Source organism: Chelon labrosus, assembly GCF_963514085.1.
Source record: "Chelon labrosus genome assembly, chromosome: 15".
Lineage (NCBI taxonomy): Eukaryota > Metazoa > Chordata > Actinopteri > Mugiliformes > Mugilidae > Chelon > Chelon labrosus.
In genome coordinates, this window is record NC_140348.1 from 17,554,254 (window position 1) to 17,842,611 (window position 288,358).

Below are 288,358 nucleotides of genomic sequence, written 5' to 3' on the forward strand. Positions count from 1 at the left end.
AGTGGCGACTGGAACTTAGTGGCTCGTGTAGACGTTGAAGTTGATAAATGATGATCAACGGTCACTTTTACTGAAATCACTTCAACACAGAAAATGGACAAGACGTCTGAGTAGATGGTGTGTAGGAGGACGAAGGAGGGACAATTTTCAGTACTTTTCAAGGCCCCGAGAGACCTGAACGAGGAAATGCAATTTGGACCAATCACAGCTCTTGTGGTCTGCGTACTTACATTTCTGGGGAGGTGCACATGGGTGCTAAATGATGTGTCGGATCTGGAGCTATGCCGTACCTATGGTGCAGAAGTTGCCATACAACTATAAATCTAACTGTAGTCCAAAAACACTTAAAATCCTCAAATGTTCCATTTTTTTAATGGTGTGAAATGCAAGAAGGATATCTCAAGAAGCTGTTTGGATTTCTGTCTCTGCCACAACACTGTAGAGAAACGTGCAGTGTGGAAAAAAAAGATAAAAATCAGCAGCCATGTGTGTTTTCGGGAACAGTGTCCTGATTACTCTGGATAATCCGTAGGTCACACAGTGAGGCGTTTCCATTGGCCAAAAAGAAATATTTCTGAAAAGTTTTGACAGTGTATGATTTAGTGAGGATTTAAAGTATAGCACAAGTGAAAACCCAACTCCACACACAATCTGTCTTCGCAGAGCAACAGGCTGGCTTGTCACAACATCGCGAGGAGAGGATTACGTTCCAAAAGGAGATGATGAGGTAAAATATGTTGAAAACTACTGATCTCATTCTTAGAAATAAAAGTTTTGGCCACTAGTGAGGTACAGCTACGAATCCAGACAGTACCCGAATAACTACTAATGAGCTCATTCTATATAAGGTGACAGTCTGTACGCTCATACAGCAAACGTTTAACTGGAAATCATACTGGATCCAACAATCAGTGGGTTCTATTTGTCACTTGTTTTGCTTCAGCTATTTCTCCATACTGTAATCTTATGCATTTCAATCCCAAAATACTATTGTCTGTGCTGTGAAAGTTGAAAATATACCATCCGTGAAGATTCTCAGTTATCCAGGCCATGGTGTATCGAAATGCCTACATTATCTTCACATCGCCTTTTGAATTCACTGAATGAAATGCTGCTTTTATAAACTTTAGATTTGTTATAACTTCACAAGTCTTCTTTGCCATGTTAAACTGGACTGATCAAGTTTGTCTACTAGCAAGATAATCTAAAATAATCCTTTAATTCATCCCACACTTGGTATAAATTAAAACAGGCTTTAAATGACTTCTACTGACTGATGTAAACTCTTTTAAGGGCGTATATGAAGCCATTAAATGCGACGTAGCCTGCGGGGCCATTACAAATCCGGGCCATTTTCATCATGGTGCCAATCTTGCCTTTAACCTTTATAAGGTCAGTTCACCCAAATCATACACACACACACACACACACCCATATTCTGGATCTCAGAAGTAATACACAAGTTAGTGGAGAAACGCAGCTGAACAAAAAGAACAATTTTCATAAAATATTCAAATGACCCCAACACCACAGCACACACAGAATGTTGCACATTTCATGCAAAACTTTATTTTAACTCCGTAACTGCGAGAAAAACTGCGACAGTTACAGAAAGTCGGACAAAAGAAAACAAAAAACTACAAATGACCTGAAGACACTCGAGGGGAAAAAAAAATCTGCTTCTGGTATAAAAACAAATAGAGCCATCTGTTTCATTTGAATCTTCAGTTCTTTATAGCATTTTCTCTTTGTCTCTTTTGACACACGGCTGAAAAGTGCGTGTCTGTCTGTGTGTGTGTCCCCGAGGTGAATGGGGAGGGCGCATTAACATCATCTGTCTAAACAGTTACATGTGTGGAGCCTGAACACCTGTTTCCCGTGGGTCGCGTGTCTTTAAACTGTTGTTTTAACACAAACTCCACCAACTCCAGGGGCCGGAGCGCTTGTGATTTAAGCTCCACCGTTTCAATTAACGCTCGAGACAATGACGGCACCTGTTTGACATGCAGACGCTCTTGATCGCCACACAGGAGGCTGCTTGAGCTGCATTTGAACCCTTAGCTCTAGAGAATGTCCAAGTTGTTGGCTTCCATATAGCAGGATAGTATTGCAACATGGCATTTGCGTCTTCTGACAAAAATAGTATGTGGATTGAGTATGTTGCTGCTGCTGCTGCTGCTGCTGCACCAGGGCCGCCCTCAAAAGCTGTCACTTCATTATGCCCGATCATCTGAAGCCTGCTCAGCTCATAATAGAGTGTAATTTCTTTGCTGTGGGACATTAGCCACGTGATGAATAGGCAGGTAAGACTTGATGAATGTGTGTTAACACTTTTTGTAGCCAGACTAGAATTATGTTAAAGCTCGACTTGGACATTTTAAACGGCTAACAGGCCACATAAAGTGCAAGCTGGTATAGGCCTTTATTCTGGAAATTGTATTAAAAAAAAACATTAAAAAAAAGAAATCACAATGCATCAAATAGTGCTTAATTCCTGCACCTGGCTCTGTTAATAGAGGAGGATTTGTTTGAACTGCCGTCGGGCATTTTATTTGTCCTAATATGAAAGCTTTCAGCGTGCGTTTTTTTCTCCCCCCCACCTTGTTTGCTGAAGTCTCTGTCAGTGCGTTTTAGTAATAATGACAGAGTGGGAGGGCCACTCGGTGCAACTAATAAGGACCGCGATCGAGCAGGCGATTCCACTGTGACTTTTTATTTCCAAGTCCAGGATTCCGGATTCGGACTGATCGCAATCACACATGGATTATGCTTTTTGCGCTGCCTTTTGCTCGTTTCTGCCTTAGAGGAAACTTTATCAACAACTGTAAGTGCTTAAAGATTCAATTCATTTCACATTAAATTAAAAAAAAGAAAAGAAAGAATCGAAATCACATAACGGGCACAGCTTTCCTCGCTTTTCAGATTAAAGTGACTTCTTTCTTTTTACGCACGGCTGTTTAACTTGTCTTCTCACCGGGACGCATGTGTTCGTGAACATGTTTTTTTGTCTGATTTGCGAGCGCTCTGCACCGGATTGCATCACTTGTCAACAGCAAAGTGCGAAATGTCCCGGACGCCGAAACAATGTGAGAGCTTGTGCATCTGTGCAATTATTAAAAAATAAAAAACCGTCCAGCCAATCAGCGGTGTGCGCACAAGAAACACGCTTCTTTGAATATTGCAGAGTGTTACACACTCACTGACTTATTGCTCGCTGAGTGAAAGTGGCTCAATGAATGATGGAGACGTTGGAGTAAGTTAAGTGTCCGAGCTTTAGCCTGCTCCTTTCTCAAGCCGTGACACACGATATAGGTTTTTAATCCACGCAGATCACACGCTGCGTTTATGTCTGCAACACTAGCGTGAGGTAAAACATGTGGGTGTTAAAAGTAGCGTTTTAGTGAATTAAGAATGTGTCATGTATAAGGGATAACTGCAAGGGTCCGGCCGTGGAGCTGTACGTGCGCTGCATGCATTTGCAGAAATGACCGGATTAACGTTACACCTTCCCACAGACACGGAATGTGATACCTCTGTAGTGCTACTTGTCTGCGACCCGTGTAGTTGTAAGCGGCATGGTCACTCCATCTCCAAGCGCCATGACATACTTGTGGCCTGCATGCAAAACTTTATGATCCACTGGGAGAAGGCTTTTCAGGCTTGCAGCATGGATAGGGGGGGTCTAATCCATGGGGGCTAGATTAATTTGGAAAAGCTGTGAAAGATGTGCCATGAAAAAAAACAAAAATGCTGTTTTTTTCACACTCTGCAAACGGTGTGCATACACATGAATGTGCTGTGGCTGTGCTGTAGTGTTTGGAGGTCAAGTTCAGAGCTCAGCTATGTCCGTTTTGTCCCCGGTGGTGGAAATAGATGAATTTGCACAAGGAAGGAAGGATTATAGTCTTTTCTGTGGGATTATAGCTGTGTTGTCACCAAACTGCTACAGGTACTAAAAAGGCTTATCCACTCTAAGTTTCAGGAGGATATAGAGAAACAGATCTAATATGTTGTTCTGAGAGACTAATCACTAAAATGAATTCATTTGGCATATTCACACTTTGTTGTTGGGCTCAGTTATTTTTTTCAGTTTGAATTCCCTGAGAGTCCTTTAAAAGGGCTTCTCTGAAAGTTTTTTTTTCTTATTACTCTGGCTATACATCAATGTGGCAGGCGAGGTAATCTGGAAGTATGTAAAAGTGTGAGGTTTGATCTGAAAATCCACCACTAAGACTGTGCTTTGACGGTATTTTGGAACAGACCCTTAGCATCCAGGATGACTCCATCCTAAAAATGCGTGCAATGGCATGACGGCAACGCAGAAGATTCGGCTCCTTTGCCAAATGGTTCAAGCGACTGAGCCGTAAGTGGAGGTTTCCAGGTTTGAACGTCCCCGACCAAGAAAACACTGCAGACGGCTCACAGATCAAAACACAACAGAGTGTTAATGGAGTACTACAGAAACAAAGATCAAGGCTCTGGCATGAGCAGCACACGAGGAGCCAACGAGCATGACCTCCTCATGCATTCGCTCCGTCACATGTATCGTAGACTGATTTTGGAACGTAAATAAGAAAAAATAATAATAGTTTGGGAAGGACAGTAGATACAGTACATACCCGATGGATTACAAACTCCCTATAAACGAGGACAGGTGTCAGTTTGGCTCACGAGTTCTGACTTTATGTAAATTCACAAAGGATCTTTAGGGACATGTGAGTGGGCGCTAGAGTTGGATATAAAATAAGACTCTAACTCCACAGTAATATAACTTGCATATAATGTAATATAATGTTGTTTCTAAAAGTGATTTGATCTGAAGAACAAGTGATTTCTGCCCCGAGTGGGAAGTTTTCACAAAGGCACCCAACTGTTTCAGCTCTCGCTTAAACTGGAAGACTCCAACTAAAGTAAAAGTTGCAGCTGCACTCAACGCAGAAAGCCTGTTTACAACTATTAGGTCTGAATTCTTTGCGACATGAATGGTGAACAGTATTTTCTCAACATCGGCACGTGTTTCTTTCATTATTTCAATTTTACCAGTTATGAATTTTAAGCAACATGCTTTCCGTTTGCACCCAGGTGTTCAGGTGGACTGCCTTCTAGCATCACAGCCATGATTTGCTTGCTGAGATGCGCTGCTTTCATTTGGACCTTGACTTCCATTCTTCGCACGTTTGGGATGGCGGTGAATGAACCAACAGGTATGAGAGTTTGCTGTTCTCAACTTTTTGTCCTGCGCAGCATGCTCCTTTAAAAAAAAAAGAAAAAAAAGTCATGATTGATGATGATATATTAGCTGAAAGAGTACAGAGGTATTTCTCTGTCATGTTCTGTTATCGCTATGAAGCATGCAAGTTTAGATTAAGAGATAAAGAGCAGACAGCTGTTGAGTTACATCCCAAATAAATGTGTTTGTAAAGCTGCTTTTTGAACTAAAACTTTTGATTTGTCCAAATATAGCTTCGTATGAGAATTCATCAAGTTAATTTTTTTGCTAAAGCTCCTCTAGGCTTGTCTCTAAATTACTTCTCAGAGACTCGTCTCTCCCGGTCGTCTTTTTAAAAGTCTAAATGAAAACGGATGTTCTGCTCAGATGTGGATTTCTCCTTAAAATGAAAAGAAATGCACTGTGGAAATTAGCACACGACTCAGTTAATCTTCCGTTCCTCGTCAACACTGGTTCGAAATACAAATGAGCATCGGTACCAAACAACTTCTTCTGTGGCTGCTTTTCCCTCCCTCTAGATGGCTCGTGCCCCCCTCTGAGTGTGCAGGATCACAGGTTTTCTGATATTTTAGATCGTCCCCTGGAAATCACAGGTATGTACTGAATGAAAACGGTGGATTTGTACTTGAGTAAGTCAACATTAGCTTGAAAATAAATCAAGTTACACTCTTGTGTTCCTGCTCACAGGGTTTGATCTCACAGAAAAGTTCCTCCTTCGAAAGGGGACGGTCACAGAAGACCTGCCATCGTTTCGATTAGGAAGCAGCCCGCTCATTAAGCCAACAAAGTAAGTGGCGTGCACACTTGTGTTAATATTCTGCATGATTTGGGCTGCACAGTTCATACAAGTGGCTTCAAGATACAGTCACTTGTATGTTGCAGCAAAACGAGTACTGCTAGTCTAGATTGTTGTTGTGCGGAAAAGGACGAGGATTTAAGTTTGCTTTCAAGAAAAGCAGTGTGGCCTTAACTGAATGTCATGTAAGGTTTCAACTGAGGCAACCCAGATATGCCCTTCTCAGAGCAATGGTTTCATTTGCCCTGGCTAATAAGGGCAAGCGGCGAGGTGTGCTACTAGACAGGGAATAATTTGAACAGAATTAATATATATTGCATTTATTCTAGAAATCTCCTAAGGGCAAAAAAGTGGGACATAAAGGAATTGGGGGGAAAGAAAATGCCTAAGCACGTATAATAAGACAGGAATATTAAAATAGCTGCATTAATGACACACTGAGGTGCCGTTTACTGAAGACCTTTATCCACTGGTCGCTGCTGCGCCCGCACCCTGCTGATGCTGATGTGCTGATAGAGAGGGGGTATTCAATTTGATGTAATAAGTACGAGGGCACGTTTAGTCCCATCACTCGTGTGACAAAAGACCAGAGGCGTTCGTGTGGACCCGTAATGGCTGCCCAAGAAAATATGCACCTCGAGATGTTCCTTGTTTTGTGTCCTTCGGTTGTAACAGTGAAAGAGAACACTTTGTCATTCTTCCAGGAGGGGAGGATATTTTTAGTATTTTTACATGGCATGCAACTGTAAACATTTACTGCCACTCTCTCTCTGGGTAGGTGAAGGAATCTTTGAGCCAGGTGATTTGTGATCTGCCCCCCCCCCCCTCCCCACCTCCTCCCATGTTCAGTCAACCGGCTGAAAATACATTCACTCCAGCCTCGCGCTCGCTCTGGGCCCACAGTGCAAGAAGACGCTGGTTCTCGGTGACGCCGCTGACACCGTCATTGGTTATAGTGGCAAGACCGCGATCCCTCTCATATCCAATTATCTAAGTACTTTGACAGGTGATACCGCATGTCAGCTGAGGAGGGAAAGCGAGGACGATTGCACGAAGCGGGAGGCCCCTGTGCCCCCGTCACAGCCGCTAAAACATTGCTCACTTTGCTGGCGGGATAGGCGGCAATGGATGCTTGATTCTCTGTACCTGCCTCATGTTCTGCCAGCGCTGTGGTACAATACAAATTATGGTGCATCGATCACGGCTGACACACTCATGGAGCGTTTTGAGGTGACGAATTGCCCTGCAGAAAGCAGCATATATTCCTCCTCACAGTATTAAAAGGCAGTGTTGCAGTCACTGTGTGGTCTGATATGGTGTCAGATTCGCATCACGTTTGCTTTTAAAAATACATTTAAATGTGTCTTTAACATCCACTTTCCTATATATAGGAAGCACGTACAGGTTCAGTAGAGTTTGCCGAAGTTTTGCTTTTGTTTTGCAACTTTTTCTGTCTGTAGCTAGGTAACAGACCGCCTGAGTGATGTTTCTTTGCAAAGAAAAACAAGTAAAAGGCTAAATGCACGCTCATCATTTCATATTTAGACTTACCCCCTGCCTCTTTTGGCTGAGTCTTGAAAATTCGCAACCCTCTTTGTTGTGTTCTCGCGTTAAAGACAAATGTTGGGAAGCCCTCAGTGTGGAGACAGATTTCCCCTTCAACACAGCAATCCTTTCTCACTTTTAAAGAGGGAATTCAATGGAAACTTCCTCTCCAACGTGACCGCAGAGTCTCATAATGCGGCTGAGACTGAGGTATCAAGTGACCAGTGTTTGTGTTTGTTTATCTGTCAGCGGTTTCAGCGGTTTGTGAGTGTTGTCTCAGCTAATTAATCAAAAAGATAAAGTCAATGCTGTGTGAAGCGTCTGAATAATTCTGTTTATAAGTTCCCTGACTTAATGTTTAAGCCTGTTTTCTTTAAAATGTACTGTATTGTTAGACTCCTTCTAAGTCATCAGTCTCACGCTGAAAGCCACACATTTTTCTTGCACATTTTCTTGGAGCAATTTCATTTCTTTTGCTCCACTTCGGCTTTCCATATTGCAGCGTGTGGACAGAGGAACACTCATTTACACTGCAGTGACGATAACCTCCAGCCTTACACGACACAGCTACGCACATGCGGCCTCTTAAAATACCCTTCTGCCAGCATACACTTGATCTGGTTCAATAACTGGCAGGCTTCTATCACGCTGGGAAACCACGTCGCTTCTCCTACATTTAAACAGAGAAGTGGACTCACGCTGAGGAGAAGATGTAGTCCTCGCGAGCATGAATGATGCATTTAGCGTGTAAACTGACATGGCTGAGCCCCCCTTTGATCTGTCGGGAGGATTGAGCGCCGGCGATGGGGATGCGAGCCAACTGGGCTAGCATTTGAAGTTTGATTGTTTCAAGCGCTGCAACTCGATTCCTCCGACTCATTCCGAGGCATCCTCCTGGGTAGGATTTCTTACAAGCCAGGACACTAAAGTCGCTTCCGTGAGGTTGTCTGCCCGACCGGTAGTGTTGATGTGACATCCTGTCAAACCATTGTCTCTGATTATACAAGCGGCGGTGTCGGCCAAGCAATATGCTCGGTCAGAGGCATGTTCCGGGGGTGGTGATAGTTTCCAGAAGGCACACGTCCATTTCTTACGAAAATGGAAATAATTCCGATTACATCTCTCATGTGCCAGGGCCTTTGATCATTTGTGCTTCTCTAAACTATTGCTATGGATGTGCAGTATACTGCGATATAGTTGACATTCACAATTAACTCTTTACAAGAAGAATCTTCCTCACTGCTGCGGCTGTTTCACTCATGTAGATTGGCACGAGGCTGGAGTTTTTCGCCTATAGAAACCAGCCGTATAGTGTGGTCACATGACTTGCAAAATTTAATCAAACACTGTAATCCAGGAGGCTTTAACATTTCCTCCAAAACAAATTTGTCGATTCAAATTAGCTGTATTTAAATGTGCCTAGTAAGAGGCAGAGCTGGCAGAATCACACAGCCTAGAGTACATGTAAAAGTCCCTCTGGCAGTGTCGCGTGGGAGCGGGGATAAATGAATGCAGATCCTGCTCATTCACCCATTATCACCTAGTCAAACCACGCAGAGGAGTGTTTTTCCAGAGAATCTGAAAAACAGCGTTGAAACCAAGCAACACTGAGCTCCGTGTTTAGCCACTTAGCCACAGAGGGCAGTCAACACGGGGTCAAGAACTTTAACCCCCTTGGGCCCTCGGAGATCAAGTGTGCCGCACTGTCGACAGACCGTGTTTTAAAAGAAGGGTAAGACCGAGTTGGGGACTTCGTAAAGAAGTGTGTGAACTCCAGGGCCCCTGAAAGAAATCAGGCTGTGCAGTTTATTCTGCAGAGTTGTTCTTTTACATTTTTCTTTTCTGATTTTCCTTGCCTCGTGTAATAACCCGAACTGTATGTGCAGCCCTTAAATATTCTACGCTGAATTTATTCTAAAAAAAAAAAATTATAAATTATGTGATGTTGAGAAATTCTCTGCCAATGACACGTTTGATATTGAATTCACGGCTGAAATAGTCCTTTAGCCCTCGGGCAGCGGATGCCCTTCCCGGTCTGCGGACGCTCACAGAAGCATTTGATTTTTTTTTTTTTTATTTCTTTATTTTATTTTTCCGGGGGCCGCAACTTGGGCGTATTTATCATTTTCGTCATGTACCGTTTACACCAAAATCTCAAAGAATTCGGAGGGACACAATAGAAGAGGGTACGGAGCTACCGAGAGAATGGGAGATGATATATTGGAATGAAAACTAATTTCCAACCTGTCTGAGGAAACTCTCCCTCCTCCTCCTCTTCCTCCTCCTCCTCCCCCCCGCAGGCTGTGCTCTGCCTCCTCAATGACCTTATCATTGCATTATTATTATTTTCTGCTGATCTTGATTTATTATGTTTATGCTCTTCCACTTTTGACTGTTAATTTGCGTCTGGAGTTATAGGGTTATAGTATTTTGAAGGATACAGTGTTTTGTTGTGTGTGTGTGTGTGTTTTCTTTTTTATAACTTACAATATTAGAATGAGAGTGGGGTTGCGGGTTGAGAGATGAGTTAGTGAGTAAGCTGTAATCCATCTCAGAGCGGGCATGATTTGAAATATGATATGGTTATTTTTTATTTTTTTGCCTACACGCTCCGTATTTTCCGCGTTTGGTTTCCGCCCGGGCGCATTTTTTTCCCCCTTGCGTTGTTTGACTTTACGGTGCATTCGAGGTCACAGGCATAAATGTAAAGCGGCATTGCAGGCATCTATAACCACCGTAACTGCAGGGACATGGTATCTCAGTGAGGTAATAGATTGGCGTCTGTGACGTTGGATCAATGTCATTACTGTATGCTTTCATTATCTGAATGACAGGGCAGCCTGTATAAAATTCATCAAGCTAAATGGAATCAAGTGTGGCAGGTTTATTTATGCGAATGTCTCTACGGTAAGAGGATACTCAAATGTTTTATTGATCACTGAAGTTGATTAGCTCGTTCATTATTCCGGCTCAGTATTGAGAGATGATGCCGTCCTTCATCTTCAATATTTTGGATATTTTAATGATAAATTTAATACTGATGTTTTGTGCTTTTTAGATCCGTATTTCCAAATGGGCTTCCAAGTGAGTACTCCCTTGTCTCCATCTTCCGGGTGAGAAGAACTACGAAAAAAGACCGCTGGTATCTTTGGCAGATATTCGACCAATCAGGAGGCAGTCAGGTGGGCCCCGTTGTGTGTTTTCAGTCATCCAGGTCATAGTATATCCAAAAAACGTGTAAGAAAGGCATCTGAACTTGTAGAGTTCGTCCGAGTAGCTTCCTCAGTTCTGAAGAAACGTCTTCTTAATGATAAAAACTCAAAAATCTCCAGTCCAGTTGCCTTTCTTTTCTGGATAATGAATATAATTCTTGGTCCTCAGGTGTCCGCTGTGGTTGACGGTGGGAAGAAGGTGGTGGAGTTTTCTCACCAGAGCTCGCTGAAGAACACCCTCCGCTACGTGTTCAGGGGCCGTGACCTGCACGCCCTCTTTGATCGCCAGTGGCACAAGCTGAGCATTTCTGTCCAGAGCAACATCGTCTCCGTTTACATGGACTGCAAGCTGGTGGAAAGGAAGCCTACCGAGGACTGGGACAGCATTGACCCCAGCGGGCGCACACTCATCACTACGCGAGTGGAGGACGGGCGGCCCGTAGATGTACGTCCCGAGCTAACTTTGTCCTTAGCTGAATCTCCACCGTGTCATGCAGGGATTAAGTTTTGTTACTCTCAGCCGTGAACTTCTCTCGGAATGGATTTTGAAAGCCCCAGTGATTTCAAATGTTATTCAAAACATGCTTCGGGGCCATATTTTCCTAATCTGTGGAAATCCTCTATTGTGTCATATGTGTTGCCCTCGTTCTCACGATGCCCCAAAGTGCTAAAAGAAACACAAGGACTGCCTTGCCAGTTGGTCACCCAAAAAGCTTCTGAGTCGAATTTGGCTTAAGTCGGATTAACTGGTGACTCTCTGCTCCGTGTGAATGAGTCAGTACCTCCGAACGAAATGATAGATTTCAATTGTGCTCTGAAGGTTCAAGTCATGCAGAAGTTTGTTTTTGCCTGTCAAAAGAGGAGCATGATGTGATGATGAAACTACTGTAGGAAGGCGTGATGGTCCATTAATGTGAGCTCTTTCCCACAGATCGAACTGAGACAATTTCTGATCTACTGTGACCCTTATATGGCGGAGATGGAAAATTGCTGTGAGCTGCTGGAGCCAGAGGTAAAACGCTTTAATGTGTCGGTATAGAATTAGTAGTAGAGTAGTGAAAATTGCAAGAATTTATTCATTCATTCATTTTCTGTAACCGCTTGTCCTCTGGAGGGTTGCTGGAGCCTATCCCAGCTGTTGTTGGGCGAGAGGCGGGGTACACCCTGGACAGGTCGCCAGTCTATGGCAGAGCTAACAACCATTCACACTCACATGCACGCCTACGGCCAATTTAGAATCACCAGTTAACAAGCATGTCTTTGAACGGTGGGAGGAAGCCTGAGTACCCGGGGAGAACCCACGCAGACACAGGGAGAACATGCAAACTCCACACAGAAAGGCCCCAGTCGGCCGATGAATTCGAACCCAGAACCTTCTTGCTGTGAGGCGTCAGTGCTAATGCGAGAATTATTCAGCATTTTTTAATGTATTTCACTACTGCACTAACAGACTGCACTGATTAACTATGTTATCAAGGGCTTTGTGTCATCCACAAGGACACGCATCCTTGGATAGAAACAGAACTTCCATCACTGTAAAATCAATACAAGCTAATGTTACAGTGATTCTAAATGGAGAGACGACCTTTGACCCCTTACCATTACACGTCTCCATAGGCATACCGTCATGTCAGTGTACAGTTACTCTCAGGGAAACTGTCACAACCTTGAGAAGGACTTATCACAGTTTTTAAGGCTCCACTGTCACATTAACATAAGGCGTAGGCGGCCGTGGGTGAAGTCCGCTACATTCCTGTGGATTCTTTCTTTCTTTTTCTTTTTTCTTTGCCCTGAAGCAAACCTTTACAAAGTGAGGTGTCTCTAAATGGTGGATTTTCTGTATTGATCCAGTGTGGAGCCCAGAAGACATTTAATGGGACCGCCCCTCCCCCGGTTACAGGCCCATTCCCCCAGATGCTGTCTCAGCCGGCCCCGCGGTCAATTGACAGATGTCACTGTCCAGCTGAAAAGGTACAATCAATTTCACCCAACAAGGGCCTCTAATTGAGTAAGTGTGGGGCCTATTGTAACTGAACCAGGAATGATTTGACACCTCGTGTACTCAATCCTTTATGGGCACTAAACAGCCAGTTAAAAGACATTTATACCAAAAAGTGCTTTCCTGGGAAGCCAATTAAAGGCAGTATCGACAGATTAAAACTCACAGCATTAATAAACACTGGTATAATTCTCCAAAGCAAATTTAATGGCTTAGGAGAAAAAAAAAATGCAAAAGTATTCTTCTGATGTTTCGACTAAAATGCAAATTGAAAGCCAAAAGCTTCGAGCCCTCTTTGAAAGGAAGCAGATGGTACAGCTCCGAGGTGATTTTTAGTTCTACACCTGCACTGCTGCACTTTTAGGATTTTAAAGTTTGGCCTGTGGGTGACAAAGAGAGAGAGACAAATTAGCATTTTGAGGTTCTAGAATAGAGACTGTACACACAGACACACACAGGAACTAGATTTGGGATTCTAGAACACGCTCAAATACTGAAGATTCTACATATCAAGCCAAGTTTGGCTCCTTGAAGTGTCATTGTTTACGATAAATACTGTAAATTTGCTTTAAAGCTTCTTACTTCCTTGGCCAAGTGCTCTTTTTGTATTCTAAGTATGACAAAAGACTTATGCTTGTGTTGTAAATGTGTCTTTGTTTTTTAATTACGCTAATTGTGCGTGCACAGGGAGACGCCGGTCTTCCGGGCGTAGTTGGACTTCCAGGACAAAAAGGAGATAAAGGAGACAAGGTATGGGCAATGTTTTTATGATGTTTATTTATATGTTTGTTCTTTGCTATTATTTAAATTGAACTGCAGCGGTTCAAGTCTATGTTAGGATTATTTTCTCAGAGATATAAAGCTGAGTAGGCGGAAAGCATCGCGTTCGGCATCCACATGACACTCTCACCTGCTGTTTTCTTTGTGGCCTGCGCTGCTGGTTCTCCCGAACAGCTGCAAGGTCTAAATGTCAAGACAAATGTATACTTCGTTGTTAGAGGAAGAGGAACACTCATCTCTCTCCCAGCAATCAGACGTCTACCCTGTAGTGTCTGGCAGAGGTTCATGTTCTCCAGTCAAAGTCCTTCAGAGAGGCTACCGTACAATTACCTTCGCAAGGTGAATTTTCTCCCAGATCTTCCAAGAAGTAGTGTGTGAATTGGGAAATCATACATTTGTTCAATAGCTAGAAAATAGGTGCAGAGGGATCCTTTATCCATGACAGCTCAATAGACAAGTGAAAGTGTAAATTGGAAAAGCCCAGTCACCGGAAAATTGTAGGTGTCGTGTCAGTTGGAGGACAACAAAAACATCAAGGAACCGCCAAATACCTGGACAGAAAGTGTTGATTTTCTCTTCCTGAAACACATTGTTTGGAGAATGAAATCCCATTGTAGCTGTCGGCGCAAGGTTTACAGGGAAGTAGGGGAGAAGGGAGAATGTGTTCAGCTATGAATGGAATTCACAGGGATGAACAGCTGATGGTACTGTGTGCCTGATAAGACCAGATGGCTTTTGGGGTCAGTATCCTAATTACCATTAGGTAGCTGTGGGACTGAGATACGTTAGGAAGGCTATTAGAAAAACAGTAATTCCTGAGAGGCAGAAAAACAACATAGGAGTGTTTAATCATTCATACCTGTGGCTCCCAGCCCTGGAATTTTCAATTTAGATATTTGTTTTTATGAGCTACCTCCATTATAAGTCGTTCTTATTCTGAAAAGTGGAATTATAATTAACACTGGTGATCCTATAATAACGGCACCAGCTACATACCGCTGGTCTGCATATTTAAGACGGGCTTGACATTTTATGTCTCTTTCTAAAAGTGTAAGAGTAACCATACATGATTTTTAAATGATTTAGAAAGTAATTAATATTTTGCACTAAGCTGCAAACAATGGAACAAATGATCAGTCATTGCTCCAGCAGATGATGTTGACAAAAACAGTTTTTAACCAATATAGCTGATAGATTTGACAAAGTTTTAAACCAGACACACATTGACTGACAGGTCATAATCGCTGGTCAAGTCTCATCCACATCTCAGTCTGTGGGCTTTATTAGGCAACAACTGAACATCTCGCGGAAAATTCGTCAAGTGGAAGGACATCAGCGTCTTTGACAAGCTCTAGATTGTCATGGCTAGACGACTGGGTCAGGGCATCTCCAAAATTGCAGCTTTTCCGGGACGTTCCCAGACAGCAGTGGTCAGTACCTATCAAACGTGGTCTAAGGAGGGAGAAGCGTTTAACTGAAGACAGGGTCACGAACAGCCAGGGCTCGGTGACGTGCATGTGGAGCGGAGGCTGGCCAGTGTGGTCCGATGCAACAGGCGAGTTGTTGTCGCTCAAATTGCTGAAAAGGTTAATGCTCGTTCTGTCAGAAAGGTGTCAAAACACACAGGACATCACAGTTTGTTTCGTATGGGGTCGCACTGCTGCAGACCGGTCAGGGTGCCCGTGCTGACCCCTGTCCACTGCTGAAAACGCCTACAACGGGGCATCAGAGCTGGATCACTGAGCGATGGAAGAAGGCAGCCTGCTCTGATGAATCATGTTTTCTTTTACATCATATGGATGGCAAAAAGTTGACGGTGCATGTGCCTTGCTTACCTGGGGAAACACATGGCACCAAGATGCAAGGTACAACTCCTTTCCATTGCTATGGGGGTGTGCTTGGTCTGCAGCAATGTTAAGGTGGTGGTAAGCCAACTTCACAGGTTGGTGGTTTTATTGCTGTGGCTGACCGGTCTATGTCTTAATAGAATTTTCAATATTATATTAAAAACTATGAGCTTAACGACAGATTGCACTAATCGGATTTCCAGGTTTATTATAATTGGCCTCTAATGATTCCTAATTGAGCTAGCAGAGGTCAGCTCTCAAGCTGTTATGTGTCTGTGTATGTAAAACTGGAGTGCTGTGGTAGCTCCGGTGATTAATTACATGTTGTTAATGTAAATGACTATATTCAGTGGTACTAAGGTGGCAGGTATGCACCAGGCAAAAGGTATGTACAGCAGGCCATGTGGCATGCTGTCAACGTGTTGTGCATAATTCTGAGCATTGCCCGGTTTACGTGATGCATGCAACGAAATCCTTAGTATATACTGTGTCTTTTATCTGCGTGCGAATGATATAACGAGCATTTAAACATGCCTTTCAGGATCAGAGGCCATTCTATTATTGATGCCATTTCTGCAGGCCCATGTTTTTGCGCTATGAGTCAGTGGCTCAGACTGTTAACACCTGAAATCTAATTTCAGGTCTTCAGCAAATCAATACTTGGCACCATTTGTTTACTTACTGAACATCAAAATTCATAACAAATCCCATTACGGGCTCCAACACTAAATCAATGAAGTTAAGAAAGAAAAAAAAAAAAAACATGATCAGGGGCCGCACATTCAAGACTGTAAGCCCTCTAGTTCCAGTCAGCTGATAAAACGCCACGGTTGTTGAAAAGACACGCAGGAGTTTGGTATTTCCATTATTATTATGGTGACATTAGACCAACTGTGGACCAGCTGTTCCACTTTGTTTAAATAGTATGCTCAGGTAAAAGGGATTTGTTTGCCAGAAGGCTGATAAATCTCAGATGGAGTTTAGCTTAACTTGAGTATAAAGCCTATGAATAAATCCATCTTTGTTTTCCTTATGTCATCCACCCATTATATAAGCAGATTTCAGTTACTGGCATCTATATATACATATATAAAGCTACTTTAAATGAGGATGATTGCAGAATCACGGTGTAACTTGCAGGCACTTCTTGCTTTGTTTGCTGCATCTTTAGTTATTTGATGAAACGTTAAAGTCCCCATTATGTCAACTTAGATGTTTAAATGTTCGTTTATGTACTTGGTACATGATTTGAAAATGCTTGATGACTCTTTCTGACCTCAAGAGTTGGCTTTTACATTCCTGTAACCACACAGAGATCACAGAGCTGATTAGTAATAGAAGGAGTAGTTTCGTCTGCGTAACATGTAATGCTATAAGCAGTGGAAGGAAGTATTCAGATCCTTTACTTGACTACATAGCTACTAATAGTACACTGTAAAGTAATCTGTTACAAGTAATGCAATCCTCAGAAATGTGACTGCATATTGCAGTGACGCATACCGAAACAGCTGGATCTGACATGCAGATGGACCCGAAATGGATCCATCAGCGGCCGCACGAACAGAAAACTCTGCCTCCTACACACCATCTACTCAGACGTCTTCTCTCACTTTCAGTAAACGTTGTTCAACGTTTATTCAAGTGCGGCGTGAGCCACCAGTTCCAAACAGTTTGAAGTGTACACAGAAAAGCCCAACACAGCTGACTGGCCGCCGTCTAGCATGCCGACGCAACAGCGCGCGAGTGTGAATGCTTCCATTAATACTTACATTTGCTGCCACGACGCCTCTGTGTCGATCCCTTGCAGAGGTATAAACCAAGCTTTATTTGTCACTTGCAAAACAATGGCTTGATCCCACCTGTGGTTCTTCCCACCTCGCGCCTTTAGATGTTCATTTTCTTCATTTCAACCTCCTCTTCCTTTTAATCCACCTTCTCATCTCCTTCATCCTCTCATGCATGCATCGCGTAATGATTTGTTGTTAAAGCTGCAGATAAACAAAGACCTTTTTTTTTCAATGTGGAAAAAAATGTCATGCATACAGTAATTGAGGTTAATTTAATAAATCTGGAGCACGGAGATATTTAAATGACAAGCGAAGGTAGTACAGCATACTTACAGGCACTGCAGCTAGAGTGCCACTCTAGCCATTAGCGAACTGGCAGTGGTGCTTTCAGATAATTTAATGTTCCTGATTCGGAGTCCAACGCAAGCCGCGCTTTTTGTGTTTGATAGAATGATGTGCAGTAGTTTTGGCTTCGAAATAACGAACTACAAATAAATCATCTTGGCTTAACGTTGTAAGGGGTATGTTTGATTTGATAATGCAGGCTGAGCTACATAGGATATTATGTCAAAGCTGTGTATGCCGCGTGCCGTTCACTGACAGTATGTATATCTTTTAAAGGGGTAAGACGCCGGAGCGGAATCGTCACTCTGAGCGAGAGCAGCGGAGACTCGGGAACAACAAAAATGTCACTGATCATCGGGTGAAAATGCTTCTCGCGTCTCGTGGGATTTGCCGACGCTCACGTGCCGCTGCCGCTGAGAAGGAAGCGGTAGAAGGAGTAGTAGTTTATTCTGAGCCGTATTTTAGAAGCGTAACACTTTGACAAAATCCTGTGTAGCAGTCTTGTTGCACATTAATCTGACTGGTAGATTACGGTGGCAGTTCACTTCTGTTAAAGCACATTGATATTGATCCCTAAATTTCCAAGTTGGTTCCAGTGACTATTAAATGAAGCTGCGCTCTTGTAGATTAACATTAAAAGGTGGTAAAAAAAAAAGAAAAAAAAAGTTGCCTCTCTTGAGGCTTTCAATTACCAACACGAGAACCTCATTCTTTGTGAGATTATAAATATTCTCAGTGTACTTATTAGCAAATTAGCTTGACTTTGTCAGAGATTAATCAAAGACATCTGGGCAATTTAGAGTTTTTAAAACACCCATAATGAGAACTGCAGCCAATCGTCGTGACCTACAGAGAGGGCTTCTTGAGAAAGTGTGCAGGGATTACTTCAGCCTTGTTACTCCAGCGGAAAGTACCATCCTGCATTACAGTGAGAGTTTGATGGAGGATTCTAATGCAGTGCAAAGGGATTAAACTGCTATGATTAATCCAGGATCCCTCAGGAAATTAAACAGATAAGTAGTGGGTTATAAGAATGCAGCTTACTTGAAAGGAAATCCATTTTCTATGGCCTCGCGCATAAACCCCGGTATTACTAGATTTACAGCTCTTGCATGTACACGCAAGAGGAAGGAGAAGAAGGAAAAAAAAAAAAAAACAACACAGAGGCGTAATGGTGAAATTAAAACTTCTTTCCATTTTACAACACACTTAATTTGTTTTGCACCATTTACAACTCTCCTGCCCTTATGGCTTGCGTTTTCAATTAGTACCCTCTAATTCAATTTATACCCATTGTGTCCTCTGAAGTGAATTAGTATAGGAACTTTATTCAGGACAGTTTATTATTTCACTGACACTGACTTCTGATTAGCTGTCAAAAGCTTCCGTTGTTCCTATTATGTTCGCCAGTGTTTGAATATTATTGGTTTTTCTTAAAAGGGCTTTTCTCAGCGGCTGAAAAGAAAATGTAAATGAAGGGCTCTATAACGTATACACTTGCATTGCCATATGCATTTGGTTCATCTGTTCTCGGTGAATGAGAACGGACGGCTGGGAATTTCCATTATCTCGTCCAAATGTTTAAAATGTATGTGTTTTTACGTATTACGCGCTTACAAAAGGTAAAGTGAGCATCTCGGGACTGAGCAGAATCCTGGGTAGAATAATGAGTTCATGATACATTGTGTAGAGATGGCAACTTAGATTTAGACACGTTTTAGACAAGCCCATTGAGTTCTAACAAACAGTGCTTGTAATGAAGTTGTGACCATGAATGGGCATCGGGTTTAATTGGATTCTTTGCTCGCAGCAAGTTGCGCATTTGCTTAATTAGTTGAATAACAACCCATCTTCTCCGTCCTAACAGTATTGTGGACAATCCCATTCTTTTTAATTTTCTCTCTCTCTCTCTTCTGTCTTGCGCTGTGCTTGCCTCGTAAAGTTATATCTGTAAGACGAGCAAACTTTTCTTCTGTTCTTGCCCTTTTCTTGCCTCTAGTTTTTTGTTTTTTTTTCCAAGTCATAAAATTAAAGTCACGCGGTGAACCCTTAACAAGGTCCGGGCCTGTGCCTTCCAGTTGTTTGAGGAAATAGTATCCTGGTCCGCAGCTGCCGAGCCACTGTGTCGGCAAGGAACTTGTGGAACAGCTGTAGGAGCAGGATCGCCGATGAAATGACGAGCCTTCATAAAGCTGTTCACTAATGTGTGAACGAGAGACCTTTCACTAACTGTTCTGTGTGTTGTTTTCGTCACAGGGGGACTCGGGGGACGCCGGGCCTACAGGAGACCCGGGACATAAGGTAGGTCGCCCACTGACTCGCTTGTAAACTCCCTCGTGTTGCTTTGTCTTTGAAGCTGCGACTAGATTTGATTGACATTTGCTCAGAGGAAACTTTTTTTTTTTAAAATAAATGTTGATTTAGTTTGGAATTGATTTGGTTTTACCGCATGGTTTGCCAACGCTTTGAATAGCAGGTGGCTCTTTCGGTTGGAGTGATTTATGGAATCTGTCACTGTTTCTCTCTGAGATCATTTTCTGACATTATTGGATTGAGTCATTGGCTTGCTTTGTGTCGAACCCATCACAGCAACTCAGAAAACTAAGCAATGTCGAAATCAAATTAGTCCGAAGAGCGGGTGCCCGGTCGGTGCAGGGTGGACGGCGCTGCTACAGAGACGCGAGTTCAGTCCCAAGCAGCAGCTTGGCTGGGTGCCCCATCGGACATAGTTGGCAGTCTTCCTGGATGGGAACCAGTAAAGGATCATGTCCTTGTCACTGCACTAGCAGCGTCTACTAGATGTTTGGGCTGTCTGTGCAGAGAGGACTTGAATTGCAGTTGTACCCTCTTGATGAAACTCTCCACTGGAGGTTGAAAAACAGATTTCTTGCGTATTTGAGGAAACATTTAATTGTCTGCACTGACACTTGGCCAGCACAGCGGTGGTCTGGAGCAGTCTATGGCAGACATTGCAGTGGAGTCTTTAAATCCATGAAATTATGATTCACTGTTTTGCGGCTTGCCTACCACATTCAAAGATACTGCCATCAGCAAGATTGTTGACTATCAAATGTGGAATCGATGCGGCCTCCCTCACTCAGGGAGGCCATGTCCCCTCACTACAAAACAACAACTACTTACTGTAATGCCTCTCTGTCTTAAACGGAGAGTGCCCTGCAGGATTTGTCTTGCAGCAGAAAGAGAGGGCGTGGGATTGTGACTCTGTTCTCGGGAAAATAAAGGGAATGCATAACAAGAAAAAAAACAATACATCCACTAAATGTTTCATTGCAGCCAACGGATCGATTGTGGCGAAGATCTTTGTGGAAGCTGTTTATACATAGGCAGTAAATAGGATTAGTCCGGGATGTGGAAGATGGCTTAATCCTGGACCTATATCCATTGAAGACGTTAAGCTCACTGTGGGGTGACTTATTTGCTCAAGAACCTTGATATGTGCAATATGGAATAACGCTTAATGGTATAGCTTTCTCCACTCGGGCTATCTGAGATGAGGTTCAGGAGGCAGCAAAAGCTGTTTTGTTACACAGCAGTGCACATGGATAGTCCACATCGAGAGCTGCAGCAGCAGCAGTGGGAGTATTGATGCTAATGCACACTGCCATGCCTTGTAGTTTTTTAATAGTTTCAGACATGTGAAACCCCTTCTATGTGGTTTTATTGTAATACGCATGTGTGTGTTATTACGTCAGTGTATTATCATCATCATTAGACGCATACCGCGCGTTTGAAGTTTTGAACAGATGACAGAGGGCACTTTCAGCTGGGACACACACTTTGTCAGAGGCTTTTTGGTCGCCGCCTCATTGTGAGAACAACAATCTCCCGCAGCTGTCGATATTACAAGAGTAATGATATGGTTGCCCTTGGACACTGTAATATGGCAGTTTGCTTGAGCTTTATGGGCCAGCTGAGGTCATTAAACTGTATAGGTTACACACTCTAATAACAGAGCCAACAAGTTCCCAAGACATCTCACACTCTCATTTCTGGCAGAGAGCGTGGAAAACAGAGGCCGGGCTGTTTGAGAAGAATCAGTGATCAGTGAGAGATATTTGGGGAAATGAGCTTCAAACGACCTGTTCACTGACTACACATAATCACACTTTTTTTTTTTTTTTTTAAATCATCCCAGTTGTGGTTTTGAATGGGTGCCTCCTTCTAATCTCTTTATTGCACCCACGAGGACGGGACGAGAATTTCTGGACGCTTTCATCTGCCATTCGTACAGTTAGTTGCATTTACAGAAGTATTGCGCATGGCTGTTTTCCTGGTGGGATCTTTGTACGTGTGTGTGCACCCGCATCCTTAAACTGCTTTAACTTAAGAACATAGATATCATGCCACTACCACCAGCACTGAGTCCAACCATACTGTGTTTGATTAGATTGTGGAGTCCCTCGGTTATTGAATTTGCATTTTGCTGAGGATAAATCATTTTCTTTACATGAAAGTATCCGTGCATTAATGTATTCATTAACTTACGTAATTAAAATCCTAATCTCGCTGATGGGTGCGAAAGCGGAAAAAAATAAGATTTAAGCTTGAACTTTTCGAGGGTCTTTTCTTCACCTTTTAACTTTCAATCTTGTCATTGCAGGGGGAACTTGGATCAGAAGGGCAAAAGGGAATCGATGGAGAGAAGGTAAGTACTACTATCTCCAGAAGACATATATTCCATACATAGCACATCAAGCAGATCTGGTTTCGTCAGGGAATCAATTCTTATAGGCTTTTCATTTTCTGTGTGATGCCCTGGGGGGTGGGAGCCCAGCAGAGTTTATTGTGTGGCTGTTTTCAGGTGCCTGTCATATCTGAAGCACATCTAAGTGTTCTCCAGCCTGCAGTGTCCTTCTGCGGTGAAATTAGTTGATACGTATGCTACCCTAGGCTTGGCATACTAATGGACTAAACTAATTTTTCACATTAATCTAAACCTTTCAGGTTACATTTTATTGCATGCTTTTAAATCTGTCTGCAGTGATTAAACTAATTTATGTTATATAAACCACAGTAAGAGGCACTAGTAAGTGATATTTTTTTAATGCAGATGCATTAGAAATTAATTAAAAGTCGAGCTCAGATCTTGGCGAGATTGATTTAGCCACGAGCGGTTTTGCGCTTGTTCCTTTAAAGTTCGTTAATGAAAGCTCGTCTTATGCCGTACGGCATTTGTTTGCCAACAGTGGCGCCTTCTCAGTAGACGTACAGATAGCTGTGCAGATGGTCAGTTTAAAGTGTCTTAATAAAGGGACTTCTTTTCATCGACATCTCCCCCTTGAGTCGACAAACAGCTGCCACAGAAATCAGACTCCCCGCAGGCTGTGAACCTGCGACCTACCCTAACAGGGAGAAAGAAAAAGAGACAGAAGGAAACAAGGATGACATGCCGAACCAAAGGAGCGTTATATATTATTATAAATGAATGCTGCACTTGTCTGAGTGTACTTTTTAAAAAGATCGACTCAGTTAATCAGTCTAAGGTTGTATGCACCAATAAATATTCAGTTAATGGTGTGATTGCTGATGACAGCTGCAAAACACAAATTAATTAATTATTAAATACGTTGATACGCTAAGAAAACTCTGCTGCAGAACAAAATAAATTCTGTTTGTTGCCTTCCTTCGTATTAAACTCCCATCAGTTTCTCCCTGCCTGAAATGGATGGCAAGAAGTAAAATTCAGGTTGAAGGGAAAAAACACAACAGAATTGGCAGGGTACAAACTCGGCATTAGTTTTTTCCCCCACGACCAGCATGGGTCCCTTTGTTCTAGGTAAGTAGCTGCTGACAGCCTGAAAAGCCGGTTGACGTCATGCATTCATTTGCATATGAAAGACATGATCAACTTTATTTACATAGAAATCTGTAGGAGACCACCTAACTGGAAATTAACTCTGTGCCCATAAAAGGCCGCCTGATTTGTAGGCACAACATTGCACAAGCTATAATGGAAGACTGTGAATGCACATGATTCCCAGGATTGTGTACGTTATTTACTGATTGCTGCTGGTGCTACGGCAATCAGGAGGGAAGAATGAATGGCTCCTCTCTCTTCGCTCTGGTTTTCAGCTTGGTGTCCAGTTGTCTGGACATCAGCGGTGTATAAAGTGGAAACAGCTGGAAGCTTGTTCTCTGTGGCGAGCCTGCGATGGTTTCTAGCCCTTTTCCCAGAAAAACAGCTGCTCCAACCTTTGCTAAGTCACCAGTTGATGTCATTTGATAATTTGCACATTATCGCAGTGAGTGCAGCACTCTTTGACAGGGAGGAGTCATCCATGTGAATGGCAATTACGTTCATCTGTTGCAGCTGCACGAGTCAAAATTAGCCAGGTGTTTCGTTTAAATCGATATTTATGCTTGGTCAGTATCACTTTGTCTTTGTGGTCACGAGAAGTTGCCCATTTTAAAATTGACGTCTCCAGGATGTGGCTTAGACATGCACAGGTACCAAAGACGTGTGATGTAGCCACAGTGACGTCAGTCATTGGTTTATGGAGCTGAGATTTGAAGCTCTGAGTTTGGCATTTGTCCGGTACTATGTTGTTTTTTTGTGGAGGCGTAAATGATTATATTCGATCAAGAGGGAGGAGCTGGGTTGGAGCGAGGGGTGAATGCGACTGGGAACCTCCGTCCACATATGTCAGTCAAGTTAAGCAAACATACTTCTCTTCGAGGCCTAATATCTACTTAATTATGGATTCAATTTTAATATGACCTCATACACACTGAGCAGAAAAATGTTGATTATGCTCATTATATCGTATTCAGGGTTTCCCATACAATGTTAACTCTATGGCGTCAGGGCCTAATTTCCTCCGCCATGGTCTCATAACGAATCGGAAATATTTTTGCATGTCTCAAACAACGCTGTGCTTGTGTTGTGTTTTTCCTATTGCTCCCGTAATCATCTCTCATCATTAGTTAGATCGTCTCTCCCTCCTTCCCTCCTCTCTGAGCTGACGGAGAAAACGGCTTAGACAGTGTACGGGACTCACGTAATATCTAGCTATTTATATCGTTCACTAATAACAATCGACGTTACTGCCACTGTTCAAAATCCGAAGTTTGTGCTCTTGATTTTTTTGACCATGGAGATTTGAAATAATTTCAAGAGAGTTAGTGAAAACCCGGAGGAAACGACTCCAGATTTAACGTGAACTAGATTAACTTTATAAGAGCTAGCTAGCACAGTTAAAATAATGAGTCAACTGTTTACTATAAATTACTTTTGTTCCCTGATACTTTATTTAATCTTAACGTATATTTGTCCATAGAATGCCACGTCTTAGCAGCATTATGTTTAGTACTCCTGTATATAAACTGATGTACTGCACAAGTTTCAGGTATTTGTCGCTAAATCCAACAAACACTGGTTTTAGTTTGTGGGAAAAGGGAGCCAGAGATATTTTTTGTGACCACCAGCGGTATTGCACTTTAAGCCAGTTCCTCACTGCCTTCACTTTTAAGACCTAGTGGCCATGTCTATGTTTTATGAACAGTATGTGGTTGCAACACTATCAGATTTGGACCAGTAGGGGTCTGCTGAGTGGCTGTCATACTCCCCTGCTCTCTGTTTGTGTGTGGCGTCGGTAGTGGTCTTAAGGCGATGTTTCTGTGATTAGAAATATATATATATATATATATATATATATATATATATAAAAACTCAGATTTTTCATTTTCCAGCGGTACCCTGCCATCAGTTTAGTGACACACAAATATGTTTTCCTAGAGAAGTGACTTGTTTTTGATCTTTGTGTCTCCCTAGGCGATCAGGCTTTCTTTGGTCATGCTCACATGACTCGTCATGCATTTCCCTTCAGGGGTTTACTTTTCTTCTTTGATAGATTTAAACAAAGAAACATTAAGAAATGGTGACTGTATTTTTTTTTTGAATCAATGCTTCCGGCAGGAGTTATTTTTTTTGTCCAGCATTTCAGATAATAGTTAATAATAAATGGACATGGTAATATAAATGGTAACTTCAAAGTTTCAGCCATTTATAACTAATGCAATACATTTACCTTGAATGCATCTTTCTAACCCCACCCCCCAAAGAAATTACAGTATAAATCATCCTGTGATGGGTTGTTCATTATTATTCTTTTCTGCGGTCGTGCTATTTCTGTGATTCATTTGAATTATTGACCTAACCCTTGCATTTGATTTAGATTAATATGATGGCAAGAGGACACGGAAATAAAAGATATGAATGTAACCTATTCCCATGTCTCATCAGTAAGCATCGAGCGGCACGGGCTTAATGGGTTAAAACCAGTGTCCCCAGTGTCTCTGTGGGTGAGTGGATGAAGCTGAGCCTCATCGACTGAATAAGACTGCAGTGAGGCTGACCCTTCTTACCAGTTAATCACTTATAGTCATCAGTCCTAAGAGACTTAAAAGTCCCACAGACATTATTTGCAGTAACCAGACAACAAGGGGATCCTGTGGTCGTATGTATAACCAATACTGTACATAATATAGATATGCTTCTAAATATAGCTGTGATCAAGTGGGTTTTGTCTCAGTTGCTTCAGTTTGACTTTGTGTCAGTCGCTTTAATTCCTCAAATTCAGTATTTTAATGCTCCTTCCAATATATAATTCAACTTTAATTTAAGTAAATTCAAGGTAAAACATATGGTAAAAACATCCAGGACCAGAACAGATGTAACTATTATCTGTGAGCATGAATGAATCAAAAACTCTGATGTAGTTCAAGCAAACTGTCTCGATTATTTAACCTATTTACTCCATCTACTACTGTGGCTATTACCCGATCGGCCCTTTTACTGCAATTAGCTCATATTCCATTTTTAAAGCTAGTGTGTTATTTAAAGCTCGAGTAGACACCTGAGAAGCCAGAATTCTACGTATGAGCATGTGATCTAGTATCACTTTGCAGATACACCTCCTATGGGACCGAGAGGAGCGCACACTGTGTTATCTTGGAATTCAAGTTACATTCGTGGATACGAGATGTTCAGCCGAAGAGTGAAGTGTCAAAGAAGGAAAAAAAAAAAACACGCGCACACAGACAGAACATGATATCCTCCGCACTAGAGGATCCCTGACAGCGTACTCTGATATCCTCACACAATGGGCCGCAGTTTAGGTTACGTTGCTTAACTGGATTTATTCAAAGAGCGCATGCTAATGAGATGTGTTTTCCAGCACTCAGTGTCAGAGTGATTCGTCGTATGCCGTGCTGTATGTGCTGGTGTATCGCTGAGCAAATGGAAACTCACAAAAGGCATTTCCTGCTGTAACCTCCCTGGCATTCGTAGACCGCCACTCAAGATATCTATGTTACTTACAGATCCTGTTCCGCAGAGCCTCAAAGGCCTATCATTCAGTATAACAGGATTTCCCAACCCAAATCTTTCAAATACACATCTACAATATTAATATAGCTTCTCCCCATTAGGCCAAACCTAGTTTGAGGTGATTAAATTGTGTACAGTGCCTAAAACTTGCAATCATTCTACCTTCTTGTCAGTCGAGGGAACTGACCTGCATCTGCTCCGGGTGGTAAGAGGAATAAGTAAACATAATTAGACTGCACTTGTTCATCCCTACTTCTCTGGCATTGTTTATTTGTTTGCTCTAGTCGCATTATGCTGGGGAGTTGCCAGATTGTCTTGTGGCCCCACCGCCACAGGAGTGACGAGGCACAGTGGTGTGTGTAATTAGCAGGCGAGTGTACACAGCTCCCCACAGTGTTCTGACCCCGTCCTGCAGGAGCAACTGCTGCACAGCCAGCGCCAGCCTAGTCAAAGCCCCTTGCGCTCTCCTTCATCCTCCCCTGTAAAAACGCAACAAAGCCCACAGCTTGCAGCAGAAGCTAACGATACACTCAGCCCCCTCTAGCCACCGCCATGTCATCGCACACCTGAATTGGGGCTACGGGCTCGCAACTGAGTTCATTAGATATAACTGCAGCATCTTAACTAGGCTATGGTGAATATGCCTCCCTTAAGGGGTCATTAGGTGTTTCCTTCTTCAGAGATGGGACCTTTTTGACAGTCATGAACATATAGCATAATACAATAACTTAGTTTTGCTCTTCTGAGACTATTTAAAACTGTATGTGTCTGAGTTATTGCTTGGTTAACAAGTACATTCACTCATTTTAATTATAAGGACTGTGTTATCTTTGGTTTGTAGCAAGCATTGCCTAGTGGACATGGATGCTAGACTCTGAATTCTAATATGTGAATTGTGTTACATTTAGTGCTAATTGTATTTTTATTCTAAATTTCTGATATCCTGAAGGAGATGGCTGACTGAATTAAAGCATCTTCTTTTATTAACTGCAATTATTACACATTTCCATAATGTCACTAAAACAGTCACATAAAAGCATTTCAAAATAACCCTGGCATTTAATATTTTTTATTTTTTTATTTTTTTGACACCTAATTGTTTATAGCCCTAACATATTCAAAGCGTCTACCCTGAATTAAGTCAGAAAGCGTAATGGCTGCAGGAAAATGTGACAATTAGAGTGAAAAAGTTGTTAACTGTTAATTGTGTGTTCATTTTGCCTGTCTATAAATAAGGTTTAATGCAATATTTGCGAGGCTGCCAATGAACCGAGCCAAAATGAAGAGCACAAAGCAAACTTTTAATTGCCCTGCGTGTTTTTGTTTTTTTTTTAAATCTACATTTCAACAGACAAGTCAAGATCCTGCGCGGTTCCACAGTGGATGTTTTCTGCACTGGATCGACCTTTGATGAAAAAATCAGAGGCTAAAATCAGTTTGCATTTTTGCATTTGACAAACGTAATAAATTTTAATTCTTCTTTGCAAAAGTGCTCCATTAATTATTGTGATTAATATATTTAGGAGCAGAAAACACGTTTTATTTTTCGGTGGTGGCACACAGATTAGTTACAGCAGCTGCAAAGCTTAGACTGACTGTAAAACGGGGGGTGAGCGACTGTCATTCAATATACGGTGAGAGAGTGACTCGTTGGCTGACTGAGCCTCTGTCTGACCTGAATTTCTGATAAGGACATGTTGTGCCACTGGTAAAATAACTCACCACCTTGCAAAAGCTTATCCCAGTTGTATTATTCAGTTTGAGTTATGGCAGTTCCCTGTCAGCTCTTTTGTAAACATATTGTCTTGTGTCTACAGTCTGCAGGAGAGGATGCTGGGGAAAGGATGTTCATTTTTTAACAGCGGTGTAAAACGCTACCTAAATATTTATGACTGCGTGAACCGTACTCAATAACAGAATAAGTTAGTAGTCCCACCTTAAATATGACAACTGTATGCAGAACATGTTATCTGGGATTTACATATATAGTAGCTGCATTCATTTTATTCATATAAGTTGAAGCCCCAAAAATTTAAGCTTACATTTACCGAATTTGCTGTTTTGGGAAATTCTACTGGTTGTCAGGCCAGGTTAATTTCAGTGAATTATAAGATTATAAATATTGCAATATTGCAATGTTATAATACAAATGTGAAAACAAAATTATAATAATAATAGAAATGTCATAAAACATGCCAGTATACGGTATTTATTCAGTGCTCTGCAATAGAAAAATACTGTGTTTTTGTGACTTTGTGGTAGGGGTCTGCAGTGTGAATACAGGGTGAGGACTCATCCTCCACGGGAGTGAAAAGGAGTGCGATAACATTCTGCAGGAGTGTGTGTTAATGGTTTGTTAAAGGCTTCTTAGTGGAGCGATCAGCGAGCGATTGACAAAACAGTCACAGTTAGTCTTCAGCTTTAGGCAACTGATAAAAACAATTGATCCATGTCGCCAATATTTTGTGCCCTTGGCTGAAGATTTGGATTTTATTGAGGAGTAATCAGTCTTTGATTACCAATATGACAGATGTCCTATAAAGAGAGACACAGTCACTGCTTGAGTTTATTTGCAAACGCAAAGCTCATCCTAATAACACTTGTCAGTAAAAAATATGATTCGTTTGTGACAATATGTGGATTAAATTCAGATTTTAAATGAGCAGTCAACCTTCAGGGTTGGAAAATTATGACAAAACTGCAGTTCCTTGAATGGCCACTTGAGGGTGGTAAGTCCACCCCTGTAGACCTCCATGTTAAAATCATAGACTGTATAAAAAAAAAATAGACGCCATGACAACTCCTCAAAGACGAAGCAAGTAGAGCTCCCCCTGGTGGCTGGCTGCTATAGCGTATAAGCTCCACCTCCTCCATGTTAGTGAATGTGACTAAATAAATAAGTACAGTGTATAATCTAACATTTAATGAGTCTCAAACTCTGGCTCCAAACTCGCAAGATGGCGCCACCTCATCCCTGGAATTCCAGCGTCAGTTTGGCCAGTAGAAGGCAGAGGAAACGCCCCCTCCATTTATTTCTACCGTCTCTGGTTAAAATAGTCATGATAATACACAAGGCTGAGTCGGTCACTGCCAAGATGGCGACGGTCGGAGCCACCACATTGAGCTTCAAAACTCCTTTTCAGGAAATCTGTGGATGATGGCCATATTTACCCAAACCCACCCATGGATACAAACCATTTAAGTCAATAACCAGTCCTAAAAAGTGAACAATGTGTTGTAATCTTTTTAGAAATGTATTTTCTCCTTAACTCACAAGCACGCTGCTGAAAATAGCTGCAAACTTCATCCCAATGGTTTCATTCTCAAAACAAGATCACTGTAACAAGAAAATAATTATTACAGGACCATTATCATCACAATAACCAGACAAGATCTGCTTATTGCGAAAATGGTGGCAAAATTCACTGATTAATCAAACACTCTTCTGTAATTGGCAGACGCTGAAGTTGTTTACGTCCTTGTTATCAGTTAAGCCTCAATCTCTGATGCTCCTTCATTTGTGCCTCGGCTTTAACAACACCTGAGAGGGAAATTTGCATCTGGATCCCCTCGTGTTGGATTCCCAGAGCGAAGTCGTAAGGCTGTTGGTTTAAATAAAGAACTGGGCTCAAATGTGCAGCTTTGACAGTGCGTGTGGGCTGGGATGACATAAATTCATACAATCGGATAGAATCTCTTCATTATTCGAGCGGCCTATGGTGATGCTGTGCTACTGTAGCTGGCATTACCATGCAGGCGATCGCTGTGCACCACTATTGCCGTAGCTTCTGTTTTCTGAATGGTAGGCTTGCAGGGGATACGCAATCAATTAGTCACGTCTCTGGCACCAAGACTAATGTGATAAGGGTAGGTAATCATCCTCTGCAGATATATAATTCACTATTAATAGCCTTTCTGACTCTAAATTTAACCATGACAAATGATTGTATTTCTGAGTCTGAGTCATTTTACCGACCGATCACGCTCTCCCGTCTTTCCTGTTCCCCCTCCCTAACCTATTTCAAAGAGTTGGCGCTACTGGCCCAAATATGTCACACCTAACAAGGCTTGGTGCAAATTTAGCCTGTCAATATGTGTCAAGCCTCATTCATCAGTTATCGCTCTTTATCCAAGCTGTCCTTCTACTTTCACATTTCACCACCCAGAGGCTTGACTTTGCCCCGAGCTTGCGTCCCACCCCCGGGTTCTCCGCTTCAAGGTGCAGAAGCAATGACGAGGACTGCCCTTGCTAAACCTGAGTGGGACAAGGAAATGCAGAGGAAGGGAATGAGGACAGCCGCAGTGTAAGCAGCTGATTACGAACCTCTCAGCACAATTGTGCTACACTGAGTGTCTCATGATTGACAATACCTGCCCTTTAAGATCGGCTTCTTTTACACGGACAATACTGTATGTCTTCGACTTGATTAAAATGATTCCGATCAGCCACAACATTAAAACCACTGACAGGAGAAGTAAATAACATTGACCATCTTGTGACAATACAATGTTCTGCTGGGAAACTTTTGGACCTGGGATTTGTGTGGATGTTACTTAGACATGTACCTAGACCAGACCAGGCACCCCCACCCCATAGCAATGACACTCCTTGATGGTAGCAACCATCCCCAGCAGGATGCAGCCTGACACAGACACACACAAAAGCGGTTTAGGAACAACTCAAAAAAACAGCGCCTGGCCTCCAAATTCACTAGATCCCAAACTGATCAAGTATCTGTGGGATGCACTGGAACAAGCCTGATCCACAGAGGCCCCTCCTCTCAACCCAAAGGACCCAAAGGCCCCCACTAACAACATTGTGTTGCCAGACACCGCAGGACGTCCTCAGAAGGACCATGTGTTCCAAAAACTTTTTTGACATGTGCAAAGGAGTGTCGAATCAGCCTGAAATATACAAACTTTTTACAAACTCTATTGTCAGAAATGAATTCATTCAATAGAACGAGGTACAATCCATGAAAACCTGAGCTGCTGCCTAAGCTGCTCCTGTACATGGGTAAAACGTGCGCAGAAAAATGGATTTATTCCAACTAGAGAGAAACGATTGGTGCTAATATTTTTCTGTTGAACAGATAATTAAAGGATTTACACCCTTAATCCGAAAACTCATTCTCAGATTGGCCTAGTCGTGTAGAATGGATACATAACCACTGACCGGTTTATGTCCGGCATGAGAGTCTCACACCTGCATGTGATACTTGTCTCTTATGTGTACTGACTCACAGTAACACACATTGTTTTCTTTTTTTAACCATTCACTTCAACTCGTCATTCTCACTTAAAGGAAACAACGCCTCAATGTACTGTATATTGTTTTTGTTCTCAGGGTATGAAAGGTGACCCAGGGCCAGTTGGTCCAGTTGGTCCCAAGGGAGCCAAAGTGAGTGAGTCTGCCATGCATACTCGGCTTGATAAAATAACACTGAGATAGTGTTTTTTTTTTATTATTATTATTCTTTCACTCATAAAAAAATAAATAAAAATACTTCAGGGAATCTGCTTGACTTTCATGAGCTGTAATCCCAGTCTCGATAATGTTTTTCGCCCATCTGTTTGAAGTGCTGCTATGATTGCTTCTCCAACCATGGCCAGCTAAAGATGATTGTTATAGCCGTCATAACTTAACTTATTGATGGTCATATAGAGAAGCTTTTTATCCAAGCGATAGAGAGAGAGAGAAAATATCTCACATTCTGTTTGTATATTCATAGGGAGATGTGTTTGTAATGGGCATAATCCCTTTATCTTTCCCTTTGTAAACTGTTGTTTCATGATACTGAAGCCTACAGCAAAGGTTCAGGGTTTGCAATATATATGACATTTGCTTTTAAATATTAAGAATCTGCTTTCATAAGGTTTTAAGACAAGCTGGAAGTACAGCAGCAGAGGAGTTAGATGCAAAGCCTTGTTCTCAACCGCAACCCCCTTTACAGTCTGTTCACTGACATCAGTGACATGAATTACATTAACTCTTGTTGCAATGCAGGATATATCGGTATTTTTCGTAAAGCTGTCTCTTTCTTTTCATCCCACTTTATTATTTTGCATGTATGAGATGGAATGTGTTTTTTTTTCTTCTTGTAATTAGTTGCCGTATCTCCTGCTTTTTCCCCCCCCCCTCCCTTATTGGGCCTTCTTCTTCTTCATCTTCTTTTTTTTTTCATGTTGTTGTTGTTGTCTTTTGGTAGAACTCACCGCATAATTGTAGGTGCAATGCACTGTCTGCCAGCCTTGAAGTTATAATGAGGTCTGCGTGTTTCTGTGAAGACAACAGAGAATCACAGGGTATTTTATCCTATTTTCCGGATGGGAGGGTTGGCGGAGAGGGGTGGAGGTGGCTGCGGAGGGAGCGTTTGTTTGTATTGAAACTGACAGAGGGAGGCAAATTTGGAAGCATAAAGTAATGAGTCCCCTGAATATCCCGTAGCAGGCATATTTTCACTGTGACATTCATTTAGACAGCAAAATGGATCTGAAGCACCCTTTTTTTCCCCCTCTCTTTCATCCACATCTGATAAAAGGAAATTACCAGTTGTAAAGTCCACCGATTCTCAGATCAGTGCTTTATGAAGAGCTGTTGGGATTGTGGTGGAAACGGGATAGAGCCGGACAGTGATGCAGTGAGTTTTATCTCAAAAGACAAGAAAAAAGCAAGGCGGGCGAGATCACTGCTTACATTGGGTTATGCCGGCGTCTAAAGGCATCCGCGTCTTTCCATATATGACCGTTCTGTGGCTGCCCGTGTGTCACAGTCACCAAACAATGTTATCATACCTGTCCGTTGTTAATGCGGCCGAGCTTTCACATGATATGGCGTGGCTGTGTTTATTTTAAGCCCTGTCAGATTTAATAGCAGCAGCCCACCTGCCAGTTGTCTGACAGTGTGAGAGTCGTCAGACATGCTTCGTTTCATGACGTACTGTAAATACTGTCAGTGGTCTTCTACAGGGCGCATATATATATATATATATGTTAAGATACTGCTGCCATGCATGCTCCATCTTATTTTACCTGACCTTCAGTTAACACGTGCACTTAGCTCCATGTATGTTTGGACACCGGCACAATTTTTGTTTTATTACTGAACTTACAGTTATATAATGAATGTAGGTTCAAAGTGCAGACTGTCTTTGAAATTATTCACGTCGTAACTCTAGGACAGATGTAGCAATTACAACCATTTTTATAGACAGTCCAACTGGAACCCATGGACACGACCAAAGGGCGATGGGGATCCTCTTTTGTCCAGCTTTGCCAGGCCTTTACCGCAGCTATCTTTAGTTTCTATTTGTTCATCTGTCTTTCTGCCTTTAGTTGTGTCTTTAGCAGTTGAATTGCATCCCCGAGATCAGTACTGACTCGGCCGTTGCGAAATACCCCACATCTGCAACTTCAAAAACTCCCGGGTTGCTTTCACAGTGTGTTTTGGGTCATTATCCACCTGTACTGTGAAGCGCCGTCCAATCATCTTTGTTTCATTTGGCTGAATCCGAGCAGACAGTGTGTCCCTATGCACTTCATCAAGAATTCATCCGGCTGCTTCTGTCCTCTGTCACATCATCAATAAACACTAGTGACCCAGTGCCATTTGAAGCGATGCATGCTCATGCATCACGCGGCTATCTCTCTGTGATGTATTTGTTCTGTTTTGGTTTTTTTTGGCAGTCTAAGGATGTGCTCTTTCTCTTTTACCGAGCGCTCTTTTGAACGCATGTTGTTGGTTTCCAAATGCTTCACTTAGAGTTGACTCTAGACTATTTATCTGCGTAACCCATGAGGAAATAATGAAGGATATCCACACACCTGTCCATAGAAACAGATTTTGAGTCAATTATGCATCACTTCTGAGGCCTTGAAAACAGTGGACTGTCAGTAAAAATGGTTGTAATTCATACACCTCTCCTACCCATTAGAGAGTCCGCAACTGAAGCCCCTGTTATATAACTGCAACTTGAAAATGTTTTATTGAACAGCTAAAATGATGGTTGGCCTGATAGTCGGAAATCAAGGAAAAATATTGGATAGATTTCACTGATTATTATCTTTCTTCGCAGGGTAATGTGGGTCTTCCTGGAACTCCAGGGCTGCCTGTAAGTTCACACTGTTTCATTTACATCTCATTATGCTGTCTGCATGTGTAAGGACATCCAAAAAGAACTCGAAAATGTACTCATGGGGGTATGACCTAAAATGGCTCGACTGGGCTTTGTAAATATCACAGCCGTTTGGCTGAGCAGACATGGCACACGGCGGTAAAACATCTGGCCCACCGAGACGGAAAGTGAGGCACTCAGGTGAACAGTCTCTGTGTCACATTACCATCGCCTGGGAATGGGTCAAACAAGGAGCGGATAGACAGGGCTCAGTGGGCATCCTCACTTGGGCCAAAAAGGATAGGGATGAGCAGCCAGGCGGAGAAGAATGGCGCTCCAAGCCTTGGGTTTGGGGGTGGAGGTTGACAGCTAGTCACTGGCTGTATCCTACATGGGAGAGACATACACTTATTGAGTTGGTGGCTATCCCTGCAGACTTGCTTGCTTTCATAGGTACCCAGGAGGAACTACAACAGGGTATGTATTTTCGATCTTATAATTGGACCGGCTGTGCTTTCTCTCTAGTCATGGACAGAGAACATAACACAGAAATGTACAGATTCCTGTGCAAACACAAATTGAAGTTACACATGTCAGCAGGCAGCGGATATATGTACTCACAGATGCGGTCGCATAGTCACCTATCAACGCATGCTGCAAATATGTGAACACAAACGTAGACACACACACACACATGCTCGGTGCACTGCAGCCAGGGAGTTGACGGCTGCTGCAGATTAAAGGTATACTGCGGGTGGTTAGCTAATTATGTGCACATCATGAGGGGACCAGCCTGCCAGTTTTAATCAGCTCTGGAGTGATACAAAAACGATGTCCCTCTGCTTCTGGCTTGCCCCTTTTATGTCACCAAAGTGCTTACGATACCCACAGAACACTGCCACCATTCATTAGCCCATCTCTAATGCTTTCATAAGGACGAGCTAAGTAACAGTCTTTCCCTGACAAGCAAGCACGGTCTCAGCAAACTTTCCTCGCATCGTGCCAGTAAATTGGTCGGTGAGTGTGAGCAGAAAATGATGGCAGGAAGTTGTTAAAGCAGTGCAGACTTGCTGCCAGCGGATTTGCATTGCACTGCTTGTTACCCAAGGTCAAGACTCAGTGCTCAAAAATCCAACCAAAGACCATTGTACTATTGTACATGAATAATTAATTTATTGGCAAAACAACTGCAGGGAGTTCGAGTCATGTTTTATTTAGGGTGTCACAGGTCAGAGCTCTGACTCTCCTTTTCTAGATACAGCTACAGAAATTGTTGGGTTGTCAGCCTCCTTGTTAACTTTTTTTTTGTGGCTTAGCTTGAGGCATCTAACTTGAAAGTTGTCGATTTCTGCAAGAAGAGTCAACAGTCTTTGACTTTTGGATGCCGATTGAAATGGGACACCAATTATTTGGCTTGAGCTTGAAACCTGAGATAATGTATGTGGCCTTGTGTTCGTTTTGTGGCCTGGTGGACAGACGACTCTGTCTGCCCTTTCCTGACAGTCGCCGGCAGGGTGTCGGGAGAGTTGTAATTGTCATGCCCTGACTTCTCTCGGGGTCGTGGCGGTCAAGGATAATTATGACCAGTTGTGTCGCTCACCCATATCGAGTGAACATCTATTGTTATACGGTGTGAGTCATGTGTGTTGTGTCTCCATACTGACTGAAATGTGTTTGTATTTGTTTGATTCTTAGGCGGACAATGCATGTCTGAAAGGAGATCAGGTACTTTTAATAATTTCACTGGGTTCATCCTGTACTTCTGAGTTTGTTGCTTTCAATTTCTTGTAAACATAATAATCCTTCTCCTGCCGTTTTTCTCAGGGCCCTGCAGGTGACAAAGGAGAGAAGGTAACACACCGATCACCGCGTTTACGGCTAGAATCTAATATTCATTTGCTTTTCTTGTTGGACAAAGTGCGCATAACGCGATCTCTCTCTCAATCAAGAACAACTATTAGGTTCGACAAGCAATTACGAAGCATAGCCACGCTGAAGAAGTTCAAAACAAATCCCAACTCAGCATATACCTCGATTAACTTACTAATAGTTTCTTATCAGGATACTTTGTAGAATAATGGAGTGGAGCTCTGATCAACTGAGGCTGCAAATTGCCTATTAAGGGGATATTGGAGAAGTCACCTAGAAGCTGTTCATGAGTAAGAATGGAAACTACAGCAGTACTCACATCTATCTATTCATGCAATTTAAACGAATGCCGTGTTTCCTATCAGCGCAAATAAGCCCGCTGGTTATCCTCCGGTCTGCTGAGAACATGTGGCGCCGGCATCTGTCTGCATCGTTTTTTTTGCGAGAAGTTGTACTATCCTCCTGCAATGCCGAAATGTTCTGTTGCGCCGAAGTCACTGTGATACGTCCTTTCCCCAGGGATCGGCTGGAGTGCCAGGTCAGCCAGGGGAACCGGGCAAAGAGGGCAAAAGGGTGAGTAAACAGAAACAGTTCAGCGGTTGTGTGGCCTGGCTAGTGGTTGTAACGACTGAGAGGACCTGGCTCGGGGAAAGGCCAAACAGCAGCTGAGGGGCTGTTGTTGTTTTAAGAGGAGGCAGAGATGATCTGGGGAAAAAGGATTGCAGTGATCCTGCAAAGTAAAAAAAATAATAAAAGGGAGAAGGGAGGGGACGGGCTTGTTGTATGACAATTAATGAATGGGCTACATGGCCACGGGGTCGCACACACACAAACAGTGTGAATGGCAGCACACATGGTTAAGCCCCACTGGGTGACTGCGGTGGACAGAATTCAGGTTCCTGAAAGACCGGCTTGATTTAAGATAGACACAATGTCCGCGATTGAATCAACTGAGATATCACATCCCATTTGTTTATTTGACACCTCGCATTGTAATAACTGTGGTTAGGAGTACGCGCGTGAGGTTATGCAATGTCTAAATCTGGCATTGATACTTAAACAAAAAAAAAAACGGTGTACAGTGATAGAACATAGGGTGACCGGATGATTGCCCTAGTGCAAGAATGTTGTTGTTCCTTGACATCAGAGCTGAAAGGCACAGGTGGAGAGAGTGTCCTTTTGTGTCCAGTTTAATTGTCTTGGCGTGAATTCCTTTCTCCTGTGATCAGAAATAGATCCTACACTCTACTCTGTATTGCTGTTTGTGCTTTTACGGGCCTGAAACGGCAAGAAATACCACAGCAAAATACAAAATATATGGCACGCTGAGCTGCACAGCACCGATAAGTAGGTCAGGCAAATGTTCTCTTCAGATTAGGAAAAAGCCAAGATGATGCACAATCCTGGAGACATCTGGACACGAGTATGTCAAGAATTCCGCCCTCGTGTGTGTGTGAGAAGCCCATAACTTCTCCCGACAATTTATGACCCATCGTCGCTCGTGTTATTTCTCAATGCATCATTTCCCAAAACGCATGTAATAACAGAATCTATTGGGAGGGAAAGTATTCCGCAAAAGTGAGCTCAGAGGCTGGGGCAGATGTTTTTTCGTTGTTTTTTTTGTTTTAACGCCGTTGTCTCTCCGCCTCATTAGTCACACTGTTATTTCATACCGAACCTGACTTAAGTGGCGTTCTGGGCGTCAAAGGGACCCAGCGTCAGAGGCATCAATTACAGTGTGCACCTTTCTTCAGGAATACAGTTTTATTGTAAATCTTTCCATCATAATTGGGTTAGAGGAAATAGAAAGTTGCTCTGTGTTTGTTTGATGTTGTATCCTCATGGTTTCCTATATAATATCACATTTTTTGCGCTAGTTATTTTATAGGTAAAACAGCCATAGGGCTTTCAACTGGCAATTCCAGACTTTCTGCTGTTGTTGTCGCTGCTGAAGACACAGTTCTGATCTATTAATACCCCGTCTTTGATGGCTGGCTGACTTCATGGTGACTGTTAATGTGCTAAGGTTTCTGCTTATTCTTAGCACCAGGAGTCACATGTAGCAGAAGTTGTTGACCAACCTGTGTTTCTGCAGTTTGGCGGCCTATTTTAGGGGAGGCAGACACGTATCATTATCAGGGGCTAGCTCGTGGCCAGCTGATGCAGCAGGAGGCTCTCACCCAATTAGCAACTCTTGTCCGTGCCTGCAACCTATTGGTTTTACCGAGAGCCGTAGCCGCTGTGCAAATGATGCAGAATGTCTTGATGTGGGCTGACCACTCCGCAGCCTTCATAGAATAGCCGGGAGTGGAAAGCTTTCACAAAGCCTTAGATTCAAGCCCGGACCATCTCTCAAACTGTCTACTTCAATTTATCGTTGAGGAAAATACGACCACTCTAAGCCATCTAGATTTACTTCAAGGAGATGTGGAGGACATTGTAGCGGGGGGATGAGGGATGATGCCGTTTGCCCCGATACTTCTCTAAAGTTTAAAGCAACATATGCACGAGAGGGTATCAAGGGTAGTCGTGCATCCCCCTCTGTGACCCTACGTCTGACGCGCACAGAATCTTGATTTTACCTTATTACCTTGATGGATGACTAGTTAAGTTTGTCAGGGTGGAGGTAAGGGCCAGTCCAACCATGACTGGGGGAATTTATAGGAATGTATTGGCCCCGCATTACACATTGCCATTAATGTTAATGTGAATGTCTGAGTTCTATCTATTATGAATGGCATTGACACAGAGTGGCAGACGAAGATTAGGACTTTGGGATTCGGCGGCACATTACAGCAGATCCAAAACGAAGATGGGGAGCGCCAGTAAAAAAGGGAAATGTCCCCCTTGCTGACTGTGGCGTGCTAAAATATTCATCGCGCCCTGTAACGACGTGCTAAGCCCGGTGTTGTCATTGTAGGCCGGCTCTTTCCTACACGGGTTTAGGAGCTGAAGGGCACAGACGCTTAAAAGGACAACCTGGGAATTTTAGAGTGTCCAGTGTAGTCATTTGTAAGCCAAGTGCTGGGTACGCTTTTGGGACGGTGTAGTACCGGCCTGACATCCATCAGCAAATATGAGGGGCTGCAGAATAAACTCTTCTGTGCGTGCACAAAAATTACATAATTTTTCCTTCTCAAAATAGCACTGATCAGTGCTCACCGCTTCCTTAATGTCAGAATAACACCACAGAGAGCTGGGTTTATTAATGCTGTGCCAAGTCTTCCCAGCATACTATTCTTCAGTAGCTGGCATGGGGTTATGAGTGAGTTCAGAGGCAGGCATGGGCTCATTCCTGGGCAAGGCAGTGGGTTCCCTTGGATTAATAAATAATCACCTTAAGAAATCCTCCATTTCAAGGTGGGTCTCTGAGTATTAATCCATGCCTAACGCCACATTAAGCCTTATTAGCTGCATGTACATGTACAGAAAAAGAAGCTAAAGTCGGTGACAAACGCCACATCGATTCTGTGGTTTCCTAAGGAGGCTGTATGATGTTGTCATGTATAACGGCATAATGGTCAGGCATTTGTTCTCATAAAATATTTTAGGACCACGGCATAAGCATTCTAATTCGATTTTCTTTTATGCGCTATTTTTACGCACCGTGCTCAGTGCAGATAATGTGAATGTAAAGCACATGGGGCGTCTACCAGCTTCCTTTCCTGCTGTCTTGGAAATCATCCGACAGATGCGCGTGTGTATTAGACGTACAGTTGTTGTGCAGAGATGACGAAACTCGTTCAAGCCCTAGAGGAGGCAGGAGATTGCAACTGCTCCATCTCCAGATGTGTTCTCTTCAAATGAATTATGCACTGCAGATTATTCACTCACACATTTTGTTTCTTGGTTATTTATGTTGCTGTTTTATTTAGCGAGTCGGCACAGTTGGAAAATATATGGATCGGTAGCCGGTGAGGAGATCTGTGTAATCTCCTCCAAAGAACTGGCCATCCGGTAAGAGGCGGCGTTCTCAATCGGCTGCCTCGGGATTGTCTCACTTTTGTAAAATAGCTCCTTTTTCTCCCGGAGACGCTTGCCTCCATGCCTCACCTGAGGAGGTAGGCGGCTGACACCGTGCCACATGAGATACCCGCTTCATATGTCAAGGAGATAAGAGAGGACAAAAGTCCCCAATAAAGGTGAAAGGGCCCGGATGCAGCGGCTGACCGAGCAGCACGAGATGATGAAGTGGAGGGGAAAGCCATTAAAAGACTTAATCTAAAAGGAATCATTTCTCACTAAACAGTCGGATGTGCCGCATCAATACCGCTGATAAAAGAAACCAGGCGGATTATTGATGCCCGAGAAACATTGGGGAAAAGAAGAAGCTGTGAAATATGACGGAACTTTGTCTTTACTATCAGGCTGTTCATCCTGTGTTGAATCAGTTCTCCTCCTCTGTTTGGCCACATTGAAGCCACTGTGGCTGCTAATTATAAGGTCTGAGAAATCGTAAATTAATTTTTTCTGATTATTTTTACAGTTATTGTTTGGCTTTCAAATGATTCAAATGTAAAGATGATGTCCTTTACAGAGATGCAATTAGAGGTTTTATGTAATAGATTCAGGCACATAAGGTTCCTGTAAAATTGGATTTAATGCATTCACGTCCTCTGACAGCTGACATGCAGCAGCAGCAGCAGCAGCATGGGGCCTTATTCTACTCAATTCAATTCGCTTTTATTTATATAGCGTCAATAATAATCCAAGTTGTCGCGGGATGCTTTACAGAAGCCAGAGCCTGAAACCCCCAGAGCAGGCACGAAGGCGACAGTAGCAAGACTCCCTTACATTACTGGACGTGCCATTTAACCACAAGCGCATAACACTGGAATCATGAGACTAGTCGGACATGTGATCCTAAAGCCGGAAGTCGAATGAAACTAGAGAAGTTCGGGGTAAACACGATGCTCACCAGTTGGCTGTTGGGTAGGAATACCGTTTAGAGAGGCTGTCCTCGTGTGAAATAGGAGAAAAATAATGTAAAACAATACGAGTCTGTGTCTCAGCCACTGTCGCTTTACATTCGTCAGGTGTCAGGACGTCAGATCATGCGATGGCAGGTCAATGTGTGTCTGTAATTGCGGTTCAGACGCACTTTTAGTTCTTCGCTCGCTTAAAAAAAATAATAAAAAAATTGAAACAATGTAAGTTGACTGCAGCTGCCCAGGCTCTTTAAAATGACACGGATATAACCTGTCAAAACAGTAGAAAAGATCATCTGTCTCGTCTCTGCTTGGCAAGCACACTGGTCCACCATTTCCACAAGAGAGGGAGGTAATTGCTGTCTTTTGGAAGTGATAGTGGTGTTTACATTTTCCATTCATGCCCATGCGCTGAATGACTGAAACAGCTGTCCATAAGTCACGACCAACGGCACAGGGATATTTTTCCATATTTTCCTCCGTCGTCCTGCAGTTGACACACGCCTTTAAAGGCTGCCTGTGCATTAGATGCAAGCAACATGTCAAAAACGTTTTCTCCCAGACAGGAAAACAACTGTGTCATCTTGCACTTATGCTGTTTTCTCTCCCTTTCCAAACTGTAGGACATTTTCTCTCAGCATGCGGTTTTGACCGGGCACCACATCCTACCGGTGCTCTCTTTGTGCGGATGCACAGAGGTCAAAGCATTAGTGTCGGATCAGATACCATAACATTCATCTACTTTAAAACAAAATCTGTGCATCCTCGTTGCACAGCTGATTGCTCCTGTCATTTAACCTAATTTGGGAAAGTATGCCATTGTCCGCGAAACCAGATCACGCTGTAAGTGGAATTTAGATGCCTCTCTTGTATGGGACAGAGCAAATGTTATTTCCAGATAATTGAGCCACCACAGTATATATAAATATATATTTATAAGATTCATATTATATCTAATGGACTCGGCTAAGGTTCATTTCGATCAGGCCAAAGCGGGCAGCGGCAGTGACAGGGAAGGAGTGATGGCTCCGTTTTGCGAGGACTGAAACATTTGGCAGCCGTTTCTTGCTCCATAGGTGGAGGCAGACACGAACAGCAACTGTAGCAGACTGTTGACCTCTACCAGAGCACCTGCAGCGTGAGATTATTAAGTAACGAGTCCCTGGTGAGAATACCAGCCTTCCTGCCAGAAGTTCTCCATGGGAGGCTGCCGCTGATTTGGGTGATACAGTAAAAGCATGAAATTACAGCGTCTATTTGATTATTATTTCTTTTTACTTTGTTGTCCAGTTCAGTATGCTGTATAATTTCGTGTCTTTCTTAAAAGGAGTTACATTTCCTCAGCGGATTCACATTTATAATTGAGCTTGTGTGCTGTTTTGTTGCGCTTTTAAATCACAGATAATGTGAGGGTCCTGTACATTTACAGTAACTGACGCATTTTCTGTTTCAACCATGTGTCATCTTGGCGCATTTCGCTTCATTTTAGTACATGCTTAGTCACTTTATTGCACATTTACGGGAAATATATGTACAGATTTAACTTGTATGACTGTTAAACTGAGAGCAGCGCTATTTTGTTTAACCGTAAAACAACCTCATATAGAGTATATGCAACCACTGAGACACATCCGGTGATCATACTGATGGTGTGTGTCTTTAAAGCGGTGTTTAAACACACTAGCGTGATGTAGATATGTAGTTACAGTTTTGGCCCGACCCGCTTGAGCTCGATGGCAGAGTAGCACAGAAGGGAAGAATTTACAGGTCAGCAGGGCTCACAGCTGAGATTTTATGGCAAGATTTACGCCCTGTGTGATTTTACAAGCAGGGGGAGGATTCGTTAACCCTTTGCTGAACAAAAGGGAGCAGGTTTTTCTTCTCTCGTCTGTCTAAATTCATTTTGAGGGAACTCGGAGAGCGGCGCTCGCGACACCTGTACGACACCGGGAGGTAACGCGTGTGCCCAGTGCACAAGGCAATTAATCTTGTCAATGTCAAGTGCATTGGGAGGGAGGATGAAACAAAGATTTGACCTGATTGGCTATGAAAAGGTCTCACATTTGGGCCCTGTTGGGAGAGAGGAGGGTTACAGGGGGAAGCGTTTGGCACATGCAAGGACAGATGCGCGGAGCTTTGATTTATCTGTCTGAATCTCGTCTTTCCCGGAGAGCCCCAATTTGGCTACATCCATGGGTGTCCAGAATAAACACACATTAATTGGCCAATTAATTACAGGGACGAATAGAGGGGGCCGGGCTGTGAGAGGGCCGCTTTGATTGCACCGGCTTTTGCCGTCGTTGTGTATGCATGTTTGTATGACGCTGTGTATAGGTGTGAAAAGCTGATGTTCAGCGAGGGGTAATGTAGGTCAACGTATCCTCTGAGCATCACGTAGGCTTGGCCGGAGCGCGGCCCCCAATGCACACGTCTACAACCTTGCGACTTTTTCAGGAGATTGAGCCGTACCTTGCGGCAGGGCCGGTGTAGTGTTCCCATTCAGCGGGGCCTGACACCCTCATGGCCTGTGTCTAATACTTCCCCGACATTTTTAAATGTTGTTTCAATGCCTGCCAGGTTACAGCAGCGCTAATGGAGTGTCATGTACCAAGCAGGGTCAGCCGAAGTGAATTCAGTCCTCGAGGTATGTCAATGGACAGGAGGTGAGTGGCCCCTACGACTGTATATCCGACCCCGTGAGTTTAGTCATCCAAACAATGGGATTTCTCCGGCTCCGAAAGGTCTGGCAGTATACAAAGACGCTCTCCTGACATTTCAGGTCAGTTTAAGGAGGAGGCATCGTTTGAGAAACGCTGAGAATGTAAATACCTTTAAGGGGGGGGGGGGGTACTTTTGATGTATGGATTGAAGCGTGCCCCGGGTGCGCTCTGTCTGTGTCAGCCTTTTTCGGCCAAGGGGAAGGAGGAGGAGGAGGAGGAGGAGGACGCGGGGAGCTAAGAGTGCAGGGGGAAGGAGGAGCTGGTCGGGGAGGAGATGGAGCCCCCAACACTGCAGAACACAGAGGCGTGGTAGTGGGAGGCTGCATCACTTACAGGACACTGTTACAGCTTTCCATCCATATTCTGATTCTCCACACTCTCATCCTGCCTGCAACCAATTTAGATACATTCATCTGTGTCCACTTTAATGGCATGCCAGGGAGCAGCGCATTGACAGTGGTCTGATATTATACAGATGGTAGTGTGGGGGACCTCAGTGTAATCTGTTATGCGTGGTGAGTGATATGAAGCATAAGACTCGCCGAGGGCTACAGTACCCGGAGAGAGCGCCTTGTGGATCTTTGCACAGTGTATTCTCTCTGACCTCAAATATTTGGTTTGTAAAATGAACCAGGGTTTATTCAAAGTAGATTTTCAGCCTCTCCTATTCACTTGTGGGATAATGCATTAATGAAACACTCAGTATCTGTAAACATAGGATGGGGGCAATCTGCTCTGGATGAATAATACGGCCAAAAGTCCAGATGAGACTGTGAAATTGCGAAAGAGCCAAGACTAATAACAGCCTCCATTAGGAGATGAGAACATTCAAGAGGCAGCGGCGGCCCAGTGAGGAGCCAAAGCAATAGGCAGCCCAGCTTGCATTGAAACACTGCTCAGACATTCAGACGATCGGTGGGAGTTGAGCTCAGAGTTAAATATAGATTTATCATCACTTCTTCGCCACATAAAGATGCAAATTCAGATAATATCATCAGCCCTCTTTCCTCTCCTTAGGAGTTGTTAAAGTCAATGAGCTCTTAAAACCCGTCGCCGAAGACGTGCTACAAACGTGGCTGTTGTAAAGAGCTGCTCTGAGGCTCCCTTGGGACCTCCACGGCTTAGAGTCTATAGACATCCACTATCTGCATTTCCTGTTTGCCTTAGGCTCTGGTGTTTGCACACCGTGTGGTGGTGAGGAGTTGGTTGTTTGCAGGAATAGCACCATAATGGTTATTTTACCCAACGATATGCTGCGTTCTCTGACTGGGAACCCTTGTAATGCCACCTGTGTCCCTTTGTATTGTGTGGCAGCTGAAAAGAGGCGTAATGCGGTATGAGAATTATTGTCACTCTCTCTCACTCTCATGCAGCTTCTTGCTCTCGTCTGTTTCCTTCTCCTCGCGTCGTTGTAAGCCCTCCGCTGAAAAATCTCCTTTACGGTATTCAGTGCCTAATTGCCAGACTGCCTAATTAGGGATGTTACCCAACACACATCATACATTCATGCATTGAGGACATCCATCCTCTCTCAGAGAGAACTTACAGTTTCCTCACTGACTCTGTCCCCTGCCATGTGCAAAATTTGTGATGCAACTAGTTTGCCATCTAGTGGCACTTGCACAAATAACCATTTAGTCACATGGGGTCCATGATTGAGTTTCTGAGAGGAAAGCCTTCATGGAAAGCTTTAGCCAAGAGACTATAGGTGCAATCTTGGCCAGCTGAGCTGTGTCTTAAGTCGGCTGCAGTGTCAGCCATCTCTTTATACGTCCCTGAATATTTAGATGGCTGGGAGTTAAAGAGAGCATTGTGTGCCAGTCAGAATGGTGAAAAATGCTAAGCTGCATTTGAGCCCCTGCCAGGCAGCTGTCGGCTTTGCCGTTCTCTTCCTGCCCCGGCCGCTCCTCTTAACCCTCAGTAAACAACTGGAACAAATCCTATTTTATTAAGGCTTTTACCAAGTGCAAGGGATCTCTGCAAGCTCCAGTGCCCAGGCATTTTCTGAGCCTGTGCAGTGTCCTAAGATGGCATCCAGCTAGGGCAGTAAGAAGAAGGGAATTTGCACTGTCTGTCTCTAATTGGATCCTTAATAAGAAGCAGGTGAGGCTGCGTGCTCTGCACTGTCTTTTGTGGTATGTCAAGAAAGCTGCATAATCGATCTTTACCTCAGAAGCACTGATTTGGCAAAGTGAAAACGGGTTTGGTGATGATTCTGACAGCTGCAGCATATTGATTTGCGTAGTTGGTGCAGATTCACTGAATATTTGTCCCTTTCACAAGCTGATACTTAAACTAACGCCCAGTAGCAGCTGTTCTGACGCAATCATATGTAAGTAAGTGAGTATTATCAATGAAAGTGAAGTCGAGAACATGCCATCTGACAATTCAGAATCACACTGAATACGTATACTCTACACAGTATTTTAGTTTTACATTTCAAAACAGAAACTTTTCTCCTCAAGAGAAAGCAACTTTGCAGTGCATTATTCCCAACACACTATCTAAGATAAAAGATACATATGGGGAAAGGTTTAAGATGTTGCTGCAGAAATCTTGGGATTTGCCGCCTTGTGCATACTGTATGCTGTTTTTTTTTCCTGCTGATACTTATGGTGCAAAATGTGAAATGAGGAAATAGTTATAAGGGGGAAGGATGACAAGGCAGAATTAATTACAGAATAAATGAGCTTTTACTGCTAGTGTAATTGCATCTTGTCCAAATCTGAACATAGTAGGTGTTCAGTTCGATTAAAGGACCAAGGGAGATCTAATGCATCTGCAGTGTACACTAACTTGCCATTTCATTAGGTACACTAGTGTAAAGGAATGATTTCTAATATAACTGTCCTGCACTAAATCCTTGTTCCTGATTATTCTAATAGTTGGTTTATGTTGAAACAGAGTAAGAAAAGTGCTGATTCAACTGCATGATCCTTTTGAAAGATGTAGTTGTTGTGATGGTAGACGGCAATGGATTAGAGACAGAAGTATTTCTGGTATTTAACCTACCCCACTGACTAAAATGGGCTTGTCAAAATAAGAGACATTCAATAGTACTTTAAACCACAGCTTCCAAATTGAAAACACAGTTGAATCAGCTTCTCTCTCTTGGATTATTTTAAACAGATGCTGAATACCGTAACCTTCACGAAGCTAAGATTTACTGCAGGGCTGTTAAGTTGGAATGCCTTCGTTTGCACTGGTGTACCTAATGAACTGGCGAGTGATTGTACAAGTCGCTCCTTTTTCTCTGTCCTCCACGGAGGCCAGAATCGGACAAGGAATTTTCACTGGGGAATAAATATTGTGACAGGCTGCGTTTTGGCAAACTTCCTGTTGCCTGTGCTTGCGTGTGCATGAAGGATGTGAACGTGGTCTTACTCTGCCTGCGCCTTTTTCAGGTGGGAGCAGACCAGTTCACAATCCCCGGGTGTCCATGTGTGTTTTGGAGGTCCAGTGTCCACTTTAACACCGGTGTGGATGGATTGTTCCGTTTTCTGTCCCCGTCAGTGAACGGCAAACAACTCCAAAGTTTTCGTTGGGTTACGATAGACGATGGGTTGCTAATTCAGCCCGAGGATATTAGGAAGATTTATCGTTTTCCCTGATTTGCGCACACTTGTTTACTGAGCAAATACAGCTGCTGCTCGGGAGCTAAAGCGGCGAGTCCCTGTTAAAACCCCTGTACAGCAGTTTAGACAAAAGGCTCAGGTGGACCGAGCACATGTCCCCCAGAGGGTGACGGGTCAGCTCAGGCAGAAAGAGTGGGAGTGGCATGCGAGTTTTGCAGTCAAGAAAAGGTCATCTCTCCCGTGAGCAACAAAACACTGTCGCACTCCGAGTTGGCTTGGTAATGTCAGAGAGTTTCCCCTTCGGGACATCAAAGTTCTGTGTAGCGCGTAAGTCAAGCTGATGAAAAGCAGGGTAAAGCTTTCCGGTGATTAGCTGGTCAAAAGCCAAATACAGTAGGTGAATAATCGGCTGTAATTTAATCAAATGTGAAAATTTGATAGATGAATAAAGGGTTATGTGCGGTTTATGACCTAAATTGCGAGCCTAACTAAAATGCTTATATTCTGACTCATACAAATACATAACACCTTGAATTTGGATGCCAAAATAAAAAACAATTTTAAGCGGAGAATGAATGTAAGCAGCGGAAAAAAGGGGCACTTTTGGGAGCTGCAGTGCCCTTTTTCTTTTTACACAAAGAGGCAATTTGTGAAAAATCAGAGCTCAGATTTTGAGTTTGAACCATCAAATATTACAAAGGATATTTGGGGATAACCATCCCTGCATGTAAAAGGGAAAAAAAAAGCTGCCCGTCATTATTGTCCCTCTGTGCTGCTTGTCAGGTTTGAATTGGGCCCCGCGGTGTTCATTTCAGGAGGCTCCTTCAGCTTATCTACTGACCCTCTCGCCAGGGTCATTTGTCAGGTGGATTATGTGGCTTTTCGGTGGCACATCTGCTTTATAGCTAAAAAATGCGACACATTCCGCCTCCTCCATCTTTGTAGCGCCTTGATACCGCGGTGTGGCTGGCGAGACGTGGAATGTCTCGGAGAACATGTTGACATTTGGGATAAGGATTATGGAGTCATCATAAAGGAGTGTCTCTGCTGTGTGTCACTGTCGCTGTTGACTCTGCTCTCAGATCGGGGCTCGTGTTGCAGGACTGATCCGGCCCCCGTGCTCGTGCTTCCCTTTTACACTTTACAGCTCATGGGAGAGTTGGAAGCTGCCAAAGGCCGGGATCCGTGTGGATTAAGCTGGAAGTTGAAAATGTGCCGTCAGTCTGCCCATTCCAGCTTCAACCAGCGCCATTACTGAATTAGTAGCTAATGTGCGATGCTTTTCACACTTCTCTTATAAGGTTTGCAGGATTTTTAGAGTGGAACAGATAAATAGTACACGGGGGATATGTGTTTGGTCTTGCCAGCCCATTTTTCATTTACTCAAAAAGCTAGTTCATCCCTCCCTCCTTTTCCCTCCTCCTCCACGATCCCTTCATCTTTCCCTTCCTCCGTCCCTCCCTCTCCTCCCTCATTTCCTTCCCTGCCTTCCTCTGTCTCACCCTCCCTCCAATCTACTGCAATGACCTGAAGGAGGGCTTCACACTGCAGCGCTCAAATAATAATCAAGCACTAGGATGTTGTCAAATTTATAGGACACTGAGCGTTGCATAGCAACAGAGATTGCCAGGGTGATCCAACAGGCGCTGGAAGTTGGGTGAGGGAGAAACGGGGCGAGTGACAGGAGACAGGAGAAGGAAGGGGAGATGACAAGGAAAGCAAGAGACGGGGGAGAGAGGGAGAGAGAGGGAGAGAGGGATGAGATGAGAGGAACAATCATGATGTACACAACGGGAGAGATAAATGAGCGGTGGAGAAACACAAAAGGAAATGAGAAAGTTAGGGTTGGCTTAGCTGAAAGAACAGATTCACAGGCGCTGCTGGCTGCCGTCGTGTGCTTGCCAGTCTGTTGACATATCTCACTATAGCATTTCTTAGGCATACGCTGGTGGCGTTCAGTTTAAAAGTAAAACACGTTCTTTTCTTATTTTCTCGCCACACATTTCTGGTGGGTTTTTTTTTTTTGTTGTTGGTTTTTTTTCACACCGTCTCACATTTTTTTTTAAAAAAAAGAAAAAAAATCGTTCTCTTATTTATTGAAGCTGAAATCCCTCTCAGTTTCCGGTTCATCCTTGTTGCCTAGAGACTGCTTTGGGCTTTGGACTGCCGCTCACCTCTGACATTTATCTTTATTCTTGTGTCTGCCCTCTTCACCAGAAAAATACATAAAAAAAAACAACAAAATACAATGAAGCTTTGCATAGAGTTAGAATGTTCCAGGAATTTTTATTTCAGTTTTCATATTCTCAAGCTAGAAAACCATTTGAATGCTGCTGCTGTGGACACTGTAAGTTATTATAGTGTGTAGTCTATTGCACTTTTTTAAGTTTATGTCATTAAAAGCTCAGTGGCCGGTGTTTGAGACTAACTTCTTAGCAAAAGGACTTATTATTTCTTCATTAGTGTAACTTAAACACTGTACTGTACATCCATAGGGTAAGCTTGTTACGGCATTAACGGAATAATTGTTGATTTTCCTCAGATAAAAGCTGTGGGATGTTTTTGTCCTTTCAGAAGAGCATTACCAGCCTGCCCTTGTACAAAAGGAGATAAAAGTACTTCTATCAAAGGTAGTTATTAGCTAATAAAATGACCTCAATTCAAAATGTTAGAATATCACTTCTACAAAAGTTTTAAGAAGGCCAGACTTGACATTTAGAACTGATTGAATCATTGAAAAGCCATTAACACTGATTTCAAATGAAATCCTTGAGTCAATATAATGAAACACTCATGCTAAGGGCTCAATCTCTGCATCCGGCCCCGTAGTATCCAGCTGGCTCATGGGCACTACAGAGGCTGTCGGTGTATCGATAATCTCCGCGTCCCTTTAGAGGTATCTATCTCTCTGTGTCACCGGCAGGTCTTTCAGTTTGGAGGGTGCAAACGGCGGCGACAGCTGTGACTAATTATTTCGTGTCACCTTGCACAGATTTGTCGGGGATGTCGCACCAACCGGAGGGTCCCCTGGACGGAAACGTGTCGGCGCGACACCAAGGTCGCCCGACGCGGCCGTTTTAATGGGCCGCTTTGTTGTGGAAATGATTGTCTGGGCTTTTATGAATATTGAATGAATATTAATATGTTATCAAAGAAGAAAAACTCAGACACGGGCTTCCAGCGTCGACACCCCCGACTGAGTTTATCTGCACACAGATAAATCAGATACACAGAGCCAGTACAGACAGCTGTGACCAGATTGTGTATGTCAATGAGGTTAGACGAAATACCACAAAGACGTCTTAGACTGAGGCAAGATAAATATAATCATCATAACGGTGTGATTTATTTGATTGTGCCACAGTGCATTATTTTTCTTTCGGTTTATATTCATTGGCAAGTAAGTACAAATCTAATGCCCTAAGCTAAACTGTGCAGGTAAGCTTCAGGTCTACGTCTGCTAATGTGGAGTTAACCTCAGATCGTCATTTAGCCGTCCTGGCTTCACTAGATGAGAGACTGAGATCGAGAGCCGTACTATTTATTCAGACGATACTATGCAAATACATGGACGCAAAATTAGTAATGTACTTTGGAGTTAAAAGAGATTTAAGGGCAAACGCGGAGAAATAATTTTGAAAAACTGCATAATTCATGACCTACTTGGAATAATAGCGTATGAAATATTCATCAGCTAAATTACTTATCTGTGTAATTTGCTTTTGTTGTTGTGTTCTGAGGGGGAAAGGGCAGCAGCAGGGACTAAGGCTAGAACAAACAGTCTGATCTTTCTGCAAGCGTAGCAGTGATTCAGTGTCAGCCTATTCGTTATCAGTGAAAGAGAAGGAGAAAAAAATAAAAAATAACGCCATCCACATTCCTCACTGAAAGGCTGTCTTGTGAAAAATAGACTTTTTATACACAAAAGTCAGCTTTGAGTGTACCCAGTATGGCACCCTGATGCGTATGGCTGCTTTTTTCAGGCCACAAAGGTAAGCAGCCTCAATTACTGTGCATTTCAAAGACGTTATTCCAAATAATTGAAGGATTTTAAGATTTAAAGGCGCTCTTCTAAAACATCAAGGCAATACGACTTCTAATCACCCATTCGCTCTCACATTAAAGCTCATATATAGTAGCATCAGTGTTACATTAACGCAGATGATCAAAAGACGCTGGCCAAGGCTTTGTTGGCACATCAAACACATCGAAACAGAGGAAGCCGCGCATTTCCCAAGAGCGGGCGCTCGTCGGTTCTGTTGTGCCATTATTAAGGTTAATATTTACTATACTACACATTTCCCTCTCTACATAATCCAGTAATCTACAAACAGGGAAACGCATGGCGTACGAGCATGACCGTACATGCAAACACATGATTAAAAGCTGTAGCTCTCAGTGAAGTTCCCTCTGCCGTCTTTGTTGCAGGCAAATGTGTTATGTCAAATTTGACCCAGTTAATCAAAGTCTGCGTACGTGGAGTGTCAGTAGGGAAGAGTCGGGGGCGTCGCTTTGTGATTCTCAACTTTTTTCTTTCAGCAGCCTGTGAGCCCTTTCCTCTCCGCAGATCTACTCAGTCTCTAACTTGACGGAGGAGAGAAGTGTTTTTTTTCCGTCACCCATAATAGCACGTACAGTAGGAGAGTTAAACAGTGTTTCTCTGTGGCAATTGTGTCAGATGATGACATTCATACTAGAAGGAGGTAATCTGCATTGTCTTGTACGTCTGCCGTCGATTACGCGGCCGCGCTGTGAATTGATATTGGCCGGAGTATTACCCATCTCCTAATTGAGTTGATTTTACATCTGTCTTGTGTGCGCAAAAGCTCGATAATTCCCCAACACAGAGCCAGCGATGCTCTGCCAGTGGATAGCTGCACGGATATCCACGGAGCTTTATCCCTCTTTTCTCGTGAGGACATAAACCCCCTCGATGTAAATTACACCAACTTCGGTTTGGATTCAGATAGCATTACATCTCGTTAAGATGTCAGCTCTTTCCAAGATTCGCCGGCTTTCGGCACTGGGGCGTTTCGTAACTCCCAAGAATGGCAAAAATAAAACAAAGCTAAACGTTCCAAAGTGGTCACTGGGTCCTGACCGCATTCTGCTATGCCGGACGGCGTTTTCTGCCTCAGTCTGTTTGCTGCTGCATGTGAAGGAGCACATGCAGCAGGGTTGATTGATGCACAGAGGGGCTCACACAGCTGGAGTGAAGGCAGTAAACCAAAGGAGGGAACAAAGAGTAGTGGGCCACACGGGGTGCAGCAATTAAGCTGTTTTCTTGTTGTTAATTAAAAGCAAATTAGAGACTGGGAAACAGGAGTTGCTGTCTAGCCTTAATTGCTGGCAGCATGCTTTCCCAGGCACACCTGTTGTTGAACATTCACTCAAAGTCTATTTTTCTTCTTGCTTTTTCCTCAGGGACGGAGGGGAAAGACAGGGGAGCCTGGACTCAGAGGCCTACCTGTAAGTGATGTACAGTAACAGATAAACACACTCTCGTGCACACAGTTGATTTTTTTTCCATTTCAAATACAACAACCAGGGTACTACTGTATAAAAACCTTATGTATCTTAGTTTTTACCATGATCTGAATATAAGATGTGCAAACCTTCCAGAATATCACCTGAAGAGCGGTTTTAAAGCTCAGTTTACGTGGATAATATTTCTTCAGCCTCACCGAAGAGACAGGAGGACGAGCTGGAGGTAGCAGAGCTGACGATTTTGAGGTTCTCTCTGGGCGTGACCAGGATGAATAGGATCAGGAACGAATACATCAGAGGGAGAGCTCATGTGAGATGTTTCGGAGATAACGTTAGAGGGGCCAGGTTGAGATGGTTCGGACATGATCAGAGGAGGGATAGTGAATATGTGAATAAATTGGGTGAAAGAGGTTAGAGCCGGCAGGCAGGAGATCTAGAGGAAGACCAAAGAGGAGGTTTGTGGGTGTAGTGAAGAAGGACGTGAAGGTAGTTTTAGGGGTGAGAAGAGGATACAGAGCATAAGGTGAGATGGAAGCTGATGATTCGCTGTGGCGACCCCTGGAGGGAAAGGCGAAAGGAAAAGGAGAATATGCAAAGATTAGAAACATTACTGACAAAGTGGTTTTGTCTGCTGTGGAGCATCGAATATGCCAGAAGTGTAGTTTTTTCATCCTGCTCTATTGACAACGCTGATTTAATAGAAGGAGATGACCAAGATAGATAGTTATGGACCTGCGTTTTCTGCTGATCCCAGCTTGGTTCACCCTTTCAAACCCAAAATTGAACATCTCATCTTTTTGCTACCTCCATGTTTCTGTCTGTCCCGTCACGTGATGTTTACCCCACATGGGTCAGAGTCGGGAAGAAAGTAATAAAGTCAACCAGATAAATAAGATGAAGAAGTGTTTACATGGTTATTAGGCACTGATATTTTCCTACCGTATTAAATAAATAATGAAAAGTTTACGTCACCCTACTTAATCCTGTTGAAAATTCCTTCCAGTCGTGCCAGTCGTGCTCTGATTGAGGGGGTTTCATGCATTTTTATTCTGATTAGGCTATTACTTTGATTATTAGTGGAGCACTAGTGTCCATGTAACCAGCGTGGTGACTCTCACCATCTCCATCTTGGCAGCGCCTGACTCCGCATAAATTTAAGCTTTAATTCGACTGAAGAAGGGGAGTTATGTAAAAATGTGCAGAAATTTGCTATGGCATTTTAATATGCTATAGCATAATTCAATTGGGATTGACTCGCTTTTGGAGGAACCCGTTGGAGGCATATGAGGAGCTGTGGCGCTTCCACTTTGGCTTCATTTTTCAATCCCAAGGATTTCTGCTTGATTTTAATGTTTGATTCTCGACATAATCACATATGAGACAAACACTGAAAGCTTAGCTCAGATGGTGTAAAACATACCTGATGGGGAATTTATCTCTCTGCATTTTACCCCATCCATCCATTCAAATGGATCCAGGGAACAGATTGGGTGGTTGGAGCTTGGTCAAGGCACCTCAGTCATGGACATAGTGGGATGCAAACCTGTCACCTTATGGTCCTAAAGCTGCTTCTCTAACAACTCTAACAACTCCTCCACTGCTTCCTTTTTGAACAGCGTTTTAAACTCCAGCTTTCTACCATTCAAATTTAAATTCAACCTTAATTTCACCAAGATTTCTCCTGAGGTGACCAATATTTATTTCAACTGGGGTCTTACGAAAACTGGACACTTTAGAAAAGTTACAAAGTCATCATAATTACCCAAGTACATTAAAGAAAAAAGTCAGCAAGGACAGCATGTGAAAAAGCACAATTACTCTTCATGGTGAACCATCTGCGTTAACTAATTGCACACTTAGACTGTATTGATCTGTTCAAAACCTTCTCTCATGCTCTCACAGTGCTCCAAACAGGCCGTATTATGAGCGCAAAACCACAAGAGGTATATTAAGGTAGCACTCGAGAATGTTTGTATTGATGAGGAGGACAGGTCTGTCTGGAGGGGCCCATTGACTGCTTGAATTATGGTCTTTTCCTTAGGCGCCCAAACCAATCGCAGACACTGTTGTGTGTTTGTGTAGTGACCCACACACTAAAGGGCACAAACAGAACGATGCGTTTAAGGAGACAGCTTGTCAGACTCTTAACGGCATGTCAGGACAAACAGGAGCGTTTAGGCATCGTGTAGCTCAGATGCTTAGGGTGTCCAATTATTTTCATGCACTGCTGCCCTGATTAAGCTCTTGATCAGGACATAAGGTTTGGCTTATTTTATTTCACGCAGGAATCAAGAAAGATTCCGTCCTGCTCCTGCCACCAATGCTCAGGTTCAATATTCTTCAGTACAACTGAGCCACTCACCGTTAAACTTCACCCACATGACTCAGCGCGTCCCCTGCTTCCTTAATAACTCATAAAGTTGGAGGACACAAAGTCATATAAGAGGAGAAAGAGAGGACAGGAGAAGGTGTGACATTTCTAAATGGCAGCGTCCTGATGATACCCCTGGCATGTGCCAAATTTGCCTCCATCCCCTGGTATTGGCATTTATGAGTCACCTGTTTTGCTGAGGTGGATCTCAGGGGCAAAATCATCCATTCAAAACACACTCCAGGGCATCGCTCTCTCTTGTCCATCGGCAGCGGGACGGTGCATGCAGTCGAGGGGGCAGCGGTTATATTTCAAAGTCAAATTTGCATTTCACAACAACAGGGGGAGTCTGTGAAAGGCACATAACAAAGACACGCTCAAAGATTATCTGTAGACTATTGGTGTCCAGCCATGTTTTTATGAGGGCTACCTTTAGTGCAAAAGGCCACTGCTGCAAATATGTTCGAGTGAAAGGGTTTTGTGTTGGGGATGTTATGTTGTGTTGATGAATAACGTACCTTCTGTTCGTATAATTGTTTTTTTCCACAGGGTCCCACAGCAGCCGCGGAAGGAGCGAGTGTCAAGGTATCGCTCAGAACATTATTCATTACAAAACAAAGTACTGACACGTGGCATTTAAAGTAGATCTGAGCTGTCTCCCGGCTTGATAAACCGACCCGTACCTGCACTTGCGGCAACTGCGAATTGTCAAGATGACTGAGCAGCGTTCACTGTAGCAGCCCTCTAAACAGGAAGAGAGTTTAATCATCTCCGCAGCGTTGACTGTATAAAGATGTACCAAACTTGTTGTCCCATGAAACTATCCCAGACAAGATAGGTGTGACCAGATGTTGAATCTGCTCTGTCTTTGACTGACATTTTCTGCGTTGATAGCATAGACTGTATATAAATATGGACAATGCGTCCCCACTTCTTTGCATTGGCCAAACTGGCACTATTTTCCCGGGCATATGGGCGGCGCCATTTTGCGCTGGATTATACACTGAATTTTCTTATGTGAAGAAAGGACTCTCACAGGTCCTACAAGACTGCTTCACCGCCGGCTGGCATGGCAACTTCATCATGATGTCACATCCTGCTTCTATAGTGTCAACTAACTAAAACAAAACTTCTCAGGAAAATGGACACTTGAATATACATCAGTATTATATATTTACAACCTAAGATGACAGAAATCATCCTTTAAATGTATTTGACGTGTATTTTAGTGTTTTAATTTGGCCCCAGTCCCATCCACTAACATGGAGGGGGTGGAGCTTATGACCTATACTGCAGCCAGTCCCCAGGGGGAGCTCTACTTGCTTTGGCTTCACTTTATACTGCCCATGGTTGATAGTCAGGTGCAGATCTCCCTCGTTGGAAATAGCACCTTTCAGTCAACTGTGGCGTATCCACTGTGCAAGTTAAATAGCTGTTCCTACCCTTGGCGTCCTGCAGCGCAGCTCAGCATGACTCAGTGCTCACGCTCCAAACAGACAGATGGCCATTATATACAGTGCTTTTGCGAAAAGGGTCTGCGATCATTTTCATGAAGCCCAGGGGTGCTGTAGCTCACCAGAGGCATATGATATATGCAGTGTAAAAAAAGAAAAGAAAAAACACTCACAGACATGGACCTCTACCAGGCCTCCCTCTGTCTCACTCGCAACCTGCTTCCTTCCCAGCGCCACAGCCCCCACCCGCCACCCACTGAGCCTCCAGTGGCCTACTTGTGATCACGCTGAGAGTGAAAGCTATTGTGCAGTGGACAACCTCCTGACCGCAGCTGTTCACTTGATGTATAGGTGCGTCGTTCGCTGCGGTGTCAGCTCAGGCCGCAGAATTCCTCCCGCTCCCTCTGCCCAGAGGAAGGAGAGACGTCAGCGGGACAACCTTGAAAAACAAAGTTGTCTGCATGAGGACACACTTATTATGCTTGAAAACAAATGGAATTGCAGTAGGCATACCATAGGTGGAAGCACAATGAAACTTAATGAATTAATTTGAATTAGTTTCCACGAGTTCCCTCTAATTGGATGCTGAGTTGAGGCTTTATTGTCTCACTTGAATCAGTCTCATTTCATAAAACAGGGCCGTAAAACTCAACACTTCGCTCGGCAGAAATGAAAACAGCTCTGACACTGTGGGTTTTGGATCAATTTTGCACTCACAGCTTCAGTTTAAGAGGTCTTTTATTAAATAAATGACTCACGGGCTTGAACACAAAGATACATAAAGCTAATTCCATTATTGTATAACATTGTGTGGTAAAGTTTACAAGTGTGGTAGGCTCATTATAACTTAAAACGTTTAAATAAATCCCAGCTAAACAGTGGAGTTAAACCTGCAGGAGACTATAGCTACCCAGCTGAGATTAAATTAAACATTGTGATTCTTTTTGAGACCTTTGACTCATGTTAGTTCAGACATGCGCCGCTAAGTAGCATTGCTTCCTTGCTCTGATTCTTACATTAAATGTGCACGCCTGACTTACCCTCGCCATGAAACAGCCATGCACCTACATTACAGATACATCTCCGCTTTAGCATTATAAATGTATGCTTTCTGTGCGATGACACGGAAGCTCGTCGCCCCGCGAATCGCATTTTAATCTCCTACACCGAAACAAGTATAGCCGCGCAGGAGATAACGATCACACACATCCGAGACGAAGGGAAAGTAATGAAAGTAGTTTTCATGAGCGGTAATAATTGAACAGCGTCAGGGATTTTCTGTGCCATCCTTGTGCATTTTTCAGCTCGGACAAAACAGACAAGGCAAGTTAGACTAAATTGCAGCTTGTGTAACATCTGTGTGAGACGAGCACCCCCTCGCCCCCGCCCCCACTCACGCTCAGTCACACGGCAGAGAGTGAATGTTTGAAAGTGGGAAAAGAAAAGCTCTGCAGTGCATGATGTGCCGGGGAAGACGGCGTTCTCAGTATCTGTGTCTCCCGCTGACTGGCAGTCTCAAATGGGGTCTGACGGAACGGTGCAGCAGTTGACACAGAGAGAGGGATGGGGACAGGCTTAATTGCAGTTTGATGACTCGAGGTGGCTCAAAGTCAACATATCACACACAGGCATCCACAGGTGGAGCACTTCTCCGTCCTGCACACACTGGGTCCTCTCACCGTGTAAATACACTGATAATCTACATAAATACAGGCAGTGCTGCAGTTAATCTCATTTGAAAGGTTTATTAACTTTGTATGATCTTCCATGGTGATCTAACATAGATAATGATAGAAATATGTTTCCATGACTCTGTGCCAGAAGACGGTGTTCCCCCCCCCCCCCCCCCCCCCACGTCTAGGGTAATAGCGACTTTCCATCAGATTTACATTGAGTTATAGCTCAGCGCAAACTGCCCCAACAGTGGGGAATTATTATCTGTGAACAATGAAGTATGTGCAGTTATGCTGAACTCTCAATGGCCTGTTTTGTTATGAGAAAACAGGCCTGCGAGTGAAAGCCTGACAACAATTACTCCGATCAGGCATAACATTATGACCACCTCCCTAATATTGTCTAGGTCTCCCCTGTGCCTCCAAAACAGTTGTGACTCATCTGAGAATGGACATGAGGGCGTCCTGTGGCATCAGGCGTGTTCTGGTGAATATCGCAGATACTTGATCAGTTTAGGATCTAGTGAATTTGGAGGCCAGGTCAACACCTACCCTTGGCTGCATCCTGCTGCCAGGCTGCGTCCTGCTCCCATCAAGGAGTGTCATTGCTATGGGGTCTGGTCTAGGTGTGTGGTACATGTCTAAGTAACATCCACACAAATGCCAGGTCCAAAAGTTTCCCAGACGAACATTGAATTATCTCTAAGATGGTCGATGTTATTAACTTATCATGTCAGTGGTCGTAATGTTATGCCTGATCGGTGTATATAGTTGACTTTTATGTAAGATTATCTCGGTAAAATCTTGAGTTTCCACGCTGCTGATGAAGCTGTACAGAATTCAATTAGTGCTCAAAGTCAGTTTTGCCACTACAGTCCCTCCTCCCCGCCTAAAATATTAATAAGACAATCCATCTGTTCATACATGGCAGCAGTCTACTGACTTAATAACAGCTTCTAATTTGGATGAGGAAACAGTGACTATATCTCATTAAATGAATGGCATCGCAGCGGCTGTCATTAGCGAGTGGAAGGGAACGGGGGAGGGGCTGAGACTGAATGGCAATTATTGTCTGTTAGAGTCCGGGCACCGCTAAGGAGTGTGCAAATATGTGCAACCTTTCTCAGATGTCTCTCTGTCTCCTCAGATTGCTAAACAGATGCTCCATAATGTCTCCGCACCGAGCGTCCCGAGCAATCCCTTATAAGTCTTCACACATGTCACGCAGAACGACAATAATCTTTGAGGAGCGTCGTAGTTTGTGCTTTTCTCCTGTGCACGTTTCCGTTCGGAAAATAAGGAAACATCACAGGTGATCTTTATTAAAAGGCAGCAGGAGATGTAAAACAATCCATTCAACAACAAGCACATTTGCACATTGTTTATCAGTATCTCAAAACTTTGAATGACTCGTCTTATGGCCACAAAAGTTGACAAAAAGGTGAGAAATGCATTAAATGCAATTAGTGAGATACTGACAAGTTCTTCAGTCTTGAACAAGGTGCAAGCACATTTGTCTTATGTTTGCTTAGAGTCTTCTTCACATAAGAAATCCTGGTAAAATACTCCAAGGGCAGCTCACTAGCAGTCATGAAGTGCCATCTATTGGCAGGTGAAGGAAACATGGATAAGTGCTGCAGTACAACAGGGGCTTAAGTCTTTCATTATCCTCTATAACACCTTAGTCTCATAAAGCCATGAGTGTGTTTCTTTTCTTTTTTTTTTTTTATCCCTGTCATAATTACAAACTAGTTTTATTTTAAGATGCCACGGTATTGGAAGATCTTTCTGATTACTTATTCATAGCAACTGTCCTAAGTTTCCCCTCTCGGAGCTGTCTGTCTTTTCACCCTGCCTTGGCTGTCAGTCACTGTCAGTGATCTGCTCTGTTCGCATACAGGGGGAGAAGGGTGACTCGGGAGTCCCAGGAGAAAAAGGGGCGAAAGGAGAGAGAGGAGATCCCGTACGTATTTTCCTGCGGTGACATTTACAATGCAGCTGTGTTACAGAGTCATTAACCGGGGGCCTCCTCCCACAGGGTCAGCCAGGTGCCGAGGGGACCGGCGGGATGAAAGGAGAAAAAGTAAGTCACATCAATGTCAAGTGTCACACATGATGATTCCCTCTGTTTGTGCTCCCTGAAACTCAGCGTCTGTGTGTGTGTGTGTGTGTGTGTGTGTGTGTGTGGAGAGTGGGAGTGAGGTAGTTCAACCAATTTAATTGGTATGATACAGCAGAACTCAGAGGCTAAACCTTTTGAGTTAGTTATTTTCGTCAAGTCTGTTTATGCTCCGAGGGTCTATGAAATCCTCCAGTACCAAATAATGAATCTGCAGGTGATTATTTCTTGTTTTTTTGCCCTTGCTATTGTTTTTAACTTTCGCTCCTGTAAGCATGATTCAGCTCGTCTTCTCAGGACTGACTTGTTGTATGTGTGTGTGTGTTCAAATGTTCTTATCATTTTTGTCCGAGCGATACTTTGCTTGGGGAACTTTCTGCGGTATAGGCAAAGATCCAAGTTTAGGTTTAGTTCAGACCTTATAGTCGTTTCTTTAATTACCCCCGTATGTCTCCTTATATGTCACTTGGTGGAGTCTTAGCTGTGTCTAAAAAATTCAGTGAAATCTTTAGGAAACATGGGGCGCGTGTCAAGGAAGAAATATTATTGCCTACTGCAGAGAGCACCATTTATAAAGCCCATGTTTCTCCAGGAACTCCTGACTTCTGAGCTGTGGGAAGCCTAAAGCCCAAATTATGCTTCCGCGTTGACACAGCGCGTCCGTGCGTACGGACCTATTGCGGACCTATTACATCCTTGCGGACCCCCGTGCGTCCTACGCAAGGGCCAGACGTGCACCTCCCAAAAATCCTCGACGCGCGTCGAGACGACGCAACAGCAACGCATCAGCAACGCAGCGGCATTGGCTGTGATTGGTCCGCTAACTACATCCGCTGGAGACCGCTTTTCCGGTTTCCACTCATAAAAAAAAAATCATAGCGCCCTCTACCGGTGTGGCATGCATTTCGACACGTAAACCCCACGCAGAACCATCACGGTCTCACGACTGCGTCCGAGCAACTGCGTGGCCATTGCGTGACCATTGCGTGATCACTACGCGGAAGTATAATCTAGCCTTAACTCAGTACATAACAAACAGGGAGTTGGTTTCTGAATTCTTGTAGGCATTCCTTATGTTTTACAAATTACCGTTACATACATCCAGCATTTTTTACTCTGTACTTTTCACCAAATATTTATAAAAGGTATGGATAGTAAATGTGGTCAGTCTCCTTGAAACTGAATGGAATTGCAACATAACGCAATAGATTTACACAGAGAGACTTATGTATGTGCTTCTTTTTCACAGTTCAAAAGATTGGAAATGGAAAAGAGATGCATGATAAACTTCAATTGAATTTATTCACTTCAGCTGATTGCATTTCTTCCCAATGCAGCCGTTCTAGCAGCCATGCTAACAACAATGATTATGTGAGGACTGCGTGGCCGTTACTTAAGCACAGCAGTGCGTTGAGCTAAATTGCTAGCGTGTCAGCGGTGCTGCCGAGCTAGCAAGAGAGGGAAAATGACAGTTATGGCACGGTGATTGTGGTGAGATGAAATTACATTGTGTTATCAAAGTGATTACAATTTACCCTGAGGGAGACATGAATGTGTGCGGTGAATTTCATGGCAATCCATAGTGTCGAGGCATTTCACCTGAAGCGTAAATGTCAACCTTATGCAGGTGCTAGAGAAAAAAGTTGAAGGGTCAACACAGTCATAGGAACAGTCCTTAGATACGGGGCGGTTAACTGTGCTATCATGTGGAACTAGGGAAATGGAAAAGTTGTGGCACTAGAAGAAAAAAGTCAATAATATAAGGGTTCATTGTTTTGGCATCATGAATGTCTGTATCAAATGACACAGTAGTTCATCCAATAGTTGTCAAAACATTTCGGTGAAAGTCTAAAATATAGGCTTCACAGTGGAGCTAGATGAATAGAGAACACCAGTGTCATTGGGGTTCATCTTCTGTGTACCATGATTATCTGTGAGTGAATCTATCCAGTAGTATCTCAGGATTTACACCGATCAGCCACAACATTAAAACCACCGACAGGAGAAGTAAATAACATTGACCATCCTGTGACAATTCAATGTTCTGCTGGGAAACTTTTGGACCTGACATTTGTGTGGATGTTACTTAGACATGTAGCACCCACCTAGACCAGACCAGGCACCACCACCCAATAGCAATGGCACTCCTTGATGGCAGCAGCCATCCCCAGCAGGATGCAGCCTGACACAGACACACACGCAGAAACGCTTTAGGAACAACTCAGAAAACATGAAGAACAGCACAAGGTGTTGACCCGGCCTCCAAATTCACTAGATCCCAAACTGATCAAGTATCTCTGGGATGCACTGGAACAAGCCTGATCCACAGAGGCCCCTCCCATGAACCCATAGGACCCAAAGACCCCCACTAACAACATTCTGTTGCCAGACACCACAGGACACCCTCAGAAGGCTCATGTCCATTCTCTGATGAGTCACAACTGTTTTGGAGGCACAAGGGAGACCTACACGATATTAGGAAGGTGGTCATAATGTTATGCCTGATCGGTGTAGATACTCTCTAAAAAAAAAATCTGTATCTCTCCTGTGTATTTTCGTCTAGACCTAGATGGGAATTAAAAACTTGAAACCTTCTTTTTGGTATTAAAAATTATTGTATAGGCTTGATCAGGTACAACATGGCCTCTGAGTTCTTCTCAGTTGCTCCATATTATATGTGAAGGCTCTTCTATTGTATTGCAAGCACAAAACGCTGAAGCTTGTAAATTCTGAATGGGCGAATAAAGTCTCTCACATGCGATGTCTCACAATTAACAACCCTCAAAGGTTCCACGGACCCACTCAAAAAAGGCTTCACAAAATGTCAATGCATCGTGTCACCACAACATTCATACATTCACTCTACACGAAGATGCACATAAAATTCCGTATTCTCTTAATATTCTCCTTAAAAGTAATTATTTAAGAATTTATCTTTACTCATCTTCTGGCTTTTCACTCTTTATTGTTGCTCTGAAAGCCACTGATGAAACTGTTTGAGGTCACCTGTGTCAACTTGCTATGAGAGGTAGTTTCTCAAGTGGATTTTTATGCTCCTTTCTTTTTATTTTCTTCTATTTTTTTGTCACTGCCTGTTTGTAACTCCATCTAACAGTCAATCAGATGTAGTGACTTTATGTTTCTGTTGTATTTTCAGGGTGATGTTGGCCCTCCTGGTCCTCCCGGTCCTGTAAGTACAATATAGTCCCCAAAACCCCATCTTACTGAAGATTATTCATTGTTGATTAGTTTGAAATTCAAGTTTTAACATAAGGGAACAAAATGAATCATTATAATGTTAGTTCTTTTTTCTCCGATAAGTAAAATGTCTGAATTTTTGTGAATCAGTATCTGGACCAGGGATGAGAAATCAACACCAGTGCAGCGATTACCTTTGCTGTCACACCTCGAACGCACACACCTCAAATGTGGTGGCATGTCATCTTGTAGCCAATTTCCGTTCTCTGACAGGCCTGCAGATTTGTTCTATCTTTAGATATATAGATTTAAATCCTTTTTTTTTTTTTTGTCCCAATCAGCGTCGATAAAGGGCATCAGACATGGACGTCCTTTTTAAGATAGTCTAATTTCTATGGGAAGAGGTTCCTTGGTTTTTCAGGAAGCCGAGCCACCGTTAATTGTCTGCAAGCACCCGGCGAATGATTTTTGGCAATATAAAAAGCAGAGAATCATGCATAAAATAGCTTTCAACATTTATTTTTGAGTATCAAATGGACACACTTGCAACAGCCGTCTCCACTGATGTTGTGATCTTTCGCTTGGAACAAAAAGGCCTTTATAGTGTGAATTAATGGGGGTCACGCAGCACACGACCTGTTTATAATGTTCGTAATTGTAATTTATACATAAACGATGTTTGGCGAGAGACGTTACTTGTAAATGAGAAGCAGATAAAAACGGAGAAACCCTGACGTCACGGCGGATGCCTGATGAACGCTGAAGGTGACACAGAGTGGGTGGCGCTGGGATGACAGGACTCATTGCTTAGACATTTTAAAGTCACAAACACACTGTGGCAAATCGGTTAAAGATCTACGAGGCGGCGGTAATGGCTCTGTGGGGAAGCTGCAAGCGTGTGTACCCTCTTAAAGAAAAATAAAAATTAAGGTATAAAAAGTCTCAACATGGCTTTGGAGCCTTTGTGTGTCAGAGTGAGGGATTTGACATTTAGACGACTCCATCTTAATGGGTTTTGTTCCGAAAATCGGCTGCCTATTGAACCTCTGAAGGCTGCAGACATGAGCTTGGAAACAAAGTTTGATCACTTTCATTCTTTTTCTCGTTTTGATTGCTTGTTAGCAAGCGATTCATATGGAAATTAGACAACTTAATTATAGAGGGAACAAATATCACTCACTCTACTGGTTTCACTGGTTACTGTCGAACCAACAAAAAGTCTGCTAATAAGAATAGATATCAGTGTAGGCGTTTCTTTTAATGGCTGTTTAAACCACTGAGGTCTTGGATTGCAATTACATCTGAATAGCTTTTTTTTTTGTTTTCCCTAAATTTCATTTGCCCCGTGGGAGGAGGATTTTCTTTTGAAATACTCTGTTGTTTCATTGTTGTGTAGAGAGGTGTGGGTCACCCAGGATATAGAAAACGTATACCATGGCAACACGGTACAGGCGAAAACATTAGTCATTTGATAAATGAGGCTGTTTGAATATTTAGCACCGGCCTCTGTCTGTGCTCTCTAGCTTTCCCATGGCAGATAATTTTGGCAGTTAAGCATTGATTTCCCTTACACAGCAAAAGCGAGGGTTCAGATCATTACCCTCCCTTCATAAACCTTCTCGCGCCGGTGTTTATTAGTGACAGGGAGGAGCAGTGGGCTTGCAGGCATGCACGGCCGCCGCTTCACTCAATGCCCCTAAAGTGGCAAAACAGCCTTTTATTTTATTTTTTTTAGCTCTGAGACTGTCTCAATTTCATTCGATTTCATTGCTCCGTTGCTTCACAACAGCGTTTTATAATCTATTAAACTGAATCTGTTATGCTAAGTTACGTTGAGTGAATGGCTCAGTGCGGTTTTCACAGCTCTTGAGAAAAATTCCGGCAGAAATGTGGTCAAATACCGATAGCGATGAGACACTGTACCGCATATTTGTTTGAAGGTTGACTGGCAGTGGCAGACACGCCACTGGGACAGTAGGGCAATGAGTACCTTAGTTAAGGTTACTTGTTCTTGATTTGCTCCTAAAGGAAAAGAAAGCAAAGGGTGCACAAGCGCTTGTTAGTCAGAATACAAGGACAACTGTACGGGCGAACAAAGATAACTTTAAAACCCTTTAAATAGAGACAATCAAGAGAAGTAACCAGTGGCAATTATTTCAATTGTAGGCACTTCCCTCCGAAGCCGATGCCAAGGGGGCATCAAATTCTCCACACACAGGCTTTCAGTTCCAAGACTGCCTCTATTTTCTCCTGCTTCTTATATCATCAGATCATGCAAGACTCAAGTGGTTGACATCAACGACATAGATGGATGAAATGCATGGTTAACACTACGCAAAGGGCCCGAGGACATTTAGATATAATGAGTTCTGATGAATATAGATAGATGCACTCGGCCTGAAAACATCGGAGCCACTTTGAAACCTTTTATGCGGTCCATGACGCGCATCTCGCACCCCGATGGTATCTGCGGATGTGTCCGTGCAGTATGCTATTAATATTTGTCTCCGGTCTCGGCGGTGAGATGTGATTATGAGCAATCCGACTGAAACAATCGCTCGTATCGCTGGTCACTGCGCCCTTACGCCTCTCCCCGGTGCGTGCGTGCTTTGAAAGGCGAGTGTGACGATTCTTAAAACTGCATTTTAGTGTCAGAAAAAGTCATTAGGCAGCAAGCGTGCTGAGCACAAGTTTCAGCCTGTAAATTCGTGGATTAAAGATTCACCCATGCCATCAGGTTGGTTAGTGAATTAACAATCCATCCTCAGTGCGCCCTGGGTGTAGCTACACCTGTGTTTTTATTTGCTCAAGTTAATAGACCGTATTCTCATTCGCTGGAATGTTAATGCCAGGTCTAAATGAGGTCTTTGATGTGATGTGTGAATTGATGTGTAAGCGTGCACAAGGAGGAACAAGTAGAGTGTAGTGTAGTGTAGGTACTCTGACCCGGAGTAATTGCTACTTTAATTTGAGCTCATCTCGACCTCTTCTGTTTCATTTGATTTCGTCGTAGAGCTGCGGTGTCGCCCTGTGTCTGAACCCTACTGTAGATATAAAAGGGAGATTTGCATTCTGAATACAAATTTGATCTAATCAAACCAATGTTCATTTCAACAGCAAAAGTTGGATGGGCATGTGCGTGCTGTGTATAACAAGCTGCGAATGAAGAAGAAGAAGTTCCTTTATTGTCTTAAAAACAATCAGGAGTTTGTTCTCACTTTCTAGTGTTTTTTACTTGCAGTAATTGCTACGTTATTGTAGACCGTTTTAGAGAACACTGTGTCTCTTTCATTACTTCTAGGTGATGACAGCTCATGGATTAAGACAGCTCTCTGCAACTGTAAGCAGCTGTTTGTAACATAAAATGTGAAATGTTTATGCACGGTGTCTTATTCTTTCTGTTGTTCCTTGTTCAGGCTTGCACACAGAGCGCGCTGCAGATTTTGAAGTGGTCTGTTTTCTCTTTTGTTCAAGGATGAAATGAAGGAAAGAGCCCAGAAGGGCGAAAAGGGAGATGAGGTAACTATTTCCGTCATTATTTTTTCTTGCCAAAGACGATTTAACCATGGGAAGCTCAGTCTTCATTTCCAAACATTACATCCGGCAGCGCAGCGTGAAAATAAATAATAATAAAAAAAAAAAAAACAAGAAAAAAAAACACCCCATTCCTTATGTAACGTCAACAAAAGCGCCGCTGACATTTGCTTTTGAAAGAACAATTGAACATCACCTGCTGTTCAGATGATGAGTTTGATTTTATCCTTGCTCTCCGTTGAGCGGCACAAGTAAGACAGAATAAATTGGCATACAATTACTGTTGGGGCCTCAAAAACAACAGATGTGTCTACTTGAGGAAATCAGATTACAAAGGCCACGGATGCAGCTATTGACCAAACATCAAAAGACGGTCAGCTAAATGAAAAACAGAAGTATTTGTTCTTCAAGGTAGGCATGTCACGCAGCATGTTCAGTTTGATGTGTATGAAATCGACAGGTCTCTGCTTTAACTGCTTTTTTTTTCAGCATTGAAAGGACTGTGTGTGAAACATCATGCTTTTAGTACACAATGCCCAAATAGCAAGGGTTCAAAAGTAATTGTGCACTTGGCTAAAAATATATTTTGTGCGTGTTTCAACATTATTTTAGACTGATGTGGAGTTGTTAAGTTGTCAAACTGAGGACTGTACAGGTTAAAAGGTAGAAATGAGGCTCGATAAAAGCTGAAATTCATCAGAGAGATGCTAAAATCAATAGCTGGGCACATTCGCAAAAAAAGGCAGGTTCACGCAGGAAATCGAGACAAACTAGTACACCGAAGATGACCTGAGAGTGATTTGAGGAAAACCCAGTCATGGCTGCACAGCGGGTCCAGATTGCTTTCCAGGGCCAGGTGTACATGTTTCCCTGCCAGCAATCAAGAGAAGAGTTCATGACCATGTCTTCGGAGGACTCCGCCACGAGGTGCGACCCCTGATTAAAACCCAGAAAAGGGCCAGGTTGCAGTTCACAAACACGTACAAAAAAGAAACCGCTGTGGGCTGATTAAACACAACGGATCTCAACCAAGCTGACAGAAAGAGCTATTGACCAAAAGCATGCCACCCCGTGTGTCAAACATGATGCAAAGGTATACAGAAGGACTCTGTGTGGTAATATTCAGTAAGATGGATAAAAAAAACCTCACTGGATGACTTTTCCTTAACTTACGGCCGTAAGTATCAAATAAGAGTTTTTTAGGATGAAGAGGTGGATCATCTGGCTGAATCGATTAATCTGTTAGAGGATGTATTCCACTTGCTGAACACCTGGCAGTAGGTAGAATTACAACACATCAAGCAAAGTGGACTAGCTGCAAAACCCTTTCCACGAAATATTAAATATGAACAGTGCTTCTTGACTTCATAGCCACCTGTCGATAATGTTTGAACCTTCAAACCTTGGGCACTTTGTGTAAAAAGAGCTTTACATTCCACACGTTCCCACTTCATATTTATAAGAACCTACATAAATATTACATCTGTTACAAAAGTCAAACATTCAGCTTATCAGAGATTGCTTTTTTGATCACGTTTACATCCTCAGAGCAGAGAGGCCAAAGAAATATTCTCTATATATGTATTCTTGACCTGCACATAAAGTGAAGGCTGTCTCCATTAAACCTTACCACGATCGACAAGAGGAATGTCTTACTTGAAAACCGATGCTTTCCTATTTTCTTCATTGTCTGTAGGGGGAGAGAGGACTTCAAGGGCTGCAAGGATTCAAGGTGACTTATTGACAACCTAGCCCCTTACACTAACACTTGAACATCAATATCTACTAACAAAAGCCAAAGTCCTTTATGTCCATACGCTGTGTAGCCCTGCAAGGTGTGCGCAACAGCAGCCACAGGGGGAAATGTTTTCAGAAAGTTAATCATTTCTGTTGTTGAAAACGTCATTCGTTGACATATAGTGCGTTTTGGGTTTAAACATTTGCTTAAAAAAACACCTAGTGTGTAATATATCTCCAGCTGCTCCTGAAGCGAGCCACCATTGCTTTCTGTTGTTTATGCCCCTTCCAAATCTTTGTAAACCTTTCTTTGAGTGTGCAAAAGTTCTGCTGTATATTGAATTCAGGAAGAAATCAAATACGTGCTATAGTCCTCCTCTCAGCGGAGGACAAGAAAACACAAATCTCAAGATGTTTTTGTTCGCTTCCATTTCCTGCCTCCCTAACACTTCTCATTCAATCTTTGGTGATGTAACAGGGAAGCATAGGGCTGCCGGGACTAAAGGGAGATCAGGGACCAGAGGTGAGTACCGTAGCTGTGACTGTGGTCATTAATAGATGAATAGAATAAAATAGTAACAGAACAACTTTTAAATAAAGCAGTAAAATAGTATTCATTAGTGGCAAAATGGAGATGAGTGCAAACAAGTCGAGATGAAAATGATTTCTTTGGTTAATTAAAAAGGCAGCTCTTAAACAACGCTGCTATTTGAAATTGAAAGTCAGAGTGTGCAGCATAGCTGGCTGGTAAACAACTCAGCCAAGACCATTCTGTCAACAAACAAAGGGAGAAAATAGCCCAAAGTATTGGTTTTCATTTGTGTTTTGCCAGGGGAAACAAGGCCTGCCTGGACCCATTGGACTCCCAGGACACCCAGGCGAGCCAGTAAGTACATTGGCACTAGACAGCAGCACTTCATGTCAAGCCTTCCTTTCTCTCGTTGCCTTATCTGTCACCTTGCCATATCCTCTACTCTCTTAACTCAGCCTGCCAACATGAAAGAGAGAGATAAACAGATAAACCTCAACAGGCAGAGGCAGAGAGGAAGTAGGGAGAAAAGTCCAGAATTTTTACACAGACGATCAGTAATCAAATTTAAGAATTAATTAGTGGAAAGAGGCAAATCTGAGCGCTTTATGCCAGGGATGGAGGCAGAGGCCCAATCTGTTCTCCACACCTGCTTCGGTAATGAGCATCTGTCTTTATTCAAAAGCAGGGAGGGAAAAGAGGCATTTCATAAATCCTGGCTAAGGGAAATTACGTTGGAACACAGCAGCCCGCTGAAGCAGTGAGGAGGAGGAGATAAATGTGCGTGAGGAGATGAAGGCCTTGTGATAGATGTGTCTCTTTTCACTACTATTTACAGGGCTCACCAGGGGAGCCAGGGGTGCCTGGGAGAGACGGCCTGAAAGGAGAAAAGGTAGGCAAACTTCAAATCAAGTTCTCACCTCGAAGAGAAATATGAAGCTATGGTGTTTTATCACAGGTTGAACATGCTAGACAACTCGCGAAGACACCTTTCAGATTACTTGCCCTGCTTGCCATCTTCAATCATGTCGTAACTTTGTGGTGCCGCGTTTGATGCCTCCGACTACTCTGCTGTTTGTACACAAAGTTTGTCTTGCAGTAGGGCTGCAAACACTTCTAAAAGTGGAAAAGTGTGCAGTTGACATCCATTTTTGATGGGCTTTGTTACCTGTCAAAATAAATGAAGCCGTACTCAAGCCTCTCTGCTCTATGGAGTCACTTTGTTGCACTCTAGAGTAGAGAAATAAACCTAAAGTGCTTAGGCCTCACATATTTATCGACATAAAGTGTTTAAGCCTTCAATATTTATTTTACAACCACCCCTTGTCATATTTCCTGTATTGATGCTAACGCTGATCCAGAATGCGGTTGTGAATGTATATTGATGTTGTAGCTACTCCTTAAGGAGGCAGGGAAGGAAAGGGCGATGCATGTCCCTGAATTATGAAGATGAGGATTATGAGACAGTTAGCTTAGCATAAAGAAATGCTAGCAGTTGGTACAGCAACCCGTCTTTATGTAACAAGATTGACGTGGTACTCTCCTATAAAATGGGTGGAAAAACAAGCAAGGTCTGTGTCCTAAATATAAAACTTGGGATAGGTGACACCTAGCTTAGCTTAGCTTAGCTTAGCACGAAAACTACAGATTTTTATATAACAGATCTTCCGAACAGAAGCTCTATAAAATAAAGTTGTGGTTTTACGGGGTTTTGTTGCTTGAACAATAATGCTAGCTGCTGATATTGTTTACTCACAATAGACACTGCATAAATGCTAACATCAGCATGCTAGCATCCTCACAGTAACTACATGCTAACATGTGCCAATGTCTGTAAGACTGGAAAAACAGGCAATGTCTAGGCTTAGCTTAGAATGAAAAATGAATATGAAATCTATACAGGAGCTCTTAAGTTCAGTAACCAAAACAGTATATTGTTTGTATAATTAGCTAAAAGAAACAACTTCCAAAATAATTTTTTAAAACAAGTTGTGGTTTTACAAGTGTTTATGTACCAAACTATTTCCTCAAGAGTAATAGCTACTAATGTTGACCAAGCTATTCCATGTGTAAAAGCTAACGTCAGTATGCTAACATACGTAAAGTAACTATACTGACAAGCTAACTTGTTGCAAGTGTGCTGCCTTCAAATAAAACTCTAGTGGTTACGACAAAGGAAGCCATGTACGCAACTCGAGAACTTGGACCTCACCAAAGCCTTCATTTGAATACCACAAGAGGGGGCCAGTAATATGGAGTCTTCTCGCAAACACAACCCCATTTGAAGGAAGAACTAGTTTTTACCATGTTCATTCGTCGTCTTTGTTAGCTGCTTAGCATGAGAACATTTGTTAATGTCGTTAATGTTAAGACAAAGTACAACTGAGGCTGATGTTACCTTTTGCAGACATTTTTCATAAACTAAAGTGATGGCCAAAACTCATTATTGACCCCATATGGTGCCACTGGCATAAAAGTCAAGTGTAAATCAACAATGATATTGTCTCAAATAATAAAATATGTAGGTTTGTAAGGGCCTATGCATTGCCAAACATCTAATGGGGCCTCCAAATAATGTTCTTGTTTTTCTGTCTGTTTGGAGGGGGACTCTGGTGGACTGATTGGGCTACAGGGACCTCCAGGTCCAAAGGGTGAGCCTGGAGAACCCGGGGGTGGACATATGGTGGGTATCATATCGACAGTCAGTTTAATCCGACCTTGTTTCTCTAAGTGTTTAAGTCAAATGGGCGCAAAAGTAGAAACGAGAAGAAGAAAACACCTAAAGAAAATGATGCCGAATTGTAGATCATCTGCTCACAGCGAGAACAGCTGCACACCAGTTACGGAAAGTAGCTCCTCCATCTCTGTAGATGCCATGATAGTATGGATATGCAGTGTCATTAAGAAATCCACCGTTTGATAACCCCAGCCTGGTTATCACCTACCGTCCTAGTTTGGAGCTTATAGCCGTTGAAGCAGTCTCTTTCATGTACATGGCTTTGCATATAGAATTGTTCATTACAGCTTCCTCAAAAGGACCTCAGTCCTGGTTGATGGCACTTTCACTCCTCAGTCACGGGCAATGTGTTTTGCACGGCTTTAAACAATCATGTTTGCTTGTGTGGGGAAACACTAACCTGAACATTAAGCCCGGCAGCCGACCTCCTCATCGAGCAAGGAGCGCTTATAAGCAGCAGACTATCAAATGAAAGATTGCATTGAGGCAGAAGTATTTAAACCTCTATGACATACTCCAGCGCTATGAAAATTGAAATCGAAAAAAGGAATGGGAAGAAAAAAAAAAATAGATACGAGCGTGTGTCAAGGGGAGAAGTTTACAGAGATCTAGTGAACTCTTATATTGTTACACAGGTCAAAATGTGCACAAAGAGGCTTTCATTTAGAGCACACATCCTTCTCTTTTACAAATGCCATGTGTGGAGGCATTGGAAATAAAAAAAATCTTTTTTATCTATGACAAATATGAGGAAAAAAGGCAAGACACAGAAATATGTAGATGTTGTGAGCAACTTAAGTGAGTCACCCTGCCAAAAAGGAGATAATTTCACTTTATTCTGCCTTGAACTGGTGAACAGCTTACTCTTTTTCTTTAAAAAAACCTTTGACTCTTATATAGATTTTAACTTTTAACTCAAAAACAAAATGCAGTCGTATTTGTTGTTTAAAAAAAAAAAAGTTCTCTACTTCTTCTGAACATTGCTGTTTTATGTTTTAGTGAATTGGTACATTTCACCCTAAAACTGTAGAATTGCTGTGTTAGTTCAAATCCAACTTCAGCTAATTTACATTGTGCAGTGTAGGACTTGTAGCGCTAATACATGCTGACCACAAAAATCAATGTCTCATCTGGGTGGTACAGTAAATAATGCTTACACTAGCTTCGCTTCCAATCAGGCCCCTTTCCGCCGTGGAACAGCATTATCACCGTGGCTGTGCACGCAGAATCTAATAAAAATGTTCTAAATGGTATTGAACACGAGCTCATAATGCAAAGCTGTGTTCGGATTGTGGCGTTTGGCTCGTGCATATTCAAGAGTCCTGTTTTAATTCCAGCACTAGTTCTTCTTCTTTTCTTTTTTTTTTTTTTGCACCTCAGTTCTCAAAGTGAATAAATGATGAATGTGCAGGTGAATCCCTATTCTGATGTCTTCTTCCTGTTGTTTTGTAGGGCGATGGGTTGTCTCTCGCCAGAGGGTCTCGCGGGCCCAAGGTAGGAGGCACTGCAGTGGTGGAACACCGCCAACACAACTTGTCTATATTGCGCACTGTGTTAACCTTTACAGATAGATCTGGATATTTATGTGTTTCACCTTAACTCCTCCCGTCAGATGAACTGGATAATGTTTAAGTCATAATTATATAAAAGTGGATATCGTTACCTTAGTTACCAAGTCCGTTTGGCTAACTATTCCACTGTTACTTTTAAAGGATGTAACCGTGACCTGCACCGCAGTGTGTATAGACAAAACACAAGCAAATTAAGGATACATCTTCTCCAAATTGACGGAAAAAAAAACAAAGGCGGAGAAGACAGCCAGTAAGCTGCATTTCCCAAATTAAATGTGAAAGTGCTGAGCTCCACTTCAGCTCCCACTGCTGCTTCAACAACTTGATCGTATTGGATTGCATTGCTTAGATCAGAGCTCTCGTCTTTCTTTAATAAATAAACAGGTGTAAAGAAAATAGAAAGAGCAGCGGTTCATCTCATCTAAGTCTAAAAATCAGAGGCAATTAATTAATTTATTCACTGAATTATCTCTATCAGCTTATATATATGTAATAAGAAAATAGAAAAAAGCAAGGTTTCTTTTTCCACTTGAGACTCGGTGTAAAGTATATAAATGTGCAAAACCTACAACTACAGAGAACACAACATCAGATGTACTGATATTGAAGGATCTCTGCACAAGCAAACATTTGATCCTATTTCAAACAGTGCATATAGATAACGTTCAAATACTAGAACAACCACCAAGAAAAATCTTGGCATCAGACGCTTGCATGGCTCTTTTTATTACAGATAACTTGGTGTACGTCTTTTGCACAGTTGTCTTCCAGCCTGCTGAGATTTTTGACCAAAATTCCCACAGTTGCAAGATGTTTAAGGTTTTCTTTGCCTGCTCTTCTTTTTTCAAATCATCCAGCGTTTAAATGGGAATCAAACCAGGTCATTCTTTACACCTCCATATCTGCCTTGGTCATTGACACGATGAAGTAACAGCCAAACCATAATATCCCCCCCAGTGTCTCTGGTTTGTTAAAGTGACGTGCACACCACAGTTACAGCTACTGACTGGGCACGATGTGTCAACCGCATTAACATGGTGATTAGTAGTTTATGGGTTGCAGGGTGGGTGAAATTACATTCATCGTTAATGAGGAAAATATTAATTCCGTCCTCTGAAATGTGAACGTGAGCTTCATTTTTCATCGGACTTAAACGAGTGTGCTCAGGCAGTTGTGAAAGTACCAGTTGCCGCTTTCATTCCACCCATATTTGCTTTTGCTTCATATATATGTGTATTTATTTAAAAACCAGCCTCCTTCAGAGCAACATGTAATATATATATATATATATATATATCTAAAGTGCAGTACATCCCATTGACAATTAGTGGCAATGTGTGATCTCTAAATCAGAGAAACCCCACACCTGATTACACAATACCATTACCCACCATATTTGTATCCACACTAACGTATGATCGGCGCGTATATGCAATTCAAATCGTTTGGATTCTGCAGATGATTTACATTTGAAGCTATTTTAAATCCACTGCTTATAAGCATCCAGAACCTTCTTTTTTTCCTGAATGACTAAGAGAGATCTGTAGATCTTGGCATGGTGACACCGCACACTTCAACAGCAAAGAGTACAGCAGACCCCAAATGCCAGAGATTTAAAAGATAGAGTGCACCTGTCTCTTCTTTATGAGCTTCTAGTCACTGACACCTAATCTGGAGGAGCCCCTGATTCTAATAATACTGAATCCAAGGTCTGTTTTTTTTTTTAATCTGTCAGATTTATCAGTTGTTATTATTGTATTATAATACAGTCTGGTACATTCTGTATGTTGAAAAAGTCTAATCTTTCTCTGGAACATTTGTCACATTATGGTGTATATCCTGTGGTCCTATTTACTCCACATCATGGGGGGCATCATAGACATAGATATACTCACATACTGTATGGATTTCTTTTTAAACCGTAGATTAGAGTTCAGGTTTTTCTGATGCTATCATGCTCACTTCTCTCTGGTATTGTCTTGGAAAAAAATAAATAATAATACATTTGAATATAAAGCACAGATCCCATGCTGTGTTGCACACATGAGTGCAAATGTGGTAGATAATGAACATGTGCGTGCCATTTGCCTTCGCCGCGGTTGCGTCTCTTAACTTTGAAATAACTAAAAAGGCAAAAGATAAAGGGAATTGTGTTCCGGCTGAGTTTGAATGCTTAAAGATCACGCAGTGCGGCATCTCTGTCTTCTTCTGGATCCACTGAATCCCCACCGACTGCTCCTTTTGTGTTTGTGTCAGGGCGAGAGAGGTGTCCCGGGATTGCCAGGAGACCACGGTGAAAAGGGCGAACCAGGGGAGGGTGTCGTAGGCCCACCTGTGAGTATGATGCCTTATTGATTGGTCGGTGTCTCCCACATTCATTATTTAGCTCATACTGTGATACCTTCAGATTGGTTGGCCAAGATAAGTGCTCATTAAATACAGCTTGAAAGATGAAAACACTGGTCATTACTGTGAGGTGCTGGGGTGTTTCGCTCGCGTCTCCACGCCAGTTTCAAGCTCGCAGATTTGACTGCGAGCGCGTCCACGTTCATTTTTGAAATGCGGGATTGTTGGAGACAGAGAATCGATAGAGCAAAAGGTGTCTAACACAATTCCTTTATTGGATCCTGGGTGCTAGAGGGCAGATGGTGTTAACAAGATGTGTGATGTGTTCTTAGGGCCTCATGGGACCCGCGGGGAAGCCAGGAATTGAGGTCTGTGGAAAATCGTCTGAATCCTCACAACACACAAACAACACGTTCAAGTTTATTTCTTAAAGTTTTCAACGAATTGATACTCTGAATCGAAGCCTGGCAATTATTGTTGTTGGACAAAAATAACACAACGCAATGTTTGTGGGTTGTTGTTGAATAAAGCACGATTGTTCAGATCTGTCTGGATTTTATTTTTTATTTTTTTCAGGGACCTCGTGGACCCCCAGGTTCATCTGGTTTTCCTGGAGCTCCAGGAAGAGAGGTGAGGGAGATCAGTGTGTTCTTGCACTCTTACTTGCTGCCTCACACATCTGTAGATGAAAGATAGCTGGAAGCATAATGTCAGCTACCCAATGTGGATGAACAAGTACAATGTATCACAGCTCCTGGACTCAAATCCACACCAACCGATATGGGTGTGAAAGCAGCAATTTATAGCCTTGCATGTCTGCTTGATATTATAGCCAGGAGGGCTGTTAACTCCTTTCTTTGTCTCAATTGAAGGGCTCCCCTGGTAGGCCGGGCCCACCGGGGCCTGCTGGACCTCCAGGTGAACCGGTAAGTAAGAAAGTCTCATTTTTGCTTTCTGCTTTTCAGCGTAATAGATGAGCAGCGAGAACTGCTGAGATCACCTCAGAGTTAAAGTCAGTGGAGCTCCAGTTTTGGGATAATTAGCCTCTAGTCCCACCGTTCAGTAACATCACATTCAGGCAAATGGTGCAGTTTACAACAAATTGGCCGCTCCCCATTGTTAGCGTCACATATTTCTCATCTCTTTGTGATTTTCAAATGAGCAACATTTACTATAGTTGTCGCAGCCATAGTGTGAGTGCCATATGGGTGCTGCTGCCACTTCATCAAAGCCTTGTGACAGTTTAACCTCTTTATATTCATGTGTCGTAAAGATGCATAAAACTCAATCATAGTGCATTTCATTTTTTATTTTTTATTTTTTAAAAGACATGCACAGGATTTACTTGACAGTGTTTTTCTCAGCTCCAGACAACAATATTTTAAAGATGTGAGGTTCCTGTCTTCCAGCACCAAAGTTATTAAACAGTTTCCTGAAGCGTAGCAGAACAAAACAGAAAATAAAACGCTTAAAAACGGAATTTGTTCAAATTGCCCCCCGGATAAATCACATATATGACGGTCTTATATGCCTGGTGATGTTTTGAGCAAATTGCAAGATGCGCCAAATGAACGGCTACAGCATATTTCAAGAACAGGAAAATTGTTATTATCTTTATCTTTCTTTTCCTGACAGACTGCACTTCCGATTGTTGGAGACATGGGCGCCTTACTTAAGGTATTTCATCTTAATAGTTAAGTTCCTTTCACAGAATATAACATAGAAAACAATGTTGGGGTTAGTATTTAAAATGATGAGTGTATTTATTATTATTATTTGAAACTGTTCTATAGTACTGGAAGGATGGATGCTATTAATTCATATACTGTAGCAAAGGACCTTGAGTGCCTCCACCAGGAAGCCTGAGAGAAGTTTATCCAGAAAATAAGTATTTCACAAGAAAACCTGGATTACTGACCACAGGTGCACGGTCGGACGACATGTTCAGCAAAGCCTTTCAGTAAAGATAATGGAGCGCAGAAATATCACATCAGTGCAGCGCAAATAAAGAGTAAAACCCCTTAATACAGAGATTACTGTCTCAGAAGATAAACACCGCTACGGATATGCAAACATAGTGAATATACTGTAGTTGTAAATGACTGCTGTGGTGCAGATTTCCTCCCACCACGTGAAGAGTCACACACAATATCAATTTCGTTTGTCTCATAACAGCCCTAAGCACACAGTCTGAAAAAAATACATGTTTTTTTTTTATCATTTTTTGTATAAAAATCTAAAATCTACATGCAAGTTTTGCACCAGTCTTGATGGAGTGATGTAAACAAAGGTCAGATTTAAAAAATTAGTTTGTGTTTCTACATGAAGTAGATTTTTAATCTTTGAATGTATGAAATGTAAATTTCAACCAGTGCTGAGTGACGCTTTTATGTGTTCAAACCAATTATGGCCGCGCAACAAATGTTTGCAGCATAAACTGTAGATCTAAAGATGGCAGCACAACCTGCCACATTATGATTTGTAGTGAGGGAGTTTGGCCAACCACTGTGAAACCTGGTATGAAAAATAATAATAATAATAATAATCACCTCTATGTAGGGCTGCAATGGCAGATAGACGGTGTCTCAGTGTTTACATTCATCCCCAACTACGGCGGCTCCTGCTGCTAGGCATCCTGAAAATGAGACCTTATCTAAAAAAAAAAGCCTAATTGGTGAATGTTTAGGATTTTTTAAACAGAAACCAAAAAAATATATATATAAACATTCCCATATGGAGTAAATGGGGGACCATGGCCACACAACCGCAATGCACAAGCATCTCAGCAGAGAAGATGTTTTGTGCGATTCTCGGCCGGTGTTCAGTTCCCGGACATCATGGTTGCGTCCTCATCTAATCTGCTGTTTTCCAGACAAGAACTCCAGACTCTCTCGACCAGATGTTAATGGCTAATATTGCAGCACTGCTTTCCAGTGCATTACTACTTGAAGGGCTGTTTAAGTAGAATTTCTTATCTTGATTTTTGCTCATCACTTAAACCACAACCCCCCTAATGACAAAGCACTCTAACCCTTACGAAGGTCTGGTCTCGAAATCACCACACTCGCAGCTTGCATTTTTATTTTCTCTTCTTTCCCTACGTCTTTATCACGCATAGATGCCGCTGCCTTTTGTATTGTCATGAGTTGGGACAAACTCAAGGGGCTCAAGTGCTCAAGGGCTTTTTACCTTTTCTGACCAAATGCGAAAGGTTCTCTGTGCCTGCGAGTCCAAACCTGATGTGAAACATTTCCAGCCTGTATCACTCGACATGTCACTGTAAAAAACTACTTTGCACCATTCATAAAGCGAATAGCTTAATAAAAATCAGAATTACCGATTTGTTCTTTGCTCCTCTGATTGAAGCTCTTCGCCTCGGCCCATGTTGTTACCTGCAGGACGGCACTTAGCTAATTTAAACCATTTTCACTTCAGTTCTTAACGCACGTCAACTCTGACAAAAGAACTATAATGCCTTCACGGGATTAATCACCGATACGTGAAAGACAAATGTCAGTAGTCTTACAATTTTCTCTCACCCCTTCCTTCAGTGTCGGCTTATTTCATCCATTAAGTGCTCTGTTAGATTCGGCTACTGTTTACAGCCTTTGTCGGTGTTGCGTAGCGGCAGTCTAATTAGTGCTTCCACCTCCTTGATGACACCTGCAAAAGAAAGAAAAACTCCTTTCTTTCATTCACATCAACAGCAGTTCCTTAAATTTTGTCAGATGACATTTCCTGGCAGTCTTGAAAGATGTATTTATTAGACTTAATTAATAATTCAACTGCTGACATAATTGTGCGCACGATGAACTCTGTACTTTATAATTCTTCACTGTTTCCAACTTAGTGCTCCTGCTTCTTTCCTGGAAGGCGCGTCTCTACACTAGTATCAGGGACAATGATATTTAAATTTCTCACACTAAATGTCACAGTCAATGAGTTTGACAAAGTTCACCACTCACCTGGATGAGAGACACTCTTGGAGGCGCTCTTGGTGGGTTCACATTATTTCTGCTCAGCAGACATTTAGAGAACACTTAGTGTCAGTTGGGGTCTTGTCCTCCACCCAGGGGATGTGACATAATAAAGGGCGAAAATGCAGTGTTTCAGCTCAGCTTGATGAAATCTCATCTGTGCAACTGCTCTTACTTCCTGCCCTGCCTTGCCTTTCCTTGCCTTGCCTTGGCTGCACTGGAAGAATGCCTGCAGTGTGTGCCAGACCAGAGTCCCAGGGCTGCCCGGGCAGAAAGGAGAGAAGGGATCCTCTGGAGAACAAGGAGTGGAAGGCTTGGTGGGAGAAAAGGTAACTCATTAGTGTTGCAAGCAATTTGGAACAGACACTATAAATATTTTTCTATGACTGTAATTTACATTAAACTACACCCTGTTGGGGTTGCTTAATAAATATTTTAAGTGTATGTGTGATCACAGGCGCATTCATTGCACACTTCTATTCTAAACAGGGGGATCCAGGTGTAAGAGGTCCGACGGGTAACCCAGGGAAAGAAGGCCCAAAGGTAGGCGAGGGGAATATCTCTCATAAATAAACCCAGTAAATAACAAATCACATTTAACATAATTGTTACTACATGAATTATTCAGTTTCCCAGCATGGTGAGAGTCTGTGAAATGAATAGCCTCCTTCTGTGATATTGTTTGCAGAAATGTGTGTTTAATCTAGTTTATAGAGATTTACACTGACAAATGGATTTCATAAATTTCCTTTTGGATTATTGCTGCGAGCCTAACCAGCTGTTGTACAACTCATATTATTCTCGCAGCGCTCCTAGGTGCTCAGTGCAGAAGTTGTTGCTATGGATACAGTCTTGTACCACGGTGAAACAGGCTAGGCAATTTCAAGTCATGTGCTGGCAGAGACTTTTTTTTTTTTTTTTCAAGTTTACGCCCATCAGCCTTTAAGTTTCCTGCTTTTTCATGTTTGGTGAAAAACACTCACTCTGCTCTGCCTCACTGGTTCTGCCTTCCTGCAGGGCGTCAAGGGAGAGAGAGGTTTCCCAGGCCCCGCGGGAGATAAAGGTGATGAGGTGAGTGGCACAGGGGAAAAATAAAATAAATAAGTAAAAAAGTTTAATCTAAACAAATTAATCCAGTAGTTATCTAAGCGCCCAGAAGTCACCGTGACATTGAGAAACAGGCTTTTCAAAAGAATGTAAATGTATTGTAATGGCGGCCTCATCTTAAAGCCTGTCTACCCCGAGAGTCTGTTTTCAAAAGAAGCTATCAAAAGCTATCCATGATGCGGCGTGTGCACTATGTTCTATCTTTTTGCACTCTAAGGATCTGCTTTACAAAGAACGCCGTCTACCTCTGTGTGTGTGTGTGTGTGTGCGTGTGTGTGTGTGTGTGTGTGTGTGTGTGTGTTCATTAAAAACAAGGAACTTTTCACAGCCGAGGATCATTTCATAGGTCAACTTTCAGCATTGAACTGCAGCTGCAGGAGATTTTTACTAACAGGCTCACTTGTTTCTAGGTATTATAGGCTCAATAAAAACAGGTTTTATACCCCCAATGAAGTATTTTTTTCCTATTCTGTGATAAAAGATATATATGATAGGAAGACATGCAGTTCTATCTCTAAACTGTTTGGCATGGTGAAGCTTGAGGTATCAAAACAGAGATCCACAGGAGACAATGCAATGTTCAATGGCTACTCCCTACACGCTGCTACACAATAAAAATAATATATAAACAGATCATCAATCATACATAACATTATGACCACCTTCCTAATATTGTGCAGGTCTCCCTTGTGCCTCTAAAACAGTCCTGACTCATCAGAGGATGGACATGGGCCTTCTGAGGGTGTCCTGTGGCGTCTGGTAACAGTTAGTGGGGGCCTTTGGGTCCTGTGGGTTGAGGGATAGGGGCCTCTGTGGATCAGGTTATTAAGTTGTTCCTGAACTTTTTTTGTGCGTGTGTCTGTGTCAGGCTGCATCCTGCCATCAAGGAGTGTCATTGCTATCGGGTGGGGGTGCCTGGTCTGGTCTAGGTGGGTGGTACATGTCTAAGAAACATCCACATGAATGCCAGGTCCAGAAGTTTCCCAGCAGAACAATGAATTGCCACAAGATGGTCATTGTTAGGGGCGGCACAGTGGGAAGGTGGTTAGCACTGATGCCTCACAGCGAGAAGGTCCCGGGTTCGAATCCATGGGCCAACTGGGCCTTTCTGTGTGGAGTTTGCATGTTCTCCCTGTGTCTGCGTGGGTTCTCTCCGGGTACTCCGGCTTCCTCCCACCGTCCAAAGACATGCTCATTAGGTTAACTGGTGATTCTAAATTGGCCGTAGGTGTGCATGTGAGTGTGAATGGTTGTCTGTCTCTCTGTGTTAGCCCTGCGATAGACTGGCGACCTGTCCAGGGTGTACCCCGCCAGCTGGGATAGGTTCCAGCAGACCCCACGACCCTTAACAGGAATAAGCAGTTACAGAAGACGAATAAATGAATAGTCAATGTTATTTACTTCTCCTGTCAGTGGTCATAATATTATGTCTGATCGGTGTATCCCCATATGAAAATGCAGAATCTGTAGTCAAGGAACAAGATTTATGGGCTTTGGTTGCATGCAGGTGACCAGTAACCTTAAACAAAGGCGTTTCTGTAGTTTTGAACTGTTAACTGAGTGTAAACTGTCCATCTCTCCCTCAACTCCCACCCCTATGTTATGCCTCAAGTGGCTAGTCCAGTGGTGAGCAATGTGTAAGAACGCTTTCAAAGTCATTCTTTACAGTGCAGCTGTCATTTCTGTCTACAGAATTATTCCATCTGTGATTGTAGAAAAAAACATCCTCAACACCGTTAAGCGACACATTCATTTTTATAATAAATCTGCTCAATGTGAAGTGAGCAGTGTGGTGTTCACCATGGCCAGATGTTCGCATCACCTCCTCTCTCCGCCACTGCCACAGATGGAAATAATAACTGGCGTTTTACTTTGCACACAAGGGAGCACATGTCTAACACTGCAATGTGCTTGGTGTTCACACTGGAGTCAACCTTTCATTACAAACAATCAACATCCTACTCCTCAACAGGTGTTACTCAACTGACTTAACAGTTGGCGCCTATCAATGTGTTCCATATTTCTCCCTTTGTATTATATTTCTCAGTGTGTCACAAAATACCTAAATGAAATTATGCAGTTTGAGAAATCATTTTAAAAACGTAATGATTTAACTTTGTCTTTTTTCAGGGGCCTATGGGAATACCAGGACTTCCCGGTGTGACCGGTCGGACAGGGGCCCCGGTAAGCAGTCCTTCAAGTCGTTGCTGTTTTACGGCAAAATATATGAGGAGCTTTGTGTTCAGAAATGATTTAATCGTAAAAAAAATATGTTTTTGTGATTGCAGGGGCTCATGGGTAGACCCGGTCCAATGGGCCAACCAGGATCTAAAGGAGACAAAGTAAGGTGCCTCCATGTAATGTAGGTTTGTACAGTACACAGCAGATAGATGTACACACTATATGAGTAGTATTCAGACATGCTGAGGTGGACGCCATTACTCTATATATAATATGTTCCTACACTTTTTTCCCATAAATGTTTTTCTCTCATTGATTTATAGATAGTTTCTTAAAAAAAAAAAAGAAAGTAATTCCAGTTCCTATAACAAAGATGACAAAGATTGAGATTATTTTAAATATAATAAGTCATATCTGAGTTTGTTATTTATTATTGCCAAACTCACGAGCGTGTGTGAAAGCCAATCTCTTAAGAGAATCTCTTCTTATTTCACACTGCTGGCAAATGAGTTCCCATATCACTGGATTACATTAGCACGGAGCTGAACCTGATAAACATTTCCATTTTCAGAGACATGTTTAACAATTCCTTTGCTTTGTGTTTGGCAGGGAAGCGAAGGCCCTCCGGGAAGACCAGGGCTCCCAGGGCCTCCGGTAAGTCCCTCGAGCCTCAACAAGAGCCAGCTGTTGATAATAAGTCTCTAAACCTGCAGTGGGGTCGTAGGTTTTACATCACCTCTTACAGTATGCTTGTTTTTTTTTGTAAGCGCTCTTCATTCTGTTAAAAAGCATTCATCACCTGCTCTCCAGTTTTTTCTCAGTCTAATGGTATTTATTGCAACAAGAAAAACAAAACTGACAAACAAGTGCAAATATGATGAAATTGTGGCGACCTGCTCGCTGGCATTGAATCATGTTCCGTCCCTTTAAAAGGCGAGTGAGTAAGCACTTCCAAAGGCAAATCTATAATTCATCAGCTGTCCCCTTGAACCTGCAGTGCCCCCACAACACATACACACACACACACACATACTCGCCCAGGTCCCATAAACTGCACGAGGGAGGACAAGGGATGGCTCAGTGGCCTGAAAAGGGCACGGGCACTCGCTTGCTTCTAAATGAGAACCTTGACTCCTTCTTCTTTTACAATAGCTGCCCTCTACCAATCTGTCACGGGGAAAAACATTCTTTTATGTTCTAATACTGCCCAAGGAGTCTGGATTACCTCATTCTCATACCCAAATCTTTTTTAATCAGCGTGCTCTTTTGTATTTCTGAGACTCTCGTTTTCTGAATTACGCCTGGCTCAAGTGTTATTAAGTCTGCTGTTTCTCTATTTTTTCTGCTCTTTTCGCTTCTCACTCTCTCGCACTCTCCCTGTGTAATCACCAAATGAGCTATTGATCTTCCTCATGTAGCTTTTAAGGGCTTAGCGGTGCATAAGCGCTGCAGACTTACTGTACAGTTTTCTGGAAGGGCTGGCTCTCGGTGAGGAGAGTCTCTGAGAGGGTATGTCTGATTTAAAGTTGTCTGTCTTTTAGGGTGTGCCCTCTGTGGAGGGCAATGGGATGAGCAGTCTGTACAAGCTGCAGGTAAGGGCTTCTCATATGGCTTTAAGTCTGAACGCTTGGGTTGTCTATCATACTGGCTGTAAAGAATCTGGGCATGTTCTTAACATGTGTTCCACCCAAACTGTACAATATGCAGTCACAACATAAAAAAATATCTTTCAGAGTGGCGGAGCTCTTTTAGGACCCCCTGGAGCTCCCGGTGCTCCGGTAAGTATAATCATTCTTATGCCTGAAGCAAACCTTTTACAGTGCACTGAAGTGTTGTCGCTGTTTGAGCTGCAGAACTCGGTAGAGCTTAATAACAAATAACTTGTCCAGCCTTCTAGTGTTATCTCAGCTTAGGGGAGGCTCCTATATCACAGTCAATCATGCTCATGGAGAGCCGGTGGTTGGCGAAGGCCGAGAGGCTTCCTGAGTCTCAAACAGGTGCTTCTGATCCACCTCTGGACACACAACATCATTGATATTCAAAATGGACTCAGAAGTCAAGCCGCTGTGCACAGCGCCAGGCCGAAGTGACCCGCTTTGCTTATCGGACTCCCCCTGCTCCCTCTGCTCCTCCTTATCAGACAGTTTATAATCTTGTCCAGTCCTGGGAGACATTCACTCACAGGCCCTGCAGGGATCCATCCACCAACAGGAACACTTAAGATGGTGAAAAAAAGTAGACACTCTGCTGTCCCCGGTGCACAATGCACATGAACCATAGCTAAATCTTGAGGATGTTTCTCCCTGCGCTGCATCTATCACAACCAGCCCAGCAGCTGCTGGGGAGCAATCAATAAAAGAGCATCTTCATCAGTGTTAAGAGGGACGATGGGGGCCCAATTTATCAATAATTCCTTGTTTTTTAATGGGGGTGAAAATACTTTTACTGTAATTTTAAACGAGAACAGTCAGTGTTTGTGAAGCCTATAAGATATCCACACTGGATTATCGTGATTAAATTTGCTCGAGACACAGTTACGATTAGAATGATTTACAGACAGAACTTTGGAGGAAGGATTGACGATGATAAATGTTACAAATTTTAATGACGATAACACGCACCAGCCACATGTCAGTTCATTGTATATTGAGGATTTTTATGATCGCTCTTGTCACATTCATGGAGGTAATCTGTCCTCTTTTTTCTTTCTCTGATTCAGGGCCCCAAAGGAGACGAAGGACTTGCAGTGAGTTAAAACTTTTCATTCTGTAATATATATATATTTTTTTGCCGCTCACACAAACAGTCGCCAGTTGCTTTCTCTCATTATCTCTGTGGTTTTCTACTGCACAACATACGTCAGTACACCCTCAAGCCTGAGCACTTTAACCACCCCAGCGACGAAGAAATGATCACATCTCCTACAAATACCTTGTTCCCTTGCCAGTGGGAGCCCTCTCACTTCCTCCCCCAAATACTGACACCTGAAGAAAAAAAAAAGAACCCACACAGAAACAACTTGACATTTCTGCCGTCAACTTAAATTCTTTATTCTCTTGGGGCCAATTGCATTTTTTATTGTTTTGTTGCATAGTAATTTCTCACCAGGATGTTAATTTGACATCTTAATAAATTGTGCAAGGGGCTCCGGTGCCGTGGCGGAATTGCCCCAATCCGTCTCACAGCTGATCCTCTGGCTGGCCCGCTCTCCCCTTAGCCGCGATAGCTTATTCATGACAATCTACATGTGTGACAATTACCTGGACGATCCGTCTACGTCTGCCCCTCTGTTCTGTGTAATGGCATTTCTCCATGGCAGCTTGAGCAAGAGGAGGCAGACAGAGGCCATCACTTGCCTGAGCACCGAGAATGGGTGTCTATTTTTGGTGCAGGCGGCGAGTCCGTTTGTCAAATGGGGCTTGTTTTCTAATGGATCTGTGGCCTACCAGGTGTGACAGCGTGCGTGTCGTAGGTCATTTGAAGCGTCGTCCTCTAGGGATTACCTTCACATTGACACACAAAGAGTTGCATCAATACGAAGAACATCATGAGGAGAAATGGAAATGTGAATTCTTGGCTCCTGCGGAATTTAATTTACTCGCCATCACGTAGGTTTGATCTATATCTGCTAGTTTATGCTTGATGACAGCTCAATAATGATACCTGTTACCCTCCGGCGGCTTATCGCCACACTGTCCTTCGGGATTGTGAGACAAAAATAGCATCGCTCTTGCTTGCAATAGGGGGAACTAAGGAATCTTAAGTTTATATCTGTTGTGACTCTGATATCTTGACACTGAACAGGTGGATTGTTTTTCTCTCGTAGGGGGAACCCGGGGCCATGGGATTACCTGGGCTTGAAGGGCTACCTGGTGCAAAGGTAAACAACAGTATCAACCATGAGAAATGTCTCTTTTGTAAACCTGTCTTGATTGCACAGTGTTTTCTCAGTGCTATACTCTCATTGAACTCCAAATAAAGCATTTCTTTCTGAAGTAAGAGATTGATCGGAGAAAGCTTTCTAGTGCGGAGATTTTAACACCTTTAGGATTCACTCTTTGAGGTTATGAGGGAAAATAAATGTGTTTAGAAGATAACAATCACTGGCGTTTCTTTTTAAATATTGACTGAAGGAATGTCTGGACTGAATGAACAGAAATTCGAAGTCAAAGCGTTGATGTATTAGTGAGACATCTGCGCAATGAACCGCTACTACTGCCTTAATTTTCCTGAGCTGAACTAAACTAGCCCCGCGTACAACTTTTCACAACTCCCTGCATCGCAAATCTGTGTGAAAAAGTTTCCTCTGATTGACAGTGTGTGGCTGTATGTTGTGTGAGAAGTCGGGTGGGGGTGGAATATTTCAGTTTCCTGTGAGATCCAGAGTAATTTATCCTTTTCAGGAAATACTGTCAAAGGTTTGACATTTGCAAAGTGTTTGCTGCTGGAATATTCTTGCTTCTCAGGTTGAGGTTGTTTATAATAAATCTATATTTGTGATTCTTCTTAGTAGAGATTTGTAGTGTTTTTAACATTGTCTGCATTGTATTTGTTCAAACAGCGAGGGGCCCTGGAGCATTCATTATACCCAGGTTTAGCCAGCAACTGATATCACTATCTGTGTGTCTGCTTGACGCGACAGTGATTTATGGCATTCGTTACGTAATGTCTGTGTCGTCTGCCTGATCCTGATATATGTTGTGTTTCCAGGGTGATGTTGGTCTGCCTGGTCCTCCCGGGATACAAGGTCCTCCCGTGAGTAGAAGTTTTTTTTTTTTTCTTTCGATTAATATACGTCATACTTCTCATTCATGTGTGTGGTCTAAGTCTACTGCAGAAAGGCATGTCAATGATGCTTTGTTAGGTGCACAGAATAGCATAAGTCCAATAAAGCTGCACCTCTTCGATTAAGTTCCACAGACCTGTTGTGTGTTTGGTGGATATTCTGTGCTACAGCTATAGCTGTAGTAGGCTGACTGGTTATATATTATAAATGGAGGCTGTAGAGGTTCTGTAGATATGACACTATTGAGGACCTGTCAAACACGCTCTGTTGTCTTCCCATGCTTGTGATTGACAGGGGAAGCCCGGCGCTCGTGGAGAGCCAGGGATCCCAGGAGAGCCGGTGAGCCGCAGCCTCTAACTGCCTTTGAACTGTCAATCCACGCGTCATTCTTTTGTCACCGCAGACTGACACATCGGCTGTCTCTGTTCTCTGACAGGGTGAGAGGGGGCCACTCGGAGAGACAGGATTCCCTGGGCCCGAGGGACCTCAAGGTGTTCCTGTAAGGATGCTACATAAAATCTGTCGCTCTTGCTTTTACAATCACAGCTAGATGTTGCCAGTGTACCTTCCAGTAATGTCCAAACTCGACACAGGGCTGAGAATAACACGCTGCTACTCTATGTTAGCGAGTGGATGGTTGTTTTACCATAGTGTGTGGGTTAAAAAAAGAAGAAAAAGAACATGATTCAAGGACAATATGGATAAAATACGTATGTTAGCGGCCACTTGTCCTGCGGATGATTACATTCTTCTACGTAATTACCATCAGAGATGGTTTCTGTAATTTTCCCTCTAAGCGCACAATGGAGCAGTGTTCGACAGCAATCAGGATCATTATCCCTTGCTTGAGATATCTCATTAACTGTGGAGATTACTAGGGGTGCAACAGTGCTGATCCAATCGAAGGTGGGAGCTGATACAAAATGTCTTTGTTTGTGTTTCGCTCCTTGAGCAGGGCAGACCAGGAAAAGACGGAACTCCTGGATACAAGGTGAGTCGTGCGAGCATGCTGCAAATCCCCTTATAGAAAGTGCTTTACATCAGCCCAGCCGCAGAAAGATGGCACAGCAGATTTTTATCCCCCCTCAAGCAACAGCATGCTGACTGCATTAAACCTATTTGCATATTTGAGATTATAACGATAAAAACTAAATGGAATCCTGCAGATTTAAGGCTTTGTTGACTTTTAGTCTTTTTACCCTAATTATACAGTTAATGCTTTCAGGCAGTGATAAAATGTTTGTAATAGGGGGCAGTAGACACTTTGGATTAAATATGCATTTTCTTGCCTGATGAACCTGCGAAAATTGAAATAAATACTGCAGCGAAGTCCGCGTTTAGGTGATTGATCTCATGTATTACACACTATTTACTACATAATCGCACAGAATGGCCTCACAGGATGCAGAACAGACCTGCACGAATAGCCATTCTCAACACATTATACTGTCTAATGCCCAAACTGGACTATGATTATTACTGTTTTCCTCTGATTTACAAGTTTTTTTTTCACCTTGCACCTTAATGACAGCCCCAACTCTTTATTGTTTTTTTCTTCTTATTAGTTAATATTCTTCCACTAGCATTACACAAAGCCTTCTCCACGTAGAGCCTTACTTTCTGGTGGTGCAACAGTGCCATCTAGCAGGCGGCTGTGCCCTTCTACCCAGACTCCTTGCACACTGCTTTGAGGTTTAATGTAATGCTCAGGGAAGCACATTTCAGTGGGCAAGATGATAGATTTAAGCCTCCCATCAGGCAGTGGGGAATACAGAGTAGTGCAGATTAAAGCAGGCAGGGGAGAACGGCATCACAAAGCGATGCCCGCTTTAAAACCACATCATGCCAGATTGTCTTTTGCATGGCTCCTGTAATCCAGCAGGAAATTGATACAAAGATGCTCCCAGAGGTATCGCTCTGAGCGGAGCAAAGGGAGGCAATGAGGAGTGACAGGGAGGGATTGGAAGACACAAGATGTTGTGACATGAAGCCAGAGACAGGTATTTTCTCCCAGCTCCTCCGTACAGTAGAGACAGCTGGTGGGAAAGCAGGCGCTTGTCAAACAAAACTGGAGTGATGCAGAGGAGCCGTGACATTGCAGAAGGTGAAACACTTAGCGGGGAGATATTATACAAGCCGAGTAAGAAGCAATCAGTGTGCACAGGTATCTAAGAAAGTGTGCATTTCTCAAAGTCAAGTAATTCAGAAAAAATCTCAGTTGCTCACAGTTTTTCTTCGGAGTCCTGTGCGAATATTTTAGTAAACACAGTGGGTGCGATATTAAGAGTGTATGTGCCCCGAACATAATTCATGTGTGGGTGAAAGATTTCTGGGTCAGACTAATTTCTTTTTCCTGACGTTCAGTCTTTCGCGGCGATCTTCAAGTGCAAATATGTAAAACATGTGTTTTTCTGCTTTATTTCTAAGGGAGCCACAGGTAGAGCGGGCGACAGAGGATCCAAAGGAGAACGTGTAAGTGGCGTCGTCCGTGCCTGCTTAAAAAGAAACCGTTTCTACGACTCGGAACCATAATGCGAAAAGAAGAAAGAAAAAGTGTGATGAATAGTAATGAACGTCTTCACTTCAGCACAAATGTGACTAATCCCCACAAGCACATAAGCACTAGATAAAAGCATTTAACGCTCTACACAGTTTCCTATTTTATTTGCAAGAGCTCTGTCACACTTCTGCACTAATCTATTGAAAATGCTGGTAATATAGGATGCAAAATGAAGCTTTTAGTTTTGTAGGTGGTAACAGAGCCTCTGGACAGTTGACTGACTGGACGTATTAGGACAAATGGAACATGTGCACAGTATTTAAAGGCCTTTAATATATAGCGACAAGGATTGTTGCACTGTGTATAGAGTTTGGTCTGAGCTGAGGTATATCTTGGCTTCTTTACTGCAGGGCGATCCAGGGATTCCAGGAGAAAGAGGTGTTCAAGGTGAGAGGGGTCGCATAGGAGATCCCGGCCCAATTGGACCCATCGGACCGCAGGGTCAAAAAGGCGATCCAGGCCCTCCTGGACAGTTGGACAACGTAAACCTCCTGGTGAGCTGTAAATCTGCCTCAGAGTAAACTAAGACTATCCTCCCAGATAATTAAAATGTTAATGATCCAACTTGCCTCCCCAGCTTGTGTAACTAGTGCAGTTCTCATTCCCTGCATGGGAAAAAAAGAAATAAAAAACTGGTACAGCTTTCTGCATGAAACATCAAACAAGGCAGTGCAGTGGAGCTCGCTGTTCTCTTCTGCTCAACGCTTCCCACTCCTGATCATCTAGGCGCAGCAGAAGGTCAGAGAGGGAAAGAGACGGAAACAGAAAGAAAGACGGATATGTGGGCGTGCCTGGAGCTCTGCGGAGAAGTGAAAACACCTCCATCTGTCACAGACGTTTTACACTTACTGTATGCAGCCACAACAGTTATATAACCCTCGCGGAGATGAAAAACAGTTTTTGAATGCAGAGATTCAAGGTCCAAGGCTACTATTGTTTGCTATTGTTACTGGTGCAGCCCCGGAAAGCTCTAACAAAGCAGCTGAGAAAAACTCACAGGACATATGTGTGTATGCGCGGACTACGTTATTTAAAATGCCTTGACATTTATTCAGAATCGAACACAGCTGAATTATACAAGCTACACTTTACCTCTTAAGCACACTGCAGCGTAATTGGACATAAACACTGAGAAATCACTTCATCGAAGTCTAATATTAAATGTAATATTCGCTAAATGAATCTTTTCTATTTCAAGCTGATGTTCGGAGCAGATGTTGTAATAAACTGCGATGCAATGTGGGATTTCACTGAATAGCTGAAAAAATGAATTTACGAGGTGATGGCGTCTCCCTGCTCTTGTTTCCCGTCCACGATAACCATTGTCTTCACTTCGTCTCCTCTGCAGCGTGTTCGCCGTGAATGAAAGTTTTGTTTCTGTTTTCTCTTAATTGCATTTTTCTGTCTTTTTTTTGAGTGTGTGTGTGTTAAAATGCTCCAGTGAACGCTGTGTATTCTCTCCACGCACAGAGTGATCACAGCTTCACAGAGGAGCTCCGAATGTTTATCCGGAATGAAGTGCTGAGGATTTTCGAAGGTACAAATTGTTCTAAATTCGGTTTACATGTTTTTGTCCATTTTTCTTTTCCACACGTCGTTCCCTCTAAGCACTCTCTTTTTTTTTTTCTTGCCTTATAGAGAAACTATCGAGCTCTCCCATGCTGCAGAAGAATCCTGCGGGCATCTTAGCTTCACAGGTCCAAGGGCCTCCAGGGCGTCCTGGCAAGGACGGATTACCAGGCCCACCTGGAGAGCCAGGACCTCCTGGTCCCCAAGGTAGGCGCTCGTGCCGGCAGGCTGAACTCCTGGATGTCAACACCACCTCAGAAAAATAACCTCTACAGTTAAAATATGAATAAGGAGCGACGTTCTTAAAATTGGATCGCTCAAAACTGTTAGTGTAACACGATTAACCATTTGTCGTGTGATTTACCTGAATGTACATGTACCTGCTTCTCTGGTGCTTTCAATAGATCAATAAGTCCAGCGAGCATACTGTGTACTGTAGATGTAACCTTCCACATTTTAAACAGGGAACAGCTACTACAGTGAAACACAGGCTCTAGGTTGAGACCTCACGTCAACAACTCAAACAAAGTGCTTTTTGTTCAATGAAATACTGGAGATTGGTTGGATTGGGGTCGGGCTGGCGCTTCCCTTTTTGTGCGGATTCATGGGTATTTTTCTCTTGCATAGACCCATATATCAATGCAGACTGAGGGGCGGGAAGCAGAGGAAAGGCCAGGAGTGTGGTGCACAGCGGCTCTCTGGGAAATATGAAGACAAACGAAGAATTGGCTGTGAATAAGAGAAAGTGTTATCAGTGTGGACAGGAAAGAGCCCCAGTATTGAAACCTCACTCCGGGAAAGAAAGCCTCTCAAATACAAAAGGAGCGTAGTCAGGAAAGAGGGTGGACGTTCTTTATCAAGCTAATACAACTTTCTGACTGCTCATACAACACTAATGGTTTGCCGGTCAGGCTCTGTACCTCAGACTTGCTTAGGTTTGTATTGTGTCCGCAGCAGAGATATGGTATCTTAACTTTTGAAGAGGAGGAGTGTTTTATGTGTTGGTGCAGATCAAAGCACCGTTGCGTTGGCCTTTCTCTTTGAGCTTTGTATCTACCTCACATTATTCAAGACCATTTACATTTTAACCCCACTGCTATAATACAAAAGGCTGCCTTCATTCATGAATAATGTAGATAAAGTAGGCAACTACTCAACTATAAATGTTTGTGCCGTGTTAATGCCATCGGCATTACACATGTCTCGGTTTGTGTTTTGCTTGTTTGATTTTTTTTATGCTTCGAAATGAGTGTTTTATAGGTGATTCTTAATGCAGCTTTGCAATAAATATTTATTGAAAATAAAGAGGAAAGCCATTTCCCTTGACAAATCAAATATTCACCAACTTCTTAATTTTTTTCTTTTTTTTTTTCTTCTTTGTTGACTTGTGCCTCCACTCGGCTGCTGTGAGAGTTTGGGGTAATATTTCCTCATTATTTCTCGTCATCCTCTGCTGGAGTCTGTGCTCCTGTGGAATGCCCAATTTGACTTCTTCTCCAGTATGCCAAAATGAATTGTTTATGGAGAAAAATAACCCCTCTGCCGAATTCGCACTCTCTTTTTTTTTTTTTTCCTCCTCCTTTTCTTTTCTCACGGTTTGATTTCACATGGGTGAAAGTCTCAAGCTGTTAAGAGAGTGCCCATAAGGACTCACGCAGCACAGCTCCTTCGTTTCTTTTATTTCCTTCTTTGTTGTAACTAATTTCTCATTCTGCTCGTCTTTTACTTTTGCCACTGAAGTTTCTATCTGATGTAAGCCACTGTGTTTAAGTTTATATTTCATAAATACTACATTTTTCTTGTTCTGACCTTCATTTTTAATTTTTGTATCTTAGTGTACTCTGTATATTTCTTAATACTGACTCATATTGTCTTTTGCTATCAGACTGTAAACTCTGTTCTAAAGCTGCTCTTCTTTTTCCTGTACAATATGGAAATGTCAGTAAATATCCCAGAATATTTAATGGAGCAGCTGCTCAAAGGGAGGTGTTTTTTTATTATAATTATTATTCTTTGTAAGCCGTATCACAAAACTCTTGCTGTTAATAATGTTTACAACAGTGTACAACAGGTGCTTGATTGCAAACCTATCAATCAAGCATGAGAAACTACACTTTGCCAATAGTATTTTTTTTCTTAATGTACTTTGTCCATTAGTGCCCCTAGAAACAATTTGCTTTCAGCCGGTATGGCATTTTCGATTTATCAGTCTCCACAAATCCAGCTTATTGCCCTGTGTGCTATTCAGTATTTTTTTGCTTAAGGTACAGTGCACTTTTCTCCATGGAACGTCTCCTCTCTGAATGAATGCCCCAGGCTCTGTGAGTGTTGAAAGAAGTCTCATTATTGTGGCAATGTGTGGATAGCCCCTCTCTCTCTCAGATTCAGTTTTGGAGCATTCATAAGCCTTTCTTTCTGAGATTTTCTCTGACATATAAGCATCGAAGCGTTTCCCCTTTGGGCCAGGCGGTGCAATGCTTGATACTCCTGTCAATGTTTCTGATGCACTCCATGCAACCGCTGGTTGTGAGACTCCATTACTTTAAGTGCCTCGTGGGGAATTTTTCTTATTTTTTTTATTTATTTTTTTTGCAGCCGCTCAAATTCTCACTTGGCGTGCTGCTGGTTTGACTCGCAGGCTTTGCATGCAAGTGAAAAGGCCTCTGATAATATAACTGTGTGCATTACTGTTATAAGCAACAAACTGCCTGGTCTGATGTGAGGTTTGGTGCACACTCATCAGGCTTTTTTGACAGACTGAGCATGTGCTTGCATTCACCACTGCTTGTTTTTGTTTTCTTTGAGGTAATCATGCAGCAGTCAGACTCCATCAGAGAAAAAAAGCATAATTTTAACGGCTGAGTGTAGTTGTCATGAATAGCCACGATTGTTTTCTGCACCTGTCTGTGTTGTCTATACAATCAACCTTTCTCGAGAGACCGCCTTTGATTAGGACAATATTTTCACTATCTATATGCCTTCTTTGTGACCCACAAGTATGACCTCTGATTGAACGAAGCCTCTTCACTCTGGAAAGCTTCAAAGTGCTTGTGGCCCCGTTGTTGACAGATAGCTGTTAAAGTCCAGGGCGCCTCCTTCTTCAAACTCTAACGTGCAGATGGCTTGTTTGATGATTTCTGTTTTGACAGGATGTCAGTGCATCTTTTATTATTCAAAGGTTTGGGACTGGAACTGGGAATCCAGAGTAGTGTGTTGCTACATCGCCTGCTAAAGCCGCTTCTCTCAAAATGAATGCAGACTTGATGCTTGACATTGTTGCTATGCTGATGGTGTTTGAAGCTGTTCTGTATGAGTCCCTGGACGCACATATAAAGGTTGCACAAGTGTGTCCTCTTCTTGACACCCCTTGGATTTTAACATGTTATGGCATTTGTATTAGTCTTACTAACTGTACCACACTCTCCGTGAGCACAGTTCTACGTCAGCTTTTCAGTATTTGTGCTCAGAGGGTGTGTTGTGTGTGTGTGTGTGTCCTTTAGGATACAGGGGTCAGAAAGGAGAACGAGGCCAGCTTGGACTGGGGTTGCCAGGAGATCCAGGACTCACAGGGCCGCCAGGTAAGATCACCACTTAGCAGGTATCCTAGCTTCACCACTTAATTTGATGTAATGTGTTTTGAAGTAATTTAACTTTTAAGTCAAATATAAGTTGAGCAAACAATTCATAAGAAACAAAATAATGGTTTCAGTCATTTCAAAGATTTATAGAAAGCCACCAACAGAGATTTTTTGCTCTATTTGCACCCTGATATTTCACTGTTAAACCAAAAGTGAGGAGGCCCCTCCCTAAAAAGCACCCTTGGCTCTGATTGGTCAGCTCCAGTGGCCTGAGCAGGCACTGCCCATATACACTGCCTGGCCAAACAAAAAAGTCACCACCTGGATTTAACTAAGCAAATAGGTACACGCCTCCTATTGGATAATTACTGCATGGGTGATCATCTTTCAGCTGGCAACAAGTTATTTAACCCCAACTGATGCAATGAGTAGCTTCTCATTTCTCAAACAACCATGTTGAAAGGCACATCCTGTGGTCGTAGAAAAGATGTTACTCTGTTTGAGAAGGGTCAAATCACTGGCATGCATCAAGCAGAGAAAACATCTAAGGAGACTGAAGAAACTACTAAAATTGGGTTAAGAACTGTCCAAGGATAGTGGGGAACCATCGTCTTTGAGGTAGAAATGTGGTCGGAAAAAGTCCTGATTGATTGTGATCAGCGATCACTTAAACGCTTGGTGAAATCAAATCAAAGAAAAACAACAGTAGAACTCGGGGCTATGTTTAATTGTGAAAGTAAGAGCATTTCCACACGTACAATGTGAAGGGAACTCAAGGGATTGGGACTGAACAGCTGTGTAGTCTTAAGAAAACCACTAATCAGTGAGGCTAACTGGAAAAAAAGGCTTCAATTTGCTAGGGAGCATAAAGATTGGACTCTGGAGCAATGGAAGAAGGTCATGTGGTCTGATGAGTCCAGATTTACCCTGTTCCAGAATGATGGGGGCATCAGGGTAAGAAGAGAGGCAGATGAAGTGATGCACCCATCATGCCTAGTGTCTACTGTACAAGCCTGTGGGGGCAGTGCTATGATGTGGGGTTGCTGCAGTTGCTCAGGTCTAGGTTCAGCAACATTATGTGCCCAAAGAATGAGGTCAGCTGACTACCTGAATATACTGAATGACCAGGTTATTCCATCAATGGAGTTTTTCTTCCCTGATGTTCACGGGCATATTCCAAGACGACTACGCCATGATTCATCGGGCTCAAATTGTGAAAGAGTGGTTCAGGGAGCATGAGACATCATTTTCACACATGGATTGGCCACCACAGAGTCCAGACCTTAACCCCATTGAGAATCTTTGGGATGTGCTGGAGAAGGCTTTGTGCAGTGGTCAGACTCTCCCATCATTAATACAAGATCTTGGTGAAAAATGAATGCAACACTGGATGGAAATAACTCTGGTGACATTGTAGAAGCTTATTGAAACAATGCCACAGAGAATGCGTGCTGTAATCAAAGCTAAATAAAGCAAAGTCCAACGATCTTTTTTTTTGGTGGCAACTATTTTGAGTTGAGCATTGAAGCCAGCAGCGAAGAAGGGACTTGAAAGTTCAAGAAAGTTTTTAATTGGACACAAAATGAGCATACGCCCCTGAGTGCAGAATGAGTCATCAACAAGTTTTTAATGGTTTTCAAAGTAATTACGAAAATACCGTTAAGAATTTATTTATTTATAGTTGGGCCACAGTATTGGCATGTAGGTGACATTTAGTTTTTAACACATAAATTTGTATTTCATGGGGACTTTAAAAAAGTTTTTTGTTTTAGTTTTGTGGGTTCACGTCTATCATGTTTCCATCCATTGCAGGCAGTTGTATGCCCACCACCAAATAGTTATTGCTCTCTATCTGCAACATTATGTTAGCCAAAAAATAAATAGAGTCTGCCGTAAATCTTAATTCTAAGGAAGAATTGTTTCGCTGTCACTAACCATTAGCAGCAGACCGGTAAAGTGGAAGGAAGTAAACAATCTGTGCCTATATACAGTAAGAGCAACTGTGGCAGTTGAGATGCTCACGCTTTAATTATGCCACATTCGTCACAGAACGACCAGACGCTGCACTGACAGCCGCTCCTCCTCCACATCCACCACTATTTATCAGTTTTTCTTACCTGTCCACCAAAACGAAGGCACTAGGCTTGTGTTGCTTCTCAAATTCTATGAGGCCTTATTTGGTATATAGAGATAAACACAGCTCCCAGGCCTCATTATGTTTCCTAAAGTCCCGGCGCTGCTGTGACACAAATGGGGCCCCAACAGAGGACAGAATTCTGCTGTGACGGCATGTGGCGTCCGCTTCGTAAAGAAAAATTCCTGCTTGGTGCTGTCCAGATCAAGAGAACACAACTCAGTATGTCAGCATGCTCCCTGCTCCTGTGAACTAAAGAATAACTCCCCGTATCCCGATGGAAATGAGAAGTGGGATTACCACACTGACTTCCAACATGCCACAGTCAGAGTTCATCACTGAACCTAAAGTCACACATCCTATCTAAGTATGTGCATAATGCATGTGCGGGGCGAAAGATAACTTGGCTGCAGCTCCTCTGTGGAGGATAAATCACACCCTGTTGAAAGACATCATCTCTAGAGGTGCACAGTTGTGGGAAGCACCTGCGGCACAACTGGTGGGGGTTAGACTGGAGGTGTAGTCACGTCTTAGAGGGAAGCGCTTGAACAAACTGCTGTGAATGTGTTGGCCCACTGCTCTGGTTTTTCCCTTCGCACTTAGATTTACAAGTCCCTGTACAGGACAAGCTTATTTTTACCACTACCAAAAATTTAAACCACTTGGCCGTCACAATGAAGGATAAGCTGATATTCTTGGCGTGGAACAAGTTCCCCATTGGAGTCCTGGAGACCGGGATATGTGAGTCACACACAGGAGAGTCAACACAACTCTGTTTTGTAAGTTTTGACGTGGAGTAAAAGTCCTTGTTGCAGGTTAACGTCAATGTTGACGGCTGTGGGGACAAGTAGTTTATGTGAAAGTGACCACAATGTCCATTAGCCCCTTTGTACCCTGATGTACTCTGACGGTAATTAGGCCAGAACTTGCCGCTGCTAAGGGCCGCCTGCCTGTCGTGCATTAGCGCTGTGCTGTAGCTAATTGACAGAGTTACCTAACAGCAGCCACTTAAACGTCCTGTCTGAACACACACCGCATTTAGCAAACAAAACACTTTTCATGATTGCTACTTTGCGAACCTCTCCACTGCAAACCACGGAAGTGCTGTGGACAGTTTCGGTGCGAGCAGTTAGGGAGCAGATGGATGTGGCGGTGATGGAAAGGGCAAGTCATGTTTTCACAGGGAGGTAGAGGACAAGACAGCACCGGCAGTTCCTTCTGTAAAGACGATAGAGGAGGCAGAGCTCCCTCGAGCTACGACTGATGTAATGGACACTTCTGTGGCAGGACCGCAGTGGAGTTTTTCTTTTCTTTTTTTTTTTATATAGGCATATCCAGATCCATTTGAGAGAAGGTGTTATATCTGGGTGCTGTGTTTGTTGCATGAACAGTATATGAGATACACATATATATGTATGTGTTTGAGAGATCGTGGAGCAATGTGGACGGCTTTGCCACTTCAGCAAGCTGTTGCTAAGTAACATGAGGTACTAATGTCTCATCTGGCATGCTGACCCTGCCTCACTTTCTCTCTCCTTCATTCTCGTTACAGTGAGATTGAAGAATTCATTAATTGTAAATGAGACATCCTTGAGTATGAATGTTTAATCGCTTACAGTATATAATGATCTGTGAACGCTCGCCATCTTTCACAGGCTGTGCTTTACAAAAAGCCCGCCTCATTTGTAACGCGGGAACAACCGAAAAGCTAATTTTGTTTTAATTGTAGTTTGCTTTAAATCATTAATTAAAGCAACGTGCTCTGAAATGATTAACAAGGGCTACAACTAACAGTTATTTTCATTTTCATCAGCCCGTCATTCATTCTTTTCAATTAATTATTCAGTTAGTGAAATGGAAAGAAGTGGAAAAATTTGCACAATTCACATTTTGACAGCCCAGATGATTCAATTTAGAGTGACAAAGCAGCAATATCCTCGCACTTTGAGAAGCTATAAAGCAGCAAACACCAAAATGATTTCATTGATCCTTTCATTTTCTGGTGATCAAATGAATTCCTCAGCTAGGTGGAGAATTATGTCACGCTTTTTGAAATACTGAAAAGCGAGTTTCAGTCAGCATTATACCCTCACTAAACGTATAGCTGCGTGTGAAGGGACAAGCTTTCTGGTTTCTTTTTGTGACCTGAGTAGTATTGCAGGTAAATAGTCCTTGTGGGGATTAAAAGAGGCAGAACGCCCTGTCACATTCTATCGACAAGCAAGGAAACATGTTGCAATTGTCAAGCAAATACCCTCAGTGAAGATGATGAAGGAGTTTTAAACTGAGCGTCCAGTTGTAGATGTCATTTCTCAACTCAATTCTTGCATCTAAGTTTGCTGCTCCGACTAGAAACAATGACTGGTACACAGAACCTGAAGTCTTACCCAGATATCAGGATCAGAAGACCCAAAAGCCAAGCTAGGTTTAGGGTTATTGGAGGTTTAAGTAATACAAACATTGACCAAAATGGTTGTGTTTCTCTTGGCATGATTACATCCTAAATAGACAATCTTGATAATCATCTTTTGGATTGCTTCTCTCTCGCATATAGCAATAAGCTGGGGCCATGCAGAAACTTCATTAATCACATCTAGCGCAGTAGAAGTATCTGTGATTCAAGGATTCAAGGATTCAAGGATGCAGTATATGATAAGAAGTATACTGCAGCCTTTTGGATTGAAACCAGTCATATGACCGTCAGTGCTGGCCAGGTTATTTTTAAAATGTTATATTTCACCCTGTAATAAAATGGACAATAAAGCTGCAAAATCCTAAGGACATGACTGTGAACCAGGCAGTGCAAACTCCGCTTTGATTACTGTCAAACCTTTATTATTAAACTGGTCCAGTAAACACAGAGCAGGCATAAATGTTACACCATCAAGAGTAAGATCTTCCCAACCCATGTTGTCAAATCTGCCAAAAGAAGACCCTCTAGTAAGATGCAGTATATTCTACAAGGTTTTTCCTAACAGATAATTGAGGTAATAGCCTTTTTGTTTTGTTGTTTCCCAGTAATTTCAACCAATTACAGAACTAGCCACTTACTTACACAGTATGTGACACTTTTAAAGAAGTTCTACAAGCAACTTTTCACAACTCCCATTTGTAATTCTGTCCAGCCAGTCTTGGATAGTGAATGGCACTGAGAGTTTGTGTGGGGGTGTATGTGCCTGTGCCAAACCCGTTTTTATCGCTAATGGAAAGCTCCTCTGAATGATGATAAAGTGGCGCCTGGTTCAGTAATTAATAATGTCTAATTCTCTGTCAAGGCCCTCCTGGGATCAATTCTCAGGGCCCTCCTGGTTCTCCGGGGCCCCGCGGACCTCCGGGGACATGTGACCCCAGCGACTGCCTTCTTCCATCCTTATAAGCCCGGCTGAGTGGATTAGGCCTGTCCGAAGACGGCCCTACCGGCTGCGAGCTCAGTGCCGCAGGAGAGGGACGGCTTTCACTGTATCTGACAGCTTCCTCGTCTCCGGTTTATTGGACAGACTCACAACTGACCTCTTTAGTTCACTTTATGATAGCATTTGTATGCCGTCTGGGTTTTTTTGATTTCCTGATATTGCCTTTGGGTTTGTTTTGGATGCAGCTGAAAAACCTCCTGCAATGCTGTACTGTTAAGTTATTTCTCGTTTCCACATCCCCCCGCTGTGATGTAACGCATTCCTCATCAACTCTCAATACGTCTTTCAAGACCATGAAATGACTCAGTTTCGTCGAAGTTCAGCCCTGCCTGAAAACACAATCTTAATTATTTGTTTGCCTCTTTAATGGGCATGTCTATGCACTCTTCTGTTCTTATTCAGATAAGCCATTGGGCTGGCAGAAGGTACATCTCATGTTTCTGTATGCGCGAGTTTGTGTGTGTGTGTGTGTGTGTGTGAAGCAGATTGGCTGAGTGAATGTACTTGTTTTATGTGAGAAAATAACAGATTGTCGAAGCTCCTTATGCAACCAAAATGCAGCAGATGCGTCCTCATATAGAAATTATTTATTTAAAGTGTGTTCTTCAAGAATGTATTTAAAAGATGGTACTAATAATTGTACTAAATGTAGCATGGGTATTCTGTAATATTATTACTGCAGAGTGGATTAATACAATCCTGAAAGAGTTCTGTTTCTTGAACTCGTCGCTCATGACGCATTTGTATTGTGTGCGATTATAATTTTTAAAGAAAACTTTGTAAAGTTGCCTTCACATTTTCTGTAAGTCATGAGCATAGACTGTATGAAGATGGACGGCGAAACAGCTCCTTAAAAGTGAGGCCAAAGCAAGTAGAGCTCCCCCTGGTGGCTGGCTGAAGTATAGGTAATAAGCTCCACCCCCTCCATGTTAGTGGGTGGGACTGGGGCCAATCTAAAACAAAAAAATAACACGTCAAATTATTTTTTTTCAAGGATGATTTCTGTCATTTTAGGTAGTTAATATGATACTGATGAATACGCAAGTGTCCATTTTGCTAATTCTGTTTTGTTTTAGTTTGACGCTATAGAAACAGGATGTGACATCGTGGTAACCGCAAGTTGGCATGCCAACCTCTCCGTGAAGTGGTCTCATTGGACCGTGAGAGTTGGAAAATAAAATAAATACATACAGTGTATAATCCAACATTTCTTTGTAACTGGTGGAGTCAGAGCAGAGTGTAGTACTAATTAAACAAAAACCTGAGTGAGTCTAGCAAAAAACTGTGGGCGGGGCATCGATATCGATATCAGACTCTCGGACCATACTGCACAGACTCTGGCTCCAAACTCGCAATACGGTGCCGCCTTTATCCCTGGGAAAGTAACTTCAGTTTAGCCAATGCAAGGAAGTGGGGACGCAGCATCCATATTTATATACAGTCTATGGTCGTGAGTGGATAGTGAGCGCTGATCAGTGAGGTTTGCCAAAGCTTTTGTAACACAAAACCCACAAACGACTCACTGTTTGTCTGAAGCTGTTTCCAAGACGCATACATCCAGGGCTGATTTTTACTTTATTTTATTTTTATCATGGAATGAATGTACTTTAAATAATCTCACCTTTTACTGTAATCTGTAAATAAGTGTGATTTATTTTATTTTTTTTCTTGTTTCCTATCTAATGGGGCTTGTTAAGGGACCTGTCAATATGATTTCACAAGCAAGCTGTCATCGTCATGATGCATCATGGTTCTCAGCTATCAATCATACGTCGCTGCAAACGCGGAAGGCTGTTTTGAGCCCGAGATGATTGTTAACATATATATTGTTTACATAGTGTCGTGTATGATGATTCCTCTGGTTTAGATGTATATTTTTCTCAGCAACACAAAGGAAATCTGACTGCCACACTACGACTGACGGACATCTTTTACTCCACTACACTCAGAAATCTACTTGAACTTTGTCTTTGGTCTACATCCTGGTTCTTCACTCACTGACCAACACTGTGTGTCACTGTGTATCGTTGGGTTTTCGGGGCGTCTTAAGACTGGAGTTTGGATTTATTTATTTGCTACGAATCTTTTTAATGTTCTTAACTGATTTCTCGAAGCTTTGAGTCACTTTTACCTAAACAGGTCACATATTACATCTTAAGATGCACTGGAAATTTACAGAAAGACATAATTTTTTCATTTAACACAGTTCCCAGTCGGAAAACTTGTAGATTTAAAATGTCTTTATTCAAAGAATATAATTTATAACAACGCCAAACTTAAAAAGAGACTGGCCTGTAGTGTGTGTTACTTTTCTCAAGCTTTTATCTCATGTTGAGCTGTTTAATGAGTGAACTTGACTCAAAGGCTTTATAATTTTACTTTTAACAGTCCTGCTGTGATTAATGTTTGAACACTTCTCGGGGTGTGTCTAAAATTTTGTGACACCGAGACACTCGGTTCTGTCTGGTTTTCATTTCTTTAAGATCAGTTTCACACTTTTTTTTCATTTTTTTTTGGTCTTTGTACTTCACGTCTCACTTCGAAGTCATCATGCTTTTCTTACACATGTAAATTATAACTCACATCTTGCTCAGAAGCTGCAGAACACTTTTTTTATATTTATATATCTATTTTTTTTTTTTTTCACAGCATGCCAGCTTGGTTTTTATCTCTAAATTTTATCAGTGTGAGTGTGGGTCTAATTTTAGATGGGTTTTGAATGAAATGTGTGCCTCTTATTTCATTTGTGAGTTGAAAGAGCCCCCTGCTGGACGTGTATTTATTTCCTCATTGCATGTAAAGTGAATAGAAAATTATCTTTTTTTTATTTTTTATTTTTTGGTTTATAGGTGGCATAATATCCCCTTCTTCTATCGGCTTATGTCCTTTCATTGCACTCGTTTTCATTTTGGCTTAATATGCCCCCGTCAGGGATAATAACACTACCTTTGACAAGATTCAAATGAGACAGCATAAGGCAACCAAACTTTTTTTTCAGGGGGGGATTGTACTGCTGAGAGCAACTCCCTCCTTACATTGAATTCAGCTTGAAATTGATATTAATGTGCGCCGGTTTGTGACTTCAATTTAGCTAAACAGTATGATAAGTAAGGGGGATGCAAAATGGCTACCGATGTCTCAGCTCACTTCACTAGAAATTTATAAGTGAAAATCCATTTATTCTAAGTGGAAAATTATCAGATGAGAGCAAACCGAGCGGATGGAGAATACTTGCTTTAATGCGTCTAAAGTCAGGCTTGTCAAATAATGCAAAATTCACTTAAGACAATAACACCACTTATATGCATTCACATATTTCATGATTGCTTTTTTTTATTATTATTTAACAGTAATGTAAGTTGATCTTGTTGCCACATGCAATCTAATCGTGTAAGTAAGCTTGTAATGAGGGGGAATATGGATCAGCTTCTCAGCGTGGCCCCTCGGATTAAAAATGTCCGCCCGCTGTTCTCGCTGAAACTGCTCCCTCCTCCTTTATAAGCTTACAACTGACATTAATGTTTCTTTTTTTTATCTACCTCAGTCTTGGTTTACCACATGTGATTAGATGTTTTGGGAAATATCCAAACAAGCGTTGCCTTTTTTGCCGAGAAAAAGCAATTGAAAACCTCATGTTAAAACACATACACTGTACACCGATCAGCCACAATATTAAAACCACTGACAGGAGAAATAAATAACATTGACCATCTTGCGACAATTCAATGTTCTGCTGGAAAACCTTTGGACTTGGCATTCATGTGGATGTCACTTAGACATGTACCACCCACTTAGACCAGACCAGACACCCCCCACCCCATAGCAATGACACTCCTTGATGGCAGCAGTCATCCTCAGCTGCGCAAGGTGTTGACCTGGCCTTCAAAATCACTAGATCCCAAACTGATCAAGTGTCTGTGGGATGCACTGGAACAAGCCTGATCCACAGAGACCCCTCCCCTCAACCCAAAGGACCCAAAGGACCCCACTAACAATATTCTGTCCATTCTCTGATGAGTCAGAACTGTATTGGAGGCACAAGGGAGACCTACACAATATTAGGATGGTGGTCATAATATTATGCCTGATCGGTATATATATATTGCAGTCCTGGATACTGACATCAGTGTGGGTCGACTCACTGAAGTATCCAGTGTGTTTTGTGTGGTTACCAGGTATCAGAGGATGTATTTGACACTTTTTCTTTGCAGCTTCTTTTCTTTACACTGATTAACGGCGCCTGCCTTACACGTGTGCAATAAATGTTATCCAGTGCTTTATTTCCTGTGCTTTGTCGTCTTTTGTGCACCGACGTAGCTTAGACTCCAGTTCTTTCACAATATATCACAATAACACGACGTGGTCAATGTTTAGTTTGTGGTAACAGTAGAGTTTCTGCTATCTTTGAGTTTTAAAGCAGCAGCTGGGACGAATATTTTCCATTTAGCAGCTGTTCTGAAGCTTTTTGAGCATTTCACATCATCATTTTTTCACTTTTGTACTGCTGAACAAGAGCGCAGGACATGAAATGTGTAGAGCAGCTATGAAATTGTCTCTACTAATAGTTTTATTTTAGGGATCTTTGCATTCCCTGATACTCAAACTCACAAAATATTAAACCATCACAGACCAGTATACAGAATAAATTAAACACTGCATGTGTTGCTTTATTTCTTGTTTACATTATTCCCCTTGTCCCTAAAAGGCATTTCCATATATGCACAGCTGCATTGTGTTGTCATTCTGTACAATGAGGCACATTCTCACATCAGGCGGTTTTGTAGGAAATATAATTAACATTATTTTTTACAGATTTACAACATACACTGAAGTCAGTGTGACTTGACGACATTTCCGTCCTCTCTCCTTTTTTATTTTCAGGACTGAAAAAGGAAATCAGACATGAAGAAATTGACACTGGATAAAAATAAAAACAAAAAAGGTTTCAGCAGGTTTATCTTTGGTACATTGGCGCACAGAGGACACAATGACTAACACAGGCACTTTAACCAAACAGAATCCTGATCCTGATTTGCTTTGGATGATTATTTGAGATGTTCTAGGAGGAAAGTGGAGGAAAACATTGCAAATGGAGAGCACAAAAAGAGTATTCATCTACAATGAGAGTGGGATAAACAAACTATTTCTGGTCATTTCAGAAATATGAGCACAATCATGAATATATCAAAATATCTAGGTAGAAAAACACAACGGAATAGGCACATAAGAAAAAAAAAAACAAATGTGTTTTTTTTTTATGACTCAAAGAGGCTGGCTCGTTCTGACGGAGATGTGGCCGGAACAAAAAACATGTTCGCAAGACTAGAGGTTAATGGAACAAAGGCACCACGTCGACCACAGCCCCCGGGAAGAACGGATGAAAAATGTTGTGTGCTCAGGGGAGATAATCCAACAGTCTTTCTGTCTCTGCCAGAGCGTCCCTTAGTTCCCAGCAGGTCCCTTCACATCCAGAGACTGGTGGGCAGCTCCTGCCTGGAGGTTGCAAGCTGATGGGTCACAGTAACCGTTGGGACCGGCTGCACCAGGGGGCCCAGGTACTCCGGGCTGTCCGGGAACACCGGGAGGTCCCCTCTGTCCGTCCCGGCCGTCCTGACCGTAGCCAGGTTTGCCTGCTTCACCTATGGTCGCAAAACACATTTTACTTTAGACTAAGTACACGTTCACACTTTTACAAGTCTATCCCAACATAATAGTTATAATGAAACAGTTTATGGTTGCTAATCATTCTTCCTGTCCATACACACATTCAGGATATCCCTTCCTAACTAGTTTTTGGTGTTAGTGATGGGGAACAAAACGTACAGTCCTCATTCTGTGTAGAAAGGAGTCAGCTAAAGCTAAAATGAGGCTCAGTTTTAAGTAGGCCTAGTCAAATATTCCAAAGTTGTATTTTTTTTGCATCAACCTCCTTCTTTGCATTTCCTGAGGCAATGAAAATGAACTAAGACCACAGTTTTGACCGATAGTGACCAGTAGTAAATATGGACAACGTGTCCCCACTTCCTTGAATTGGTCAAAATGATGCTATTTTCCCGGGGATATGGGCGGCGCCATCTTGCGACTTTGGAGCCAGAGTCTGCACAGTACGGCCCGAGAGTGGAGCCACGTTGAGCCGCTATATCTTTGACCCGACCACACTCACTCCTGTTTTCGTTTAATTAATACCAGGCTTTGCTCTACCTCCACCAGTTATGAGGAAATGTTGGATTATACACTGTAGCTACTTGTTTTTAAATTTTGTCCGTCCCACTGGACCCTTTAGCGGTTGGCATGGCAACTGGTAGTCGCCATTGTGTCACATCCTGTTTCTATAGCGTCAAATATCTAACTAAAACGAAAACTGTCCAAAAAATTTACACTTGAACATTCATCAACATTACATCAACTACCTAAAATGGCAGAAAACATCCTTGAAAAAATAATTATTCAACGTTTATTTTAGTTTGACGCAAGTCCCATCCACTAACATGGAGGGGATGGAGCTTATGACCTATACTGCAGCCAGTCACCAGGGGGAGCTCTAGTTGCTTTGGCTCCACTTTAGAGTAGCAATTCCACCATCCATCTTTCTACTGTCTATGATGACAACACTAATCACAAGTCACTAATTCAATTGTACGCATGTGAACGTGAGTATTGTTTTCAAAAATAAATAGCAGAGGAAAAATATACTCACCAGGAAGCCCAGGAGGTCCTGGCTGACCCTTGGGTCCTCTAACAGTGGGCCCTCTGGATCCCCTGTCTCCCATTTCACCTGTAACATGTATGACATAATGAAGGCATTTGTATACGGCTAAGACAGATATCACATGTTTATCTCTCTCATGGCACTCTAAATGGTATATTAATTACCTTTGGGTCCTTTCAATCCTATCTGCCCTGGTGGCCCTTTGAGTCCCGGAAGGCCTCTTGTTCCAAGCTGCCCGGGGAAGCCATTGTCTCCCGGAGCCCCAGGAGGCCCCGGAGGTCCGGGTTTTCCAGGTAAACCGGCTATGCCAGACTCTGGCCTCCTTAAGCTAGCAGCCAACTGAGCCAGCTGTTCTGTTGAAGCGCAATGGGAGGAAGACGACGAACCATTAGATGTAAATCAGCTTATAGACTTTTAATAACACTTTGTAACGGATCGTGTCGGCACATACGAAGGCTCGTTTCTGAAAGCCCAAAGCAATTCTCAAAGAAGATATGGTCCAACAGCCCTTGCACTCGAGTTCAGAATGAAGCTCTTGAGCGGTGGACTTGAGTGAGGTGAATCTATGGTCACGATATCCCCCGAGGCGCTCCTGCTTTTCAACCTTATCCCATAGAACTTCAGTAAATTGAGCAGAAAGGAGATAATACTCTTTATTTCAAGCAATCAGCGACAGAAAATGTATGTCCATTGAGCAAAGGATCCAATATTAATCTCCCGTGGCTCCTTGATATTTGGCGCATGGGATTTCAACTTTTTGGCTCCCGATGAAAATTCATGCAGTGGCTGCTTCGCTGCTCTTTTTTTTTTTCTTTTTTTTTTTTTAATATTTCCTTTTCCAGGCAGACTCTTGGCTGGGAGCAGAGGAGCGCAGGTCTGCTGGAGGTGAAATTAATTTTTCAGCACATCGGGTATGAAAAAGTCATGAGTGCAGGAGATGAGTTGTGAAGACGTAAGAGCAAAAGAATGAAGAGAACAGAGGTTGTGGCTTCAGTGAAACATCTCTAAAGCTCGGAGGAGGAATCTTTCATCCGTCAAATAAACAAAGGCTGAAGCTTATTTCATGTTTTGGTTATGAGGCCGTCCCTCTCTGAACTTCAGAGTTTACCAGATCAGATGGGAGAGCGGCGGGGCGGCTCTGTGTGTTGGTGTGTAATGAGGAATTCTTACCTTGCATGACTCGCATGCAAACTTGTTTGATGTGCTGATCGCTTGGCTCTTTACCCTGCGAAAAAAAAAAGATGACTTAATAGATTTCATAACAGATTTCACGTCTAAAACATTTACGTAAAGACTCCACAGTGCTGTTATCTTATCAAAACAGCGCCGCTGCTGTTCTGAATTGAAAGATCGCTTGGTCCTCTTTAAATTCTAGGCCCGTGAAACATCGTTAATAAACTAAAAGTTAAAAATGAGGCGTACTTTCTCCTCTCCTGCAAAGTTAGTGATAAAAGGGTCTCCCGTTACAGTCTAATCTTAATAGGGAAACATTCTTTTTGCTTGTTTCCCCTGCAGAGATGCAGGGAGCAGGCGAGCCGGGGGCAAGTGGGGATTTAGTTTACATGTTCTGAAACCTTTGGTGGGTGCAAAAACTTTAGGATGAGAGTTGAAAAAAAAGAAAGAAACATTTCCAGAGTATCTTATATTTGGAGTCTGCTGCATTTCCTGCTCCTTCAGTGTGCTTTCTTTGCACAAATAAAAATACACGAAGACCATCGTGGGATTTTAAAGGTATCTATGACCAATGATCTGTGAAGTTTTAGTTTTCGAACTGCAAACAAAAGGGAATTCAGTAAGAAAAATAAAGGATTAGACAGGAGTGAAAGAGGAGGGTTTCTGCAAGTGGGGACTGAGTGAGGTTCTTGTACAAATCCACTGAAATTAGTGGAGAAAATAAAAATAAAATTAAACTCATAAAAGTATATAGATTTGCTGTTAAACTACCAACTTCACAACCAGAAATGGCCTTGCTTTTATATAGCGCTTTTCTACCTATTGGCACTCAAAGCGCTTTACAGTCTCAGACACATCTACCCATTCGTTCACACAAGCATACACACATTCACACACCAGTGCCACGCACTGGGAGCAACTGGGGGTTCAGTGTCTTGCTCAAGGACACTTCGGCATGTGGCACATTCCGGGGATCGAACCGCTAACCCTCTGGTTCGTGGACAACCCGCTCTACCTACTGAGCCACAGCCGTAGACATTAGAGAGGACTGGGTATAAGGAACAAATCATAACTGTGGTCTCACTTCCGGCTCTGATTACATTATTATTATTTTTAATTGAGGCCTCAGACTCAAGATCAGAGTTGTGACTTGGGTCGCCCCTCTCTCATTCTGTCTTCATAAACTTCCCCCAAACTTCTTCCTTCAAATGTTTTCTCTCGGACGTACCGCGGGACCCTGAGAACCTCTGACTCCCGGTGAACCTCTGTTCCCCTGCATGCCCCGTGGTCCCGGTGTGCCGGGCGGCCCCTCGATGCCAGGCTGGCCCCGTGCTCCCTCAGGACCTCTGTTTCCAGGCTCGCCGGGGTTCCCAACCTAGACAGATAAATGTAAAGTGTAAAGACCAGATCCTCACGCTTTCTCAAAGCTACCTCTGCAGGAAAGCAGTGATAAGACGCTGTGTTTGATCTCACCTCTCCTTTAGCTCCGGGTTCTCCTGCTTCACCCTGTGGGAGGATGGAAACGTTGGCAAATTCAGTCAAACTGAACATCTGAAATGAGTCACATTGCTGCAGCTGGTGCAACAACTTACCAAGTCCCCTTTGTCTCCAGGATTTCCCTCATCACCTTGCGATCCCTATTAAAGACACAATGTGTGAGTGAAGACTCTAAAAGTAGTATATGGCTACTAAAACAGAGAATTAATATATAGCATCAGGATCTCATACTTGCTCTCCTTTGGGTCCCACTTCTCCACGTTCTCCCTGTAATTACAAGTCAGACATGTTAACTCAGTGGAAAGATCACTGACTCGCCAATCAGAAGTGCACAATATTTCATTAGTCTTCACTAGTCAGACAATAGTCCTCAATTTGAACAGGTCTTTCTGTGTGTGTTGTTTTCTTACCCTCTCTCCTTTCACTCCAGGCAAGCCGGGAGGACCTGGGACACCAGGAAGACCGGGGTCACCTTTGGGTCCCTATGACAAATAAACATGCACACATTGTGAGTGTAAGCACCAAAGCAGGGTTAAAATATGTTGAGAAACCTTTAAAAGACAATTATTATATTTTTCAACAGTGTCGAAATGGCTCAAATAGTTTTAATAAGTAACTCGAATTTAAAAAGTTGTGTATCGTCCACAGATTCACTTTTTTGTGTGTGTGTGCTTCTTATTCTCTCAGGGTTGTTTGCGTCTGCCTTTGATCACCAACCAACTGTCTGAGGAATGCCAGGAGAACAGAGAGCTCTTTCAGTCGACTGCTCGGTCTCCCCTTACTGTGAAAATAGACCTCATGTGAGATCCAGCCTCGGCCTATTCTCCGGGACATTCCTGTGAAACAACGATCAGGGCTACAGGCTCCCTGTTTTCAGTTTTCTTCCATTCATGGTATCAAATTCAGAAAAGGTTATTATTGTTTGGTGGCTCTCTTTGGGACTGTGTCGTCATTTTCTCTTTATCACTGCTGGAGATAGTTGCATGTGCACTGGCTGGATATAATTTCAAAATAAAAGCATGCATAAAAGCTACATATAAATTTAAATTAGTCAGCTGAAATCCAAGTTTATTTTATTTGCGGTGTAAAACTCAGGTGTTTATAACTTACCCTTGCACCTGGCTTGCCAGCTGGACCTAGAGGGCCTTGCTCTCCTATATCTCCCTGTAGGGAAGAAGAGGAAACGATAAGAAAGCGAAGAGAAGTCAAGACTGAATAAAAGCAAAGGCAGCCGGAAACACAGGAAAAGTACTCACCGGCTCACCGATCGGCCCCACAGGTCCCACCTCCCCTTGCTCTCCTCGCTCACCCTGCGGCGTGACAGTAAAATGACAAGCGTGACACAACCGATATTAAACACATCCATGTTTCAATATTTCCCGCTCAAACTCACAGGTTTTCCAGTTGATCCTATTGTTCCAGGGAGGCCTGACTGACCAGCGTCTCCCTGTGAAGAAGCACCCAGGGTTTTAAATATCTTAACAATTTAAATGAATTCAAGAAGACACGGTGGAAAACATTCAGTGACGAGGAAACAACCTTAGATCCGCTAAGTCCTTTTGGTCCAGGTACGCCGGGCAAACCCTAAAAAAAAAAAATACAACAGAGAACAAATTTAGACGACAATACCAAAAAAGACCACATTTTTCCAACAAATGAGAAATATTTCTAGCAGCAGGTGTTACTCCTAAAATAAAACGCACCTCGCTGTAAGAAACACCAGAGGACAAAGGCAGGTTTGGTGGCTAAAAATATATTTGTTCAAGCTTTCGACCTAAATAAGCTTAAAGTAATAAAGGTGCACCCTCCCTGTATCTGAATCAGACTTTTCCACCTATAAAATGTTTCACGAGGCTGCCTGCATCAGTAATGTTTGCCTAGGGATTCTCATTAGAGACAAATCACGGATTAGAGCACTTGAAAAACTTCTGCCCGAGGAGCTCCCCCAGCTTTGCCTCCTCTCCGTGTAATATCTGCATGTGATAAGATTCGTGGTTTATTTGCTCGAAATAAAACCCACATGAAATAGGTTGTAAAATGTATTGTTTGTTTGATTGTTGGTGCAGTATTGTATTGTGGCGTGCGCAGTGCTTTGAGGCGCCGCTGACGGGTTTACTCGGGTGCAATCCAATCAGAGTCAGTCGTGACAGTTTGGGGTCAGAGGTCATACTCACAGGAAGCCCCTGAAGTCCGACCTCTCCAGGAACGCCTGGTTTCCCAATGCCTCCCTGCAGGAAAACAAGACAGTATGAAACCATGTTTCTGCTGCCAAATATCAAAGCCTTGTTTTTATTTTTAGAAAAATCTACATATTATAGTATTTAAGCATTAGTAACGGTACAACTGATGCTCCACCTTTGATCCCGGCATCCCTGGAATACCTTCACGACCATCCACGCCTGGTAAACCCTGGTGATAAAGGGAGAGATCGTTCACAGACGTTGTATCTGACAGTTACCAGATTATTTTTCTTCATTGATCAGACACTCACAGATTCTCCCTTGGGACCTGGAAGCCCTGTGATTCCTCTCAGCCCTTGGACACCCTGAACAACAAAGCAACAAAACGTTTTAGTCCGTCCACAACAGCTACACGAACAATACCCGGTGATGATTACTGTAATTTCATGTCTACTTACCGTTTCACCTTTAGGCCCGGACTCACCCATCACGCCTCTCTGGCCTCGATCCCCCTGAAATAATGCATTGGTTTATATGTGGCTCTTATGTGTCACATTAAAGTAAATGCTGCTTTTGTATCGAGGGACGGACTCACAGTTGCCCCTGCGACCCCCTGGGGACCCGGATCTCCATCAAGACCTCGAGCTCCCTGCCAGAGAACAAAACTATTAAGATAATCTGTTTAAAGTACTGACAAATTACACTGTCATTGAATTCAACCTGTTTGGAAGGAGATCGTGAAGAGTAATATTAAAAATTGTAGAAACTCTTACCATCTCACCCTTGGTGCCCATCATTCCTGTGGCTCCACGGATTCCCTGTGGTCCCTGAAATAGCAAACGGATCCAGCGGGAGCCTCAGTCAGCACAAAATAGCAGAGAAGAACGAATCGCAACTTGAAAGACTTTAATGTCACGTAATAGGTTTAGTATCTAACCGTTGGTCCTTGTGATCCGACTTCCCCTGGACTCCCCTGGTCTCCCTCCTCTCCCTGAGAGAAAAGAGAAGGAAAGTTTTAAAATCAATCAGATATATTTTATGAGACTGAAGCCGCATCCTGACACACAGTGGCTTCCCCATCAGCACCTCTGATTTGCAGAAACTGAAAAAAAAAAAAAAAAAAAAAGCGTGCTGCTCTTATCCACTGTGTGTTAATTAGCAGAACGAGGCGGACACTCACTTTTTAATGGATTGCAGGAGGGGCAGACAAGCATTTAACTCCAAATAACCATTATCCAGCTTTATATGCAGCCTCTGTGGTAGACCCGGAGGAGCGCATCCGTTAAGGCAGATAGCAGTTCATGTCTAAAGCTGCGCTCATTTTCTGGTGTTAAAAAGGCAATCTCTTTTTTTTTTTTCTAAATGCATGTATTAGAGCTTGCTGTTAAACAATACACAAAGGATGATCAAATAGGATAACGCATAACAGAAATGAATGCAGTGAAACAGGCCAGCAGCTGTTTGCACCATAGAGGAAGAGAGAAATTAGTTTTAATGCTGTTTGATCACGGGACGAAGCGTTCAGAACTCATTTTGTCCTGTTGGGACAAAGTTTTTATTCTTCAAAAAGAAGAAGATAAAAATCAGACAGACTGCTGAATCATTTACAGAAATGTCTAAAAGATGACTTCAAAAAAATGTCCACTCTTTGATTATTGTCACAGATGTTTAAGTCCCTAAAAGATGGGTACATGTACTGTAATTACAGGAGAACCATCTGTGTTAACTTCAAAAGTGAAGCTTTTACTTATTCATTATCATGAAATAAAACGCTTGAACCCGGCGCAACATTTGCTTATTCTGTCTGTTGTTCACTGTAAATATCTTCATATTTGCGAATTTGTAAACCGGGAGGCAGGCAAAAGGTGCCTTGAATGCAACTTTCACTGAAGGAGAAAAATCATTCTCAGGGACGCAGCTCAGACTGACAGTAAATCATATCCTGGCACGGGGTGATAAAGGGAGATAGGCCCAGGCTCATTTCCATTTATATAGTGCGTGGACACATTACAGGGAGAGGGTAGTTGTGCTTGAACATCATTTCAAATAAATCATCCCCCATGCGTCGCCAGGAGTCAGAGGAATTACACACAGGCTTGTATCGCTTCCTCTTGAAATAGAGCAGCGGCAATAATACTTGTCTCAAAGGTGTCGGGAATCCTTTTTTTAAAGTTTAAGTCATGCACTGTTTTGTTTTTACTCATGTGGCATGTGTGACAGTTGTGGAGAGAGATTTATGATTTCAAGCAACTATTTATGCAGCATCAGGAGTGTAAATTGATTGTGTTGATGTGCTGGAATGTCTATACCATTACGTATGACTGGAAACACCTACAGTAGCTTTGAGTTTACAGCCAAGGATGTTTAACATAAATGTAAGGTACTTTACCTTGTGTCCTTGTTTGCCAGGTTCCCCTGCTTCACCTTTTACCCCTTTGTGACCCTGGACACATTCAGAGAATAAAAGAAGCAGCGATTAAACACTCTATATGTTGGAACTTAGTGATTTTACAGACAGTATTTTAATCACCTTCATCCCAGGAAGGCCAGGATGTCCGGGGGTTCCAGGTGGACAAGAGTTGGGACACTAAACAACAAAATTAAAAGTCAGACATCGTTTACAAAAATAAATAAATAAATAAATAATAATCTGAAAAAAATTGTTTACCAGGTCGGCACTGCCTAGCATCCCAGTTGCACCCTGAAATCAAGAGAAAATACAAGTTACTTTCAAGTTTCAAGTTGCCGACATCTGGCTCAATAAGGAACACATTAATTCAATGGATGCATCACGTTTCTTTCTTGTTTGATTTGTAATTCTTATTAGTGACCAAAATTGAAGCTTTGTCACTTACTCTGGGCCCCGTTGGTCCACGTGGTCCCTGTGGCCCTCTCACACCCATGGACCCCTGTGGGAAGAGATATAAATATGTCCAAACTACAAGGATGCTAAATGCATTGTGTGTAACCACTAGCAAGTAAAGAGAGAAGAGTGACACTTTCTGTGCACATCTCTTTTACAACTAGAACTTTGATGAACAACATTTCAAGCTATTTTTGTGTCTTCGGTGAATAAATGTATGCAGTACTTCAACAAATAATAGAGCCACTCAAATAATTTGTGGCAGCCGACGTCTATGTGCAAATAACCATTCAAGGGAAACTGAATAGATTATTTTAACTTTGAAAGGACAAACTAGGCATGTGTAGTTATCATGTGACATGGTGAAATGTAACATAAATGTGTGGAATACAAATAAAATAATCCCCAAGATAGTCTTTTTTGATTAAACGTCATTTTTTTCATATTCTTTGTTGATTTTCTAGCTTTAAGTCATTCTTAAAATGTCCATACAACGTATAAAATATCCACCCTGTCAACCGTTTGACTAGAAAATGTCTAAAAACTAATAAGGTTTCATTTATCACATCTCTTTCTGTCAACACTACATGATACAGTGGCGTGCATTACAGTGCAGATACAGTACACATGGACCATAATATGATTTTAAATCATCTGTTGACAGGTATCAGTGATGAAACCTGTCACTTTTTTTGTCATCACAGCTACCACGTGAAGACAAACACATCTGTTCTGTGACTGGCTGGCAGTAACTCACCACCACTTCAGTGCGTCTAGGATTTGATACTATTTGATGTATTTCCTAACTTAGGTTCTGTTTCTGTGTTTCTACTCACAGGTGGTCCGCCTTTTCCCACTTCACCCAGAAGTCCTCCAGGCCCCGGTGGTCCCTGTTCAAAGTTACATTTCAGGTATTAAACATTAGTAACACAATAACAGATAAAGACCAGATAATATCAAGTTTAAGGATTGATTGTGTAGCATAAACAAATTACTTACAGGGGGTCCATCTGGTCCAACACCCTAAAGAGACATATACAGAGATTATTTGATATCCAAATGTGATAATGCGGATTGTTTAAAGAGGAAATGCTACTCACAGCTGATCCACGAGGTCCAGGTTTTCCAGGTTCACCCTACAGAACGGACACAAACATATTAGAGACACAGAGACACACATAATGAAAGGTAAAATTGAGCTGTTGTGAGCCTACACATGGTCCAAATTAACATTCCTCCGGCTCATCACATGACTGAGCCGGGTGCACTTGACCCAGCAGCGTTTAGCCTAATGGGGACCGATGTTGGGGGCTTCATGCCCCACGGAGATTACACAGAAGACTTGCAGGATTAAGTCTAATTTGTCACGAGGAATTGGTTTATGCACTGCGGCTCCTCCTGCCATGCCAAAAGACTGGACAGCAGCTTGGCACCAACTCACTGACAGTGTCTGGAGCAGGAAAGCAAAGGCTCATTAGTCACTTACTTTCTGTCCGGTGGGACCGTCAGGCCCAAGATCTCCAACGGGGCCGGTCAAACCCTGCAGAGGAGAGACAACCAGCTAAATTATCACATCCAAAGAAACCAGTGCTCACATATTTTGACTTTGAAATTCGGATAAAAAACCTGTGCAAGTTAAATATACCTCCTACCTCAGCAGGCAACGCTTTTCCTCCCTCTGTCTATATTTAAAAAATTATAAATCTCCATGTTTTACATCATCATCGTAACACAATCATACACGTGTGGGAGGAATCCTACATATTCATAAATGGGATTAACTTGACAGCCCATTAACTATAACCCACTCTTCCAAAGTGTTTCAGTATGTTCTGCACTGCTGTGAAATCAGAGGTCTTTTTCTGAACATGCCATGACGTCCGCAAGTGCGTGTTCGCCCTAACAGGCGCACAGAAGAGGAGGTCTGCACCGAGGCAGAGGGCAAAACCCCCAGACTGCAAACCCTGCAGAGAGCAACATTCCTCTGGCTCATTTCAAACAAGTGCACTGAAAGAAACCATTCCACACTGTTCTGAGGATTCTCAACAGGAGATACCAACAGTGACCAGCCAACAGAGCTCCTATTGTTTCCAGAGTCCAAGTAGGTGTGTTGTACGTACAGGCAGAGAATCACAACGCATAAAATACTACATTTTACTCTTAAATTATGGATGAAATAAACTGATTTTATATACCTATACCCTTAACCCCTCTTGTCAGTCTATCATTAACACATAAGTATTATGCTTGGATGTTTTCCTAACCCTTTTATAATCTCTGAAAGGAGCCAAAGTTAATTACACTCAAGCCCCGCTTCACCCTGTTACAAAGGAAATTTGGATTTGTCCATCCTGTTTAATAAATTCCTCACATTTTTGCACCTATTTCCCCATGCTCCCCTCCGCCCCCTCTCCTTATTTAAAATTTCATTGGCCACTGTACAAGACTAATATGTGCAAACACTACCTATACGGTGGGAGGATCGCACTTTGTGGTTCCACCCCCTTTTGCATGTTTGAGGATCGCACGTTGGCCTCACCGCGGTCAACAATGCAGCAAACATCACTCGTATGAAATATATAAAACGTGGAGCACTCACATCATTTCCAGGAAGTCCGGGTAATCCCGAGGAGCCGGGTTTACCTGCGTCTCCATCGGGACCCTAATAACAAAGGTTCACACATAATGCCGGTCAAAAAGAAGAGAAAGAACGAAGCAGTGACAATGGCAATTACTACAGATTTTATTAAATTTCATAGTTACAGGAAGACCGTCCTCGCCGTCTACTCCCCTCTCCCCCTGAAACAAAAGAGATTCAGTGCATTAGGGAAAGCAAATGGCATACTTTTAAAATGTTTGCCACAGTATATGGACAGTGTTAGAGGACTGAGAGGACTTACAGCAATGCCATCAATTCCTGGTACACCTGCAGGTCCAGGGGGGCCAGGGGTTCCATCGGTCCTCTGTGTAATATAATAATAGTAATTTTAATGTAGCATATAATTTATAACTGCTTGCTTAAATGTCTGAGCACGGTCCTGACAATTTTGTGCTTTCTCACAACGATGTAACTGCTACACAGAAAATATGGAAAAATGAGAACAGGTGCACTGCCTCATTGTGCAACACTGGAATAGCTCATATCCTATAAATACTATTTCTGCTTCAGATTCATCAGCATTTGACAGTTTAAGAAAAAAAAAAAAGTTAAAGAAGTAAACCCCAGACAAAAAGTTACACAGGATAAGTGTCCAATAAAATTGCTAAATCAAACAATCCCAGCATCTGACCACAGTTGCAGATAAATGGAACTTAATATTTGGTAAAAGCGTTAGGAGAACACTCACCTGCACCTCTGTCACATTCGTCTAGAGCCACAAATAAAGAGAACAAAAAGAGAGAGAGAGAAAAAACACAATAAGTCTTACTTGAGAGGAGCAAATCAGGACAAACTGCAGGAGCAGCACCAGAAATGGCCCTTTAACGCTCGGGGCCCTAGCCATGATCTCCCCTTGTGCAGGAAAGGCAAAAGTTGTAGTCCTTTCTCTGGGAATTGCCGGGTTGAAGGAGCCCCCAGCAAAACAATCCAACTGAATCCGCCTGAGCTATCTAGACCGTCCGAGGTCCCATAGCCATCAGGGGCTCATGTATATTCATACAATGGCCGGTTACAGGAAGGGATTGGAGGGTCTGTAGGGGGGCAACACTGGGAGGGGCCACACTGTAGACACCACCAATAGGCAGGATCAGCGGGCTATTTGACCTCTGCTATGACCCAAAACGATTTTATTTTTGCATTTTAATTAATATATAAAGAAAAATGCTTTAGAGAATACACGTGGAGCAAAAATTAAAAACACAAAGACAAAAAATATTGGACAATAACCTTTCCTTTACGCACATGCAGTATTTTGTGCTTAATATGTGTTATATATTATTATGTATTGTTTTTACGCAGACAAAGTGAATGCTGTTTGGTTTCATTTAACTCAGACTTCCATTTCCAAATCAGTATTTCATCGTGTTTTATTTTGATTGGTCTAAATTAATCCTGAAATCTAAAAACTGCTCATTATTTTCTTTCTTACCGATGTCCTGGCTGGGAGGTCATAGCAAGCTTGTGTCCGGGCTCGCGTCACATCGCAGTGAATCAGCATTGATTGGAGATCAAACTTGATAAATAAACCAAATAAAACAATTAATTACCATCACTGTATAATAGATTGTGTCACGTAATAATCCTGGGACACAGTGTATGCAAAAAGCTTCCCAGCTCTATATCGCCAAGAGGCTGTTCCCATCCATAATTTAGCCTCAGTCTGTAGTATAAGATAAAACGCAAAAAGCACTATATTTGGAGAATGAATGTTGTAACAGCCTGAAAGCAATACTATGGGCTTGAAACGCGTATAGTGCTTGGAGTTATAATGAATGCAAAAACAGTTTGAATTCACAAGACGAGCTCTTGTGCGTAATTGCGCACAACAATTTCCGAATATTTGGAAACCATACACCTAAGCTGTGGTGCAGCAAAGCAGAAGGATTTCGCTTGTGCACAACTCCTGCTCTTCACCAGAACTCGCAACAAATTCCACATACTTCTCGGCGAAGCCTGAATGGAGGGACAGCAGACTTAAGCGAACGAACAGCCGAAGGCTAGCCAGACAGGCTGGTGAGAAAACCCAGGGAATCCCAAACGTTTGCTTGCAAAGGGCGCCCCGACGGGAAGGAGGAGGAAGTCCTCCGTGTATAATCAAGGAGAGTCTAGAAATGTTCGAGTAAAAAAAAAAATAATACTTTTATTAACTGCATTCTTTTTACTTTTATGTCAAGAGTGTCACACTAGCTCTGCAATAGTCCATTTTTGTAATGTCACTAAAATACAATTGAAATGGTAAGTCATATCTAAAGCGAAAAATGTTTGAAATGTTTCAGATTTATGTGGAATTTGTTGCAAGTTCTGGAAAAAAAAGAAAGAAAGAAAGAAAGAAAGAAAGAAAGAAAGAAACTCGAATCGTGCGCAGGCTAAACCATCCTGCAGTACCACACCATACAGCTTAGGTGTATGGTTTCCAAATATTCGGAAACTGTAGTGCGTAATTATGCACACAGGAGCAGAAGAACTCATGCCGTGAATTCAAACTGTTTTTACATGTTTGTTTGTCAAAACATATCTTAGAAATTTGAGAAAATTTGAGGATGTGGGTTAACAATCAATGTAAAATGAGTACGAAGCTTTCATGAAAAATAAGTAACCTGCATACGATTTCTATGCTATTAATAATTATAAATAATGACTTAGTTAGGCTTATATGTGTATCATTTATACCACGCCCTAACAATATATCACTCTTTAGATGTAGCCTAGATGTAGTTTAAAAAGAAAGTAGACTGTCACAAAATAAAAGCAGGTCATTAATGTTGTCTTTAGTGCTTGTGAAACTTTATTCCATACGCTTCCAGTTTCCCAAACAAATAAAATATAAACTACTGTGGACTGAGCTATCTGTAGGTCAGAAAGTGGTTGAACTTCAGTTGACGTACCGGAACCGCCATGACTGGGTTGTCCTTGAGCTTTCCTATCAATGTGAAGCCGTCCAAACTGATTTTTTGTCGGGGTGTAATACTGCTGGAACCGATCATGACGCAGTCCACGAAAAGGGTCACGGACTGCCTGCTGATTTCCAGTGACACCCTGTGCCACTGGTCATTGAAGAGAGAGCCCAGGGGGCTGAAGACAACCGTCTGCCTCCCGGCGTTAAGCGACGTGAAGGTAAACTCCAGAGACCTGGACTCCCCGTTGAGTCTGACGGCCAGCTGCTCGTGTCCATTTACATCCTGCATTTGCCAGATATTCCAGTTTTTATTAATGGTGTTGCCACTCATGCGCAGCACGACCACAAAAACAAACTCCTCCGGCAGTCCCAGTGGATAAGCAGATCTGAAACACAAATGAAGGATTATTAAACCCCCAAATGACATCTTCATATAAAAATCAATAATCCATTAGGGATTTATTTATGTGTTAAACTGCTATGAAATAAACACGAATTATGTCATCCATTATAGTCATAAGAAGGGTTTATTCTGTAAGTCTAACGATTATATTAAGCGTATAAAATGTCACATTTGTGCAGCAACTGTTAAAATTGTGTTAAAAAAGTAATCTGGTGGCTAAGAAAATATCAATATTTCACATTCAGGACCATGGACAGGGTAAACGGTGTTGTTGGGTCTTAACCACTAGGTGTCGGTGTTCACTTGTGCATTTTTAACCACCTGAACTTACCTTGTGTTGATTCTGAAGTTGAAAGCCGGCCCTATTTGATACGCAGCATCCCGAGGAGATGGCCCAGCAACCTTTTTAACAGTGTCCCTTCTTGCCAGCTCAGCGATGTGGAACTGGGACATGATATAAAACCCTGAGGGTGCAGGCACAGAAGAGTGGTTGAAAACAAAATCCTCTCTAAGGGCTTGGCAACAGTCCCTCAGGCTGTGGAGGTGATTCTTGTGCACGATAAATGCCATATAGCTGCATATTTTCATTTTATTAGGCTCTTAAAAGTGTGCCCATAATGTCTCTTTGCAAGGAATGTGTCACGCTATACATTATATTGTTTTTTACATGTCTTTCCTGGCAGTTATATTATGCTCTAGGCTATTTGCACTCTAAATATACCGTATCTGCATTTTATTTTTAGGTCGACCTCTAACATTATATGTAATATGTCATGAATCCACCTGGGAAATGATCCTCCCCGATGCTGACCTGAGGGCACATGGACTGCTGCTCCAAATGAATACCAACTTGAGATGAAAATCTCACAGCTGCAAGACAGAAAAAAGAAAGCAGCCTGTTAGTAGTCAAAGTATGTGTGTGTGTGTGTGTGTTGAGGGGAGATAATAAAAGCTCAGTGTTTGGAAAGCTGCACCACTGCCTTGAATAAATATTAGGCTGTCTCTGACTGTGTGTGGTTTCCTCTTTAACACTTGAGCTCCAGATTTGCCTGTTTTTACACATCTGGATCGGAAGGTAAAGGTCTTTATCAAGTTTGAATAAATGGTTCAGATACAACAATTTCTTCCGGTATTGTATTGATCACGTGATGCCGTTCAAATGCATGGCTCAGGGCTGAAACTGCAGCATTTCAGCTGAGCCTTTAGTGCATTGTTGAATCTATACACACACAGACACAGCTGGGCTTCATAAACCTGCAGTGTTACTGCTGCAATACAGACCCACAGACAGGATGCATGTCCTCATATATAGATAAGAAATGCAAACTGTAAAGAGGGAAGGCAAAATAATATAAATCCTTCATATAACCAGTGCTTTGTACCAATAAATGTCAATTTGCAGAATCTGTCGGCTATAAATAAAGGTCTGCAACATGGAAGAGCTAACCGAGCTAAATATGAGCAAAAAATATATCTGGAGAGGAACACAAGCCACAACACGGTCAAACAGAGAGAAAATGCTTCAGTAAAGAGGAACTTAAGTCACGAGAAGGGATGTGACTAATTTATAGAGTACGTTATCATTATCTCACCAGTTGCACCATGCAGAGCAGAAGATTACTTACTCTGAGAATGAAGTCCTGTACAAAGATACTCTGGGATCACATAGCAGCAGCACAGTGAGTACAGAAGGATATTTCTGGAATATAATCAAATGAAAAATCTCTTAACCGTGAAGTCATTTTGAGTGAGAAACACATTTGTAGTAAAACACGTACCTTTTGACTCCACCCATTTCATAGCTTGATATGAAAATTAAGAAAAAAATATATATCACGTGGTGCTTTTTTGGATTTGCTTCTAGGAGCGAACAAATCTCTGCAGCAGTGAACAACTTCAGGTCACAGTGAGAGCTCTCTTATAGGCCCGACTGTTGTCATTTATTTGGGGGAGTGAGTCAACAGTCTCCACAGTGTCAACTTTGCGTTCTACCAGAGTTCTCCTGCACCCACCTTTCACTAAATGTTACAGGCATACAGTCACAGCTCTGCATCCGATTTGTGGGTATATTCATAATTATGTACTGCATGTAAATACCAAATAAACTGGCTATGAAAAAAAAATTGCAGTGGCTTCCTTTTCTTGCACTTTTGGCATCTACATTCTCAGTGATCTCTATGGTTGCGTGGTATTTGGGCAGCATCGCTTCTATTGCTGTCCAAACTGCAAATCAAGAGATGCTGACTCAGACAGCGAGGTGTGTTTGTTCAGTCGGGCCAAGAGGCAAAGGAAATTCTTTTGCAGGGAAGCAATAAATTTGGAGGACCTGTATTTTTCATTGTAGTGAATCCCAAGAAATGCATTGTGTTATTGTGTTGATAATCGGGAAACTCACACACACACACACACATACATACTCTTCCTCCCTGCATCCTGCTATTATTCTACACTTGTTTCGAGAGATGAATTAGCCTTTATACAGTAGACATTTAGACTTGTCACAGTCGGGTAGGCACTGGTGTATCAATCTTGGCTCACTTCCATTAGGCGTCCCAGCAATTAACCATAATGCACAAAGTAGGTCCTCCCCTAAGTGGAATGCAGCCATCATAAAGTGCACCGTGCATAGTTTCCCTATTGTGGCTATAAATAAGCCAATAAAATGATTGACTGCTAGTATTACATAAGTTAAATTGGACTAAATTGTACACAGAGAACTCTGTTCAAATAGTGTAGACAATAACTCTGGACCTCTTTAGCTGGCAGGCTGCATTAAGGCCATATACAACACAACAACCAGCCTGCATAGTCTAACCATTAAACCTAACAATAAAACCTTAAGGTACCGTGCATATTGTGACAAAATGTTTTTATTTAACCTTACTGTATATGTGTATAATATAATAGCTTTTATATTCTTATTCTTACTATTGCTCTCCAATGTCCCATTTGCAGGTGTACATTTGTGAATTTTTGCATGGCGTCAGCTGCGCCTCTGGTATGTGTGTTACGCACAGTTTAATGTTCACCAGCGCGCAGTTGGAGCGGTGTCTGCTGTCAGCTCCTCAGATTGAGCACAGTTAGCTTGACGCTTAGCACACACACTAGTGCTCAGAGAGAGAGAGGCAGCTGAGCTCCGTAGCCAGTCGACTCTGTGTTTCGTTTTAAGGGCCTATAAAAGCAGCCAGAGAGGGGAGTGAAACAGTCAACAGGGGTGGTGTATTCAGTCTTCACCTCGCAGCGAAAAGGGACGACGAGGCGACTCAAATCGGAGCTAACACTGGTTAGCTAGCTAATGTTAGCTTGCCAGCGCAATGGTGAGTAGCGTTAGCTTGTCTGTGCGGCTAATGTTACCCGGTGACAACTGTTTGGTGGGAGGCTAACGTTATGCTAACTGTTACCGTTAGCTAATTAGCTGTGAAGGGATGCAGTTTTTTTTATCCTCAAGTGTGTTATATCTTTGTCGAGGCGTACCTTACATTTTGTGGGGCCCGTAGGAAAAATAAATAAATAAAAATGTTGTTTTGTTAGCTGCCAACCTGTAAGCGATAGGACAGCAGAGATTCAGCTCACCAGATACAGGGACCTGTACTATCTCACTCAAGTGTATCAAAACCTTTTCGCTAAAACTTGAAACAGCTGTTTTCGAACTGGTCTGTACTTGTGTGGGGTTTGAGCTGTTCGTTCTTTTAAAGGGCATTAAATCACTCGTCGATGTCTTGTCAAGGCCTTGTGACATGTATTTATTTTTATTTTTTTTAACAAGACCACACGTTTCAATTTGCACTTTCCCCGAAATGGCTTGGATTTTCTTTTAAGTGCCTGTTTCTGTTCCTTATCGCCGGTGTTTGTTTAGAGAAGTGTCTCGTTTTGCTTGGTGGTTGATTTCAACATGTAACACTTTTTTTTTTTTTTTTTTTTTTTTTTTTTTTTTTTAATGTATTGTAATGTGTGAAAAAACAAAATGAGTGGACGTGCATTGATCTGTGGCATTTCAGCATTCCAGACAGTCAACGCCTTACTTCACCTTTTATAATTAACCTATTAATGGCTATTATGTAGTTTAGTGTTACATCCTCAGACAAAGATCTTTACTGAAAGACCAGACCTGACAAACCAGTTGCTCCCACCACCCCTAAACTCAACATGAGTCCTTTTTACGGTGATATAAATCTATAATCTTATCCAAATATAAGTCGCTCATTTGTATTGACACTTTACAGTCGAGACTGTGTAAACATTTCCTGGGACTCTGACAGCATGACGTCTTTTTTCGTGCCATCTGTGTGAGCCTACTATAAATTGCAACTGGTTGCTTGATTCATTCAGTTGAGTTGATGAACTGCCTTGAGTCACTTTCTGTTGAACAACAATTAAGTAGTTCCTATAATGTCACAAAGGGATTCGTCATTCATGACGTGCAACACATTTTGCCACTGAAACTCTGGTGACCTTGTTGGTGCTCTGCCCGGTTTAATTTGTTTATAACTGACCGCATTCAAGGATCATTTCTTCCAGGAACGTAGGCAAATTTTGACATTAACCCCGGCGCGGTAGCCTTTGCTCAGTATCAGGCGTCGGTGTCAATAAGGTCGTATTCGTGTTGGCTTTTTTTTTTTTGTGTGTGTGTTTCACTGGTTTTCGCTGGCATGAACACAACGCCACGCTGTTTCCCAGCGAATTACTTATTCATTTCATACATGACTAATTCAGGGAACGTCTGTATGGTTGTTTTTGCCAGTTTTATTTTGCCTCGGCTACGGCCGAAAATAACCATTTGACATTTTCTTTAAATAGGTCCTGAGCTAAATATGTTCCCATTAAATAACTTGGTTGTCTCTTTATTTTGGACACAGCCGTATTGTATTTCAAGCCTATTATGCTGTCTTATTAATAGTGCTTTTCCTTATTTCTTCTAATGCTAATGCTGTAATTGTCTGAGTTGTCAACCAATTAGACCCAGAGGACAGGATGCCTCTGATACAAAACATAGACCTTATGCAGTTGTCTTTTGTATTCTCAAATGTGACATTGTTGATATTTTATTTTAGCTAATATCTTCCTACACAATTGGGTTTGAACTTGGTATGACGAGCAGGACTGTTTTGTGACTTTGTAGAAGTGCTGGTCAATTATTTATCATTACAACCTCGGTGGATATAATAAAATAGAGAGTTTTACAAAAGAAATGGTTGCTGTGACCCAGATTTTTTTTTTTTTTACAGTCTTGAAGCTGAAATGATGAATTTGATTACTTTTGCCTGCAGGCCCACAGGTGTATCCCAGATGATGTAAGGCATATCCGCCCGTAGAGACTAAGATGTCTGAAGTTCAGGCCACAGTGGAGTTCTCTGTGGAGCTCCACAAGTTCTACAATGTGGACCTGTTCCAAAGAGGGTGAGTTTTGTTTTATTGTTTCTGCAAATGTAATATTGTGTTAATTTTTTTTTACGTACATTTCCAACATATTCATGAATGCTTTTTTCAATGAAATGCACACAGATGTGTTTAACTTGCTAATGGAAATAGCTCAGCTTTGATGGCATTTGAAGGGAGTTGAAAGAGCTTTTGTAGTGCAAGAGGACCGGCTTGTTCTCTCTGAGTGTCCCAGGCAATCGGGGACAACAGTTGGTAATCTTGTTAAGACATTCAGGGCCCTCAGAAACACTCTTTGTACTTACAGCTTTGAAAATGCTTGTGTAAACTGTTTTACATATGCAAACTTGTCCCAATGTGATCATAGTTGATTCTCATGCAGTATGTGAAGTGGTTTATGTCTGTGGTAAGGATCCAGCAAATGTTTTAAAACAGCAATGTTTAAAAATTGTCCTGTAAAGAACTTAAATAATTTCATATTTATGCAGTGAGCAGTGCAGTGATGCAGGAGCTATTATTTTCCATTTCACTTTATTTGAATTTGCATCTGGATTACCATAATGCTGGAGGGATAGTAAAATTATTGGTTAACCAAAACATGAAAATACATGTCTTAGGAAATAATGTATGATACTATACACTGATATTTAGTCAAACAAATCCTGAATAAACAAACACAGCTAATGCTTTTCCTTACAAATGTTTTATAATGAGACAGTACTGTAAAGGGAAATTGTACTCTGCATTTGACCCATCCGTTCATTCATACAGTAGTGTGTACACGCCTGTACAAGATTTTACAGGCGTGTTGAGACTAACAGCATATAGACTGATCTCTAAGTAATTCTGTCAAACACACTAGCTTTGGTGCTCTAAAACTGGAAGCAAATGGAACCAAGATTTCCCACTGACTTTATAGTTTCCTGCTTCCTGATATGATTCCAGTTTTGGCACTATGTCGGATGGTGTCCTGTGCTTCCATGTTATCTCGCCAATTAGAGATAAAACTCCACCCATCTAATTATCTCTTTGTAAACATCTGGTATTTTATAAGTCAAAACAGACATATTTGATGGAAAACTAAAAAGGAAAATGCCCTGCGTTGTTTAAACTGTACAGCTGTGACACTCGTGGAAATTTCTTTTTTACAGCAGCAGTATAATGATACCTCAGTGTGCTGAGATAAAACTCAGGCTCAAAGCCCCTGACTCATCAGTGCTTTAAGAGCTCAGGTTTACTACATGAGTGACTGCTAAAGAAAGTGCTCATTATTCATTCATGAAAGGTTTCGTGTCCTTTTACAAGTAGAGGCAATTGTAGGTAACCTGTGCGGTTTGTTCCTCTTTCACAGAGCTTCTGATAATGTTTTTCACATCTAGTCTCGTTTTAAAACACATGTGTGCTTTTACAGGTTCTACCAGATGCGTGCCAGTCTTAAGGTGCCACCCCGCGTCCCACACAAAGTTGAGACCAGTCTACTTCACCCGGGAGGTAAATTAAGTATATAGTATAGTAATTTTTCCAAGAATTTTCAGTCTTTCTTTACACAAGGATATTGGTCTATATCCACAATGACAAACCTGGTCTTTAGTTTGAAGCGATCCAGTTGGTCAGCCCTAAGCCCTGCACCTTTCTCCTCAGTTTACCAATTATTTTCTTTTGTACTTTTCTTATCAGAGTTACCACCATTCATATATAACTTATTAAGTCACTCATGTACTTCAGGTATTCTATTTTTCAGCTGATGTAATGTTAGCACATTATCAGGGAAAATGTGTGCACATTTGGTTTACTTATTGTATTGTTTGGCCTGCTCACAGCTAGAAGCATACTGGTTTGTCTCATGAGGCCACTCCCAGCTCTCTGTATTTCTCTCGAGCTTTGTGCACAGGCCTCAGCCTCTTAGGAACCTGAATTTCTCCTTTAACACAAAGACCTCAATCCTTTTTGTGTCATTGCTAAGCAGGAAAAAGTCAGACAGCGATTGTTCCAGTGCGTCACTGTTACTTTACCATTTTATAAATTAGGGCACATAAGAAACAATGGCCAGTGGTACAGTGGTATGGGTGGTTAGCACTGATGCCTCACAGCAAGAAGGTTCTGGGTTTGAATCCATCAGCCAACTGGAGCCTTTCTGTGTGGAGTTTGCATGTTCTCCCTGTGTCTGCGTGGGTTCTCTCCAGGAACTCCGACTTCCTCCCACCATCCAAAGACATGCACGTTTGTTTAATTGGTGATTCTAAATTGGCCGTAGGTGTGCATGTGAGTGTGAATGGCTGTCTGTCTCTCTCCAGAGGACATGCAGTTACAGAAAATGAATGAAAGAAACAATGCCAATTGTTATCATTGACACAATTATTCTTTGTGTTTTTATCCAGGCTCTGATCTGGCGTTTCCTGCTTCAGTCCAGGACGATGTCATCTGCAGCAAAACTTTCCAAATCCTCTATAAGAATGAAGAGATCGTGGTCAATGATGTCCTTCTCTTCAAAGTGATGATGCTGCTGGACGAGAAGAAGGTAAGTTTGAGAAAGAGCGGTGGGTGGATGGGTTTAATCTAAAAATATTATCTGGTCTTATTTTTTAGGTCATGTTACTTTTCTCTGTCTGCTTGACATAAAGTACCTCTACATTAGATGCCAATTCCATTTAGAAGAGTTTGACAGTAGAATATGGTCTGTATCGCAGGCTTTCTCAAATGGTTTTCTATTGTGTTTTTAGGTTATGTCCCTTGCTGTTGTGTGACAAAGTAGTACGTGTGCACAATCTTTCTTTAACACCCATATGAACACAATTTGGAAATCCAGATGCCATCTTCAGTCAAAAGCAAGACATTAGAAGCACGATGCACCTGCAAAATATTGTGGAAATTGGGACAACATGATTTTTCTTTTTTTTTTAACTAGTTTGTGCCACTTTACAGTTCATTTGCTTTAAAAGCCGTGTTACAAATGTATTTTTCTTAGTTTTTTCTGTTCTAACTGGATGCATTGGACAGTTTTGGACAGCAGGTGTGTCCTTGGGACACAGGTCACGACAACAAAGGACTTTTAAATGTATCAGAGCTAACTTGCATATCTGCCCGAGACATCACTTGCTTTTGCACGCAGGGTTTTAAAGTCGTTCTTCATTCTCCTCAGGTGGAAGAGTCCCTCAATGACATGGATTTCCAGCTTTTCTTGGATTTATATTTCACAGATGGTGATTACACGTAGGTGTTGCAATATATTAACTATACAGTGTTTGGTAATTTTGATATTTGCATGTTCTATGCAAATGTGGCTCCACTAATGTCTCCTGTCCTTATTATATAATTTCTACAGGCCAGATGATCCAAGCTCTCTACAGAACATCAGTGGCCGCACACTTCGTTTGCACTTTAGCCTTCAGCGAGGCATCCACCAACACATCAATGTCATGTTTGACTACTTCCACCTGTCTGTCATCTCTGTAGCCATCCATGCCTCTCTTGTGGCACTGCATCAGCCCCTTATTAGGTCAGACATTTTTCACACTTCTGCAAAACAAAAAGGTTTAATAATAGGATGGTTAAATTTGAACTTAAAGTGAACATAACGCATGAAACTGTTTTTTCTTTTTTCTTTATTTCTTTTAATTCTTGTCTTGATAACCTGATCTTACACGTGTTTACCTAGTTTTCCTCGGCCTGTGAAAACCACATGGCTAAACCGCAACGCTCCAGCACAGAGCAAAGACTCGGTCATCCCACCTCTGGAGAGTGTGGTGTTCGGCAGCAGTTATGTCAAGCAAGTGTCACCAGATGTAAGTGAACACCTTTTATAGCAAGATAAATGTATCTGGAAATTGCCTTTATATATTTTGCATCATATCATTTTACAAGTTTGCTGCACTACAGTAGGCTAAATTAAACACTGGCTCAAAATAAATGACTGTCATAAACCTTAAAATACTCATGATATGTTGTGGAACTCTTTTATCATCAAAGATAAAAAAAACCTCGATGGAAAAAAGAGGCTTGTGTTTATTGTTAAAGTGAAAGTACCTGCCAGAAATACAGTCTTTGATTATTACATGAACATAGTGTAATGGAGTGAGTGTTCCATTCACTGCATTTAAAACAAGGGAACATGCAGACTGCTGATAGGTCAGAAGAAGAGGAAACTATCAGACCAGAGTCACATTTAGCCAGAAGTAATTTGCCTGCCCAACTATAGCTGCTCCTGAGACGCAGTAGTGTACCAGAGTCATTCAGGCAGACCAGAGGCACTCCCCCGGATGCATCACTAATAGACGGCTTGGAAATAACAAGCCATCGACCACTTTTCATTTCACTGCGGGTGTTTGTAAAGATGCAGCTTTGAACCATTTGCATGTACATATTGCGCACAAAATATGTCTAAAAGTAACTAACAGTACTGTAATATCAAAGTGATGTGTGACAGAGCATGCAGTGGTATATTTTTTAAATAATTTAATACAATCCAGTGTAACAGCACCACAGACTGCATCACCCAAAATAATCATACAGTTGAATTGCCAAATTTCTTGTGAATTGGCCCATGGCAGATCTACAAGTCAGGAACAGCAGTAATATTGTGTAAAGAATTAAATTATCTCTAATATCTGCTCTGTCTCTTTTGTGATCCCTCAGGGCAGGACATTCCTGGTGTCTGACCCCTGTCTGCAGCATGCTTTCAGTCTGCACCATAACCTTTGCTCCAGTCTGCTAATGGCCTACCGGGGGCTCTTTGACTACTTCACGTCTATCACCAAGGACCTGCCCTCCTCCCATCGCATGGAACTAGGTATGCATTGTGTCTTCACATCAGCTCATCCTAAATCCCTGACTTAAAATGTAAGGGAATCTTTATTTTTACACACTGCACTAAGAAGAAACACATACACTGCCTGGCCAAAAAAAAGTCACCACCAAAAAAAATGGTCACACTCTAATATTTCGCCTTTAGCTTTGATTACAGCACACATTCGCTGTGGCATTGTTTCGATAAGCTTCTGCAATGTCACAAGATTTATTTCCATCCAGTGTTGCATTCATTTTTCACCAAGATCTTGTATTGATGATGGGAGAGTCTGACCACTGCGCGAAACCTTCTCCAGCACATACCAAAGATTCTCATTGGGGTTAAGGTCTGGACTCTGTGGTGGCCAAACCATGTGTGAAAATGATGTCTCATGCTCCCTGAACCACTCTTTCACAGTTTGAGCCCCATGAATCCTGACATTGTCATCTTGGAATATGCCCGTGAACATCAGGGAAGAAAAAAATCCATTGACGTAATAACCTGGTCATTCAGTATATTCAGGTAGTCAGCTGACCTCATTCTTTGGGCACATAATGTTGCTGAACCTAGACCTGAGCAACTGCAGCAAATCATAGCACTGCCCACACAGGCTTGTACAGTAGACACTAGGCATGATGGGTGCATCACTTCATCTGCCTCTCTTCTTACCCTGATGCCCCCATCACTCTGGAACAGGGTAAATCTGGACTCATCAGACCATATGACCTTCCTCCATTGCTCCAGAGTCCAATCTTTATGCTCCCTAGCAAATTGAAGCCTTTTTTTCACTGATTAGTGGTTTTCTTAAGGCTACACAGCTGTTCAGTACCAAACCCTTGAGTTCCCTTCACATTGTACGTGTGGAAATGCTCTTACTTTCACTATTAATCATAGCCCTGAGTTCCACTACTGTTTTTCTTCAATTTGATTTCACTAAACGTTTAAGTGATCACTGATGCAACGATACTCAGTTGCATCAGTTGGGGTTAAATGGCTTTTTGTCAGCTGAAAGCTAATCACCCATGCAGTACTTACCCAACAGGAGGCTCATACCTATTTGCTTAGTTAAATCCAGGTGGTGACTTTTTTTTGGCCAGTGTATTTGCAATATATATATATAGTATATGTTACTCATTTTTGATTTGCAATGGATTTTGATTGTTTTGTTTTTTCTTTTCACTATCTGAGTTTGTTGCATATAAGTTTGCTGTGATCTCATGTCATTTCATCAGATCCCTTCACATAACCATGTTCTACCCTTTCAAACAGACTGCACAAGCAGAAAGTTGTTTTAGGGTTCTAACTAACAAATCTTAGTTCATTGTTTTTACAAAATCATACTTGCACTCATTAGATACGTCTGTTAACCAGTAGACTAAAAACAACTCACTGTAGTTCCTATGGCTCACCAAACCTAATCCTGACAAGCGGACAGATATTAACCCATCCTAGACAACCACATAATAAAAAAGGTTAAATGTACCTATATGTGCAATCTTACTAGCCAAGCCCAGCATGCAAGTCCTATATGAACGAGTACTCAGAAGACCCTATCCCCGAAGTCAAAGACACGTCTACATAGGTATGTCCCGACCCTTACCATACCTCAAATCAACCTTCCTTTCTTTCCCCTTTCCTCTTCACTCCAGTTTCCTTCTTGTAGAAGACACCATGTCCTCTCCGTGACAACTGCTATAAATATATTCATCCTTTCTTTCCGTCTGTATAACTAGGTTTTGGTCAAAGAGTTTCATTGGTAGTGTAGAATGTGTTGGCCTGTTCTGGTCATGTCATTTAAAAAAATCTTTCTGCAATTACTGCTGTCTGACACAACTTTCTTATTTAGCATGTTTCACTGATTCTTTGAAAAATTTCTGTATGATTCCATAATGACTTGTCGTGATAAATCTTACCCATACTGCTTTTCTGCCTCCTCAGAACAACTTGATTTAGAGGCTCGTCTAACTGAGTTATGTGAACAAGTCAAGGTAAGACCTGTTGATTTTTGTCTGATTGCCCCTAAGTGGCCGGTGAAGTAAATTATTTATATTTATAGGAAGCAACACATCATCTAACTTACGTCGTAATTTATTAGAATTGTGCAAGCTTGTTGAATTTCATGAATGATAGAAGATGGAAGATTAGCTGGAGTTTGGATGTGAGTGCATGACATTGTATTTGTTTTATTCGGCAAGACAGAGTCCTTTGTTGACTACAGGGAATAAAGTCTGTATACACTCTCCTAATATTTCCCTTGTGCCTTCATAACAGTTGTGATTCATCAGAGAATGGGTATGGGCCTTCTGAGGCTCTCCTGTTGTGTTTGCCAACAGAATGTTGTTAATGGGGGCCTTTTGGTCCTATGGGCTGAAGAGAGGGGCCTCTGTGGATCCGGCTTGTCTCAGTGCATCCCACAGATACTTGATCAGTTTGGGATCTAGTGAATTTGGAGGCCAGGTCAACACCTTGTGCTGTTCTTCATGTTTTTTTTAGTTGTTCCTAAACCGTTTTTGTGTGTGTGCTTTGTCGGGCTGCATCCTGCTGGGGATGGCTGCTGCCATCAAGGAGTGTCATTGCTATAGGGTGGGGGTGCTTGGTCTGGTTTAGGTGGGTGGTACATGTCTAAGTAACATCCACATGAATGCCACATCCAAAAGTTTCCCAGCAGAACATTTTATTGTTACAAGATGGTCAGTGTTGTTGTCTTCTCCTGTCAGTAGTCACAATGTTATGCCTGATCAGTTTGGTTTTATTGCAGCTAGTGGTAAAGAATTATTGCACATGGTAGCTAAGTACTAAGTGAAACTGAAGTGCACAGAAAGCTTTAACTGGAGTTAGTGGTGATTTATTACACCAAGTTACTCAAAGTGTGTCAGCATATTATGGAGAGATGCTATTGAATCTCTGTCCTGCTGCTGAATTCATCAGCACACTCGCAGGCAATGAGGTGTTGCTTTACAGTTCATAGAATGACATTTAAAAGTATTTTTTTAAAGCATTTTGTAATTGTGTGAATGTTTCTCACGGGCTGACATTAGAGCCCTCTTTTGATTATAGGGACACTTGAGAATGTTTTGAAAAGCTGCAATGACTCAGATTTGTGTAGATGATGGTGATGGATTATGCAAGTCAAGTCTCTCTTATATGCTTTAGTGAATTGCACCTCGTCTCCAAATATGGAATTGTTATATTAGGTTAGACTGAGTCTGGAAAGGATATATATATTGACTTGGATTTATTTTTGTGACTTCATCTAAAACTGAAACTGCTTTGCATATCATAAAGACCAAGTCCTCTTGAATAGAGCTGTATGCTCAGAGAAACTTGCTAACTAGGGCCCCCTGTTGGGTGACTTGTGTCCTTGTACTTTTAGCAGAAAGCGGAGTCGCCTGATGAGCTAGCAGAATTAGTAAATATGAATCTGGCTCAGCTTTGCTCTCTGCTCATGGCTCTCTGGGGGCAGTTCCTAGAAGTTGTGTCCCTGCAGGAACATGTTGCTGCCCTACTAGCTATGGAGCACCATACACTAAGGGTGAGATAAACTTTTTTTTTATATATAAACCTACAGATGTAAGCATCAAACTAGTTATCTTTCAACAACGATAAAACCTCCAGCGAACTGACAGAATCCTAACAGTATATGTGGTGTTATTACAGGTGAGACGGTTTGCTGAGGCTTTCTTTTGTCTCGAACATCCAAGACAATCTGCGCTTGCTTATCAGGAACTGCAGTAAGTTGTACCGACATGTTTGCTTCGATTGTGAAATATAGTCTTGCTTTTATCAAGCCTGGGCCAGTATTTGCTTGTCTCATATACTCAAGCCCAAGTTTGTTTTCTCTGTCTGACTTATTGTCCTCTTTCCTCCATCTGTCCCTCCATCAGTGCTCACAGTCACCAACAGATGACTAATGCTATAAAAAGCTCCAGCTATTTCTTGTCTTTGCCTCCACTTCCGGTGGAATGTGCAGACCTGGATGGCGATGTTAGCTCCCTGCCAATCATCTTTGAAGACAGATATCTGGATTCTATCACTGAAGGTCATTAACAGTACTGCTGCTCTGCTACTATACTAGTACAAGATGTACATGCTCTTTTTTAAACTAAAGATGTGTTCTTGTCTTTTTTCCATTCAACTTGGTTTCGTCCTGAAGATCGTGATGGACCCTGGCTGGGAATGCACAATACAAGGACTGGCTCAGTTTCCAGTAAAACAGACAAGGCCAGTGCCAAAGACTACAGTGCAGCAGCTAGCCCTGTACCTGAAACACGATGCACCTCCATCGATAACACCTGGCCAGATACTTTTGATCCTCCACCTAAATCCAAAGGCAAGTCGGTCAAACTAAAGAAAAATTCAAAGACTGAGAACTCCAAGAAATTGACAAGACAGGGCTCCAAAGACTCTGTGGTTTTGTTGGGCTATAAGAACCTCAAAGCTCCTTATGGCAACACCAGCACCAAGTACAAGGAAGGGGAACCACCCCTTAACCAAGATGAGGAACGAGATACCTTGCAGGGGGACTCGAGTTATTTAAGGACTAATGTCAGTTCTTTTTTTGACTCTGTTGCCACATCAGCACATTGTGGAGACCGTGCTGATGATTCTGTCATGGATAACAGTGTAACTAATGCTGCTTGTCAAAAACATTTTTTTAAAACTACCACCTCGGACACACAGAATAATCCCCAGGCTGGTACTGGGGCTATTGCTACATGCAACCAACCAATTCAAAAAGATAGGCAAGTTGACCACAGTGGCCAAAAGCTGCCCCAGTTGTCTGCAGGGGTGAAGCAAATTGAGGGGAAACCAAGTAACAAGGACCCAAACCACGGTAATAAAGTAATGGTTCCTCCATCAAATCGGACTGATGGGACTCCCAGTAGTAATATTCCTGAGATCACCCAGACGAACCTTTGTGACTCACAACAATCTGTGATTGAATCTGTATTTGAAAGGCCAGGTAAAGAAACAGCACAGCGTAGCCAGCCCTGTGTGGTCTCAGTACAGGTAAAGAGTGATTGTATCAGGCTGCCAGATGGACGAGCCCCCAGTGCCTCGTCTCGTCTCTCTGACTCGGGCATTGAGAGCGAACCCAGCTCATTTGCTACTCAGCTTGCGCTAGGACCACAAATCTGTATGGGGCTAGGTGTCTCTGAGTCAGGTGTTGCAGTCCCACAACCTGAGAGGGCTCTCCAGAGTCCTGCACCACGGTCTGTTCAGCAAAGCACAGTGCAGAAGCCCAGTGGGACAGGAGAAATTATGTGCCCTGAAAGTACTAGTGCTGTCAGTGGAGTCCAGTCCTCTCTCACGTCTATCAACTCCTTGCCCTCAGATGATGAGGGCGAAGGTTCTTCGAGGGGCTCCAGCGGAGCTGAAGTCCGTGGCAGGAAGTCCAGTGTCTTGGTGCAGGAGCAGAGTTTAGTCTTCTGTGGAGATATCACTAAAACTGAAGTGGCCTGCAACCCTGATACTAATACAGGTGATTCCCAGCTTTCCCAAGTGAAACTTGCCTTTGACTCAGACACAGACCCCAAATTAATAGGTATTTCTGAATTTGGACCAGAGGAAGCAGCTGGCTCTGGGACCGTTAAAGAATCCCGTAGCGAACCCCACACAGCTTGCCCCTCCAGCAACTCTGCCACCAGTAGCACTGACATGGTAAAACGTGGGATGGTAGAGAACTACTTTGGTTCATGCTCTAGCACAGATGTGTCTGAGATCAGCCCTGTAGAAACATCTGCTATCACATTGGGGATCCAGGCAGGACCACAGGTTGAGGAGGATGAGGACGAGACAGAGCATGAGATGATCGAAAACGGTTACTACGAGGAAGGTGACGGCTATGCTTTTGTGAATGGTGTTGCTGATGATGAGCAAACTGGAGTTGGGGATGCATCAGCTCAACAGACAAGTCTTCTGTTCGAACAGCTTGGCATTGGCTACCTCCATGAAACAAAGGATTTATCAAAAGCTCCAATCTGCTCCAACGTAGCCTCCAGCAGTGTTGGGTATAGCTTGGGAAGACCTCCCTATTCCTCTACCTCCCTTTCTTCTAGCCTGCAGTGGTATGAATGTGCACCCACACCACAGATGAAAGCGTGAGTCATCTTTCAAAAATATTTCTCAAATCTATTTTAATGTAATGCATACATCTGCCGTTCCTTACACTCGTCACCTTCTTTCATTATAATTGTACAGGTTCATTAAGGCCAAGGAAGAGATGAAGCAGCTAAGGCTCCCTGGTTTCTTGTACAGTGAGGTGCCTGAGCTGGCATCCACTGTGCCTTATTTTAGCTTGGAGGAAGACGAAAGCTGTGAAGAAGGCATCCATCTCATAGTCTGTGTCCATGGGCTGGACGGTAGGAAGTCCTCTGTCAAAAACCTTCCACAGTAAATGAGTCACTTTAATTGGTCTCTTTTTGCTTTGTAGTCAAAACACTGATGCATTTTATTCCCTTTATCGCTACAGGAAACAGTGCTGACCTGAGACTGGTGAAGACTTATCTTGAGCTTGGACTGCCTGGTGCTCGTATAGACTTCCTCATGTCTGAGAGAAATCAAGTAAGCAGATAAGACCTGGATCAGATAATCCAAGTTTACCCGATTCAGGGTCTCAGGCCTGTTTTATTTTTTGTACTAAAACAACTGTCAGTTAATCGGTAGCAGATTTAGCAGTTTTGTCCTTGCTAACTTTGTATTTATTTTTTCTCCAGAATGACACCTTTGCGGACTTTGAGTCAATGACCGACCGACTGCTGGACGAAATAGTTCAGTACATTCAAATATACAACCTCACAGTCTCCAAGATAAGGTAATGGGTTATTTTCTATCCAAATGCAATATCAGAATATTAAGACATAAACAAATAGTCATAGTTTACTGAATTCAAGGGTAAATTAGTAATTCATCAAGTGGCTGCATGATGGCATAAACAATGACAAAACTGCCTGTGACGTTAAGTACTGTATTAATACTGAGACTCTGCAGCTTCTAGTAAAGATTAAAATATTTGTAGCTGTGCATTAAAATATAGTGTAATGCTGGTTATGCTGTTGTCATCTTTTATTTGTCATGCTCTCCCATCTGCAGCCAGACACATGACATGTGTATTAACTTTGCATAGCGCAACCACCGAAATTTAAATGCCAACAGTGGAGTGGGAGTGAGATTCGGGGAAGATCATTTTGCAACACAGGACAACGATTTGTGAATCAGTCTGACAGAGAGAGAAGTTCCAACATGTTAAGACTGATGGTGTTACAACTCTATAAGCTGTGTAGAAATAGTTATCAAATACGCCACTGACTCATGCAGCTCAACATGGGATAGGACGGGAGTCATTCTCCTGGAAATGGGAAGCATTTAAATCAGTTTGGAATTGGACAGGAGTGTTTTTGTGGGGACAGGAGTGAAAATCTACTCCCACAGCACCCTCTAGCTGTTGCAGTTTTCCGCTCTGTTTCTTCTACAGCATAGTAACTAAACACTATTAACCATAAAAATCGGCTGAAGCTTATATACACACCAAGTATGTCAATGACAAAGTTGGATTTTAATTTTTGTTGTTTGATGTCTTTACTATTTGGTCCTAATCCTCTGCATTATCTTTTTTATTTGCAGCTTTGTTGGTCATTCTTTAGGGAACCTCATAGTTCGCTCCGTTCTTACCCGGCCCAGGTTCAAATGTTACCTCAGCAGGCTGCACACCTTCCTCTCCCTCTCCGGGCCTCACCTGGGCACACTGTACAACAGCTCTGCTCTGGTCAATACAGGTGAATGTCCAAACCTTTAATTGCTTTTTCAGAGACTGCACCATCGCTACTCTTAGTCAGCTAACTGGTAGTTGCTTTAGCATGAATGTGCGTCCACACTCATTTCATCTCCTGTGTCCTCTGTTGATCCTGTTAAATAACTTTTACATTTTATTCCTAGGCCTTTGGTTCATGCAGAAGTGGAAAAAGTCTGGGTCGCTCCTGCAGCTGACGTGCCGTGATCATTCAGATCCTCGCCAAACTTTCCTCTATAAACTCAGCAAGAAATCTGGTTAGCTTTGCTGTTTGTACCAAATAATTTGGGCTGGATATTTGAAATACGAGTTTGTCAGTGTAACTTTGCTATTGATCTGTGTTTTAAGGTCTGCAGTTTTTCAAAAATGTGGTGCTGGTGGGGTCACTGCAGGATCGCTATGTCCCCTATCATTCTGCTCGAATAGAAATGTGCAAAACTGCATTAAAGGACAAACAAACAGGTGAGTGGAAGCAGGGTCCACATTGACATGACTTTTCAGGATGAGATGGTTTTCGTTGATGTGGGTGACGGTCAGACTTTAAATTGGAGAAAAGTGGCCAAGCAGAACAGGCCAGGTCCTAAGAGCTCTGACACATAAAGCCACAGTCCACTGTCTTTGCCCTTGTAGTGTAGTTTCCCCTGATTTGCAATCTCCAGCTCAGTTAAGGTATTTGCACAATGACAAAACAAATTTTTGGTGCTGCTTATCAAAGGTGATTGAGATCTTCATTTTCTCCCTCCTTCCTCATACTTTCTGACGTTCCACTTTCCTCTGTTTTTTTACTTCTGTGTCTGTTACAAGAATGACACAAAGCAGTGTAGACTAAATTCAATTGCCTAATTTAGTCGACAAACTAAGTGTTAAATAGACTTGAGAATACTGTGCCCCGTTCAGCTTGTCTCTATCTTGTCCATACCAGGTCCTGTGTATGCTGAAATGATTGAGAACCTGCTGCTGCCGGTACTTCAGAACAAAGACTGTAACCTGGTGCGATATGATGTCATTCATGCCCTGCCCAACACAGCCAACTCTCTTATCGGTCGGGCTGCCCACATCGCCGTCCTTGATTCTGAGATCTTCCTGGAGAAGTTCTTCCTCGTTGCGGGCCTCAAGTTCTTTCAGTAGAACTGCGGCAGAATCACTTGGCTGGACAAGAGGAACTTGGCGCTCATACCTCACTACAACTGAATGGTATTCTCATCATGGTATCCGGATTATCCCTTGTTGTTGTTTTTATTTTATTTTTAATAATTACTTTTACAAATTCATAAATTTCAAAATTCACATTTTTTTTTCTTGTTACATTGTTTATATTTCAATCACAGTGGATATGGAGTTTGCCATTTTTATTTTTTCTACTACCATTTTTAACATTTTGTTTGTTTTTTTTTGTGTTGGAAAATGTATTTCCCCAGCATATGGTATATTTTCAGTGTTATTTATGTGTTATATATGTACTTTTAATAATTTCACTCAAGTTAATCAATTAATTTTCGATGCCGAACTGGAAAATGTAGCTGCTACGAATATGAAATGGCTGTTATGGTGAGCTGGCCCAAGTCAAGTCTGCACATACTGTCCTCACTGTTGCAAATGTTTTCCCACCGATATTAAGAGACACTGCATTAATTTGCACCACGACTACATTTTACAAGCTTTTGTACTGAAAATGGTCATTTGTACAAGTTACTTTTTTATCAAAAATTTTCCATCATTTTTAAAGGCAAAGATGAACCCATTTGAAATAGGATTGTTGCTCAGACTTTGCAGCCTTGGCTTTGGTCTTAATACTTTATGCTGTTCCTTGACATTGCAGCATTCTGCACATTTACCCAGCCTGGTGTTGGGAGAGTAAAGCTTTGCCTACAACATGATGGCATTTTATTACAGGGGTTTAAGCAATGATCAAGCACATGTGGGTAGTAAGAACTTGTTTTATTGAAAGTATTTGGTTGATAATTTGGTGATTATTTATGTTTAAACTGGAAAGTATTGGTTGGAATTAAGAAATGTCTCTTGGACAGTTGTTTATATATCATCATACTCTACCATTAAATATGCATATTATGAAATAAGTTGCATGCCTTTTCTTTCTTCATTCTGCTCATTTCTAGATTCGGAGGGAAGATGTCACTCCCGAGGGTTCCAAGAAAAATCTTCTGAAGTGCTCTCAGATCACCTACTAATATGATGTTGTCTGACAAATGTGACTAAAAGATTTAAAAGTTTGAATTGATACTGTGGTGTCATTTTTTCCCCCAATAATTACTCTTGACATCTCATTTAGCGTTCAGATTGTATTTTGCAATGGGTCAAATTTGCCCTGCAGGTGGCAGTATCATCACAGTAAGATGCGCTTTATCTTCTTAAGATGCAAGAGTGCATAAAGCATTTTAATCAGATATAAGTAAGATAAATGTTACTTTTTCTTAAATAACTGGGTATACAGTGTTATTTTACATATTGTTTCATGTACCCAGGTTTAATGTAGGTTTAGTCACTCCCACTGGGCTGTTGTATATTTTACTAAATTAAGTTTAATGGGAAATCAATGGAATTCTGCCATTGCAATGTTTTTAAAGCAATTCACTGACAACTGATAAAGGTTTCAATTTAATCAGACATCTGAGTAGCACATGCTTCGTTAACAGAAGATGATCTACTCCCTTTATACAGATGTGCCACAATATGCCCTCACTCACAACCACAACACTGAATAGTGATGCCTTTTATGTCATGCATATCTCCTCGCCTTTATTGCCAAGAATAAAACTTTTAGTGCTTATTCTACATCTGAAATTCCCCTTTTAAACCCCCCTTAGATGCGGTGACAAATGAGTGGATTGTAGTGACTGCTGTTCCAGTCATCACACGTATTTTCAGTCCTGTAATGAGTCATCCAGCCTCTTTAAATGGCCCCCTTTTCATTATAAATAAGGATTACCGCACGAGGTTCACCACCCTCTTGATAAACAACTTTCTATACACTTCAACCATTAGAGTGGGCTCATTAGAAATAAAGAAAAAGCCCGCATATTATCCAAAATACAAGAACGCAAATTATAAGATCTCACTGTTTACCAGAAATCACTGGAAGTTCCCATCGATGAATTCAACCGTTTTCAACACTTGTGCTTGGACCTCTAATTAGCGCGACTTACTATACTAACTCAAGAAAAGGGGGTGTTCGTTCAGATTAATTTAATTATTACGACGATGACATTCCTATATTAACAATGTAGTGAGTTTATTTAGTTAGTGTAAATGTTTAAGGGTTATAATAGTTAAAGAGGACGTGAATACAACACTTCAATAGTCTCGACACGACTTCAGTTCACGGCAAAGCACCCCCGCAACGATCGAAAATGGTACGTACCAATCGTTTAGGCTTCAGGGTGGTTGAACCGAAGCTTTGCTAGAACACGCAATGGGGAGTGGGGTGAGCCGGTGGCCTCCTTGCTTCTGTCATGTTTTTACACGGATAAGGAAAGAAGACAGAGTTTGAATACGTTTTGAGAGGAGCTGCGACTGACACTTGAACTCCTTCGCTTGTTATATTGTGATAGTAAGTAATTTACTGCTTCATACCAAACTATAAATGAGTGGGGTGACTTAGTGATGCACTTGTTGCACTGTTGTGATGTAACGTTACAACTTACGATACGAACAAACTTTTCTTATAGGGGACAAAAATAAGAGTTGGTACTTTGAAACTGTTTTAAACTTATAATTAACTCCCTCTGAATTGTTGCTCACTTTTAAATAGGACCAAACTGAAGACTGCTAACTTACAGTGTTGCGTTATGTTGCCTTGAGCAACGTTGAATACATGTACATACAATTGTTGAGTTTAATGTACCTGGGACATGTCTGTGATGCCTGTTGCTTCTAAAGAAAAAGTCTGTTTTATTCATAACATGAAAAACAAACACAAGTAAAATCTCACAGCAAAAAAAAATCTCAGCAAATAAGTCTCACTCTCCTTGTTTTTAATGTAGATGAGTGTAAACGGTGCTCCAGTGTTTATTCAAATACACTTATGGTTTTAGTGGGGAGCTGAGGCTCTTGCAGCTTGCACACTGCAGAGAGAGGATGTTGTTTTTTCCACCAGCCAGCAGTGTGCTCAGAAGTAGGGATTATAACAGTCTTGGAGGGGAATTAAAGCATGCAGATGGCTGCTCTCATGTGATGCCAGGTTTCACCCTGGTCAGCAACATTAGGGGATGGCTGAAGACGTCCTGCCAACACCGTTTGGACTGATGGTAAACTTGTTCGGATGCTGTGAAGGCTAGTGTAGCTTTTATGCATAAAATGACCAACGTTGGACTGGATTCACCTCTTCATTACTTCCTCAACAGTTTGCCTTGTTCCCAGGAATGTGTTGATTGCTTCACGTACTTGTCCTCGCAATTTTAAGTGCCACAAAGTGAAAGAGGGAAAATGAACACACACACCCATCAACATCCACGTCCAAAACACGTTTTCTCCTCTTAATAATGTTACGTATAAATTGCTTTCAAATAGGTGCAACCCTTTTTCTTACAAATTCAATATGATTCAACCTTGTTGGTTTTTTTTTGTCTTGAATAGGTGTTTTCATTTACTCTACACGTGTCATTTAAAATCTATTACATAAATGCAACTCTATTGACATATATAAGCTCACGTTAAAGTACAATGACCAACCAGAGTACTATAGCACTGTTGTTATGGGTACACATTATACTTTAAATAAACTCCATGACTTAAAACTTAAAAAGGAACTATTTATACATTGTCAGCTTGAAAATGTAGTTTTCTTCTGTTTAGAGTTTGTATAGCGTGAGTTTAAATGAACAGTTTATTTTGTCAGTGTCGTAAATAAGTCAGATGTTCAGGCTACTGGAATTTCAGGTTTTTTTTTTTTCATGTCTGTTTGTGCTGACACCCAGATATCAGCGAGGCTGTGTTTGAACATGTCCTTAAATCATATTTGGGAAGACAAATATTTTACACCGTGAGCCAAGAGCGTTTACTTTTGCAGTTCCCACAACTCGTTTTGCACTCTGGCAGCAGTGGCTTTTCATAATGTTTTGTGATCTTATGATTTGTTTTAATCACCTTTTACATGTGATGCTTTTGAATATGTCAAAATGTATTTGAATGTGAAAGGTATCAAGAATTTGTTAACACAAGTATGACAAAAAGAAACCTCAAAGTTTCTCATCAGACTGGTTGCTTGTTTTGTCAGTTAAAAACTACAAAAATATTTTCTTTATACTTGAAAGCGCACAAGAGCAGGCGGCTTCATTTCATTTGTTGTTGTGTGTATTTTTTTTTTACTGGTTATCGTCCAGAGCGGGATTTAAAGGGATCAGAGTCGGCGCACAGCAGTAATTAACCTGATTAATTGATTCTTAGACTTTAATCTGATGAGCCCCGTACCAGTTGGGGCTTCGGGTCGGCAGAGTGAGGCAATTTTCAGGTGAACCTTGTTCGATGGCAGACTTCCCGCCACAATGATCATTTGTGTTGCTACGCTGAGCACAAGCTGCAATAATAGAATTACATTCTATAATGTTGAGTTGCTGCAGTTGGTAAGAAAACAGATGCACTAGGATTATCTGATTGTTTCCAGGATTACACCACGATAAGCTAATTGAATTTACTTCTTCTTGAAATTGTGCATTATCAAAGGGTTTGCAGATTATTTCTGTCAAGATGGTTTATGTTTGGTTGATTTCTCTGGAAGATAATTCTATAATGAGGAAACATTTGGCCTCACAATGGACAAGGCAGTTTTGTGTTAATCTTGGTTGTGGGATAATGCGAGGCATCCACATGCTTATGTCTGAGAATGGGATTGTTTTTGCTACGACTCATTAGCAACACGCAAACGCAGTAGTGCAATAGATTACATGTTATACAGTGCAGCCTAAAACATCTAATTGAGGTGGGGTGTTTTGGTGAATTTCTTCTAGTTTGGAGGAGTTGATGATTTCATAGCCCACATGTTTTTTTTTTTTACCGTGATATCATCTGTCTTTTTAGATTCAATATGGAGGAACTACTCTGGGATAGATGAAAAGTAAAGGATAGAAGAAGCAAAAGAGGAGGAAAAAAAACTGAAGCAGTTCTACACAGAGAGAAAACTTTCCACAGGCGAACACAAAACATCATGTCCTCCTCAATAAAGCAGGAGAGAACCATATGTGTTCTCCTCCCCAACAAAGACCAGCTGGACATCACTGTCGGGGTGGGTGTTCAATATGTCTCAAGGTGTTCACAGTTCTGCTTATTACTACAGTGTTTTGGTTGCACCATATTGAATTCACACGTCTTTGCTTCTTTTTCACGTGCTCCAGCTAAAGTCCACAGGGCAGGATGTTTTTAATCGAGTGGCAGAACTTCTTGGAATCAAGGAGCTGCACTTCTTTGGCCTCACAGTGGTGAAAGGTAAGTTCACTCCTCATTGACCCCTCAGCCCGTGAACCTGAACGGACTCTTCACACTAGACGGCACAGCAGTGTTGAACAGAACAAAGAAATTACGTTGATAGAATAGGAAGCACAACATTTAATAAAAGTTATGTTGGGATTGTGATAATGGGTTACTGTAGTGGTATGTGTTTATGTAATAATGGGGAAACTATTTCAACCAAAAAGCCATTTCACTAAAACAAAACATAGAAACATCATTCTGCCCTCCCAGTCTGCATAATTAAATGGTGTAATCCAAAGTTCAGAACTTTGTATTTCGTAGTGTCGTACAAATACGCTGAAATGCCTCGGTAATCTTGTGTGGCTCACCACTTGAACAAGCAGCCTTTTGTTTTTGTGGTGTTGGTTCAGCGATCACTTAGGCCTGGATTCCTGCAATATTAACTTCATTAAGCCTGGAATGCACCCTGGCATTCCTCCGCTTCACTGAGGAGGGATGGATTGATGATGGGAAGAGGAGGGTGGGAGTGGAATTGGGAAAAAAAGAAGTAGGGGGGACTCGTCATGACACACAGGCTGCGTTACTCAACTCTCACTCAAAGGCTTCAAAGACGAATGAGAGGCGAAGGAGTTGCGATGAGTCAGAGTGAGAAAGAAAAGATAGATGGTTGTGAAACAGCTTTGCGAGCACGATTTGGCTATATAAAGTTGAACAAAAGAGATACGGTGGATCAGATTAAAAATGCCTGTGTCATGAGTCATAGGATTGGCCCCAGGGTGATGCCCCACTCGGCACAGGTTAAAAACACCTTTTTAAAGCCAACAGAAAGTGTTGATTCACATTAACGGAAATTTTGCCAAAATACCAAAGCTATGTTGCGTTCCAAGTAGAAAACGGATACATTGACATTAGCATTGTCGTCACAGCTTCCTAGTAGCCTCATTCACAAATGAAAGAACAAGGGCTTTTTTCTTTCACCCCAGTGAATCCCATTGTCGGACAAATTTCACGCTTGGCTTCATTATTGTTTTGTTTGCTTACCAACTGTCTCCTCGTCTTTCCTCATTCCAGACAATGAGCACATATTTTTAGACATGGATGAAAAACTGACAAAGTACTTTCCTAAGGATTGGAGGCAAGATTCAGTAAAGGTAAGGCAGTTTTTAGTTTTGAGCCACTCACTTTACAAACTTTTACACATGTTACTTAGTTAATTGGGAGGTACAGTTCAGGGGCATGCACGCCTCAACTTAGCATGACAAAAAGACGATAATACACGTCAGACTAATTTGATATGTCTCTTTCCACAGGGCGTACACAAGAGACCATTGCCCCTATTACTCTGCCTCAAAGTGCAGTACTACGTAGAGAATGGTAGACTACTTTGGTATGTTATTTTCACTACTAGCTTCTTTTTTTATTTTATTAATGGCTCAATCTTTATGAACCTTTGCCCTGACATGTTTTTTTTTGTGTGGTTTCCTCCTCTTTCTTGGTGTATTTGGTACCAGTGAACGGAAGGCACGGCGTCTGTATTACTCTGACTTGCGAGAACGGGTGCTTCGCTCTGAATGCCGTCAGCAGGAGGAGGTGTACTTCCAGCTGGCAGGTTACGCATTGCAGGCTGACCTCGGTGACCACCCTCTGCCGAGCGAGGGTATGGAGGTCAGCCCTTATTTTGAACCTAAGGAGTACTTTCCCCCCTGGGTAGGTGTCGCAATGTGGCAGCAACTATTAAAAACATTTAAAAAAAAAAAAAAGAGTATTACAGTTTAAGGGGATATAGTGTTGATATTTATTTCTTCCTTTCGCAGATTATAGCTAAACGTGGAGTGAACTATCTGCTCTGCCATGGGCCCAAAGTACATCAGGAGCTGTGGGGCATGTCTTCTCGAGACGCCACTCTCCACTTCATCAGAGAGTCGTGTCAGTTGGAGGACGTACCTGTCACGTTTTACAGACTGCAAAAGGTGTGTTTAGTTTTAGTGTTTAGTTAGACTTTAAAGTGGCAGTGGCAGAAGATTTACGTCCTGGCTAATTTGATGATGCCTGTTACGTTGTAGTAACAGCAAACGGTTTTAATATTACAAGTCACAGAATTCTGTGAGCCGTAAAACAAACAATCACTCCCTGTGACATTTCAAACTGATCCACCGCCGTAAAATGCTAAAGATGTCTGGTGTCTTGCTTCAAAGACTCATTTATGGTGGACGATAGTGGTAAGTGCTCAGGTTCACTGACTCAGGATTTGCTCTGACTTCTTCATGATAAAAGCCAGTTCTTGGTTTGCCAGTTAAATGCTTTTAATATAAAGCCGCAGCTCTGGGAAATGTTTTGTTTGTTTTAACTGCAGTCTCTGAACAATTTTGGATTTGGATTCATATCCAATACCTAATTTATTATAGTAAAAATATTGAACATTACAGTTCTTTCATCATTCACCATTGTGTTACCTCATTTGACAATAGATAGTGACTTAACAGACATTTATTTAAATGGAAATCTTTGAGATTTCCACCTTAAACTGTATGATTGGACTAAGTTTTTATATTCATGCCATACTGCAGTCTGTTTATTTGCCTAAGTAACACTGTATGATGATTATTTAAGCTGCTGGTGAATGTAAGTTGTTTTCTCCATTCCATGCATATTTCTTCCCTTTAGGAGAAATTTAATCTTTCACGGCACAAAAACTGTTAGTTTAGCTTCATTTGAGCTGCGCTGGACAAATGACTGCAGGTCAATTATGTAACCCTCCATCTATTGCAGTTTCTTGTCCTCCCCATTTTCAAAATCACTCAACCACTGAGTAATAATTTGAACGCCGGCCCATCCGTTGCGTAATGTGCTATCACTTTAAACTTGTTGTTTGCGTCAGCTCAGTGTTTCCCAGTGAACCAGGAGCGAGGCTTAACTGTGAGATTGCTGTCTTATCTGAGTCGCTCAGATGCCTCTCTGACATCTCATCATTCGTTTGTCCAGGACAAAAAGGAGGAGAGAGGAACGGCGTTGCTTGGCCTGACCCTGCGAGGAATGCAAGTTTATCAGGTGCGTGCATGTGCGAGTGCGTTATTAATGTGGAGTATGTGCGTCAACACATGCGTAAAAGAAAGAGAATCTGTGTTTGCTCACAGGTTCGGTCTATAGGGCATTTGTAGCCCTATAAAAGCTCTGACAAGATGTGTGAGGAATGTGTGGGATTGCCACCAACAGCAGTCCATCAGGAGATAGGAGCTGCCTGCCATGCCTGTCAGTTGTTTGATCTGTCCATCAGGGGCCATCTGGGGGGGATTAGCTCTCCAGGCCTGGCTGATTTTAAAAGCCAACAGACCGTGATATACCTCAAGAAGCCCTTGGCCTCTTCGAAGTCCAGATGGTTCAGAAACGACAATTGATTATTGATCACTGATGTTAACGTACATCTAAGTAGGTTAGACATCCAGAAATCTATTGTTTTTTAATTGAGTGCATGTGTGTGTGTGGTTTGTGTTCATAGGAGGTGACCAATGTGCGACAGCTGCTGTATGATTTCCCCTGGTCAAATGTGGGACGTCTTACCTTCCTGGTACGAACTCATTTTCGTTCTCCGTTACTATTAAGTGGAATCCTCGTAATTATTTATTGGGCATTGGCTATGTTCCCTGTGTATAATATGTTGTTCCTTTCAGGGAAAGAAATTTGAGATCCAGCCAGATGGCTTGCCATCAGCCAGGAAGCTGGTTTACTACACGGGATCATCGTTCCGCTCGCGCCACCTCCTCTTGCACCTGAGCAGCAGCCACCAGCTCTACCTCAGCCTCCAGCCTGCACTTAAACACCTCCGCCAGCTGGAGGAGAGCAAAGGTAGGGGAGGGAGGAGGAAATGCAGAACAAGACAAGTATCTTGGCTGGGGGCCACTTGAACTCAGAACACCTCAGTGGCCATTAATAGCTACATTACTTATGAAAAGTCTTTTCTTTACAAATAAGTGTTCAATAACAACATTTGCATCGATGTCAATATTTGTAATTTTGAACTTCTGTGGTCATTTTGGAAAAATGTAGTTATAATATCTAAATCAATTAGCAGCGACTTTATAATGAATACTATTGGCACTGCTGTATAAACACAAGGAAACACTGACAACAGCTTTATAGCTTCTGGCAGTGTACCCAATAACTAGTATCCTTGGCAAACAACTTCTTAACATCTGTCTTTGATTTTCTTTTGTTTAAAATACATTTTCTTCATTTTTAGAAAAGAAGTGTTACAGAGAGTCATATATCAGTGATGACCTGGATCTGGACCCACCAGGCAGTGAAAGCAGCCCTGGTCTGTCCAGACACTCCACCAGCAGCTCTGGAATCGAAGCAGATGCCCGCCAACACAGCATCAATGCAGAGATGGTCTCAATGGAGGAGGAAGGTCAACGGCAAACAGAGAAATGTTTCAGCTCAGCGATCAGCCAAGGCAGCTCCTGTACCTCTGGGTTTGACACGGGCAGCAAGGCTCGAATGGAAGATGAAGAAGAAGGTGAGAAGAAGCACAAACAGGAAGTCTTATTCATCTTAATTTATGTGTGGTTTTTGGAGTAAATGGATGCTAAATGAAACGGACAGCAGCTGTGTTACTGTTGATTAGTTTACTTCTCTGGACTGTCTTTACCCTTAAATAAGTAGATAGTAATCAAGATATATGGTGGTAATAGAATATGAAATAGGAACGTATATGATTATATAATAAAATATGAACATAAAGTTTTCCCCTTTAATAAATACAGTTCGAAACCTGTTCTGCATCCCTTGTTGTTTTCAATTATACTGAATGCATATACAACTTGAAATAATTGCACAGTTTCACAAGATTGGTTTTAAATGTGCATGTGGCTGCAGCAGATGAATTTTCTTTAACAATTAGATGTCTAAAACTTTTTTTTACAGAGATCCAGACCAATGCTGGACACCCAAAGGAGGCTCTTGTAGATGATCCTGATGAGATGTTCCAGTTGGCTGATCTTCTTGAAGGAGTGTCAGTAGATTGTGCAGAACTTTCCTCAAAGACTCAGTCACCAGCAGGTATAAATAATTTGACTGTCCTCATCCAGGCACTGCATACCAAAAAATTGCATTTATTTTTTCAAGCATTTTTTCTCGTCTTTGTCAAAATTGACTTAAAAAATCATGTTGACTCCACAGACAACGAAGGGTGTCATTCAGACAGTGATAATGATGCTGGGAAACTGTGCGACAAGGATGTGTTAAAACAGGTCAGTCATCGATTTCCTTTACTTTGACTTTTTTTTGGTTTCGTCATTATATTTCCGTAGTTTTTATCTTTGACTTTTTCGCTGTGTTCCAGATGTTGAAACCTAAAGCACAAGTTTGCGTGGATCGTCACAGCCACAGTCTAGATGATGTTCGTCTGTTCCCACCTCCAGCACCCCTGGGGTTGACGCTGCCGCCTGATTCCTCCCACAGCTACACCTTTGGGCTCCCCGACGCCTCAACAGACACAAAGGCCTCTGTTGATCACAGTTATTACCCCCTTTTGCACTGCCAGTCCAAACCTTCCTTCTATGGCCGTAGGTCCAACAACTGCCTCTCCCTGGACATGTTGGGTGATGAACAGTTCCTGGAATTCATACTCTGAATATTTTAAGCGCAGATGAACACACCCCTTCTCACACCGCCACTTAACTCACAGGTTGTCAACACATGATTCTCATTGTTTTCTGTGGATGACCTTACTTCAAGTTGCAGAGAGACATTGTTGAAAATGACTGGACCCTGCATTCTTCTTCCAGAAGCTGTGGATTAGATGTCGGAGATCTAATTCTGCAGCATTTCAGTTTGTAAACCGAGGATATTTATTAATGTTTTATGTTGTGTACATATGTCTTGCACTATTTTATTGGATTTCATGTCTAATCAAGGTTATTGTGTGTCACGTTCACACTGTTGAAACTTTCAAGTGTCTGAATAGGTCAACGTCAGAGGCATAAAATTTGGCAGTAATAGATGCTGCAGTTGTGTGCAGTGTTAATTTACTTGTCATTAGCCTTATTGTGTATGCAAACATGTCTTTGTTTTATTCAGGAGAATCTATCTTCCAAAGCCATGGTGCTAATGTCTGTGCTCCTGTATACCTTTTATCATCCTCTTTTTAAAAATATATATTTTATAATACAGTTTTTGTATAGTGTGCTCTGACATGCTTTTCCTATTAGTCTTCTGCAGCAGTGTACTGTAGCTACTGATGTAGAAAATTGAACCCCTTTACAGGAGGCAAAGCATTCACCCAAAGCTGCCCCATTCAATACTGTACAGCCGCTGTCGTAATTACAACAGAAAAGTATTATTTGTGAAGCGCTATTTCTGTAACCAGTGAGTGTACAGTGAATCTGCAGTATTTTTTTTATGTAATCCCTGAACAAAAAAACCTTTCTCTTTTTTTCCCTCTCATTCATTATTGTTACAGTTTTGTACATAAGAACGGATGTCTTTTATTCAATATGTGGTCATCACTAATAGCTGTCAATCATATAACACAGAAGAATGATCACATAATGCCAATAATATACACCGATCAGACATAACACTATGACCACCTTCCTAATATTGTGTAGGTCTCCCTTTGTGCATCCAAAACAGTTGTGACTGATCAGAGAATGGACATGGGCCTTCTGAGGGTGTCCTGTGGTGTCAGACTGTTGTTAGTGGGGGCCTTTGGTTCCTATGGGTTAAGGGGAGGGGTGTCTGTGGATCAGACATGTTCCAGTGCATCCCACAGATACTGGGGGGTGGGTCTGGTCTGGTCTAGGTGGGTGGTACATGTCTAAGTAACATCCACACGAATGAATGCCAGGTCCCAAAGTTTCGCAGCAGAACATTGTATTGTCACAAGAGGGTCAACGTTATTTACTTCTTCTGTCAGTGGTTTTAATGTTGTGGCTGATCGGTGTATGAACAGTGTTACATTACAATACTTCATTTTTATCTTAGCACTGTTTTTTATGATAGTGAAAAATAAACTCTTAATGCTACTAAATGAGATCAAGCGTTTTCATTTGTGCACTGTTCCGCTAGTGTAGCGTTTGTTTTGATATTTAACATTATATGGAGTTGAGAGGGAGCACTTCTCATTTATTGCCTCCCACATCTCGCGAGAGTTTGTGACTACGTTTGCGGAAGTTTACATTCCGTCTGGAACAACGTGCTGCTCATGGCAGCCGTGAGCAGAGAAGCCGGTGTTGTTTAGCGTCTTTGGTGCTGGCGGTGTAGCAGACAATGTATTCCGTTTTAATCAACGCGGTCCTGTCCAGCTCTCCTGACTACGAGCTTTTATTTGAATCTCTGTCCTGGCCCAATGAGTCGTGGCCGGAGACGGAGCGAGTGGAGGCTCTGACAGCTTTTATCGAAGGACTCGGACCACTTTTAGCCGACGCTGGCTCAACTTCATTAACAGACGCGAAGCGACGACGTGTACAAGATCAAATTGAGTCCGTCATCTGGACGAAATGTCTGCCTTTCCTGTCCAGGATCTCTGCAGAAGCTGGTGAGGATGTTCGCTGCAGGGAGAGTACAGCTGCTGCCTGCAGGCTTGTGAGTGTTTCTGCCCCTCTGTGTAACGAGGCTGTGTGGAGGAAGGCTGTCCTCTCCATCCTGCCGTCTTTGCAGATGTCAGATGAGGAGCTGCCCGGTCCGGGGCGACTCAGTGTGGAGGTTGCCAGTGAAGTCATGGCTGCTTTTATACCCTTTCTCTCAGAGGATGAACAGCTCACACTCACCACCTTATCAACTACGCTGTCCTCCATCAGAACACTGCCTGACGCACTGGTCTCCAAAATCACAGTCAGGATGATCTTGACCCTCCTAACCTGCATCAGCGGTGAGAGGTTACAAAGCATCCTCAAGGTGATCCTGGATGATCTGTGCAGCTGGCACTCCACCAGTCCCACCCCTGTGGTCACAGAGCGGACTCTGCTGTGTCTGACCGCCTTGTCGGACCACCTTCTGAAACCTCACAGCCTGCCCTCCTCCTCTTCCTCTTCCTCTTTCTCATGTGAGCCCGACCCTCGCCTGTGCCTGCAGTTCTGGAGGATGGTTCAGGACGGACTCATTCACAGAGACAGCCTGTCTCGGAAGAGGGCGTTGTACCTGCTGAAAAGGTGCGCTGCCTTGTCAGAAGAGGATGGGTCAGCCTGTCCTCTATCTCCATCAAGCGAAGGTAAGATTGCAGACTCTGCCCCAGCTTTAGGTTGAACGGCCTGTTGTTTGATCCATCTGTCTCTCTTGTGTCAGAGGAGACCTTGTTCAAATGGGATCCAAAGAAGAGCAAGTTGCTGAGAGAGTTCTGGGAGGATTACGCGCTGGTGATGGAAACTCTGGAGGAAAACCAGGTTGGAAATCCTCCATGAAGCTTGTTTCACTTCCTGTTTAGCGGTGATGCAGCTTTATGTTATTACTTGTCTCCTTTTCCTCTGCAGGTTCACGTCGTACGGCCAGTTTTAAACAGAATAGACACGTTGATCCAAACTACAGTGAACGACAGTCAAGGTAATTGGGTCATATAAATGTTTCATCTTTACGTCTTTATGTTGTAAATGGGTTTAAGGTAATTAAAATAAGTAAATTGCAGAAGCACAACTAGACGTTTTTGTTCATGTTAAAATGTAATAGAGATACAAAGGAAACTCTTGCCTATCGTACATCTTAGTGATTTATATCCCATCTCTGACGCTCGTTATTTGTTACTCCAATGCTCTGTCTGTGCTGCAGCTCCAGGTCAAGGCCTCTTCCATCCCTCCTGGCTGCTGTGTGTGTACCAGCGCATGTTCCACAGCGAGAATAAATCCTTAATGAAAGAGGGAGTGTGTCATCTGCTGGAGCTGCAGGTTCTCCAGCAGTTCACCTTTGCTTCGGCCTTTTCTCAGGTACAGGCTCAGACACAGTTTTTTTTTTTTCATTCAATTTTATAAAGAAATCTTTTCATAGTTACATGTTTGTATTAAAGTTTCCTCTTCTGTTGTGTCGCTCTGTAGTTTATTGTTGGCCCCTTTATGGATGTCCTCTCTGAAACTTCACTCTTCTACAGGTGAGGATTTCAAAACACCTAAACATGCAGAATCACTTCTCTACAGGATTATGTTCTTGAGTACTCGTTTGCGCCTCCCTTAATTAACCCAGCTTCTGTCCACATGTAGATCAGCTGGTCAGAGTGTAGGGGACTGTCCTGAGCTGGCGGTTAAACTGCAAGTCTTTATGGCCACGTTCTTCAGCAGCCTGCCTTCAGAAGAAAGAGGTACACAGAGGACAGACTCCACACAGAATGCGTGTCAGCATAAATTGCCTGTTCATCTCTGACTATTGTTTGCTCTGCAGGTTGCGTGCTGCTTCAGCTGATTCAGCAGCTGGGCTCTAAGCACTGGTGTGCAGTACCCCTCCTCTTCCTCTCGCAGGCTCTGTCCAAACTCCCCCCAAGTCCGCTGCTGGGTATCACTGGGCTCACTGCTCTGAGGTAACTCATTATGTTTACAGTTGGACAGACTGTGTCCAAGCTGGTTATGAGGAAGCTGATTTTTGTTCCATGTTCTACAGAGAGGTGCTCCGCTGCACCATGATCACACATCAAGTCCTGCTGAGAGGAGCTGCCCAGTGTTTCCTGCTGAACAGCACCCTCTGTCTCACAGTGGTGGTAAGACAGCAACACTGCATAAACTGTTAGATAGAAACATATTTAATGTGCAGCACTTTGATCAAATGATTTGCTCACATTTCTTTTTTTTATTGACCGTATATACACTCTAAATTTCATAAAATTAAGCTTAATCAATTACCTGGTTAAAACTCAGAAGGTTAGGCTTAAAACTTTCCATTTCTTAAGCTTATAAAACTCCCAAACCTGGAACCATCCCATGCTGCTATAGGCCTAGGCTGCTGGAGGACTTCCTCGTTGTGCTGGCCAATTCTTCTCTAATCTCCTTTCTCTCACTGTGCACTCGTGTTTGTACCATGTATATAAGTCATAATTGCATTCATTACAATATGCACCCATATTTTCTTCATCCAGAAACATTTATCTGCTTGTTTTTAATTCTCCATTGTCCTCCTCTCCCCTCCTCTCCCCTCCTCTCCTCTCCTCCTCCTCTATCCCGCCTCCCCCTCATTTTTCTTTGTCTCCACCCGGCCAGCTTCAAGCAGATATGAGCTGGGTTGCGTTCAAGGTTACTTTCTGTTAAAAGGGAGTTTTTCTTTGTTGTGATATCATATAAGTGACATTGAAACTGAAGAAAATTAATCAATGGTTTAACCTCATCCAATGTAAGGATTTAATGCTTTTATCATAATTTTCTTTCTTTCAAAATGAATTATCTTTTGTTCTGGGATCTTTATCAAGAATACAAAAAAAAAAGCTCCCTAGTTGAAGCCCTGGTACAAACAATGCACTAGAGCAGAAAAAAAATGAAAGCCTATTCCAAACAAAGATATTCAGCCTGGAGGATCAGTTGTTACACATAAACCTCAACCAGAAATGACTGAATGACTTTATGACATGTTCTCTAAACAATACCCCAAACTACAACGTTAAAAAAACATATATGAGGTTAAATTGATCTATTAAAGTTTCAACAAATTATTTTTCTACTATCTTTTTTCAGAGTGAAGTGACTCTCGATGATGTTTTTAGCTTCCTGATGCATTTCCGTGCAGATGAGTCTCTGTGTAGAGGAACGCAGCTGTGGAATCAGGTACAGAGACACATGAAGGAACAGCTGTCTAAACCAGATACTGGAGAACATGTATAACTGACCAATCGTTACCGTACATATCTGTGACATCCCTGCAGTTGTGTACCTGGCTGTTGGACAACGAAGGCAGTTTTAAACCCAGCATCACAGATGGAGACTGCCCTGATACCTCCTCAAAGAAGGAAACTGTAAGAGCTTATGTTGCAGGCGAAATACTCGCCTATCTCCGAGTCCCAGCCAGCACAGGTCAGTCTAAAGTGGGTGAATAATTGTATCTGTAGATGTGATTATTCTTACGTGAGACTTTTGAGAGACAGTTCTTCGGCTCCACAGGTCAGACTGAGAGGTTACCTGACTCCAGAGAGGCCGATAAGTTGGCCAGGGCCGTTCTGCTGTGTGTGGATATGGAGAGGAGTCGACCTGGGGCAGAGATCAGTGACACTCTGGAGTCGTTGCTGTCTCCCCTGCTGGACACCCTGAGCAGAGTCAGCACCAATATCTACTTGCCTCTGCAGAAGAGTGACAAGAGCCTGCAGCTGGTGCTCAGACTGTTGCAGCTCGGAGCAATACCAGATGGTGTCGGAGTGGAGCAAGGTTTGTGATGATGACATTGGCAAAGCTGTCAAGTCTAAACTCGTGAGCATGAAAGAGGAAAATTAGATGGATAGTAGCAATAATTGCTTGGGAAATATATCAAATTATCTTTGTAGATATCACAAACACATCCATTTATTTTCTGCATATTGTTTTCTTTCGCTGAATGGCATTTCTCTGGTTTCTGACATTTTACTAAACAAATCAAAAGCATCATTTCAGGAAGTGAGGGATTATCTCTCTCTGCTCTGTTCCCTCTAATATGAATGATTTTTAGATCGTTATCTGATCCAGTCCAGAAACAGTTTAAACTTTAGGGACATGTGTGTCATTCTAGAAAGAAGACGTGTGATCAGGCTTTCATTTTTAATCATCAATGACAGACCCAGTCTTTTAGTATTGTTGTGTACACCGATAAGGCATAACATTATGACCACCGTCCTAATATTGTGTAGGTCTCCCTTGTGCTTCCAAAACAGTTGTGACTCATCAGAGAATGGACATGGGCCTCTTGAGGGTGTCCTGTGGTGTCTGGCTGTTGTTAGTTTGGGCCTTTGGGTCCTATGGGTTGAGGGGAGGGGCCCCTGTGGATCAGGCTTGCTCCAGTGCATCCCACAGGCACTTGATCAGTTCGGAATCTAGTGAATTTGGAGGGCAGGTCAACACCTTGTGCTGTTCCTCATGTTTTTTTGATGCATACATTTAATGTGATTGCTACGTCTGACCATTATCCTACTATTTCACCAGTCATTCCAGTTTATTTAAACTAATGAGCTCAACTCATTGATTTGACCTTTTCTTTGTTTGTTCTTGTAGTACTCATAATTCTCTCCACCATTTCTTCTCTCGCCCTCTGTTTTACAGGGGATAGCGTTATGGTTGCCATGGAGAAGGAGATTTTGAAGCTTGTCGATCCAATCCTGGGCTTTATCTTGAGACGACTGTGCGGAGAACTGCAGGAGGTAAACAGCAAGTCACCACCATCGCTTCAATTACCTACAGTAGATGCCCCTGGTGGCTAAATGTGATGGTGCGCTTGTGCGGTTCTTTTTTTTAATTTCAGCTCTTCGACATGGAGCGAGCTGAGCTGTATCTTTGTGTCCTGAGGCAACTGTTTGTCATGTGCAGCACCGCACCGCAGCACCACAAGAATATTCAGCACAGTGTTTTCCCCAAACTCATCAAGTACGGCCTCGCGGTCCTGGAAGAACCGACCCAGCAGGTCACTGAACTAAATAATCATGCCGCTGTAATCAGGCAGGAACTTTATTATTCAGTTTGGTTGCTTAGCTGTTCAAACACAATGTTTTTTTTCTCCGTTGCCAGATCCCTTCTGTGGCAAACCAGGTGGCTAGAGCGGTTACTATGGCATCCCTGGCAACAGTGTGTGGTCTCATGGAGCAGAGCGCGATCGACATGCGATCAGAGACTGTTTCTGTTCTGAAATCTCTGAATTATTACTTCTACCGTCCGTTTTCCTCTTCCTCGCAAAGTCAAGCATCTCTTGGAAATGTTAATAAATGTCTGCTGAAACCAGACTGTTCCAGGTTAGAGGAAGATTTTCATAATAATAATAATAATAGTTTAGATATGTGCACAAATATTTAAGAGTGAGTATTTTTCTTTATTTAATAGTGATCTGGAAGCACAAGGTCTTCTGCAGCAAGACTGGGGACGCATCGCTGCCAATTTTATGCGAGACCAGTGGATTTGTCTGAACTTCCTGATTAAGGCGGTCGGCATTCCTGAGTCTGAAGAGATTCCTGGAGTGTCCCAGACTCTTAAAGCTGCTCTGAGTTGCAGTGTGGAGGCCCTGGCTCTCTTGCCCAGTGACCTGGTGCTGCCTGTTCTCACCTTTATGGAGACGGCGCTGCCACAAGTGAGTCTCATGCAGTTTTGGATAGAATTTAAATGAGAATTAGATGCAGGAGTTGAAGAGTTCTTCCTTCCGTTGCTTAAGGGTTGGTTTTTATGATATTTTTCAGTTAGTGCGCGACGAGGAGGCCCTCTGCGTGGAAGCTGTGACTCTGAGCTGGCAGCTGGTGCAGGGCCTGAGCACGAACGCCCATGACTTCTGGCCAGCCCTGAAAGGCTTCGTCTCCATGGCTTTCCACCGCAAACTGCTCAGGATGACGCACACTCAGGCCCCGACCCTTACGGCCACGTTGAAACAAGTGATTAACATCAGTCTTTTTGATGTAGAACTGCAACAGTGATTTCTCAGCTTGTATTCTCTATAATATATACATCTATCTATTGTTTTAAGATTTCCACTGATCTCATGGAGCTGTCTCAGTCCAAGAGCGGAGTGTTTGGCGTGCTGCTTGAACACTGCTGTGAGGCGTGGCTGCCTGTGGATCGGGGCAGCAGTGAGCAGGATGACGCCGTGTTTTCTAGCGTTTTCAGCCACATCGGTATTCTCGCCGAGGCTTGTGTCTACGGGCCCGTGTTCAGGAGAGATCAGAGGTGAGTCTTTACAGCATTTCTCATATTTGTTCAGCTGTTTCCCAGATATATTTTAACCATTTTATCTTTCTCTTTCACAGACTCATCCAAGATGTCCAAATATACGTGGAGCAACTTGGAGAAGAGTGTGCAGCTAATGTTGCAGTCACATGGTGAGCTGTAGAGCTGCCGTAGAGCTGAGCTTTAAGATGTTGCCACTAGATGTCTCTCTTGCTGTGTAGCTGGTTTTACGGCTGAATTCCTGTTTTTGCTTTCCAGTGATAACAGAGATGATCAGTTGCCACGAACGTGTGTGTTGGCTTTCCTGAGCCGCCTGGACTCCTCTGACCTGCAGCATGAAAGACTGATAGAGGAACTGGTTCTGGATTTGTTGAAAAGGGTAGGTTGTCTAATGCCATGGGCCTGGTGATAACATTGTGTGGGAACATTTATGAGATTTATTTGTATACATCGATCAGGCATAACATCATGACCACCTTCCTAATATCGTGTAGCCCTCCAAAACCGTTGTGACTCATCAGAGAATAGACATGGGCCTTCTGAGGGTGTCCTGTGGTGTCTGGCAACAGAATGTCATTAGCGGGGGCCTTTGGGTCCTATGGGTTGAGGGCAGGGGCCTCTGTGGATCAGGCTTGTTCCAGTGCATCCCACAGATACTTGATCAGTTTGGGATCTAGTGAATTTGGAGGCCACGTCAACACCTTGTGCTATTCTTAATGTCTTTTTGAGGTGCTCCTAAACCATTTTTGTGCCTGTGTCAGGCTGCATCCTGCTGTGGATGGCTGCTGCCCTCAAGGAGTGTCATTGCTATGGGGTGGGGGTGCCTGGTCTGGTCTAGGTGGGTGGTACATGTCACATCCAAGTAACAAGTAACATCCACATGAATGCCAGGTCCAGTCGTTTCCCAGAAGAACACTGAATTGTCACAAGATGGTCAGTGGTATTCACTTCTCCTGTCAGTGGTTTTAATGTTATGCCTGATCAGTGTATTAATCATCTTACCCCCTCTATAATGTCATGTAAAATAAAAGCAGGAGTGATTAGCCATGCTCTAATTAACAATCAAAATATAATGTGCATTGTTTATCTTTTGTTTTGCTTCATTGTATTTTAATTACATTTGACATTTAGGGCATTGTTCACATTAACATGATAAGATAAGCACCAGCTACTTTAACGAGACTTTTTCCATTCTCTTCGACTTTCCACTCCGTCTCTCCAGGATAATGACATATCAAAGTCAAAAGTACGCTACTATAGCAACTCTCTGCAGCATCGTGTCAAAAACCGGGTGTGGCAAACGCTGCTGCTGCTGCTGCCAAAACTCAGAGAGGTAAGGCCATTACACTGTCATTTACAGTCACACAGGAAATTAACCGCTCGGCACGTGACTGTGATTTCTCCTGTGTTTGTGTGTCTAGGAGTTTGTTGCCACTTTGCTGAGCCGTGTGTTTGAAGCTGGATTTTGCAGCAACCAGGCGTCGGTCAAATATCTTATTGAGTGGATGATGATTCTGATCCTTGTTCGGTATCCACAACACATGGAGAGCTTCTGGGCCTGCTTCAGCATGGTGACCGCCTGCACTGTACACGTAGTTACCACAAAATACTGTTACTGAATTTATCAACCAGTTTTTTGTTTTTTTGTTTATGTGCAGGATCATGAAAAGACCAAGACAAGCGTCTGTACCTTTCTATCAGTCTTAGTTCATTTTAACATCATCTTGCCTAATCTTAATGATAAGGTAAAGCCTTTTGTTTTTTGTTTTTTCTCGACTTAATCACCACCCTTGATGGATACCCTCGGAAGTTTTTACATTTCGTCCCTTTTGTGTTTAAGGCAGCACAGTTGCGAAAAGCCCTAGACATCATCTTGCAGTCATGTTTCAACCATAACTTCAGTGTGCGCCTGTATGCCTTACTGGCCCTGAAGAAGGTGTGGAGCCTGGCGGAAAGCCAAGTTGAAGAGGATGCCTTGGGAGGGTTATGCTCTGTGGTCAAGGCCTGTCTGAACCAAGCTGAGGCCATGCAGCGCACCGGGTGAGAGCAGAACTGCTGCAGTAGTTTCCAAAAGTTTGCCACAATGCCCTAACGTATTTATTGTGTCTCACATTTAGAAACGCCAACAAGAACTGGATGAGGATCCAGGAGCACTTCTTCTTTGGTGCCTTTCATCCTATCAGGGATTACAGCGTTGAGGTGCGCTAGTATGTTTCCTCTGAACAGATGGAGCTTGCTGAGATACAGTAGCACGGTGTAACATAATTGTTTCTTTCTCTCTTGCAGACTATATTCTGTAGTTTTCCCAGTCTGTCAGATTTGGCCGATGATGAGTGGATACCGCCCTGGAAGTTTGAGAAACTGTCATGTTTCTCCGAAAGTCCATCGTTTCCTTTGAGAAATCCTGTTCCTGACTTGAACCAGCTGCAGCCTGGAGACTGGATCCAGCAAGACAGAAGTACGGGAGCACATCTGACAAGAATCAGGACTGTATAACACATGACTCTTACTGAGTGTTGTATCTTTAGGTGAGCAGGAGAAGGAGGAGCGCTGGGCCGACGTGCAGAAGAAAATCACCCCCTGGAGGTTGGGCATCCAGGAACAGGAACCTGAACTTCAGCTGGTTCCCCCGCAGAGGGCCGCTCGACTGGGCAAACTGCACGGCGCCCTGCTGGTCGTAGCCTCGCTCATCGATAAGCCCACCAATTTGGGAGGTGATGAGCAGCGCAACTCACCACATTATTTCACATTTTTTACGTTGTAATCAGTGAATTCCCTCCCTTGATTTGCGCAACTCGCTTCCACAGTGATGATCTAGGACAACAGGTTAAACAAAGCTGGCACTAAAACCACCTCTTATCAGACTTTAGACAGGGAAGCTTTTATCATGGACACATATTTTATGTTCTCTGCGAGCGTACTCCGTTGCTGTTGTCTCAGATGATAAGAGGTCGAAACAATCAGAATTTGTTTATAGAGGAAAAGATCCATTTTCAGAGCCAATATTGATACTGCATGATGTAACTAGCAACCGACGTTAGCTTGGCTGTTTCGCAAAATGTTTTACTTGAAATCACCCACTCGGTTGCCAGGTCTGTCTCTGCCCATGATGATAAACTGCTGAGTCATCATCACTGCCACAGATGGCTCAGGATTACAACATCTGAAGACATTTTAATCCTTGGGAAAAAAAATATCTTAAGCAACAGAGGGAGTCACCTTCCTCCCTGTAGATATCATGAAACACAGGATTTTGTCAACAACACGGGGGTGGTCATTTGTTTGTCTGTGTGTTTTCGTAGGCCTTTGTCGGACATGTGAGATATTTGGTGCCAGCGCTCTGGTCCTGGATAGCCTCCGCCACGTGAGCGACAAACACTTCCAGTCTCTGAGCGTCTCGTCTGAACTCTGGCTTCCTTTACTAGAGGTAAAGAGCATGAAATAAACTCAGAGTAAAATGTTCTGCTGTGAGCAAGAAAACTGTCTGGAGATCTGAGAGCTTTGTTGGAAAGAGGCTGAAACACAATTCCTTCTTTTGCACTCACCTCACACTGCTTGTATAAAGACCAACACTGTGCACATACACCAGTCAGCCACAACATTAAAACCACTGACAGGAGAAGTGAATAACATTGACCATCTTGTGACAATACAATGTTCTGTTGGGAAACTTTTGGACCTGACATTCATGTGGATGTTACTTAAACATGTACCACCCATCTAGACCAGACCAGGCGCCCTCATCCCATAGCAATGACACTCCCTGATGGCAGCAGCCATCCCAGGCAGAACCAAAAACTACAAAACTTAATTTTTATGCTCTCTGAAATCTGCCAATACCCAAAGTCCCTCCATGTCCGGGGCTTCTTTTCATCCACCATGTGAAGCGGAAACATCTGCTGTTGATAATATTAGCCCGTGGCAGTGTTTAGAACAGCTTTATTTCACTAATCATCATTAAACTCGCTCACTCTGTCTGTTCTTTAGGTGAAACCTCTGGAGCTCACTGACTTCTTGCTGGTGAAGAAGACTGAAGGGTACTGTATAGTCGGAGTGGAGCAGACGGCTAACAGTCACAGCCTCCAGGACTACCAGTTCCCCGAGAAGACCCTGCTCCTCCTGGGGTATGACAGCCTTAAATATTAACCGCAGAAAGCCTCCTCTTTTTCCATCACAAACCGCTGCGTTTGAATACATGCAAGCCTCCGTCTTCCCATGCCCTTGTGACTCTGACACAGATAAAAGGTGCGTGCTGACGAGGCCGTTTAATGTTATCTCTCCGCTTTAGTGCGGTTCCCAGTGGGGCTTGCGCCTCTCTTCTCCACTGTGTACCTGTCGGGGCATGCTGAGCTGTAATTGGCTGTCCCCGAGGAGAAGAGCGGAGGAAATGAATTACACAAACCAATAGAAGCAGTGTCATGACGGCAGCAGGAAAACCTTAACCTTTGTTTGGTATTGTTTGCAATGCTGCCCTGTAGCTTCTGTTAGCTGTGTCGATGAAACCCAACAAGTTTTCAACCATTTGAAGCAAATCATTAGAAGCTTGAGGGATTTATGTGGGATGGCGCAAAAAATCTCACTGCAGCATAGTATGGAGATATTTTGCATGCCTATATTGTATCAGTGCCAAATATCAATATTTTATCATATTAAAAAAATTACTTTTTGGTCCTAGACTTAAAAAATCAGTTGATTTTTCAGTCCTCTAGAAGGTTTTTGGGTGAGATCAGTCGAGGAGATGTTCTGGGTGAAGGAAGACGATGATAAAACAAAAATGGCCACAAGATAAAGAAAGTTTTTCTCTTAGGACATAACTGGGTTTTGAAAAAAGGTCATTGCAATGTACATAAGAATCAACCACAACATCACGACCACTGACAGGAGAAGTAAATAACATTGACCATCTTGTGACAATTCAGTGTTCTGCTGGGAAACTTCTGGACATGGCATTTGTTACTTAGACATGTAGCACCCACCTAGACCAGACCAGGCACCCCCACCTCATAGCAATGACACTCCTTAATGGCAGCAGCCATCCCCAGCAGGATGCAGCCTGACACACACGCATGCAAAAACGGTTCAGAAACAACTAAAAAAAAACAGCACAATGTGTTGATTGACTACATCCCAATCTGTGGGATGATCCACAGAGGCCCCTCTCCTCAACCCATAGGACCCAAAGGTCCCCACTAACAACGTCCTGTTGCCAGACACCACAGAAGGCCCATGTCCATTCTCTGATGAGTCACAACTGTTTTGGAGACACAAGGGAGACCTACACAATATTAGGTCATAATGTTATGCCTGATCGGTGTATAGTATATTGTATTGGAATAATATTAAATCGTGTCTCACAGTTAGCATTGTGATAAGACATATCATGAATTACAATAAGTTTATCATGATTAAATGTGTTGTGATCTATGGTAAGTATAATAACAACAACATATCATGAATCACATTAAGTATTGTATTATAGAGGATTCATGGCTCTCCCTAAATATGCAGTGAAAGTGTACAGCTGGCTTTGCAAACAGCTTGAGATTAATATTGATCCCCTCTGTGTAGGTGTCCTGTTTTGTTTTACCCTGCTCAGTCACTGAGGTGTGAGCAGCGCTGTTAGCATAAGCTCCCCATGTGTGAGCTCACTCTTGAGTGCTTTCACAGCTGTGCTCTCCTCAGCACAGCGTGGCCCAGCTCTAATTTCTCATCAGGTCGCCATTATCTCAGCCACTTACGCTCGGGATGAATGTAACTCATCAAATCACGCTTTCTTACCGCGTGCCGCCCTCTGCAGAGATTGAACGCAACGCTCATTACCTCTTTATGTTTGCGCTGCACGGCCCTTTTTGCTGGATCTCGGTATGTTCTCCGTTGATTACGGCAGGAATGGCTCTTGGACTTGAGCTCATGAGTCACCTGTGTTAAGAGATTATTGCTCGTAGCTGTAAGGAGCTGAAGGACGAACTTGGCCACTCATGATAAGAGCTCTTAAATTAAACCTCATGGGTGACATAATAAAGCTAAATAACTGAAAACATCTAGTTATCAGTGCATAGATTGATGCAGCAGTTTAATTGACTGGATGTTGTGCAGTATGGATGATATTAGGGACTTTTTTGTTCTATTAGTTGGGTCCGTTGCACCCAATAAATTAACTTTTTGTTAATTTAATTTTTGCAAAATACAGATTGAGTAGCCTTTACTTGAAGGTAATGTGTGTTCTCTTTTAATCTCTTTGGAAATTCAGATGAGAATTACAGTTGAACACAGAGTCTTTACAATAAAAGGCATGCATGTGCGGGTTTTAGGTAATATTATTTTTTTGCTTTGTCGCCCTGAGGTGAGTAGATTGAAATCACTCTCATGTTTGTAAACCGACCAGTCCACCTCTTGCCCGATGACAGCTGGGATAGGCTCCAGCAGACCCTGCGACCCTTCACAGGACAAGCATTTACAGAAGATAAATGAATGAATGAATGAAATCCCCATACCCCCACAATGGGTTTGCTTTCTTTCTTTGCTTTTCTAGCAATGAACGGGAAGGTATTCCTGCCAACCTCCTCCAGATGTTGGACGTGTGCGTGGAGATCCCTCAACAAGGGGTCATCCGCTCTCTCAACGTGCATGTGAGCGCTGCCCTGTTGATTTGGGAGTACACACGTCAACATCTCACCCCCTCCGCCTCGGCTGACGTCAACTCAAAACGCAACTGAAGAAGAAACCAGCAGTGACCTGACTCCAGACGGCATGATGCTGACTTCGCCTGCACACCTCTGTTAACGCATGTGAAAAGAGTTTTATGGAGATATCGAACAATGAAGTTGAGCTTTTGTATGTGAAGGCTCTTGTTAAAGTCAAAATTCAAATACATCTTTAAATACTGCTGCTGTCTTATATTTTCTGTATTCCCATGTTTTTATTATTTTTGAAGTTGTATTTTTTTTTAAATACATTTGAATAAATAAAAACATTCTTAACTTTTTCAATATCTCTTATTAATTCAGTTGAGGTTGTTTAAGGGGAAAGAAGAGCATAGAAAGGGTTAAAAAAAAAAAAAAAAAAAGTACACTAGGTGTCCCTGCACCCTCCTCCCTTCTCCTAAAATCTAAACGAGTTGGTTTCACCTGGAGATCAGAACTGGAGCACATGGATGACATGCAATTACAATAAATTACTTCCTCGTAATTACTTCATCACGCGTGTCCGTGGCTCCTCATCATGTGAGGACAGCGGTTTATTTGAGCTGGGGTATGGACCATCTGGATGGTTCCGGGTTGGATCCCGGGTCGGCTCTGCAGGCGACGGCGGCAGCAGCGAGCAACGCGAACTGGACCAAAAAAGCAGAGCCTGGGGTGTCCGGGCGCACCCAGCTGGTCCTGGAGATCCTCATAGTGCTGATGTGCTTTGGTGCTGTGACAGGTAAAGACTCATCTGTTGACACTTTATGGGATGTTTGCATGTTTTTATATATATTGAAAGTATGAAGCTGTCGAATTTCTGAATTTGGGGATCTCATCACAAGTTTGGTGGTTGCGATTTTAGCTGGCTTACATATGGAAAAAAAATGCTGATAGAGTTCTACTTAAAAGGTTTTGCGTCCCCCTGATTTTTTTCCTGCATAAAATGACTCAAAACATCAGCGAACTTTCACGTCCTGAATTTAATTTTCACTTGTGCAGTAACAACGGCAACAAAACATTTCCGGTAACTGCTGATCAGTCGTCTATAGCGGCTTGGAGGAATTTTAACACGTTACCCAGTAAAAGAAACGCTTCATTTTTAAGGTGTTGTTAGATTTCCTCGTGTAAACTGTTTGCTTAAGGTCTTTTACCAACATTTCTGTTGGATAGAGGTCAGGATGTCGACTTATCCATTCCTAAACATTAATTCTGTTCTTATTTGATGAAGTTTATTTCATGTACAGTGACTTGTGTTTTGGGGTTGTTCTTGGAAAAATGTATTTAAATTTCACGTGGGTGACATTTACCTCTTAGTCAGTCCTAAATATTATAGTTTAGGAAGTTCTGTGAGATGTTTGCATATTTGTAATTAATATATAATACTATGTATATATTATTTGTATATTTAAAGTATAAATTTGTCCGACTGTTTCTGTCCACGATTTTCTAAATTTTGTGACTGCATCACAAATTTGTTACTATGGATTTTAGCTGCGTTACACATGGAAAAGATGCTTGTACAGTCTTGAATCCAATCTCATTGTGTGCGTCTATTTCCGTAGGTAATATTCTTGTCATCATTATTGTGGCTGCCACCAAGACGTTCCACTCTGTGACCTCCGTGCTGATCATGAACCTGGCCATCAGCGACCTTCTGGTGGGCGTCGGAGTCATGCCTTTTGTTGCTCTGTCCATCATGAACCATGACTGGGTGGATTGTACTGTAGGTCACCTCCGTATAAATATACCAACTGCTTCCTCTTTAACTGTAACATCTGTTTTCATTTGTTCCTTTTGAGTGTGCTTGAGGTTGTGTCTCTCTCCTGTCTACTAGGACCTCTGTTTGTATGTGGGTTACACCTCCTCTGTCTACTGCACAGCCTCAGTGCTGACACTTGCTGCTATTGCCCTCGACCGCTACCACTCCATCATGGACTGCCTGCGATACAGCTCCCGCTGCACCCTGTGGAGGACTAGTGGTGTGGTCCTGTGGATCTGGCTGCAGGCCCTGGCCACCAGTTGCCCTCCTCTGCTGGGCTGGAGCTCCGTCAGCTACGTTGCTCCCATGTACAGCTGTGCAGTCAACTGGGCCAGCAGTCCCAGCTACACCACTTTCATGGCTGCACTCTCCTACCTCATACCTGCTGGGGTCATCCTCTTCTGCTATGCCAAGATTGTCAAGGTGGCTCGCAGTCACGCCAGGAGGATTCATACGCTGGAGGGCTCTGTCCAGCGCAGCAGGAATCCGAGCTCCTGCGTTTCTCCGGAGGATTCATCTCACCAGCACATTGAGAGCCTCCACAACCCCTCCAGACTCATTTATCATGTAAGTGGACAATTTGTGTCTCAGGTCAGTACAGATGACGGGAATTATATCAGCCATGCTTTTCCTGGTGCTACTTCAGCGCAGAGCAACACAGCATCCAGACGTTTATTTTCCTTCCTGGCTCAGGGCACCTCACAGCAATCTTTACAGAACTCCCAACAGCACCATAATCACGGAGTGGTGCGACTCTTCCTCGTCATCTCGGCTTTTTTCTTCTGCTGGACTCCTTATATAGGCGTGGCCCTGGTTCAGGCTGCAGAAACTGCAATTTTAGGCCAATCCTCCCTCGTCCCATCCTCTGCTGTTACCTTCTCTTACTGGCTGGTGTTGCTGAACTCTGATATCAATCCTCTCCTGTACGCTCTGCTCAGCAAGCGTTTCCAAAGCGCTCTTCATGGACTCAGACAAAAAATAAGAGCTCGTCTGGGGAGTGTGTTGGGCAGGGGAGGGCAGGTAAGACCAGAGAGCGATGACTGTAGGGGCAGCGAGCCATGCAGTACGACCACCGCGCATCCCAGCCTACCTTCCAGCTCTGCGAGTTTGCACTGTGATAGGTGCTCTTCCCCCATTTTTACAGTTTGCTCTGACTTCAGACGTCACTCTGGGGATAATCTACGCAAAGTGTGTCATCCTGAAAGTGCCTCCTCACGATCTGTGGGGCAAAATGCCGGTGGCGAGAGGAGAGTGGACCGGCTGCAGGTCCCGTCTCGACCACAAGAGGGCAACAGAACACTTCCTTTCTCTGCTGTCACCAAGAAGCGGCAGGCCACTTTTTTCTACGGCCAGATAACAGTGAGAGTGGAGCATGATGTGTGTTAGTCTGACTTCTGCAGATCATCAGTTTGTTTAATTAAAGAGTCTGAAAACACATTTTCCCATAGATCAAGTTTGCGTGTGGATACGGCTTGTTTTGTCTTAACAGGATTATTTACTTATCAAAAAATATTCCTTCTTGAGAAGCTGCTTTCTCCAGAATCATCGCTGAAAAATACATGCAAAGATAAAGTGATGATGAAAAAAACTTCATAAACTAATCAATAAGTTATTTCAGATGTACAACAGTCCAGACAGCTTTCTGCCCAGTCATCCTAATTATGAATTTGTATCACAACTTGCTAGCCAAGTATTGGGGTCAAATCTGCAGCTTTGTTATCCAAATTCATTAGCTCCAATTCTACTTATGAATTCTGACAAAATTTAAAATAGTCTTGTAATACTTTAAAATCCCCAGACATTTAGTTTATTACCATAAAAGGCTGAAAATCTTCAAATTAAATGATAAATTATTACAGATTAATTCTGTGTGTATCTACTAATCGATTGTTTATCTAACTAAGACGCCGAGAAAGAACAAACTTTGACAAGGAGATGTATTGAAAAGAAATATTTTTATATAGTACATGTGATTACACTTGAAGACACCCAACAGTAGTTCTAAATAACCCTTCACTTACTCACGCCTAAATATTTCCCTTCTCAAATGTGATAATCATATGTTGCATCTCAGTGTAAAAATCATTATTCCTTACAAAGGTTTACATTTATGTCTAGCAATAATTCCAGAGGAATACAATATTATTATTTATTGTCATCGAGAATGACAATGGGAAACAGTGCTAATTTACTCTATTGCAAAACAAAGAAAAGGCAGTGAAGTGGACTTTTCAGCTGTACCTGCTCGTACAGTTATATGTGCATGCTCGTTCTGCAGATGTCACTCGCTGCGACCCCCTCGAGGTTAGTCAGCAACCAGATGCAAAAATATAAAAGGTCTTGTGTGATGCATCAAGAGTCTATCTCAAAAAAAAAACCTTCGGATGAGAAGGAAAGTATTAAAAGAGTCTCTCTGCAGCAGTCTGTAAAAAAAAACACGTAGCACGTAGCGAGCATGAGTGGTCGAGTGATGTTCATACATTCACAGCAAGGCAGAGTTTACACCGGCCGCTTTGTTCATCCCTCAGGCTCCTCTTGGTTGTTAACCTGCCTCGGAAATGTGATAAATGAAAACGGGTGCAGGAAGAGAGAAGAGAGGAGAAGAGCTGGCGACGTGCGGGTCATCCTCATGTGTCAACACACCTCTCCTCGAGCCACAGTTTCCTATCGTCTGTTATTCTGACCAGAAATAAAACCCTCGAACTGAACTGCCAGCGGTTTGTTTGTGTGCATGTGAATTGAGATATGAGACGGGGATTTAAAGTGAGGCTCAATGACAGCTATCGTTATTGTCCTAAGTAATTAAAGGGGTAGTTCCAAGTTTTTATTAAGCCTGTCAGTCTTTTTTTTTTCCAAAGCTCCAAACATTAGGACACCTGAAGCATTAATTAAAAGATTATTTTAAGTGATAATAGAAAAATGCATGGATTACCTACTTTGCCTGCTCAATAAAATGTTTGGCAAGAGAAAATGTGAGGCAAGTGCGTTACAACTGGACTGAAAGCACCTTTTGGACGAAACAAATCCCATGCACTGAAAACTAATGCTGTAGAGATACTGGTTTAGCTATCTCGTGACTAAACTTTGGGCCTGAGCATTGCGTGACAGAGCGGGAGTTCAGCCCCGGGAAAGCACATCACCACAGGGAGCCAATCAGAGTGGTTACAAAGACCTCTTCTCTCCAGAACGGAAAGCGACAGAGACAGAGAGGCATTGTGAAAGCTTCTTCGGCCTCGGATTGATCTTCAGACGTCCAGACAGGTCCCTTCGCACCAGACGATCCCATCGGGTCCGCAGCCCCAGGACATCCAAGGTGTGAAACAGCTATGTACAGTGCACGGAAGGCAGGTATTTGTCATTAAGTGTACACCTGTGGGATGCCAATACGGGCCTCCCTTTTGTTTTTTTTGTTTTTTTTGTCAGGCGTTCAGCATTTCAGGCATTCTTCTTTGGATCTTAAAGGTGTGTAAGTGTGTTCATGTTAAAGCCAAACAGTCCACAAGGTGTTAAGCCTGCCTTCAAAAATGTCTGTCCTTGTTTTTTTTTTGTTTTTTTTTAAGTGTCAGGCATGTTGGCAAGTCTTCCAGGATGTAATGAATCAATGGAATGATTGGGAGATACAGCAAAATTAATAAATGACTCAGTCCGTTAACCTGATCTTTTAGGGGAGAGGAGGAGGATTACAGTTGACATGAGTCCATGCACCAGCTTGGGTAACTTCTGAGTGGAATGGACGCCGGATGAAAGACAATCTGTGCCTCTTGCATCTTCTCCTCTTGGTTAAAATGTCACTGTTCGATCCAAAATAGTTTTTTCTCAATGCAGGGAGCAGCGTGAAACAGAAGGCAGGTCAAACCTATTAATATGTCTCCATCTGCGTCTCAGTGTGTGTGAGTGTGTGTGTGTGTTTGCATGGTGATATCTCATGATCATCAATGTGCAAATGTTGACATGGAGGTCCTGCCTCGGTTTCTCCAGTTGAGCCCTGTTGTGGCGCCCGCCTCTCCGTTGACCTCTGCTGGATCGTCGCGTTTGCGCAGCTTTGTGCTGAGCTGGATGATGCACTGGTCCCAGTCCTCCGGTAAGAGCAGCATGAGGAAACCCAGGCAGATGATGAACACAGCGATGAGGCGCACCGTGTTGAAATGGATTTCACACGTGTAGAGGTCCACCACTGTGAAATTACAAACTCGTATTAGTATGACCGTATAAAGACATGCAACGGCATCGGATTAATGATCAGCATGTAGGATTACACCGATCAGGCGTAACATTATGACCACCTTCCAAATATTGTGTAGGTCTCCCTTGTGCCTCCAAAACAGTTGTGACTCATCAGAGAATGGACATGGGCCTTCTGAGGGTGTCCTGTGGTGTCTGGCAACAGATTGTGTTAGTGGGGTCCTTTGGGTCCTATGGGTTGAGGGGAGGGGCCTCTGTGGATCACCCCACGGATACTTGATCAGTTTGGGATCTAGTGAATCTGGAGGCCAGGTCAACACCTTGTGCTGTTCTTCATGTTTTTTTAGTTGTTCCTAAACCATTTTTGTGTGTGTGTCTATGTCAGGCTGCATCCTGCTGGGGATGGCTGCTGCCATCAGGGAGTGTCACTGCTATGGGGTGGGGGTGCCTGGTCTGGTCTAGTTCCAAACGTTTCCCAGCAGAACATTGCTTTGTCACAAGATGGTCAATGTTATTTACTTCTCCTGTCAGTGGTTTTAGCGTTGTGGCTGATTGTAAATCATAGCTTTGTATGGTTGTCAAATAAAATGACAAGTGACACTGACAAGGTACCTAGTCTTAAAATAACATCCTTCATAAAATATAAATGATACCTTTAGGGCGATTTCAGTGCCATCAAATATTAAATGGTGACCACGTCAAAAAGTTAGGACTGGGAGGAAAGCCAAGAGACTTACTGGCATTTACAGGAACACTTAGGACGATGCCGAGGGAAATTAACGTCGGGTACGTTATAGCAATGCCAAAGTTCACCAGGATGTTGAAAGCTGTGGGAAGAAGCAGAATCAGAGCAGCAGGAAGGCTACACAAATAAAAAATATCAAAACTTGTGGATTCAGATATTGGTGCATTGCATGCCGTCTCCACATACCAAGTAGCAAGGCTGCAACCCCACAAAGGTAGGCCCAGGGTATGTCTGCAGGTGAGCCAATGTACTCCACGTGTGTAAAATACAGGATAATCGGCACAAAGCTGATGAAAACAAAGTTTGCGCTCCCAACGATGCTCAGAAAGAGCGCTGCCTCGCCAAATTTGGCGCTGCCCAGGACCATCTTGAAGAGCACCTGAGGAAAAAGAGAGAGGCGAGTGATTAATGCACTTTTAGAGGGTGCACCTGCCAAGTACCTGCCATGTCTCATGGCTCAGGGCTGCTTTTGTCTGTTTATGACATTATGCAGTACAGGCCAGACCCGTCAAAACATAGCCATCCATCCTGTAACCTCCTTGATCAGGATATCACAGCCCGAGGCCAGCATCCGTATATATCACGCACTGTCATTTCATAATCCCCTCCTGTGTCCTGTCTCCTGCCATCTGGTTACATAACTGGAATGGAGCTAGTCCAAGATTTCTTACATAAGACTCGACCATTCAGACATAAGTCGAGCTAATTACAAAAAACCGAGGCGGTTTACGGATGCACACAAGCTTAGTAATAATGACGACGTGCAGACACCTTGTAGAGCGCGGACATCGAAGCGGAGGCGACAACCAAAGCGATGCCGATGACTGAGTGGCTGTGGAATCCATCAGCATAGGTCATCATTACAATGCCTGCTATGGCCAAGATAGCAGCTACTATCTGTGGAGAGAGAGAGAGAGAACACCAGTGAGTGATGGATAGACAGCGTGATAAAGACAATTCTTTACCGCTGTGTAGGGACACAGCAGGAACACATGGCCTCCGCTTTGTTATTCAGTGCAGAAATCCCGAGCCTTGCGGCGCTGTGTTTGTTGTGCTATAATTACGATGTGGTTGGGTTTTTTTTTTATTGTTTTTTCTCGCTGTCAGCAAGATGCTCAAGTGATATTTCCATTTTCCTCAAATGCAAACACAGGAGCAATCCAAAGAAAATCTGTTCTCAGATTAACAGCACTTCAATTACAATACAGGCAGCTTCTACAGCGTTGGCTTGATTGCCTCACATTGATTTCTGTTACACTGCCGTCATGTTTACAAACCAACCACCACTCATCACACTCACTCCCATTCCCTGCCTCTGTGATTATCACTCAAGGTGGCACCAAACCATCTGCTTTATCAGCCTTTATGGAGCCACATCTCACGTACGTTTTATCTGGCTCAGAGTATTTGACTGTGCAGCAAGGACGAGCCACATACTGTAACTGGTTGAAGAGGAGGGTAGAGGGGACACGGCGCAGTCCAGCTGAGTGGATTAGCTCTGCATTAAGGAGGTGTCAGGAAGATAAATGAGCCGTTTGTGTTTTTGCTTGGCCAGAGCCCTTGGGCACCTTCAGAAAAAAATGTCTCTTTCTGCAGTGCAGGCTGCCTGTCACTCACCGCCACACCGTCAATTTTACAGAACGGCTGTTTGCTCGCGGGGTCAGCGACGACGAGCCGTGTTTCAGCAGAATGCGAGTGTCGGAGGTGGAAAGACACCTCGACTCAGACTCAGAGCTCTTTGGACACCTGAAAAAGGAAGTATGTAATTACAGTGTAGCTCCTGCAGTGTGTGGATAACGTCGTGAACTAACTCCTTTTAACAACTCATAAAAAGCCGGAAGCTTATTGGGCGTAGAACACTCCCTTCTCACTCTGCTGCTGCTGCTGCCACCAGACTGAGCCGAAATAAATATATAAATTAAAATCTGAGTCATCTCTTTCTGCACACAATATCACAGAAACAACCAACTCCCCTGTTTAACAAGCGACCTCCCATCTCTCTTTCTCTCTCTCCCTGCCTACTTCAGTTTCATGACAAACTCGACCAAGATCCCCTGCATCGCTGCGGACATCCAAGCACTGCAATCCCCACCGCCAAGCAACACACAGAGAGGGTGCGCAAGAGAGAGATTATTACAGTATTTGTCTCTCAGTGAGGCCTTTCATAGCAAATAATGGGGTTGGGGAGTAAGGGCATGCACAAGGGAGAGGTAGGGGGGTTGCAAGTGTGGGAAAGAAAAAAAAAGAGTCTGCAGAGTGCAGGACTGCCGCACATATGAAAGCTTCTGAGGCGTGCAGCGGGAGGAGGGAAGGAGATACCTCAATTCACAAAGGTAAACCCGTACTCCTCTGCTGCTCTCTGCTCACCCAGACAAAATCAATGAGAGACATGCATGGCAACACACACCAGCAGGCGCATCTGAATCACACTCTTATCACTGGAGGACAATCATGCTGTCACAAAGATAACCTGGTCTCCACTCAACTGTGCTGCGTGTGTGTGTGTGTGTGTGTGCAGCAGCTTGAGAGTTCAGTCAGAGCGAGCCATGACAAATTATCTGTGTTTCTTAGTCACAGAATTAGTTTGTCAATTAAATTCAAGTTGACCGTGTTTTCAGGATTGGGGGAAATACAGCAGACTTCTTTTTTTCTTCTGCAAGGAATAGGAAAAAATAAGAAACCTAATGGCAGGGGGAGATCGTCATGTTTACTCATCGTACACAATGTCTTCCCAGCATCACTGGAGTTTAGGTTGGACAACATGTCTGTGAGACAATATCATCAGATGATATTGGCTTGTGTTAAATATAATTGACCATGGAAAAAGAAGCTTGGATGCAAAATAACTGTCATTTTTGTCTTTGTCCAAGTCAATAGTTCCCAACCTTGGGGCCAGGGCTCCTACGAGGACTCACAATGTGGACCTAGTGGTCAGGAAATGACTTACAGGACAAGAAGGAAGAAAGAGTTCACTCCTGCCTCACATACTGTAAATTTCTTTCTTTAATTTTGGTACCTAGTTTGTACTTTTGCTTCTTAAAGGGGAGCTATTGTTTTTTACAACCTGGACCTTATTTCTGGCATAAAATACGATCGTTTACTCACCCATATAACTTTGGTTTAATTTGTAGTCATTCTGGAGATATTTACATCTGCTTATATCCATATAGTGGGAGTGACTGGGGCACCGAAACGCAGCCTCTAAATAACGCATTATCTGCTGCGAAACTCGTTCATTTCACCAATATATTGATGATAACAGGTAACTCCGGACTCAACGGGGAATAGCACTAGCGTACGATAACAAAATATTGGTGAAATGAAAGAGTTTTGTGGCAGATAATGCATTATTTAGAGGCTGCATTTCGGTGCCCCAGTCACTCCCACTATGTGGATATACGCTGATCTAATTATCTCCCGAACGACTACAAATTACACAAAAGTTATATGGGTGAGTAAACGATCGTATTTTATGCCAGAAATAAGGTCCAGGTTATAAAAAACAGTAGTTCCCCTTTAAGGACTCTAAACATGAGCAACTTGATTCAATCTTTTGGGGAAAAATTCTCAACTTGGTGTAACTACTATCAGCAACTACTGCCAGTATTATGCATGCTATAATCTTAACTATATTCAGTCAGAAACTATACTATTTGAGATAAAAGGTCTGCAAATATTCAATTAAAACATATTATTGCTCTTCACGGTAGATTTGAGGAAACAAAAGCTACGCAGTAACCATGATGTATTAGCACATTAAAGCTGAAAACGTTATCACCCCAAACACACGCAAATGCACTCACCCTGACCCCCATAAATCGGTCTCGGAGCACGATCCAGGACAGCAGGAAGACGAAGGCCTTGTTACAACAGAACAGCGCTGACACGTCTGTTGTGTTGATCTTCCTGAGGGCCTGCAGGTACAGGTAGTTCGTGAGGATCCACAGCAGACCAAACGGCGCCACCTTGGTGAAGAACACCTTGGGTGTCAGCCCGTCGTCCCCGAAAAACCTGCAGCACTCCCTGCGCGGAAACGTAGTGCAAATGTTTGATTTGAATTGACTTGTTGACTTGAATCAACATTTGGGTACATAAACAGCTTCATCGGAACAAGCGATAACTGGGTACGGTGATTCCCTCTTCAGGAGTTACATCTAAATGGCACATGGAGGCACACGTGGGACCAAATCTACCCTCCAACACACACTGGTAAATATTTAAGCATATAATCAGATCTGCCACTAGGCACCGAAGCTAAATCATTTCTAATGAAGCTAAACCATTTATTTCTGATGAGAAGTGACTTGTCGCCCTCTATGGGTCTTGATTGTCTTCTTTAGACTGTCTCCTAGGCACCTCAGGTGTGCGGAGTAAAGCTACTGCTGGTCACCTGCATCTCATCATCCAATCAAGCTGTACACTATTTAAGGCCTCTCTACTCCCCACTTCTTCAGTTACCTCTGTAGTCGTTATCTGAGAAGCAGCTAGCAACTTTTAGTGAATTTTTGATGCAGTCTTTCAAATATACCTGCTTTCTTTGTTTTGCTGCAGTGCCAGGTGCATCTCACACTCCAGCTGTAGCAAAAGCCTGCTCCTGTCGACTCTTTTGTTTCTTTGTGGGACTCTGCTCCAGCTTTTGCTAAACTTTGCTCATCAGAGTCCTGTTTTTGTGCTTGAACCTCTATTTCTATTTCTAAGCAGGTACATGTAGAAGTACTGCTGTGGCATCCAGGCATGAAATATATTGTTGAATAGAAGAAATTAATGTTTGGTTCAATGTAACAAGAGGTTAAAGCTTGTTAAGCTTCCAAAAAACAAAAGAAAATCCTTCTTTCATCCATCTTCCTCTCTTCTCAGCATTACTTGTCAAGGCTTTGAGTTCAGTTTCTGGGTTTGAATTTGCATATGGGTGTAATGATGGAGATCAAATGTGTTAATATTTTACATAAATACACAGTGGAATATGTGAGGCAAAGATTTAATATTCATTCTCTCATTTTCTGTAACCACTTGTTCTCTGGAGGGCTGGAGCCTATTCCGGCAGTCGTGGGGCGAGAGGCAGGGTACACCCTGGACAGGTCGCCAGTCCATCGCAGGGCAAAGATGAAAGAGTTAGGAGGAATTCTACTCGGCTTAGTCCTGAGGGGACACATTTTGGGAGCAAAACTAAAGCTGGTGATTAACTGGTGACTTTTTGTTATCTCAAACAAGTGATTTAGTTTTAGAAGTGTGAGTTTATACCTCTGCGGGACATAGACCCTGTAACCTTCGCATGCAGCCTATAGGGTCTGCCCTGTTGCCGTAGCCTCTGCATCAACTTAATGCAGAAGTATAAACCGCCTATTAGTCACCTAGTAGTGTGCTGTGCATGTCTTTCACTACACATCTTCTGCCGTGATCCCTGAGACGTCCCCAGAAGAGCTGTTAGCAACACACAAGCAGCTGTAAGTTTTCAAATATCTAAAATGAACGAGTGAACGGGTGATTCATTTTACTCCTAAACTACGTGACTTCTCCCTTACCCTCCACTTCAAAAATATAACAGTCAAGCATTTTCTGCCGCTCCTGTTTACAGTATTCTTGATTTATACCATTTACCCTGAAAGCATCTGGGGGCCCCGTGAAAACGATGAAGCAGCATTAAAGGAGGAGTGGCAGGTAGCACATTTGCCAGAGTGTCCCGCTGCATGGTGAGGAGCACTGCTGCTATGAATCAGCTCCAGAGAGCTGAGTCTGCACTTAAAAAAAATAAATAAAAAAAAACGGCGTTCAACCCCCCTCCATAAACGCAACACTAATTCAGTGACAACCGCATTAAAGTTTACAATCATCTTGCAGACAGTAGATACGCCACCTTGAAATCCATCCACTCTGCTGTTGTGAGACCTCTAATCTGCGCTGACAGTGGAAAGAGTTTTGAACTCTGCAAATAATGTTACGACGGCAGATTTTAAAACATCTTGCAGCTCATGGAGTTAACAAAAAGTATTTCAAAATGATATAATATTAGGAAATAACAGATGGGCCTGTCGCGATAACTACATAATTGTCTGACCACATCTATTTTTACACTGGGATCATCATTAGATCTGTTTTTAATGAATTTTCATCACTATTTCCACATACTTTTGCATCATTTGACCGGTGCCTTCTTCTTCTTCTATGGTTTATTGACGCCTGAGGGGAGAATTTGTGCCACCAGCTGTTTATCCTGAGGCACTTAACTGATACGGTGACAATACTGCATTCAGTAGTGCTAAAAAATAAAAGCATTTGAAAGAAAAGCTCCATCAATTGCAGTTATTTATATGGAAATGAATCACTAATTAAAATGTCATATATCGTGAGAGTCTGATCAAACAGGGAGACGTTCTCAAACCACAAGCGTGGGTCCCTTAAATGGAAGTTAAACCGCGAACGTGCAGATTAGATTTACAATCTGTCAAGTCATTACAGCAGGAAATTTAAAAAGCAAACACTATGTAATAGAGGATATCTGCCTCTGACGGTGATAAATATCTGCGTGGAGACAAACTGGCTATTACAAATGTCAAGTCCTTGTCTCTAGTGTGGCTACCGTTTTATATGAAGAGGCAGGTCAGCTATTACAAGCGCCTTCGTGTCTGTTTCTCTGCATTGTCTGTGATTCACCGGGAGCGTACGATCTGAATAAATACGCAGGGAACCGAAGTGTTTGATATTCGGAGCACATCAGCTCTGGCCTGGGAGAGGGAGCCCCAGAACTTACATCACAGAGGTGGATGAGAAATACAAAGCAGATCCTCCCTGACTCACCAGCACATCACGCCTTCTACCCCACCAGCCTCTTTCTTTGTCTCTTTGTACTGAAGTAGCACAGCGGGTAGCCGAGATAATACTTTTTGTCTAAAGAGCATGATTAATGGACTGTTTCGCCTGCGAAAGCGCACCTGACTCACTTAGGATTACAGGCTCTGCAACGACACACCTAAAGACAGCATGGGATCCTGATATTTCACATCAAATAAGCGGCTGGAAGAAGACAAAAGATTAAATTAATTAGTTATTTTGTGTAAGATACATACAACTAGAGCTAAACTTGAGGACATTTTTTAGGGAATCAGCACAGTTTTCTTTTCTATAAGAGAGAAACACGAAACTATTTGTTATTAGTGTTGAAAACAACTTTCCTCAGATTGATTTCTGCTCTACTGGGGCTGCTGCAGAAATGGCTTTCTCCTTTGTCCTGTGAAACTCTTTGATTGCTGCAGTCTGTGCATCATCAGCGAGTGCAGAAAAGAACACAATGCTCTTTGATTGTGGTTGACATTTACTCTTGATATTTTTCTCAGCCATTTACGCCATAATTTGCTTTTTGGCCTGTTAGCCACAGTAATGAGAAGAAAACACACATTTAACGCTGTTATGAACCCAATACCTAATAGCTTGTTTTTGGTTGTGTTGTAAGGTGTGCAAGCAAAACCCATTTATTTCCTGTGGCTTCTTTCGACTTACTTTATAGCTTATCCCTCCTCTCTGTTTATCCTTTTTTTTAATCTCCTGTAAATGCATAACTTTTATTTTGAAAGATGCAATACAGTCGAAGCCAGAGTCCTCTAACCTGAATCTCTGCCTGGGCGTCTGCCTCTCCGGGCTCTTGCACAGGTGCCCGATGTAGTAGAGGGGGAAGAAGAGGCAGTTCCAGGAGGTGGCGAACCAGGTGAGGGTGAAGGGGGCGTCGAACTGCTTGAAGGTCAGCTTGGCCAGCTGGGTGGAGCCTGCCCAGGACGAGCACACGCACATCACCATGACGACTCCCCAGAGAGCCTTCCGCACCTGTACCGTCGTTACTCTGATGCAGCAGTGGAGCCTGCGTCTGCTGGAGCTGGACTCTGCTCCCGGCGCACTGGCCGACTGCGCGTCTGTGGTGCCCACCACGTTCTCTCTGGTGCGCTCTTCTCCTGCAGATGGACACGTGCACGTACATGTAAGATCTAATAGACAAACACGCACATATTGCTCTCACTTTTAAGTTAGTAATCACGTCTTAACCATCCTGATTTGAGCAAATTTTGAACTAAAACTTTGCTTTATTAGGTTCTAATCAAGAATATCATCACATAATCATGCATGTAGATATATTATATAAGAAGGAGCTGTGAACTTGTGGTTAGAGAAGCTGCTTTAGGTGTCCAGGTGCCTTGAGAAAGCACCCCAACTGATCCCCAGGTGTCTTGCATGGGTGCACATAGCCCTCCAAGTGTGCTCTCTTGTATGGATTAAATGCAGAGAGCACATTCCTTGTATGTGTGCACAAAGGTTTGATTAATTATAATATGTATCAACTTGTGCAACAGACTCTTTAATTTGTGTCTCTGACTTCAGGTCGCACACGTCCTAGCATCTTTATTTATTCTTTTCCCAGATAAAAATAGCCGCTTTCGGAGCTTAACTGAACTTGAAGGTAATCAATCAGACATCTGAGTTAAAAATGTGGTGATCAAGTGTGACAGGCGGCAGCCGGACAGAGGACGAAAGAGGGCAGATCTGATATCCAATCCACGACGACCTCCTCTCCACCTCACGAGCCAGCAGTGAAGCTCGCATTCGGGGCGAGCACGCGCGGCGACACTTAACTTTTTTCTATTTCTCCTGTCAAAAACCTGATAGGCCCCATGCGTCTTCAATAATGTGTGAACTGAAGCAAAGTGAATTGACCTGTTCTGTTGGTGTCCCACTCACGCCCACTCTATGCTTTAAAGCCCATTCACTTACAAGGTTGTTTCTGTTAAGGTTATAGCTCTGTAATCATGTGTGAAAGTATAAAAGTTAACGCGGTGAAAAACAACGCTGTAGACTCCAGCGTTCGGGGTGGACATTTATTCTTCAGATAACAGCAGCTACATTATTCATGCAGCAGCTCTCCGTTCGTACAGGTTACCTGCCCCCTTTTATAACCAAGTCACACTGATGATGCATTAACCTTTCTTGGCGAGGACTACCAGTAACAACAAATAAATACAATTACTTGAGACTGTCTTTTGAACCAAACAGATCCTGTAGCAACACTTTCACTGCTTAAAGCCAAGCTGCAAGAACACAACTTCACAGTGGGAGCAGTGAGAGGACAACACAGTAATCAACAACCCCCTATAATGTATAACAAGCTCATAAAATCTGTATCATATGCGCCATGCATCTTCTCCAGCTTCCTTCCAAAACGTTAAAATTGAGGGATCTCCCTAATGGGGTTACCCAGAGATAATGATGTGCCTCGTTTTGCTGATTCATCTGCACTGCTCGCCGCTGACCGGAATACAGAACGCTCTTCAAAAGGCTTCAGTGAGGCGGGAATAAATCTGACTTGAGCTGGAGTTGCATTGTGAAGATTATTACTGCACAGCTTCAACAAGTCAGTGAAGTATCTCATGTTTTCATCGCTTATTATTTTCGTCTCAGTTTGTCGCCACATACCTACCACCGTCTTCGTGTTAATATGATCTGTGTAATCAAAAGAACACCAGCCGTCTAATATAAACAGCTTGCTGCGTATTTTACAGGAGAGCATCCATCACGTCCAATGAGGCGACTGATTCTTCCAGGAAGAGCTGCCTGTGACCTTGCCAGGTGGTCTCATCATATGACAGATTAACTTCCCTGATGACTATCGCCTGTGATGCTAATGTTTCGGCCTCCCCGGGCCGCCCACCGAACGCACCAAAGAATGGCTGTTTATCTATTGAAAATAAAAAAAAAATCGGGACGTAATTAAGATGAAATTATGCCGCACAGCCTGAGCATCCTGAACAACGTTCCCCGCTGCTGCTGCTGCTGCTGCACGATGAAGCACTTGACAGCTCTGGCAGCGCTGAGGCAAATTTGGCAGCAATGAAAGATGATTCAAGATCATTGTCTGTTATTGCAATGAAAGGATGAATCAGCAATGACCAAAAAAAGAGACACATGGATGCCTATCAAAGTCTTGGGTGCAAGGGTGAGAATTAAGTTTCTCTATTCTGAGCTCCAAGCCTCTTTGTCTTGTTCTGAAGGTCATCTCTTGTTTATGCTGCCCAGTTTTTTTTTTGTCCTTCCTGGGCCTTCGTCCCACATCCCATGGCTCTGACCACTGCTCCGTACTGCACCACAGTTTAATCTTCCAAATGCAGTGATGGGCCAAGCCAATCAGTCCCCGGTCAGGCTCCGGGGGACAGCTAAGCAGATCCAGCTCTGCTGCACTTTACTGAAGTGTCATGACGACATTAGTGATATTGCACGGCCAACATGTACGTTCAGTTTCCATAACTCACATTTAATATATTCCTTCTATTATATCAGACTGACGACTTACAGCTGACACACTTCTTTTACACTTAAACCAACTGTGACTGATGATACTGTATCAACCTCGACCGCTGCTGATGAACAATACTGAGCCGAACTCATCAGTGTGAGGGAGCTGGGTCAGTGGCTGAGTGAGATGGAGAGGCTTCTCCGCTAATGACATTTGAAGCCATTATTACCGCCAACGAAGCCCCCGGAAAGAGTTTTCTGTAACCGCTAAATGATTAACTGAAAGCCCTTAACCTTATCAGTTCATAATCAAATGTCAGCTGTCAAGGTCAGCCTGTGACACCTGGATGTCTACAGCACAGGGGCTGGCTTCCAGTGCAGTTTTTGGTCTATAATTAATCTGAGCCTTTTGCACACTTAAACCGAATTACAGTATGTTTAGTTGTAGTTTACTGCGCTAGCATAGGTGCTTAATTGAACACAAGATGGAAATATCTTCAGTTATTCAACCTATTCTGTGTTCAAATGAATCCCAACAGGCATCTGTGAAATCACTGGAGACAGGAAGAGAGTGTTTGGCATCCTTGTAGGACGAGCTCCTGATCCGCTGTGACAGCTGTGTATGGGTTCTCCTTGTTGCCTCCTCAAATGTATTCATCCCGACTACTGAGTCGAATTAAAGCGTGCTTACGCCACAAGGTGCGCAGGTAGAGGTGGTCGTCTTAAAATGCACATTTTGAGGTGACGCATATTCTTTTAGCCCATCTTTGGGTATTTATCAGCAAATTACATAACATTTTAGGAAGAAAATCCACTTATTTTAAGTCTGTAATGGTGACACAGGTGGAACAGTGACACCGTCAGAGACTAAAGACACACTAAATCCATCTTTATCTTATATCCTCTTTTGCCTGCCTCTAGTATTTCACTACCACTGATCACCTGACAGACTGGGTATTGAACATACTCCCAGTAGAATCAAGGCAGCCTGTTGTGTGTTGATCTATCTTGCCCATAACTAGGCGGTTTTTCCGGCTTTACTTCCAGATCGGTGCATGCTTCCCTGCTTCCCTGCTTCCCGACCAGGCTCATTCCCACTTGTGCTCTCCTCCCTCCCCCTGCAGCCTCTGCAGTGCAGATCTCTCCTGCTGATAGCTGCAAATCCCAAACGTGCCAGCAGGGCCCTGCCTGACTGCCTGCTCTCACACATCACAGAACCTGGCCGTGACAGGCCGAGAAAGCCCCGCTATGCCCCTCTGCTGCTCCCTCTGCGAGCCGGCCACCGCCCACGCCTCTGCTGCCCTGCTTCCCTGCTTCCCTGCCGCCCACCCCCCCTGGAGCATAAACAAGGCTCCTCGCAGGCAGCGGTGACGATAGCATCAGTTGGTTTGCCGGGGCGGTCGTGCAACTGCTGAGACTGCTTCACTGGGACCTTGACTAGAGGCAAGAGAGAGTTTTAGTTTCTTTTCGACGACACCTCTCTGGGAATTAGTGTGCACCGCAGCGCTCTGCCTCGGTGAGTAAAGAGGGTAAACAGATCAATCACCCACACACACTTCAGAAGAACTCTTCTCCTTGTCTTACTTGTATGCTTGCTGAGTCGACTTGGTGATGAATAAGAATTGACCCGCGGAACTTACTTACACTGTCACACTCATAATCAAACATCATAGAGTGAAGTCCTTCTCTGGCTGCGAGCGCAGTTTATATCACTTTAAGAAGTGTCAGTTTATCTTAATGTGAACCGTTTTCATATGCAGTGTACAAGGCTGAAGGCAGAAAAATCCTTTCTCGACTAAAATGGACTGGATGGTTATATGTGACTAGAAGTCTGAGTGAAAAAAACTAATTTAGGTGAAATAACCCTTTAATTTTACTGTTTGGTTGTAATATTATAGATGAAAAACAAGCAAACTGCAAAAATCATAGCTCTACACACTGTTTATGGCTGTCACGCAGCATCAATCACAAAATCAATACCTTAATAAAAATACATCCTTCAATCCCGTGCTGACTTATCTGCTTTGTCATTTCTGACATGTAAGTCAAAGGCCTTTAAAGGATGATAGCTGGTGTTAGTTTGAATAGTACGAGTTTTCTACGAAGATTAAACTACAACTGTCCAATTACAGACGTGTGATAGTTTCAACGATGCAGAGAGACAGTCCTATAAGACAGACAGCAGTCACTGTCTGCGTAATGTCAGCGCCTGACAGACAGTGGGAGTCTGTGATACTCGGCTGTGACAGTTTGGTCGGGCCGAGCTGTCAGTCAGAGGTCTTTCAGCACACCAGAGGAGTCTCATCTGACAAGCCTGTCCCCCTCAATAACACAACAGAGGGACAGGCGGAAAACACACATCCTGCTGAGTGTAACCAGCTGATAGGTAGGGCCACATGGGGCTGAGGGCACAAAGGCCCAGAAGGGCAGACAGGGGTGGGACGGCTGTTACTGATCCCGTTCTCCTTTGTTCTCGGAAGCTTTCTCCTTCAACCTCAGAGGGCAACGGAGCGACTTCCTGACCGAGGACCAGACTTGTTGTTGTGTCACTCCTTTGCCCTGCCCGGCTGGTTCAACAGATGCTCATGATACAGGTCAATGCTGCGGCCCTGTGACGCCTCATTGGTTAGTGACATGACAGAATGCAGTGTGACTGCGTGTGTGTCCGTGCACTGCAGAGTAATAGCAATCATATTTGCGACAAAGCACCCCTCCCTCCCTCCCTCCCGCCCTCTTCATCTTGAAGTCCCTTCTAACAGTGAGTATAGTGTGATGGGCCTGTAGTTTAATAGACTGGCAAGAGTCCCAGCACTTTCCGCGATCAATCAATATTTAAAAGATTGGCCACAGCGTCCCTGTTGAAGTAATGGATAGGCAACCACTGCAGGTGTAAACACTGTGTCAGCCCAAACAGAGGGTTTTCTCCCTCTCCGCACCCCAGAGCCGCTGATAACACAGGGCCTTCATCAGATTTGCATAAACTAAACTTAAGCAATAATTCTTACGGTTAACTATAAAGGTGCATCCTAATCCCCTTTACCTTAACCCCACTCCTCTCTCTTCAGTTCTTCCCCAGGGAACCAGGGGAACCAGGGGAACTAGGTGAACCAGGGGGACATGGAGCCGAAGCTTTATGAGACTTGCCCCCCCCAGCCTCAGTCTCAAGTGGCGTTCTAGAGCACGTTTCCTAGCGGGACGTCTGAAATCTCAGACCTCCCAGTTTTCTGGAACGCAGCACGAGATGCAGTAGCCTGACGTCACAGAACAATGGCGGCGTCCATGGAGACAACAACGAACGAGTCTGACAAAAAGAGAGGATGTTTGTTGAGCGTCTCCCTATTGCTGGTGGAAAAACTTTGGGAGACGGCAATTTCAATCATTGTCAGTAACTTCAGAAACAAAAAAATGATCTTGTCACGGTCGGCCACGTTTGTTGTTTACCTTCAACTTCGTTCTCCTGGAATGCTTCGAGGTCGCATCTAGTACTCTCCAAGTGGGATAAATCCGACATCATCTACCGTCATCCATCTACGTATTCTGCCCCTGTCATCCCTTCCATCCCTTTCCCTCACATCCTGACTACCAATAAACGTCCTTGCGTCAGTTAAGGCGTGGTGTTCGTGAGTAAAACACATCGTAACCGCTGCATTGTGTCACTGCTGTAAAAATGGCCCTCACAGTTCAATGACTGCTTTTAAATGTCATTGAAAAAAAACAAAAAAAAAACAAACAACTGCCCACTCTGCCGTTTTCACAGATGAAATGCAACAAAGCGTGCGTTTTTGCTGACACCTTTTCCAAGCTGATAGCAATCGACACAGCTGCTGTGTTTTAATTTAGCATATTGATTTATTTCTAATAATCAGCCTTACTGGGCCGGTGACAAAATATCTAGTGGTCTCAAGGCAGCATTATACATTTGGAGAAGACAGGCAGTCTGACAAACGCTTTCACATCAGCTCCCTCACTTTGGGATTACAGCTTAGAGCTTCCACATCTTTTGCAGAGGATTTTGCTCAAAGATGAATCACTACTACGCCGTAACAGAGGGCGTAAACACAAATGTGATATATTTTGCAAAGAAGGCCGGCGACAAATTCAATGAAATCGCCTTCAGTGCAGTGAAGACCGATTGCTCTCTCTCGTTCTCTCTCCGCGCACACAAACGCACGCCCTCTCTGCGTTTGATCAACCTGAGCAAAAGCGTGGCCCCTTAATGAAATAAAAGCCCTGTCATTGTGCATTCATTGCGCACTTATCAAGCCAGAAAGGCCTGTTTCGCTGGCTTTTAAAATGAATTTAGGACGAAGATGAAGCTTCGCTTTTACTCTTCTGCCGACGTGTAACGTCAGCTCCAATCATGCTCTAGGGATGGACGTAAGACAACATTTTAATCTAGCCTCCAAAACTGAAGATTCCTGTGACCTTTTAACCGATGCTAGTGGAACGTATGTGCCTGCATGTTGGACGTCTGCTTTTGCCACATCGCCATACTGAGGTTGTTCTTGTTCAAAAAAAAAAAAAAAAAAGAATCCTGAATGTATTTGCATACAAATAAGATACATGCAAATGAGTGCAAGATTGTGTTTTTGAGAGTGCGACTGGAGTAAACATGCCACGTTACCTTTGTGTTCAACACTGATGATGACTTTGATTTAATGTTTAAATAATTAGTCATGTTTTAGAGCTGTAATTTCAAATGGAAACTACTCAACTGACTGTAAACTTAAGGACTATCCACAAAAAGCAGTTGTCTCTCCTGGATGTCTCAAAACAAACTGCTCACAATAAAATTTATTTAGGAAACAAACTGATTTACCATCTCGCTGGGAAACACTTTCTCACAGGTCTGACAGTTCTGTTAACCAGTTCATTATCTGTCCGTTTTGACCTGAGGCTCTGCTTCTGTGTGTGAATGCATTTAATTTGCTATCATCCGACTGATATATGGTCAAGGTGCATGAAACCCTCGGGAATGGTTCAGTGGGCCCATAATGGGAGCCGGTGAAATATGACCAGCCTCCTCAGGGACACCACAGTGGGTACACCGAACCCGCTCTTAAGAGATCCCTGTTTTGTTTCAGAGCGTGTAATTAAATTGCGGAGATTAAAGGGACTTCTGTGAACTTCTTACCCCTGCCTCTAACGACACAGGAACAGCACAGACGTTCCCCCGAGACACCATCACTAGAAATGCATTTAAAGAGAAATCAATAATTATCGTTTATGGGTTGATGGTTGGGTGAGTTTGCCACAAGATTGTATGAAAGGAAGAGGTAAATACTCCAGACAAAGACAGTATATCAAAGTGCAGGAGACAGCCGTACTATAAAGTATACAGCCTGAATGGGCTTCTGTGGCGTCACGAAATAATATCAACCAGCGCTCTGAGAAGTTCCTCCTGATAATACACTGCCTGGCCAAAAAAAAGTCGCCACCTGGATTTAACTAAGCAAATAGGTGCGAGCCTCCTATTGGATAATTACTGCATGGGTGATTATCTTTCAGCTGGCAACAAGTTATTTAACCCCAGCTGATGCAATGAGTAGCTTCTCATTTCTTACAAAACCATGTGGAAAAGACAACCCTTGGTCGTTGAAAAGATGTTAGTCTGTCATTGACATGCATCAAGCAGAGAAAATATCTAAGGAGACTGAAGAAACTACTAAAACTGGGTTAAGAACTGTCCAACGCATTATTAAAAAATAGAAGGATAGTGGGGAACCATCGTCTTTGAGGAAGAAATGTGGTCGGAAGAAAATCCTGGTTGATCGTGATCTGTGATCACTTAAACGTTTGGTGAAGTCAAATCAAAGACAAACAACAGTAGAACTCAGGGCAATGTTTAATAGTGGAAGAACATTTCCACACGTACAATGTGAAGGGAACTCAAGGGATTGGGACTGAACAGCTGTGTAGCCTTAAGAAAACCACTAATCAGTGAGGCTAACTGGAAAAAAAGTCTTCAATTTGCTAGGGAGCATAAAGATTGGACTCTGGAGCAATGGAAGAAGGTCATGTGGTCTGATGAGTCCAGATTTACCCTGTTCCAGAATGTTGGGGGCATCAAGAAGATTGTTTTTTTTTTTTGGCCAGGCAGTGTAGATCGTTCAGAACTAGCCTCAAGACTGACTGTTGTGACAGAAGGTGACATATTAATGACGCTCAGTAAGCCATGACCAAGCGGCAACCTCTGGGGCTGGAAAATGGAAGCCAAAAGCCATTTCCCATAGACCTCCATGTTAAAGTGTCCAACTTTACAGCAGATATAAACATGTTGGCAGCCTGGTACAAAAATGCAACTGTACAAGTAACTTTAGCCAGTCGTTAGGTTGCCAAGATGGCGACCACCAGAACAACCACTCTTCAAACTTCAAAACCACTCTTCAGGAACCCCAAGGGTGGCGTCACAGAGGGTTCATGCATCTTCACATACAGTCCTAAGTCAAAGCTATGAAATGGTTTATTGTGTTGCTAAGACTCATGTCAGCACTGATTGGAGGCCGTTCCACCTTCCTGTCTAAGTCTGTGAGAGAGTGTGACTGTTCCTAAGACATGTGGGCGATATAGTGACTGCACCAAATGAAGGGGAAAAAAACAGGATTTCACATTTGAATCTGAAAACAGCCAATTAGTTCAGGTTTTCACAAAGCTGAATATGTCACAACATCTCCTTGGTCTTGTACTCGTTTAATGACTGCAAGTCGCCTCGCTAATGTGGAACTGCGCATGTTAACTGGACACAACTGATGATCCAAAACTGGAAAAAAATATATATAATAATAATCTTTAACAGTTGGGTGCAGGTTGTTAGCAAGGAGAACAGAGGTTTCAGAGCCGGTGTTACATAACCAGCAGAGACTTGGAAAATCTGTGCGTTGATCCTCTGTGGGCCCCCTTGTGATTCCCTCCTCCTTCAAAGCAGCCTCTGAAACGACGAGCCCAACGCTAACATCATAAACTTTGCAGTTTAGATCCCCTCAGGAGTTTACAGTACCCTGTCGCCCACCCCGACACAAACGCATCTACACTCCTTTCCTCACGCCATAGCAGCGCGGAAGCGCGTTGAATAACAACCCACCACCATCTCAGTTATTCTGAAAATAAAATGTCTTCAGCTGACATTCACGCTAATAAGCTTAGAATCTCCCCTAATCTGGCAGTAGTGATTATTCTGAGGTTATCCAGGATGCCTTACACTGAGTGAATATATGCAGTTTAAACAGCTCAGGCATCTAATTTGATTTATGCAGCGTCCATGTAAAACTGCAAGAAAATTTATATTCCAGGAGCTGGTCCAGTCTTAAATTATGAATATTGAAGTATTTTCATATTAATACGCCACCTTGTAGAGAAAGACAGAGCTGAGCCTTAGTCAGCAAGCAGCTCGGCTCAAGTTTTGACTGAATAAAAAACGAACTAATGCAAGAAGTTTCCCGAGGATGTATGTTATTGTCTGCATAACTTCTTTTTTAAGCAAATTCAACTTGGAAACAGCTTTTATTTAAGATGCACTGCACAGCGTACGCCTGCCAACAACCTTTTCCATAACCTCTAAAGATGATTTTCACGTGGAAGGACATGCGTACCCGTATTGTACGTGCAAAAAGTTGGAATTGCATGCTGAGTTTGTTTACAGACGGCAAATCTCTTATCGATTTAATGTAATCCTCATTTATTTTTTAGAGGTCGACCGAAAGATGCAATTGTGCTTACTTCAGATGCGAGGAGCTTACGAGTGCTGTGAAATCAGCAGCCTGTTCAGCGCGCTCGTTCCAAACACTGAGGCGCTCAGTAGTACTCTGTGCTGAGGGGTAGATTAAAAAATGCATAACGTCGGCTTCTTTGTTAAGCAAGTGGCAGAGGAGAGCATCGGAGGAGGCGTATTACAGGAGGAAAGGAGGTGTGACAGTATGCGTTCAAGGCGCCGGGACAGGAGCGTCGAGGATGATGCAGCAGCAGCACACTCACAGAGCATCAGTAAACCACACATAAGGAGCCAGAGAGGTGTTCTTCCTTAATGAAGTGAGCAGGAAAAAACTGTTTCCTAATTGTGCTCCTGCAGATCAGAGAGACCCAGACTGAGAGCCCACAGAGCCACTAGAGGCAGACTGAAGAGCATTGTGTCACAGAGCGTTTTGCAGGGACCATTAACATGTTTATTGCTGGCTTCATCCTCCCAGCTGCTCTGGCACATGCTCTGGCATTTTAACTGTGACTCTTTGATGGGAGGAGGGTGGAGAGTGTGAGGGGAATCCCTGCTGCAATAACAACTCCAAACCCTCCCCGAGGACCAGTGAATTTAGCGCACCAGTGTTCACCAGGCCACCTTGTTTTTCGCCCCAAAAACATCAATGCGTCAGTAACATCATTTGAACAGCAGGGATCCATTTTCAGTTTGGTGTTTTTAGCAGCATCACATGATAAGGGGAGATAATGATAATTAGATGCAGTAATGTATGCAGTAAAATTATTAGGATGAGCACAGATGTACAAAAATTGCATTATAGATTTTAAGTTGCGCGCTTGATTGATTCCCCTGTTAAGATTTTCTGAAGTTGATCCCTGTCAAAAATGAGTCTTGAAAGAGATTCGTGAGCGCAAAATGTTTTCAGCTGAAGTCTCTATCGGGCGAGCAGACAGAAACAACAGACAGAAACAGCAGAGCCCCGGTTATCCCTGTTAACGGGAACTCTCCCTACCTTCCACTTTGGTGAGGGTGAGCACCGGACTGTTGCAGGCGGACAGCGGGGCAACCCTTGCAGAGTGTTTCTTCATGATGATGAGCTCGGATGGGCAGAGCTCCAAACCGCTTCGACTACATCCCTGAAGCTGATTTGGTGCAGACACCAGACCTCTAGACGGGACCCTGGGTGTATCTAGAGCCGGTCTCCTGCTCCCCGTCCCCTTGCATCCATCCGACTCCCTGTTGATAATTTTATTCTACCTCAGCCGTATCCCCCCACCCCCTTCCTCTACTTGCCTTCCCGCCCCAAATCTTCTGCGTCCTGGCTGCTCTCTCTCTCTCTTCCTCCCTCTCTCTCCCTCCCTCTCTCTCTCTCCCTCACGTACAGTTTGGGAATTGCTGCATTTCGCCAGCGTCACGAGTGAATCGGTCTCACGATCACGTCCCACCACCCACCATCCCTTGTCCTGAAGCCCGGCTGTCCTCCCAGACCCCCCCGTTGTCCGTGCACCCTCTGGGGGCAAAGTAAGCTCAGCGTGTGGGAGTGAGCGTTGACCCGAAGGCGTGCGCAAACTCCCAGCTATAAATGGAGTGTGTGACAGATTTAACGGCACCAATATGTTTGAGGTTGGAGGGTGGTGTGGGGGTGTTCAGCTCATAAACACTGTAACTGGAGCGTTTTGTGGTGAATTAAATTATGAAACGAGCTAATCCTGTATTTTATCAGAAGATCACCCACAATTAAAGCGCATTAGGCTCCCCAGACCACACTCTATAATACAGCCTATTCTCCAGCTCTTGTATGATGAGTTGTAGTTCCTAACTTACTGCCATGTGGCTTGGTTAAGGTGTTGCCGTGCACTGATTTACAAAATCAACTTGAAAGCCGATGCTGTCTTGACATTTTCTTGCTTTTGTGCAAACAGGAACAAGCGACTGGCTTGACTTGGCAGATTAGTTGAAACTGTGTTGAACTGACACACAAGGGCACCAAAGCAATTCAATTTTGAAACTGTTTCCGAGGGGGAGCTGTGGATTAGTGGTTAGAGAAGCAGCTTTGGGACCATAAGGATGTGGCTCAGTAGGTAGAGCAGTTGCTTAGTTCCTCAGTTCTTTGAGCGAGACACTGAACCCGGAGTTGCTCCCTGTGCCTGTGTGAATGAGTGGATGAATTGCTTTGAGTGGCAAACGGTAGAAAAGCACAATAGAAGCACAAGACCATTTTCCATTTGCATCCCCCTATATCCATGCCTTGAGAAAGCACCCCCCCAGGTGCAGCACAAGTGTCAGCCCCACTGCTCCGAGTCTGCTCACCGCTGTGTGAACAACCTTGTGTGAACATTTCCCCATCAGGGATCAATAAGAATGAAATAAATATTTAATGTCATCACAGAATACCTTTTCTGCACTGCAGTCACTGAAAGCATTTCAGGTGAAATCATGTTGTTTGAGTTGCGGCTAATCTCTGCAGATACACTTCAGTGTTTAATGTGTATCAGCCGTGCCACAGCTGATCAGATCCATTTGATGAGGTTAGCATTTGCACTGACGCCAATATGACACATTAGATAAATCAAATCAGACATACGATCAGATACTGACTCTAGTCATGAGCAGTTAGGTGTTATACAGTGGTAGTCTGTGTTATGGTTAGGACTGTGGTTCTACGGTGACCCAGGCCCCTGATAGAAGTGTGACATTGCTCCTTCTGTCTGGTCTGCGACTTTGCAAAGCAATTACTGCTCAAATTCCTGAGGTATGTGTGGAAAGATTGAAGAAGAACAGTTTCAGGCTTTCTCCCTTGAGGCGAGTGAGAGGTGCCGAAAAAACACAGCTGAGTGTCCTGTGACATTTTCTTTTTACGCCCTTTGTTTCAGCAGCAGATATTGATTTTGAAGGCTGACTAAACTCTTAAACTGAGAGCTGTCCGACGTCGTCCTGTGGTAGCAGCTGGTCAACTGGAATTGTGCCTGAGTGTGTCTCCGTTGTGTCATTCCGTGTGTCTGTTGCGTTGTACTCCTGAGAAGCCATTATACACAAATAGATAATACCTCAGAGGCAAGCAGCGATATCTGTCAGTGATCCAAATTAAACTCCTCAGTATTGATCTGAGACCGCATCCGTGACCCTACTTTAATGCATTCAAAGACATTCAAGTATGCATTTTCCAGCGGCTCTGCTGCACATACATGTAAAATGTGCAAGCATGCCCGGTGGAAGCTGTACTGAATAATTCACTGCTTAGACTCTACCTCACACTCAAGCAAGAATCCCCTATCCTGCCTAACTAGGACAGGGAGCTCTAAAAACACTCTCAGTAACCAAAATCCACTGGATCCTTTACTACTTTCCACCGCTTCCTTCTCCTCTTGTGTTTGGGTTTGATAATGGGAAACGTCAAGGGCAGCGGATGGGAGCTAATGGATGAAGTGCAAGGGCTCACAGTGGATGAACTAAAAGCGCAGCACAGGATGTTTGATGGATAAACATTATAAACACGTCTCGTATGAGTTATATTGTTGTGTGTCATGGAGTAAAACTCCACAGAGTCCCGTTCTGGCTCTGCAGCTGCCAGCTGTCTTTAGGAACTAATGCTGTCAGACTTCAGTAGCTCAGTATGGTAAAAACATGAAGATTTAGAGAGTGTGCACTTGCTATTATTGACAGAAAAGACAGGGAGGTGGAAAAAAGGTGGAGCGGGTGAGATCATTAAAAGATCCCAGTCAGTGACTCATAGACTTTTATCTGCGAGAACGGAGGAGGATCAAACCAGCCTATGCTCCGAGACGCCGCATGACAACTCTCTCTCGAGCACACATTCAGACACTGTATAGGCATGAGTGTGTAGGAGCAATAATGAAGTGTAAAAAAGCCGAATCCTTTGAGGCTCCTGCATCAGCGCTGCCTGTTTCTACCCAGACAACGAGAGAAGCCGAGCTGGGATGAGATTATTCTTGCATGTACGTTGGCATGTTCAAATGCGCACCAAAGAGTGGCTTGTACTTTGTCTCTCATTTGTTTATTCATGCTGAATAATGAAGGGAGCTACAGTAACCATTTTCCAGGTCAAACAGTATTTAACTGCTCCATCCAACCCCACGTGATGTTCCGGCTGACGTTCAAACATGGAAACACTTAATGCAAAGCCTTTCTGGGATCTTACAAATGCAATAGCAAGCATATTTTATTCCTACAGGGAGAACTGATGTAGTTATGCAAGAAACACGCAAATAACGTTCCTTTTAGACATCAGACAACGAAAACAAGAAATCAGTCTGAAGTAGATCCCCATGGAATTATTTATGTCTTGATATTTCTCAGTACGGACAAGCTGGTCTATCTTTTTGAGAATTATAAGAAATATTTGGCTTTGAAATGATATTGGGATGAAACAAGAATATGATAGCTATCGATATTAAGCGGCGCTTCAAAGAGCCAGATGTTAGGAGGTTAATAAAGTGGTCTGAAAAAATCTATATTTATTGATAATGTATAAAAGTGCTTGAGCTGCAAATCTGACGGCAGAGAGCGCTCAGTCATGAAAGACAACTGGCTTGGACAGCTTAAAGGAGTTTGCAGGAGTAAATGATTTCCTGCTGTCTGACCTAAAATAAACAACAGTGGCAGTGTGAGTAAATGTGTCAGTTGTTTGGTAAAGACTGTCCGGACAATTGTAGTTGCATCTTTGCCAAAACTTTAATAGATTTGTTACCGGCATTTGCCCGTCCATTGACACAGCTAATCCTGATTTAAGACAAATCAATTCCTTGTCTAACACCGGTAGCAGCTGCTTAATTTGAGCCCTCCTTGCTGCTGAATTTAAAGCCAGTCCCCGAGGCAGCATGAGAGCAGAGCACATCTGCACACAAAGCAAGGTGGTGTAATTCATGATGCAATTTGCCTGTGAGTCAGATATTTCAAAAGTCTGATTGATTCACTCGGTACTTGAGCTAAAACAGAAATGAATCATCACATTGACATTGAAAGTGACTTACACATGGATGACCTTGGGCAGGATGAACGTACAGCATATTGTTGTATTTCCATCGCCGTCCGGACAAAGAGCTTGTTAAAATGTGGCGATGCTATTAACGGTTTTAGTGATGACAGTTATTTTGGTACATTGTTCAGCATGTCCAATTTTGTTCATTATTTGGCTCGCTTAACCTTTCATGGCTGCAAAAATAATGTACTGATTAGTAAATTAGAAACTGTTTGGCCATAATGACCATCAATATGTTTGCTTGAAAAAAGGGGGATGCTTGCAAGCTGAAGAACGCCTTCTCAAAAGGAAAGCATGGGGGTGGCAGCATCATGTTAGGGGGGAAGGGTACGCTTCAGGAAAATCGGCCAGGAAGTTAAATCTTGGTCACAAATGTGTCTCCCAAGGACAAAGACCACATGCATGCTTCCAAAGTTGTGGCAAAACGTCTTCAGTACAACAAAGTCAAGATATTGGTCATCACAAAAGAGGTGACCTATAAAAGCATGCTACAAACCTGACTCGGTTACGTCAGTACTTTAGGGAGGAATGGGCTAAAATTCCTGCAACTCATTGTAAGAAACTCGTCAAAGGCTTTGACCCACGATCAACAATTTAAATGCCAACTAAGCGTATCTGCACTTCCAGCGCACCCCGAGTGAGACGAAAGAAAAAAGACTTTCTCCATGCTACTGTTCTGACATTTCACACTCTTAAAATAAAGCTGTGATCCTAGCTGACCTAAGACAGAATGTTTACTTCCACTAAATGTCAGGAACAGTTAAAACCTAGAGTTATTTGGCTGAGGTGTATGACATAAAATGTTTGTTAAACTAAGATGATGAATACGGTGTCCATCATCCCCGCTAAACATCAACATAATCAGTCATCAGCTAAACAACCTCATCTTAACCTCATGGTGAACATGTTAGCATTAGCATTTAGCTCACATTTGTGCAAAGATTACAGAATAATAGTACTGTTGCTTCATATCCTACAAGTGTTTCTGGAGTTTCAAACACTCCTGTGATACAAAAATGCAATCTTAGGTTACTTTTTCTTGCTAACTATTCCCAGTTCATTAAAATGATCAGACGCAGTCAAGTTTTGAAGCCTGAGCCTTTGAGCTAAGCAGATGAGGCTGTGGGCACACAAAATAAAACAGGCCCATTTATTTTAATGTTACCATGAATATTAATGCTGCACTCATGAATATTGACGACAAATACTGACAGTGTTTGCTGTCAAGTAATCTACATTTCCGTGTTTGCGTTCTCCTCTCAAACAAAACAAAATAAGTTTTCGTCCTCCCCGAGGCATCTCTTCCTCTGCTGCTCCAGTTCAGATGACTTCTGGCCCCTGCTTAGCATTGGGAGCAGGTAGAGAAGGACTCATTACAGAACCGAAGGTGTCTGTCTGGCCACTCAATAACAACTCCCAAGGGCTGTGACAAGGGAGGAGGGGGGCTGTGGCAGTCCTAAATAACAGCTTGTTTCGAGGACCAGAAAGGTCAAGTCAAATTAACTTTCTCTCTTCCTGGGCCCCATACATCTTCACAGCTCATCTGTGGAGGCAAGCGGCTGTCAAGGTACAGCCACGGCTTATTGGATTAATGGCCTTGATGGGGTCCCATGGGGCGGCAGGAGAGAGAAACAGTTGCCAAAAACACTTTCCCCATTTCAGTAACATTGCAGAGTTACACAGTGGCAATGTTACACAGTGGCAAACAAACAAACTTTATGATAGAGACCTATGATTAACTGACAACTGCAGCCATGATACAGTTTAAATAACATTTAAATGTATAAAAGTTATCATGAACACATAATAGCTTAAAATGATCTTCAATAAGCTTTTGCAAATCCCTTGTATGGAGATCGATAGCCTTAGGCTTTAGTGTGATTGATATATATCTTCTTCTCGGCAGGACAGGAGCAGCATGAATATTTTATGTCGGCATAAACACTATTAATCCGATCCACAACCTCCACATAATTCAGCTTTTGAATACAAACAGTCATCCCCACACCAACTGTTTTATGTCTTGGTTTGAGGGCGTGCTGAATACAATATTAGCCTCCAGTAGTTCAGTCCACTGGATAAATCATTCACTGACAGCTACAGAAATTTCGGGTGTAACTAAATTATTCTAATGACGTCATATATAACAATAAGTAGTGGATACGTCTCTGCGCTTGAGGCGTCCGTGAGTTCGTTTTAGTCCAGGAGAAAATTATTCTGTGATTCGATACAAACTTATAAAACCTAATAACTCAAGTTCTAACGTCAGTAACCAGGCAGTTGATCACTTTCTTAATTACTTTGTTATTCTTTAACCTGTCAGTGAAGTGAAAACTGACCTTTGCAATGACCTAAAACTGAAACTGCCAAATATCCATGTGTCAAACAGTTTGAAATTCAAAGAAATTGCAAAATAATTGATCTTATTTGCCTCCAAATCTATTACTCAACTGTTCCTCCATCGTTCGATAGCATGCAGCCTCATATGACCACAAACGAACACTCTGACACTTTGTGAGAGGAGCACACCCGGGTCAGAGAGCTCATAACCTCCTCCCACTCAAAACACACTGCTGTTCCGGTAGAGAGCCAGGAAAGGCTGCAACTTTAAAATGTGGGACTTCTTCCTCTTAATTACCACAGCGGCTACCGAGGCCCTGCTGCATCTATTAAAGGCCGCAAAGCTGTAATACCTAGTGATAGCCCTTATAATCGCTCTCCACCTCGGGGTGGCACACACTTAATTGGGAAGAGAGAATCTCCATTAAATTTACATCCCTCCAGAGGAATCAGCACCGGACGGCACATTCCTTCTTTCCAGTTAAGGTTGTTTCAGGGCCACCTCGTGGGATGTGTAAATTTTTCATTAGTGCTGCAGGTGTGTGTTGCAGGCCCAGAGGTTTTCTCATCCAGTACTGTACTGTAGGACATGCTGTACCTGATATTGATGCAAATCAGGAGGGGTATAAATTGCACTTGACACTTATATAGGGAGGCAAATTGGATGCTACCGTCTCCTTATTTGTAGAAAATAACACTTGACCCCACTTTAAGATGAAACAACTGTCTATATGCTAATCTACGTGCTTCCCCTTTACCTGCTGAATAAATGTGATGGACAATAATGCAGACAAAATCTGTAAGCACTCCATTTTCCTTCTGTGATGGCTAAACCACACAGGTTAGATGAGCTCAAGGAAAGGTTGGAAGAGACCCAGCGCATATTAATCCGGTGCCAGCTGTTGCTTCAGGTGCAGTCCTCCCAACATTATGGGCACGATTCTTCTGTGAGCCCTTAGAAGTAATTACAATTGCTGTTTTACAACTCTGTATAATCTCTTCTGTGCTCAGGGACATTGGCAAACTGTACACTCTGTAAAGCCACTTTCACTATCCAGTTTAATCCTGCTTCTCCGGTGATCAAAATGCCAACATTTAGTTTAAAAGCTTTTCTAACCGGCTTCTTAGATAAAGATACTGATCCTTGCACCCTGACTCCTGGTTAGAGTGAGAGAGATAGAGAGGTTTCCCTCGGGACACAGCCTGCATGTCTACAGAGAAAGAGATTTTCTTTCCAGTACATGACACTGGCTCCCTCTGTTGTCAAGCCACAGTATCATTATTTCTTTATTGAGATTTCTTGCACAGTTCAGCCAAAATACTTTTAAGTTTTGGGTATGTAATCAAATGTTTACTTAGTTCCATTTTGCAGCCTGCTTTTTAGTGTTTAATTTTTTATTTTTTGCCATTTTAACATTCAGAGGTGCCTTCCAGGTGTGCTTGCTGAAGCTGCTCTTCGCTGGGCTATACTTTTCCTCCAGTGCTTAATGCAATTCAAATTGTTCTCAATTGCTGTAATTATGGGGCAGCATTTCCAAAAGCTTCCCTCATCCATTTGCATTTATATCATGCTAATGGCCGAGCCTGAACAGCGTGGGCACGGACTTCAGAAATACTGTGCTGCAAACTTTTCATTCCATTATAAAACCGTTTTTTACAAAAGCACAACAGGGTTACTGGATGGTGCGTTTTGTTCTTGCTAATGACCATTGTTTAAATAAAAAATGGCAGACAAACAGTACATTTCATATAATAAAACAGTGTGTACACTCTTAACATTAGAATATAAAAAACATATGGAAATAAGAGGTTTATTGTCTTGACTTGACAGCAAGTATTGACACTTCTGCATCCTCCTCACATTGCAGAGAGCCCCTTGCGCCTGTAGAGGGCACTGTGACCACATATACCTACTGACAAACACGTGACACCTGCTTATGGTGTGGATAGAAATGTCCATGAAGTCAAACCACAGCCCAGCAGTGAAGAAGAAAGTGGGCTAGCAGTAATGAAAAGTGACGAAGTGACCCACATACACAGAAAAATAAATAAAATGGAAAATTAACGAAAAGCATAGCAGATATACATTATCTTTAGTTTTTTTCTTACTCATTCTAGGGGCACTGTTAAAGCCCTGTCACACTGTGAACTCACTGCTGTGTTTATTTTTGGACCTATCCTTCACCGTGAGGAGACAAAACTCTACGGAGAGACCAGAGTGACCTGAAAAAGCACCGCCGGCTCCTTTAGTGGCCGTGTATGCGGGGTTTCCAAAAATGGAGGCATATTGAGGAGAATGTTTTGTTTTCTAAGCTTTAAGCAACAGGCAAAAACACACAAACAGTGTGTTGATTTAGAAGCATTTAACATTTATCAAAAACACCAAATCAGGTGCAAAACTGCAGATGAACTGGTAGAAAAACAGCTGGACACTATAGTTTTAATTAATCCTCTCACAGCTGGTAAAAAGTATTGCATCTATTGGGAATTATTTTTAGCTGTGGATGAATTCACATTTAGTTCTTAGTCAGGTTTTTAAAGTGATAGTAATGTTTTCAGTTTATATGAACAAAAAGGGAGGTCTGTACAGGCAGGAAACAATATGTATACACCGATCAGGCATAACATTATGACCACCTTCCTAATATTGTGTAGGTCTCCCTTGTGCCTCCAAAACAGTTGTGACTCATCAGAGAATGGACATGGGCCTTCTGAGGGTGTCCTGTGGTGTCTGCTAATAGAAAGTTGTTAGTGAGGGAGGCTTTCTGTCCTATGGGTTGAGGGGAGGGGCCTCTGTGGATCATCCCACAGATACTTGATCAGTTTGGGATCTAGTGAATTTGGAGGCCAGCTCGACACCTTGTTCTGTTCTTCATGTTTTTTGAGTTCTTCCTAAACCTTTTTTTGTGTGTGTGCCTGTGTCAGGCTGCATCCTGCTGGGGATGGCTGCTACCATCAAGGAGTGTCATTGCTATGGGGTGTGGGTCTCGGTAACATCCACATGAATGCCAGGTCCACAAGTTTCCCAGCAGAACATTGTATTGTCACCAGTTGGTCAATGTTATTTACTTCTCCTGTCAGTGGTTATAATGTTGTGGCTGATCAGTGTAAGTCTGGATTATTGTGCTTTTTTAGGTTTGCCTATTGCCAAGTAGCAGAGGCAGTTTTAATGTATTGGTGCATTGTTTGGTTCAAGTTATTTTACATCCAGACAATTAAAAACAAAAGTTAATTAACATGAACAGATATGAGCAAAGTGAATTTCAGACATTCACAGTATTTATTTTCTCCCTTGAAGTTTTCATACAGTTTTAATCGGTCCCTGAGGCACGAAGATTTATTCTTCCCTCTCTCTACTTTAGCTCTGAACAGCAACTGTGTTACTGCCGATTAAAAGGGTGGCAGACGGAGTGAAGGAGTTATTTATGTGGCTTCAACACCCCCGGACAAACAGGGGATCAAACCTCTAACTGCCAGGTCAATCCTGCAGCTCTTCATTAAATAAACAACAAATAAGAAGGAACTTTATCTGAGCCTGTGCCTGGGAATAGAGGACCTGTTGAAGCCTGTTACTGTCTCCCCCATCCGTGACATGGGACCTTAAATACGGGATTCAACTACTCTCTCCGTATTTGTTGCAGGCGGTGCCATGGAGACTGCTGACAGAACTGTGAACATCCTGAGAACAAATGAGAGCGGCGAATAACGGTAAAATAATACACCTGAGACTCTACACCTCAATTACACAGAGATTTGGTGATTCGAATCATTTTGCCTCAACATAATTGAGCCTGGCAGATTCACAGAAATTGGTCATAGGACTCTGCCTTTTTGTGGTAAATAATTCAAAGCAAAGGGAATAGATTCAAACACCAGGAAGTAAGCCAGCAGTTAAATACAGTTGGCAGTTGCAGCTGCGTAAAAGTCTCTCCGGGGAGAGAAGAATGGTTTTTGTTGAATAGTGAATGAAAAGAAGAGGATGTATATTCGCACTGTCATTAGGCTTCTGATCTGTTTTTGTCTTTGAAGTTTGCAGATTGGATGCCAGGTCCTGCCAGGGCTGCTTTCAACACTGATCAAACTGGTTTCTGATCACTTAGCGAACCCACCTTTTTCCGTCCACTACAGCAGCAGGTGTTTGGAGGCCCTTCAAAAGACCAGCAGGTGTGCGCGCACTTGTCAGTAGTGCAAAATTCAGACTCTTCCCCACCTCCGTCTACACTTCTCAGCCCAGCCTCTAACAGTGAGAGCACCCAGGCATATAGTGAGCAGTCAGTGTGGGACAGAAATAGAACTTGATGCCCTCGTGTTCCCAAAGCTGTAAATGCACAGCTTTGTGTGCTTGTTATGGGGAGCTCTTGTTTTCTTCATCAGCCGGTGGTGGAATTTCCACTAGTAAGCCAAATCATTATTCCAGTGAGAGTCGTTGCTGGGGAGCCTCCTCATTATATATGTGGTGACAAATGTCATGTTCCCTTTCCTGCACTAATCTCTTTGAATTCACACTAAGGGCAGAAGGAAATGTGCTTTGAATCTAAGGGTTTTATTTTCTCCATTTCAGACCATTTGCAGGATTTGAAATAATCCTTTAAACGCAGTAAGATAGGATTTCAATGAACTCTATAACTTACTCTGAGCACTATGCTCCTCCCTATTAATTATGCTAATATCTAAACTAATATTTTCATGTTTAATCTAAATTAAAATACAGCAAATTCTCAATACAAGTTTCGGTCATAAACTGATTCGTCAGAGTACTTTCCTTAAAGTGTGGAGTGACTCTATAGTAAGTATTAGGAGGCCTGTGCATTGGCTTGATTTAAATAACCACTGTGATTAAATAGTTGCTCTTTACATGTAGTGGGCCGAGGGATGTGGACCAGTCAGTCCCCTGAGGGGGAAGAGGAGGATCAAGCCTTCCTGGCTCCTTCTGCACTCCCCCCATTGGTTGTCTGCTCTCATCCACGTCCACAGCTCCCTTAATTGGCTGATTTCCTGACCCAACGTTGAATACTTTGTGCGCTGGGGGCTGGGGGTTATAATAATGACTTATAGTGACATGCATGGGGAAGACTCGCTCCCTCGGCTATCGCTGCTCTCATAGAACCGACTGCAGCCCCATCATGGGGCTCTTGATTTAATACTTAAATTAAATCCTCATATTAGGCTTTACAAGAAAACGTTCCGGCTCTGCATGCGACACCAAAACTTTGAGCGCTAATCAAACCGTTGCATGCAGATGAATTACGAAGCCAAACCTGCTGCATTTTTTTTTAAAAGTAGAACAGTCAGGTATGGATAAAATTATTATTACAAGACTAACTAATATACCAAATGAAAGAAAAATCTTCACAAACCATTTTGCAATCAGTTATGTAACGTCCAAGTCATTTCAGTCCAAGCAAACCTGCTGCTATTAAACTGATTGCCATCTTTGAAAACATTATGCACATCGATGACTGGTGCACACATGGGCCACACAAGGCTAAGTACTGTAACAATAGTGTGCTAACAGGTAATCACTGACTTTGCCTAAATATAGCATGACAGTGTTGACAATGTCTCATTACAGCAGAATTGCATGTCGGGAGGCAGGGAGAACAGCAAGTAAGGAGTCAATCACTCGGCAGGTATCAGTCCTACGGTTTTAGTAACAGCCACCACTTACTAAAATTGTCAGACTTAATATTTCTAGAAAGACATTTTGGAGTAGAATCAGGGATATTTTAGAGCCAGAATCATGCAGCCAGCCATGACGTTTCAGATTGAGTCAGTGGTAGCTTTAAAGGTGTTGATCTCCTGACTTTTCCTCTAGAGACACGAATGGGTCAAAGTTTTGTGACTAAAATCTGCAAAACCTTCCACGGTCCCATCAGCCTCAGCTGCACTTTGTATTTAATTACGCCATCACTAAACCATGCGCTGCGGTGTGAATGAGATGAACTTTATATTTGCTTCAGCTTGCAAGTTCGGAGTCATGGAGGTGGTAAGGTCACACTTTATGAAGTGAAACAGGCATTTTATTTCTGCTGTTCTCTGGCATTTTATAGATTAAACACTTAATCGGGTGTTCAGTTAGAAATGAACTGGCGGATCGGTGGATTGTGAAAATAATCACGAATAAAGTGATTGGACTGATTGGTCAGATATAACTAATTATTTGGTCTCTGAGAAAATATGACCTTCACCATACGTAGCACCACACCTGCTAGTAAAGGTATCATGATGTGATACAGATAAAAGATCAAACCACTTCAGCAACTTAATAAAACTATAAAAACTTCAAATGAACTTTTTTTTCTTTGTAATAAATGTATTCCCGGCAGTTTCTCAGCTATGATACAGCACATAAGACGGAAGGGACATCAAATATCTTTTAAGTCATGTCCTGCTCATCGTCTTGAACAGTTTGTAATGTACTGCGCTTTAAAGCACTTTAGATGCGCAACAGCAGAGCCTCATGAACACATATCGTCTGGGGAGTTGTCCATGTTTACACGGGGCTTTTCTTCAATATTTATGAAGCGTGCTTGCTCATCGCTTTTGGACTCCAAAGAAAACTGCTTAACTGCTTACACTCAGTCATTAGTGATCCCCCCGCAAGCACACCAATAATCCATGAGGTGGAATGAGCGATTGATTCAATTTGCCACTTCCTTCCTCACGATTTGAGCTGGTGACAACTTTTAGCCTGCTGTAGTCCAAATTTCCATCTACAGTTATTAAATCTCGGCCTAGCTGCCCCGTTAAAACTAAATATAACTTTGAGAAGACGATTAAAGTTGATGTGCATGCGACGTTCAATGAGCATCATTCCTCTTTGAACAACTTTAAACAAAGGAAATCCACTGTCAAACATTCGCCAGCGATAGTTTTTCTCATGCAGACAATTAGCCGCCCTATCACAGCTTATACACACTTCAGGTCTCTATCATCTGGAAATAGACTTATCCCGTTTGGTCTTCTTTGTTGTTCTAAGCTTCGTCTACTTTCCCTGACGGATCTGCTCAGACTTTGCTTGGCGTGCCCCCGCGAGGGAGCAGGTCACATTTACAGTGCGGCGGCTTGTGTGTGCACTGTAAGTATCCTACCAGGAAACACTTAAAGAGCCAGTTTGACATATTTTGTGAAGTGCTTATTCGTTCTCTTTCTGAGTGTTGGATGCAGAGATTAATATAAACTCATGTCTGTGCTGTAAATGTGTTTTGTCAAAGTAAAATTTAATATTTCCCTAAATGTCAACTTATTACTTTAATCCCAGGCTTTTATCAAGTAACAAAGAAAGACGATGCGTCTGCAGAAGGATGCACAATGTAAGGATTTACACTTGGTGAGAGAAACTTGGCAGCACCGAGCACAACATTTCAGAGGTTTAATTGTTCAGTTTTCTCCCTGCAGGTTTGCTTCAGGCTGCACCATCAAAACCTCCACCCCTCCTCCACCACAAACTCTTTCCCATCTTTAAAATTAAATGTAGGACTTTTGGAACTAAACAAATGTCCCTTAAATCCAAGCCCTTGCCAGACACGTGCACATGTAGCTGATCAGGCAAATGCCCGGTAATTCTCTCTGCATCTCACAGTGCACCTGAGTTGTAAATCGGCTGTCTGGGGCAAAATGAGCGTCTGAAACACGTGGGTAGACCAAGGCAAAATAATTTTTTCCCAGAAAAAGGCAGGCACTTCCATCATTTGGGACTGATTCGGCCATTAAATATTGAACACAGCATGGCACGGTGGAGAACTAATTACAAAAGGGCTGAATGAAGTTCTGTCTGCCTTGGTCTCAGGGGAAACCAACATGACAGCTGACACTGGCTCATTCATAGTGCAAGCATAACAGATTAATACATGTACCAGGCTGGCGTGTCTCAGGTGTAGACTGCACATTGTTGTTGGTTAGTCACAAAATTCAGACCCTGAAGCCCATCACCCAAACATTGCATCTTCTAGTTAACCTGCATAATGGCGAATGCTACTCCTATTGAAACAAATGTAGGCCAGACCTAAACCTCAGTTTCATTAGAAACTTTTACATCCCCAGCAGAGTTAGGGAGGTAGAATCATATTTTAAGTTGACTATCTCTTTTCTATAATACCATAAAACAAGCAATTTCATGATTTTAAGTAATACTGCCCACCCCTACCTAGATGCTATGAGCCTCGGGCTGCCAGGAAGAATGAACTAGTACCTAGGAAGCGTCCTAGAAAAATCGCTCCGGATAAAATAGTAATAAAAAAAAAAAACTCAGAGGAAAGATTAGAGTCCAAAAAAGAAAAGAATGATTGTGAATACAAACAAGAATTAACGTTCTGTCTGGCTGTATAGGCTGTAGGATAAAACAGACTGAGGGCATGTAGACTATACAAAGGTGCCCAGAAAGGCGGATACATAAGTTCTATACTGCAGCTTTAAAGACGAACAGAAAATGGCCTTTTTTCACAGTATATCAATTCCAGGCCAAGCCCAGGGTGATAAATCCTTAAATTCTGCTAAATAAAGTAAATACTGGACCAAATGAGTCTGTTTACCAGAACTATTCGTCACACGCCACGCATGGCTGCTTTGGTTTGTTTCTCAGAGAAAACCCGCTCCAAATTAATCTCAAGTGCCACACGCTGAGCTCAGTCGATTCTTGCTGCAGTGGTGTTAAAAAACTGCCAAACACTTCTTTTTCCACATCCCTACCTGCTGTCACCTTGAAAACGAGAAAGCAGAGGCAAAAAGGGAGACAAAGAAGAATGAGCCCGGAGTAGATTTAAGCACGCCGTACGTAGCCGATGATTTGATCAACCGGGTTGCAGCTGTTGGAAAAATTCAGTCACACATATAAGAAATGGCTGTCAGACAAATATAAACAGACAAACGGCGAGCAGAATAAGAAGGCGGTGTGAGCAGGTGCTGCACGACTGTACAGGGATGAAAAGCAGATAATGGCAGAGGAAAATCAAGGAGGTGCCTTGTGGAAAATCAAACTACAGTTGCAGCAGCTTCAGTTCGCAGTTGATCTATTTTTCTGTAGGATCTTTGAAAAAATGATGCACAAAAAAAAGCAATCGTAAATATAAAGGGGGGTTGCTGAAGGGGAAAATATGTGCAACTGTGGCTTTGTGCATCTTTGCTAATCCCAACAAGTAATGCCCACTGGTATGATAAAATGAGAGGCTCAACGCAGCAGTCAATGTCAGTGGGTCACTGGCTGCATTGTTGGGCATTATTAAAGTACCATTGTTAGAATTTGTTCATTAAAGGGGAACTACTGTTTTTTACAACCTGGACCTTATTTGTTGCATAAAATACGATCGTTTACTCACCCATATAACTTTTGTGTCATTTGTATTCCTTTGGGAGATATTTAGATCCGCGTATACCCATACAGTGGGAGTGACTGGGGCACCGAAACGCAGCCTCTGAATAACACATTATCTGCTACGAACTCGTTCATTTCACCAGTATTTTGTTATCACTAGCGTACGATCACAAAATATTGGTGAAATTAATGAGTTTCGCGGCAGATAATGCGTTATTTAGAGGCTGCGTTTCGGTGCCTCAGTCTAATTATCTCCTGAAGGAATACAGATTACACAAAAGTTATATGGGTGAGTAAACGATTGTATTTTATGCCAGAAATAAGGTCCAGGTTGTAAAAAAACAGTAGTTCCCCTTTAAATCTACACTGTTGTTGAAACAAATTGCAATTTACATTATATTTGAGAGCTGAAAATGTAAAGGCGTCAAGGTCTGATGCAAATAAGGCAGTGAAAAATGAGATAATCTATATATGGTTGGAGGTAAAATGCCTTTTGAATCCTTGCAATCTGATGCACACAGTCTTGAGTGTCACAGAAGCTATTCGTGACTACTTCAGACAAGTGATTTTTCTGGTTTCATATTCCAACAAGCTTGTAATCATCCACGGCAGAACGCTGGCCGAAAGTCTGCAGCGCCGCACAATTTACAGCAAACACAATTGGGGATAATGACAACTTTCGCTCACGAAAACGTAAGCCTCGATATAAACCGAAACGCAATCACCTACGACAAGCTTGCTGGAACATTTCGTGAATTTGTTCCTCAACATCAGCGTTTGTACATGAGGACAAGTTTAAACTAAATTACCTCTTGGAAAAATGATGTGAAGCTTTGAACAACATGACTCAATACTGTTGATTAGAAGAGAGCCAAACCTGCAGGAAGTGTGGCTGTACATACTATTCTTATTGTTTAAACTGCTCACATTGACTTACGTTCACTTCTATTTTTCTTGATTGTGTGACGTATTCTAGGGTGAGTAATGTATTGTGGCTGTGAAATAATAAGGTGCCGCTCTGTGACTGTTCTCTTCAAAGCCCACGGATCCCCTGATATGACCTTTAGACTAACAAATCATCAGCTGGCATGAAACTGCTACCCCATTCTGTGACATTATTTCTGGATGTGTTTTTACTGCCTATAATTCACGTCAGCACGCAGTGGCAGTTCATGAATTTATGTTATTTACCTGTATATCATTTATTTCCTGGGCCTTTAGATTGATGCGGTTTGAGAACATCAATCAGGATCCATACAAAGTGTGCAAGAAATGTTTCAAAAGAACTTGCATTAAGGTGAGTTTTATGATTCTGTGATCTCATTCTGACTTGAAAATTAATGTGAAACAGTGATTACGTCAAATGTTTGATACTCATATGATCTTTATATAGATTTTAAAGCAGCATAGTAAAAGTCAGGGGCAAGCAGAACAGTTGTAAAAAAACAACTGAGCAACACCAGCATTCATCTGTTGTCTTAGGCCAGTCAAATTGTCTTTTTAACCACTTTTTGGTCTCTAAAATCTCCTGAGGGATATATCTGCCTCCTTTGCAGCTATTGTGTTTACCAGCTAACTGCTAACTTTGTGTTTTCCGCAATCAGCTGGGCCCTGGTCATGGTACAGTAGGTTTAAAATAAAATAAGACCAAAGCAATAAGCTAGAAAACTCTAAAACGCTCTGTGGGTCAGTCAGCAGATGCAGCCCTTTTGACAATACGCATAAGCAATTGACCCCTTGCTGCCGTTAAAATGTTAATAGCTGCAGCTCTAAAAAGCTACCAGTGAGATAATAAAACTCTAAAAGCTGAGCAGACGGCTAATTTGACTGCTGCAAAACCTCCACCGTCTGCACGTCCGCTGCTTTTGTTTTCCTTGAGTTTTTCCTCAATGGAATACCATACTATTCGGCAGACAGGCTGTCTCTAGCATCTGAATGCTGTGAGAAGGTCAGCCAATAGTCGTGGATCGGGGTTGAAACAGACTCTGCGTACTGCTCCGGGAATATAGAAAAGAATTAAAGGCTACGTGGTGCTGATGCAAAGCAGCAGGAAAAAAGGTAAATATGCTTAGCTTAATGCGATTGAGAGAATGAAATGGAGAGAGGTGAGAGAAGGGAAGCAGAAAAAAAAAGTATGTGACAGTGGTGTTGGACTTTTTATAACTAGATCAGCTGATATTACATTTTCCTTAAAAAACTACAGGACCTAAATATAGACAGGATCAGCTTCTCCACACTCACAATCTTGACACTTGCATCCGAGCCTCAAGAATGAAATCTACATTTAAAGTCTCACACTTCAGCAGCATCAATGTGTGTATCGGTGTTACAAGCTTTGTACTCGTCTCTCTCCGCCAAGACGTCCAAATAAGCCTCCTAATTACTTCCACAGCCCCATTCACACTTTGCTCTGCCTGCTACCGAGCGCCGTTCTTAAGTGGCCGGCGCAGACAATGATGTGCTGTGTACGGCCACAGCAGACCTGGGATTAATTACATGGAGGTAGGAGTCATCACTTCACAGCTTCTAATTAACAGCAGATAAAAGGAGTGAGGGTTGACGGCGGGGCAGGATTTGGCATTAAAACTGGCAGGATTTCCATTACAAGGAAGAGTGAGCACCGAGGAACGGATAGCTACGGCCGTGATGCGGCTAGTCTCCAGGATTAATTCTGAGGAACACAAGCGCTGACAAATAGCAGGTCGGAAGCAAGGAGTTGTCTCAGATGTTGCATAAGTTATACAAATGCTTCGCAACTTCCAAGAATGCAATAAAGTCAGAACTCTTCTTTTCTTTCCTACAAGTAAAGTGCCACAGGAGATAAGAAATCTCCAGATCCAAACTCATTTTCTGGTGATTTTTTATTTTTCCCATAATACCGTCTCAATACCCACTAGACTGCCAGTCTCATTTGCTCTTCTGCCTCTTCCCCTCTATCCACAATAATCTCCACCACATTGGATGGCGCTGAGAGCAAGAAGGCGTGCAGCCAAAAGAAGGCAACACTGGAGGTTTTTGTCTTCGAAGTGGTCGCGCCGATGCGTCGCTCCTCCAGTCCAATGAGCACAAGCGGGACATCACGAGCAGGTGTGTGTGTGTTGATCTATGCATCCTCCTCAATTATACATGTGATGTTACACAATGGAGGCAGCTTCTACTGTACTGTACTGGAGAGAAAAGACAGGAAGGGAGGGAGGGAGGGAGAGCCCAAAATACTACTTCAAAGAAGCCTTGGTTGCGCCACTTTGACAGAACATGAAAATAGAAACTGTCAAGTAAACGACGCTCGAGTGGAGAAATTATTTAGGGACTTGTTTGGGATAGAAATTGTTATGATTTTTCTTTTTTTTTTAAAGACTTTACAACACTTCAATCTTATAAAGGTACAGAAACGGTTTCCAAAAACCCATTTAAACATCCCAAAAGCAAATTAAAAACCTTTTCTGTGCTATCTACAATGCCCCTCGCAGGGATGAGCTCCAAGGGCTCTCTGGGAAATGTCTCCTGCCCTGAATCATGCACTCAATCTTTTCATTGTGATTTTCAAGTCCCCTTTGAAGGCCGGCTGAGAGCCAAAGCGGGGTTATGCGCTCTTCTGTAGTTGCACTCCTGCAGAGAGAGGTTGCCCCGGCTCCCTTGGTGGTGGGTAAGACTCCGCAGCTATTGATACATAAATACCCACAAGTGGAAAAACACCGTTATGTCAAATGAATCTCATGTGCAACATATAACTCATGAATATGTTTCCCATAAGCCCATTTGCATGAAATATTAAAAACATCATGATGTTCAGTTCCTATGGGTATCATTTTTTTTTTAGTATATGTTATGCATATCACTAAAACACGTGGCAGCGCTTTAAAAATGCATGCACAAAGAGAGGCTTTGATGAAACTCTGCAGGGTAATAAATTCTTCACGGTTGCTGTGTTTAGTTCTCTTGTCCCTTTTTTTTTTTTTTTTTTGTTCTTTGTGGATGAGTGTGCATATGAGCAGAAATTTAAAAGTAATAATGACTCTGTTTACATACATAGATGATCTTGCCCCTTGAAGAGGTTTCGCTTCCGGTCTGATGCACACGGTAGGAGTTCCACTTACACAAACAGCAACAAAAGACTTTTCAACTCACTGAATCAACAAATTTATCTCCGCGCTGTGGTGGCAAATGATCGACTGAGAAGCCCATAATGTTCGCTTGTTATGCTCCATTTACACATTGTCAGTTGCGTAATGGGAAAGTTATAGATTTAGAGGAACATTATAGCTCACAGGCCTGTGGTTTATTTTTATAGATGCAGAGGCATTTTCCCCGCAGCAGGACTTTTAACTTGTTCTAAGAAGGAAAATCACGGGTTTAATTAATAACATCAGTGATGATTGAACTCCATTTGGCTGCGGTAGATCCTACGTTTGGAACGATACAGTACATACCGGCTCACAGAAGAGGCTTCCTGGATCATTGCTAATGTTAGCATGACAACCTGTGTGTTTGCTGCCATGATGAGCCAACATGTCTACTGACTATTCCTGCAGCATCACATTTCCCAGAGTGCCTCTCCCACCCCTTGGACAGCATGCTCTGGCTTGTCATATTCAGATGTGCATTATACATGTACGAGAGCAACAGTGACCGCAGAGCAATGCCTCTTCCATGTGAGACAAGATATGGGCTGTACCCCTATGGTGATTAATAATTTAGTTGATTGAAAAACTGATTGAAAAGACTGTTTACATGGACAATAATTCTTCAACCTGACTGGAATCAGTCTGATTAGAGATTCCAACTAAACCGTTAAACTAAATGAAACCATCCACTTAGACATATACACCAGTCAGCCATAACATTAAAACCACTGACAGGAGAAGTGAATAACATTGACCATCTTGTGACAATTCAATGTTCTGCTGGGAAACGTTTGGACCTGGTATTCCTTATGGATGTTACTTAGACATGTACCACCCACCTAAACCAGACCGGGCACCCCCACCCCATAGCAATGACACTCCTTGATGGCAGCAGCCATCCCCAGCAGGATGCAGGCTGACACAGACACACACACACAAACAGTTTAGGAACAATTAAAAAAAAAACATGAAGAACAGCACAATGTGTTGACCTGGCCTCCAAATTCGCTAGATCCCAAACTGATCAAGTATCTGTGAGATGCACTGGAACAAGCCTGATCCACAGAGGGCCCTCCCTTCAACCCATAGGACCCAAAGGTGCCCGCTAACATCTTGTTGCCAGACACCACAGGACACCCTCAGAAGGCCCATGTCCGTTCTCTGATGAGTCACAACTGTTTTGGAGGCACAAGAGAGACCTGCACAATATCAGGAAGGTGGTCATAATGTTATGCCTGATCTGTGTATGTACACATGCCCTAAAGAGATTCTGCCTGCTGTGGAGTGTCAAATCTGTGGCATACATATATAACAGAAGATGTGTTTTTTTTTTTTATATAAACAGCTGTCTTCATTCACGACAGGTTGTTTTGCTACATCCCTGTTTCCGTCTGTCTCAGAAACTTCACCTGATGATTGGCCCCATGCATGCACAGTGAGAATGTATTTATTCCAGCCTGAGAAAAATGACTGGATCAAGTGTTTACATGGTTATTAGGTGCTAATATATTCCTTCTAAATGGATCGTCAAAAGATTTATGCCACCCCTCTCAGCCTGATCCAGTCTGCTCTGATTGAGGTGATCACATGAGGTATTATTAAGGGAACGCTAGCGACTGATGTTATGTTGAACACTGCAAAATGGAAATCTTTCAACCAAGCCTGTATGCAAGCTGGATTTACCCGTAAGGAGCTGAGCGAGCGACGTCAGTGTATCTGAGTAACTATTCCCATCTTTCTCCTCAGCTCCAGCTCTGTTGCAAGGAGCCATTCTCACAGTCAGGCTCTACCTTGCCCATCCCTTTCCAGCTGTCCTTTTTTTTTTTTCGCTGCTAGCAGTGAATATGTACTATACATGGGACCATAGTCTCCTTCCAACCTGCTTTACTCTTCCACCCTCTCACCATGCCCAAACCCTGAGCTCAAAATAGAACCCAACCTCATTTCATGCCTCGTGAAGCTCTAAATTTGCACCAGAGGGGACACTACATTTGTGATAGATAGCGCAAGCAAATTAGGAAACAGAACAAAGTCTGTTTGTCTGACAAATGGTCCACTTCTCAGAGGAACTTGGAGAACAATTTCACAGACAAATGAAAGGCCTAATCTTAGAGAACATCATATCAGTCTGTGAGGATGAAGTAAAACGATACAGACTGAGCTTGTCCTTGGTCTTAACTCATGTCTGGAAAACCTCTCTGAGCAAAATAACCAACTCTGGCTTTCGTGCATACTGGCAACCAACTCTCCCCTTAAGGTAAAACTTTCTTCAAAATATAAAGATCTGAAGAAAGGAAGAGAGAAAGAAATGCCCCAGAAACTTTCAATTCAAGAGTTTTAAGTTGTATCTTTCAAGCTGTTTTTGTGTGTGTGTGTGTGTGCGTGTGTGTGTGTGTGTTCTGTGGACTCCTCAGGCATATGGGGGGAAGCAATGACACCCACTTTCCATTTTTTGCATATTAAAGGCCTTTTCTTTTATCTGCAAGACTTAACCTGCAGCGGCAAAACCTGATTCAATTTCTCTTCATGCAAATTCTAATCTAGAGGATGTTCATTTATGTTTTATTAATCGTGGCGTGGGTAGGATTTATAAGATGACGTTCTGCTGGAGTTCATCAGAAGTAATCCCCCACGGTGGATGGACATAAAGAAGTCTGAATTTCTGCAGTGCTAATAATGCATATTCGCCGCCGGTCTTCAGTTTTCAGTCAGCCGCTTCTTCAGCTGAACCTAGACATACTCTTAAGTAACTCTTAATACATTTTCCATACTAAGAATAAAAGAATTAAAAGTAGACAAATTAGCTGTTTTTATTATACACTATATTGCCAAAAGTATTCGCTCATCTGCCTTTACATGCATATGAACTTAAATGACATCCCATTCTTAATCCATAGGGTTTAATATGACGTCAGCCCACCCATTACAGCTATAACAGCTTCAACTCTTCTGGGTGTGTTTATGGGAATTTTTGACCATTCTTCCAGACAACGATGTTGGACGAGAAGGCCTGGCTCGCAGTCTATAGTTTCTAATTAATCCCAAAGGTGTTCTATCGGGTTGAGGTCAGGACTCTGTGCAGGCCAGTCAAGTTATTCCACACCAGACTCGCTCATCCATGTCTTTATGGACCTTGCTTTGTGCACTGGTGCGCAGTCATGTTGGAACAGGAAGAGGCCATCCCCAAACTGTCCCCACAAAGTGGGGAATATAGAATTGTCCAAAATCTCTTGGTAGGATGAAGCATTCAGAGTTCCTTTCACTGGACCTAAGGGGGCCAAGCCCAGCTCCTGAAAAACAACCCTACACCATAATCCCCCCTCCACCAAACTTCACACTTGGCACAATACAGTCAGACAAGTACCATTCTCCTGGCAACCATCATATTTGTCCATCAGATTGGCAGATGGAGAAGCGTTATTCATCACTCCAGAGAACATGTCTCCACTGCTCTAGAGTCCAGTGGCGGTGTGCAGTTTACACCACTGCATCCAAGGCTTTGCATTGCACTTGGTGATGTTTGACTTGGATGCAGCTGCTCGGCCACGGAAACCCATTCCGTGAAGCTCTCTACGGACTGTTCTGGAGCTAATCTGAAGGCCACATGAAGTTTGAAGGTTTGTAGCGATTGACTCTGCAGAAAGTTTGCGACCTCTGCGCACTATCCACCTCAGCATCTGCTGACCCCTCTCTGTCATTTTACATGGCCTGCCACTTGATGGCTGAGTTGGTGTTGTTCCCAGTCGCTTCCACTTTGTTATAATACCACTGACAGCTGACTGTGAAATATTTAGTAGCAAGGAAACTTCACGACTGGACTCGTTGCAGGTGGCATCCTATCACACTACCACGCTGGAATTCACTGAGCTCCTGAGAGAGACCCATTCTTTCACAAATGTTTATAGAAGCAGTCTGCATGCCTAGGTGCTTGATTTTATACACCTGTGGCCATGGAAGTGATTGGAACACCTGAATTCAGTTATCTGGATGGGTGAGTGAATACTTTTGGTAACATATTGTGGGTTTGTATTGTATTTAGATGTTTACAGCTCACTATATTCTCTCCAGTAACCTTTCTCCAGTAACCAGTGACCTTTTCTTTGACACTGACGTCAGTCCTCCTCTGTGGCCATCTTCAAAGTTGAGTGTTTTTCTCCCAGGCAGGATTTGTGTAACGATTGGCTGATCTTCACTAAGAAGGGAATGGATCACTGACATTTTGTCTGTATTTGTGTGTTTGTTAGTCGGTTTCAGTGGATAGAGAAAGAGAGAGAGAAGAAGGATGCCACATAAAATAGAGGATCAAACACAAGACACTCAGACACCTGGTACATGGACAATACAGCAGCTAGCCAAGTATGGATACAAGGCCTGTGGCATTCTGGGACAAACTACCAGGACAAACCGTATCTGCTATTATGTATCAAAAGCAAATCTCTAGTTTAATGCTGCTTTGAGTCTGCATGTACAGCACTCGTGGGAAAGTGACTCAGATTTGAAAAACAAAATTTTCATGCCATGACTCAGAGGGCTATTTTTCCGCGGTCTCATATTCAGGATATTGAGATGATCCATTAAGTCACAACAACAAAGCCAAGTCACACAGTCACCTTTCATCCCCAGGCTGAGTCACCGCTTACTACTAGCTCCCACTTTCCCTCTCACTCTGCTTACTCCTGCGTGAAAGAGCACATGCGCCAATTTGGAAAGGCTGCAAGTAAACGAACAAACAGGCATCTCTTCGCACTCTGCAGAGAAGTACTCAGCCTCCCACCTCTCTTGAAATTGGCTGCCTCCAGCATCAGCCCTCTACTTATTAGCCATTAGCCATTGCTTTCTAGTTGCCGGTGAGCAGTCCGGCCTCGTGTGTATGTGTGTGTTTGAAAGGGGTTGCGGGCTGATTGTGCTCAACACATGGCATGCAACTGTGTGCAAAGACTAGTGTGACTTCTGTCCGCGTGAAACAGAGCTATAACAGGACCGGCCAGAAGGATCTGATATCTGTGGCGTAGATGAATTTTACTTCTTTGTTAGAAACAGGAGAAAGCTAAACGAATGCTTCCTGAAATGTTAAATTAATGGACATTTCCCCCGATGGCCACGCACACAGAAAAATGTCTGATGCAACAGTACAAGTCGTCATGAAATATTTCGTACGACTGCCTCCCAAAGAGTGCTATTTTAGTTGACACGTTGTGGTCTACAACTGAAAGAGTGTCTGTTTTTTTTTTTCTTATCTCAGCGTGAACACGGTGTTTCTGAATAAAACCCTCAATTTCTCTCCTCTGATGGAAACGTCTGAGTACTTTGGGGAAAAAGGGACATTTGAGTTAGGACTCCCCATTCTGTTTAATAAAAACACCAACAAGCTCAGAAGCTATTATGTCTGTTCCACAACAGCTATTATAATTGGGTAACACGGAAAGTAACTACATGATGCCTAGCTTGAACCAGTTTAAAAACACAGCTTTTAATGAAGCGTCCAAATTGAGTGCACATACAAAACCTAAAATGATCTCGGGCTGGCTTTCGGTTGAACTGAGCGAATAAAACGCGCTGTTTACGTAAATAAACATATGTAATTCATTTGGTATATTTTAAATGAGCAGCTTTTTATGTATTTATAGCATATTTATTTATTTATAAGCTTTCTCAAGAGTATTTAATTACAGTAGTTATGTATCTTTTTTAAGACCCATCTATCTTTTTTTACTTATTTATACCCTCTTACTAATCACAGCATTGTTGTTTCATCGCTTGTGAGCTCTTGCCTGATTGATTAGCAGTCAGTGTATCTTTTATCAAGAGTCTCTCTTCATTCTCAACAAAGGTGATGTGACAGGTCAAGTGAACAACAGTGGTTATTTCTTTATCAAGGCACCTGTCAGTGGGTGGGATGTGTTGGCAGCAAGTGAACATTTTGTCCTTATCTTTTTTTGTCAGAAGCAGGAAAAATGGGCATGTGGAAGGATTTGAGCGACTCTGACAAGACTGTGACGGCTAGATGACTGAGTCAGAGCATCTCGTGGGGTGTTCCCGTGTGCAGTGTTCAGTACCTGTAAAAATGTGTTGGCACCAAGATGCACAACGGGAAGAAGGCAAGCGTCGTGGTTTGGTCTTTTGAGTATTTTCTGTGATCCTGTTTTGTTTTCCTTGTGTTTCCTTTTTTTTTTTTTTTTTCTGTAAAGTGCTTCCTTGGTGTGTCTTGTCTTCTTTTACTTCCTGTGTTTTCCCCCTCTGATTGTCGGATTGGTTTCTCGTTGTGTGCTCCACCCTCATTACTTTCACCTGTGTCTCTTTAGCCCATGTGTATATATAGCCTTGCCTTTCCCTTTCTTCTCTGTCAAGTTGTCTGTGATGTTATCCATGTTTGTGCTGCACTCATGCTCCCTTGTGTTCTTGACTGGGTTTTGGTCCTTACCTGTTTTTGGGTTTGTGTGTTTAGATTACCCTGCCCCCCCTTTGCTTCCTGCATTTTGGTCCTACTTCACCAGAAACCGCGACAGCCGACAGAGAGTGATGTTTCAGGCAATTCGCTGCTGGGAGATTTTGGACTTTGACATGTGCCACATTCTCTAATGCACACCATGTACACCCTTTCATTGAAATGGTATTCCATGAAGACAGTGGTCTCTTTCAGGATAATGATCCCTGCCACAAAGATGGTTTGAGGAACACAACAATGAGATCAAAGCAAATTCATTGGCCTCCAAAAAGTCCAATCCATGAATGCCGCACCTAGCAACTTGCAGGACTTTAAAGGATCTGCTGCTAAGATCTTGGTGCCAGATACCACAGCACATCTCCAGAGGTTTAGTGGAGATCATGCCTCAACAGGTTAGGGGAGTTTTGGCAACTAAAGGGGACCAACAAAATATTAGCTCTGGCTGATCAGCGTATACGACCTGGCTGAAGAGGAATATTTCACCTTACTTTCACTTGTTACAGCATCAGTAGCTACAGAAGTAAAGAAATAATTCACAGCAGCCGTCCTGTGATTTCTGCTGAGCTCAGATGTTAAGTATAGGCCCATAAATTTTGAAGTAGCCTCGCAGCTGTTTAATATTGCATTCTCATATGAAATTTACAAAATTTGCCAGCAGTTACCAGACAGAGGTCGTCAACCTGCAAAATGTTACCCACCGAATATGTTCTTCTTCTGAGAACAGAACACTGACATGTTGATACCACCGCGAGGGTCTGAGACAAAGCCGCAAAGCAGGTGAAGCAAGACACATTATTCAGCAAGGATCAGCAGTAGCTACAGCTCAGGGTGTTTAATGCTCAGCGCAACACATGATGTAAATCTACCGAAGTGATGCAGAGAAGGAAAATGAGGAAAATAAAAGCTGCGCCGACAACTTTTTTTTTCTTCAAAGAATCAATTTCTCTGAGCAACGAACTCACACTGTGACTCAAAATCTGACAAGCTCCAGCGAAGCAAACATTAGCTCCACCATCTGCAGCAAACAACGTCAACACTGGTACTTCAGAGGGGGAAAAAAAGACTGCAAATTTAGACTTTAGGAGAAAATACTGATGATGATGGAGACTGACACCACACATATTCACTGTTTTCTCGTTCAGAAGAGAAGACCTTGTGCTTGAAACACCTGCGCTTGCACACAAAATAAAATTCAGGGTTAATGAAAATGCAGATAGAGACTGAATGCAGAGATTTAAGGGGACACAAAATGTTGGGGTCTCTGGTTGGTTAAGAAATGCAACAGGCTGACTTTTAACATCTTGTAAACTTTTTGTATGTGAAACCTGCCAATACATCCCAATAGCTTAGTGCATATCCTCATTATCAGTTCCACATGCAGTTATTTAAGCAGTATTCCCTGTATTCATCTCTCTCCATCCACCCCCACAACTGGAAACCATATCAGCACACAATCTGCAGCAAGCTGTATAAAATCACCAATACTCTAATCTAAGTCTCCGATATCAGTCTTCTTGTCCAATGTGACAAGACCTTTACAGCTACAAAGTCACTTATTGGCCACTGAATGAACCGCTGCATGCTCGACAGAAGTAAACAGCTCCATGTGGGTGAAGTGACTCACTCTTGTAGCTCGCACTCCAAGGCTGATATCCATAATACCCGGTGATCCTCAATATCCGCTCCTCTATGGACGCGCTGTTGATGTCCTCAACTGAGCGGGAGGACTTGAGGTCCTCTTTGATGGCCTCGTCCACCACCAGGTACTTGAGCTGTCTGAGCTGGGGGCTGATGTCCGAAAGCCTTCTGGGGCTCACGTCGGGCGACCTGCGCATCCCGCTGGGAAGAGAGAACAAGGGGTGGCAGGGTTACAAGACACAGGGAGGCCGCTTGGCAAAGGGAAGGAGAGTCTATAAACGTGTGTATGGGGTTTGACGATGTAAGACCTCTCTTTGGCTAAACCGGGAAAGTCGATGTTGCATGTCCCACCGAGACGGGCGTTAAGGGCCCCTGCAGCGCCTCTCTTGTACAGTACAGAAATCATCATCCTTCAGTGGCTCTGCGTCCGGACAGCAACAGTGTGAAAGACACTAAGCGAAAGTGACTGGTCCTGCGGTTGTTGTATACTATGCACTCTGCAACCCCTATTATGGGCTTATAGAAATCAGAAACTAATGAATCGATCGTGAGTGATTTGTGGAGATGGAGAGGCAACACTTGTGACAGCCCTGCGCGTCGTGCAAGCGCTGGAGCACAAAATTACGCGCAGCCTCCCACACGGCAGCCTCTTGGATTTCATTTTATCATGCAGAGGAGATAAATGCTTGGTGCCGTGTGTCCAGCAAGTGAGACAAACAAAACAAAAAAATAAAAAAATAAAAAGAACTGTTAAAATGTGCACCAGTAAGGCTCTGCTGCATGGTGTGTGATAGAGTAGCACAATGGTGACCTGACAGCCTCTCTGCTTGTTATAAAACCCGTCAACATGTGACACCAAAACATTATTTATTGACCCACTGGGAGAAAAACCGTGTTGGAAAAAAACTGCCCTCATTATAGAGCTGAGTCCAAATGCTGCCACGCGATAAGAGCCAGTTAAATTTAAAACATGAATCAATTTCACATATTTTTTAACACTTCTGCCCAATGAAGTCAATTTACTATCAATGCATCTGGGAAACCGAGCGCGCAACAAGTTGCCCTGTCTATCGGCTTCACTGCATTTGTAAAAAGTTTAAACGGCTTACATAGGCATCAAAGAGGTAGGAGGTCCAAGGTAGCACATACAGTCCCGGTGGGGCCGTCCGACCCGGTCCCACACCGTGCCCTCTCCATCGCCGTACATCCTCGGGGCCACGAAAAAGGGGCAAGTTACCGCGAATCTAAATCCTCATCGAGGCGGACGGGGGGGAAAGTACCATCGTCCTGCTCCTTCTCACCCGCGCAAACATATGCCTGGCTACTACATTACAGGCTGTTTCTACATTGGAAGGGGTGCGCTCTGCTCTGGATGCAGCTTCTGCGTCCTGGAGGCACTGCAACAGCGTCATCTACTGGGCCACCACTACCTGGCTGTCCATCATAAGAAATACACACAATCTACCAGTCTCTTATTTTTTTTGAACCTCAGTGAATCACACAGCAATGTGCAGCCACCATGCAAATAAGCTCCTAGTCTCTCCTTTCTCTTACAACTAGACAGCCGCACAGAGTCTCCCCCAATTCAAGATGAACAAAACCACACATTTAACCAAAAAAATGTGAAATAGGTGAGAATTAATCTAACAAAGCCAATTATCTCTAGCTCACAAAAGTATTCTGGATGCTGAGTCTGAGTATGAAAGCTGTGTCGCGAAAGAGATTGTTCAATATTCAGGTTTCACATAACTGTAAACTGCACGAATCCAGGCCCGTTCACGACGTCTCTCAGCACGGCTCTAATACACACCGGCACTGTTAACAGCCTTGTCTTTCAACCGTGGATTTGACAAGCCTCGGGGGTCCACTTTGTGTTGTTATTCATAGTCTACTTTACCTGAGGAGTCCACAGGCTCTTCAAGACGATGGCGGGGCCTGTGTCTCCAATGTCTGAGTGAACGGTTCAATCTGTTCGCTTCAATCCCACAGACTCAGAGACAACTACAGGGATGAGGTTGATTACATCCAATCAGTGTTACGCTTCCAGTAACTGGTGGGGTAATTATGTTCAGTGGTGGTAATTATATCTAGCCCAAAATTAAAATCAAGCAATTGCCTTTGTCTCTGTTTGTAAGTGTGAGCCATGCAACAATAAAAGTGAGCTCTTCAGATGAATGCAGCTTAATTATTCAGGAAACTTCCTCACAGATTGGCCTAAACATGATATAATCTACTGTACATTCATTCTTGTTCTGTGCTTGTCTATCAAGTTTCACAAAGTTCAGGTAAAGTCCTAGTAAATGAGGAGCATGTGCAGCTCCAGCCATGAGGAATGGTGGGTCTCTACCTTGCATGAATGGGGTAGCTCCGTCCATACATCTCAGGTCCTTGGTCCCCCCCGCTGCACTGCGTCGGCATTGTGCGAGCTCCACACTGCGGAGCTCCGGCTGCTTTTAGAAGACAGGTTTCGCATGGATCAATGACCCAGCCACACCTCACACAGCTCCACAAGAGTCGGGGTAGATTGGGTGGTGGTGGGGACCTGTGCTTACTCTAGCAAAATAAAAAAGAAAGGAGAAAAAAAAATTGATGCCTAGTCATCAATAAGCGGGTCAACACCTCGCATCGACAGTCTCAGGGAATAGAGGATCAAGTTCATCCCTCTCAACTTCACAGCTCAGCCTGAGCCAAATCAATTCTCACTGCTCGACCTTCCTCATTTGCCAAAACTAAACCTTGTGGAGACACAGAACAGTTATTACAGAAGGTCTAATATATTCACACCCTGCACTGCCACCCAGGACGCCGTATTCCACTTACAGCAATCTAACTGGTGCCACAATCTACAGGGCACTGCACTCCTTTCTAAATATGGATGTGATATGAAGTGGGAGCCAAAGCCCGAGGCCAGGAAGCATGAAATAAATACAAATGTTTGTTTTAGGCACAAGATACAAGACATTAACTAAAATAATTGTTACAGATACTCAGTTCCAGTTGTTTTGCCATTTCATGAGATAGATAGATAGATAGATAGATAGATAGACAGACAGACAGACAGACAGACAGATAGATTAATTAAGACTTGTCGAATTGTTTTCCATGCCAACAACCCACAGTTTTCTTTCACAGCAGGTGTTACTAGTAGCATTTTAAATGGCTGTCTCTTATTTTATTACTCCTGCTGCCTCACAGCCATCGGTACCTGTGTCTCTGTAATTACTGTTATTAGTTATTATTAGTCACGCAAGTCCTCTTTCTCCTCTGCATGTCTGCAAAGAGTGAGGTCTTCATACATGTCAGCGTACACTGATGCTGCTAGTGTTTGGACAGAAAGGTTTATTACTTTTTATTGATTAAATTTAAGCTTCCTCAGCCCACAGAGAGATTTAAGTCTGCACTTTGGTAATTAGGTAGCTGACATTTTATAAAGGGCCATTGTAATGTAAAATAAACGCTCTGTCATTGTAATATTCGGCAAGATGTTGTGCCACTAAAGGTCATAGACATACTTTTTTTGAAACTTGTAGACTAATAGTTTTCTTGCAGACTCTTTGTCTCAGTTCCATTTAGGGTCCATGATATCCATCACTACCTGCGACAAGTCAAAATGTCTGCCGTGAAGACGGCTAATAGGCCCTTCTCACATGGCAGGAAAATAGATTTGATTATGGACAAGCACAGGTGCTGTTGGTGCACTAAGGATGGCTCCACTTTGTTTAAGTGTCTCGGTAAGTCATGGCTGTGACTGAAACTGAAGCAGCTTAATTAAATTTAACCATCACTAATGTTATTGTTTGCACCTGCGCTCTTCTGGTGGCATGGCAAAATGCATCCTGTCAAAGAACCGCTGCTCATTTCTCGACGGAAAGGTGTGTTCAAGTACAGTGAAATAATAAAAAAAGAAATACCCCAAAAATGCCCAACTGAGGGCCTTTAAGCTATATTTGATGTTTTAATGTACAGTCGCTCTGAGATCATTGTGTCTGGTGTGGTCAAGGTAAAAATAGCAACAGATTTCACCGTCCTTCATCATCTCTCTTCTGTTCAGTCAAAAAGTGTTTTTGAGTTCTTAATCACACACACACACAAAAACTTAATCTATTCTCTCAGTAATTTCCATTATTTTCCTCACTGTGTCCAGTTTCATGCTATTTAAAAAAAAAAAAAAAAAGTATGATGCAAACCCTGTCTCTTCTCAGCATCAATATTTAATGCAGCTTTCAGCCTGGAAACAGTGGTACGGGCCGCTGCTGATTGGCCGATGCTCGTGGAGAAGCAAAACTCTGAGCCAGTGAAAAAGGTCACATTACTTTCTGTATATTTAACAGATTTCATAGACACTGTGTTTCTCATTACTCAGAGTTTGATTAGCGACTTGTGGATTTGCATAGGCCAACATGAGTGGGAATTTATTGTTATAATCCGGAGGGACACGCTCATTCCTGTGTTGCCGATGATCAGGGATGATCAGGGCGCTATCAGGGAGGAATCGTAACCTTTATGAAGTCGGCTCCCCGCGGCTCCCGGGGGCCCGTGCGGTTTCTTCAGGGTACGTTTGTTATTCATCTGCCATCACTGGTAATGCTGACACACAGCTGGAGAGTGGCAAGCACAATCTCTAAGGATGAGAGGTCTCGCAATTGTGGCAACTGTCAACACGGTGAAGCAGTTTGCTGCCGAGGCAAGTGGCTCCAGTGGGAAGAAAAGACTGACATCTCCCGGCTTGTTTTCTGGCCAGACCTAACAGGCCTGATTTCCATTCTTGGATTTTCTCCCTTTTTATTATGGCTGACAAAAGAAAACAAGATTAAACTTCTGAGTAGGCACACACAGTCTCTTGTGCTGCTATTAGCATCAAAAGAAACCTCTGAAATACCAGGATGCCACTTCAGATGTGCCTTGTGCAATGAATGGAAAATGTTTGTTGTTATCAAACAGATGACAAAATCTGCTCTGTTGCCTCTAAGTAAATGCAGTTAGCGCCTGAACTGTGGTCCCCTTCCATTGAAACACATCACATTTACCATTAGATGTTTCCAGCCTTGTTGTTAATAGAAATTACACGTTTTGTGCATGAGAATAGGTGCATACGGCTCCTTCTTTTTTCCTCGTATACAGTCCACTCTATCAGTCCACTGTACGTCAGAAAACGTGAGACTCTTTCCTCTGCTTTGCATTTTTGTCGTGCAAATCGGAGGCATGTCTGAACGCTGGCAAGAGAGAAACACGCTGCTCCTCCGAGTCCGAAAGGCTGCCTAACATTCGTCACTCGAAACGAGGGATTGATTCTTTTTAATATTTATAACCAATTATATTCTGTGAGGTGTGGAGACTTCCTGTGAATCAGGCCACTTTGAGGTTATTGTGAAAGCACGACGACGGCTTCAGATGATTTACCTACGTATATGGCAATTAGTCAGTTTTGTTCCTTCGTGTGCTTTAGTGTTCAGTGGACATGGGTGTGTGTCATTCTCCATCCAATTAGTGTTTTCTGGATGTCACACACCCGTCTCGGATGTGATGTTAACATTAGTGGGACGACAGATGGAAAACAAAGGAGGTTGTGTACCGTGCTGGCGCAGTGCCGTATGTTTAATCCTGACTTGTGACGTTTGATGTTACGATGCTTTCAGACGACTGTACTCCTGGGAAAGAACAGATGCTTCTTGTGCTTCCTGGATTCTGTAAAAAAAGCTTGCACCAGAATACTTTGAACGTACACGTGCCTTCTTTGTACGAAACTGTGAGACGCTCTCAAAAGATCACACGCTGCACTGAGGTAAGGGTTTTCACTGCAGAACGGTGGCTGCAGTGCCATCCATCCATTCACTGCTCCCTCTCTTCTCTCCTCCCTTCTGGTCTTGTCACTTTACTTCACCTCTTATAGATTCACGACAGAGTTAACTGGGGCAGTGTGTAGGTCCTGCCAAGTGGCCGTGTGCATGTCTCTCCGCATACCTTTTCATGACAATCCTGGCGTGCGCATTTCAATTTTACTTTGGATCAAATATGAATCTCCAATGTTATTTAAAAACATAATCTGCTTTTGTTTTTTTCCACACTAGCAAAAAGAACACGCTGTGTTTGCTGTAGCAAATGAGAGCAGTTACAGAGTTGGCAGAGGAGAATGTTTGTGCTCGAGGCCTCCTGCATTCACATAGTCCCAGTGTGCATCAGGATATAAATAGAGTTGCTCCACCATCAGAAAGCGGTGCTATAGGGTAGATGCCAGTCATCGCCCCAGTCCAGCTCGCCCCCGTCCTGGATGACCCCACAGTTACTACAACAGTGGTGTATAACAAGCCAAAGTTGCAACAATGGACTTGCTCTAAAACCTGACTGATGAAATGTCGAGCATTACACAACGCAGCCCTGGGTGTTTCTGCAATGTGTACTACTCTTAGGGGTTGGCCAGAGTGAATATTTCATCCATACATTCATGCATGCATTCATGTTTCAGTCAAGCTGGAACACACCAGTAAACTAATGCAACTAAAGCCACACCAGGATTCCTTAAATAAAAAACCTTTATGCTGAGTGTAGTGGTTTCTCTCTTTCACCACCTCTTGCAGGATGTAAAAATACATTGAAATTCTTTTTCATCTTCGTACGCTCAGGTAGTTTCCTGCATGCAAATGAATCACGGCAAAAAAAAAAAAGATCAAGTAGCAATATTAACGACAAGGAGCTGGTGGTAAATTTTCAGTGAGGTGTGTAGAGATGGGGCTCGCGGGGGGATAGTACAGTTCTGCCCCGTTACACTCCTGACTGACAGCCTGGCTGCTTCTCCTGACAATTGCACTGTATGCATGTGGGTGCAAATTAAAAGTAAATAAAGGGGAGGAGAGAACGAGGTGTTAGAAAATGCGATGACTTAAAGTGTACTTTGGCAGGCCCTCTCTCAAAAGAACAAAACTTTTTTGTCGTGCGTTCAGAATATGTAATAAAAGCGATGCTCTCCCCTGTTTTTTATTTAACATTATTTTTTTAAATGTTAGCAGGGGCCTGTGTTTGGTCTCAAGCACAAGAACAGCAGCAGATGCACATGTAGAAATATAATTTTCTTCACATGATGTGAAATCAAGAAATCATGGTGCAATATTTGTAATTAATGGTATTTTGTTTTCTACAGAGTGAAGGCAGTGATAAAAGACCCCTATGATTTTCGAGTTTCGTTGCAGTCACTGACCACTGCTGCATGTCCACGTTTCCAAATGTTACTGCTTTAATGTAATGCAGAGGCAGTGCTGCTCTGATCTAATTTAAATTTAAGCCGATATTAAACTTTTAAAAAACAGGATTCTGATCTTATCACGGAGATTTGCTGCAGTCACGTTGTCTGAATGAACAAGAATACGGTGGATTTGCACCGAATCAAATCGACACCCTCGACAGTTATTCCCAATTACTGTAATTGTCTCCTCACGACGTGCATCCAGCAAATACTTGCTGCAAGAGAAGTATTCGAGCCGCCTTCCCCCCCATGTATTTATGCAGACGGTTAAACTTGATAACGCTGATGTGGATCAGTGGGCTCTGCAGTGAGAGGTGCCTGCTGCATGTCAGAGGGAATTGCAGTTCTCTTCAATAAAAAATACAGCTGCTGAATAAAACAGAAGCACAATCAAACTTACTGTCCTTAGAGAGACATATGCCGCCCACAGCTGTGAAACACAATATTCTCTGTAGTGCTGGGATGGTTATTGTTGTTGTGTTTGTTGTATATGTTTCTCTATGGTGGACATTGCTTGGTCTTACCAGAACCAGCATAGTATGTCCTGCAAAATCCAAAGTCATTGTATCGTATTCATCGCAGGCTCTCATAGTAAATAAATGTCTTTCAGCAGCTCCAAATAATGAGTCTGATCATTGTTATCATGATGAAATAAGAAACCGTTTCTAATTAACCACTAGCTGGGATATCTGAGCCTCTTGTTTACCTCCAGCTTCAATTGCCGCTCTCCTGTGATGGTGACACAGACGTGTCGAGCATCCACCTCCATTTGAAATTCAAAGATGAGCTGAAAGACTAATACCCCGCATTCAAGTAATAATATTTCTTTAAAAGGCTACACAATACCCCGAGTCGTATCAATTATCATCCGTTCCGCTCTTCTTTCCGACTCATTCAAGTGGTTCCGCGTGAACAAAAGCCCGGAAACAGTCCACCCCTCTCACCTTTACTTTTAATTCATTTTGAGCAGACTTCTATGGTAATTTCATGTTATATAAGCGCACGTGTTGCTGCAAGCTGACACTGCTATCAGAGCACACTTTCCATCAGCTATCCCTGCAGCAGCCAGTGTCAATACCCCTTTAGTCGTCAGCACACAGCTCTGGATACGAAGGACTGAAGCGAAGAGAGAAAACGATTAAATAATAACAAACCAGCACTTTTATTCAAGACACAGATATTTTTACAGTTCATGTGTTTGTTTCTTACGGTGAAACGGATTTCACAAAACCGGCGTACTCAATGGCAATCCTGTATTACAATACCGGCATTGTAACACTTAAATACTTCACTGTGGCTATGAATCTACAGTAATCCAGCAGAACAACTGAAGAGTATGTATATGTACAAAAAACACGTCAAGTTTCCGCTGCATAAATAAAAAATGTCAGTATGTTTCCATTTGTAATCCTTCACACAGTGTTTAATCTCTGAACATAACTAGAGCGTTCATGACAAACTGTATGTGCACAATGACAAAACACTGCCGAGAAAAAAAAAACAAAAAACAGTAACGCTGTGAGATGAAAGCACTGACATCGATCTATTTAACGTATCTACAACAACAGTGAGACGTTGTACAGTAAAAGAGAAAATTCAAGTTTGCCGCAAACTTGCAAAGGTTCTCATTCTTCTCAGGAGACGGACTGATGCTTTACAGTTCTCACGAAGGCCCAGACTGGTTAAAGAAAGAACAGCTGATCTAATAAAACACATTATTAAAGATGAGTGACCAACACGGACGGTGACGCATTAAAAGCACGCCAAGATTCACTTATTCGTTTAAACTTGTCACGACTAAACGAGAGCCGGCAGAGCAGCGGGGAGTAATGCCGCACTCTGACCAGGCCTGAAATCTCACTGTAGCAAAAAAAAGCATTAAAAAACATTTACATTCAAGACTTCGTAAAAGGCTGCGACTTTGTCTTGATGTGGTGAAAGATGAGGTCAGAACTCCTTAGCTCCTTACAGGGAGTGTGACGCTGTTCGAAATTCATCAGGAATGGACGTTGTTCAATTATTTAAATGTACTTGTATTATACTGTTTGTGTAGTTGTCCGTTTGCACCAAACAGAACGTGAGAGGACGGATAATGACATGGGATTTGTACTTTTGACCGAGCATTTTTCCTCAAGCTAGAAACTGCTGGACCGATGTCTAAATGCTATATATTTTGCCCTTATGCTGCTTGAATGTCTCGTTTAATTTTTCCCAACGGACCGTTTCCACTGAAGAACTACTGCCATCGACTGACGACAATATTTCTGTAAACTTTCAGCATGTCATATTCAAAAATATACATTTCTACATTCTAAAATAGTTTCTGTTAAATGCAGCTCTTGTCAAGCTTAGAGTAAGTGTCAAGCTTTCACGGATCTTTCACAATAAAAGTCTTTCCAGTAAAAATATCAACAGTTTTCTCGGATGGACTAGGATTTCTTTCAGAAAATTTGCAGCAGTTTTTGCTCTTTTTTTCTTTTCCTGTGCTACAGCTCCAGTGTGGCTCCAGTCAATGTGCAAACTGCGCTCCCTTCACTGACAGTAAAGTAAAAATGGAAAGAAAAAAAAGCCAGCCCTCTGTAGCTCCCTTTTTGAACCGGGCTAACCTCACTTCCCCCCCCTTCACACAGTCCGGCACACATTAAGCCAGACGGATCAATAAATTATAGTGCTTCACACATGAACAGCTTTGAAAAACCCGCTGCGACATGAGGAAATGTGTTTTCCCTCACAATGAAATGTGACAATGCGGAGTGCAACAAGAATAGTTCACACCTCAGTAAAGATGAGCCGGAGATGCAGCAAAAAACCTGCATGTAGTGAAGTTTTCTCTTCTTCCTTTAAACTTTTATTTTAATATCGTCCAGCTTTCTTATCCATCCTGTCCTCAATTCTATCCTGTCTGTCGATTTGCAATCCTTGTTATGCAAAAAAAAAAAAAAAAAAAAAGCAGCCCTGAAACTTTTAAATCAATAAGAGCCACTTCAGCTGCAAGGAATGCAATAAAGTACCGCACAGCTTACCCAGCTGATTAGTTTGCAGTAAACTTTTAAATACCACATTCCATGCAAGCAGCTGAAGATGAACTCGAATTATAGTTTTTTGTTTTGTTTTGTTTTGGCTGCACTTCGGCTCATCTGTAAGAGGTGCGATAACTCAAGGTGTCACTGTTCTGTACATTTGAAACATTTACCTGATTATGTACATTCCACATAACTGCCAAGCATCTCTATTTATAAGATACATACATGTTTATGTACTGTTAAATCTGAATTTTCTTGTATTTCGACTAGTTTTAAGAGACCAATATTCCTAAATATGCAATAAATAATGCAGCTCTTAAAGGTGCTCAGCTCCTCTGAGTCACATACAGCAGATTTTTCTTTAATTACCAACTCTGTATTTATAGCCACTGTTTAAATACTAATTGAATCCTCTTTTTTTTTTTTTTTAAAGTACATACATTGAAAATCTTCTGCTTAACACTATTTCATCAGTATTGTGGTTCAGTAAAGGAGACTGTTTGCTTGATCTGAGTCATCTCAGCCAGTTTTTCTACTAAAATTTGCAGGGCTGAGAGGTGCAGAATGCCTACAGCTGTAATCTACTCTACCTCTAGTCTTGCGTGCATTAGCCCCCTACTTCCTTATTTTTGGCCTTTAACAGGTTAGTCTGTCGACGTCTACTGGATCATGGGGTCGTCGTTGGGAGAGCCCAGAGTCTGGACGCTAACAAACGGCTGGGTTTTTTCCTCGGTGTTGGCCGAGCTTCTGTCGGACACGGTGGTGAAGGACAGCTGGTCGTGCTCCAAGATGGCCAGGCGGTCCTGAGGCTTCTCCTTCTTCAGGTAGAACATTTTCCTCAGCTGCTTCAGTTGCTGCAGCTCGCAGAAGGTCTCCAGCACCACCAGCATGACTATCAGACCCAGGATCAGGTAGACTGGGGGGGTCAAATACACAGGAATTAGCTGAAGCATTATTATCACCAACATAATAAAAGCATTTTAAATAACTCTGAAGTCAAAATACCTTAACATTAATCTGGATTTAGATAAATTATTAACATTATTAGAGTTATTTAGACTATTTAATATTATTTTAAATGTTTATAAAGGATTCTTGTAGCACGTTTTGTGTGTCGTATTTTACTCAATCAGGAAAAGTCTCATTGAGTTTAAAAATCTCTTATACAAGAATAAGGGGATCAGCTGCACAACTGCAATGCACAATTCTGCAGCACATCTTATGATTGCTGGAAAACTCCAGCAGTGACTTTCTTTAAAACCATGTTGTTTTACACACCGACACAAGAGGGCAGCGGCTAGCTAACCACGCTAACAGATTGTGGGCTTTGTTGAACAGAAACAGAAGGAGACACAAAGAGAAACCGTTTCAGACAACGCCAGAAATCCCCACTAAGGAGTGTCTAGGCCTGTTTTTGAGCATTATAATACTGCTGAAATCCCCTTTTCTTTTTGGAGGGAAATCTGTTCAGGGGACTTTTTGCATTTGAGTTTGTTCTCAAAGAGGACCACTCTGCATGTACACAGACCCCACAGAATAGCGCTATATCCTACATGCAAATCACAGAAGCAGCGCTTATCAGCAAATGCACCATCAAAACAAACACAAATGGCAGTAAATGAGATTGAATGTTCCGCTTTGGGGGCACATTGAGGGCCACATTGATACATCAGATAGGGGTGGCGTCACTTCCGACGGACGTGTAATTTTTCTTCACAGAGGAAGTTGTCCAAATGTGTCATTTGTGCAGACAAACACATTCTGCTACAGTCTCTCCTCCTCCTACAGACTGACACATCGTGCCTACAGAATGACGTCTCTGTGGCTGCTGCTGCTGCATAACACACACCCACAACACACATTCTGGGGGACGGTTAATAAGGGTAGCGTCCGACATTCCTGTGCAACCAAACGTTGTCCAGATTTACAGAATTGCTGCTGTCATCATGCAGCAAGAGTCACCCAGATACAGATAATGCAGGCGAGCCTCGCTGCTCTCCACTAGGCCATGGCCCAGTTTTATGAACCAGCCCATTTTGGTTGGTCTGGCTGCCTAGTGTGGCTTTATACACATAGGAAAATATCTAATTCTTGCTTTCTCAGCAGAACACAAATTAACTACTGAGTACTTTGAATGGGCTTTGCACCATTTTGAAAAACTGTCCATAGTAGCAATGTCAGTGACACTTTATGTGTGTAGGGAAGGTTATGTCTGGTTTCTCTCTTTTTTAAGTTTTGCAATAGTGTCCCATTTTGAAACCAACTCAAAGATAGCTCCTATCTGTCAGGGCAGTAAAAATCTATGTTACTGCTTCTCTGCTCTATGACCTCAGCTTATTTTGTGAAGCATAAAATGATTCTTATTAAGAGACAAGTATGCGTGTCTTTGTAATTTAAATGCACGCAATTACCATTATTGCAAATGATATAACACTGGGTCGGAAAATTGACCCACCTGACTGCGTCACAACTCGACAGGTCAAAGTTTGCCATCATAAAACCTAACCTACCAAAGTGATATTCTCATACTGGAGGATCATTGCAACACCGATTCCAAGAAAATGGAACAATTTAAACAATATAAGTTTATGTTACATGGTGTATAATCAAGTTATACTCACTGTGGCTTTTTTGGTTGCTGTAGAACTCAAATAAAGGAGTGAATGTAGCTCTTTCAGTGCAAATAAAGGAAGTACTAGTGATACTGTATAATTTATGTCAAAGGTGGTCTTGGTGTTTTATGCCAGTAAACCTCAGCAACAACAGCAATATTTATAATAGTAATATCTAATATGACAAAAATTTATAATAAATTATCCACATAGCACCGTTAAAATGTTGTTGAATCCGTCTCCAAAGATATCAGCACTCACCAGTGATTCCCAGTTTGTAGAGCTCCCTGAACTTCTGATTAACAGCCTCTCCGGGTACGTAGTCGCCCAGGCCGATGGTGCTGAGGGAAATGAAGCAGAAGTAGAAGGACTCCAGGAAGTTCCAGTTCTGCTCCAGCGCTGAGAAGATGGCGGCGGGGATGAGGAAGAAGCAGGAGACGGCCACCGTGGCGAGCACGGTGGCGTGAACGATGGCCACCAGCGGCTTGGACAGGCCCCAGCGCGTGTGGATGTACATGACCGGCCTCCGCGTGCTGAACACCATGATCCTCTGAACCACAGCGGTGAGGAAGAGGAGGGTGAAGGGGATTCCGATCACAGAGTAAATAATGCAAAAGGCCTTCCCGCCATCCGACAGTGGCGCTGTGTGTCCGTATCCTGTTAGCAAAAGATATATATTATCAGTAATAATCAAAAAAGCTGTTATTGGACCAGATCACAATGAAATCTTTTCTATTATATCCTTATCCTATAATCTTATTGACCATGTTAGGTGGCTCAAATGGGACATTTAAGTAAATATTTGCCTCAATAGTACTCAATAATAATTTCCCACAGGATAAATAACGTATGTATCTATCTATCTATAAAGACAATAAAGGTTTTATGAAGCCAACATGCTGTACAATGACTGCTCAGTCAACAAAAAAGAAACTCTTCCTGTTGGCACCATTGTGAATTCTTCCTTTAGCACTTACTGGAAAACACTAACTGGTTTAATTAGTTTACTTGGGACATTTTTAAACCTGAGGCACTCCTTAGTTCAAAAAACATCATTCCAGTGTCTTGGTCTGAGCTGCTAACTGTCATCTGATAAATAATATAAAACGTAGATTATTATTGTGAGGTGATAGCTTGGATGGCCCTATACCACTTTTTGAAATTTCCACATGAAGAAACAACTTTCAGTTGCAAAACTGTGAGGCTGAATGGACAATCTTGGATATAATGAGGATTTGGAGGATTCTGCAAAACAATAAGTCTCATTATTCATATCAGAAGACAAGAGTGAATCCAAAGTGCATATTAAAGACTAAAAAAAAACCTGCCTCATGACAACAAGTCAATGACACTGCTACGTCTACCAAATATGTTGGTGGAGCCCAAGCAATGCTCCATCCATCTTAGTCCTAGAGAAGTACCTTCTTCAGCAACTGTGCCACCCTTGGGATCCTCAGTGCTGATTTGTGTCTTTATAAAAGATCCAGTCTGGCCTCAATACAGGAACCTTCATGGTGGAAAGGGTTCATTTAAGAGTCTATAAAATGATACCTCAATGCCTACTCCTTGACGTTTCAGAGTTCAGTCTGTTTCTGGCTCATTTAAAGGAGCAGTGCATAAGGATTTAGTGGCATGTTGGAAAATATACGGTGGTCACTTAGGTGTAAAAAACAAAAAAGGTCCTCTCTAGAGCCAGCGTTTGGCTCGTCTGTTCTGGGCTACACATGGGCTACATAGACACATGTTCCCGCAACATGGTGGCTTATAGGAACAGGAACAGTAGGAACAGGAATAGGAATAGATCCTCTTTCATATATGAAAGAGGATCTATTCCTTCTGGAGATGTCCTACACACTGGATCACTGAGCAGTCATTAAACCAAATAAAATACAATAGATACGGTTGGGCAGGTGACAGATGATTACTGCGAGGAATTTCTCTTTTTTAAGTTATGTCCTGTTGCCGTGAATAAGGCAGAAAAACCTGACATGTTCTTCTTAAATGGACCTAGCAGGAGTCTCAAAAATGCCGTGGCTCACGAACACAAACCTGCAAATGGGAAACTCAGAACGTTTCCTTGTCATGTGAGTTGCAAACGTCCCAATGAATTCAGCTTCTGCTTGCTATTAATAAAGTACAATGCGCATCTGTCTTCTGCTCAGAATATGACAGGGCTGTACACCGGGCCCTTTAAAAGCTGGTGAGCATTGAAGGTATTAGTCTGGTGATGGATTTTGTAACCTGTTTGTAAATAACAAAGGCAATGGAAACTATTTGACGCAAACAAGGAAGTGGCAGATGTATAATTATTAATAGGATATGAATCTTTTTAATATGTCACTTAGAGTCTCCATCTGATCCAGACGTCTGTCAACTCTGTTTAACCGTCGGTTTTGTTGAGACCTAAACAAGGAACTGTTTTGGGCAGCCAAACGGAAAACAGAGCACACGTTATCTGGACAATCGTGCGTGTTGAAACGTCACAGGTAACTGCTGCCATGTGGGTCAGAAGTTCTTCAGGTGGCCTGACAAGCATCTGTAAACCATGTTCTTTCAGTGTGCAGTGCCAGATAACAGAAACTTACATCACACCTTTCTTTTTGCCCAAAGACAGTGCAAATGCCTTAACAAGAAAAAAGACAAACCAATAACGTCTAAGTTCTTAAGGGTTAAGAAGAAGACGACGTTGACACAGACTCTATGTCACTAGAGGCCTGCTTCACTTTCCAAGAGGGCTTGTGCTTTTATATTTATCAAAGGTTGTGCCCTGAGACAGAAAACATATGGCCTGCATTTTTTTTTTTTTTTTTTTTTTTACATAACCAGAGATGAGATAAAGATCCACTTCTTCTTTTTTTTTTTTTTAAATGTAGATGAAGCTAAAACAGCTTAAACCTGACCTGAACATTAGCTTTCACGAATGAAAGTGAATGTAACACTGAATGAAAATGATTCATGAAGGTGTACTGAACGTGCTTTTGTTAAAATAACTACAGTTATGACTTATTAGTATGAAACATTTTAAAACCTGCTATGTTCTGAGAGAAAAAGGAACCCAATTCTGTATCATGTCACGCTGCGCACCTGGTCGGCTGCAGCAGCATCACCTGCCCCTGTCCAGCCTCCCCCTGAGCGGTGACCGAGACCTACCTGTGGTGGACAGCACGGTGCTCGCGAAAAACAGCGCAGAGGTGAAGTCCCAGTTCCAGTTGGCCGAGGCGTTATTGAGAATGGACACCCCATAATTACTGGCCTCCAGCGCTTTCTTCAGAAACCGCTCCAGACGCTCCTCGGTGAGGCAGTCGTTCTCCTGGAGGAACTGTGTCTTGATGGCCCTTAGCTCCTGGCGCAGGAGGTCTTCATACGGCAGCTCGACCGAGGAGAAGACGACGGCGCCGAAGACGAGATAGAGCAGATACCCCAACACCAAAAACGCAAAATACCACGTCGATTTGTGACTCTGTATCAAACGCACGCAAGAATTGCTGGCTAGAGACTGGAGCATTTTTTTAAAAAGAGGTTTACCACCTCGCCTGTTACGTTTGTAATATAATAGAGTAGCGTTATTAATTCCACCGCCTCACGTGTCTGTGTGCCAGCGAGATATGTCTTTCAGCGAGGGGATGTTGTCAAAGACAAAGCTCAATGAGGATCTTGTTTCCCCTTCAGCGAAACCTGCCGTGGCACAAGAGGATTTCAGGTGCTGTCGGAAATATTACAGCTGCACGATGCGAAGAATTTGTTTACTTACTAAAAAAAAAGCTGATTTTCTGAACGTGTTAAGCGAAGCTGTGTCAGATAAGTACCGGAAGCGAATCAAATAAAGGCGTCGGTTGATAATGTTCTGCTTTCAGCTTGGTGTTACTTTCGGAAACAAACGCAAGGTGTGTTGTGTTTCCGAGCTTTACATGAGCAAGTGAATGCAGCAAGTGATGTGGCGAGTCCAACGTATGGGTGACGTAAGCACTTCCTTTCTCTCTTCTCAGGTAGTCAGGCCTGTTCTAAATGTCTCTCAGAAACGACGTAACGCTATTGTTGCGACACAAGGGGAGGCGAAACGCCCCAATACTCAGAATACAAAGTTTCATAGTTTCATAATAAAAAACAGGGCATGAAGAACCAGGTCCCAAATGGTAAATGATTGGGGCTCATATTCACCACTTTCATTTGGACAAACATACTGCATATAATGAAGGACCATGGTTCACTCCTGGCTGCCAAGTGTCAGCCACATGGGGGCCATAGTTTGGCTGCAACTCCCCAGAGGTGGAGTGTATGTGGTTGGGCTGTCCTCTCAGGGCAGTGGTTGAAAAGGTTATGACATCGAAATGTTGGGTTGGGTCCCATTAGTGTTACACCAGCATCATATGTGTCATTATAAGATGTAAGCAGCACTTAAATGTTGTTGAGATTAATCACAGTCCATATTTTTGTAGGGTTTTGCTGAGAGTATTCACATCCATAGGAGGAAATGAAAGCTCTTTATGTAGTTCCTTCTTTTTCAGAGGACCAAAGGTAATCGAACACTTTGCATTTGGAAAATGTTGCTGTGAAACCACAACACACACTCAAAGGAGTGTCTCAGTATTTGAAAGAGTCTATTGGAGGACTGCAGGATAATTTCAGAGAATGGACATGGGTCTTCTGAGGGAGTCCTGTGGTGTCTGGCAACAGAATGTCGTTAGTGGGGTCCTGTGGATTGAGGGGAGGGTCCTCTGTGGATCAGACTTGTTCCAGTGTATCCCACAGATACTTGATCAGTTTGGGATCTAGTGAATTTGGAGGCCAACTCAACACCTTGTGCCGTTAAACCGTTTTTGTGCTGGGGCCTGTGTCAGGCTGCATCCTGCTGGAGATGGCTGCTGCCATCAAGGAGTGTCCTTGCTGTGTTTCCGAGCTTTACATGAGCAGTCAATGCAGCACTGGGTCGGGGGTGCCTGGTCTGGTCTAGGTGGGTGATACACATCGAAGTGACATCCACATGAATACCAGGTCCAAAAGTTTCACAGCAGAACTTTGTATTGTCACAAGATAGTCAATGTTATTTACTTCTCCCGTCAGTGGTTTTAATGTTGTGGCTTATTGATGTATGTGTTGCATTGCATAAAGAAAGGACGAAGGGATTGTACACATGGCAGATAATAACAGGGCTGAAATGCGGACAGAAAGCATATCCCTTTGTTGAGGTTAAAAATGAGGCCACACAGTCTCAGTGCCGCACTGTTACTGTGCCTGTTCAGTTCATAATACGCAGCTGCAGGAATATGAATATAGGGTCAGTGTAATATTTCTGAAAGAGAATGCGTAAAGAGAAAGTTTTAGCCAGCAAATCTTGGAAATTGGACAAGTACATAACACAGTCGAATGAAAATGGACAGTGCAATTCATAAAGTTTTAAAATTAATGTTTAGGGAGCGTCACTACGCAGCATCAGAAATTGGCAAAATGGAAAAACCAGTACCTCAATGTACCAGTTACTATCATCCTTAAAGAAGTAGTAATATTATGCTTTACGTAGAGTAGTGATACCACAAATTCCATACGTTTTCTTTCAAACCTTTACCAAAAATGTTTGTTATATTCCAAATTGACAAAATGAGAAAATAACAAAGCACATTTCCATTTCCGTTTTCTATTTGACACATGAGTAGATGACAACCACTTTCATTGGAACATTGGAGTTTCAGTACACATACGTGCTGGTGCTGTCACTTATTAACGCTGCTAACACGACTACTATGCACCTGTTCTTACCAAAGCTAACACCCTTCCTGCTCCTGCTAGAACTGTGATGCTACATGTTATGCTTCTACAACGGCTTTTCTGTTGGCAGCTTAGAAACCTCAAGACAAATGAATCTGTCTATTTATTTATTGTTTATTTAATAATGAATAACAAAAAGAATTAATAAATGATGACACTGAATCACTCAACAGCATTTACAGCGCAACAGCAACAGGTATTTGTGTTGCCAGTAGTTTCGTTAAGATTTTCACCACTAGTGTCAGCAGTTTTTTCAGTCGGGGCTCCAGCAGCTTCACAAGGAGCAGCAACCATAGATACGGTGGGACCTTCACAAGGAGCTTTACCAGTCAGTTTACCAGCAGCTTCACAGTAGTTTTAATGGCAGCTTAACCAGTAGCTTCAACTGAGGTTTCAATGGGAGCATCACAAGGAGCTTCACTGGTAGTAATGTCAGGGGCATCAGAGGCAGTTTTAATGGGAGATTTGCCAGGAGCTTCACTTTCAACAAGAGCTACACCAGGAGCATCACTAACAGTTTCAGCAGGAACTTCACAAGGAGCTTCAGAAGGAATAATGTCAGGAACAACACCAGTGGGTTCAGTAGGAGCTTCACAAGGAGCTTCAGAAGGAATAATGTCAGGAGCACCACCAGTAGTTTCAGTGGGACCTCCACAAGGAGCTTCACCAGTCGCTTTACCAGCAGCTTCACCGGTAGTTTAGCTTTACCAGTAGCTTCATCTGTGTTTTCAATGGGAGCTTCACAAGGAGCTTCACTGGTAGTAATACCAGGGGCATCAGTGGTAGTTTCAATGGGAGCTTTGCCAGGAGTTTCACTAGCACTTTCAACAAGAGCTACACCAGGAACATCACCAACAGTTGCAACAGGAGCTTCAAAGGGAACTTCAGAAGAAGTTATATCAGGAGCACCATCAGTAGTTTAAGTAGGAGCTTCAGAAGGAGTATCACCAGGGGTTTCAGTGGGAGCGTAACATGGAGTGCCAACCAGCAGTTTAAGTAGGAGCTTCACCAGTAGTTGAAGAGATGGCTGTACCTTGTGCATTGCTGACCAATTTGCTTTGGGTCAAAAACGGGTGCACCAGAGCTTCGCTTGGTGTGATTCTCTTGTTAGGTATGGAATTAGAACGCTGCCATAAATCGTGCGCGCGCAATGAGACTCGCGCGAGCGCAAATCAAACATCCGCGCGCGCAATGAGACTCGCGCGAGCGCAAATCAAACATCCGCGCGCGCATTTTTGCCCCCCGAGCGCTTTTCCAAGCACTCGCGAGCTATTTTGTAGCTCGCGCGCGCGCAGAGTCCGCTCGCAAAACTTTCCCCTGCTCGCTCGCGAAACTCTCCTCTCCTCGCGCGGAAAACTGTCCCCTGCTCGCGCGCGAGTTATTTCTTTTAGTGGGCGTTTTTGTCAGTGAGGGGGACGGGCCTGGGGGCATGCCAATCACCATTGTATCCCCGAATATAATTGGTTGAGCGTATTGGCCAGTTGAACAGCAGGGTACGGCAACACTACTAGGACAAACGGGACAAACCACACAGCCCCGAATGCCTGAATGACATGTATTGTGATTTGGTGTCTTGACTTGAAAGTTTGCAAAATGTCACACAGAGCAATGAACTTCAGTATGTTTGACTGAGTGCTGTCTTTCCTTCCCTCCATCGTCGACATTAATCTGATAAAATGCTGATCATTTTTTGTAACTTGGATTCTGTTGCACAACGACATTTTTTATTTTGGTAAAACTGTTTTGTTCATATTCTCGATTTAGACTTCTTCTTTCTCCCTGAAAATTATAAACGTAATGTTAAAAAATCCTAAAAATAAATAAAAAAGATAGAAGGCCTGTAGTTTATATAGGCGTCAGCAACTCTCGATATGAGAGCAGTATATAGACGTATGGTCCAGATGCAGATGTGTGTCAAAATATAGTAGGCTATTTCTTATTAAAATCTTATTAAGGCAAAGATGCCCATGGACACTCTTTTTAAGAGACACAACCCTGCAAACATTTCGACGTCTAATAAACGTTGAAACAACGTCTAAACGTACACGTCGCCAGGAGGTCTAAAAGTAATGCTGAAAGGCAAATTGAAACGACGTCGCGTTGCAACCTCGACGTCTTTTTAACGGTCATAAACAACGTCCCGTTGTAACACAGATGTCTTCTAAGCGCGCATTATTCACCTTCTAAAAACGATCCAGTAAATATTCTGATATATATTTACAGCTGAATGTGTCGAGTTTTAGATGTTGTTTCTGCAGTGAAGTGGAGTTAAAAAGAGGTTGACAAATGCAGGTGGAGAAGATGTTGACGTTGCGATCTGACGTCTTTCAACCTGCATTTCAGCATTACTTTTAAAGCCCCTGGCTGCGTCTAGGTCTCGACGTCGTTTTAACGTTTGTTCAACGTCGAAATGTTATCTGTTCAAACTGACTGATTAACTGTAACAATTAGTGTTTACATATAGATAATACATTTAATGAATAATAAATGATATTAAAAATATTTTTTGCTATAAATAAACACATTTATATAAATACAATGTATTAACAGAACCTACCTTTGGGGGGAAATTATAAGTTTGACAACACAAAAGTGCAATTTCTTTAAAGTTTTATTACACAAACAATCAGAACACTTGAAAAACTAAAAACTAATGAGACCAACATGATTCTTACACATACAGCTCTGGAAAAAGTTAAGACACCACTTCAAAATGATCAGTTCCTCTGGTTTTACTATTCATAGCTATGTGTTTGAGTAAAATGAACAGTTTTGTTTCATTCTATAACCTACTGACAAAATTTCTCCCAAATTGGAAATAAAAATATTATCATTTAGAACATGTATTTGCAGAAAATGGCAACAGGTCAAAATGACAAAACAATTCTGGTGTTTTCAGACGTTGTATAATGCAAAGAAAACAGGTTCATATTCATTTTAGAACACAACACTACTTTTCAAACTTAGGAGGAGTTTAGAAATCAACATTAGTGGAATAATCCCAATTTAATCGCAGCAGTGGTCTCTTTATTTTTAGCTGTATGTGCAATAAACATAAAAACACCAACACAGTTGAAAAACACTTTGTAGGCGATCACGATCTCCTCTGGACCCCTCTCCCTCCTATCAATGGCTCCTTCACCTGGAGTGGAGATCCTCACTCTGTCATGTGAAGCTGGAAAAACATTTGAAGTATATTACTTAACAATTCTTAAACACATCTTGGAAAATTATACACCGTTTTACCATCTAATTCACCTACGTACATACTACATACATCACATGAATGTTAAGTCATGAAACAGACATAAATTGCTTTTTGGTTATATTTACATAGGCCAAAAAGTCCCAGATAATGATAAAATAAAAACATTACATGATCTTAAACAGAAGAAACATTGTTGATTAACAAAGCAGACAATTAGGCATTGCATTGGGAGTCAAATTTTTATGTTCACAATCCACTGAATATTAACATTTTAACAGCTAATCAATAGATTAGGCTACTATTGTTTTTTTTGTTTGTTTGTTTTTTAATGAAGATAAATTAACATTTTCAAATTATCTCGTCAGAGCTCGTCTGTATAAGTGCTTCACTGATTTATGTCTGGATTTCTAAACTCCAATAGTCCAAAAATATCAGAATATTAGACAGAAAGCACACTGAAGAGCCCTGTTTCATGTTAGCCGAGTGAGCAGCTAGCTTGAAATCCACTCGACAGTTAAACACATAACGCACGGTCGGTCAATGACACTTTTTAAAACACAGAAAGTTGCAATATGAACCTACAGTCTATGATAATGAACACATATAAACCGTCTCTAATGTTTTATGTCAACGAACTTACCGAAAAAACTGTTCTGTACGTGCCGTACTTGCTTCTCTGCAGTCGTTCCGCTGCCAGGTTTGGAGTAGAAGGTCCCGCCCTTTCCGCCTCTGATTGGCTAGAAGGGCTCACCCGATTGGTTGTATAATTTAATTTTTTCTTCTAGTTGGTTTGTGGTCGAGGTGCAACCTAGACCTACATTTATTTTTTTCATCAAGTTGGTTTGTGGTCGAAGCGCGACCTAGACCTATTTTAAACTCGTTTCACGCTAGAGGTCGCCCCTTAGACCTACCGTCAAGGTTGATGAAATGTTTGCAGGGTACTGTCTTTGACGTTACCTGAATGGCGGTTCGGCAACCAGCTTTTTGGTGCATTACCGCCACCTTCTGTTCTGGAGTGTGAATACGTGTGGTTTGTCCCGTTTGTCCTAGTAGTGTTGCCGTACCCTGCTGTTCAACTGGCCAATACGCTCAACCAATTATATTCGGGGATACAATGGTGATTGGCATGCCCCCAGGCCCGTCCCCCTCACTGACAAAAACGCCCACTAAAAGAAATAACTCGCGCGCGAGCAGGGGACAGTTTTCCGCGCGAGGAGAGGAGAGTTTCGCGAGCGAGCAGGGGAAAGTTTTGCGAGCGGACTCTGCGCGCGCGCGAGCTACAAAATAGCTCGCGAGTGCTTGGAAAAGCGCTCGGGGGGCAAAAATGCGCGCGCGGATGTTTGATTTGCGCTCGCGCGAGTCTCATTGCGCGCGCGGATGTTTGATTTGCGCTCGCGCGAGTCTCATTGCGCGCGCACGATTTATGGCAGCGTTCTAATTCCATATTAGGATTCACATGAAGCATCATGCTCAGGAGGATGGCAAATGTTGGCCTGTCCTCACATGGGCTCACAAGTCCGTGTTCACCTGCATTTACAAACGTGTTTAATCGGAGTCCTAAACAGCTAGTGGCTAACACATAGATGTATTAGTTCAGCAGTTATAAACACAGCACTACAAGGAACCCCTACCTTTGTCAGGTCATGAAAACTGTCGATCTTGATATATTTGCCTGTGTAAATCAGAGGTGGGTACCCAGTTGCAGCCCTGTGCTTTTCTGGTGTCTGAATAAGAAGAATATACACTGCCACCTGGATTTAACCCCAACTGATGCAATGAGTAGCTTCTCATTTCTCAAACAACCATGTCTAAAGACACATCCCGTGGTCGTGGGAAAGATGTTAGTCTGTTTGAGAAGGGACAAATCATTGGCATGCATCAAGCAGAGAAAACATCTAAGGAGACTGCAGAAACTACTAAAATTGGGTTAAGAACTGTCCAATGCATTATTAAAAACTGTAAGGATAGTGGGGAACCATCGTCTTTCGCGAAGAAATGTGGTCAGAAAAAAATCCTGATTGATCGTGATCAGTGATCACTTAAACGTCAAATTGAAGAAAAACAACAGTAGAACTCAGGGCTATGTTTAATAGTGAAAGTAAGTGCATTTCCACACGTACAATGTGAAGGGAACTCAAGGGATTGGTACTGAACAGCTGTGTAGCCTTAAGAAAACCACTAATCAGTGAAAAAAAGCTTCAATTTGCTAGGGAGCATAAAGATTGGACTCTGGAGCAATGGAAGAAGGTCATGTGGTCTGATGAGTCCAGATTTACCCTGTTCCAGAGTGATGGGGGCATCAGGGTAAGAAGAGAGGCAGATGAAGTGATGCACCCATCATGCCTAGTGTCTACTGTACAAGCCTGTGTGGGCAGTGCTATGATTCGCTGCAGTTGGTCAGGTCTAGGTTCAGCAACATTATGTGCCTAAAGAATGCGGTCAGCTGACTACCTGAATATACTGAATGACCAGGTTATTCCAGACTCTAAAGGGTTGGTCTTTATGATTCACCAACATAATGTTATGTGGTTTAATATTTGTATGTATGACACCAACATTCTTCAGAAACTCAAGGGCAGCGAGCAGCTACAAGTACAGACAAAGAAGTATAGATGCCATGATGCAAAGAGGTATAGAAATTACAAGATTTGTTATCGTTACTAGAAGGTACAATGATTAAAAATACTTACCTGCTGAGCAATGGGTTTAATTTCCTCAAGATAGAGCGGTTTGGCACGCCTCTTCTGCACAGCAGGTCATGTAGTCTCATGTCTAGCTTTAAAAAGGCTAGACAAGTATGCCCTTTGTAAGCAAAGTCCACCAAGAACTGAGCAATGTTGACAGGACTAAGTCTTTTCATTTGTTTAAGCACGGTCAGCTGTAGAGAAAACACAACACATGACAGAGATGATACATCTGACTTACAATTAATGGGTAAGTCAGATGTATCATCATGTCTGCAAGTCATGACACGTGGCTCAAAGACTCTACCTCTCTGGGCTCCTGAGAATGACTGTCCCTCTTCCTCGGGATCTTGACGTTGCTCTCGTGTCCATGTTCATGCATTCGGCAACTTGATTAAAACAGCTGGTGTAGAAGTAGCCGCGAAACTGGTAGGCACTGATCCTGCTGAACATCAGGTGATTATAGTATTATTTTAATCATGCATAGTCTGAGTCCCCTATTTTCACAGAACTGTAAATTTTTCATTTCAATCTAGTTTTTCATTTGTCTTTTGAATTTAGCCTGATTGAGGCAAAGCTCAGTCAAAGACCACTTTGTCTTTGTGTTTGTATTTTGTTTCGGGTTTCAATCAGATTTCACAGCTTAACAACATTTAGGCTGTATGTGCTAATGTGATTGTACTTCCTACTTATTTTTTGGAGAAAAATCGTTGTTATGATTTTGGTGCACTAACTCTAACATCTGATCTTCCGCATGTGAGTAATACACTATGTTGAACACATTGCTCTCACCTGTTTGACTTGAATTTCTTGACAACTGCAGCAGGTTTTGGTTTACATAAGTTGTTTTTGACATGTTTTTATGTCAATGTTTTCACTCGCTAAGTAAATTAAGAGCAGTTTGACTGAGTTTTGTGTCTCCTGTGTGAACAGCTGATACTGAACAACTTTCTAACTAAAAAAATATTTTTTTTTCCATTGCTCAGTTCTGAGACAAGAATTCTTTAACATAAATCAGTCGGAATTTTAAAAGAAAATAAACAATTTTAAACAAAAACAGCGACGAAAACATTTATGACATGGATGCTTTCCAAAAGATATTGAGTGTTAATTTTTAATTTGCTCAGTGTTTCTGCAGTATGTGCTATGAGCAGTTTCCCCAAGTTTATTTTTTTTTGCGCACAACCATTTGAAGCAATAGGAAACCACTTGAATAAGTCAAATAATGATTATGGGACCAGTTAACAGGAAGCGATATTTAATGCCATGTTGCCAATTAGGACTTGACCCCTCCCCCCCATAAGTCAATTACACCGTACTGTTGAAGATACAGAGCCAAACGTTTCATACAAAATGCAATGAGTAAAGTAACTTCCACTGTTAATAAATCTTAAGGCGAACTCATAAACTGATTCTAAGTGAAACCATAATCCATGACAGGAAGTACCCAAAAAAACAAAGATGACAGCATGTTTACTGCCTCAAACCCCCAGGCTGGGTTCTGTAAAGCATCTTGAGATAATTTGTATTGTTTCTGAGGCTATATAAATCAAATTAAAGTTTCAAGATTTACTGTATTTGGATAATACACAATGTTGAACACATCGGCGTGTCATTGTCTCTTACCTGTTTGACTTGAATTTCCCGACAACGTCAAGTTTTGGTTCACAAAAGCAGTTTTTGACATGTTTTTATGTCAGTGTTTTCAGATGCAATCTACGTTCAGAGCAGTTTGACTGGGTTTTGTGTCAATGCCCAGTTCTGGTAGAAGAATCCTGGGATACGGGTCAGTCAGAAATTTAAATGAAAATAAACAATTTTACACAAAAACAATTTGACTTTGACATAGATACTGAAAGCAGACAAACAGAATGAACGTCACTTCCCGCGGGTTATAAGCAAAAAGCCATCCCCTCCTTATCCCCTGTCTGAAATAACTGTAACCAACAAGACATACCTAGCCTACAATCCATTTTCACAGAAAATCCATATAAAAGCAAACAATGTGTATGGGTATAGGTATGGCTCATTTGAGGGAACTTTTGCGTGTCAATCATCTCATGAGCCCACAGATTTTTATTTCCTCCCAAGGCCCCCTAGTGGCTTCATCATAGCTTGAGCTGGACTGATTTATTTATTTATTTTCAGCAGCAAAAACTACTGCACAAACAGACACAGACCGGTGAACGATCTGAAACGCCTTGTTGCTCATATTGAAATTCTGTCAAGATGTAGAGTCTACTCATTTCTGTAGATAACGGTGCGTTGTCCCACCACTACATCTGACCCCTTTCCAATAATGCATAATGGTATTTAATATTGTTCTGGCATTCTTGAAGTTTCAGGAACCTACTGTATTTGTCTCATGCATAATGCGACAGTCACAGCAGCAGTGAAATGCAGCGACTCCTGCCTGAATAAATTAGAAGGTAAATTAAAAGTTAAATAAGATAAAATTCTATACTACATAAGGTGGAGACAGGTTTGACATTTTAACAAGGCAAAAAGGCGCTGAATAAGATTTAAAAATGAAATCTATGAAGAGTTATATAAACTGCAAGGTAATTATGATAAGAAATTGAATAAGAATACCAAAAAGTCTAACTATATTCTATTGCATATGTAGTAGCCACATTAAAGAGCAGGTGTTTTTTCTCACACTAGCACCACCAAATACTCAGCCCCCTGTCCACGCTGACACACTTCCCTCATGAATAATAATTAAAATGAGCCATAGCAGCCATCTGTAAACGTTTGGGGTTTTCACAGAACCGTCAAGTGATTTTAAGTATGATAATTGAATAAATCAGTCAAGAGGTTGCCACATGATAACTGATTCACTGTGACTGTACAGCGGGGAGATAAAAATAAGCAACAGTGCTCCGCCGTAGACTGTATAATAAGGGCCCCGCACAGTTATGACCGAGCATGACCTATCCGGGTTGCCGTAGCAATGCAAGGCTGTGGCACTCCTCCTCAATGAACGTTGGAAAGATGGCGACGGCATACGCACAAGCGAGAGTCAACTGTGCCGGCGGATAGAAAGTGCTCCAAAGAGACACAAATCCATCTCCTTTGCAGAGATTTATCAGTGCAAAGTGCGTCTGGACTCGCTCAGACATGGTGTAGCCCATGCACGGCTAGGAACAAGAAGCCACCGCTTTGCTATGGAGCCTCCAGATCGTAACAAGCCGAGCAGGTATGCGAATTTGTTGAACAGACACTTCACCATCAGGACCTCGCAGTTGCCAAATAGGGAGCTGAACGTGACACTGCGGTGGGCTCCATAGGAGCGCTTGCGCATCGCGTACGAATCCACTTCCTGTCAAATAGTGGTACGCGTGCAGTTAGTGCTTTTTTGCAACCCTGGACTTGTAAACTTTTTGGAGCAACGTTTTTCGGCGCACTCTCCCCGCACGTATTTGTTTCAGCTGGTTCTCGGTTGCTTGAGAGAAAGCCCAAAAAAAAGAAAAAAAAAAAAATGCTCGCCAAATGATAAGGTAACACTGCGGAGAGTTGTAAACCGCCGTTAACAGTGCAACATGTCAGAGAGAAGCTAGCTAACATCTTCTTTTTAGCTGCCGCTTGTCAGTTTATCGTTCACCCGCAAGTTCACCGACAGAAACCGACGGGAATGAAGTTAGGTTAGTTTTGCAGTGTGGACTTGTAGGTGGGTTGTTTGATCATTTAAAGTCGACAGGCTGTGCATTTCATCATAACAACGAAGCAGAAACTTCGCAGGCTCTAGCTAGCATGTCGCTCCACTGTTATTGTTAATCCTGTAGCTAGACTTGTTTCGTTCATTTGTCCGGTTTCCACTTTCACTCCCTCTTTCTTTTTTTGGGGCGTCCGTGTAAAGGGCAGAGCGTGTTGCAGATATGTGCAGCAATGGTGTATTTCTCACCCGGTGTGTGTGTGTGTTCGTAGTGTTCAGATAAGCGAAGGCGCCGGGCCATATATATATATATATATATATATACATGTCTGCAGCTTTTCATGAGGATGCATTCAAACAGGACGATCATCATGAGGTGTTTTGAAATATGCGCGCATCTCGTAATCGAAATGCCGCAGTGTTTGCCCCTGACCGCTGGCGACAGACCATCAGGAATCCGCTGTTGTGTCTTCCCCTCTCCTCCCCGCTCTCTCCTTGCATGCAGTTGTTTGTCTGGATCAGCTCTTGTCATCTGCGGTAGTCCTGTTTTTTTTGTTTGTTTTTTTGAGCAAATAGTCGAGCTTTTATTTAGTAATGTCTGAGCACCAGCCAGTTGTTTTTTTTTTTTACCTTGCACTCTTGTGGCCACCCAGTCGTAATGGATACACAAACAGCTCGCGTGATTGTGCAACACTGGCCTTGATAATGTTATTGCTGCCCAAACTTTATTGCAGATTGGAAAATAATGAGACACTGACTATGCGATTCCTTGGAATGCGATAGTGTCAAAAGTTGTTAAAGGATCAGTTCATTTGTGTTTGTCTTAGTTCATATTCACATTTAGTGTGCGCACACCGATTTTTGGGGTGAAAGGTGACTCATGCTGAGGCTCAAATAAATGCTCGGCAGGCTTTTATCTTCTTAATGCTTTGAATAAGTTGTTGTGAAAGCTGTTGTCATACAAACATACTAAACATGCATAGAATAAAGACTGCGTGGCCCAAGCTGCAGAGTTTGCAGGTAAACGTCGCTTCCAGCTTCAGACTGAGTCCTCGCAACGTGCAAAAAATTATTTTTCTTTCAGTCCTCATCCACCCTCAATGAGTGCGCACACTAAAAGCAATTGAGAATACTTCAAACTATTTTGAGTTATATGATGAGTTATGCGAAGGCTATCACTATCTTTGCAAGCACAGAGGTCCTTTGTCAATAAATTCTCAGTCAGTCTGAAGACGCTGTGGCTAACAAGCATTCCAGAGATTTCAGGATGTGGTGCACTGCATGTGTGCGTGTGTGTGTGCGCAGTTGATAGCTGCCTGGAGCCCCGGAGGCGCTCATTGGGTAGAACTCATTAAAGCCTACGTTTGCCAAGAGCACAGGCTGCAGAATACAGATGGACTGTCCTCTAGCATTTCCTATGTGCATCCTATCTCTGCCCACACCTGCTTCGGAGAGAAAAACGGAACGCGCTCACATTCTGTCACTCTCATCTGTCACTTCCGTTTGAACAATGGCATCTCTGTAACTACTCGACTGTGTCGGCTGATGTTACTAATAGGCTGCCACGGTAAGATCATGTAAGATGGTAAATGATAAAGAAGCAAATGAAAGTACTCGAGAATGACATGCTTGTCTGCGCGCTTCAGTCGTTCGCTTGTAACGTGCACGGCTGCAAAAGAAGCTACTTGAAACTGGAAAAAGGTGTTGCTTATGACTCGCTGCAGTTTCAGATTAAATTTCAAAGGCAGAGCAGACTGCTGCCTTCACGGTACGCGTGATGCAACCCGCTTAAGGTGAAAAACATGTCAATACTCCATTTAACATTTAGCTCATGCTACAGCCCACCGTCTGTAAACAGTGTCTACATTTAGATCATGTTGTAATTGATGGCGTGAGCTTCCGCTGGTACAGTAAGGTCTGTGTCTTTACTTAGATTGAGGATGTTCCCTGTATGTTACAGCAAGCACTTTTAGACCAGATGGTAAGCACATCAGTGTTATGTAAGGCACTGGCTTTCTGATTGTTGTGAATTAAAGTGGCTGTTTGCTTATAGTACCGTGCCTTTGCAGAAGCAAACTCCTCTGTCGTGCATGCACTGTTTGCATGTAGGCAAGGCTGGGAGGTCCACTCCTGGTAATGTCACTCTGTTCCAGACAAGGGTGTGGTCAAGTACTTTGTGTTCTTTGTTTCTGATTTCTGTCAGCTTATGGTGCACAAACTGCTCGCTGCTTCAGCTTTGCCAGTTTATCAGGGATTGCCTGCAGGTCAGAGATGAGTATTGTTGGTTGCATGATCTGTGAGGAGGGTGCATGTGCACATTTTTTTATTATGCCATCAGCATTTAATTACAAGCTGAAATTAGTAGCCAGCATACACAAGCTTTTGCAGTAGGGGGTAATCAGCATCTGAATTTAGCCTACCAATCATCAGTTTTGCCAGCATGACCTAATTAGAGAAAAGTGTGCTCTTACAAAACCCCGGCCACCTTCTCCTCCTTTTCCTCTCTCTAAAAAAAAAAAAAAATCCCCTTTAGTTTGGGCATTGTGTGCAAGTGTGCTCACTAACCAGCTGTGTGGTATTCAGCTGTGGGCCTCACAGGCCACGTGTCACAACTATACAATAGCGTGCCCCTTGCTGGTACAATAGTGTGGATGGTTGGTGTCAAAGGTCAGGCCCCCCTGACTCTGGCAGCCCTCGGTATCACTGCTTCAGTCGCCATACAGAAAAGAGTCTCGATTTTGTGCTGTTTATTATTCACTCCGTGTTTCTGCCTGGGGGCTCTAGCATTCCACTGGCCTTTATTGGAGCCCCAATGAGCCATCAGATGAGCCATTGAGAGCAGCCAGACACCATCTGCAGTGATAATTCACTAGTGGCAGCCAGGCAGGGACAGCTTGAAGACCATAGTGCAGCTATGGTTAACTGCAGGACACACAGGCCGGGAACTTTCTCTGTGCAGTCTGCGAGTAGGCTGAGGAATCCAGAAGAAGAATTTGCGTAGCATTTACTGCAACAGCACAATCTGTGCTTGAAGTGTCTCATGGCAACCTAACAAACAACCGGCGTTGGTGGCGTCATTGGTTCCGCTTTCATTCCTGAGTGATTTAGTCATGCTGTCCTGCGTAGAGAAGTGTCTTTTTTAAACTTGGTCTCAATCCCTCTCGCATGTATGTACTATTTCTGTCCTGAGACAGCATTCGCACGCCTACCTTTTGGAACATCTACAAGCATACACACAATATGATCACATTCATGACGCACAGAGTTGGAGTTTGGTAGCACAACAGGTTTTTAAAATGCTTAGTTGCATGATTGCAGCATTTACTGTATCTCCTTTCCTTATGTAATTTCCTGGTACTTGCATCAGTTTCCATTGCAAAACTACAGCGATTAGTCTGTTGGGGCGTTTAATGCTTTATTGTAACACACAAAATTGCTTACTGTGCCTGCTTGTGTCTGCACACTGAAAAGATCACTGTTATGTGCTGCTCCTGCAGAACAAGCCCCTTCACAATTTCTCATACAATACACTCATAGTGGAACCAGTGTACTTTCCTGCAAGTTTTACCCTGTAGTTTCAAGACTTTTGTGGTTAACTTTGCTGTGCTGTTGTCATTACTCTTGCAGTGATTCGGTGCTGGATCGTAGACATAAAAAGAAATGCATGTTAAAGTGAAGACATTTATTTCCAAAGATCTAAAAAACCCAAAGCCTGTCAACACACAAACGACAACAACAAAAAGAAAAACGAAATAGTAATGTATACATCTTGAACGCCTTAGTACATATAGAATGATCTGAGATTTAATTGTCAATCTGTGACACAGTTTCATAAATATGTCCTATCCTGACTTCTATAGGCCCCTTTTGTTGTTAACATCAAAGACGCTCCACAACAAAACGAGCCTCTGGCTAAATTAGTAACTGGAGACGCTGTACATGAATGAACACTAGCCCCACTATTTTAGTTATGCTGGGTGTATTATCTGTATATTTTAAGGTGGTAGTAGTAGTAGTAGTAGTAGTAGTAGTAGTAGTAGTAGCAGTAGTAATAGTGAGGGCTTTAATAACGTTTTGATTTGCACACGGATCTTCTGCACCTGCTGAAGATCCTAGAGAAATTCTGCTGTGTGGCAGATGGGCAATAGAACTTCTTGAAAAGCTTAAGCAAGTGATTTCCACATGACACCCCCCCCCCCCCCCCCCCCCCTCCCCTCCCTCCATTAACACCCACTCCCCCAGTGAAAGTGCTGCAGACCTGACCCTTTCAGCTGCATCTACAGATGCGAACGGGCACGTGTTGGGGAATGCCATTCTTTGTCAGATGATCGATGAAGGGCCACATGGTGACCAGCATAGATATCACCCATTTTCATTCCCCTCCTCTTTTTTTCTTCTCCTTTTTTTTTTTTTTTCTTTCTTTGCCGTGGTCTGACCTTCTAACCTTTCACTCTAATCCTATTAAAAAACTCTCAGAAAGGCATTAGGGAACAAAGCGTTGACATTGTAATCTGGAAAGGCGTGCCGCTTTTTAAAATCTTTTTCCTTTTTTCCCAGAAGGAAGTGTTTCAAGTGATTGTGGTGTTTCCTTTCTGCAGAAGCAGCTAGCTTCTGTGTCTTTTCATTATCTGAACTCCCCCGTTACAATCCACAACCCTTATGTTAACATTTTTGTTGTAAGAGTTGTTATAATCTCAAAAAAGTAATGTGATGTTTTTGTGATAGCTTTGTGTTTGCACAGTCTAACAACGTCTGCACAGGGCTCCTTGTAATCTTGACCTGTGCGGTGTGGTTGATGACTTGGCAGAGTGAGTTTATGAGGGTTACTATTTCTCTCTGTCTGGTTGAGCTATTATGTTTACCTAGACCAAGAGAGGGTGCCTGCAGCTTATTATGCTGGTCATGCACAGAGCATTGCTCCTATACATTTAGGAGGCAGCCAGTCAGACTCCAGACGACACACAACTCCTGCTGTAGGTAGCAGCAGACGTTCAGTCTAGTGGCAGTTTAGCAACCTGTCTGCCGTGGCATTAGAGGAGATTTGCTGCGCACTCTGTTATGGGTGCAAGCTATGCAGGCAGCACCGTTTGACCTTGTACACACATTTCTTTGGTTTTGATTTATGCTGTGACTGAAATAGTTTCAATATCCTCAAGCATTAATTTGCTTATAGCATTTCTTCCAGGTAACAGTGCTTTTTGCTGTTGTTGTAAATGTGCAAATCTAGCCCATGTCAATAGTTTGTCCTCTCTGTTGGTCATTCAATGTTGGCAGGCAGGCCAAGCGAGTGGAAGATGCATCCCAACAGAAGTCTGAGGTGGATGAATCCTGGGACAACGAGGATGATGAACAACTGTATAGCTCATCACCTCCTTATAACTCCCGTCAGATGAAACGCATGTCTGGCAAACATCAAAGAAACAACCAGACAAAAGGTGCCGGTCGGTCTCCCAACAAGGGTAAGTTAATAAGTTGTTTTGACAGAGGAATGTATGGGAGTCATTTTACAAATGAAGTTCATATGCATTGTACTAACTCTGTTTTTTAATTCTAGTGGACGTCAACACAACTGTCCCGAGAGAGACTCCCAAGCCAGCAGAGACCCCTGAGGACAAGAAGAACAAGAAGCACAGGGCCACACAGCGCTCCACAGAGAGAGACCACAAGAAGATCATTGAAGGCTCGTTCATGCTGGATCCACTCTCAAAGTCAAGCCCTTTTGGTAGCATCAACATGGATCCCAGGAAGCATTACTTGAGCTTGGGCTGCAGCAGTGGCAAACTTCCTGTGTCCATGCCCCATATGGCCAGAACTCACCGCCAGACCTCCAGGACAGACTGTCCTGCTGACCGCCTCAAGTTCTTTGAAACTCTGCGGCTGCTGCTCAAGCTCACATCTATGTCCTCCAAGAGGAAGGAGAAGGAGCAGAGAGGCCTGGAGAACATGCCCTTCATGCTTCACAACACTGAGTTCATCTGGTTGGAACTGCAGGCATGGCATGCACGGCGTTCCACCAGCGACCAGGATCTGTTTCTTTTCACTGCCCGCCAAGCTATCCCCGACATCATCAATGAGGTGTTGCACTTTAAGGTCAACTACGACAGCCTGAGAGGGGCTCAGTGTTTGGGGTCACAATTAATGCAGGGGGACTATCAGAGTGTCCCAGATCTAGTCTGTGGAGAGGAGAGGCCTGCTGTAGCAGAGACCAACCACTGTGGAGTAGATCCCTGGGGCTTTAGTGCCAGCCCCTCATCAGCGTTGAATGCAGCGGAGCCCTTAGGCTCTGGCACTGATTGCAGGGATCACCTTCAACGCCAGCGGCTGGCCTTTGAGCAGGTCAAGCGTGTTATGGAATTATTGGAGTCTGTGGAAGCTCTGTACCCCTCTTTGCAGGCCCTACAGAGAGACTATGAAAAGTATGCAGAACGAGACTTTCAGGGCAGAGTGCAGGCGCTCTGTCTGTGGCTCAACATCACCCAAGACCTCAATCAGAAGCTGCGTGTTATGGCCACTGTGTTGGGCCTCCATGATCTATCCCGTATCGGGTGGCCTGTCTTTGAGATCCCTTCGCCCCGCTGCTCCCGTGGAAATGAAGAAGAAGAGAATGAGGAAGATGAGGAGAATGACTCAACAGCCACTTTTACTGCTGAAAGTGATGGAGAGGACAGGGATGCTGAGGAGGAGGAGGAGGAGGAGGGGGAGGAGGAAGGACCGTTGTCTGTAGTAGAGGGAGATTTGACTCCCACACTGACTCCTAAATTTGCCCGAATGTGTTCAGAAGACGAGTTTCTCCCAACCGCTACTTCAGGAAGTGTAGAAGTGTCTGTCGGTGGAGGAGTATTCCGCCCCACGGCCATCTACAGACCATTTGTGGATAAAGCTCTGAAACAGATGGGACTGCGTAAACTGATCCTCAGACTGCACAAGCTGATGGATCGCTCTCTTCAACGGTCTAGAGCAGCGCTGCTCCGACACACTCCTGCACTGGAGGTGAGGCACTGTCGTTAATAATTCATCATTAATTATCCTGCATTAAACATAACAAAAATAAACGTGATGGCTGCATTACAGTTAAGCATGGGAATGTCTAAAAACTATGTGGTAGTTCATAAGTTGGCTTCTCTGTCTTGGGAGTCTTGTGATATGCACAGTAACATAAATGACCAATAAACACAGCATTTAAATTAAAATTTAAAAAGTTTTGAAAGGTTATCTCAGGCTCTGAGACATTGGGACAACGTTTATGATATCTTATTAGATGTGATTACAGAGGTACCCACTGGCTGAACCCCCTCATTATAGTCTAACTTGTATGCCAATTATGGGCGACCACAGCGGTTTTGCCTTAATGTCTGTTCAAGATAATCAACTGCAATTTATTTTTTTTGGGGGGGGGGGGAGCTAATTTCGTCTTTAGGTTTATTAAAGCTGAGCTGCAGCCTGAAGCATGCTCTGGCACTTTACTATCAAACTAGATGCAGTATGGGTGTACAAGACGAAGTAAATGAGTACAAAGCACACAACAATAGAAGATGAGGTAAAATCAGATGTTTTCAACTCCTTTTCTATAAGTATATATCGGTTATAACAGCAGCGCTATTCACAGTTTCAAAGTGGTTGGATGGCAGTCACGTCTGCATTCTTGTTGTGTATGTTTGTGGGAGGACAAATGCAGTCAAACAGTTAGTTAGAATCATTTGAAGTGCAAATGCTTGTAATTTCATTAGGACCCAGAGGAAACATCACGTGGGAGGGTTATCACTGTTAGGATCTCACAAGAAATCCGAGCCCACGCCATAAATGGCAGAGGATGTGTTGGCATATTGAGAGGAAAAAAAGAGCCGTAAAGAGGACTTGATTTTTATTGAGTTATTGAGTTTAGAGCAACATATAATCAGTGTTGTGATTTGTGATTTACTTTGACCATTTTAGGTCGTTTAAAGGGAGCATTTCTGTGTCAAATAAAACGACACCCACGAGCGTTTAAGAAAGAATGCGAACGCCGCTCGGGTGGCTGGTTTGTTGAATCTGATTACGATGCTGTGTGGTAAAGAATAAGAAAGGGAGCTGAACAGAACTTGTAAAGGCCAAGTCTTGCTCTCTGCTACTCCACTAGGGTCAGTGTGACCTAAATTTCATCATCTGCCTCAAGTGTGTGGGCACCTCTGCAGATGTTCGTGTGCTTTTGAAAATATGTGACCATGCATAGTGTTAAAACAGGCAACACACCAACTTCACATTTCACAGAAAAACAGCTTGATTATAGGACAGGCTGTGTGGAGAAATTGGCTGTTTTTAGACATATTTTATACAAGGGCACACCGTTACCCTACTCCAAATACTTGGGAGTAGGATATATTCTGTTCTTGGGATGGGAGGGCAACGCACTCTGGCTCTTCAATAGCACTTGGCACACTTAACTATTGACTTTTCCATTAAAAGACCTTGTAGCTAAAAAGTCACAGCCGGCCTTCCAGTCCACGTCAGGATGGAAATTTGGAATTTGCATGCATCTTTTCAGAAGAAAAGACACTAATGATGGATCAAGCAATAAAAACACAGTCTGAATTATATAGAAATATCTTTTTATTCATATTTGAAGTCGAGTTTTAATTCTGTTAATGTCTTTCTATGTAAAACTGTTCTTGTCTCTCTAATTGGAAATAGTGTTCTGTAAAACACGCTGAATTACCTTTGTGTTTTCCCCCTGCAGTTTGCAGACTTCCCCGACCCCATGCTCTACAGCGATTACCTGCCAGAGCTGTCGCGCCACTTATCCTGCAGCCATTCGACAGATCCAGAGCTCGGAGCCGACCAGGTGTCCTGGAAGGATTTGCTAGAAATGGATCTCCCATCCTTCCGGCCGGCCTTCCTCGTACTGTGCAGAGTCCTCCTCAACGTCATTCACGAATGCCTTAAACTACGACTTGAACAGAGGCCTGCTGGAGAGCCGTCGCTGCTCAGCATCAAACAGGCAAGCGGCTTTTGAGACACTTGCTTGTTTGGTGCTTGTTTTTCCACCTTCTGTGCACACTCGCACCGAATGACTGGAAACATTTCACACCTAACGTACCTTAGTCTTGTTGCATGATTGTTTTCTCAAATAGAAAAGAGACGAGTCACAGGAAGACAAATCTGTAGGTGGCAGAAAGATGTTATTCCCCAAGTGTTTGGAAAGCTGTATAATTTATCTGTAATGACAGTCAAATAAACACTTGTAAAGAAAAGCACATGTATCTTTTAACTGGCCAGTTTATCTTTGACGACAGGTATATTGTGTTTTAAGTGTTCTCACGTGTGTTGTTTGTGCTCTGCAGTTGGTGCGCGAGTGCAAAGAGGTTCTTAAAGGTGGTCTCCTCATGAAGCAGTATTATCAGTTCATGCTGCGTGGCGTGGTGACTGATGCTCAGGGCTTGCAAACAAACGCCAATATTGACGAGTTCGAAGAAGACCTTCACAAGATGCTGGTGGTAAGACTGCCAACATTTCTCCCTCTTGTACTTGACTGTGTAGTCATTAGAGAGACAGGCTTGTGAATTTCTGCACAATTTAGCTGTAAGTTGTGCATTAAAGAGCCTGTGGTTATCTAACATCTGCCGCTGTTTTTGTAGGTTTACTTTGACTACATGCACAGTTGGATCCAGATGTTGCAGCAGCTGCCTCAGGCCTCTCACAGCTTAAAGAACCTGTTGGAGGAGGAGTGGAACTTCACCAAGGTCATCACTCCTTACATCCGAGGAGGGGAGGCCCAGTCTGGGAAGCTGTTCTGGTGAGTGAACCTGCCGTCCAGCTTAAATGCGCCAATTTACAAATGAGTGCAGCAAACCAAACTGGCATAAAACACTTACATAATTATTAACTTTATTTTGTAAATTTATTGCAAGAGTTTATTAATTATTAATATGAATATGGGGACTGTTTCGTTTTTCGCAGTGACATTGCTGGGATGCTGCTCAAATCCACTGGAGAGTTCCTCGATGCTGGTCTCCAGAAGAGTGGCAATGAATTCTGGGAGTGCGCAGATGACAGTACAGCCTCAGATGAGATCAGGTAGGATTTTAATATACAAGTCGCTACTGACATTTTTGTCCCAGTGGAGGTGTTTTAAACTTTTTAAAAAAAAAAATAATAATTTGGTTTTTCTAGGCGGTCGGTTATCGAGACGAGCCGGTCGCTTAAAGAGCTGTTCCACGAGGCCAGAGAGCGAGCGTCGAAGGCTCTGGGCTTTGCCAAAATGCTTCGCAAGGTGAGAGACGGCAGCGAAGGATTTTCACTGTGTTGGAAAAGAAAGCTACAACAGTTCTGACTTTGCAGTTACGCCGTGACCCTGTTTCCTCACTGAAGAACTGGGACTGTGTGTTCTGACACATATTTTTATTTGCTTCCCTCCCTGCAGGACTTGGAAGTTGCTGCAGATTTCAGTATCACTAACGGGGTGACTTGTCTCCTAGAGGCACTAAAGAAGGAAAACTATGTCAAAGTGCGTGTTTTGTTTTTTTTCTGTCAATTTTGCAAATTTCTGATCCTCGGTTGTTTTGTGCAATTATTTAACTTCCTTTTTTTATACCCAGGTTCAGATTCCAGGCTTGGAGGAGCTCCAGGTTTTTGTCCCCTGCGGCATAACGGGCCAGCGGACTCTCATCCTGCAGCTTCTCAATGCTGCTGCTGGCAAAGACTGTTCCAAAGAGCCAGATGAGATTGCAGAAGACGATGCCTACCTGCTCATGAGCAAACACGGAGCCGGGGATTCAACCACTGATTCTGACTGGGCTCAGTGGGACGGAGTGCTTCTCAAACTGGTCCCACAGATGGAAACTGTTGACACTTTAAGAGCCATGAAGGTTTGGGTCATTTTCTAATTCAGTCTGTGTATGTGTCTGCTCCCGTGTCTGGTGTTTACAAGCCTCCCTCTTGTCTTGTGCGCTTTCAGGTGGAGAACATGCTCTTGATAGTGATGCAGTCGGCTCATCTGGTGGCCCAGCGAAAGGCCTTTCAGCAGAGCATGGAGGATGTGCTCACTCTTAGCCGGGAGCAAACATCGAGTCAGCCTCTCATCGCAAGCGCTTTGGAAGAACTCAAGGTACTTGAATAAGCACAGGTTATGATTTCTAGCCCTTAGAGCCCATCTAGTGCCCAAAATAGTGGTTTATTTTGTGTTGGTGTAAAGACAGGTGCATGTCTGTGTCCTACTTTCAAATCTGTTTTTACTGCAGCGGTTATTATTTAGCCTCACTTTCCACTCCATTAACATTATATGAAAAAAGACAGTGAGCCACTTTTAGGACAGAAGTATCACCTAAAAGGGAAGTGGCCCTACTTTTATAGAGGTTACGCTCAAATGGGTTCAGATCCTCAGATTTGTTGTAATTTTCTTTAAAGCTTTCTCTAGTTGTTGTTGTTAATTTAATACTGTCTGCAGAAAATAATAATAAAACCTTTTCAAAACCTCCCCTCTTCCACAGGACGAGGCTCTACAGCTATGCATTAAGATCGACACTGCCATTGACCGAGTGGAGTACATGTTCACCACGGAGTTTGAAGACGAAGTGGAGGAGTCTGAGTCAGCCACACTGCATCAATACTACAGGGAGGCAATGATACAGGGCTACAACTTTGCCTTCGAGGTAAAATCCTGCAGAGATGAAGGCGTGTGATGCCATCTATGTTTGTACAAAAAGCTCATGTTTTACATAGCGGCATCCTAATTACACTCCATTTTACATGTTTTCTGTTATTAACAGTATCACAAGGAAGTGGTGCGTCTGATGTCAGGGGAGTACAGGCAGAGGATCGGGGAACGCTACATAGCTTTTGCCCGGAAATGGATGACCTATGTCCTGACCAAATGTGAGAGTGGTAGGGGCACCAAGCCCAGGTAAGGCCTTCCATTATATGCATTTAAAGTTATTCACTTATGTTCCTTGTTTTTTTTTTTTTTTTTTACCTGATGTGCAGAGTGTGCTGGCTAGTGTGTTATCCCTGAGGCAGTGTTTAATTGTTTGAGTGTTTTGCTCACGGCTCTCTAGTGGGACATTAACTCACTAACCAGTAAAAGTCATCCTACTCGTGCAATTGAACTTCAGATAAAGGATACACATACATGTATATTTATCTTGTGCGTAAGAATCATGACCTTAATTAGAATACATTTATTTTAGTCCTCTTTGTCAAGAGCTTTTCCTTTGAGCCATAAAAAGCTACCATGGCAACATTGTACTCTGTTAATAGAGTGAAGCCTTCCGGCAGCAGCGTGACATTTTGGAAACATAACAAAGATCCTTTTTAAATAGCGTCGCAAATGTGCAAACCAAAATAGGCACACTTAACTGGGAGTGTGAGTCAGTTGTTACATTAGTGATATTTTCAGAAAAAACATAAATCAATAGCAAAACTCAAATGTGCATATGAGCTTTTAAAGGTTTGTTAGAAAACAATTGATGATCTTTCAGTGCGGCCACTGATATAATTTTAAATATCCTTTCTTTCTTGCTTTGGGACATGATGACTGACTGCCATGTTTTAATTTCCACAGATGGGCGACTCAGGGTTTTGACTTTCTTCAGGCTATCGAACCTGCCTTTATATCAGCGTTGCCAGAGGATGACTTCCTGGTAAACTCACTTCTTCACTTTGCTCGCTACACCTCGAAAGGTTTTATCGTTATCTAAAATGTGACATTTATTTCTGCAGAACCTGCAAGCGTTGATGAATGAATGTATTGGACATGTGATTGGAAAACCTCATAGCCCAGTCACTGGTCTGTACGTCGGTAAGATGCTCCTCTGGGATCGTGAACTTCTCCGTATCTGGAGTTCAGGATTGATTTCAGTTTATGTTTTGTTGCAGGTTTATAAGCTGGGTGTCATGGGGACGTACTGTTACACAAAGCAGGCACGAGAGCAGTGCAATAACAGTTCAGTTGCAATAAAGAAACAAAAAGCATATGTATGACTGGAAGATATTTTGTTACGGTGACAGGTCAGCTGAAATATGGTCAGATGCAAAACTCCTGAGTTTAAAATGTGGAGAGGAAACAAACTGGTACTAGATCAGGGGCTCACAGAGCTTGTTGTTGCAATAAATCTGTTGTTTAATTATGCTTGGCTCAGACTGCATGAGTTTCACCCCTCCTAATAACTGGAGGAGAAATCCCTTTAGGACCTTGCTTGATGTTTGGGCCTGATTTTGTGAGGGATAACGTGAGGGCTGTACAGGTCCGCTCTTAAATACCCCGAACCACTCGGACTCACCTGGGCTGCCCGGTTAAATATCAAACCAGTGTAATATTTAGGATTTAAAATCTGGATGACTATCTCAATACTTTTACAGTAATCCTGGATAGAAATAAGTCCACAAAGAGCAGCTGAGGGCGTTGTTAAGCAATGGTTAACACGCTTTAGGTTAATGTCAGATAGCATAAGACTCTAGACAGATATTAAAGCTGACACTAAAAACTCGCTAAAGAATGATCAACCCAAGCATTTTCTCATTTACACTTCTCCTTTTGTCTTTGTTTTTCTGCAAAATAAGTCACGACAATCTGTAGCACTGCAGTCTCTGTTTTATTTAGTTTCCCTATGAGATCATACACGTTGTTGCATTCACTCTCCCTGATCTCGTACATGAATCTAAATAATATCATGTAGTTATTTTCAACCCATGTAGAGTCCTAGTTTAAGATTAGAGGGAACCATGTCTGTGACGTTTCCCTGGTAATGAGTCATGCAGTCTGATTTCGAAACTCCTGCAGTCTGAGCGCAGCTTTAGATGGAGTAAGGCAGCACAGTATAGTGGCCGTCATGCAGCTGACAATAATCTGACCACGGGATTTTAAATAAAAACATGTGGTTTGATTCTCTAGAGCAGAGGTTGATGTTGATGCTTGCCATTATCCTGTTTGTCTCGAGTTTCAATTTGTAGATGCACTTTTTCTTTTCAGCTCCCAGGAATAATCCTCGTCCTGTAAAGGTCCCCCGCTGCCATAGTGACCCACCGAACCCCAACTTGTTCATCCCTAATGCTGAAGGTTTTAGGTATGTGACTGCAGCTCGGGTTTTTAAGAATAATCTCTGTGCCTTCTCTGTTTTAATGTTCTGTCCTGCATGGCTTTGCTTTTTTCTTACAAACTGATGCTTTTGCTCTCTAGTTGTTACGCTCCTGTGGTGTGTGAGCTCTGGTGCGTGCTGTGCGTCACTTTATTTAATGTGTATTGTGGTTTGAGCGAGTGTGTGTGTGTGTCCGACGTTCAGCCATCCACCCAGTAACACACACATTTCCACACATCCCATGTGCAACACCTGTCCTCCAAAGGCAGCGCTCCTCAGTTTCTTTTTTCACCACACAGCTCTCGAAGTCTCCCCTGCGATCTCCGGAACCAGCTGTTCCCCAACGGCCCTCGCTCTGTCCCTCAGGGCTCAGGGGAACACAGCCACACCAAAGCTCCCGGCAGCACCCCCAATGACGTCAGGTAGCCTTGCCCCCCCAAGTAGAAGCTTGTCAGTATGCAGCCCCAGAGACAAAAACACAAAAAAACACCTCCAAGTTTTTTTTTTTATAAGGCTTTATAGGGAAATGGAAGAAGGAAATGCTTCATGTTAGTATTTGAAAAATGTCATTAACAGGAGCTTTGAGCTTTGGACACCAATGTATAGCTCTGGCTGTGAATTTCAAAAGAAGGAGAAAATTAAATCCTGCACTCATGGCGGCTCTCTGGGAGAGGGTTGTGTTTTGTAATATTTTCTTCCACATTGATTTATATGTTTCTCTGACAAGCTGATTTCCTGCTTTCCGCCTTCTGAGTGCATCTAAAAAAAAACACAATAAATTTAGTTATTTAGAAAGAAATTGAGTTATTTTTTTATATCACCAAGCCAGTCTCAAATTCTTTGAGCATTGGACCATCGCAGATTTAAATCTAGCAACAAACGTCCAAGAGATCTTAGCTCCGGTATACAGTTTCAGTCTTTTGGATCTTTGATTACTTTTAATAATGAGGCATTTCCCTTCTACCTTAAATGTCATCTCAGCGCAATTTAAGTTAAAATTCATCAGTGTGACTGTTGACACATCATTATTCTAATGTTCAGACTTGCTAGAAGATTCATCTGAATGGCGAGTTGCATGACGCAGATGTAGGCTACGAAACTTTTAGCACTGAAGGTGTGAATGTAGCTTTTACAAGCCCTTAAAAATGTCACCAAACCAGAAAAAAAAAAAAATGAAAGCCCTTACACAAGATCTGCCACTGGTCATGGGAAGAGACTGTGATTGTTGTGCATGGTGTGAAAATGAACACTACCTCAATGAAAGAGTGGGCCATAATATTCTGCTTTTTAGTGCTTTTTTTTTTACATCGGTCTTGCTTGGATGCTGGTGATTCACTGCTCTTAGATATTCGGGTGTGTGGTGTAGAAATCAGAGCATGCACTCTGGAGATTTAACCTAAAAAGTGTTAATGACTCTGATGCATGCTGAACTGTTAATGGGTTTCAGATGGCACACTGCGAGTCGATCATGTTTGTTTCTCTTGAAATGTCAGATGGTTTTTACAGATATTCATCTTGAAGCCTATATAGTGTTCGTCTTAAGCATTTTATTGGTTGGATTATTTATATGGTCTATAGTATTAAAATTTATTACAAGCACAAGTCTAGGGTGTATTTTTAATATGGTTTACATATGGTTAAGATGCTTTTAGAAAACCATGCATGTACAGTTTGATGTCCCACTATTCATTTAAACCAAAGTAGTGCATGGAAATCCATCAAGAGAATAAAAATGCACTTAGTCTTGAGCTTTGGCCATTAACAGAGAAACCTCCAGACTGAAATATGACATCTGAGTCAGTAGTCCTTGAATGATTGCATTAGTTTTCGTCCACGTCTTTGCAGGGGATCCGGTTACCATGAGAATGACCGCGTGTCTACAGTTGCACAGGAGTTGCAGTTCAAATCTCTGAGCCGACACTCCAGCCCCACAGAGGACCGAGAGGGTGGGTGCATTTGGTTATCTGCAGGGGGTTGATCTGCATTTGATATTAACTTTGCTAGACTAAATTTTCTCAAATGGTTTATTGGTTTTCTCTAGAACCCTCGTATCCCAAGGCAGACCCCAACAGCGCTGCACGCCGAAGCTGGGAGCTCCGCACCTTCATCAGCCAGTCCAAGGGTGAGATTGTTGAGCGACGCGGCATTGACGAAATCTCTCGATGGGAATGTTTGTTTGACTTGAAAATAAAAATTTAATCCCGTTTCTTGTCTCTCTTTTTAGACACTGCAGCACGACAGAGCCCCATGGAGGCCGTCCGACGCTCGATACGCAAGTTCGAGGACAAACGTTACGCTGTGATGAAACAGCGCAACATCATCGGTCAAGTGTGTCACACACCCAAGTCGTATGACAACGTCATGCATGTTGGGCTCAGGAAGGTGACCTTCAAGTGGCAGAGGGGCAATAAGATAGGTACGGCCATGTCTTGTAGAGTTTTGGGTACGATGGAAGGTGTTTACCACATACAGACACTGATGTTAATGTGTGTGTGTACGATAACAGGTGAAGGCCAGTATGGGAAGGTGTACACCTGCATTAATGTTGACACTGGAGAACTAATGGCAATGAAGGAGGTATGGAGTTCAACAAACTCAAGGAGCTTTCAAAAGACAAATAGTACAAGCCTCCGGTAGTAACACCTGTCTTTCTTCACCTAGATCCGATTCCAGCCAAACGATCACAAAACAATCAAGGAGACTGCAGATGAGCTGAAAATATTTGAAGGCATTAAACACCCGAACCTGGTGCGATACTTTGGAGTTGAGCTCCATCGGGTAAGAAGCTTATATTTAAGGCATCAGGTCGGGCGTCTCACACACACAGAAAGAGTTTGATTTAATTGTTCACATGCTGACCCGTAGGAGGAGATGTACATCTTCATGGAGTACTGCGATGAGGGCACCCTGGAGGAGGTGTCCAGACTGGGGCTGCAGGAGCACGTCATCAGGCTCTACAGTAAACAGATCACCACAGCCATCAATGTCCTCCACGAACACGGCATTGTCCACCGCGATATCAAGGGTTGGTGTAACACGCTGTTTCTGTTTTACTTCCTAATGGAATTGCAGAAAAATCTGAATTAAATTATACTTTCTCTTTGTATCAGGAGCCAACACCTTTTTGACTTCATCCGGCCTGATTAAGCTGGGTGACTTTGGCTGCTCAGTCAAGTTGAGGAACAACACTCATACCATGCCAGGCGAGGTGAACAGCACACTTGGAACAGCCGGTAAGAAATGGGCATCTAGTTTCAGAGTTACCTGTGACAAACGTGGTGTATTTAATTATTTATTTTTTTGCTTTCACCAAAGGATTTCAACCCATTTTCTCTCATTTATACAAAAGTTTGTTCTTACGTAGCTATGGTGATATGTACAGAATGTGATGCTAAGGTTGGCCATCATATATTTTTCCATGTATGCCGCATTATGTTTAAGTTACGCACAAGATTAAGTTATGATTGCATGATGTGATATTATTAATAATTGAATTCTTGTGTTGTAATTGTTGCTCGTTTTCCCAATATTCCTCAGCGTATATGGCGCCTGAAGTCATCACCAGAGCTAAAGGAGAAGGCCATGGCCGAGCAGCAGACATTTGGAGTTTGGGCTGCGTTCTTATAGAGATGGTGACTGGAAAGGTAACGAGAGATATTATATGCAGTTATACACGAACTGCCACAGTAGTAGAAAGGAAACGGATTTTGAAAGTCGTATTCGTGTCATAACAAGAGCACTGTAGATCAACTGTGACTCCAACCTGCAATTTTTATGTTCGAGTCTAGTGTAAAACTACAGTGGGTAACTTATGTCTCCCTCTTCTGGCAGTTATTGTTATTATACAGGCACTATAGAACATACAGTACACCTTGTCTACACTTTACAGTCCCTTAATCACTTCTTTTGTTTTCAATACTCTCCCAATCCCTACTGTTAATCACTTTCATTTTCATTCATAGAACCAAAGTTACATTTATAACCTTTGCTGTATGCACTTCTGGCTCTGCTACTGCCCTTCTCAACTCATTGCTGATTCACATAAAACTCAATTTCTACCTATGCACCATGCAGGAATGTCACTACTAAGAAAAAAAAGTAAAGTTTTTTTTAAATCTGCTGAGTAGTTGAATCACATTTAGCAAGGACTTGACTCTAACAGATGTTCATTTAAATCCTGCACTGTAAGACTTTACGTAGTTTTTATTTAAACATGTATTATGTTTCGATGTCCTTTTGTTAAAATAAGGGTTTTAATCAAACGCTTTGGCCACGGTTTGGAGACTATTTCACCTGTTTTTACTTCAAATTGCCACTTCAGTCTGTGGATCTGTTAACTCTATTGCAAAACCACCACTTCCCGATTGAAGGGGAAGTGGTTACTGCCATTATTAATATTTGTCTTAAAGGTGAAACCCGTTGCTAGTAAATCTTGTCACATTCAAATTTTATCCCACATGCCCTTTAAGGTTTCGAGTGCATTTCCTCCTTTCGTACCTCTTTAGAAAATTTCACTTTGCCGAAATACTAAACTGAAAACCGCAAGGAAATGATTCGAGTTATTTACGTATCTCAACCTGCAGAGGCCCTGGCATGAGTACGAGCACAACTTCCAGATCATGTACAAAGTGGGCATGGGCCACAAGCCCCCCATCCCAGAGAAGCTGAGCACAGAGGGGAAGGACTTCCTCGGTCACTGTCTGGAGAGTGAACCCAAGCGGCGCTGGACAGCTAGCATGTTGCTAGACCACCCGTTTGTCAAGGTGAGACATTTAAATGTACAAGTACTAGCAAAATGTCTGACAAGTAAACTGTCACGACCTGATTGAGTATTTGTATGAAGACTTAAGTTCTGTTTCTTATCTCTTCCAGGTTTGCACAGATGAAGAGTGAATTGAACCTCCTCTGTGGCTTTAACGTTTACAAATTAAAGCACTACTGTACATGCTGTGGGCAAAAAGAAAAAGAACTGTGGACGCGGAGCAGGGGGCGTGACGGCTGAAGGCACATGGAGTTTAAACTGAGGAACTAATACAATTTCATTTCAGAGGAGAACTGGATCTATGGAGTGTAGAGTTGTTGTGTCTTTATGTATCCATGGGGGCAGGGTTGGGACTGTACATACTGTAAGAATAGGATTGGCTTTAATTCATGTATAAACAATATTGTAAAGTTAAAGTAACTATTGCCACATTTTGTTTGTTCTCACTGGTGAAGAGACCTCTGAAAAGGCATTGAGGAATACTTATTTTTTGTTGTTTTTATCAAACGGGAAGGGGCTGGGGGTATGGGCGGGGTGGGGGGGTCAAAATCTATAGCACTTTTAAACTGTTTACCCAAGGGGGCAGTTGAGTAGAGGAGGGAAGAGTCTTATTTCAGTCGGCCTTTGAGGCTGGAAATAGGTGTGGTAAACCTCAGTGAATGGAAGGAAAAACAAATACCATCCAGATATTCAAATTTATCACTTGTCATTTAGCAAGCGTGGGCGCTAGGAAAGTTTTTTTTTTTTTAATAAATGTGTTTTTCTTTGCCTTTGCTGAGGAGGAAAAAGTCAAGTTGGAGCAATGTTCAAGTCTACCGGTCGCCGCCGGTGGTGAGCCGTTCGCGTGACCAGAGCGTAGCCGACTTAAGAGGAGGAGAAACGGGGCCTGCTCTCCCTCCCTGCTGCTGAACACGAAAAACAATCCAACCAAACACAGACACTGACACACACACACATACACACACACACATACACACACACACCACAACTTCTGATCCTCTGCTGCTCTTACAGTGTTTGCTATGTACAAACAATATTAATAAACCAATCGTTTTTTTTAAAAAAAATCACTTGTTTCATTGTTTACCATTAAAATTCCATTTATGAGTTATTATACATATTCATATCTTGTCCGTCCGGTTTCCTGTCATACTAGAGTATCTAAACCATAGCATTAAGATGACAAATACAAATGCTAACAATAGTGATTACGACTTAGCAGATTAGTAGTAGATGGTATATCTAAAAACGAGGGAAACATCTGGAGGTTTCATCTCATTTAAGTGACTTCTTCACTTCTGTATGACTGGTGGGGAGTTTAGGATTTTATTGAGAACATCTGTGCGTGCTGCACACCTGAAATTCACATGACTGGTCTACTCACTTTCAAATCAAGGAAAATTTTTAACCTGGGCGGTGTCCTGTTTTTTTCACGCTCAGTGGTACTCTAACCATCCATTAATGACAAAAAAAAACTCCAGTCCTAAGGCGTGAATTGAAGTGAAACTATTCTGGGGGACAGATGCTGTGCTAAAACTGTCCACATCCCCAGTTCAAAGAGGGGTTTTCCAGCATTTTAAAGATTGCTTTCTTTACTCCTCTTTCAAACCTAGATCAGACTAGCAAATTTGAAAAGTGTGCATCGTTTGACTTGAGGAAGTGAAAACTCATAATTCCCTTTTTAATTTTGGTCAGCGCCTGGTGCCTTGCTTCATTACGCCTGAGATTCATTGTGGAATTATCTACAGCCACAGCCAAGAGGAACCTTGACACAGCAGCCATTACACTAGGTCTGCGGCTCATTTGATTTAAAAAGAAAAACTACCCCAAACAACTTCGAGCAATTGATATTTTCTGGTGGCCGTATTTAAAATGCAAGGAGTCCATGAAGAGTGCACGGTAGAGCATCTCTTCATTTTATTATAGGATGGTAGATAAGGCTTTGCAAGCAACCTGGTAGTTTAATTATGAAGTGGAGACTGATTAATAATTCTACTCTTGTGTATGTGCAAGAGTTTAAACCGTTTAAGTTGCTGCACAGTTGCCAGTGATATGACGGATGTCTACCTTTCAGCAACAGCAAAATCATCTGTTTACTGCAGACAGCATGCGGTGACTTAAATCCCCTTTGCTGCAGAAGAGTGGCACAACCTTTGCTTTAAAACGCAGCTTCCTGTTCATTTCACACACCTCATTTATGGGTACAGACATATCGTCTCGAGCCTCGTGTTTTCCTAAGGTGTGACAGCAATTCAGCCCACTGTGACATGAAAATGACCTTGGTGTAAGCAGTTGCTGTCAGCTAGAAAAACACCTGAGATATGCAGCACATGATATATATTTTGTTTCTCTGTATGCACTGTGGATTTAAGTGAAGTTACGCTTCTAAAGATTAACTGGGCTCCTTTGTTCCATCACCGTAAGAAGAAAAGAAAAGGTCTCTGCATCTTGAGTCATCCAGAGAACAGACAGTAACTGCTGAGGAGGAACGTCAGCATGCAGTAGATCTAAAATGTGTGAGAAGTGATAAATAATACCAATGAATGCATAATTGTGAATGGGCTTCAATGGGCGTAATGCAAATATAGAAAATCTTTTTTTTAACCTTCCTTAGCTACAGTGAAGTGTGTTCTGCAGACTGATATATGGGGCACTATTAATGCCACAGAGGTCACTGTTAAGTATTTGCTTTTAGCGTTCATATTTATTAAGTAGTAATTAAATGAATGGTACAATGAGGCTTATTGTCAGATCATAGTTACTTTAAATAGCTAGTTATTCAGATCTACATACTGTTGATTAAAATGGAAAGAGTTAAAGTTATTTCTAGGTGAAGACAAAAAGAGACTGCAAGAATGTGTCATCTATCTCTTCTCAGGAAATACACTGCCTGGCCAAAAAAAAAAGGCCACACACTCTAATATTTGGTTGAACCGCCTTTAGCTTCGATCACAACACGTATTCGCTGTGGCATTGTTACAATAAGCTTCTGCAATGTCACAAGGTTTATTTCCATCCAGTGTTGCATTCATTTTTCACCAAGATCTTGTATTGACGATGGGAGAGTCTGACCACTGTGTAAAGCCTTCTCCAGCACATCCCAAAGATTCTCAATGAGGTTGACGTCTGGACTCTGTGGTGGCCAATCCATGTGTGAAAATGATGTCTCATGATCCCTGAACCACTCTTTCACAATTTGAGCCCCATGAATCCTGGCATAGTCGTCTTGGAATATGCCCGTGCCATCAGGGAAGAAAAACTCCATTGATGGAATAACCTGGTCATTCAGTATATTCATGTAGTCAGCTGACCTCATTCTTTGGACACATAATGTTACTGAACCTAGACTTGAGCAACTGCAGATCATAGCACTGCCCCCACAGGCTTGTACAGTAGGCACTAGGCACGATGGGTGCATCACTTCATCTGCCTCTCTTCTTACCCTGATGCAATGGTTCCCCACTATCCTTCCAGCTTTTAATAATGCGTTGGACAGTTCTTAACCCAATTTGAGTAGTTTCTACAATCTAAGTTAGATGTTTTCTCTGCTTGATGCATGCCAATGATTTGACCCGTCTCACACAGACTAACATCTTTCCCACGACCACAGATGTGTGTTTCAACATGGTTGTTTAAGAAATGAGAAGCTACACATTGCAATAACTTGTTGCCAGCTGAAAGATAATTACTCATGCAGTAATTATCCAATAGCAGGCTCATACCTATTTGCTTAGTTAAATCCAGGTGGCGGCTTTTTTTTTTGGGCCCGGCAGTGTAGATGACTACAGCCATCAGTGTCCACCATATGTCTGAGGTAAACGTCACAGCCTTCCTCACAACTTATGATTTTTATAGATGGATGCATTTAGAATCGGCTTCCCCACTGACTCTCTCTGTTTGAGGACGATCAGACATTATCAGGCCTGATTAAGCCTGGTGATTTTCACTGTTTAGTGAAGAGGATGAGGTCCTGTTTGCATGCTGCCACCAGGTGTCTCTGTGGTTTGATGTCTCCTATTTTAGTGTCCATTTATTATGTGCATTTAAAACTGCTTTATGCTAAGTTATTTTTGCCATCTCTCTGTTTACATTCATCGGCACACATGGCACATGAAGTCATCGGAAGATAAACATGATCGCAGACGACCAAGAGACACAGAAAAGCCTGAAATACTAAGAGAGACTCAGTGAAACACTATGTTCCTGCTCCTTCTGTTTTTATTATCAACAAGTGATGCATGAATGAGGAGCATAACCGTACAGTTTATCTGTTTATGTTTCAGGACCACACTAAAGCAACTCAGACAGTGACTCATCTCAACCCGCAGATGTCTGACTATGAGCACGGCTCCCACATTGTCTACAAGGTGAGACAGGTTTAGCACCTCATTTATCGAAGTTACCCTGCTTTACATATAGCGCCAAACTTATCTTTGCCGTCACTGAGGAGACTTTTGGAGTAAATAGTTCCTTGTTGAAGAGCTGATTATCTGCCATCTCGCCGCCGCAGAACAGAACGTCCTTTACTGCCCTTACAGTGATTGATAAGCACAAACAGCACAGATGAGCCAATGTTTTCAAAAAAAGTGAAACATTTATTTATTATGCATGACATTCCAATGTCAGAGGTAGTTCATGTTCACTTAATTTAATTTCAGTAAATGATTTTTCAATATTTATCCTCTGCGCAGAGGAGAAAGCAGTGAAGCCACCTTGCCTCTCTTTCCTTCAGCAGGCTGCTCGCCACAGTCTGGCGATCTCACATCCTGAGCTTCCGCAGCGTAGACTTACGATGGAACCACCCCTGTCTGCACTGTGCTCTGGAGCAGGTCTGCACTTGCTGGACCAACAGAGGCTTGCCAGTGTTGACAAACTATGCGGCTGGAAGATTTCAGGTTAGCAGTTGTGCCTAAAAGTAGCTGTGAGTGGGTCACGGATTGTTAGTTCTTGTTTTGAGGAAGCGCCTTACTCCCATAGTTTGAGGCTCTGTCAATCTGAGTCTGGCCAATCATCCAGCGAACTCCCAGGGAAGCTGCAAAGAAAAGGTTCAGAACGGTTTAGAGTATTACTAACGTAAGACGGGGCGGCAGGTTTCTCAAAAGGATGTGATTATTTCCACAGTAAATTCCCTTTTTAAGTTTGCAGACTTTTTAGTGGAATTTAAAGGTTAAATTTGTAACTGTGGGTTTTTGAAGCTATCAGTAAACACCCACAGTTTTGAATAAATACTTCAGATTGAGCTGCCTCCCTCGTGTTTACCATTTTAACCTCAGCTACAAACACGGCCGACTTATTTATTGTGGAAACTGCAACGTGCTCGTTGAAAACCCATGCTGTTAGAGACATCATTTCTCCGTTTAACATCTCAGTGAAGCTGTTCAGATGGATGAATGTCTGACTTCGTAAACACATGCCTGAACGACGTTATAGGGACATGCTCCCGAGACTGATAAATCATACTTTCCGAAAGAAAAAAAAAGGGAACTTACGCTGGAGTTGTCAAGTCTGCTGCTTTGTGGAACGTTTGGACAAAAAGGAGCAGGTTAAATTGAAGGATGGGTCGTTAACACCCATAACGGGGGGTGACGTGGGCTCGAGTGTGTGACACCTACCTGCCGAGCAGACGGCCACAGCAGCCACGATGGTAAAGAGCGATCCCGTGCTGACGAGTTGAGCGAGTAGCACGCCTAGAGGGTAGAGGAGCAAGCAGGACCAGAAAAGCCAGTTGATAAGGGACCACGGTCGACGTGGGGGGTTGAATGTGGGACCGGGGAATCGCCCTGTCCGTGCGTAGTGCTCCTGAAAGCTGTCCTGTAGACACATTAAAAAATAAATAAAATAAATAAAACACAGCTAAATATCAAAACCCTCAACAAGAAGAACATGGCTACAGTCGGCGTTACGCTTCTAGAAAAAGGCAGGAGTCAAAATGTAATTAGTGTGTGTAATGTTTCATCTTATCTTTAAGGTCAGACTTCAGTCTCAATACGCCATAAACTAGACTCATTATCAATCTTTCTTTGACTGTTTACAAAGGCTTGAGCAGATATGTTTTTAAGACAACGTTTTTCGACTGCAACAGTATCGTGGGACGAGGTTAGCCTTCAAAGGAAAAGAGACACGACGGCGCTTTGAAAGCTACGCGGTTTAAAGAGTACAGCAACTGTTCGGGCCATCATGATCATCACCTTTTCCTGGTAAAGCTGGTGGAGCCAAGCGGCGCACTCTTCCTCATCCTCTGGGATCAATTCTAGAGGAATTCTCCTGCAAGCGAAGAAGGAGAAAGTCCAATTGCACAGTTAAAGATCCATTACAGCAGTAAACTAGAAATAAAATGAAGCAATCCTCACTCCAAAACAATTTCCCCCCTACCTCACGTATAAATCTGCATGATATTTCTTCCCATTGAGAATTCCAAGAAGAGTGGGCGATTCATTGTCTCTGAAGTTCAGCGTGGAATCATAAACAGCTGCAACTACACAAGAGACAGCTGCGGCAGTTAGCTGGATGACTCATTTGATTTGCAAATAGCCTCGCTAAAAAACAACACGCAGCATCTGATATGTTTTGCTGGCCACATGTAAATCTTTAACCAATGAAAGATAATCACCCGTTCCTCTGAGGTTTTGGACAGTTACCCAGAAGCCTTTGGTCCTTGGCAAAAGATGATACTTCAGCTTGGGCAGGCCTTTGCTCTCAGCCACCTGCATGCTGATCTGATGTTTCTTTGCCGTGAAGCGCGTTCCCTCACAGTAAAGCAGGAACTTGTGACAGAAAACGACAGCGTTTGACATTATTAGTTTTAAGAGATATGACTGTGAGTCATCTTGACTTTGTGATAACATCCACAGACTGAAACCCACCCAGTAGTTTTCTGGATAATCCCGCAGATTCTGGAGACCACGAGTTATCATCCTTTGGTCCTCCTCCCACTTCCTCTTGCAGAAAACAATCTCCAGGAAGTACCACATCCAACCAATAACAGGCACATAAGACAACTCCTTTTTGGCCAAAACTTTGGAGCTCTGGAAGTTGAAAGCATATTAAACAACTGAAGGACCGCAATGAATATAATAAAAAACAAAAGCTTAACTAGGTTCAAAAAGAGGAAATACATGGCTTTTTTTGGACATTTTCCCTTACCCCTAGAACTCCAAATCTCTCACAGAAGGTCCAACCACACAGGAAGTCTATCTCAAAACTGTGGTTGAGAACCACGATTGCATTCTCCTTTCCATAAAGTGGATAACTCTTTGGGTCTGTGTAGAGAGTGCACTCAGTCCCAGACCACCATTCCAAGGCAGCAACCATCTCTGGGGATAATTTAAGTAATAATGTAAGCAAGAGTGATTAATAACTCGACATGTGCACGCAAAAGAGATGAATATTTGGAACATGTTTACAGCAACAACATTACTACTTCTGCTGCAGAAGTACTGCAGTACTTACGGCTAGAAATGCAGTAGGCTAGTCTGACGTTGACCCTGCGTGCCAGCTGCTTACTGACCAGCCACAGAGGCGACGTGCAGAGCTGCAAGAGGTTAATGACGAGGCCGCTGACCAGGAACACATAGCAGATAATCAGGTGGAACAGGAACTGGGATTTCAGCAGCTGCAGGACGCCCATCGTTCTGTAAAAGTTAATTCCTTCACCACTTGTTCACGGCACACCTTACACGGCACATTTAACTTTTCCGTTCTGTTAAACGCCGGCATGCAGCCCAGAGCTGTAACGGCAGCATTTCTCTGGGCATTCAGACCCGCTCTGACATAAAGGATTTCTTTGACAGGTCTGCCCCGCATCATCTGCTGAATGGAGGCTTTGAGCTGAGCTGTGTGCAGACGTACAATTACAGCAAACATTTGCTCCCCACAGCACACATGACTTTTACAGAGACAAGCAACTGTATGAACTAACTGTTCTTCTTTCTTTGTGAATTAAAGCAGATTACATGCATGATATGTGTCATTGGGTCATTGGTAATGAAAGTAAGTTTAGCAGCTGGAATCTATATTATTTGTCATAAATTATAATTCGATGGTAAATTAATCACAGACATGATAGTGTGCCCAAAAAAGTTGTGGACAAACTACAACATAATCATTTGAACTATCATAAATATATTGTAGGTGCTGAAGAAAGTGCGCACAAAAACACAACATTAACCTACTGCATGTGATAAAGGTCATCTTATTACATCTCTACACGCGAAAAACAAAAAAACAAAACATATTTACTCACCTGAAGGTGATATTTACCTGCGCTCCAAGAGAGTTACCCCGCCTCAGAAAACGTCAACCTTTTAAATAGTATAAATACAAAAACACAAGACTTTCCTACGCGTCCGTGCCACATGAAGCTCGTGTTATCTTTCAGTCAGAGAATTAAGCCATGATTCATTCAACATAATATGTGTACTTACCACTCGACTCACTGACGATAAGGAAACTTGCCCTCATAAGGAGCCCCACCCATGTGAAAGCCACACCAGGACAGGAGAACTGGAATCATGCGAGCGCCCTGCCACCTTCTAGAAAGTCTGGAGACAGACTTCACTGCAAAGATCGTCTATAACTTCAGACAAATCAAAAACATGGCAAATGAAAAAAAACTTACTTCCGGACATGACTCACAGCCGTAACCATAGTGACAGAAATAACAAATAAACCGTGTTACAAGTTAGCAATGTGCGAAATAACCACAAACGTTTTAGACCGGGTTGGTTATAATATGATACATTCGTGATTTCACACTAATGCATTGTTGTTGTTGTTTTGTTTTTTTTTAATGGAAGGTAATCTCGGAACATTTTCACGACGCAGATGTTATTGCAGTCTCGTTTCAGCGAGATATTTTCGACGGAGTGAGACCTTCTCACGCATTTCGTCCTCTCTGCGTCGCCTTTATTTGGTCACACGACAGGCACGAGGAAGTCAAAGTGGGGAAGCGGGGACGCATGCGCAGTGATGTTCCGCTCGTGAAGAAAGTTGAGGCCGTTGAATGTAGCTGATGGGAGTTTGAGCTACGGAGTCGCTTCCTAGTTTCGATTTGACTGGATGTGAGTAATAATGGTGGTAAAAGGGTACACTTCCCGGTTATTTATGAGCTGGACTTTACGGACAGCTGCTAAACTGAACTATTTCTTATTAAACAGTGCTCCCTGCTGGCAGTGCTGTGTTAGAAAAGTGCGTTGGCCTCGAAATCTGTGCAGTCAGGGTTGGTGCTTATCATCGTCAAGGTAACTACTACAAAAAAATGTAGTTAGATGTTGGTACTTAATTATCAGATATCCCAATAACAGAACTATGCCATAATCAAACATAAAATAAAAATAAAAATAACTAAAATTAAAAAATAAATATTTAAAAATGAAATGAATTATTTCCCAAAATTAATTTATTTCCTATTTTTTTTATTTTTTTAGAAGAATCTCAGCATTTTAAATAGGAAATAAATTAATTTGGGGAAATACATGGGGGAAATAATTCAGAAATAAATACACTGATAACTATGTAAACAAATACATTTAAAAAGCAATCAAAATATAGAAACATATATGAAATGGGGAAGTAAATAAATATGGGCGGTTAATTAGGTTAAAAAGGAAGCGGGCAGCAGATTATTATCTTTAGCAGGTAAAGTTGTAATTGTAAGTGGTGGTTTTGTATGTGAGTCTCATTAAAGTGGAGCTGGATTATGGAAGCAGAGTTCAACTTTCTTCCGTCAAAGAGAAAATCAACCTCTATCCTAATTGCTATTTAGTCTTTCAGGCTTCAACCAATCAGACAATTTCCTCATGCCAACACCAGAGGGAAACAGAGATGCACTGATCACAGCTTCCATCTGAGGAAAAACTCTGAATGGCTTTTCCAAATCTTTTTTATTGCGCACACAAAAATATTCTGCTTTGTCTGCAAAAAAAAAAAAAGTGACATGTTATTTGTGTGGGATCCCCAAGCCAACCCAAACAGTATTCAGTTATTTTTCTTTGTAACCCAGAGACCCCTAAAGTGAGGTTAATGGGGTCCCGAGACTTTTCCACTTTGGGAGTTGCAGAGATGTGTTTTCCAAGCTCTCGTTTTACAGGTCCCACAATGCTCCAGCTCTCATGTCCTTTACGACCAAATAACCGCCCGAAGAAAGGACGTGCCTGTCTGAAGCGGTCCAAACTTACAGTCAAGTAGCTCAGGAAGTTCTTTATGTTGAAATACCAAACACAAAGAGTGCGAAGGGGCTCCGGGGGGGATAATGTTCAGTAAGTGTAAAATGTGCAAGTCACTTTTGTAGCTGCAGAAGTGATGAAGCACGGCAGGTTATACGCGGTTAGCTGAACGGAAGAAGAATCTCAGCATTTTAATTCATGCTTTAGCCATTTCAAATCCCTTAGCAACTTTATAAAGCAGCCAAAGTCAGCATGGATGTAAATCCAACTCACTTGCAAGCAACCTATTCTTAGATGTATTCAGAGCTGGTTTAGATTAGTCAGAATCGTGGTTTTCGGCTGCTGATTGCACACCGCACATGTAGCATTTACAGGCCTGTTTCTTCTTTTTTACCTAATTTGATCAAAGGTGAACCCAGCTTTAGGAAAGATGATTTTTTTTTTATTTATACAAGTGTTCTTATTTATTATTTATTATTTTATGATTGTGTGCAGTAGCAAATAACGCAAATGCTAATTCCACTGAAACCTTCCTCCTCAGCAAACCTCCATGTGTGTAGTCAAAGTTTCCACTTATACAAGCTGCACAATGACTGCTTCAGCCACAACATTAAAACCACTTACCCAAATAGGTGAATAACATTAGAATAACATTAACATGTAATGTTCCTCTGGAAACCTGCATCCTGGTATTTACGTGTAAGTTGCTTTGCTCAGTACCACCTCAGTAAATCCCCCTTTGCAATGACAAGGGGGTGTTCCTTGTGTCCTGAAGCCATATGCACCTCTGCAAATGTAAATGAAAATGTGATTCACCATACCAGGCCACCTTGCGATGCTCTTTTGTCCGGTTCTGACGCACCAGACACTATCGGTAAGGGAAAGCATGCAAGCTGAAAAGAAAACTGCAGCATCATCTCCAGCTACCCAGCCCCATATAAAACAAACTGTGCTGTACTGTGTGTTCTGACACCTTCCTATCATAACCACAATTCACTTTTTCATCACCTGAGCTACAGTAGCTTGTTTGTTGTACCGGAGCACGTGGCCCAGCCTTCGCTCCCCACGTGCATCAGAAAGCCATGGCTACCCGTGGCCCTGTTGTCGGTTCACCGTTTTTCCTTCCTTGGACAACTTTTGATAGGTATCCACCACTGCTTTTCCAGGAAAACCCCACAAGAGCCGTAGTTTTGGAGTTGCACTGACCCAGTCATCTAAACATCACAGTTTTTCCCTTTTCAAAGATACTCAAATCCCTCCACCTATTTTTCCTGCCTCTAACACATCAACTTTCAGGACAATGATAGCTACTGCTGTGTTTATGTGCTACACTTAGATTTTAGCTGAGCAAAAAGAAGAAGTCTTCAAACGTCAAACTCTGAAACTTCATCGTCCTGCACGGTGGAGATCAAACCTAAAGTAAAAATAAGCAAAACACATTTTTGAGTGTAGGGGGTCCTTTAACTGCATCTCAACCCATCATTTTACAGTCAGCCTGGTAGCCTCGGTGTAATAAAGATGGTACTTGACGCACGAAATTAAAATAAACTGAACTGTTCACCCGCCTGAGCTGCAACGCTGCGGGGATCTAGCCAAGCCTCAGCTTTCAAGGATGACTGTAAATCAGTGAAAAACATTTGTCATGAAATCCGCTGTTGGAGTGAAAAAGTCTGAGTGTCAGAGCTTTAGAGCGCCTCTGACCCAAAGTGGATAGCCACGGAGGAGAATATGTCTCACTCATTCACATTTTTAGTGGGAAAGTGAGTTGATATGAGGTTGATGGATTTAAAGATGTGTTGCTGGAGCACCACAAGAAGTTTCCCCTGCTCCAAGAACTGTCAGCTTCAATTAAAGGAGTTACTGGTGGTTGCTGTTAAAGTTGCACTTCCACAGTTTTATTATTTTAATTTTTTTTTTGATACCGCAGGCAACGTGACCTTATAAGAGCAATATGTCGTGAGTTTGAGTGCAGCCCTTGGCATTTTGCTGCACGGCATCCCCCTACTCTTATTTTATCTTCGGCTGTTAAATCCAGCTGTAAACATAATTTAAAAATGCTTCCTTGCTAGATCAAACTAAAGACCAGATGTAATGAAGCCGGACTGCATGCGGGAAAAGCTGGCCGACTCAGCACCAAAACATCCGCCTTAATCTTAAAAATCTCCCTGTTGTCGCCCTGTTAGCAGCGCCGAACAATTTTAATAGCCGCATGCTCCTTTGTTTTTTATTTATTAACCAAAACTAATTAATTACTCTTGTAAAAATAAAAAAGAATCAGCGGCTGCAGCTGACATTTTTCAGTCTGAATCGGGTTGCCGCGGCTGGCCAAAGCCAACATCTTTCAGCCAGTACGAACTATACTCTTGGCGCAGCAACACAGGGGTGATTTGGATGAACATGCTGTATAAAGAATGCACCAAGGATTAAGTGAAATCGCTGCATAAGTGTGATTTATGAGCCATTCTGCGTCAATAGGCTGTGACTGGCTTTGACAAATTGACACTCGTTCAGCTCTTTTGCATAACTCTTTAAGGTAATGGGGTCCATCAGCAGATGTTTCTCAAAGCTTCACTCAGAGGTCTTTGGCCTCAGCACGAGAACGCATACGTGTTTGTTTCACGTATCACAGCGAATTTGCTTACGAAATTATTACATGTGGCCTTGAAAGAGATATGTAAGTGGTAGGAAAGCTCGTTTTAAAGTAAAAATTGTGTTTAGCAATGACTAAACAGCACAATCAGCCCCATTAGTTTCTCTTTAAACTGGAAAACTGACTCAATATATTTGTGCAAATGAGTTGAATAAATCATGAAATTCTCTGACCTGGAAAAAAAAATAAAAAGCTGCATTTACTTCTACAGTCTTTCATTTTGATTAGGTAACTCTTAATGACTGCATGGTGGAATTCCATGAGAGGAGATCATGTGCTCACATTTTCTGAACGTATGCTTTGGGCTCTTTCATATAGGAAAAATACAAAAATACATCAGAAAAAGTGACAACATAGCCCGGGGCCTAAACTTTATGTGACACAGTGTATATGTGCAGTAAGGCCGTAATGAGATCCTGATGCATGCAGCGCCTGTTTCTCCAGAGACTCGGCTCCTCCGCCTCGATCATCAGATCGTGGGCCCCACTGACACATCCTCTCATGCGACTGTCAGCGAAAGGCTGGGAGGTTTTCTGGAGACACCTGCTCTGCTGCTCTCAGGGGCCCACGCATGAGGCCTGGACTGAACGCCTAATAGCACTGGCGTGAGTGAAGTTATTTGATATAATGCCATTACCAAGGTGAAGCAGATTAAAACAATGCACGGTTATGCAATTACATGCCCTCTTTGTGAACTTTTAGCCCTGCCGCTTCTGACAGATGTCAGATTTGGGATTTGAATGCTTGGGAATGAGAGGGTGATTCAACATGAGGTCACATGTGCAGAACTCTGGATGCTGGTTACGGCACATGTGCGAGGGCTACAGTACGGTATCCAAATGGAAAAATAATGATATTTCTGAAGTTTCCGCAGCGGCTAAATGAGCAGGATAGGTTTATCTGCGTAAACCCGACATAGATATGATTGTGCTGAAGACAACAACAACTAGATATGTGATGTTGAATGGTTGAAGGGATGTCTCTGTAAATTTTCCAGTCTGCAGTTTAGATCGGTTTGAACCAGTTTGCTCCAAGTACACTCAGCAGCAAGAGAGCTGTAAAGCATCTGGTTTATTTTGCCTTGTCAATGTCACGTTATATAAGTTTTTTCAGTTTAATTTATTTATTTTTCTGTTTTCAGCTGCATTTACACACAAAACACATTGCTCCAGCTTATTAAATATGCTAATACAAATGTACAAATGTTGTGAGTGCATTTGCGTTTCATGTTTTATTGTGAAATCAGTTCTCTCCTCCATGCCTCTTAACTTCCACTTCCCATCTGTGTTTTGTTTTCCTGCCAGTTTTTCTGCACCACCTGGGTCTCATCAGCCAATTACCTGCCTGTGTTTATATACCCTTGATGTTCGCCACTCATTTGACAATTTACCTTTGGCCTTTCAGTAGTTGAGCTTTCTAGGTGTTCTGTGTTTTCTCTTGTTTCTAGTGCGCAACAAATACCGCTTACATATGAATGCGCCAATATAACCACTTATATACATATATCCATGTGATGAAGCTTCTCTGCAGAATCTGTGCTTTAGCATTTGGCACTTCAAGTTGTCATGTTGAATCTGCAGAAGATTTTTAGCCAACTCTGTGTTCCCCTCAGCCCTAAAGAAATAATTTGTGTCTTGGAGCCTATTGTTTTTGGTTTCCTGACCAACAGCCTAACTCTTCAGATTTAGCGTTCTCATCAATGTCATAAAAAAAAAAGAAAAAAGCAGGAGGCCAAGAAGCTTTAGCATGGTGCGCAGATGATTATGTGATAATGCTGAAAAGATGAAGGGGAAACAAAAAAGAAAAGCACTTTGCACGTTTTTCATTTTGGTCAGTTCTTCTGTGGGTCAGTTATCACCATAAAATGATCAACAATGAAACAAAATGACTTTTATTTTGAGATTGGCCTCGAATACAGAGACATCAAATCAGTACCGTGCATGAGGATCGTTTCACATAAATGAGAGACATTTGTTTCAGGACAGGACTTAGCAAAAGGGTGCATGCTCATTGTGAAGAATATTCTTGAAATTAATATTCTTGTGTAAATGCAAAGAGCACGCTCCACATGTGAAGAGACAGGATGTGCATTACTTGAGCCTCCTGAAAAACTTTTGCATGACCTTGCCAGTATTCTGAGATCCCACGACTTTTGTTTGACAGTATTTTATGTTTTCCCTCCATATCCTTCCTGCTAAAAGGCATGCATATAAAAAAGTTTGGTTTTTTTTAAAGTTTTTTTTTTTTTTACATTGCAGCGTTGAGCAGCTGTCTCTTAGCGCTGAGGGGTTAGCGTACAGAGTTTATATATATATATCTTCTTTTTTTTTTGTTGAAAACAGCTGCCTCCTTTGGATCGGTTCAACCCTGGGAGAGCAGTGAGCGAGAATCAAAACACTAAAGTTGCTGGCCTGACATGAAATGAGGAAAAAAGCTTTAGTTTTCACCATTATGAGCAACTCTTTTTACAATCGTCACAGTTAACACAAAAATATCAGGAACTGAACACATCCGCATGACTTAAAAAGGGAGAAGGTTTCGCTAAAATACACTAATTGCTTCTAATCCTCGGCTCCTCTTTCCTCATCGAGGGATTGGCTTCACCTGTTGGCAAGCTGGTTTCCTCTGCAGATTTTATCCTCTGCCTCCTGGAAGGTTGTTGTCTTTTAGGCAGCCAACTCAGTTTTCACTTGGTTTGGTTGCTTGTGTTGAGTTTGTTCTTTGTTTTAATCACTTATTTTGTTTTCTCTTTACTGATCCCTCGTGGGGAATTTCTTTCCCCTGCATGCAACCCATGCATTCGTACACATGAATAAAGCAGGGAGCACACTTGGAGCAGTGGGTAGCCATGCACGCAACTTCCGTAGAGTGGTTTGAGGGGTTAAGGTGTCTGCTCAAGACTCCTCACACTGGATGTAAAAGTAGTGACCTTACACTAGACCACAGCTCATTACATTCATGAATTAGTTCCTTATTTCCTGAGCACATCAGGCATAAAAAAAGGTTTTCATTTAAAATATAATAGAAAAATGTCAAAATGGACGCACAGACTGAAGGATGCCACTCATTACATACAAGAGTTACTTTTATTATAGTTGTACATTACAAGTGACATACAACAGGCAGAAAATCCAACAAAACTCTCATTAACACCATCCAAACTCGTAATATTTGTGTTTAAATTTGATGTACTTTACTGCGATGATTAGTAACCAACACCTCACAAACATTATTAGAGTCAGCAGACGCCGTGGGTCCGTCAACATTCCTAATGACAGAAGTTATCGGGGTCACTTTTTACTGCTCCAGCAAACATAAAAAGACCCTCAGGGTTTTTTTTTTTTTTTTTTTTTTTCCAAGCAGCTTGTGAAGACTTTTCCAACTGTTTGGTATGTGAGAGGATTGCCTATGAAGATTTTCATCGCACACATACTCTGACATGGCTTAGTTTTTAGTCGGTGCCAGCAGCTGCGCTTCTGGACATGTCTGCGGCCAATGAGGCTCTCACAGCGGCCGGAAGATTGTTAAAAAACCTAGCAACCAGCCAGATCGTGCTATATATATATATCCAGCTATGTCATTAGTCTCAGAGGTGGTGCATGCTGCTGGCAGTCAGAGACTTCACCGCATATTCTTTAAGATGAAATATTTAAGCCAAACGTTGCTACAGTTTCTCATTTTCTCACACTTCAAGTCACCTTCGATCAATCAGCACACAGTGAGTTGAAGCTTTGGCTGGTGAACAGGGCACATGGAAAATGTTAACCTGACTTTAACTGTTTTCTTATAACTTGATGTGTGGGTTGATTCGGTTTCCACGAGTCTTTGTGCAAGCAAGGACACGAGGACATCTTTAAAACTCATGCAGGAGCAGCCTTGACCTTCCACACATTATTATGATATCAGTATAGTCTCATTTGCTAAAAGGCATTGCTTTTGAAAAACTGAGACTACCTTTGTCCTTCTGTTGTACGTTTCCTAATACATATTTTTATCTGGAAATCTTTAAATATTTTTTAAAGTAAACTACTTTGGCTTGAACAGTGGAAATATTTTTTTTCCAGCAGTCGTGCAATGGGACGAAAAAGGAAGGAAAGGGAAGGAGAGAGAGGGGAGAATAGCTGATATCTTCAAACAGCTTGCCATGTGTATTTTCATGAGTGTATGTTCCATTACAGCAGTGCACAACATGGCTGAAAAACCCATTAGAGATGTAAAAGGATATGGCATGATCATTTGTTTCCACTGCCGAAAGAGGGAGGGGAAGCTTGTAGCATTGTAGTTTGCGCTCATAAAGAGGAGGCCGAGCCGCTGCCTTCGTCTTTCTTTGCCGTGTCGGACAATCAGGCCTGACCGCGGTGCCTCTGCTGCATTCACCGTACAGACTCCTCTACTTACTGACTTACTGAACACGACAAAAAGTTTTAAGTTTGAGCTCAAAACCATTAAAATGCTTAACAAGGTTATCACCACGCATTGACGGAGGCATTAGTGATGGACACTGAGCTTTCTAGCATTTGCACGTTGACGACTAAAACAAGAATCATTTGTTAACCTTTTGTCAGATGTTTTTGTTGTCTTGTCTTATAATGGGTCGTTAAGATTATTGATGGATTTTTGTTTGTACATGACATTTGAAAAAAGAACTGAGTGGCAAGCCAGTTGGATTTTATTATGGGAAAATACTGGATGATCCAACAACCAATCACAGCCATTCTGTTGTAAACAAATTCAACTACTGCTCTATTAAACTATTTGATAATAGGCCTGCCACATCTTTGCTGAAGCATAATCAGTTCTCAACATAGCAACTCCAGACCAAGACCAACTTTAGTGGACGGGGAAAATCAGGCTGGCTGGAAAAAAGTTAGTTCCGATATGAACAATGGTTGCATTTACAAGGACTACATTTCTTAAATCATTCCGATTAGAGAAAGCAGCTTAACTTTTTACATGGATGCAAATAAAATGATCTGATAGTATATGTGTTTACATTACTTTTTTCCAATATCTGTAATTATAAGTGGTGTGGGGCATCACATCTGCTGGAAGTATGACAGAAGTGGAAGTTTTTCTTCCAAACTTTAGTGACAACACTGATTTGATTCACTATAAAAAGACGATCAGGATGGATCATAGACAGTATAAATATGGATGGTGGAACAGCTCCTCAAAAGTGAAGCCAAAGCAAGTAGAGCTCCCCCTGGTGGCGGGCTGCAGTATAGGCCATGAGCAATAAGTTTAATATTAGTTGGATATTTGACGTTATAGAAACAGGATTTGACATAATGACGACTACCAGTCGCCATGCCTACCGCTCCCATATCGCGACCCAGCATGGCTCCACTCTCGGACCGTACTCTGCAGACTGTGGCTCCAAACTCGCAAGATGGCGTCGGTTTGGCCAGTGCAAAGAAGTGGGGACACATTGTCCATATTTATTATAGACAGTATAACAAGAGATATTTATACAGTCTGTGATATATATACAGTCTATGGGATGGATCCATGTTTCCAATGTTGATACCTGCATCTATTCTGGCTTTGTCCATTTTTTGAAACTCGTTTTGCTACCACCATACTGATGTCCCTTCCAGAAACTTCATTGTCACGTCATCTGGTAGCGCAAACACGGGCAGAAAGAATGTATTTATTCCAACTACAGACAAACAGTCCGATCATACATGGCTATAAGGCACTACTATTTTCCTATTCAATGGATTGTCAATACGGTTAGGTTAACTGGTGATTCTGAATCAGCCGTATGGGCATGGGGTATTAATGGCTGAATATGTCTCTGTGTTAGCTTTGTGACAGAGCCAGTGACACCCAATGTCTCACCCAATGACAGCTGAGCAGGTTACATGAGGTATATTTATTCTGGTCATGTAAATGAAGCCAGTGAACCTTAAAGCTCCTTGTGCCTTCATGTAATTAAATAAGATCACAGCTCTCATCAGTTTTGCAGCTGTTGTAGTGGAATTGGAATTGAACTTATATTTGCCTACAGTCAAATCCTAAGTTGTTACAGAGCATTTATTATGTGTTTATGTGCCGATTGTGAACGGTAAAGGCCTCAGTAAAGCATTGCTGCTTAAAATCACCATTAATGAATTCTCACTTTTGTTGGTTTACAACAGGCCTTGTGGCAGTTCTGCAGCATGCAGATTTGGCTCGACTGTTGTTTCAGGTGCAGGCGGAGTGTAGCGTGATGTCTGGACTGTGTAAAAGCGTTTACACGTGCCAAAAGCTTTGACACTCCTCCACATGCCTCCTGTGGACGGCGCTCTCTGCGGCGGCAGCATGGCAGAGCACGTGTCTGTTTTTTTTTTGTTGTTGTTTTTTTATATTTCCAGCTGGAACTGATGAGTCTTTGTTGAACCGTTTGTCCATACATTCAGTGTGACCTTTGTATTTGCTCGTATGCTGGTGATGTCACATTGTTTTTTATTTCAGAGTAGCTCAGTTTCATTTTGTCCTCCACAGTAGGTGACAGTTGACAGCTCCAGCAGATTTTAGCAGCCACTGGGTTACCGCTGTAAATGATCTGGCTTTTGTGGTGACACAAGACCTGATGACATGCAAAGGGTACACTGGTTTCCAAAGATTAAACGCTGTCACTGACGTTTGCGCTCTTTGATATTGCCCTCAAAAAAACAAAGGAAGTAAGCAATATCTTGATTGTCTCCAAAAGATATGAGGGCTGTATTTGATCTGAGTTTATTTCTGTACGTCAAATAAATCAGACTTTAGAGGGGCCGCCGCATTCTGCGCTGTCTGGCTTTGTTTTGTGCAAGGTTACTGCCAGGCCAAGACTTCACAACCTGATTTAATGAGACCCAATGCATCTGTTCCCAGTTTCACACCGGTGTCATGAAGACCCAAGTGGAAAGGAGCCTTGCTCTGACACCTTGGATGCTTTTGAGGATCCCGCTCGCACGCAAGTTCCATTTGGGTGCCTCGAATATAAGATGAATCCCCTTTTTCAGCCTGGATTTGAGCGAACGTCCAAACGTGTAATTACAGCTGCATGGGAAATATCCTTTCTGTTTTTCTTCTTTTCCACTCAAAATTTCCCTTTACTTCTCGTTGGTCATTTAAAGCCTCTGAAGGGAGGCATCTCAGCCTCGTGCCTCATATCAAAGAGCCGGCTTCGTGCACACAGCTCGGAGCTCCTCTGCAGCAGGACTTCAGCTCACATCCCAACGCTCTTGCCACCTCTGTTTTCCGGGAGCAATGAGTGTTCACCCCCACGGCTGGCAAGGAGAAGGACCGTGGATATTTTCCCAATGACTAGAAGACAAAAATAAAAGAACTTGTGCCCTGAAATTAATGACTCGCTTTATTTCAAGTGACAGACCCACTTCTTTCCTAGCACACTTGCCCTTGGCAGCCCCCTGAGTCACTTTGTTCCACAACAACATAGGTTCACTCATTAAAGAGGCCAGTGGGAAAAATAAATGCTGATTTCTCTTGGATTCTGGGAAGCATAATAAAAACCTGCATGCCTCCCAGCAGTCAAAGCTACTGCTTCTCTTTGATCAAAAATATGTTTCTGTTGGTGCACTGGACCGGGCGGTTTGATTTTCTCAGCCATTGACTTCACGTATCAAATTTTGCATATTTTTTCACAGAGGTGATATTGAACCAGTGAAAACAGTTATAATTTACTCAGGC

General features: G+C 42.6%; 10 protein-coding genes across 18 annotated transcripts; 6 read left to right on the forward strand and 4 right to left on the reverse strand.

Moving 5' to 3' along the window:
- Window positions 1-3,842: 3,842 nt before the first annotated feature.
- On the forward strand, window positions 3,843-102,120 carry LOC311499988 (uncharacterized protein; the record flags this gene model as incomplete). Its single annotated transcript, XM_084561150.1, has 54 exons — window positions 3,843-3,949; window positions 5,083-5,204; window positions 5,749-5,823; window positions 5,918-6,017; window positions 10,630-10,753; window positions 10,953-11,228; window positions 11,715-11,795; window positions 12,635-12,754; window positions 13,470-13,532; window positions 19,798-19,842; window positions 22,163-22,207; window positions 32,238-32,291; window positions 34,966-35,001; window positions 36,700-36,729; window positions 36,829-36,855; window positions 37,393-37,446; window positions 53,521-53,565; window positions 56,504-56,539; window positions 60,982-61,044; window positions 61,120-61,164; window positions 64,358-64,390; window positions 67,700-67,738; window positions 67,873-67,917; window positions 69,629-69,664; window positions 70,148-70,192; window positions 70,502-70,555; window positions 71,037-71,090; window positions 72,801-72,881; window positions 74,388-74,429; window positions 76,763-76,840; window positions 77,185-77,220; window positions 77,429-77,482; window positions 77,725-77,778; window positions 78,488-78,529; window positions 81,054-81,158; window positions 81,319-81,372; window positions 81,847-81,900; window positions 84,067-84,120; window positions 84,225-84,278; window positions 84,727-84,771; window positions 85,659-85,709; window positions 85,851-85,895; window positions 86,837-86,863; window positions 87,944-87,997; window positions 88,828-88,872; window positions 89,198-89,242; window positions 89,340-89,402; window positions 89,859-89,894; window positions 91,331-91,375; window positions 91,814-91,957; window positions 92,934-93,000; window positions 93,102-93,239; window positions 96,533-96,610; window positions 102,020-102,120. The coding sequence occupies 54 exons, from the start codon at window positions 3,843-3,845 to the stop codon at window positions 102,118-102,120; spliced, it is 3,546 nt and encodes a 1,181-aa protein (XP_084417276.1).
- Window positions 102,121-107,493: 5,373 nt separating this feature from the next.
- On the reverse strand, window positions 107,494-120,082 carry col9a1b (collagen, type IX, alpha 1b; the record flags this gene model as incomplete). Its single annotated transcript, XM_084562170.1, has 32 exons — window positions 107,494-107,796; window positions 108,855-108,932; window positions 109,031-109,219; window positions 110,037-110,091; window positions 111,268-111,414; window positions 111,513-111,545; window positions 111,632-111,676; window positions 111,768-111,803; window positions 111,947-112,018; window positions 112,647-112,700; window positions 112,793-112,846; window positions 112,930-112,983; window positions 113,076-113,120; window positions 113,711-113,764; window positions 113,892-113,945; window positions 114,028-114,081; window positions 114,175-114,228; window positions 114,312-114,365; window positions 114,490-114,543; window positions 114,654-114,707; window positions 116,106-116,159; window positions 116,247-116,303; window positions 116,385-116,417; window positions 116,572-116,625; window positions 117,416-117,469; window positions 117,579-117,602; window positions 117,680-117,715; window positions 118,066-118,119; window positions 119,179-119,241; window positions 119,343-119,378; window positions 119,480-119,542; window positions 120,008-120,082. The coding sequence occupies 32 exons, from the start codon at window positions 120,080-120,082 to the stop codon at window positions 107,600-107,602; spliced, it is 2,040 nt and encodes a 679-aa protein (XP_084418296.1). The 3' UTR covers window positions 107,494-107,599.
- Window positions 120,083-125,433: 5,351 nt separating this feature from the next.
- Window positions 125,434-142,785, forward strand: fam135a (family with sequence similarity 135 member A). Of its 2 annotated transcripts, none has more exons than XM_084562168.1 (21): window positions 125,434-125,854; window positions 127,805-127,934; window positions 129,325-129,404; window positions 130,292-130,431; window positions 131,053-131,123; window positions 131,236-131,409; window positions 131,569-131,695; window positions 132,546-132,699; window positions 134,201-134,278; window positions 134,635-134,684; window positions 136,070-136,228; window positions 136,354-136,427; window positions 136,581-136,735; window positions 136,850-138,797; window positions 138,898-139,058; window positions 139,169-139,260; window positions 139,413-139,510; window positions 140,320-140,471; window positions 140,632-140,742; window positions 140,834-140,947; window positions 141,408-142,785. In XM_084562168.1, the coding sequence occupies exons 2-21, from the start codon at window positions 127,858-127,860 to the stop codon at window positions 141,611-141,613; spliced, it is 4,221 nt and encodes a 1,406-aa protein (XP_084418294.1). In that variant the 5' UTR covers window positions 125,434-125,854; window positions 127,805-127,857; the 3' UTR covers window positions 141,614-142,785. The 2 variants fall into 2 exon arrangements, with proteins under 2 accessions (XP_084418294.1, XP_084418295.1); XM_084562169.1 differs by having other exon boundaries at window positions 136,073-136,228.
- Window positions 142,786-143,915: 1,130 nt separating this feature from the next.
- LOC311500117 (FERM domain-containing protein 6) lies at window positions 143,916-153,929 on the forward strand. Of its 2 annotated transcripts, none has more exons than XM_084561317.1 (14): window positions 143,916-144,057; window positions 146,519-146,723; window positions 146,833-146,923; window positions 147,980-148,059; window positions 148,219-148,295; window positions 148,420-148,615; window positions 148,723-148,878; window positions 149,891-149,956; window positions 150,405-150,473; window positions 150,577-150,751; window positions 151,146-151,421; window positions 151,829-151,963; window positions 152,084-152,154; window positions 152,247-153,929. In XM_084561317.1, the coding sequence occupies exons 2-14, from the start codon at window positions 146,646-146,648 to the stop codon at window positions 152,535-152,537; spliced, it is 1,761 nt and encodes a 586-aa protein (XP_084417443.1). In that variant the 5' UTR covers window positions 143,916-144,057; window positions 146,519-146,645; the 3' UTR covers window positions 152,538-153,929. The 2 variants fall into 2 exon arrangements, with proteins under 2 accessions (XP_084417443.1, XP_084417442.1); XM_084561316.1 differs by having other exon boundaries at window positions 143,916-144,053.
- A 185-nt stretch (window positions 153,930-154,114) lies between these two features.
- On the forward strand, window positions 154,115-167,623 carry tarbp1 (TAR (HIV-1) RNA binding protein 1). The gene is made up of 29 exons (XM_084562271.1): window positions 154,115-155,114; window positions 155,189-155,286; window positions 155,374-155,443; window positions 155,666-155,820; window positions 155,929-155,981; window positions 156,091-156,188; window positions 156,269-156,404; window positions 156,485-156,581; window positions 157,546-157,635; window positions 157,734-157,881; window positions 157,969-158,229; window positions 159,094-159,191; window positions 159,293-159,451; window positions 159,556-159,776; window positions 159,865-160,108; window positions 160,215-160,403; window positions 160,496-160,695; window positions 160,776-160,847; window positions 160,954-161,074; window positions 161,918-162,028; window positions 162,117-162,266; window positions 162,354-162,440; window positions 162,536-162,735; window positions 162,813-162,894; window positions 162,982-163,153; window positions 163,224-163,409; window positions 163,998-164,122; window positions 164,683-164,819; window positions 167,228-167,623. The coding sequence occupies exons 1-29, from the start codon at window positions 154,175-154,177 to the stop codon at window positions 167,409-167,411; spliced, it is 4,884 nt and encodes a 1,627-aa protein (XP_084418397.1). The 5' UTR covers window positions 154,115-154,174; the 3' UTR covers window positions 167,412-167,623.
- Window positions 167,624-167,858: 235 nt separating this feature from the next.
- LOC311499927 (5-hydroxytryptamine receptor 1D) lies at window positions 167,859-171,011 on the forward strand. The gene is made up of 3 exons (XM_084561067.1): window positions 167,859-168,117; window positions 168,941-169,101; window positions 169,213-171,011. Exons 1-3 carry the CDS (start codon window positions 167,949-167,951, stop codon window positions 170,521-170,523), a joined length of 1,641 nt encoding a protein of 546 aa, XP_084417193.1. The 5' UTR covers window positions 167,859-167,948; the 3' UTR covers window positions 170,524-171,011.
- Window positions 171,012-173,069: 2,058 nt separating this feature from the next.
- On the reverse strand, window positions 173,070-222,086 carry slc35f3b (solute carrier family 35 member F3b; the record flags this gene model as incomplete). The annotated part of the gene is made up of 8 exons (XM_084562270.1): window positions 173,070-173,311; window positions 174,057-174,146; window positions 174,251-174,443; window positions 174,836-174,961; window positions 177,868-178,087; window positions 181,665-182,004; window positions 220,866-221,080; window positions 221,989-222,086. 8 exons carry the CDS (start codon window positions 222,084-222,086, stop codon window positions 173,070-173,072), a joined length of 1,524 nt encoding a protein of 507 aa, XP_084418396.1.
- Window positions 222,087-227,840: 5,754 nt separating this feature from the next.
- Window positions 227,841-237,482, reverse strand: kcnk1b (potassium channel, subfamily K, member 1b). The gene is made up of 3 exons (XM_084562113.1): window positions 236,902-237,482; window positions 234,013-234,408; window positions 227,841-232,055 (listed from the first exon to the last, which is right to left on the reverse strand). The coding sequence occupies exons 1-3, from the start codon at window positions 237,254-237,256 to the stop codon at window positions 231,799-231,801; spliced, it is 1,008 nt and encodes a 335-aa protein (XP_084418239.1). The 5' UTR covers window positions 237,257-237,482; the 3' UTR covers window positions 227,841-231,798.
- Window positions 237,483-248,232: 10,750 nt separating this feature from the next.
- On the forward strand, window positions 248,233-268,373 carry map3k4 (mitogen-activated protein kinase kinase kinase 4). 4 transcript variants are annotated; one of them, XM_084562115.1, is made up of 27 exons: window positions 248,233-248,906; window positions 254,336-254,520; window positions 254,616-256,051; window positions 257,775-258,035; window positions 258,379-258,531; window positions 258,673-258,830; window positions 258,995-259,111; window positions 259,208-259,307; window positions 259,458-259,541; window positions 259,633-259,902; window positions 259,992-260,141; window positions 260,524-260,685; window positions 260,803-260,936; window positions 261,594-261,672; window positions 261,752-261,830; window positions 263,001-263,094; window positions 263,406-263,528; window positions 264,952-265,052; window positions 265,148-265,228; window positions 265,331-265,522; window positions 265,613-265,683; window positions 265,768-265,884; window positions 265,972-266,131; window positions 266,217-266,339; window positions 266,644-266,750; window positions 267,690-267,869; window positions 267,979-268,373. In XM_084562115.1, the coding sequence occupies exons 1-27, from the start codon at window positions 248,899-248,901 to the stop codon at window positions 267,997-267,999; spliced, it is 4,746 nt and encodes a 1,581-aa protein (XP_084418241.1). In that variant the 5' UTR covers window positions 248,233-248,898; the 3' UTR covers window positions 268,000-268,373. The 4 variants fall into 4 exon arrangements, with proteins under 4 accessions (XP_084418241.1, XP_084418240.1, XP_084418242.1 ...); XM_084562114.1 differs by having other exon boundaries at window positions 248,233-248,605; XM_084562117.1 differs by lacking the exon at window positions 248,233-248,906 and adding an exon at window positions 249,011-249,076.
- Window positions 268,374-272,442: 4,069 nt separating this feature from the next.
- agpat4 (1-acylglycerol-3-phosphate O-acyltransferase 4 (lysophosphatidic acid acyltransferase, delta)) lies at window positions 272,443-276,481 on the reverse strand. 4 transcript variants are annotated; one of them, XM_084561151.1, is made up of 10 exons: window positions 276,292-276,476; window positions 276,111-276,168; window positions 275,318-275,499; window positions 275,012-275,181; window positions 274,732-274,893; window positions 274,479-274,632; window positions 274,241-274,343; window positions 274,057-274,132; window positions 273,481-273,679; window positions 272,443-272,900 (listed from the first exon to the last, which is right to left on the reverse strand). In XM_084561151.1, exons 3-10 carry the CDS (start codon window positions 275,493-275,495, stop codon window positions 272,809-272,811), a joined length of 1,134 nt encoding a protein of 377 aa, XP_084417277.1. In that variant the 5' UTR covers window positions 275,496-275,499; window positions 276,111-276,168; window positions 276,292-276,476; the 3' UTR covers window positions 272,443-272,808. The 4 variants fall into 4 exon arrangements, with proteins under 4 accessions (XP_084417277.1, XP_084417279.1, XP_084417278.1 ...); XM_084561153.1 differs by lacking the exon at window positions 276,111-276,168; XM_084561152.1 differs by having other exon boundaries at window positions 276,128-276,476.
- Between the last annotated feature and the right edge of the window lie 11,877 nt (window positions 276,482-288,358).

Bases quoted from the DNA above. Each gene is read 5' to 3' on its own strand.
- fam135a (XM_084562168.1), top strand. From the start codon at position 127,858: ATGTCTGAAGTTCAGGCCACAGTGGAGTTCTCTGTGGAGCTCCACAAG. The intron at 136,428-136,580 runs GTAAGTTGTACC...TCCCTCCATCAG, and splicing joins CTTGCTTATCAGGAACTGCA to TGCTCACAGTCACCAACAGA. The intron at 139,261-139,412 runs GTAAGCAGATAA...TTTTTTCTCCAG, and splicing joins TCATGTCTGAGAGAAATCAA to AATGACACCTTTGCGGACTT.
- LOC311500117 (XM_084561317.1), top strand. From the start codon at position 146,646: ATGTCCTCCTCAATAAAGCAGGAGAGAACCATATGTGTTCTCCTCCCC. The intron at 146,724-146,832 runs GTGGGTGTTCAA...CACGTGCTCCAG, and splicing joins AGCTGGACATCACTGTCGGG to CTAAAGTCCACAGGGCAGGA. The intron at 152,155-152,246 runs GTCAGTCATCGA...GCTGTGTTCCAG, and splicing joins ACAAGGATGTGTTAAAACAG to ATGTTGAAACCTAAAGCACA.
- tarbp1 (XM_084562271.1), top strand. From the start codon at position 154,175: ATGTATTCCGTTTTAATCAACGCGGTCCTGTCCAGCTCTCCTGACTAC. The intron at 162,895-162,981 runs GTGCGCTAGTAT...TCTCTCTTGCAG, and splicing joins TCAGGGATTACAGCGTTGAG to ACTATATTCTGTAGTTTTCC. The intron at 163,154-163,223 runs GTACGGGAGCAC...TTGTATCTTTAG, and splicing joins CTGGATCCAGCAAGACAGAA to GTGAGCAGGAGAAGGAGGAG.
- LOC311499927 (XM_084561067.1), top strand. From the start codon at position 167,949: ATGGACCATCTGGATGGTTCCGGGTTGGATCCCGGGTCGGCTCTGCAG. The intron at 168,118-168,940 runs GTAAAGACTCAT...CTATTTCCGTAG, and splicing joins GTGCTTTGGTGCTGTGACAG to GTAATATTCTTGTCATCATT. The intron at 169,102-169,212 runs GTAGGTCACCTC...CCTGTCTACTAG, and splicing joins ATGACTGGGTGGATTGTACT to GACCTCTGTTTGTATGTGGG.
- kcnk1b (XM_084562113.1), bottom strand. From the start codon at position 237,256: ATGCTCCAGTCTCTAGCCAGCAATTCTTGCGTGCGTTTGATACAGAGT. The intron at 234,409-236,901 runs GTAGGTCTCGGT...TTTTGCTAACAG, and splicing joins CACCGTGCTGTCCACCACAG to GATACGGACACACAGCGCCA. The intron at 232,056-234,012 runs GTGAGTGCTGAT...TGACCCCCCCAG, and splicing joins CTACAAACTGGGAATCACTG to TCTACCTGATCCTGGGTCTG.
- map3k4 (XM_084562114.1), top strand. From the start codon at position 248,574: ATGGAGCCTCCAGATCGTAACAAGCCGAGCAG. The intron at 263,095-263,405 runs GTATGTGACTGC...TTCACCACACAG, and splicing joins CCTAATGCTGAAGGTTTTAG to CTCTCGAAGTCTCCCCTGCG. The intron at 265,229-265,330 runs GTGAGATTGTTG...CTCTCTTTTTAG, and splicing joins CTTCATCAGCCAGTCCAAGG to ACACTGCAGCACGACAGAGC.
- agpat4 (XM_084561153.1), bottom strand. From the start codon at position 275,495: ATGGGCGTCCTGCAGCTGCTGAAATCCCAGTTCCTGTTCCACCTGATT. The intron at 274,633-274,731 runs GTGGGTTTCAGT...TTCTGTCACAAG, and splicing joins ATTATCCAGAAAACTACTGG to TTCCTGCTTTACTGTGAGGG. The intron at 272,901-273,480 runs GTAGGTGTCACA...TTTTCTTTGCAG, and splicing joins TGTGGCCGTCTGCTCGGCAG to CTTCCCTGGGAGTTCGCTGG.